The sequence below is a fragment of the Lathamus discolor genome, chromosome 4 (genome assembly GCF_037157495.1).
Source record: "Lathamus discolor isolate bLatDis1 chromosome 4, bLatDis1.hap1, whole genome shotgun sequence".
Lineage (NCBI taxonomy): Eukaryota > Metazoa > Chordata > Aves > Psittaciformes > Psittacidae > Lathamus > Lathamus discolor.
Window position 1 is genome coordinate 101,632,263 of NC_088887.1, and position 288,358 is coordinate 101,920,620.

General features: G+C 40.3%; 4 protein-coding genes and 1 long non-coding RNA gene across 6 annotated transcripts; 2 read left to right on the forward strand and 3 right to left on the reverse strand.

The window, feature by feature from the left end:
- The first annotated feature begins 1,106 nt into the window (after positions 1–1,106).
- On the forward strand, positions 1,107–12,812 carry STOML3 (stomatin like 3). Its single transcript, XM_065677160.1, is given in 9 exon segments — positions 1,107–1,485; positions 1,784–2,133; positions 2,241–2,319; positions 8,168–8,271; positions 9,073–9,145; positions 10,277–10,359; positions 11,121–11,324; positions 12,326–12,460; positions 12,612–12,812. Coding segments are annotated over 9 exon segments (1,608 nt in total).
- Positions 12,813–14,995: 2,183 nt separating this feature from the next.
- On the reverse strand, positions 14,996–67,693 carry LOC136013865 (complement C4-like). 2 transcript variants are annotated; one of them, XM_065678347.1, is made up of 42 exons: positions 67,583–67,693; positions 59,165–59,244; positions 58,104–58,296; positions 56,877–57,060; positions 56,095–56,165; positions 55,711–55,796; positions 54,069–54,151; positions 52,844–52,931; positions 49,464–49,569; positions 49,192–49,315; positions 48,262–48,377; positions 47,344–47,511; positions 46,399–46,596; positions 43,115–43,306; positions 41,959–42,108; positions 41,693–41,819; positions 41,249–41,320; positions 40,164–40,367; positions 39,133–39,244; positions 38,842–38,912; positions 38,092–38,231; positions 36,741–36,953; positions 35,320–35,371; positions 34,745–34,825; positions 33,488–33,691; positions 31,920–31,995; positions 31,374–31,530; positions 30,949–31,044; positions 30,459–30,627; positions 29,313–29,479; positions 28,431–28,589; positions 27,791–27,850; positions 27,243–27,336; positions 26,288–26,456; positions 24,607–24,694; positions 23,759–23,833; positions 22,984–23,092; positions 20,292–20,381; positions 19,660–19,752; positions 18,815–18,898; positions 16,426–16,558; positions 14,996–15,254 (listed from the first exon to the last, which is right to left on the reverse strand). In XM_065678347.1, exons 2-42 carry the CDS (start codon positions 59,227–59,229, stop codon positions 15,116–15,118), a joined length of 5,058 nt encoding a protein of 1,685 aa, XP_065534419.1. In that variant the 5' UTR covers positions 59,230–59,244; positions 67,583–67,693; the 3' UTR covers positions 14,996–15,115. The 2 variants fall into 2 exon arrangements, with proteins under 2 accessions (XP_065534419.1, XP_065534418.1); XM_065678346.1 differs by lacking the exon at positions 67,583–67,693 and having other exon boundaries at positions 59,165–59,328.
- On the forward strand, positions 62,614–68,745 carry LOC136013866 (uncharacterized). Its single transcript, XR_010612432.1, has 3 exons — positions 62,614–62,806; positions 67,500–67,585; positions 68,303–68,745. It is a non-coding gene; the product is annotated as an uncharacterized LOC136013866 (long non-coding RNA).
- Positions 68,746–80,095: 11,350 nt separating this feature from the next.
- Positions 80,096–194,725, reverse strand: LOC136013398 (FRAS1-related extracellular matrix protein 2-like). Its single transcript, XM_065677161.1, has 24 exons — positions 194,624–194,725; positions 186,800–186,995; positions 138,422–138,568; positions 135,850–136,080; positions 133,012–133,137; positions 131,830–132,081; positions 115,707–115,856; positions 115,141–115,350; positions 114,694–114,891; positions 113,886–114,050; positions 113,626–113,808; positions 109,342–109,472; positions 108,734–108,892; positions 107,575–107,878; positions 104,969–105,100; positions 103,981–104,312; positions 95,575–95,767; positions 93,171–93,275; positions 91,883–92,010; positions 91,663–91,797; positions 89,002–89,128; positions 87,643–87,830; positions 86,571–86,717; positions 80,096–84,891 (listed from the first exon to the last, which is right to left on the reverse strand). Exons 1-24 carry the CDS (start codon positions 194,723–194,725, stop codon positions 84,379–84,381), a joined length of 4,554 nt encoding a protein of 1,517 aa, XP_065533233.1. The 3' UTR covers positions 80,096–84,378.
- Positions 194,726–196,826: 2,101 nt separating this feature from the next.
- Positions 196,827–208,544, reverse strand: LOC136013399 (FRAS1-related extracellular matrix protein 2-like). The gene is made up of 3 exons (XM_065677162.1): positions 203,390–208,544; positions 197,528–197,617; positions 196,827–196,978 (listed from the first exon to the last, which is right to left on the reverse strand). Exons 1-3 carry the CDS (start codon positions 208,542–208,544, stop codon positions 196,938–196,940), a joined length of 5,286 nt encoding a protein of 1,761 aa, XP_065533234.1. The 3' UTR covers positions 196,827–196,937.
- Between the last annotated feature and the right edge of the window lie 79,814 nt (positions 208,545–288,358).

Sequence of the window (288,358 nt, forward strand, 5' to 3'; positions counted from 1 at the left end):
AGTACCTGAAGGGGGGCTATAGGGATGCTGGGGAGGGACTCTTCATTGGGGACCGTAGTGATAGGACAAGGGGTAACGTGTTCAACCTTAAACAGGGGAAGTTTAGATTGGATATAAGGAAAAAAATCTTTACTGTAAGGGTGGTGAGGCACTGGAATGGGTTGCCCAGGGAGGTTGTGAGTGCTCCATCCCTGGCAGTGTTCAAGGCCAGTTGGACAGAGCCTTGGGTGGGATGGTTTAGTGTGAGGTGTCCCTGCCCGTGGCAGGGGGGCTGGAACTAAATGATCTTAAGGTCCTTTCCAACCCTAACTATTCTATGATTCTATGATTTTATATATATATATATATGAGATAAGAGTGATGGCATATTGAAAATGTGTGATCTGAGTATGAGGTGAATGGTATGGGGTAAGAGGTGGATACTGTCCTGGGTTTAGCAGTAGCAGTCTTTTTTCTCCTTCTTAGTAGCTGGTGCAGTGCTGTAGTTTTGGCTTTCAGCCTGGGAACATGTGGTAGTTAGGGTTCGGCGGTCGGAAGATGTCGTGTTGTACGGAAAGATAAGAAGATAAGGCCCCTCTCCCTAGAGCCAGTAACACTTGGTTTGTGATGTAAGTAGATGGAAGTGACATTGTAAACTTAGGGTATATAATGCTGTGTCACCTATCAATAAAGGCCATTTGCCGTCCACCACATTGGTGTCTGTGAGTAGATGGATCGAGCGGCCTGGGGTTGGTCACCGTGCCGTTCCTGAGATAGGTCGCTACGCCACCCAAAGGCAACAAGTGGTGCCGAAACCCGGGAAGCAGGGCTTCGGGAATCGCCTGGACGGGTGAATGGCGGCCGGAGCGGCTGGACCAGCCCGGCGAGGAGAAGGGAGAAGGACCCGCAAGGACGATGAAAGCCCTTGTGAAGGTCGTATCACAGTTACATAGTCAGTGGGGTATTGATTGTAAACCTAAAGATTTTACTCTCGCAGTTGCGAGGCTTTTGCAAGCTGGGGTTATTGCCCAGCCGCTGGATATTCTCCACCCCGAAGTGTGGGATAAATGTACTGAAGCGTTAGCCGAAGAAACGATGTCTTCGGGTTGTGGGAAAAATCTTAAGTCATGAGGGAAAGTCGTACAGGCTCTGAAAAAGGCTATACAAGAGAGGAGACCTGGAAAGTGGCACAGAACTGTTTGTTGGCCACCCCGAAATTGGGAGTCGGGGCGGCCACGCTGACTTTGCACCCCCCAGATGGTGCTGATTGTATTGCGCCCAAATATCAGCAAGAGGGCGACATGTCCCCTCGATCGGATCCCGATATGGGTCCCGATACGCTAACGGAGGGACAGAAACTAGATAAATCTTTTTGGGGCGGGCTGGCCGAGGAGGCCAGGGGCGCCGCAGAGAAAGCGGAGTCTGGGGCCGTCTGGGCTAGACCGCCGCCATACGCGCCCCAAGATGGCGCCGAGCAGAAAGGCGGAGGGCGGGGCGAAGATGCCCGTGGCGGGAAAAAGGAGGAAGCGCTACCATTACCCTGCGCATGCAGCCGGGAAGGGGAGGAGAATGGGAAGGAGAGAACTGGGGGGGCATCCGGAAAAAGGAGGAGAGTGTGAGTGCAGGGCAGAGAGCCGATCGGAGCGGCCGCCGGGAGCGATGTCCCTGCACAGCAAACACCCCGCCGGGTAGAGGGCGGGGCGAACCAAGAGTGGGGGAGCGGCCCGCCCGCAAGGAAAGCGGGCGGGGCCGGAGCCCGACAAAAAAGCCGGCAGTGAGCAGTCGAGCTCTGACTCTGAATCAGGTACCCGCTGGGACGAGTGGGTCACAACCGATCCAAGCTTAGAGGCGGAGGAAACGAAGACGGATAAAGGGGGAGAACTCCCCCTCACGGACTGGAGGGAAATAAAGATTGCGTGCGTTGACTGGACCCCATCAGCCAAACTAGCGTTCCCGGTCCGGGTGGCAGATGGGGGACAGAGGGTCCACTCGCCAATAGACCCTAAGGATATACAAGCGATTGTTAAGGCAATTGCGGACAAAGGGCTTAATTCTGCCATGGTCTCCACTCTCATAGATGGTGTTTTTGGGGGAGATGATATACTCCTGTTCAATATAAAACAAACTTGTAGAATGATCTTTGACAGGGCGAGGGTATGTTGCAGTTAAGAAGGATGGTAGAGTTAAGTGGTGTCTGCTTAAGTCCATTAAATCAGACCTTCAAAATAAAACTAATGAAAATTGTGAGCTTTTATCCGCAGGATCTTATCTTTGGCCTCCCCTGTAACCTGTATTCTCCGTTGGCAAGAAAGAATGACAGCTCGACAGAATCCAAGGGTGGTATGAAACATGGTTCAACCATTCACCATGGTTGAACACCCTGATATCTACCCTGGTGGAGCCTATTGCAATGATCGTGATGGCACTGATCTTTGGACCCTGTGTCCTGAACAACCTTATGTCGTTTGTCAAGAGCCAGCTAGAACGAGTCGATATTATGCTGATAGAACGCTGACAAATGCTTTAAAAATGTTCTTATTCGAAGTCTCCTTTCGCCATCTCCAATTATACCCCACTGATCCTAGTTACCCTCTGGGTACCTCTTGTTCTACGTGCCTTATGTTCTATATTCAAGTTTGTTTGTGATACATACCTCAAGATAAGTAGATAATGATATACGTTTTTTAGAACTTATTAGAATTTAGTTAATTTTATTGTTATTACGAGATTATGGTGCATGCTGTTATACTTTTATATTTTGGCTTATTTAGTTGAGCATAGGGAGGGGGGAAATGTGGTAGTTAGGGTTTGGCGGTCAGAAGATGTCGTGTTGTACGGAAAGATAAGAAGATAAGGCCCCTCTCCCTAGAGCCAATAACACTTGGTTTGTGATGTAAGTAGACGGAAGTGATGTTGTAAACTTAGGGTATATAATGCTGTGTCACCTATCAATAAAGGCCATTTGCCGTCCACCACATTGGTGTCTGTGAGCAGATGGACCGAGCGGCCTGGGGTTGGTCGCCGTGCCGTTCCTGAGATAGGTCGCTACGCCACCCAAAGGCAACAGGAACAATGGTGATAACACTGATGTTTTTAGTTGTTGCTCAGTAATGTTTACTCTGACCAAGGACTTTTCTGAGTCCCATGCTCTGCCAGGGAGGAGGGGAAGCTGGGAGGAAGCAGGGACAGGACACATGACCCAAACTAGCCAAAGAGGTATTCCATACCTCTTTGGTATGGAACACGTCATGCCCAGTATATAAACTGGGGGCAGTTACCTGGAAGGCCCAGATCACTGCTTGGGTAGGGCTGTGTGTTGGTCGGTGGGTGGTGAGCGGTTGTGTTCTCTTCCCTTGTTATTCCCCTTATCACTGTTGCTGGTGGTGGTGGCAGTGGTGGTTCTGTGTTGTGCCTTGGATGCTGGACTGCTCTTGTCTCATCCCATGGGAGCTGCATCTTTTAATTCTTCTCCCCATGCCTCCGGGAGCGGGGAGAGGATGTGGAGGAGTGAGAGAGCGGCTGCATGGTTCTTGGTTGCCATCTGTGCTTAAACCACAACAGCAGTGTTGGATTGTTGCCTGCTGATGACACTGCAGAACTCGTCCGGTCACTGCTGGGCTCGTCGGGTTTCATCAAAGTTCATTTTTTTTCGGATGATGGTAGGAGGGAAGGCAGGGCCAGTCACTGGTGACCTGAATACATCCAGCTGGTGGGCTACAAAAGTGCTACAGAGCAGGCAACAGCATACAACTGAGTTCATTGGCTGTTTTCCCCTAAAATCAAATCCCCTTGAGGTCCATATAGGACTTCCCCATCTTCCCACATTACTCATCAAGTATAGCCAGGTCCCTGAGCAAAAGCAATGCCATGAGCGGGTTTGCCTTTAGCTGAAGCAGGAATAACCCAGACTGTCTTCCCCAGCAAATTCTTTGTGTGCACCACAGGAACTTTATCCCCCTCTACAGTATGTGAGTTCTGACTGGGCTGGGCCAGCCCTGTACGCAGATCCTCTGGTGTTGACCAATGAGGTGGCCTTTGCTAAGTGTGTATCCCAATGTTTGGAAGTCCCACCACCCATTGCTCTCAGTGTAGTTTTTAACAGCCCATTGTACCATTCAATTTTCCCAGAGGCTGGTGCATGGTAGGGGAAGTAATATACCCACTCAATGCCATGCTCTTTGGCCCACGTGTCTGTAAGGTTGCTCTGGAAATCATAGAATCATAGAACAGTTAGGGTTGGAAAGGACCTCAAGATCATCTAGTTCCAATCCCCCTGCCATGGGCAGGGACACCTCACACTAAACCATCCCACCCAAGGCTCCATCCAACCTGGCCTTGAACACTGCCAGGGATGGAGTCATGTTTTTTTAACACATCCTCACTGTCTTTTGAAAAAATGACTCAGCTTCGACACCAAAGTATTCAGCTTCTACCCCTGAATGCTTTAGCTTTAAAAGCTCTTCAGTAAATTACTCTTAAGTGATTCAGTTTGTTTTTTATTATTTATCTCAAGAGATAATCCATTCAGAATTAACCTGCACTAGTGTTGTTTTGTTAAGTAATCACTGACTTCCAGTAGAAATGAAAGAAACAGCTGGAAGGTTCTTAAATGATGCGGCTTATTTCATTTCATTTCATGGCCATGTACTGGATTCCTGCTCTCTCCTGCATTTTCATGATACAAGGTTTCTGAGTGTAAGTTTACATGTAAAGCATGAATCTGTAGCTGCACAAACTAAAGTGCTCCCATTAAACTAGTGCAACTAGAAAAGCAGATGTAAAAATTGTCATCCCTCGCATCTTTTTGACTCTTTTGTAGCAAAAGCTTTAACTCGGTTACCATGGAAGACAAGAGGAATTCTGGATCCGTGCATCATGTTCTCAGTTCTTTAATATATATTAATTTCTGAATTTCTCCCTCTTAAATTCCCTTCCAAAAAGGCATGTAATCAAACTTAATGAGACAGCAAATGACAAAAAAGTATAACAAAAGATAAGGAATATTTTCCCAATGAGGAGAGATTAAAAAGATAAGACTCTTCTGCTCTTCAGCCTAATGCAGAGGTGCATTAAATCCTAAATGTTACAGAGACAGTGAGTACGGAACAATGATTCACGGTTTCTTGGGATATTTTTGTATTTGTTATTATTTCCTTTTTCTTCCCTAAAATTCCACCGCTGGGCACTGTCAGAGGGAGATCACCCAGCACAGAAGAGCACTCTTATGTCCTAACAGTTGTACAAAGATCCACTGCTCCCAGGCTCGGAACTGGTAATATGAAGTACAAACCCCATCATACTGTGATGTATATTTTGACTTCCGGGGGGAAGGGGTGGGGTGGGTAATATGGAAGGAAATTTTCCATTTGACAGCACGCTAGGTCTCTAACAGCTGGCTTACCTGCACTTCGCATCTGGCTGGACCTCCTGCTGAGGACTGCTTGAAATGGTAGCATGAGTCAATAGCCTTTTCCTGGCACATATCCTATAAAGGCATATGATCAGACAGAATGAGGTAAAGCATCTGGAGAGAGGAAACTGGGGGCAGAGGTAAGAGATACTGTTGATGATTTTATCTGCCTTATAAACGTGCTCCATTTATTCTCTGCTGTTTGTAACAAAAGGTTGAAAGAATATTTACTGGGCTATCAAGTGTCTCTTTTCATTGATGTATTTTTTTCTTATGTTTCTAATGGTACCAAAATGATCCTGGCAAGAAAGCAACATAAATACCAGCTACTACTTTCTTCGAAATAGTAGCCTATGGAGATGTGGCTGTGCTTTTCTTCCATTTGTTAGCGTAAGGCTTGGAATTCACTGCTGCAAGCTACCCTGTGCCCCTCAGGGACTGGTCCCCAGTGTCATCAAGTCTGTGAAACAGAGGCTGGAGTGGGATTTGGCTAATCCTTCAGATCAACAAAAGCCTCTGTTTGAGGAAAAAAAATGATGTTGATATGTCAGGATGCTCCAGTGCTTCTATGCCCACATCTCATAGCAGCATCACATCAAAGTGCCACAGACCACCTCATCAATGCTGTGCCTTACACAGTCTTGCGAAGGTAGGATTCCTGGTCTCCCGTTGTCAGGGTCTTGAAATACTCTCAGCAGGAGGAAAGGAAAGACTTGCATCCATCTTCAAAGAGCATCAGATGGAGAGATTTGTAATGCTATGAGGTCTCCACGCAGCCTTCTCTTCTCCAGGCTGAACAGCCCCTACTTCCTCAGCCTATGTTCATTCGGGAGGTGCTCCAGTCCCCTGATCATCCTCGTGGCCCTCCTCTGTATTTGTTCCAACACTTCCGTGTCCTTTTTATGTTGAGGACACCAGAACTGCACACAGTACTCCAGGTGAGGTCTCACGAGAGCAGAGTAGAGGGGCAGGATTGCCTCCTTTGACCTGCTGGTCACGCTCCTCTTGATGCAGCCCAGGATACGGTTGGCTTTCTGGGCTGCGAGTGCACACTGCCAGCTCATGTTCATTTTCTCATCGACCAGCACCCTCAAGTCCTTCTCCGCAGGGCCGCTCTGAATCTCTTCTTTGCCCAATCTGTAGCTGTGCCTGGGATTAGAATCTTACAAGTGTCCTTATTCTACATTATTGTGTTTTTCTAGGGTCTGTCATTTGTCTTGTGGCTAAATGGTTTGAAACTTCAGGATAATCGGAGAACATTTATGGTGGGTTTTTTTAACTAGGTCTTGAACACAAACATATTTATGTGTGAGTCATTAAATCTGCAGCAGGGCTCTCAAAATTAGGATGGTCAAAACCACAAGCAGCAAAGGGCTTGGTGGTAACACCCAGATTTGCAGTGAACATTACCAGCAGGCACAGACCAGCTATGCACAGAGGTATCTATAGAGGAAGGAGCTACAGGAGGGCTGCCTGTGTCTTGTCCTACAGGGCTGCTGGGGGGTTTCTCACAAACCTGTCAGTCCTGCTCTGCCTGTCTGTTAGCTTGTGCCTTACAAATCAGGCAGCCTCACCATGTTTCACTGTGGTGACAAGATTTTTTCTCACAAGGTATAAAATGAGTTGTTTTCTATTTACCAGTTTCTATCTGCATATTAATTTTATTTGATGTCAGAAATTCCCAGTGCTAAACTATGCCTATGAAGTAACATAACCAAAGCACGCTGCATCTTTCCATTTTATCAGCATGGGGGATGTTTTCTCAGGAGACCTCTGAGCCTTTGTCCCTCTGTCCTTGTGTTGTGAAAGAAGCTGTGGCATTCGGCTTCCTATGTCTTGATGATCACACCTGCAAAAATCCTCTTCTGGCCCAAACCTGGCAGCCAGGCAGCCCTTGGAGCTGGCCCAGCCTACATCCCTGCTGCTTCTGCTTTTCTTATGACTTTCCTGATCCAAGACATTTCTGCATTTAGCAATACTGAATTGACCTTACAGCACTTTGTTGTGGTACAGGACTGTCCTGTTTCACTACTTGCCCTCTTTTGTGCCTCTTCTTTGAGGGCCTCAGCAGCTCCAGCTGCTCTTCTCTTCAAACAGCAGCTGCTCCTGATAACCCTTTCTTTACAAAGAGCCTCCTAATGCTTTTAGTATTTAAACACTCACCAGTGCCTTCCCTTCAGGCACTAAAATAATGAAATTATTTTGATTTTGATTTGAGTGAGATTTCATTATAATGAAGTTTTGGGAGGAGACAAGCTGAATGCAGTGGGAGAACTGCTCAAAATGCATGAGCATGCATTTTGACAAGTACTGGTTTTGAAGCTTCTGGTCCAGTGAATGAACTGGTCCATCAGTGTTCCCCAAAATGCCCATCTAAAGGCAGCAGGAGTTCCCCTCATTTTCCTTATTACCTGTTTCATACTAATTAAATCTTTTTTATCTGACCACGGCAAGCAGACACAGATTCATAGCCATGGATATTCCACCTGATAATTTATTTCTCCTCCACAGCCCGTAGCAGTGCCTTTCATTTTTCTTCTCTTTCCCGGTGCAAAATGCACTTTCTGACCCTTTTATTCTTATGCACAGAAGGGCCATGAAGTTGGATGTTTGGTTAGGCCTTTCGTAGCTTTCTGTGAGCGATGAAAGGGAGGAAGAGGGAGTGAGTTTCTGTGGATTTTGCAGTCCCTCATGATTTCACTGGGCTAGATCTACAGCCTTCAGATAACTCTCTTCAAAATTAGCATTCATTGCTGCTCTTCCTTATTTTTTTCATAGCTGACAGATGGGAAGGAATTGGTGTCTGTGGCCGGATCCTGGTTTCCTTTTCATTCCTTCTGGTGCTTATTACCTTTCCTATTTCCATCTGGGCATGTGTGAAGGTAAGCTAGTGGGATTTGAGGCACACAAAGAACACAATTATTACTGCTGTTACTTATGTTAATTGATTTATTGATTTTGTTAAGACAAGACACTTCACATTCACTTTTTGGAAATCATAACTGTTTCTAGTGAAGATGTGGACTAGGACTGGGATCCATGTTCTTCCACTGACTTTCTATATCACCGCAATTTATTCATTTGATTTCTTCCAGTCTCACCTTTCATCATTAGTTAAACTTCCTTGCTGGAAGGAATAAATCTAAAAACTTTTCTGAAGAACTCATATTTGGTGCTGCTAGTGATTAACATGAGTTACATGGGCACATGGGTCCCTGCATTGAGCAGCTCTATAACCTAAAGCCACAAAATGCCCTTTCAAGACATGAGTAATTTAAATCAGTTTTCAGGGATGAGTTACCAGGATGATTGCCCTGGACACCAGGCCTTGAGGAGTCCTGATACACTAACTGAAGCAATTAGCTGGGTTACCTGAGGTGAGGCATATGCCTCTGAGTGTAGTACTGATGTTGAGAGAGTTGTGGATAGCCTCATCATCCGAGTGGCAATTCTTTTGTATTTTGTCTGTTTTGTAACCTATTTGAGAGCAGGGTCTGAGTTTTTTCAGCAAAGCAAGAGGTGCGAAGATGTAAGATGCAGACTGTTTTGCAATTTTATTGGTTCCAATACTATCTCTACTTTTTTTCGCATATAGTATGGATGCCAAAGAGTAAAAAAAAAATCAGACCAGAGAGTGGGAATAGAATTAGTTGCAAAATTCTAAACTTAAAACATTTTCCTAGGTTATCAGAGAGTATGAATGTGCTGTTGTATTTCGTCTGGGCCGTATACTGTCTAAGAAAGCAAAGGGACCAGGTGAGTGCATGTAATTTTATTCTCTTAAGATGCACTGGTTTTATGTTGTTATGATGCACTCTGACCACATCAAGAATTGCAGAGGTCCATGAAGCACCTCAGAACGTTGAGGACTTTGATACCAGGTGCAGCTTTGCTGTTGAGTAGGCTGAACAACAAATGGTAGGTTGAGCTCATGCTACAGACACTGATGGGGGACCAGGGAGGGTTACATGCAGTCTTCAGGCCTGCTAAGGACATTTTTGAGTGACTGAGCCGCTCGCTCTACATGTGCCTCACTTCCAACACTGTTTGCTGCTGCCAGCAATTTAGCTGTCTTCTGCTCTGAAAATGGTGAATGTGTCAGGAAAGGGACACTCTGCATCTATACAGAGTTTGGTGCAGTCACTTAGGATCAGATTATATATCACAAATACAAAGCAAACCCAGCAACATGAGGTATTTGTGTTGGTGTAGTTACGACATTTCTGCAATAAAATGGGGCAAACTGGAAGCTGAAATAAGGTGAAAAAGTCCTTTTCAGGTCCTGTTTTTCCTCTTGAATAACAACCATGTGGTCCAAAGGGCAGCTAGGGCAGGTGCAGAACTCTTCTAGATGGCTCTGGGCACCTAGTCAAGGTGCTGAGATTAGAAGAATAGCAATGTCAAACCTCCCTCTCCAGTGAAGGGAGAGTGGAGACTCCTTCACAGGATGTGTTAGAACCTGGGACAATGTTCCTCATGTTGCAGCTTACAGGCGGTGGAGGAATCGGCCTGGGGTATGTCTTTCCTTGAGACACATATGGCTTATGATTTATAAAGGGGAAACCAAACAAAGGTGTGGAAGGAATTTTTGTCAGAAGTCTCATCGCAGATTTGAGACCAGAGCTGCACTCTCCCCATTTCCAGTCCAGGGCCCGAGGTCATTATGCTCCAATAAATTAACATTATTTGCAGATCTGCATTTCCCTCAGTTATTTGAAAATGGAAAACTTCACTGTTGTCACATCCTGTTGCAGAAAGGACAGTTGTAGTAATAAGGTGGGCACATTCCCCATCCTGTGGATATTTCTATCTGTTTGCTTGGTGCAGGATACCTGGTTCTAAAGTTAGCTTTCAGTGGCATTTCATGTAATTATTTTTGTTTTTCAGGTATAATCCTCATACTTCCATGTACAGATACGTTCGTCAAGGTTGATCTTAGAACGGTTACCTGTAACGTTCCTCCGCAAGAGGTAACTATTCTCTAGCAGCCATCTAAGACAGACATAAAAGGTAGAGGTGATTCATGGCATGATCAGAAGTAATGCAGGTGTTTTATAGTCGTACACCTGTAAACTACCACAGAATTTAGCTTATTTGCTGTATTTTCTGACTTTCAAACTGCCTTCAAGAAGTTTTGTAAGCAAAACATGTTGAGGAGGGAACAGATAGGGGAGCATCATGAGAGCTCTGCTGAGGCAAACTGGCTGCTGAAGCACAGGGGACCTGTCTGGCAAAAGGACACAACTCCTCTGTGAATGATTAAATATTTTTTGAATTTCTTTGTTGCAAATTTCAAAGTGCAAAATTTCTTGTACTTTGCTTTTCATTTTTGCTTTAATTTGCTGGAGTTTCTTGGAAATACTTTGTTTAGGGGAAGTAGCACAGATTTTCCAAACTGTATGTAATGTATAAAGTCATGAATGACCCTTTCTACAAGAAAGGAGGACTATAACCATGATCATATAACCATCACTGCAGAAGAAAATGATTCAAGTTATGAGATTTACTCACTATTGGAAGAGTTATTTGAAGGGTATATACTTTGGTGATGCTGGGTGGCTTTCTTAAAGTTATTTCTCAGGGGAATGACAAAGAAACAAAGAGAAATTCTTGGTTTCCTTGCATTATCAGGGTCTTTTTTTTTCACAAAGCGGAAAAAAAACATTTCCCTTCCTTGGCAAAAGATGTGTCATTGGATCCTTCTCTAATTCTGTACATTTCTCAAATGCAGATTCTCACAAAAGACGCTGTTACTACCCAAGTCGACGGGGTGCTGTACTACAGGATCCACAGTGCTGTCAGCGCTGTTGCTAACGTCACTGATGTCCATTCAGCTACCTTCCTCTTGGCACAGGCAACCCTGAGAAACGTTCTGGGTACGCAGACCTTGGCTGAGCTCCTGGCAGGCCGTGAGGAAATTGCATGCAGTACCCAGGTAAATCCAGCTCTCAAAATTCACTGACAAGCATGGAGACGTGTTCTGGGGAGTAGCAAATCAGAACTAACATCTCTTTCTTTCCAACAATGATAAAATTTTCCATTATGTTTCTTTCAGTTATACATCTGCTTGCCTAGAGTCAGAAAGAATTATTCTAAGGGTATTTCCCCAGGTTCTTGTAGAAGAGTTATTTCCTATCAAAAAACAACAAAAAATACTGCAATTATCCAGTGACTTGAATAAGTCAGTTTAGCCTTTTCACAGGGGCTGCTGCAAGTGGTGAGAAAGTCTGCTGCTCGTGGGAAACTCTGTATTGATCAGACCTTTGATTGAGGTTTAATCAAGACAAGGCTTTATCTCCTGTCTTAACAACATACAGTACAGAACTGAGTTGGCTTATGCTTTAAAATGCCATCTGTTCTGCTATTTTATTTGGCAGCCGGGAAGGAAGCAGAGAAATCCAACACCTGCTTTACTCTTTTTCAGTTAGAGATGAGGCATAGTCAAATCAAAGAGAGACTGTACACCTCTCTAGCCAGGAGAGAAGCAGTGGGCAGAGCTAGGGTCGGTGGTGACATGAGTGCTGTAGTGCATAGCAGCCTGAGCACAGAAGAGCATGCCAGTGCTACAGGGCTGTGCTGTGTCTTTCACTCATAGTGTGCCGTTATGTGCTTTTACTGTGTCATGCTAGTTTAGGAAGTTGCCATAGAATTACTTTGCAAAAGGGAGAAGTTCGACCAGCACCCACCTAAAGAAAGGATGGGGATCATAATTTAGGAGGCAGTAGAGAAGCCACACAGGAGTCATGTGTTGATCAGCAAGAGTTTCGTAGGTTGTGGTACCCGCTGTACTTACACCCGTTGGATGGTAGGTCTCTATCTTTTTGTTATGCAGGTTTGCATGCTGACTTTCATTCTGTCCTAGAAGCAGGGTACATGGCATAGTTTTCTCTCTGCCCTTGCTGTGCCTTTTGTGATGGGTTGTGTGTTTGTCCCAAGGCTCTCCTCAACAGAGCTACAGAGCAGTGGGGAATCAAAGAGGCCCGTATAGAGATCAAAGATGTCAGGATTCCTGTGGCCATGCAGAGGGCCATGGCAGCCAAAGCAGAGGCTGCTTGAGAGACAAGAGCTGAGGTGAGATCCACTGCAGTGTCTACCACCAAGCTCTTGTATCCTTGTCCCAGTCCTCCAAGTGCCTTTTATTTTTTTTCTCCTCATTGTAAAGGTGGGGTTTCCCCACAATGGGCAGTGTCACAGAGCCATTTCCACTTCTCTTACTTCACAGGTTGTGGCAGCAGAAGGAGAAATGAATGCTTCTAAAGCCCTCAAGCAGGCCTCCATGGTGTTGGCCAAGTCTCTGGCAGGTCTCCAGCTGCGCTACCTGCAAACATTAACAACATTGGCAGCAAAAAATAATTCCACCATTGTTTTCCCTCTCCCTATAAATATGCTTGTGAGTTTGGGGCAGAAAAGTAAAGGGGCTTAGAGACTGTTCTATGCTAGCTTCTTGGACAGAGAGATTTAAATGGTTTCCCAGGATTCAAAGGGTTCCAGACTACCAGAATTAAAGTAGAAGCATGCTTGGATCCTCTGTATCAAAAATAAGAGTGAAAATAGTTAAATAATCACACATAGCTCCAACATTTTATGACTGCATTTGCAAAGTTCAGGTGCTAACCAGTTTCAGCTGAGTCATCTCTAATAATAAACATCTCTAATATAAAATATGTAAAATGCACATTAGACCTAGTATGAAATTTTAATGATGCTTTCACCACATTTTACAGAGTCTGGAGCATAGAAATGATTTGGTAGTTCGTCAGCTAAAGCAAGAACCTCTGAACTTTTGATGTACTCCACACAAAAGGAGGTCAGACAGTGGTATTTAACTCATGTTCTGTGGAGTGGAAAGAAAGATTTAGGCCCCTAACCTTAGAGGTATTCTTTCATAACTACTAGGAGAATTACTGGATAAATGGTATGTCAGTGGAACAGCCTGTTTGTCTCATATGACTAAAAATTAACACTGGCTTTACTGACCTCAGCTGGATTTTGCCATTTGCCATCACTGACATTTCTATGAGATCTGTTATACAAGAAAGAGCATGTATGTCCAGGCATTGCAATCACATTTCCTAAATCCAAAAGCTTGGGAAAACCTCGAGGAAAACAGATTGTCCTATTTTGATGTAAGTGCCTGTCTTGCACCTTCAGGAGGTTTCTTATCCTCCTTTGCAAGTGTCATGAAGCAGAGGTTCAGGTTTTCATAATGAAAACTTTTCTCACCCTCTATCCATGCAATGCCTGGCAGCAGTAGGGGACATCGCTGATATCTGAGTTCAGCTGTCATTATACTTGAGTTTACAGCCTTCAGCTGGGCAGTTCACAGTGCTGGCACATAGTGATGAGCTGTCTGCTGTGAATCCAAAGGCTCTCATGGTGTAGATGTTCTGGTAGGTGATGCTGCCATGTAGTATCCTGTCCATTCAAGGCTCACTGCTGCCCTCCTATCCAGTAGGGTCATTTAACTCCAAATTAACCAGATCAGCATGGACCTACTAATTATCATATCATTGATACAGGTCCTTCTTATTTTCACCAGTGTAACACAAAGCTGTCCAGGTGACAATTTTTTGCACTCAGTAGCTGCTGTCACAAGGACAGTGCAATGAGCATCTGAGGATGGTGACCTATTCAGCAAAAACAGCTTTTCATTTCTTCGCTGCTCTGCTTCAGACATGACTTGTCTAGTGGCATACCGATGGCAAACTGAAGAGCTAAGACCTGTATTTGCAAACCGTCTATGTATCAGTTTTACCAAAACACTTTCTACAGGCTTTTTCTTATCGTAAGAGAGGTTTTGAGTTCTGGGGAGTTGTTTTTCACTGTCAACTTAGTTTGCCGTTTGTTGAAGCCTTTATAACTGTGGCAGCAAAACCCTCACCTTTCCCTAGCAAATACTGCATCTCCACTACACAGCTCTTTGCACGGCCGCAGTAGCAGCAGTACTTTAGAAAAAGACAACCACAGATTGAGTCGGGTGTTTTTTAAGTAGTGCAAATTAATTAAACTCTGAAAAAAGAAAAGCTTGAAAGACATGAGTACACAGTGCAATTAAAAAGCAGTTCTGTGCCCTCAGTGAGCTACCAACACTAACAAGCCCATGCAGGACTGCTGGCTCAGGCACAGGACATATCCAATCCAGTTGCTCATCCCTAATGCTGGGCTAGTTCCAGTTCCAGCTTCAGATGTGTGTATGGGAATTCTGCTGTGGTATAAGTGGGGTTGTTCATTCCTTTACCTGAGGACTCAACTAAAATGAGAAATTAACTGATGTGCTGAAGCATGAGTGTTAGTACCTCTTTCAGTAGCAGTGTAACAGAGGCTGTACTTGGTAAGTCCATGAATGCCCAGTCTTCCTTCTGACCCATGCAAATTTCTTGGACTCTTTTTCTGTCCAGTAACAATGACTGTAGGAATTAATAAGCTCTGCAAGCACAATGATTTTTTGTTTGATCCCCTGCAGGATGGTTGCGCTGTTGTATAAGGGATCAGGGAGACAAAAATTCCTGCTCTCTCTTCACCAGTATCAAGGACAAAACCCACAAACAGTATTAGAGGAACTGCAATCTTTTTTTATTACACTCCCCACACCAATCCCCCCCCCACCCCGCCCCAGCCTATGTCTACAAGAAATATCCCAATCAGCAAAACAGAATCAGCAAGAAAAATTCTGGAAGGAGCCACATCACAGTCACACAGACAGGATGTAGGAAGCAGAGCAATGGTTCAGAAGGAGCACAGGTTTTCAGACTTGTCCATGAAGTCATGCAGGTCAGCACAGGCTTGCCGGTGCAGGGTGGTGCGGCACTCTTTGTCTTCTGGAATTTTCTCTACCCAGGTTTGTGAATCAAGGAGATACTGCATCCTGAATGCAAGTGGGACAGGCAAAGAGGTGAGTCATGACTACGGACGTGGAGCAATGGGAAAGCGTAAACCCCATGATGCTGTATCCCTCCACTTAGGCATCTCTGGGGGCAGGAGGAGTTATACCAGCCAAGAAACTCATCTGAAACCAAGTTTCACCAGCAGGTTAACTGTGCTTTGAATAAAGTTAGTGAAGTGTCAGTGCCACACTGGGCCTAACTAACCGAAAAAACTATGTGTGTTTTAGGTGATACCAGGCAAGCTTGGGCTAAGTTTCTATTAGTTTTTTGGAGTAGCACAAAAAGCCCCAGTGCACACCAGTGAAACACAGTGAAGGGGGGTTTAGTTTCAACAGACTATTCCAAGATGTTTCCTAATTTTCTGTGGTGATAAGCCATGCAGTTTCTGGCATTTTGTGACTGGGTTGGAGAAGATTTTGGAAGCTACAAGTCTTCGGGGGACTTCAATTTTTAGCAGGCTTCTGTTGAAGCAGATCCCTGACTTAAGCACTCACTGCTGTTGTACAGAGATGGGGAGAGGGACTTTTTAAGGTTTTAGGAAGTGGCAGTCATAATTTGACTGAGAAGGTCTCCCTCCTAGAAATTTTCAGAGGCACTACTTTTTCTCCATTTCCACACAAGAAAATGAAATATTTAAGATGTCTTCCTCACAGAACATTTGATAGTGTCAGGCTAAGTTCCTCCTCAAATCAATTGTCTTTTCTCATCAAAGTGTGACAATGAGAAATGAGAAGAATATGCTATTTGTATGGATGATATAACAGAACCTGAGAGTTGCTCTTAGTGATGGTCCTACCCATCTCTTCTGCAAACATAGGAGTTGTATAAGGCATCTGCAGTAGGTGGAACTATGGAGAATTTCCCATCCTACTTTTCTAGCTGTGAGTTTTTAACCCAGTGGACTCAGAGACAGATTTTGATTCTGAGAAATGTGGGAATGAGGCTCTGCACAGATCCATAAGCTGATAGGTTTGGGTGTCTCAGCTGTTCCCCACAGCTACCCTTTTTCCTCTTTGCATAGTACTAAAGCCAGCAGAATTGGTCCCTAAAAAACTTGGTCTTCCTTTTACTTTCTGGGGGTATTTTAAGAGGCTGAGTATCCTCTGGATTCAGGGTCCATGATAGCTGCTGCTCGGAAATCATTGCACTCACTTGTTGTTGAAATCAACCGTTTGCCCATCTTTCCCCATGATGAGGTACCGTTTGCCAGCGACCATGTTTAAGTTGCATGCAGAGCGTGTTAGGAACTGTCGGTGGACACCCACTTGGATGCTTTCATCACTAGCTGTGGCACAATAAGAGAAAACATCATCACCTTTTCTAATATAGAATCGTAGCCCATAGGACACAACCCCTTGTGATCATTTACTGCACTGCTAAGCCAAGGTAATATTTCTCTTGTGAGCTGTGGCTTGGCATGGGAATAAATGGCCATGCTATGGTAGGATATACTTTCCTTAACATTATCTGAGAAAAAGTAAGCCATTTCTGTCTTAGCTGGCTGTCTGAACCTCCTCACTAGTTACTGAAGGAGCTGTTTTGCTATAAAGAACTTTCAGGCCCTATGGAGTTTGTTTAAATTTCAGAGATTAAAGAAAAAGGCAAGGGAAACATGCTCTTATATTTCACATTCCTTAGGCTCATAATGGTCTTAAAAGCTAGCAAACTAAACTCAAACATCTTGAGGCTCAACAGTGCAGCAGACACTATTAAAAACTCACTCTTCTTAGTGCATCTGACCTGAACTTTACATAAAATAACTTAGAAGATCCTGGTCTGGATTCTGGCCCAGAAGGTTATTCATCCAGGCACTGCACTGCCCACTAATTCTGTTAATAATCAAAGTAGTCTGAGGAGTGCACATCTGCAAAATTGTCTTTGTCTTACACAAGTAAGTGTTTCCATCTGTCTTCTGAACCAACCTTTCATTTGCAAGGATTGGTACTGAAATAATGCCAGGGGTCCAGACAATGAGAATTTGCCCTACTAATTTTCATATACCCTTGGTGACGGCAACACAGACCAACCTCACTGAAAACAGGTACAGAAAAAGAACAAATGATAACTCTAGTTAGTCATGAACTTATTTGGATGAAATGCCTTGCTTTTTCTTCATGCCTCATGGCTTCATGTCTCTTCCCAGCTTTTCCCAAGCCTGTTGAAAGCCTCTTGATGCTCATAAGCTGCATCATACAGCACAAATCAAAGGGGATTTTAAGGGATAAAATCAAGAGGAGGTAGGAATGGGAAAAGTTATCTCTTTCCTTTAGCTTCACAATCAAAGTATGTTTCTCTCAGCTAAGAAACAAAATGTTTCCAGTGCTTGCCTGTGAGTTCAGAGTTCAAATGCACTGGGGCTCAGAGCTCTAAATCCTTTAGATCCTGAAGGTTTCCTGGAGGGATTAATGAAACTTTCCATCATGGTACTTTAATCTGTGATAGCCACTGTTTTGATCATTAGGTATATTATCATTTCCCTGCATATGGAAAGACCCTTGTGGAACAGATGCTGTCTCTGAACTCATGAGGTATGGACCTCATTTTCAGACAGGAACCAAACGCTGGGCACAGATCCCAGATTGTGTGCCATAAAGTACTTGGTGAAACTGCCAGTGCCCTAGGCAAAGATCAGGGGAGTTGGTTGATTATTCTGCCCCAGACCGGGAAAGTTTCAGAATCTTCGAAGCTGCTTTTTAAAGGCAATCTCTGGCTACCAAACTCAAACCTGACAACCATGTGATAGCACAGCAGCTGAAGTCTGAGATGACAGACTCTCCAGAAATTACTTTGAGGAGTATCAGTGTTCGCTGATGCTGCTGATAAAGTTCACATGGGGACAACTGGGATGGCAGGCTTGCTAAAGGACATTGTCTGAGAGCAGTGCAAAGCTTTACACTGCACCTAAAAAAATAAAGAGGCTTCTTTGTTGTTACTGCATCTATTAAATTGAAGTTCTAGAGGTTTTCCTGTGTTCACTGACTTCAGGCAAGCCATTGTGGACAACTCTGCCTGCTCTGCTGGGATTGCAAGTGATTAAAAATTTATTGGGTAACAAGCACTTCAGATCTTCATCTGGTATCAAAACAGAGGTCAGTGGACATTTCTACGATAGAAAAAAATGTGAATCAATGACAGCAGCCCATAAAGTGAATTGGCTGATATAGAAGACCTAATATCCACACTATAGATGTTTTTAGAAGGTTTATCTTAGACTACTTCCAGTTTGGAGTCATGGACTAAATGCATCTGGAATGTGTCTTCTGGTTTAGTTTCATCTGAAAAGACTGAAACTCTTGTGCTCTGAGATTGCTGCACAATGTGAGCTGAAGCAACCTACCCCTGAGCTGAAAGGAACAGGGAGGTAGCTGCACCAAACAAGCCTTGCAAGGAATCAGTCCTTCTTGCAAGCCTAGTACAGAAGCATATCTGATCCTACTTCCTACAGCAAGAGAAGGGATCTGCATGGCTTGTACTGGCTAACATTGAATCAACCTAATTTTCCTACAGGTAAACGAAAGCAGCCAAACTTTTTGATACTTACTGGCTTTAAGGATTCTGTGGATTTTGGCCTCATAGTAATTAAAAACATTCTTCTGCGTACTATTGAGGAGTTCCACCTTGTACACTGCAACAGACAACAACTGTGTGAAGCCAAATGGAAACAAGAAATTGCACCCAAAACCTGAAAAATAGGTATGCGTTTACCAGATATTTCTACAGACCCCTGTGTACCATCTATTCACAAATCATGGGGTTATGAAAGACAACAGGATAGTAATCCTGAATACCTAGTATGCTTTTAGAAAGTCAGGTCATCAGTCAGAAAATCATCAACCTTGAGATTTGTATTCCTTTCGTGCATATTTTCTTTTTAAAGAAGCTCCTATATGATTGATTGGGTTTTCACTTTTTTTCCTGTCCTCTGTCAGCATCTAAATTACTGAGGCTGATGAACCAGTTTTCCTTCAGTAGCTCATCCAAAGAAAAGGCCAGAAATGTAAATTAACAAAAGAGAAAATATTCATCTGGCTGTGCAGAAGGAGTCACTGAACTGTGGCATGCCATGCCAAGTCTACTCTTTATCTCCATCCTGCAACATTAGGGATGTAGGGGATGGTGTTGGTCACACCACAGGTCTTTCCTAAACCATGTAGCATGATATTGCTAATCTCCTAGCATCCCACTGCATCATTCCACGGCTTTTAGTTTTCCCTTTCACCTCCTTGATGACTGTGATAGCACACAGCTTTTTTTCATCAACTCAGCTTCTAGGCCAAATACAGAAACCTCACTTATTTCGGGAGAGGGGCATATAAAACTAGGATTTTATCTTTATTAAAAAGAACAATGTTTAAATTAAATTGACAGATGTCCTTCATGCCTTACCATAATCTGCAATAGGGTAGTAGCAGACAAAACTAGAGCGTGACATTTGTGTTACAGCTTTACTGAAAGTTGATTTTTGTCTTGGGCAGGGACCTAGAGTGAAGAAAATAAATCATAGAATGGTTAATGTTGGAAATGACTTTAGGATCATCCAGTTCCAACTCTACTGCCTTGGGCAGAGACACCTTCCACTAGTTCAGGTTGCTGAAGGCCCTGTCCAACCTTTGCCTTGAATATTGCCAGAGATGGGGCAGCCACAGCTTTTCTGAGCAACTGTTCCACTGGCTCAGTGTTCTCATAGCAAAGAATTTCTTCCTTATATCTAACCTTATCTTTTCCATCTATATAAATAAATGATACATCTGTCTGAGTAAACATAGATATTTAGGTAGATATAGTGTACACATACTCATCCACTCAACATTATAACAGAGAATAAAGTAAAATGACAGAACAACTTTCTTAGAGGTGTGTTGATGGGTTTTTACACACGTATTCAACTATCAGGTCAATCTTGGATATCTTAACAAAAACTTGTCAGTTTGATACCAAACATACTAGAGGATGCTTTGACAACATAGCTTTAGAAACAGCTAGCTTATCTTAGAGTGGTCTATTTAGCCATTCCTTACCTTCTGCACACTGGCAAACATTGACGTGGCACACCTTTGAAAGCATGGCACTGTTCTTAGGAGCACTGTAGAACACGCTGCACTTTCTGTCTATGGAGAAGAAAAAAAAATGGCTTTTCTCAGAGAGCTCCATTGGAAAAACCTATGCAGTAGAAGCTATATTTGCAGGTCAGCTATTCCCTGGTCCAGATAAATCAGGGCATTAAGGAGTTAGATGCCCAAAGGCTCTGACTGCACCACCCAGGTCTTAGAAGGTAGACGCAGGGACTGTGAGAATGAAGACCTTGGGCCCACTGTAGGAGAGGATCTGGTTTGAGACCATCTTCAAAATCTGAACGTGCACAAGTCCGTGGGACCTGATGAAATCCATCTGCGGGTCCTGAAGGAGCTGGCGAATGAAGTTGTTAAGCCACTGGCCATCATATTTGAAAAATCATGGCAGTCAGGTGAAGTTCCCGATGACTGGAAAAAGGGAAATATAACCCCCATTTTCAAGAAGGGGAAAATGGAAGACCCAGGGAATTACAGACCAGTCAGTCTCACCTCTGTGCCTGGTAAAATCTTGGAGCACATTCTCCTGGACGGCATGCTAAGGCACATGAAAAACAACAAGGTGCTTGGTGACAGCCAGCATGGCTTCACTAAGGGGAAATCCTGCCTGACCAATTTGGTGGCCTTCTATGATGGGGCTACAGAACTGATGGACAAGGGTAAAGCAGTTGATGTCATCTACCTGGACTTGTGCAAAGCATTTGACACTGTCCCACACAACATCCTTCTCTCTAAATTGGAGAGATATCAATTTGATGGATGGACCACTCAGTGGATAAAGAACTGGCTGGACGGCTGCACACAAAGAGTTGTGGTCAATGGCTCGATGTCCGGCTGGAGACCGGTAACGAGTGGTGCCCCTCAGGGATCGGTGTTGGGACCGGTCTTGTTTAACATCTTCGTTGCTGACACGGACAGTGGGATTGAGTGCGCCTTCAGCAAGTTTGCCGATGACACCAAGCTGTGTGGTCCGGTTGATACGCTGGAGGGAAGGGATGCCATCCAGAGGGACCTTGACACGCTTGTGAGGTGGGCAGATGCCAACCTTATGAAGTTCAACCACAACAAGTGCAAGGTCCTACACCTGGATTGGAGCAATCCCAGACACAGCTACAGGTTGGGCAAAGAGATTCAGAGCGGCCCTGCAGAGAAGGACTTGGGGGTGCTGGTCGATGAGCCAGCAGTGTGCGCTCGCAGCCCAGAAAGCCAACCGTATCCTGGGCTGCATCAAAAGGAGCATGACCAGGGGTTCGAAAGAGGTGATCCTGCCCTCTACTCTGCTCTTGTGAGACCTCACCTGGAGTATTGTGTGCAGTTCTGGTGTCCTCAGCATAAAAAGGGCATGGAACTGCTGGAACAAGTCCAGAGGAGGGCCACAAGGATGATCAGGGGACTGGAGCACCTCCTGTATGAAGATAGGTTGAGGAAGTTGGGGCTGTTCAGCCTGGAGAAGAGAAGGCTGCGTGGGGACCTCATAGCAGCCTTCCAGTACCTGAAGGGGGCCTATAGGGATGCTGGGGAGGGACTCTTCATCAGGGACTGTAGTGACAGGACAAGGGGTACCGGATTAAAACTTGAACAGGGGAAGTTTAGATTGGATATAAGGAGGAAATTCTTTCCTGTTAGGGTGGTGAGACACTGGAATCAGTTGCCCAGGGAGGTTATGAGTGCTCCATCCCTGGTGGTGTTCAAGGCCAGGTTGGATGAAGCCTTGTGTGGGATGGTTTAGTGTGAGGTGTCCCTGCCCATGGCAGGGGGCTTGGAACCAGATGATCTTGAGGTCGTTTCCAACCCTAACTATTCTATGATTCTACCAGTAGTCCACAAAGACCTATAGCTTAGGCACCTAGAGTTCAGGGATCACCTAGCCTTTCAGCTGGGCAGCGATCTGCGTTTTTGCTCCTGTGGTTTCTGTTGTTGTTGTTTGGTTGGTTCTGGGTTTTTTTGTTGGTGGTGGTTTTTTTTTTTTTTTTTAAGCTGTACTCTTCCATTTTTTGTATTTTTTTTCCCTGTGAAAAGCATCCATCTTAAGAAGCATCTTTATAGACTATAAAGCTACAGTGAGGAGTTCACTGTTTCAGGAAGAGGAGATAGGATCACCAAGAGTTAGTGGTTTAAATGTAGTGTAAACTGTCATGGATCTCTCAGCTTCAGTCAAAGTAGAGATTTGGCCTGATTTTCAAATATTGTTTACATAACTCTGCCAAATGGGGATGATTTACATTTAACTTTTGAGCAGGGGATGAAACTAATTCCCCAGTAAACACAATACATAAGGCAAACTTCTAGGGTTGCCAATCTGAGGCATAGAAAGACAGCCTAACCCAAAAGAAATGTGAATGGAACACAATTAAAAGCACCATGAGAAACAGGAACTCAGGAAACCTGATTAAAAATACTGTGAGTGTAAAAGTTTGTATTTTCAGTTCATTTGAGATAAAGACCTTTTGTGAGAGGATCTCTATTTAGATGATCTTAAGCCATGGCAGTAGAAGAGACAGGATTTGAGGAAGGTTATATTAACACTCAACAAATTCATGTGGTTTCACACACTACATGGAAACCACCTTGCTATGGACTGGAGTTTGTTCTTGAGGATCTCTTTTTCTATCAGTTATGTATGATTTTTCTCTGCCCTTACCTGGGTTGTAAAAATCATAAAAGATGGCATTTGCTGGCTGAACCAAGCCCATGGGATTGATTTGCTTTGCCCCAAATGATATACAATCTGGGTCTGGTCCGCTTGTAATCTGGAGGAAAAAAGAACAATAGTTCTGACAAGTAAATTAACTCTTTCTGCCCAGTCAGTTCCTTATTCATTGCTGCCTGTACTAGCTGCTGAATGCTTCCTTTTGACGGGACAGGTGAGTTAATTCTGGTAGCTGCAGTCTCAACTTGAAGAAGGTACTTCCTTCCATGATTTTATTGGGAGACTTTGTGGATGGGATAAGCCTGGTAAAGGTAGTTTTGTGAGATGTGTGCAAGTCTTCTCTCCCTGGAACTGTTTGTTTCAGGCTCACATCATCACTACTTTGGGGTTTACTTTCCTGCTTTTGCCTAAAGCCGCCTTACGTAGGAGTAGTGGTTGCAATATATGTTCGCAACCTATCCAATACTGTTAACGCTATTTTAATCCTGGACAAAAAGCATCTCTTCTGAGTAGAGAGAAGTTGTCTTTTTTGGCCAAAGCCCAAATTTCAAACATGGACTACATCTCCTGGAATACAGGAAGGTGGAGGATGAAGGTGCATGTTTCACTTCTCCACCATATTTCAGCTGAGCTGTTCAATAATAACATATCGCAAAAATCAAAGGAAGGTAATGGAGTGTGAAAACCAATAATGATTAGATTTAAAAAGAAATTTATATATGCTACCTGAAATGGCAGAGATCGGAAAATCATTGGGTTTGCTTACCTCACCAAAGTATAGCAAAACCTTTCCTTCCTTGTACTCATAGTGCTGAATGTACTGGTCTGAAGACATCACCAACTGCAGGAAAACAAATAAAATGAGAACAAAACCCTAGCACAACAGGAACAACTCTGCTACTACCCTTTATATTCTGGTTTGCTTTGTTCAAAGGAGACAGTCCCTGAGAGCATGAAGCTGGGCAAACCTTCCCCAGCTGAGCAGGCTCCAGAACCCAAACCTATGCAGCCACCTTTGCAGAGCGCTGTAGCTCATCTCCTGTCACTGTGCCCTCCCAGCAACCACCTCAAGAGGAGGTGCTTGCTTTCTCCTCTGCAAGCACAGGACAAACTGTCCTGGCATGTCACAGGACAACAGTGTCAAAGGGGAAGAAACGTGTTAAGGATGGGCATATATTTAGGTGCCCTGTGGTGCCTTGCTTTAATTTCTATTAGAAGGGACTGAGAAGGCTGAACTCTGTTCATCAAAAGTTTTTAATTTCTTGTACATATTCAGCAAATATTTATTAGACCAAGAATAATGAGTGGTGAGGCACTTGAGTGGGTTGCCCAAGGAAGTTGTGAATGCTGCATCCCTGGCGGTGTTCAAGGCCAGGTTGGACAGAGCCTTGGGTGACACAATTTAGTGTGAGGTGTCCCTGCCCATGGCAGAGGGGTTGGAACCTGATAATATTGAGGTCCTTTCCAACATTAGCTATTCTATGATTCTAATGAAAATATGTCTACCCAAAAATCTGTTTTTCCTTCTTTATTCTAGTATTGGTAATATTTCAGAAGACAATTTTTTTAATAGAAAACGCCATAGAAGATTGAACATAGAAGTGTGTTTCTAACCTGATCGAGATCCTTTGTGTCAGGCTCCAAGCCACTCAGTAGAGAGAGATCTACCAGGGACATCTTTGGTGGATTGGAACCTGTGGACCTTTATAAGGGAGACCATTACCAGAGAACATCTACACTAAACAGCCAGCTTGCTCTGAAGAGTTTGGCTCTTCAGGTTTGCTAATGGTGAAACAAAATATTTTAATCCGTATAATTTTCCTAAGTGAATTTTGATTTGAAAATTAGTTGCTGCCTCATTAAAAGTCATGAAGCAAAATTAGTGATCTAAACTTGTCAAATAGTCATCCAAAACTCAGGTGTCTTGACTGAGCTTGTCATCTAGGCATTCTTTATAGTTGATAGGCAGAAACAATCACCTTCAAAGGACAGTTCATCCCACCATAAAAGCACTGTTGAAGACAAGGAAGGCAAACAGCACTGACATGGTATTTGTTCTCTATAACCTAGAGTGTGGAGACAGGAATTGAGTTTATCCAATCTTCAATGCTGTAACTATCCATTAGGTAAATACATTAGATTTCCAATATTTTCTAATTTTTTCTTCTAAAAAATCAGGTAGTTGCATCATTGCCAGAAAATTAAGTTGTTCTACATTCGCATAGGGTGCATTGTTGTTAGATATTCTGCATACACTTCGCCTTACTTCAGAAACTTATTTTGGTACTCCTTTTCTCAGATATGCTATGTTGCAGAGGTCTTTATGTAGTCAGTGCCTTCAGTTTCTCTCCTGTGTCTTGACTACAACAAAGAGAGCTTCACATTATTGTTTAAGCCTCACCCTAGCACTCAGCAAAGTCCTGCAGAACAGTGGATCTGATAGTTGATGAATGTTACACAGCAATTAATGGGGAAAATGGTGTTTCAGCCAGCACAGAAATCACTGAACACGCATTTAACTAGGGAGAGTGAAATCGAGGAATTAGGGTAACTCCAGTCCTCCCCTCATTGTTAATGCCACTGTCTGGAAGAGGGGGCAAAAACCCACTGTCTCTGAGGCTTCGTCAAAACTCAGTGGAAAAGCTAAATTCTGCTGGGAAGCAAAACCTGCTTCTGCCATTCTTCATCTCTCTAGAAGGGGAACTCAGGACAGCCACCACTTCGTGCTTCTGTGACCCTTGCCAGACTGTGAAAGGGAGCAAACCCAAATATTTCAGGGTTACTCTGCACAGGAGGATTTCTTTCTCACTAACTCTGTCCTTGCCTACTTCTTGGTTGCCACAACAGGATATCCCTTGTCCTTCCTTGTTTCTCAGACAGTAGTAGACATTTTTTCATTTTTTATGAGGCCAGAGTGTGCCCATGAAGGAAGTAACAGCATCTCTCCAGAAAGCCATAAAACTCTGTAAATGTGTTATTACTGTATTCCAGTCATATCTACTTCATTTAATAAAATAATTCTAATGATTAGCCAGCCAGGCGCTTTAGAGTTTCCACAGAGTCTGGTGGGGCAGAACCTGCAATGGACATTTGAGGTCTGTGTAAACTGTGTAAACCTAATACCCTGTGTGGAAACCTTTTCTTCTGCTCACACTCTTCACACTCACCATGTGTGTGTACTCACAGAAGATCATCAGGTTGGACGCTGAGCTTGCAGATGTGATGAGGGTAACCAAGGAGAATTACAAAAAAAATTAATGCATTTTAAAATAAAGAGCTGATCTTGCAGACCTACCTGACACAGACTTTGTATTGTAACAGTTCTGATTTACTGGGAAAGGTCACATCCCTTTTCCTTCTGCTGTGGATATCAAACCACTCTATTTCAGACTGTGGCTCAAATGCGCTGTCTTCTGCATCAAATGAGTCCTCATAATCATTGTTTTCATCGTAGTATGCATTTTCTGGAGGTGACAGACATGGTCAGCCATGCACAAATTTGAATGAGGGCCTGGTAACTTGGCTTCTGAGGACCTGGTAACTTGGTTTCTTTTTGTATAATGATAAATACCAATGGGCAGCCATGCCATGTCTATGGGTTTTGTAAGTTTGCTGTATACCATCTCAGCATTTCTAATTAATTCAGAGTTAAAATTTTAGGGGTAGAGAATAACCAACAGATCTAGCTAATAATGGGGTCTAGGCTATGCATAAATATGTAAAAGGCAGTCCCTGCCTCCAAAAGCTAGCTATTCAAACAGAAAATAAAAAGGAGATGTAAGCAGAGAGAATGATGAATACACACTCCAAGGGATGGAAAACACAGTCTTGCTCGTATGAAAAGACCTACGACAGATCTGCCCAAAAGAAGTTTAGGACGGCATGTTGGGTCCCTTATTATCCAAGGAACTGAGCAGGGCTCTCATCTTATAGCTGTAAGGAACACCATGAAAGGTGGTCTCCCAATATTATCTCCCAATATTGTCTTCCAATAACAAAGATGAGTTACTAATAGTACTTGTGTACCTATTAGATACTTGCTGTACCTACAGTCACTCAGACTATTATTGAACTATTCAAAAATATTAATAAGCTGAAAGAAACAATGTTGAGGTCAAGTTCAGAGGCCTCTCTCTTTCCCTGTTTCATGCATTTGTTTGCACTTTCCAAGTTTGGAAAACCACTGAGTATCATCAGCAGCTGTCTATATGTGTCACCTTTGAGACCCAACCACTTCCCTTTTCACTCACCAGCGTACTTAATGTTCCCTTCCATTTCCACCGTCAAAATCAAATCATTACATGTGTTGTTCTTCAGCTCAGATGACCAGTACACTTTTAATATCTAAGATGAACACATAAACAGAAAAACACTAAAAATATTATTTAAATGACAAGAGGTTTACTCATCCAGGACTTCAGCAAATTTTGGTGGGAGTGCGAAGAGAAACACCAGTCTCCCAGAGTCACATACTAGTTGCAGATGACTGTCATGGGTATAAGCAGGAGAGGTCCCAAGTGCGAATCACAAATAGTGTGGCACCTTAGAGATAACTCTCCATTCCCAACCACAAAGGGGGTCTTTCAAACTCCAGCCACCTCTATCAGCACTGACATTTAGTGGACTTAAAAGCAGTTAAAATTGTTTGCCCTGATGGGCAGTCTGTAAGCCCTGAATTTTAGAAATTTGGAGGTAGGAACAGGCAGGATAAAGCCATGGCGAGTAATTTCTTACGCTGTTTTCAGAAAGGGATTAAAAGAAGTCCAGGTGGACTCCGAAATTCTGATTTAGAGCTTACACTCATTGTTCCGTTTCCTCTGCCATGTACAGACACTTCAAGTTTTCTCCCAAGTTCAAACTGCAGACAGGCAAAAAGGAAAAAAAAGAAAAGGTTTAGTCCGTGCTCAGCATTTAATCTATTTTTTCCTGCAGTCTTAGTGCTCTTCTATTCCTTTAACCCTAAGAACTGGGGTAGGGAAAACCTTTAGCTATAGAAAGAGTTATGAGACCTCGTGTTGTAAGACTTTTAATATACTGCGCTACTGTTCTGGGTCCAAAGAGACATATTTTCCCAACTTCATTCTCTCCTCTGTAGCCTGGATTTGACATCTTAACAGGTCCCTACACACTGAATATCAGAATATTCCACTTCTTCCTCATTCCCTAACAAGTCTTGGGCTCCTGGCTGCTCTTCGCTAGTGGGGGAGATTCACATCCCCAAAATCCTCTAAGAGGTCTGAGGGAGCCTCTGAAGTGTGCTGCTAAGCTTCTGTTGATATTTTTATTCTTTAAAAGGATTCTGTTTTCCAGATTAAGCTATTAAAACTATTATAAACCAGCTACATCATAATTGCTTAACATGGGAAAACCTAAACCAGATGACCCAATGTTTCTCCTGTTTGAGGGAAAAAAGCTTGAAGCAATGGATGGTTGTGTACCTCTAGCTCCTTCTGAATTGCTTCATCAGTATCAGTCAGAGTAATAGTATAGTCTTTTTGTCTTCCAGGTGTTCCCAGTTTTACTGTCAGGTTGGTGGGACTAGTGTTCAATGTCTGTATGCTGTATGCTGACAGAGCTTCTAGAGCCACCACTGTGTCCTGAGTGAGAAAGAAATGCAAAATAACTAACAATTATGCCAAGTTATTTCAACAGTATGTAAGATGACAAGATCAGTAACCTGGAGCTATTCTTCAGTTTTAAGTATTTTGCTGCTTTGAAGTTCTCCTGTATCTCTCTATATGCACAGACTATTCACATCATTTTCCAGCTTCTTTTATAATTTAGATGCTAAAACCAGTGCAGTTCTGACCTTCATTTATCATAAGTCTTCATAATGACAAAGAACCTTTGCTTGCTTATATCCATTTTATTTTGGCCTATTTTTATTAATGAGCAAAATTTTTCGTGCTTCATAAACCAAAAAATGTTGGGATTGCAAGAAATCTGGAGAGGTACATTTTACAAGTACATGTAGGGATAGAACAAGAGGGAATGGCTTTAAGTCAAAAGAAGGGAGATTTAGATTAGATATTAGGAAGAAATTCTTCACTATGAGGGTAGTGAGACACTGGAAAGGTTGCCCAGAGATGTGGATGCCCCATCCCTGGAAGTGTTCAAGGACAGGTTGGATGGGCCTTTGAGCAACTTGGAAGGCAGGGGGGTTGGAACCAGGTGATCTTTAAGGTCCCTTCCAACCCAAAGCATTCTATGATTCTATTATCAACTGTTATGATGCTGTCAGATCTAAATGAAGAAGTCTTTATGGGGCTTCTGTTTAGTTCCCTCCCCCTGAAACTCCACCCAGACTGTTGGTCAGGCACCTGTGTAGAGCAGTATCCTCCACCATAGTTCCTTCTTTCTGTCAGCCATGTAGCAATAGGTTTTGCGTACTCCATGTCTTTCAGGAGCAATGTTTGAAGCAACGCATAGGCAGTGGTTTCCACTGAGACTGCATCATTGCCATTTCCCCAGTAACGCTGCTGCTTTGCTGCAAGAATAACTCAGTGCTTAATCCCCTTGCTAAAGACATTTACCCAAAATAACTATTGTTCTACACAGGAAATATTTCATATCATAGCGCTGAGGAGCTGTCATAAGAGCAACAAACCATTTGGACAGTAGAGATAACGGAAAAGAAACACACAATTTTCAATTTTGACTTATCCAAAAGTCTAAGCCCATTAGACCATAGTCTAATGATCCCATAGTACGCTGCCATCCATCTGATAGAGTGGTAACGCTGATATCAGGGTGGTCCCTGGTAGATAATAGTATTAATTATGCCCAGAAATCCAGTCTTGCTTGAACTATGGATATTAAACCATAATGTATTTACCAAATGAATTAGGAGAAATTAACAGTGTGGCAGTGAAGCCACATAACCAACTGACTCAGCATTGACCACAGCTGCCCACTGAGGGGGGAAAGAGGTGACAACCGTGTGGACCTGGAACAAAGCACACAGAACTAGTGTGGGGCTGGAAAAGGCAGCTTGTATGTTGATCAGAAATCCAGTCTAGACTGCTGTCATATGTAGCTGCTCATTCTTATTTACCATCAAAAGTTTCTTATTACAAGCTGACTTGGACATTTTTTCATGTTTTGTTTGTTTTAAATGCACTTTAGGGGTGTGGAGAATTTTGTAGACAGCAAGAGAAGAAGAAAAGTTAAATGAGTATTTAGCATGATTCTGTCCAATTCCAGTATCAGATGAGACGACAATCCAAATTTCACAATGCTAAGTTGTTACTTTATAGTGATATTAGGTATACAAATGACATATTACAATTTCAGCATTGAAATATTTGATTATGTAATTTAAGTATGTTACCCGTGCACATACATGCCTCTGTAAAACTAAACACTCTTCATTTACTTGAATTTGGTTTGCTCATGTAAGAGTGCTCAAAGTGCTTGAATTAGGAAAAGTGCTTTCTAACTGAACTTTTAAGAATGGTCACCAGTACCTGCATCAAGAACAGAACAGCCTCTTAATTTTTCTTTTGCAGACTGGGCTTCTTTACTATCAGACTGCACAAGCGTCAGAGCATAAGCAGTGACAGCTGTAGAATAGCAGTTAGTATTTCTTGAAAGCTGATTTTTCATGTAAGCCACTGCTCCTCTAATCGCTTGTACCTGTGAAAACAGAATGGATCCATTTAAAAAGGTCATTCAGACCTATTAACTGTTGCTGCTGGGGAGAGTATTAGAAAATTAGAATACTTCATTGTAGTAATTTTTGAGAAAATTTTAATAATTTTATAATAATATAGTGATTAAAGCTATTGATGATGGAGCGTGTAGGTTGAAACACCTTGTACATTAGGCCACGGCATCTTTTCCTCTCCACCACAGATTGTAAACAGACTTTTACTTCCTCATTTGCAATACCTAAAAACAGCAGGGTGGACATGCTGTTTGCAATAGCCTTCAAACTTAAACAGTCAGGCTTCCTACCACATCAGGTGACTTGAAGACCTGTAACGTCTGTTGCAGTGCTATAGTTACAAAGGCTGTCAAAGCCAAATCCTCTTCTGCTGTCCCAATGCCACCCTGAAAGATGAAACATGAAAAGTTAAATGCACATGTACACATTTTTACGAAGCACAAGGATCTTGGGATTAATTTTCCAAGTTCTCTAAAGGCATAGGTCAGCTACAAAATGATCTAAGACTGGATTAGAAGATAAAGGTGGTGAAGGCTAGCTATGCATCTTTGACATAACAGACCTTTTAACAAGTTATTCTTACATTACAGATTTTGTACTTCTTACATTACAGGTTTCTTTCTTTAGATAAATTTCTCGTTATTCAATGGCTCATAACATTCCTTTAAATCTCTAACAACCCTAGACGTGCAACAAATTCTTGTTGATGACCTACCTGCATAGTCCTGTCCAATACTGGGTGATGGTCATGGAATGAATTATCTGGCTGCTGTTGATTGACCAAATAGGAAATTGAGTTGTGTATGTGACTGTCTTGGACACTAGTGTATTCTCTACTCCTTGTGAGTACTTTAACAATGAATGCAGTTAACCTGCAGAAAAGAAAATTTTTCAAATATGTGCTGGCAGATATTTATAGAAGACTATATTGGCAGGAAAAGAAACATACTAATTTTGCACATAGACTCATATTCGATACAGTGCACTCACTGGAACTTAGTGAGTTATCACTTGTCATCAGTGTGACAATTTCTAGTCTGTGGCAAACGCAAAACAATCAGTTGCTAAATATAAATCTCTTTCATCGAGGACTAAATGTGCTCAGAGACTTACAGGGCTGATCATATATGACAAAGTTATAGAGGCAGCACCATGCCCAGCAGAATTTAAAAATCCAGCCCCCCTAGATCCAACTTCTGATGCATCAAACAATAATAGAGTTATTTTGGAGAAAAAAAAAAAAGAATAAAAATACACTTACCATACACTACTGGGAGTGGTTTTAAATGCTCCATAGGATCCATCTGTCTTCTGAAACTCAAGAATTCTAGTATAACCTGCATGAACAGAACAGCACATAATTGTTCAGAGGATACATATATTTCTTAGGCGTTTTGATACCTCACTTGTATTAATAGGGACATGTTCAGTATTGACTAGTGGAAGAGTACATGGAGGTCTTCACTGGCACATTAAAGAGGAAATGATTGTATCAGCAGGCCTTTGATAGAAGGTGCTCTGTCTTGTTTGACTTAATTGAGCCATGAGAATAGCCTGAAAACTTCAAGCATCTGTAGTTAAAAAGCATTTTCTGTGCAGTGAATCTTGGGAAACTTTTTTCCTGTTACTGAAAATTTTTCAAGCTCCTGACTTCATGGTGCATAGAATCAAAAATATATGCAAACCATCAACTCTTGGGTCAGACATAGGCTTAGAAATCATGACTTGTGGACTCTGATCTTGACTGCGATTATCTTGACAAAGGGTGTATCATAGCTACACAACTCATTTTCTATTCTGGTGAACTTCAGTAAGAATTAATAAAAGCATAACATAGGGACTAAATGCTCCTGACAATATCAAATACTCATCAGCAGGACCTTATGTCACTTTAGGCAATCTTGGATAAATAAGCAAAAAGACCTTCATTCAGCTACTGTTTAGCATGTTTTTGTCTCTGTTTATACCCTTATTTTTCACTGATGAAATGTGTGTCACATGTTGTCCAAAGATCTTGAAAGCAGGTGCATTATATCGCTTCATGCCATGTGCACACCATTCTAGTTAGAAAAAGCAATACTGATAACTCAGGCTCCTTGTTAGTCCCTGTGAGCTGGAACATCTATGCTTCCACATGCTGTGGTCCTGGCTTTGCTGTACAGTTGGATCATGTCTTCAAGTGTGCTCTTTAAGAAGCAGCCTTGCAGCTGTCCTCTCCCTAAGGAAACTCCCTCCTGGGTTGGTCCAAGGTTGCTGGAGTTGTTCTGGCTCATGTAACAGATACATGAGTGTGGAAGAGAAAATTTGAATATCATGATTACTACAGGAAGTTTCCTTAGTGATACTTCTCTTGCCAACTAGAGACATCTCCAGCAGCAGGGGTATCTCCATCTCAACTGGCCATCCTAAGGACTGTCTATGATCCATGGGGAGAAATAAGGACTTCTAAGACATGATTTGTCTTGATCTATTTTGCACATCTACATTAGGAGGAAATGAACAACTGGCTTTTTCTGTCTACTTTGAAAAGACTTGACACTGATCAGCTCAGATTTACTTTCTGCTTCTAAATTAGGAAAGAAGGAGGGTGGACTGTGAATGTCAATACTGCACAATGTCATATGTGAGCAATTAGTCTTCTAAATCCCAGTCAGCTCTGTTCTCATGTCTGTCTGCAGATTATCAGAGGCATTTTTGTGTGCCTGTGTTAAGACAAGGCTCACTCCTTTGGCAAGATTCAGTGAAAGACAACAACAAAGATGCTGCAGGTTGTTCTCTGGTTTTGTTTTTGTTGGTTTTTTTTGGTTTGGTTTGGGGTTTTTTTCATACCTTTTTCAATCATGCTAATGGCTTCCTCTTTCTGTTCAGGATTAAAGTTCACCCACTGCTCACTGGCATTCAAGTACTCAATAGCATAGACTGCAGGGGCCATTTTCACCATTGTTTGCTCTGCACAGCCTGTGGGCACTTGAATAAGTTTCTCAACTCCATTGAGACTAAGACAATTTCCAACAGACTCATCCATAATATTTCCTGTTGTAAAAAATACAAGCCATAGTAAGCATCACATGTAAAGCTGTCTAGTGCAACATGAAGAAAGGTCTTCTAAGCTATAGGTTGGCACTCCAGCATGGCCTGATACTTCTCGTTATTAAGTACTCTTTTCGTCTACTTAAGACTTTGTAAAGATGGAGGACAAAAAGGTGCCAGACACTGGGAAAGCTGGAGAAAGGAAACTGGAGCAGTAAAGGAGCATGGAGAAGAAATAGTCCTGAGACTACTGGAGGCAGGGAAGCAAGGAAAGGGGGAAAGACTGGTGATTCAGGTTTGGGCTGAAAAAGTCTTGTCAAACCAGACCTGATCCTCCCACAGAGTGCAAAATGATTGTGCCTTAATCATCCCAAACATTTTGCAGAGTTTGGTTTGGTTTTCCTTTCTGCAATTTTCTCATTTGCTGAATTCAAGCATCTCCATACCATAGAACAGCGATTTGAAATGTAAGCCAATAGCCATTGTGTCTAGAATGCATTACCTTTAATTTTCTGGGAAAAAATACTCTAATCATTAATAAGAATACTTGATAGTAGATGTTTTTAAAATACATATGCATGTGCGTGTATATATATGTATAAAATTATTGGATAAAATGAATCTGTTGTTGTAGATTTCTTCCCTTTAGAAAAACAGAACTTTCCAGAACTTGTATGTCAGTCTGACTTCCTTATTTCTGAAGACTAACGCAGTTTTCTGCAGATCTACATGCAGTGTGAGGTTATTAGAGAAGGTGAACCCTTCCCTTCTTCTCCGGCCTTCCCATAAATTTAGGCTGAGCACAGGGAGGTGGGAAAGGACTATATAAAGGTTTTATCCATTACAAGTGAGAAGGAGTAATTAGAAAGAGGAAAGGTACTGTATCAGCCTTCAGGCTGTTTTGTTTTGTGATCTGGGCATGTAGCACAGCCCATTTGAGCCATAGCAGAAACGCTAGGAAGGAATGGAGACTGGGCATTCAGGAATAAGCAGCACAAAGGGGGATGTTTTTTGTCACCCATGGAGAAGTTATTGAAAAAAACCCCAAACATTTACCTTTCAGGCTAACAAACACATGACTATCAGAATCTGGTACCATATCAGATGGTCTGTTCAGGTCCAGTGTATGGGACTTTACTGCAAACAAATAGTAAATAGAGATCTACATCTAAGCTCTTTAAACCTAAAAACATAAAGTGCAATTTTAGAACATGTTTTTCATTAAGCATCTCACAGCTGATGGCAATTGCAACAAAAATGTCATCAGAAATGTTAAATAGAAGTTTATGAAAAGAAATATACTTATCTTTTTGAAGTTGCTTTCTTTTTCAATTGTTAGCAATATTTTTTGGCTTAAAGTGAGGCTTGGTTTTAATAACTTAGAAGAACCATTAGCAAATTAAATAGATGTCTACTTCATATTTAAAAAATGGTATTTTGAAATAAAAAAGTAATACAAATAAATTATAAACATTTAGAATTAAATGATTTTTCTTTTTTGAGTCTTTTGCTGCGTATTGGATTAAGAGATTTGTGACAAGCTCTAGTCAACCAAAACAGCACTTGTATGTTAGGTATTTAACTGCACCCATCTGATATTTACACCAGGCTTTACGTCTCCTGTAACTTACAGTCACTGTTAATGCAAATGGTCTTTTCTTCTCTCTGTAAAACACCTTCAGCCTGCACAATTGAGGAGAGAAAGGTCAAAACTTTTGCAAGCACTGACACCTGAAAGCAAGCTGCACAAAAGGTACAACCTCTGCACTTCACCAGACCAGCAGGTGGCAGAAATAAGTAATTTTGGAGTGAGATTTCTTACCACATAAAGGTAAAACAATCTACTGAATTTTTTTTTTAATTATTATTATTGACATATTACGCTGGATGAAATTCCTTTAACCAAAACTAACCCAGAAAAATTAAACTTCAAAGTTTATTCTCAGCTTTGTGAGCTGTGCAAGTCAGGTTCGTAGCTGGACCCATTTTCAAATCATCTATGAAATCCAGTGAGTTCTGAGTTCATTCTGTTGGTAAAACTTTTTTTCCTTCTGACTTCCATATATCCGTCTTCCTACAGTTTCTATTTTAATAAAGCTGTTTTCACAAATACCTTTATTGTTTTGTGTACCATTGAACTCTGAGACTGTGTCTATCTTTAGGAAAGTTATGGGCTGTAACAACAGCAGGTTCCTGGCACCCCGTGCCTCATCTTTACCTCCATTATGCTGACATTAATAGTGCAGGGATTTATGTTTTGCATTTTTTGTGTGGGTTGAAAATAGCTCTCGGCGAGTAACTTGAGTGTTGTAGTGAGTCTGCCAGTCAGTGTTGACATTTGAAAGTCATCTTTTCTAGAAGTCTGTTCCCTTTCGTCATTTTGGAAGAGAAGTAAGGTATTAAATAGTTATTACATTTTTGTTTGTCTGTATGTATTTTACCCATTCAATTGTTAAGATCAAAGATACATTAACTAGAAGGAATAAAATAGGGTTTAACTTTATGGCTAGCAGAGAGTATTTCCTTCTCAAAATATTGCTAGAGGGACATATTCAATCTTGGCTACATAACGGACAAAAAAATTTTTACAAATGCTGATGAAGCAGGTGGAATTTAAAGATTATGAGATGGGCACTGACTGCATGAAGGAAGTTGTTGCTGTGTCGTAGGTAGAAGGATGGCTTTTTTGCTGTAGACAACAATTCTTTCCATATACACTACACACAAGCCCACCACAGGGTTAAATTTCTTCTCCATGCTATAGCTCAGTCCTTGCTGAGATACAGGTTTCCTGAGATTGCTTCTAGCCTTATGTTTCTATGATCTCACTCCCTGCACAAGAGCTCTACACATAGTGCCTTGTCATATTTGAGGAGAAACACATATTCCCAGGGAAGTGTTCAAAAACCAAGTAGAAAAGGCTCTTAGTGACATGGTTTAGTGGTAGACTTGGCAGTGCTCTGGTAAAGGCTGAACTTGCTCTTAAAGGCCTTTTCTAACCTGGTTGGTTCTATGATTCATGAAGGGTCTGTCCTCAACTAGTTATACCTACCACAACTTTGAGGTTTTTCCTAATGCTATCACTGTGTCCAGAAGATGTCTCAAAAGTAACAATAGTAATTGGGATTTCTCCCACAGTCAGAGGGACAACTGAGAAGTAGGCTGGTGTTGCAGAGTTCCCTTTAACCACCAGAATCTGCTGCACAGCCTTGTCCATAGCTTCTGTGGTGCACAGCCCCTTCACTGCTTCCATTGTCACTACAACCTGCAGAAACAAAGCAATGCCTGCGATCAGGCCTAGTGGAACACCACACAGGAAAAATACTCCAGTTCTACCATGCCTGTCTAGATAAGAATGGAAAATGAGAAACAAGTATAACAGGAAACTAGCTTTTGCTTAAAAAGCAAAAGAAGCAATGCAGACATTTTGCAAGACAGAAAGTGTTTTTCACTTCAGTCACCTGAATTTACTATTCTCCATTTATAAAATGGGAAAACTTTTTCACCAAGAAGTGATCAAATGCTGGCATAGCTTGTCCAAAGAGTTTGTGGAGCCTCTATCTTTGGAGGTACCATTACCTAACTGGGCAAGGCCCTTGAGCAACCTGATCTAACTGGACCTGCTCTGAAAAACAGGCTGGACTAAGACCACTGGAGGTACCTTCCAACCTAAATTGTTCTATGATCCTATAGTTTGTTAATATTCTTATGCATTAACTACAGCTGTGAAGGTAAATCAGATAGTATTTCTTCATTACACCGAATTTTCAACATAGTTTTGGCCTATCCCTGAGCCAGAAGGAAGTGAGAAGGATAGTACATTTTTATACATCCCAGTTGCACACATTCAATGCAGTTCAGAAGATGCTGGTCAAGCAGAGCTGGCTGAGATAGGAAGAGATAAAAAAATAAGCATCAGCCTGAGGATCATGGAGGCCCTAAACCCAGTGATAACTGCGGCCATATGCAGAGCTGAATAGGTGTCATATGCAGACAAAGCATGGCTTTTTATTATATGCACAATGAATTTTGGGGCTAACATTGGATTATATGCTCATAATTTACCCCTGTACCCTGTGTATCTGCTTTATCAACAGTTGCATGTTGCCCAGATTAGCAGGCAGCAGAAAAGTAGCTGGTTGCTTCAATGAAGGGGGAGAAGACACGCCCGGAGGCAAGGAATTTGGCTGTGTACTATGGTAAATAAAATCCATTTTATACACTAAAATTGATTAGCAGATAGAACTGGATCCTGTCCTTGGGCAGAATTTCAAAATGGGAGCACTATGTCTGCACTGTAGCAGGGCACTGAAAGGTGCTTGGGTCATTTACACTAAATTATTACATAGCCATGCATCTAGCTAGATAGATATCTATAGCAAAACAGTTGGGGGTAATACTACCTGGACATCATTGGGAAGGTAGTTGTAAATCACTGCTTTTATTTCTAGTTGTTCGTGTCGTCTGACTGAGTATGGTAATCTCAGGAATACAAAAAAGGCTTTGAAAACTGCAAAGGTGTGGGGTTCAGCTATGCAAAATCCTGGGATGAGAAAAAAAAAGAAAGTTGAGAATTACACACTTAACATCAGCTGATAAAAAGTTGAATGTTTAATCAAAAGTCATTGTCTGGGCATCCATGACCTCAAGAGCAGGAGAGGGAGAGAGGCATATCCATTCAACTCACCTGCACTAGAGACCTATCTCAGGAATAGATGTTTGCCCTCTAGAGTCACTGCCATGGTTTTCGATTGGTAAAATTCAGCCGGAATGTTTGTAGCTTTTGTGGATGAAATACGGTATTATTACCACTACCTTTCTTGTGGCTTCCTGGCCACGTGGAAGTTAAAATGAGAAGGTTTATAGAATGGAAAGAGTAAGTGACAGTTTTGACTGTATAATCCATCCTCCTTCAGAGTCCACTTCATGTTTTTTATAAATGATAATAATTAAAAAATATCTATCCCTCAATTTCTGGCTGGGCTTTAATATGGCATAAAAGACAGGAATAAATGTCACAACCAAAACACTTTTGTGTTTTCCAGTACAGGCTGTCTCGTTCTGTCAACATAACATGGTACTTCTGTTTTAAAAAACATATGTTCTCAATTCATCTGTACAAAAAAACCCAATAAAATACCCAATACTTATACCTTTTTGTGGAGATACGCTTATTGCTTGAACTTCCCAGGAAGTTATAGAGTCAGGAGCAAAATTTTCTATGCTAAGAAACACAAAATAAAATATATTAGGAAGTATGGATGAAACGTAAACATTGTAATTTGTTGAAGCTTGAGTATTGTAAGGAGAAAAAATAGTCCTTCAATTGTGGAAAGAAAGTATTTGCAAATATTCTGAAGTCACCTGTATCAGATAAAGCTGATATTTATATACATTCTACTGTACAAATGCAGACATATTCACCTGGTCATGTAATACAGTACCTATGATTTCCAGGGTTTTTCACTTCTTCAATATTCCACCACCAGCTCTCAGGAAAATAACTGCGCAAGTTGGGAGAAGTTTCATAAAACTCTTCTTCTTGGTCATCATAGTCTGTAACACCAGAGTGGGGGTTCTGTTTGAAGTCTTTGGCTGCTGACTTTACCTTGCCTTTCAAACCTTACCCTTGCAGGGTAAGGTTTATCAGATTGTCAAAGAGAAAGCAACATGAAAAATACTCTGAATGAAAAGACTTCATCTGGGTTTCATCTTGTGCATTAAATAAACCAAACAACCAAACTTAAAAAAAAGAGAAAAAATGACTAAAGCTTGTCACTGAACAAAAGGCTAATTCTACTTTCCAGGTTCAATGGTTACACACTACCAAACAAGAAAACATTCCCCTTTAGCAGTGTGTAGCAAAGATTTTCCCACCATCCCATGCTCGTGACAGTGCATGAAAGGGGAGCTCTGATAATAGTAGCAGAAATTACACTTGGAATGGGGTCACTGTCAACACAATTTGTTTGTTTGCTTGTTTTGTTTGTGTTGCTGTTGTTGTTGTTATATGATCCCTGTGTGATCAGGGGAACTCTGGGGAGAAGAAAGGAAGGAAGGCAAAATTGTGCCTGGCTGAAGCAGCCCCTTCTCATGAGGTAGTGTTTTGGAGGTACTGGGTTGTTATAACGGTCGTATCACTAATAAAATAGTTATGAATCTGAGATCACTCAGAGCCCTGAACACAGACAACAACCCTCTTCTCTTCAACCCCAGGAGGTGCTTGAGGGGCCAAGACCACCTCCATAAACCTGTTCTGGTGGCTAGATGATTTCTGCCTTTTCTCACCCCAAGAAGTTATTAATCCCACTCTGACCTTCACAGTGCACAGTTGTGAAAATGCAATAGAAGCACTGAAAATGCTTGGATGTGAAAATTTCCTCCTCTGCCCAGAGCATTAAATGCTCCTTAACCCTCCATTGACACCAAGAGAAAGGCATTTTTCTGTAGACAGTTGCATTCCACAGTTCCTTACGTCGTGCCAAGCCCACTCTGGTCCTAGTCCACTTTTCCTTCTTTCTGAGGGCTGTGGCTTTCTCACAGCAGTCCTGGAAGGCTCTTCTGCATTCAGGGGAGCCAGCCACTTTTGTTAGCCTTTTCATACAAGAAAACCCCATGGGATTTAATTTCATTCCATCTTGACAGCATTTTTGTAGACCAATGTTTTGATATTTTCTGGCTGCAATATGATTAAAGCCCAGAATTAGTGCCGTAGAAGTAGCATAAAGGTGCTCATTGTGCTCATTCCTGTCATTCTTTGCAGTTAGTTGTTATTGCAACAGACCACCTTCAGCTGGGGACCTGTTCTCTGTTCTAAAATTAGTCCACAAACGCAGGAGGAAAGCATGGTTCATATGGCACCCTAGATATTCTATTGTAAGTTTTCTCTTCAAATTCAGACTGTGAATTATAAATGCTTTCTTGGCAGATTGGAATTAGATAACTTGATAGAAATAACAAGGGCAGTGCTCTCCTTGAACAAAGAGACCAATTTCAGAAGTAGGAAAGATTCCAGCTTTAAGACTTCATGTCTCTTGGCAAGGAAATATAGTGTACACTGGGGTTTTGGGGGGTTTCTTTGATCTTTATTTTTTTTTTTTAATTTTGTTTTGTTTTTTATACCAAATACTGTACTAGCTCGTCTCTTAATTGGAGCACAAAGTACCCAAACCAGCACAACTTCAAAGCAGAATGTAAAGAAAACAAATACGATCTATAAAATGTTTTTTGGCCACACGAACGATTTTGAAAAACTTTGAAACCATGACTGACTCCATGACGTGTTATCTAGTAGAGGTACTTCACAGTTAGGATTATAAACTGATGAATCAGTTTTCTTTTGCAACTGGCCCACTCTTTGGGTTTTTTTGTTGTTTTGTGTTTTTTTGTAATTATTTTGGTAAATGATGCATTGTGTCTCACAACACAGTATACACACTTGTGCTAGGTTTTGTCACTTAATGCGAGAAGCGGGACCATATCTTGGTAGCCTAGATCCCAGCCAGACCGTTTTGACTCCCCCTGCTAAGCCTTTCAGGCCACCTAGTTGAACAGACATACCAAGTCCTGACATTTTCTTCTGAAAATCTAAAGATCTCTTCTTCCTTTTGGTAACCTGGAGGCATTTATAACCTGGGAAAGCAAAACAGAAGAGCTTGGTCATAATATTATGGCAGTAACAGCCTGATCATTCAGTTAATTCATGGAAGACCAATCCTGGGACTTAATCTCATTCATAGAAGACCCATATTTTGATGGATTGCCTTACAGCTCTAGCCAATTGCTGCCTGCCCCAGCTAAGCTGGGTACCAAAGGACCAGCAGCCATGATCTGGACTGAGCTGCCAGCATGCAGTGGAAGGAAGAACAGAAGTAGAAAAAATCCACAGTCAAGGAAGATTTTGCAATATCAGGATAAAATGTTTCTGGTATTTAAGCAATCAGTCACCCCAAATCTATAGTGATCTTGTATAAACACCTAAAGTAAAGGGCAGGTTGCACTTACCTTCCCGAATTTTGGATTGAATTGTATCTGATAAAAAAGCCAGACCAACATCAGTAAAAACTTGAGCACTATCTGCACCACCACCTGCAGAGCATCCAAGATCATATGAATTCATAGCATTAAATACCTGCCAAATAAAATAGCATAGGTGGACTGTACATGCTTGAAAAGTTTTGGTTATTTTTATATATATTAGAAAAATTCTTGTAGTCGTTGACACACAGAAGCAAGACAAACTGGTGGTACAAGCTGTGTTGGTGTCTTACCTTTTTAGCTGTAAGCTTATCTTTCTTGTTCAGAATAAAAACTGCTTTATCAACCACAGCTAGGGCAACTGCTCCTGCATGGTCTGTTTCAATTTGCAAATTGACTTTTTCTGTTGGTTCATACACCTCTCGTTCTGTTCGCACTTTAATCTAAACAGAAAAGATTGAAACAAAAATATCACATTTGTTAATAAAAGGTGAAGACTTTTTGGGCTAGGAATACTGTCAACAGGGATGTTCCTGTTTTGTGATGTTTCTATCTGGGATCCTGCCTTCTTGAAGATGTAGATGCAGGTACCTCCTACTGGAGGATAATGGCGGGAGGTTAAAAGATGTCTCTGTGCAGGATAATGGATGCTGCCTTTCAATGACACTTAAGCACCAATGGGAATTAAAGACATGTGTAAAGGGTTTGCTGAACTAGGGCCTTAATCATTTTATTATTTTCCAGTGGAAACAAAATCACCATGAAATGCAGCAAACAGCTAATTAGCGTACAAAATTAGCTGTTTTAAACCAGGTAATAGTAGTACCTCCTTTCTATCTCACACTTGAATTTTTCAACATGACTGCATTCAGATCTGGTTCATATCTGATGTAGACACTTCTATGGTTTAGGAGGAAGGAGCCACGGTGATTGTGAATAAATAGGGAATTATTAATGGAAATGCTAACTTGAACATAACTGTGTTTTGTTATTTTACAAATGAAGAATTGGCTTGTATGTTAAAGATGGATAATTTTTTGTTGAAAACTTTTTTTTTCCAAATGTAGTATCACATTCTTTTACCAAAACCAACTTTTTTTTTTGGAAAAACATAATTTTAGACAGCTGACACTCTTTGGCAGTTGTGTTTCATGCTATTGGGAATGATTGTTGTGTCTTTTTTTTTTTTCATTTTGCATTATGACACCAACATAAGGAGAAGGAGGAAGGTGAAAGAAAGGCTTAAAGGGGCTCCTATTTTGTCCACACTTCATTTTCTAATGTGAACTTTATTTGTTTTACGTGCTTTAGTCCCAGTGATATCTTCTAGCCAGTAAAAATTAAATGTCTTTCACTTTTTTCTCTAGTCCTGCACTTGCTCTGCTGATACCCCATGTTTTTGTTTTTATTTTGGAATACAATAACAAAAGCTACTTGCTTTGAAAGTACCTTTCCTTCACAGACGTCCATAACATCCACCCATACAGAATCGGCAACAATCTCTTTACGGCCCTCATTTGCAATGAAATAGTAAGCTAAAAAGCGAAAGGCAGGCACCATCTTCTTGGTGATTTTAAGGTTTATTATTTTGCTTGAAGAGGGGACCCTTCCCAAAAGCTCAACTTGTCCCTTTGTCACAACCTGCAGGGCATAAACAAACAGAAATCAAATATAGTGAATACACAGTAAATGGGGCATTATGTTGCATAATTTTCTATACACATATAGAATTTTCCAAGACTATTTCTGTTTAAAATTTATTTTCTTCCAATGACATTTATTTGTTTTAATTCCCAACCTGCACATCAACAACCTGGAGGAGACCAGCACACAGTGTTTCTAACACAGGAGTATGGTGATAAATCCTCTGCTGCACTGACCCTGAGGCCCAGGTTTGAACACAAATCTGTCACACCTCCCTCAGTCTCACAGCTCGAACAGGTGGCCCCAGATGACAGTCTTATTTTTGCCTTCTACACTAACAGGACATCACCCCCAAGAGGATATCATCTTTGTTTAATGTGTAATCAGTATTGAATCTTTCAGATGGTGTGGAATGATTGGACCAGGAAGTTTCACCCAACAATATTATTCAGGACAAAGTACTATAGACTGGCCCACAACTGATTTCAGCCTATCTCTCATTATTTAATTCTTTTCTCCCCATGTTATAGTAATTATATTCATGGCTGGTCAGAGGAGCGGAAAACAGACACAGTGGCACTACTGATAGTGCTCCCTGAACAAAATACACAAAGCTTTCCTAACACACAACAAATGGCCTTGAGAAAGAGAAAAGACATGCTGCAGCCTGGTCTGAAACCCTCACTGCCTTCATGTAGATGACCAAAGTTTGGGAGAGAGCTGTTACACTGTCTCTCACCACTCCTTCCACACAACTTGTCTGCTTAGCACTGCACCTTCCCAGAGCCCAGCAGCAAGAATTCCAACCCTATGCTAAGTCATCCAATGAAAATAACCCCCCAGACCTAAATTTAACTCCTAGGTATACAATTGTTCCTATATATCAGAGTCCTATTAAAAATAAATGGGAATTGGTGCCTGTGGTGCTTAACATCCTGGGAAATTTAAGTTGCCAAGGAAAATTAGGACAAAGAAGATAGAAGGGGATTAAACACATTTGATGTTTAACAAATTCACTCCTGAAATTTATCCATGAATAAATTTGTCTCCTTCAGCAAAATAAATACTTTGCATTCTTTGTCCCGGCTGAACAGGATTGTTTCCTCACTTTTCTGTCTATAGAATCAGTTTTCAGACCTAATTTTGGGACACTGTTTAGGGCCATAACAGCCAGTGCCTTCACGGGTCCTTCATGACATTATCTGTTGGAGATAACACTGGCCTACCTGTTAACTAAGATCAGGTGCAGGTAATACAGAGCCATGATAATATAAGAATTATGTGTTGTTCATTAAATAAACTATAAAAGGCATTTTCTGAGATATTCGAGGTCCCCTAGAATACAACTAGGTTTTCTAATTGCAGGGACAGAAACTTTTGTATATGTATGATCTACCCACCACAAGGTGGGCATTTCTGTAATAGCTGAAAAAAAGTATTTGTGTGAATCAGACCAGTAAAAATGATATCTAGCGTTGGCTTATTATGAAGAAAGAACACAGATTGGAAGGAGCAGGAAAGAATGAGATCTGGATTAAGAGAAATCAAGTTGTCATAGATATAGAAGTTATCTGTCTAGGATTTCAGCTTCCAAGTTGTCAATTTAGTATCTTTCAAAAATACTCACATAATTATGCATACAAAAATTACCCTATACGGACCTATTTGCTCTAGACTGTATTAGAAACTACAGGCTAAAATTTACACTTTTGTGTCTTTCTTCAGAAGAAAAAATTACAAAGATTTGTGTATTACATGTCCAAAATATATGCAGATATAAAAAATAACAGAATCATAAAAATACTTTCTAGAAGGGCCTGATGGAGATCTTGTAGCTCGCCTGCCTGCTGTAAGATGAGCCATCACCAACATAAGATTAGGTCAGACGTTTTCTCTAGCCGAGTGTTGAGTGCTTCTGAGGATGACAGCTCTCTAAACTCTCTGGGGAACCTTTTCCAGTACCAGGTTCATCACTAGTGATAAGGTTTTTAAAAATGAACCTTCCCAGCCATAATTTGTAGCCTTTGTCTCTTATTATATTGCATGGCACCACCTAGGAAGGTTTGTCTCCTTTATGTTTGTAATTAATTTTCAAGTAATTTTAGGCTGCTATTAACTCACTTAGCCTCTTCATCAAACTGAACAAGCCCAGTTACCTCATCCTGACTTGGTAGATCAGGTTAGAATCATAGAATCATAGAATAGTTAGGGTTGGAAAGGACCTCAAGATCATCTAGTTCCAACCCTCCTGCCATGGACAGGGACACCTCACACTCAACCATCCCACACGAGGCTTCATCCAACCTGGCCTTGAACACCGCCAGTGATGGAGCACTCACAACCTCCCTGGGCAACCGATTACAGTGTCTCACCACCCTAATACGAAAGAATTTCCTCCTTATATCCAGTCTAAACTTCCCCTGTTTAAACCCATTACCCCTTGTCCTGTCACTACAGTCCCTGATGAAGAGTCCCTCCCCAGCATCCCTATAGGCCCCCTTCGGGTACTGGAAGGCTGCTGTGAGGTCTCCGCGCAGCCTTCTCTTCTCCAGGCTGAACAGCCCCTGCTTCCTCAGCCTGTCTTCATACGGGAGGTGCTCCAGTCCCCTGATCATCCTCGTGGCCCTCCTCTGGACTTGTTCCAACACTTCCATGTCCTTTTTATGTTGAGGACACCAGAACTGCACACAATACTCCAGGTGAGGTCTCACAAGAGCAGAGTAGAGGGGCAGGATCACCTCCTTCGACCTGCTGGTCACGCTCCTTTTGATGCAGCCCAGGATAGGGTTGGCTTTCTGGGCTGCGAGCGCACACTGAAGCCGACTCACGTTCATTTTCTCATCGACCAGCACCCCCAAGTCCTTTTCTGCAGGGCTGCTCTGAATCTCTTCTTTGCCCAGTCTGTAGCTGTGCCTGGGCAAAGAAGAGATTCAGAGCAGCCCTGCAGAGGTTGTGCTGGGATACTCTGATCTCAGTTGCCCTTTGATGGATCCCCCCTGATTTCCCATGTACTAGTAAGATGCATAGTAGATGCAAGGTAGATGCATAGTTTCTAAAAGAAATTACTGATGTGCTACTATTCTGTTTACCATATAATAGAAATAGTCAATGCTCCCACTGCCAGGCTGAAGAATATCATTCAAGGTGATACGTAAAGTATCTCCAGGTGCCATAACAGTATGCGGGATGCTGATGCTGAGGTAGTTCAGGGAAACAGACTGGAATCTTTCAGCTCTGACACTTGTTTCTGGTGATTCTAATTTTTCTTTTCCCTCTTCAGCCTTTACCTGTCAGGGAAGAAAAAGACAGAACAAGTAAAGTGTCCTTCAAGAAACAGTATAGTGTCACCCTGCACTCAAATATTGTCAGGTTATTCAGAAACAGCTGGGAAATGAGATGAATCACTGCTGAGAACTCATTAGCAGAACCTGGCATCAAACAACAGGGTTTTGATTACTTTGTTCTCTTACCCTTTTTTGTCTCCTGCTGTATTTGCACTAGATATTTTTCAGCCTTTGCTCCTTCTGAATGAGAACAAATGGCTCAAAATCACAAAGTGATTTTGTACTTAAACATAATTTATCTATTTTTATATTGTGCACATAATAGAACTCTCTGAGTGTCCAAATGTAGCCTACTGTCTGCATTGCTCAGGACTTTTTCTTCACCTTCCTATCATTTCCTGTCACTTCTTGAGGCAGTACTTCTTGCAGTCCCATTTCCATCCTTCATGCCAGGAAAATACATACCTGAACCACAAGAAAAAAAAACAACCCGCCACTACCATCAATGCTTGCACTCCCAAAGCTCTGATGTACAAGAGTGTCCACTTCAGTGAGACATTCTTCAGGCCCCTGGTCTCTCCAGTGTATCTTACACAATCTGGACAAAGCTGTGCAGATAGTGTAAGAAATCATGTTCCACTCTCTGTGCTAATTTAATTAAAACAGATCATCTTCACAGTCAGTAATGATTGTTTTATGAGGTATTCTCAGTGGCATACTTTTAAACCTAGAAGTGTGAGTTTTCTTTACCACTATTTCAAGCATCTGAGCATCTCCAGGGATGTTAAATTTAAAGGGGATTAGACCCTCTTCATTAGAAAGTGCAGTCTTCTTCATTGGGGCATGTCCAGGCAAGGTAACAGTAGCAGTGACAGGTAGAGTGGCAGCAGGAGAGCCATCAACTGAAGTGACAGATGCCTATTGGAAAAAAAATGTTTTTCTGTTACTTCGATGAAATGCCTGGGTTTAAAAACTGCCCACAAACCAGAATCAGTTACTTTTGTAAACTGGGAAGATACAAAACACATTGGTGTTGGAAAATTTGGGCTTTGGGAGAATGGGGAGCAACTGACTCACTCTGGACTCGAGCTAATGGTAAAAATCTTGGAACACAGCTTAACAGCTGCCCAGATTTTCACTTCGCATCTATTAGATCTCAGCTGATCCCAGAGATATTTGTCTTCACCTTATAATAAGGTAAATTTCTAACTTTAAGTCTCTGCAGAAAACTTTGCAGAAAAACTTGAAGGTCTGAAGTTTGAAAACTAAAAACTTTAAAACTTTTATTTTTTTTTAAGGCAATACCCTTTTTTAGTTTTCAAAATTTGAATTTGATATGGGATTAATTTGATACATTATTACTTTAATCTTTTGATATGGAAGTGAGGAAGAGACTGCTACACATTTTATAAAGCCCTGTTGTGCAGCACTGCTCAGATGACTTCCAGAACAGAAAACCAGCATTATCTGGCTTCAGTTTCCCTGCTTAGGATCTGTGCATGCAGAAATGAGACAAACCAGGCACACAAACAGTAGCTCTGTTTTGGACCTATTCCTAAAGGTCTCTGTTCTACAGAGCTCCCACAGGATCAGATAACGATTTTATAAACAGGGCAGATATAAATCCCTTACTATGGAGGCAAACAGAGTCAGCTTGATACTACATACCACAACAGAGAAGGGAGCTCCAGGCACAAAATACTTTTTGGTGTTAGACAGATCAACAGCATAAGGAGATTTCACAAACTTCACATTGCTGAGTTCGTCCTCCCTCATCTCACCACCTGTTAATACCAAACTGTGTTGCTATGAGAGCAGTAACTATGTGATCACATATTACCATAGCATCCATCATTTCTGTTTTCAAGATTAATTGCTGCTGAAGAACTTCTGGATAGGTATGCTCCATGCTCGTGTCTCAGATGAACAGCAAGACAAGGCTATTTGGAGTTGACTATACTTGTGCATATATCAAGTATCATGGTCTGATAAAACTGTGGGAAGGCATAAAAGGACAAGTAGGACTCACAAGGGCTAGATCATCTGCATTGCACGGTAGATGTAATACATATTCCTTACCTTTAGACTGATAGCTCAGTCAGCTGAGGCTGAAAGCAAGCAAAGATACCAAGCTCAACTAATAACTTTCTTTGTATGGAAGGAATATGTGAGGCCGAGGTGCTCAAAGATCTCAAGGGAAGCAATTTATCTGTGTTCATACAGGTGTCTGGTATCACTTCAGATGGACTAGGGTACCTTAGATATCCTCACAGAGATGTTTAACATGGCATGGACGCTACAGGAGAGTACTTATGGTAGACCTGAGCACTTCTGTAGCAGCAGTGGAACACCACATAAGATTACATAGGACATTTAAAGAAACACTGGACATTTGTGTTCAGGTAAGTGAATCCCACCCAAGATTAAGTTTGTCCAAAGAAGGGGATCAGATGAAAAAGACTGTCATGCGCTGTAGTATGAGCAAGCTTTGCAGTGAAGATTGGTACAGTGGACAAGATTTGACACACAAAGGGTTATACCAGAGGAAAATCAAGGTGAATATTCCAGACTGTATCATCTAAAGCATAGTGTACTTACTTGCAGTTTCTACAGTGGTAACAGCAACATATAAATGAAGTCCTTCCAAAGTGGAGATATTTTTCTCTAATTTCTCTTCCAAAAGTGGAGTATTCAAAGTAACTCTTCCTTTTCCATTTTGAATCTAAAATAAAAGTGGAGAAAAAAAAAAAAAAGCGACAACCCTCTACTGGTTGCATGACTACAATATTATAGGGACCTATGTTTTGATCATTTCTGACAGTATTCAGGTCACCACAATCAGAATAGTTCCACTGAACTCCAGTACTTACTGATAGCTGTTGCTCCAGGCCTGAAAGAAAGACTTTTTCCTCATTTTCATCCATTATGCCAAATCGCACATATGCAACACCTTGAATACCTTTCCCGTAAGTGTGTCTTTGGAAGGAAGAAAAGTGGGGAGATGAATCATCATTACATTAATAAAAAGTGAGCATAAATCAGATCAATTATTTTATGATGAAACAAAACTGGGATATCTGTAGGCATGACATCTGTAACTAATAACTTGGAAACAAAAATTAGTCCTACTTACTGATAATTCAGACATGAAGACTTTTACTGGTCTGTGTGCAGGGAAATATATAGAGTAAATCCCACTGGCAGAGCCACACGTGGAGGCACTGTCTGACACAATTTACACCACAGTAGTTTGTTTTGGTTTGGTTTTCTGGTTTTGTTTTTTCTTTTACAAATTAATGAGAACTTTAGTTGCATAGGGAGGTCTCACACAACTCATCCCATTCAGCTTGGATGAAGAGATAATTCCTTTGTATAAGACACCTCATGAACAGACCATTTAAATTAAGGGACCAGAGAATCATCTCTGGGACCTACATAAAGTGTTTGGTAGATCTGAAGACCTCTAGAGACAGATACTACCTGCTGATATTTTAATACCTGCATTAGGCAGAGTAGACACCCTCTGCTCCATGTCTTTCCTATGGATTTATGAGGTGTAGCATAGGAACCTCTGTTCAGAAAACTTCTGAACTCTCCATATCGGTTATGGAGACAGTGGATAGGGCATGTTGTTGCATCTGGCAGGCTCCTTACTCAACAAAACCCTGGCAGATGGCATCCTCCCAGAGCACAGCATGTAATGTGCTACGTGAGACCTGTCACAACCGTGGTGGTGTCTTTTACTTGTGGAAACACTGCTTCATGTCAGTTCTGTAATGACTTATTTTTGTTTAAACAAAGGCTTCTTCAAATTGACCTGATCAGCAGCACTCATCTATACCAATGAAACTAACTGAGAGGCAGTTCTTAGGAAAACTACTTAAAATGCCAGAACTAGTAACTGTGGGAAACAACAGACAATATACCAAATAAGTGTTCATTTAATGCATGCCCAGTTCAGAAAAATAAGTTCAATTATCATGATTTCCATATGCTAATTTTGATGACAGTCAGGCAGGCCAGTGTATCACCACTAGAACCTTGTCCAATAGACAAAAGAACATTATCCAGTTATTCAATTCCAATTTTTCCTACTAAGTAATTGCAATGAGTAGTGAAGCATATATGAAGAAGTCGCACAGTACATAAACTCAAAAGTGAGTGCTGCAGTAACATACAGAGGAAACCTTAGAAAGGATTAAAAATATGAAACCCAGTTACATGATATCACTTTATGTCATTATATCAAGTAATCATGAATAAAGCTGGTTATTATTCAATAGAACCAAAAAAAGAAAGGTGGTCAAAAGGAGATTAGAAGAGTTGAGTTTGTTTAGCCAAGCAAAAGGAGGTGAATACAGGGTTCTGCCAGCACTAAGGTGTGCTGGGCAAAGGAAGGGCCAGCACAATCAAGGCAAAGAGCTCAAGGACAGCAGACAGAAGACCGAGGGTAAAAGCTGGCCAAGGATGAATTTAGACTAGAAATAAAACCCAATAGAACTGGAGGGCTGGAGGATCAGTCTTCCACTTAGTTACAGTGACAGGATCATTGTAGTACATTTAGCCACTGCACCCTATTTGGACCAGGTTAATTAAATTAAATTGAGTGCAGTGCTGTGCAGCTGGCTAGCACAGCACAGACCATGCCTGCTCTATTAAATGTCCTGTCTTCCACAGAAGGGTGGCCATATTCAGACCTGGGGTGTCTCTTGGTCTGTGCTTCCTCCTAAAATGTTTCCAGGAATTCTTTGAGGAGAGCTCTATAGTTGAAGCTGAGCCTGTGCCATGCATCAGCAGAGCCATCAGCAGCCAGACTCCAGGCTCAGGAACCTTCCCTGGAACTGTCTAATTTGATGCCTAGGTTACTCAAATACCTTTTCTGGTATTACCTTCAAATCCAGGCAAAGTTCATACTGTATGAGAGTAATTCCACATGGAAGGAAAACATTTAAGAAATTATATCTCAAAAGAGCATAGAAACATAGAATGGTTTGGGTTGGAAGGGACCTTAGAGACCATCTGTTTCCAACCCCCCTGCCATGAACAGGGGCACCTTCCACTAGACCAGGTTGCTCAAAGCCCCGTCCAACCTGGCCTTGAACACTGCCAGGGATGGGGCAGCCACAGCCTCTCTGGGAAACCTGTGCCAGTGCCTCAGCGGCTTCACAGTATAGAACTTATTGCTAATATCTAACCTAAATCTGATCATCTTCCAGCTTATTTCTCTCTCCATCTTCCTAATGTGCAAGGTGAGCAAGATATTTCTAGTCATTTTGGCATGCAGCTGAGATGTAAATAAAGGAAGAACATTTTCCTAGGAGACAATCATTAGTATTTCCACTCCTAAGAAACTTGAACATTCCATAGTCAAGAAGGCTTGATGTATGTTGATGAACCACTGCTAGATCATACAGCAAATTTAGATCTGCCAGTATGAGATCAAAAATACCTGAGCCACACAGCACAAAATACTTATCCAATCAAGGTCCAGTCTGATTCCTACGAAGTACTCAAGATATTTTGATGAGTTAAGTTTTCATTGTCTGACTTTCTAAGTTAATAGATGTCTGAGGCCATTCTAACTTTCTAATTTGATATGGGATCAGGTGTAATTTAGTCTCCATGGAGCCCTGCCTCATAATCTGGTCAGTTTGAGGGCTGAGCTCTGTAGCCATGTCTCATCCAGATCAGTGTTGCACTACTCTGCAGCACTGCATGTGCTGGCAGTGATGGTCATGGAAAATCCTCTGATCAACTGTGTTTATTCACCTGGAAATATCTCAGCACAAAACGATTACTCTCAAATAAGCACTAGCTTATTACTTACAAACTTCACTGGATGTTGAGAAAATTTCATACCCATTTCTACTTGAACTACATTGAATAGCAACATCCGAAGCTTTAGAATGTTTCTAAATGTTTAAAGCAAAAAGTGTAAAGAAAAGCAGGCTATTGTTTTGTCTGGAACCTTATCTAGCAGCAGAGAGCAGGATCCTAGTCACCTTTTTACTATCGAACTAAAGTATTCAGAAAATCTTGTTTCATTTTCATCACCTCCACTTGGGCCCAGAGAGCATTTTACACTAATATCTCAAGTTAGCGGTGGAAACACAGAGTATATGGGATTAAAGTCAGATTCAAGTAAAGCCAGAAGCTGGTTAATTGGTAATGAAGAGATGAAGGAGGAAGCTGCAAAATTCATTATCTGCTTCTCTGCCTTGTAAACCAGCCTTACAGTGAGCACACATACTTTGCCTCAATATCAAACGCAAAGCTGTCATTCCAGATGTGGTAGTATGGCTGAAGTGGGATGAGTTTGACTTCAAAAGATGGAAGTTCTACATGGAAGAAAAAAAGAAGATAAAAGGTCATGACATATGAGTTTCAAACTTATCTTAAACTCCTGGCATGTGGTAACACCCTCTGAAAAGATGCAGCTGTGCTGGGATGTTTTAGTTTGAATCAGCAATGCTCTTCTGAAGCAAATCTGATCATCTTCTCTTATACTGCTTTACTTACACTGTTTTCAAGCGCACAAAAATGATTTACATTTTCATTTATAATGAAAAAAATGCAAATAAAAATTTCATTTACAATAAAAACAAGCCAGAAGATAAGCTTTAACTGCTAACAAATGGCCATTAAGTGTCCTGAACCAGAAGCAGAAGCAGTCTGAGGTAAACTCACCCTGAAATGGAATGAGTGTGGATGAAGTCCTCAGCATCAGCTGTGTCACTCTGCAATTTGTTCCTGTAAAGCCTAACTATCTGCTACTGTAAATATAACTAGAGAAATTTTCTCCTGGATTTAGGTTTTACCGATGATGCTGTAGCCTCCACTATAATGTTATACCCACTAACTAAAGCAAGCCCAGTTTTGTTAAACTGAGATTTTAATGTAATCCTGAGAATTTCTTCCATCCTTAAGAAAAAAGGAAAACAACCCCACACTAAATTATACGGCAAATAAATCAAGCCATTTCTTACTCCAAATTGTTAAATTCCTACATTTTTACTTCTTTTGCAGTGCCCTTACTTTACTTCAAAAAAGCTTCTCTCAGTATAGGTACAACTCTAAGCGACTTCCAGACTGAATTCTACTGAGAGAAAATAGGCAGCTTTCTTTTTTATTCTGTCTTCACTGAAAGCTTTGCTCAGAATGACAATGATTTTAAAATGGAGCTCATGTCCATTTTTTATTTTCTTTTCTGGAGTAGAACCCTTCCAAAAAAGGGTATTTTGTGAAAAATGTTGAAGTTACTTAATTTGTAGAAAAAGAAAGGGGTTTTTGAACTGTAAGGGGAAGGCTCACAAAACCAGAATTCTTTTGTGCATCGGAGATAGGAATGAGGCACTGAAACACAATGAATTTTGTTCTTAGTACCTAATTACAGCCAGGTTTAATCACTATAGTATATCTTTTAGCACACACAGATGACTTTGTATATTTATAGCACAAATTACATATTCTCTTACCATAAATTTTAACTTCAAATTCAGCAGAAACATTAGACATTTCATATTCATGAAACCAGGCTTTGATTTTCCAAGTTCCAGGCCTGAAGATCAGATTCAGAGGAAAAAGGTTGATTAGGATTCTTTAGATATTTTCATGATGCTAATATATTTAAATTATCACTAAATGCTGATGTTTTCCTTGCTTTGATCTCATCCCAAACTACTTTATTAATGGATTTCTCTTTGCTAGGAGCCAGAAACATATTTCCAAATGTCCTAGGAAACACTCAAAAAAGACTTCATGAGGAACTGCAAGATAATTGCAAGCCACATGTAGCATGCACTGCCTTTGAAAAGCCCCCGGAAATAGGTAATTCACCATGTATTTCCTATAGCTTATCTTCACTGTGATATCAAAATCAATCTAGCATGCAAGAACACACTGAATATTAAGTAAAAGCTTGACTGTTAGAAATCAGACGCAATTAACTACACTTTGCAAACATAGCCCTTACAGAAGTGCTCTACTCAGTGTAGTCAATATAGTTGAGCAGATAGGTAAGCAGTTTACTAAATTGTTCCTTACCAGGAGAAATGTTACTAATTGCAGCATATTAACGTCAAATTCTGGACTCATCTCTATAAGATGAGGTGCTTAAAGGTAAAAGTATACTAACCGTAGGTTCAATCCCTGCTCCATGGTGAGAGAAAATCAATTTTGAAAGATAACTCAAACAAATTAGCAGTTAAAAATGTTAAGTACTTCAACAGGTAAGGGGAATGAATCTGGATGGTTTGATCCTGCTAACAGGAAGTGGGACTTTAGACGTTATACTGTGAGGTCTCTAATCTGCGTAGATCCACCTGGGCTCCTTGACAGACAATTGAGAGAAACAGACAGTGATGAGATGTGGTTCATCTCATCCCGACACAGGCATCTAAACCAGCTCAGATGAATCACAGCCTAAATATCATAGAATCATAGAATCATAATATGGTTTGGGTTAGAAAGGACTTTAAAGATACTCTAGTGAAAACTCCAACCCCCCCTTCCACAGGCAGGAACACCTTCAACTAGACCTGGTTGCTCAAAGCCCCATTCAAACCTGGCCTTGAACACTGCCAGAGATCTCAGTGGCAACCTGAGCCAGTGTTTCACCACCTTTGCAGTGAAGAATTTCTTCCTAATACCTCATCTAAATCTACCTTCTTCCCTTTTAAAGCCATTCCCGCTTGTCTAATCCCTATATGCCCCTGTAAAAAGTCCTTCTCCAGATTTCCTGTAGACCCCCTTTGGGTACTGGAAGCTGCTCTAAGGTCTCTCTGAAGCCTCTCCCATGTCAGAGAAGGGAGTGTGGGGTGACACACTTAGGTATAGACCCCTGCATGACAGTAGGCACCAGAGCAACCATGCTCAGTTAACTGCTGTCTCATGCTGCCAATGTGCCATGGTGTTTCACAAGTGTCTTCTTCAGTGCACCTCCTGTTCTGAAGAAATGGTAAAACAGACAATACGGAAAAAGAAGAGGGGAAAACAAGAGCATAGCAGAAAGAGGGGAAGTGAAAGACAAGACTTGTTTTTATCTTGAAGATAGTTCTGCTGCAAGATACATTTTGACATGTGAACTGTTTCAAGGCTCAAGGCACAGCAGTAACGTACTCAGCAACGTCAGGTATTTCAAAGTTTTCAGTGAACACCGTTTTTATTTTCCGGTCTGACTTTTTAACAACCATTCCTTTTGAATTCTGTTGAGAGAGAAAAAACAAACAAAATTATACACCAGGTGTCAAAACTCTACACCCAAAAGCTCAAGTTCATATGCTAGTCTTAAGGAAGAAGAAATGCTCTTCTGGCTTTCTTGCTTTAATATTCACATTATGTTTCCCTCCATGCTCCTGAAATTAGCCAAAAATTAGTAGACATTTCTCAAAATGTGTAAATACTGTTTTCTCGAGAGAAGGCATAGCTATAATTTTACTTTTAGATCTTTTCCATAGTTCCTGTGCCAAAAAATCACTCATTAACTGTTTTTTGTCTACTTACTAGCACAGCGACTGTAACTGTGTCATCTGCTGGCCTCATAGCATTGTCCAGAATGAAGATCCTGTATTTTACTGTTTAACAGAAGAATAAATTTGTTCATATATTCATTTCTGGCTTTTCTAGGTAGCAATTATTACAAGCTCTGAAATGGGTTACTAAATTTAAGATAAAACATTTTCTTTAAATTGAAAGAAATCTGAGAAAATAAAAACAAACGCTTTGCATGTTGCATGACTAAACAGATAGCTTTTAGAAGCAAATTCCAAAAAATACCCAAGGATCTCCACTCAATATTGTATCCTTTTACAGTCGAGGCCTGCAACCAAATTCAAGAACTTTTTTGACTTGTCTCTCTTGTTAATTAAATTTTTAAGTAACAAAACAGTTGCGGTTTTTTAGTGCAAAGGATATGGGTGTTGAAAGCAGAAGCAATAGGAGGTTTTTTGCAGGTTTCTCACCATTTTGCTTTCCAAAGGAAAGCCATTGTTAAGCTTTTTGACTAAAAAGGAGCAGATTTTGCCTGGCTCCTGTTAGAAGAGAGAATGACTTCCTAACTCTGGTGACATTTCCACATGGGTTAATACAATGTACAGAGCAGACCCTGTAGAAGCCCAGGCTGTAAAAGGTGAGTTTAAAATCTGGACCAGCTGGTAAAGACAGAGGTAGCAGGGGTTAAATGAGAAGGGTGTATACTAGGAAGATTCAAGTCATTGTTACTTTTTCTAATCATGCCCTTGTAATATTTATATTTGATATCTGAAATGCAGCATTTGTATTTTAACCTTTGGAATTTGGTGTGTATATAGGCTTATCTGTCTGAATAAAAATGTAGCCTTTCTTGGAAGACAGGAGGATGCGAGTGCTTTGAACGGTCTGCTCATAAAGGTCTCTGCTTTCAGTGACCAGCAGAACATATGGCTGATGACTCCTCTTGAACAGATCTTGTGGTTGAGTTCCTGGCTTGACCTGAAGAAGACAAAAGAAAAAAGCCCCTCCAAGAACCTGGTAATTTCGGAAACACACAGCTAACGCCCCAAACAGCTGAAGTGTTAAAATCATTTTATGAGCACTATTCGAATAAAGATACTAAATTATATCTTTCTCACCAGCTGTTGTATCTTTCTAATTGGGCGAACATTTCTTTTTAAAGTAGAAATACTATCTAATCCCCCATTTTCCACCATAGAAATACATATTCTTCCAACCAGTGGCAACAACTCAGGCCCAGTGACTTTTCTTTAGTCTATGTGCATGTTAAATTCTAGTTACCATGCCATTTCAAAGCTGTAGCATCTTTTAGTGCTTCACTTGCTAAAATCTTGGCTATGGGATTAGAGCTTTACCTCATGGTGGTTAATACAATGTTTCTAAGCATCATACTCAAGAGGAACCTGATTTGAAAGCTCAGGTTTATCTTTGTGAGTAACCAGTCAGAGATAAACTGAGTCTTGCTCTGTGCTGTTTTCCAACCAAATAGCCCAAACAAGTACTCCTGAACTAAATGCTGCCAAACTTCAGAGACACGTCAGAAGCAAGTGGTGCGAAGCAGGATGTAAAGAATTAATCAATTTACAGGTTTGCAGAAACATCACAGGCTTTGCTCTGAGAGACTGCACATGTTTAAAGGTTTCTCCTGTTTTGTAAAAATGGGCAGTATGCCAGAGGCAGTCTCATTTTAAATTATGCAGAAAACCAAACAGCAATAAGACAACTGCATGTTTTAAAATTTAATTTCATCACAGATCTACAGTGATGAAAAGCTCTTTCATCACCATGTGACGAGCATGATAGTTGGGCACAAAAGAGCACTCACAATCATCACTGAAATTATATTCAGGATTATTTTATTAGGTGTTTGGGTGAATAGGGTGCTGCTGACACTGGAATTGGTGTTTTGACATCTGTGTCTAAGGATCAGTGCTGCCTCTGTTCCAATGTATTCCTAGCACAGATTATGTTTTTTTTATCACAAAAGTAAAACATTTAGATCGCTATGATGGTAGACTCACCATTAATTTTTTCATGTCTTGGTAGTTGTTATTTTGGTTAAGGTTAAAGACGGCCCTCTCTGATAGGAGCTGATTTTTTCTCTCATCTTTGAAGTATGCAGTAACTTGCACAGGACGTTGTGCTCCATGGACTTGAACTGTTATTGTCTCATGTGTACCCAAATGTACCACATTTGGGGCAGTAATAAGAAATCTAAACCAACAGAAAAACAGATTGTCCAGTATGAAGGATGATTTTTGCATCATTAAAAAATGCCCAACCAATATGAATTTTAAATAAAAAACCAGAATAGTGGAGCTTGAGACTGTGAAGATCATGTAGTCCATCCCCTTGTGAGTGAGAGTAAATACTCTGGACACTGGAGGTCAGTACCAGACTGCAGGCAGAAAAATAAGTATCTGGGCCTGGAGACAACCTCAAAGGTGTGCTCACTTGGAAGGGGAGGAGGGTTTGATCTTTCTGCCCAAATATCTCATCAGAGCTCTTGTCTGGCCACAGCAAGCACCTAAATAAATTGATCCTGGTGGTAACAAGAGTCTCCTCTTCAGAGTCAATTTGAAGGACTTCTTTCTTAATGCTCTGTTGATTTTCCCAGTTACATCTATTTCCCAAACAGAGGAATTTGACCAACTAGACGAACCAGTATCAACATACACAAATCTCCACTCAAATAGAGGATAAGTACAGAAAGATTCTGAATCTCTCCCAGGAGTGACACTTTGCTTCCTGCACTGCAGAAATCAATTACAGAAAGGAGAGTTATTCTTTCCCAAGATTTTCCAGTCTAGTAAATGTCACAAACTAAAGAAGAGCAAGCAGCAATAGCAGCATGAATCTCATGTTTCAGTAGGACATTTAGAATTGTTATGGAATGGAAATCTCTCCCCTTACAAGTTCCTTGAAAGGGCAGTTTTACTTTTCACTTTTTACCTATTTAAGGTAATACAAATTCTCAGTGGTCAAAAAAACAGGCTTTGTTGATTTACTATCAAAACCTTTAGCATTTCCTACTTTCAAACAATTTGTTAGGAGTGAAGAATTATTAATAAAATGTACTTACGATGGTGCTTGCTGTGCACTGGACAACAGCAAACAACAGCTCATCAAAAATACCAGCCTTTCCATTGGAAAACTCTACATCTGCAAAACAGAAACACCAAACAGCCACTGTTATCTCCCCTTGAGCTGCAGATTGTAAGAAATGTTGTAAGGAATGAGCTGATGGCATACTGCAGCAAAGAGCATTCCTTATCCTGGTTATTTATTAATAACTGGCAAAACTGCGCAACCAATAATGATGGACATGCTAGTGATGCACAGATTGAATAGCCTGGGGAGAGACATTCTGGCCTAAGCCACAGTTTTACGTTTGATTATTCATTCATTCTCTTCCTAAATTCAGTGTTTTCATGATAGCAGCTAGAAGTCATGTGCAGAGAGGAGTTTTCACAAATATGGCAAAGGCAATCCCCAAATTAAACAAGACTCCATGGCTATAAAGTGTCTGTTAAGCACTTCTAAAAGGAGACAAATGTAAGCGACAGGTCCCTTCTCTATTAACTTCTTCAGGTCTTCTCTACTTAGCTCCAGGCATCCCCGTGGTCCACCAAAGCTGAGAGAAAGCTCCTGGTTTAGACAGCACCAAAGGAGTTGTGCTGGAAATCTACCCGTACAGTTCAGTCCCAGTCTGTAGTTCTTGCAGGCATTCATGCTTTAACTTAAGTGGAATTAAAATAGGTGTCTTTGAGCTACTCAGCCCAGCTTTGCTTTATGGTCAAGACAGAGGGCTTTTCCAGAGTGTAATTAGTCTCATATTAGCATGAGCACATAAGATGATTGATCAGCTTAAGGCACTTCAGATTGCAGGAAAGACACACAGTCTCTTAAAAGGCAAGATACTCATAAAAGGGGACAAAAAATGTATCTGAGGAATAGCTCTGCAGGATTCAGTCTTGGTCAAGGGCAAATGAAATAACAAACAAAAACTCTTACTGGGTTTCATTTTTTCAAGCTTTTACTGGATTGTTGTCTCACAAACATAATTTTGTTGACTAATGAAAATGGAAAATTGCCCATCTGATTAACAGGAAGGTCAAATCCCAGAAATGACTACATGCCCGTCCAACAGTTCTGGGGATAAACTGCCCTTTAATACACCACATTTAAATCTGTGTCCATAACTACTAGCAATGGATGCCTTAAATCACCACTCCATTATCTGCAAGGCAAATCCATGCTCACAGAAAGGGCTGCCTGCACTGTGAGGGTGAAGAGGCATCCATCTCACCCCACTCCTTGCCTAAGAGACATACCTTTCCTTGCTCTTCAGACAAGCTGCTTTAAGACAAGGAGGTAGGTGAATAGGAGAAGGTGTGTCAACAAACCAGTTCCCTATTTTACACTGGGCTCTTCACAAGTGCTGTAGCTCCCTTTGACTCAAAACCAGATGGATGGCAAGTGCTTTCTGTCTATTGGTGGTCCCAGAAAGTACCAGCAGCAGTAGCGACAGGAATGTTTCTGGCTTCAAACTCGCTTCAGCAAAGGCTAAGATTTGCCTGCTCTAGGCATAGCTTTTTTCAAAGAGACAGCTGCCTTCACCCTTCCTCTTGTGGTTTCTACTCTCATTTCAGCTGTCAGACAACGGGGAGAAGGTGAGAAAAGGTACCTCACCTTCCTAAGGGTCCAAATCCATGCTTTTCGGGAGATGTTTGCAGGAGATCAGAAATGGGCACTGTTAAGACCAAAGTTACTTTCACTCTGCCCTCCTTCCCCACCCTCTCATTTCCTCTGCAGTTATGGCCTGAAAAAAACCAATGTATTTCCATGTCAAAATCACACAATTTTCCTCAGCGCCTCTGGCCTCCAAGACCCAAGCTGGATGGTGAGGAACAATGGCCATTTCATCACCCATATGGTCTATGCTCGAGACAAAGACAGAGGTTTTGTGGAAGAAGTTCTTTTGGGAACAGGGCTCATGCTCTCCCCAGGGAGCAGAAGAGGCTTGTTAAGCTTGCAGCTGGTAAAAGAAGAACTTCTCGCTCCTGCATGAACAAAGAGAATGAGGGAAGCTAATCAAGAGCAGTAGAAACTGTGGAGCATGCTAAGGCTCTGCCCATTTTCAGAGGCAGCTTCATTTCTAGGTCTATATGGCTACTGTGAAAGGTCAGGGCTGATGCAATCACTGAGTGATTCCAGTGACTAAAACAGGAAAAGCAACTAATATTAATGGATCCTTTATATTTTAATCCAGAGAAATAAAAAATAATAATAAAACCCAGTTAACATCCACAAGGTCAACACCCCAGTACCCTCTTGTTGAGAAACACATACAGATACCCCAGCTGAAAAGTCAACACAGCCAGCATGGGTTTCCTGTTCCTGAAGTCACTGGAAAGGCAACTTTGCAGTGTGGGGTCACACCAAAATCTCACTGCTGTGCCAATCTTTATCAGAGAGGTGGAGAAGTGCTTTCCATTGTCCAGTCTGGCTTGTTTGTCAGGGGACCCTGGTCTGTTTGTACAGCTATACAAACAGCCAACTATGAACTCACAGTGAGACATTTTCAGAGATTGCCTTTTAAAGGGGACTTTGCAAAAGCCGCTTTTTGCTTTCAATTGTTTTTAATTGGATTTGCACACTTTGGCTTCCTTGTGAAGTATGGCTAGGTACATGTGTGTGCTCAGCGGTGATCCATGGCAATGTGTTGCATGACCATGCTATACTTGAATTTAAGGAGGTGTTCTGACTCAGAAAGGCATTTGTTCTCCAAAATATGAACAAATAATTGTAATTAAATATGGATTTTTCTCTCTGTCTCTCACAAAAACAAAAGAGCAAATGCATCCATAACTTTTCAGGCTTCAAATTCCTTATGCTTTATTTGACCGTCTATGAGTTTGTATAAAATGATCATTGTGCTGGTTCTCTGGTATCACAGATTTTTCAGATTGGCTGGGATTTTGATTCCTAGGAATATGGAAACTATTCCAGTCCAAAGCCACATTAAAATCTAACAAAATGAATGGAAATAAAATAAAAAATAAAATAAAATAAAACAGTAAAATTTTCTCCAGCATATGCATGAAAGAGAGAACACAGAAAACTCACCATAAAATAACTTCTGCACCCATTATTTTTCTAAAGGCAAAGTCCTTTCCTATTTACTCACCACCTACTTTTCACCTATTGATCCTTCAGTTCACCCACAATCCAGTCCAGTGTGTGGAAAAATGGTCTGGGACTAATGTATGTGTAAGAGGGAACTGGTGAGCCCTGAATGTAGGGAAACAGACTTGCAGTGTTTTGAATTTATGCTATCTCTCTTTTTACCAGCTTCATTTGAACTTCGTAGGCTTTCATAGTCTTTTGAGCACCAGCAGTAGTGTTTGTTCTTTGGCTTGAAGTGCTTCCAAAAAGCTTTTTCCCCTTAATCTGACTAAATACTAACAAGACCAAACTCTTTTTCCACTTTCTTAATGCACTCTTTCACCTTTTCCTGGCAGAAGAGTACAAAGGACAGCTTCTCAAAGCACATTTTACAAATCAGCACTGTGGTGATATCCTCTTTGCCGAATTATAGGGAATTGTGATAAACACGAAAGGCAATCATTCACTTCTGGCATTTCAGAAAATTACGTTTTAAAATCCGCTTTCAACAGCATGAAGTGTGGGTCTAATTTGAATGGTTCCTCTTAACAGCAGGGTAAGTTCTCTTTAGCTTCAATGTAAACTGAAAATGTAAATTTAGATGATGCTTTTGTTCTTTACCATAATCTGGTCATGAATTAAAAAGTTAATCTAGGCTTCAGTTGCTTTTACCATGAAAAATTGTCCTTTTTGTCTATGTTTTCTTTAAACGTTCTGCATTTAGTGCTCCTAAGAGTACCTGTTTAATCCCCCCCCAAAAACAGGCTTCTAAATGAGAACCAAAAAACCCATGGATATATTGTTTTTTCTCATATAAATAGATCAAGCAACCAGCCTTATTTTTTTCTTATGGGTTCCTCCTTCATTTTTCCAGTAGGTAGGCTTGATTCTGTGATTTTCTTAGCATAGTGCCCAAAAAAAAAGAAAAAGAAAAAAAAGAAAAGAAATTTAGTACTTGTGAAAAATAGACAAACCCAGCTCTGCATGTGGGGATGAAACGGGTTGCGAAAGTGATCTATATAAAACAGCGCGTATTTTTTTAGGTCAAGCATTAATTGCGTCATACTACAGACATAATATCTGAATATTTCACCCTCCTGTAATAACACATCCTGGGGTTTGGGTTAACTGCCTTTTTTTTTTTTTTTTTTGCCTCTGAATCACAGAACTTTTGGTACCTTTAAGAAATGTAGGTCAAATGTAAGAAATTTACCAACTAGAGCCTTGCTGAGAGAAAATCCGTTGGACTGGATATGGCCAGGAGAGGAGATGTCTGAGAATGCAGGTGGCTCTCTCACCCCAGGTGAAAGCAAAGAACTGCTAGAAAAGAGGAATAAAACAACTTGGCCTAACTCATAGTGGGTATTTGGGGTACTGCCATTATACCCTAACATCCTGAGATTGATTGTCTACAGTCTTATTCTCAAAACCATCCTTTGTGTTTTGTTATTTTTATTTTTTCTTAATTTTCTTTCCATTTCATTGTAAACCCCAAAGAAACCCCATTTTTTTCTTTGCTGTCGACTAACAAACACACATCACTTACAAAATGTAATACATATCAAATATTTTGATCTTTCCCAACTCACCCATTTTTCTTTAATGGACTTTAATGAACATAATTGTCTCTTTAGGGCATTCTTTTCTTCTCCTTTTCATGGCGGAAAAAGATAGGAAGTTAAAAAAGCAAAAGGCATCTTGATCGTATCAGTGGCAAAAGCTGAGATTTTAACTAGCTGAGAAGAGTAAGAATAAAGTTTACACATCCAGGTCTGTGGATGTGGAAGCATATAATCAAATCAAGAAAAAACTAGTCTCTTATATTGACAAATTCTAAAAAGTAACTAAGACCTATTACTGACCCTTATCCTTTGCATTTCCTGACTTGCTAAATGGAGATACTCCAACATCTCAGACAATTGCACAACTATGCTAAAAAATGTTTCACAAATGAAAAGGAGAAAAAAAGTGAAATGCCACATACAACAACAGCTCGTCATCTGCCTGTCTGCCAATGGAAGCTTTCCTTGTTCTGATCTGCAAATTATACCTAAAACCTCCACTTCATCCACTAACTCAGAGGAACATGAGACACCAGAAAGTAAAACACCACTCAGCCTAGCGATGGGGCATAGCCAGGTTCTTTGAAGCGAAGCATGTGGGCCTCCCACGGCACTGTACATACAGAGCCCTGGTTCTGTCCAGTGGGCACCTCCGTCATGGCAGCAAGCTTTCATGAACTGTAAAATTGCCAGTCCTGCTTTCTGAGATGCCCTGCTACCTCCCGGGCAGGTACTTGGAGCAATGGGGAGCCCAGGTTGCCTGTATGTGAGCTAAGTACCTGCGCTCCACCACAGTCAGTACAGGCAGTGTACAGGTTTTGAGAAATGATTTGGGTTATCCTGCTGGAGGGACTTATCCCACTCTGCTCTGAATGCCTAAACACATGTTAAAAAAGAAGAGAAAAAGAGTAAAACCAGGCGACCCACTGGCAGTTCAGATTCAAGCATGCGTTCTCTTCTGGTGGGGTTCACTGTGGGATACTGAGAACCCCTCACCTGCTGACATCAACAGCCTTTACTCCACTGGGTCCGAAACCAACTTGTCTGGATAGAATTCCAGGTTTCTACCCAGCTTTTTAACCTACAGTTTAGTATATCATCTTGAAAGAAAACACACCAGCAAAAGCAGCGCTTGCTGTTCAAGCCATGTTTTAAGCTTAAGCATTTATATAGTCAGTGGTGTTCTCATTTAGCTGTTCAGAGCTAGTCAAGAACACCTTGCTTTACCCAGCTACATCAGCTTCATGGCATTAGACCCTGGAAGGCAAGGTGAAATGTTTTGTGCTGACCAGCACCGTTTATTGCCAAGACAGGCCTTATCTCACTTGCACCCTTTCTGAAATGATTATTGCAGTCAGAAGCCTGACCCCTCTCCACGCCTTCTGGACTTTCTGCTATACTGCCGCGCACTCTTCTTTCCCACTCCCTTCAAGTCAAAAGCTTATCTGGAAAACATGGGGCCCCTGTTCTGTGTTCCAGCTAAATTCCACTTGCAACTAAAAGGGAGGGGGAAAGATTATTTTAAATCATTTTTAAGCTCACCATATTTCACAGTAGGCAGAGGGCTAGCTTCACTTCTAAGGAACTAAAGATTTTGTGATATAGGGCCAGTTATTTAGGAATGCTAACACATTTCTGGCACACAGAAATAGGTGGAGAGGGTCTTTGTCTTCTCTGTCATAATGTGTATCTCTGAGGTTAAAAGAACACAGAGACAAAATACGCCGTCTAAGGATATTTATTTTACTCTTTTTACCTATTCCTCTTTACAGTCTGCAGATTGCCCTTCCACCAGGGGGCTTAGAGTAGAAATAAAGACTGGCTTAATTGTATTTACAGTGCTCTTAATGAAAAAATAACCCCATCTGCAACTCAGATATCTGAAAGTGCCCTCTCTAAGGAGTCAGACAGGCAGGATCCCCTGCACAGAGCAGTCCGGGACTGTATAAAAGCAAGATAATGTGTATAAGGTACAGAAGAATGCAGTTGTGAGCTTAGGAAAACACTCTTCATGCAAACACAGGTAAAGACAGTCCTTCCTTTTTGGCAGCCCTGAGAGATGTACCTTGACCATCTCCATATCTGCCTGCAAAGGTGACCCACAAACACCCTGCCCTCACTCCTGGGTGCTGCTCTTCACCTCTGTCACCTAACAGGGAACCGTATCCTACCTACATGGTCTTCACTACAAAGTCCTCAGTTAAAAGAAGCCAAGACCCAAGAACACAGCCCTAGTTTCTTGGAAAGCAGCACACCACTTGTTAGTGGCTAAAGACCAGAAAATGAAGTATTTCTCATACCTTGGAGTTTGGAGAACGAGCCAGGCCTTGCCAAAGTTATGGACACTCCTCACACGGCTTTAGAGGACATACCGGTAGGAAAATCTATGAGCAGGAAACTACTCATGTCCATAATGATGTGCTTTATCTGGGATAACAGAAGATGGGGGGGAGGGGAGTGGCATAAGAAATGCCCCTTGTGTTTGTGTTTTTTGGGTGGAATAGGGATCATCAGCAATACAAACCTCAGGTTAAAAGTCATGAAACACAAAAGCAAAACTATGGAGCTAGAGCTGTGTTACAGTCTCCCCATCCCACTGTTTTTTTGTGTCAGTGTGCAAGTGTGGATGCCCGGTGTGCCCTGGCAGAAGCTCTTCAGCACACTTGCATCAGTGGAAGCTGAGGAGGGAGATTCATCCAAAGCAGCTCTGAAGGGAAGTGTGTGGAGGTGAAGGAGCTGAGGATAAGGAAAAATAAGCAGATACAGATCTTCGTCCAGTGAAGCCATTACAGAGAGACTGGATGAAGTATCACCTTCCTCCTCCCCCTTTTCCCGTAACAGTTGTCAGAATTGAACTAGTTTCTGGTTTCCTTCAAAATCCTTTAGTGAGCAAGTTTATTGTAACAGCCAGAGTGCAAATAGCTTAGCTAAAGAAAAGCCTATGAGTAGAGATTTCGGTAGTTCAGAGGGATTGAAAAGATGTGTGCATATGTACGTTTACCTGCGTGTGCCTGCGTGAGCCTGTGCCCTCATTTTACAGAGATTTCCAGTGGTTAGTCTTCTTGGGACTGTGCAATAGCCAAAAAGAACAGAAGGTGGCAGGTTTTCAACATTTTCATGAAGCAAAAAAGCGCAGTAAATGAAATGCAGGAAGGAGCTATAGTAAAAGGAAAATGAGAAGGTAGTAAAGGAAAAGGATACCAGAAGGAAGAAGACAGCTAAGCCCAGACTGTGTCTGATTTGATATGTCTGTGCCGTTGATGATTATATTAACACTGAAGGCTACATTTTCCACATTTTTGCAATGTAATTCATTGATGCCATAAGGGCTGATTTTACCAGACTCTGAAAAAAAAATCACGCAGTGTGGCCAGTTTCTCAAGATCTATACAGAATACAAATGTGGCTCTGAGAGTTTCCCTTTAAGGTGCAGGTACATAAGAGAGTGCACCAGGCAAAAAGGAGAATGAATTTACATCTGCCATAAAATTATGACGCAAAACCCCAAAAGAAATAAATCAGAGCAGATGACAGAAGTATTTGTTCTCACATCACTAAATTAAAGATCTTCCTGAAGATTGAACCACGCTTTGTGAAACTGTTCCCACAGACAGGTGCCTTTTAACCTGCAGGCACCCTCTTCACCTCCCTACTATTAAGCACACATTTATCTCTTTTTTCCAACAGATCTATTTCAAGCAACAGGTTCGTCTCACACTGTGTGTCAGCAGCACAAAAAGACCTGTTTACAGCCAGTGTTGATGACTTACCAGGTGGGATGCTCCTTGTGTCTTGAGCTCTGCTTTTCACTTTATTCTACAAACTAATTGCTGCAGCTTGTTCAGTAAGAAAGGGACTGAATGTTAGGTTTGAGTGCTTCAGAGGGACAGCGAGGGTTGGTCTGAGCTGGAGCAAAGCAACATCTCCTGCACTGGCGGGGGTGCCAGGAGCCACCATGGAGTTAAGGTCCCATCCACAAGCACTCACGTGGGAATAAAGCAGTACTTCTGTGGCCCTTAGAGAAATTCTGAACTGTACCTGACAGATGATGGCTCTTCTTCGTTTAGCTGCCAAATTCCCTCATTCCCTGGGCAGCTGATTAGGTTTTAACTTCATACATTCACCAAATGAAAAAGGCTCCCTTAAAATGCCTGGGGACCAGGGAGAGCAGCCTCACATGGCCCGGACACTGGCAGCATCCCTGTCACTGGCCCCCAGCCTGCTGCCTTCCTCCTAGCTGGCAGCATTTCCAGGCCATTCTGTTAATAAGTGACCAAAACCAGCTCACAACAGTAACAGAAAGAGAGATGAGGGACCAGCAGCCCAGGAGAGGGGTGTAAGGAGAAGCTGCTACCATGGCTATTGCTTTCCATCCTCTAAGCAGGGGGAAATCCTGCTACTGCAACAGCTTAACATCAAATAAATAGAAGAGGCACTGAAACATGGACTTTTGGAGAACTTTTGTCATTTAACATCTCTTTTTCTCGAAGCATTTACTTGCTGCTCTCCAAACACAAGGTATTTTGGAGGAATGATTGTGCTGCTCCCTGGCATCCAACAGCAGACCAGGACTGAAATGCTCAGGCTGGAAGTAGAGGTTGCAGCTGCTGGTCCCAGGAGCCACCATCTGGGAGACAGCCCTGAATGACATCAGTTTGCTTGTTTTGGACTCCAGCAGAGTGTATCAAATCAGTCTTCCTGACCCCAGGTACTGGGAGGTGCATTCTCAGGTTTTGCTTGCGGGTCTGGCTGCTGTGATTCCTTCCAGGCAAATACACCTTGAATTCTCCTTCTCAACCTGTAACACTTCAACTTTGTGATCTTATCTGAAGAATTGCATAGAAATAAAAAATTGTATTGTATAGTACAAAAATATAAACACACACATAATATACGTACTATTTACATAGATCAGCATCTATTGCCTACCATATGTAACCATCTGTAAAGTTTGAAATATATATTACATAATAAAATGCATACAAAATGTATAGAATAATAAAAACAGATTGTGTGTGTGCGTGTTTATGCGTACACACACGCACTTGTTGCAGTCGTGACATGAAACCAGTCGTTTTGTTGGAGAATAAAACTTCTCAGCCACTTCATGAGGAGTCCGGGATAACGCGTATTACCACAGCTGACAGTTCCAGATGGGAATTACAGGCAATACTTAAATGCTGCAAATGCAGTTTTTTTCAATTGTTGGCATCACTCTTAACGTTCGCAATGATGTTACAGATCTTGAATGCACAGTTCCTGAGAAAACTGAAATTTCCGGGGGGTGAAATATTTCCTCAGCACCTTCATTTGGAGAGCTAAATTAAAAAGGACAATCCAAGCAGCAGTGCACCAAGTCAAAGAGCTCAGACAGGAGTTGTTATGATGGGTCCTGTTCTAAGTACAGTGTCTTAGGGTAAGTAAATCCCCACTACTGTGGAAATAGTAATAAATGGGTGAAGCAACTGTTTGCAGGAGGTGCACACACACACTTCTTCAGGCTAATGTCTGATTACAGAATCCAAATTTTCTGGACAAGCTGTACAACTATACTACTAATTCAGAGAAAACCTGCCAGCAAGAAAAATCAGTTGTGGAATTGTTCACATTTCATCTGGATACATAAAAGCAAGAAGCGTGTTCTGTCTCTGAAACTCACCTTTTTAGAGGTTCCGGTCTGGTTAAAAACATTTAGGTTAGCAGTGAAGGAGCTGCAGCCACACACCACTCTGGTTATATCATGCAGGCAGGTTCAGGTCTCAGCCTACTGCACTAATGAACCAAGCTTTCCCATAACCAAACATGGCATGTAGACTCGTAATCAGCAGCTGGAATCGCGCTCCTCTGTTCCACTTCTGTTCAGCAAATTTTAGGTGTCTGTGCCCATCACAATGCAGCCCATAACATCTCTTTTTGGGCCTTGTTCACCCAAGGGAGGGTGTGAGTGTGGTTTGAGGGAAGCAAACATGGTCTGCTGAGACTTGCTTCTGAAGTCCTGGAAGATAAGAAATAAATGAGCACATCCCTTGTGCAGCATGGCGAGTTAATGGTTGATATTACAACCAGAGGTGGACGAAGTCTCCCAGGGTGCAGAGGAGCCCCAGGAGTGCCTGTGCTGTACTGCGTGCTCTGATGCATTAGGGTTGCATGGGATATTGAGGACAACATGTGGCACCTCTGCTAAGTCCTTGGCACATAAAACTTGATGTTTGTGTGATGCATGGGCAGCTGCTGACGCCCATAAAGCCATTATAAATCTCTCCATCTGATGCTCTTTGAAGATGGATGCAAGTCTTTTTCTATAGCCCCAGAAGGAGTCAGGACAAAGGAGGAGTTTGCTTTGGTAGATGAGGATTGGGTTAGGGATCAGCTATGCAAACTGGACATCTGTAAATCGATGGGTCCGGATGGAATGCACCCATGGGTGCTGAGGGAGCTGGCGGAGGTCATTGCTAGGCCACTTTCCATCATCTTTGGTAAGTCGTGGGAAACGGGCGAGGTGCCTGAGGATTGGCGGATGGCAAATGTCACCCCAGTCTATAAGAAGGGCAAGAAGGAGGACCCGGGTAATTATAGACCGGTCAGCCTTACCTCCATCCCTGGAAAGGTGATGGAACAACTTATTCTTGACTCCATCACTAGGCATATCAAGGATGAGGGGGTCATTAAGCACAGCCAACATGGTTTTATGAGGGGTAAGTCATGTATGACCAACCTTATAGCCTTCTATGAGGAAGTGACTAGGTGGAGGGATGATGGTAGAGCGGTAGATGTAGTTTTTCTTGATTTCAGTAAGGCATTTGATACTGTCTCCCACAGCATCCTCATAGATAAGCTAAGGAAGTGTGGGCTTGACGATCAAGTAGTGAGGTAGATCGAGAACTGGTTGAAAGGAAGAAGGCAGAGAGTTGTGGTCAATGGCGCAGAATCTAGCTGGAGGTCTGTGACTAGTGGAGTTCCTCAGGGGTCGGTGCTGGGACCGGTGCTGTTTAATATTTTCATCAATGACCTGGATGAGGGAACTGAGTGCACCCTCAGCAAGTTCGCTGATGACACAAAACTGGGAGGAGTGGCTGACACACCAGAGGACTGTGCTGCCATTCAGCGAGACCTGGACAGGCTGGAGAGTTGGGCGGGGAGAAACTTGATGAAATTTAACAAGGGCAAGTGTAGAGTCTTGCATCTGGGGAACAACAACCCCATGTACCAGTACAGGTTGGGGGTTGACCTGCTGGAAAGTAGCGAAGGGGAAAGGGACCTGGGGGTCCTGGTGGATAGGAGGATGACCATGAGCCAGCAATGTGCTCTTGTGGCCAAGAAGGCAAATGGCATCTTAGGGTGCATTAGAAAGGGAGTGGTTAGTAGGTCAAGAGAGGTTCTCCTCCCCCTCTACTCAGCCTTGGTGAGGCCGCATCTGGAATATTGCATCCAGTTCTGGGCCCCTCTGTTCAAGAAGGACAGGGAATTGCTTGAAGGAGTCCAGCGCAGAGCCACAAAGATGATTAAGGGAGTGGAACATCTCCCTTATGAGGAGAGGCTGAGGGAGCTGGGTCTCTTTAGCTTGGAGAAGAGGAGACTGAGGGGTGACCTCATCAATGTTTACAAATATGTAAAGGGTAGGTGTCAGGATGATGGAGCTAGGCTTTTTTCAGTGATATCCAGTGATAGGACAAGGGGCAATGGGTGTAAACTGGAGCATAGGAAGTTCCACGTTAACATCAGGAAGAACTTCTTTACTGTAAGAGTGACAGAGCACTGGAACAGGTTGCCCAGGGGGGTTGTGGAGTCTCCTACACTGGAGATATTCAAGGCCCGCCTGGACAAGTTCCTGTGTGATGTACTGTAGGTTACCCTGCTCTTGCAGGGGGGTTGGACTAGATGATCTTTTGAGGTCCCTTCCAACCCTTGGGATTCTGTGATTCTGTGATTCCTCCCGCTGAGAGTATTTCAAGACCCTGACAACGGGAGGCCAGGAATCCTGCCTTCGCAAGACTGTGTAAGGCACAGCATTGATGAGGTGGTCTGTGGCACTTTGATGTGATGCTGCTATGAGATGTGGGCATAGAAGCACTGGAGCATCCTGACATATCAACATCATTTTTTTTCCTCAAACAGAGGCTTTTGTTGATCTGAAGGGTTAGCCAAATCCCACTCCAGCCTCTGTTTCACAGACTTGATGATACTGGGGACCAATCCCTGAGGGGCACAGGGTAGCTTGCAGCAGTGAATTCCAAGCCTTATGCTAACAAATGGAAGAAAAGCACAACCACATCTCCATAAGCTACTACTTCGAAGAAAGTAGTAGCTGGTATTTATGTTGCTTTCTTGACAGGATCATTTTGGTACCATCAGAAACATAAGAAAAAAATACATCAATGAAAAGAGACACTTGGTAGCCCAGTAAATATTCTTTCAACCTTTTGTTACAAACAGCAGAGAATAAATGGAGCACGTTTATAAGGCAGATAAAATCATCAACAGTATCTCTTACCTCTGCCCCCAGTTTCCTCTCTCCAGATGCTTTACCTCATTCTGTCTGATCATATGCCTTTATAGGATATGTGCCAGGAAAAGGCTATTGACTCATGCTACCATTTCAAGCAGTCCTCAGCAGGAGGTCCAGCCAGATGCAAAGTGCAGGTAAGCCAGCTGTTAGAGACCTAGCGTGCTGTCAAATGGAAAATTTCCTTCCATATTACCCACCCCACCCCTTCCCCCCGGAAGTCAAAATATACATCACAGTATGATGGGGTTTGTACTTCATATTACCAGTTCCGAGCCTGGGAGCAGTGGATCTTTGTACAACTGTTAGGACATAAGAGTGCTCTTCTGTGCTGGGTGATCTCCCTCTGACAGTGCCCAGCAGTGGAATTTTAGGGAAGAAAAAGGAAATAATAACAAATACAAAAATATCCCAAGAAACCGTGAATCATTGTTCCGTACTCACTGTCTCTGTAACATTTAGGATTTAATGCACCTCTGCATTAGGCTGAAGAGCAGAAGAGTCTTATCTTTTTAATCTCTCCTCATTGAGAAAATATTCCTTATCTTTTGTTATACTTTTTTGTCATTTGCTGTCTCATTAAGTTTGATTATATGCCTTTTTGGAAGGGAATTTAAGAGGGAGAAAAACAGAAATTAATATATATTAAAGAACTGAGAACATGATGCACGGATCCAGAATTCCTCTTGTCTTCCATGGTAACCGAGTTAAAGCTTTTGCTACAAAAGAGTCAAAAAGATGCGAGGGATGACAATTTTTACATCTGCTTTTCTAGTTGCACTAGTTTAATGGGAGCACTTTAGTTTGTGCAGCTACAGATTCATGCTTTACATGTAAACTTACACTCAGGAACCTTGTATCATGAAAATGCAGGAGAGAGCAGGAATCCATGAAATGAAATAAGCCACATCATTTAAGAATCTTCCAGCTGTTTCTTTCATTTCTACTGGAAGTCAGTGATTACTTAACAAAACAACACTAGTGCAGGTTAATTCTGAATGGATTATCTCTTGAGATAAATAATAAAACCCAAACTGAATCACTTAAGAGTAATTTACTGAAGAGCTTTTAAAGCTAAAGCATTCAGGGGTAGAAGCTGAATACTTTGGGGTAGAAGCTGAGTCATTTTTTCAAAAGACAGTGAGGATGTGCTAAAAAAACATGACTCCATCCCTGGCAGTGTTCAAGGCCAGGTTGGATGGAGCCTTGGGTGGGATGGTTTAGTGTGAGGTGTCCCTGGCCATGGCAGGGGGGTTGGAACTAGATGATCTTGAGGTCACCACCACCACCAGCAACAGTGATAAGGGGAATAACAAGGGAAGAGAACACAACCGCTCCCCACCCACCGACCGACACACAGCCCTACCTGAGCAGTGATCTGGGCCTTCCAGGTAACTGCCTCCAGTTTATATACTGGGCATGACGTGTTCCATACCAAAGAGGTATGGAATACCTCTTTGGCTAGTTTGGGTCATGTGTCCTGTCCCTGCTTCCTCCCGGCTTCCCCTCCTCCCTGGCAGAGCATGGGACTCAGAAAAGTCCTTGGTCAGAGTAAACATTACTGAACAGCAACTAAAAACATCAGTGTTATCACCATTGTTCCCAGGCTGAAAGTCAAAACTACAGCACTGCACCAGCTACTGAGAAGGAGAAAAAAGACTGCGACTGCTGAACCCAGGACAGTATCCACCTCTTACCCCATACCATTCACCTCATACTCAGATCACACATTTTCAATATACCATCACTCTTGTCTCATATATATATATATATATATATATATAATCATAGAATCATAGAATAGTTAGGGTTGGAAAGGACCTTAAGATCATCTAGTTCCAGCCCCCCTGCCACGGGCAGGGACACCTCACATTAAACCATCCCACCCAAGGCTCTGTCCAACTGGCCTTGAACACTGCCAGGGATGGAGCACTCACAACCTCCCTGGGCAACCCATTCCAGTGCCTCACCACCCTTACAGTAAAGACTTTTTTCCTTATATCCAATCTAAACTTCCCCTGTTTAAGTTTGAACACGTTACCCCTTGTCCTATCACTACGGTCCCCAATGAAGAGTCCCTCCCCAGCATCCCTATAGCCCCCCTTCAGGTACTGGAAGGCTGCTATGAGGTCTCCACGCAGCCTTCTCTTCTCCAGGCTGAACAGCCCCAACTTTCTCAGCCTACCCCAATTTTCTCAGCCTAAAATATCCTAACATTTGTTTCTAAAGGGCATAGTAGTAGCCTAACAAACATAGTTACAAACAGAGTAACAAACGCAGTAAGAGTCATACTGATAAATGAACACTGTAATAAACACAGCAAGATGGAGCCCAGGGTCCAGCTCCCCACCTGGGGAGACGCTCCAGCGGCTGGGCATTTGCTGGCGGGGCTGACGCGTGAGCCAGCAAAGCCTCCTGTGAGGGTGGGGATGGGCATGACGGCGCTGCTCTGCCTCCGGGGTGAGTTGGTGGTACCCTCCCTCCAGAGCAGAAGGACACCGTGGCTCTGTCCTCGCCGCCACAGGGGTGGTGCTGGGGCCGCATGGTGGAACTCAAAGGCCGAGCGGCAGGGCTCCTCCGGGGAGTCCGAGCAGTACGTGGGCACCTGTAACGGCAGAGTCAGAAAGTGCTGATGGAACCATGAGGGCAGGAACAGGCAGGACTGGGCTCTCCTGGGTTTTTTGGATGTGTGCTGCCAAAGGGGTCATTCCTAGCACAGGAGAGAGGCTCCTTACTGGCAACTGCAGTTTGCTTTTGGTCCCTTTTCAACCTATGTGATACACTCAGAGCATGACAAGTTGACAGGGAAGTGCGGTGCCGCCTTGCCAGGCAGCAGGGCTTGGCAGGGAGCCCTGGGAAGCTCTGGTGTGGTCCTTTGCAAAACCCAAGCAGCAGCATCCCTCACTGTGCCATACTAAAACCAGACTTACACAAACTGAGCTTCTACACGGGCAAAATGAAACCTGCCAATGCTGCAGTGGTATGTCTCTCCTGACATACATGTTCCACTGAGGACATCTGGATGCCTCCTTTCTAGGACCATCCTGTGCACCTCAGGAATATTTCCTATCATAACTTAGAAAGATGAAAAACAGGGTCTGCTACATACCTGTGCTCCTCCTCCTTTTTCTTCCCCTGCTTTCAGTTGCCCATCCCTGATAAGGGCTCGGTGGACAACCTGCTCTTCTTCGTACACAGAGGCCCGTCACTCCCCTCTTCAGAGGCTGCTCGCCGCTTTCTGTTCCCTCTTGCAGAGCTTGGCAACCTTTCCATTCAACAGTATTGTTAGACAGCTGAAGCCATGATTACCTTGAAGCAAGCAGAGCTAGGCAGTCTTACCTGTCCTCCCCGCAAAAGCTGTTCCGTTGCTCGCTTTCAGAAGCGACAGGAGGCACCTGCAATGGAAATGGGCAAGTGAGCAGGGGGCAAGGACCTCCCTGCCCAATTGCTGCCTTAGCTGTGAAAGGCACAGCCCTTGGATGGCTCTGCTCGGCTCAGCTGAGCCAGCTATGGGATCACCGCACAAAGCGGAATGGCCGACCCGCAGCTGCCTTGCTTTGGGCTTTGGCAGAGCTGCAGCTGGTGGCTGACCGTGCTCGTCCCTGCAGCAGCAGCCCCACCTTCTGAGGGGGAAGTCTTTTGTTGTCATGCTCTTTGTGCACTTCACACACCTCTGCTGTTTCTGCCTCTGCTGGTGGCTCCTCGGCCACCTCCTCCCCTCCTCCTGGTGTTCGATGAGGAACTGCATGAGCTGCGTCACCTGCGCACAGCAAAGCCCTGCTTTCACTGTGGGGCTGAGAAGGGCTCAAACAGCCTTTCCCAGCCTGAGCCACGCTTCCGTGCAGGAAGGCGCAGCCATGGGGCTGCTCTTCCCGGCTGCTGCCCCACAGCTTTGCTGATGGGAGGAAGCAGCCAGGGCCCTCCGAACAGCAAAGCTGGGGTGGGCTGGGGAGGCTGTAGCCTGGCGGTGAACGCAGCGTACCTTGCCCGTCTCCTGTGCCAGAACATCCAGGGGCAGCTCACCGGGTGGGCTAAGGAGGTTTGGCCCCACGCAGATGGCCAGGTTCCCAGCTGTCATCTTGCTCACGGCCACGTTCCTGCAGGTGCTGCTGAGCGGAGACAGCAGCTGCCGCAGCAGGAGCACGTTGGCATCTGGTAACTTGCTGGCCACCCTGAGGGAACAGGAGCACAACGTTAATGAAGTCAATGTTGACAACACAGGTCTCCCAGGCTGATCTCACCCAAGGCCACCGCCTGCTCTACAGCAGAGGGACTGGCCCTGCCCTTCTCAAAGAGGCCCCTGTTGGAGCAAGCCCCAATGCCTGTGGGAAGCGCTCCATGGGGAGAATGCTTTCCTGTGCCCTCTTCCCCCCAAACCAAAACACCACAGAAACCTTGCAGAAACCACGTGGCTTGCAGAAACCACGGCTATTTCAGGCATGCCATTGCTTTGCAGGCAAGTCCCAGCCTGTGCCAGTCCCTGCAGGCTGCTTCCACACTTACTCTCTGAGTGCTGCCAGCCTCTCCTGCCTGCTGGTCTTCTGCATGGCGCTCATCCACTCCTCATAAAGCTGGGCATCGAGGAGCTTGGAGGGGATATTCCGGAGGAGGTCCTGCAGTGCCAAGGTCTCTGTGTGAGGCTTTGGCCACTGGGCCCCAGGAGTACCTGCAGCATCCCCAACCCTCTGGCTCATGAGCAGGTGGCTGGGTTTCTGCTTGTGGTCCCGCAGGTGCCCATCAGCACCAAGAGAGCCGGGAGCTGCCGGGCTCCAGGGCAGCAGGGCTCACCTTCAAGAGGACAGCCAGCACCAGCACAGGCTGGCTTTCGAGGTGGACCTCCACCCCGCTATCGAGGGCCTCCCTGACCTCGCGGGTGGCACACACGCTGGCTGCCTGCCGGAAGATCCCCTCCGTGGATGGCCCGTGCTCATTGAGCAGAGCCAGCAGGTCCTGAGGGCACAGAGGAGGAGAGTTGCCAGGCTGCAGACAAGCCCTGATTTAGGTGCTTGGGACAGCCCCTCTCTGGAGGAGGCAGCGGGATGGGATGGGATGGGATGGGATGGGATGGGATGGGATGGGATGGGGTGGGATGGGGTGGGATGGGGACCCCTTGTCTCCATCCATTACCATCATTCATGTAAGGCTGTGTTACCTGAATGGGCTGGGGCAGCACGCCGTCCTGCCTGCAGAGGTCTCCCAGGGGGCGGCCAAAGAGAGCTCCCGTGCAAGCAGAGCCTGATGGCCCCGGCGCCTCTGGTGCCGCTGAGGTCCCTGGCAGTGCAAAGGGCCAGGGCAGCCTCATCCTGCTCCTGCAGGACCTGCCTGCTGCCAAGGGAATCAAAGCAAAGAGCTGGGGAGAAGCACCAGGAAAGCGCTCCCAGACTTCCTCAGTGCTGTCCCCCCACAGGACAGGAGTGGGATTGACACAGCTGGATGAAGCAGCTCCAGCATCTGTGGCTGCTCAGCCGTGGGGACAACTCTGCCTGCAGCTGTGGAGACACCTCTGCCTGCAACCTCTGGGGCACCTCTGCCTGCAACCTCTGGGGCACCTCTGCCAAGCCCAGCAGAGGTGTTTCGTTATCCTTTGTATGTCACGCGTGGAGCATCCCCCCATGATGGGAGCACAGGCTGCCCTGTGCCCCGTGCTTCAGTGCCAGGCAGGGCTTACCCAAGGAGGGTGCTGAGCCAGAGCTGCTTCACTGCCCGGGAGCTGCCAAAAGAGAGGAGAAACAGCCTGAGTGCCTGCTGTGCCCCAGCGGGTAATGCCCCATGGGCAGGACAGAGGTGCTGCCCACCCCTCTGGTGGGACATTGCACCGGCACTCACCAGAAGGTGACGACACAGGAGCCGCAGGGCCAGAGGAAGACAAGGGAGCTGAGGGCCTTCCCTTCCTCCTCGTCCTCAGCGGCATCCCCAGCTGCGCCCTGCCCGCCCAGAGCACGCCCAGGGTCCGGCAGAGCAGCAGGCTCGGGGTGCTGCCACGTCTGCAGGGAGGAGCAGCAGGGAGTGAGCTGGAGGTGGCCGAGCCCGCTGCCTCCCCTCTAGCGCCCATCTGCCACGGGCACAGCCATGGGTGCATCCAGCAGCAGGTTGCCGGGGTCTGGGGCTGCTCCTTGGCTGTCCCTGCTCCGGTGCCTTGGTGCCAGGGCCATGGCTTGGAAGGAAAGGCAGCTGGGCTCTGCCAGTCTTACTTGGTCTTGGCGATGACCACGCTGCCCTTGAAGAGGAGGAGGTCCCTCTTCTTCCCCTGGCCATGGCCCTGGGTCACCTGCACACGCTCCCGCAGCAGCAGCTCGGGCGATGCCTGGTCAGGCATACACTGCTGCTCGGGGTCAGGGTCGGCCCTGCAGGGCAGATGGCACTGGGCATGAGCAAGGCACGTCCCAAGCTGTGGGGAAACCCACCTGGACCCGCAGCAGCAGAGCCACTGGCCCACCCTCACAGGGCCGGGAGAGGACCCGTCAGTAGCAAGCTTGTGAAGCTCGAAGCAGGAGCGCTCCTCCGCAACAGAAAAGCACCCCCAGTGCCGCTGGTGCTGCTACACACAGCACCGTCCCTGCAGGCACTGGGGCCGTTGCCGGGCCAGCACCGGGTTACAGTGGAACACCATGGTGACCTCAGCTCTGGAACCCTGGGGCCCAGGTGGCACGGGGCACTGCGGGGCTCTCCCCGGTACGCCCATGTCCAGCCCCGGCCCCAAGGACTGCTCCCGTACGCTGCAGTGGCCACCAAGTCACGGCTCCTGTAGCCATGGTCTTCTGACTCACAGGAGCAGGGAGCCCCAGGGCTACCATGCACACTGAAGACTGAGGCAAAGCAAAAGTATTAAATGCCTCTGTCTTTTCTTCATCCCCAGTTTTTAGTGGCCATCTTCGGAAAGTATCTGTCCAAGACTTCCCTTAGGCCTCTGCTTTGTTAGTAGCATGCTTCAAAAAGCCTTTTGTTGTTGTCTGACTGAACACTGACCAGTTTCATCTCTAGTTGAGCTTTGGCCTTTCGTGATGTCTCCCTGCATGTGTGAGTCTTCCTGGGGAGCTCGACCTTGCTGCCAGGGAGCATACAATTTCTGGGAAACAATTCCTTTTCCCGCCCAGTTCCAGGAGGATTTCCAGGCTGCTCTTCTCCCACACCTGCTTGACTCCCACTGGCAAGATGGGATTGCTGCTCCTGTGCTTTCAAAAGGTGGTTCTTTAAAAGTGAGCAGCTCTCACAGTCCCCTAAGTCCTCAAAAGCTCATGCCCAGGAGACCCTGCTAAGTCCTGATTGCTAGCAGACACCCACAAGGGCATTTTCTTTATTTTCCATTCCCCAGCTGCTCACCGTCAGCCTCTCAAATGCATCACCCCGGGGAGTAAGAGCTGTGAAGCCCAACTCCTCCCTCTCACAGAGTGCAACTCCTCCACCTCTCCTGGCCTTCCTCTCCCTCCTGAACAGCCTGTTGGGCTCTCCTGAGCAGTGATGCTCTCTCACCATTCTGCACCATTTGCCACGGAAAAAAAGTCTAATGTACTCTGAGAAATAAAAATTGACAGCAACATCAGCACTGCAGGAGCAAGACGATGCTTCCTGCAGGCTCACCTTCACTTGCCAGTGAGTCTGGTGCAAGAAACCCTGCCAGCACGCAGGAATGTGGCAATCCACCCTACAAAGCACTTGCAAACATCAGGAGATTTCTAATGTTCTGGAACTGAAGAAAAATCCCTCTCTGAGCCATGACTACAATCACAATGATTAAAAAACAACCCCTGTGCTGAACACCTGATGACCAGAAAACAGCCAGTTCAGGAGCAAAGCAGTGAGGTTTATTGCAAACAAAGTAGTCAGTTTATGCTCTTCCATCGCTGTGACAAATTAGTTTTTGTTAACCCTGCATTACTGACCCTCTTCCACACTGTGATTTTCATGCACAAATCTTACATCAGTAACCAAAACAAAAGCAGGCTTTTTTTCCTGATACAAATGCCAAATATCACAGCCATAGACACAAGCAAAAAAATGTTCAAAATAAATATGTATGGAAGGATTTTTGACAAATTTAAATACAGTAGTTATTGTATAAATGGCTTAACAAAGGGTATTACTGCTAGCAGAATAAGCATCTCCAGGGATAAGAGGATTGAATACATAATCTGAAAATAGATTAAATATATATATATAACATATACTCAGTTTATTGCATGGATAGATAAATATTAACATATTTGTGCACATAACTGGGAATGAGGCACTTATTCGGGTTAGTATAAACAAGGCCGCTTGTTAAGTAGAAGGGAAAATGTTAATAAGCCTCAAAAACGTCTTGCTGAAATCTAAAATCTTGAAGCCATAATAAAAAAGGCATGCTGGTATGGATGTATTTATAGTTCACTGAATTGTAAGGAATCCAATTTCTTAAGAATGGGACAAATCTGGCAGGCTTCACTGAAAACCCTGGGATTTTTTCCCAGGCAGAGGACTTCAATATCTGGCTCGAATCTTACTCACGCTTGTTCAGCTTTTCAGTGTTTTCTTTGTGTTTTAGTTTGTTATTACCAGTTTGCTCTATTTTATATACTAGAAAAACTTTAGTCTGATAATGCCCATCGGCCTAAACATTTTACAGAGTTGTCCTTGAATGCTATACAAAGTAGTGATCAAGTTGTTTGCCAAGCTAAATGTTTGGCTTGTAGAACACATGGTTTTTGATGTGATTTTTATTAAAAGAAATAGTAATTAGAAAAAGATTTTGCCTGCAAGCAACTTTAGTGACACTTGTCTGTTAAAATTCAAAAAAAAGCTCTACTGATAAACACCTGATTTCTGTACTTTCTATATATATTTTTAAAAAGATCTTCTTTGCTTATGCAAAACAGGCATTTTATAAATATTAAAATGCTCTATTATTTACATGTGTCCCATTTTCTGTAGAATCATTGACTGCTGTTACCCCAATATGCAGGTCCTAGGAGATGAATTCTGCATTTCTCATTATCATAGTGATTTCACATATAGGTACAAAGGCAAATTTGATCTTGGGTTACACTCATAACTTAGTGGTGAACTTTAAATAGAAAATGCATCTGTGGGCTAAATCTTTGATCAGTCTCGCACACGTAATACATGGATCACAACACGAGGAACTTCATTGAAGGAGTAAATTAAGGTCAGGTGACTGGGGAAAAGGTTTAATGCATGGGGCACGTCTTGAGGATAATTGTTTCAGGCTAGAACTCAGATTAATTAAGATAAAAGATGACTGCAGGATTTTAGTAATGGAGTTTGACCCTTAGGTTGCTGCAAACATCCTTCAATTAAGCAGTCTGAATCACAACCTTCAGAAAACTTCGAAAAGGTAGGACAGATTCTGACCAGATTCATTTGGTGAAAACCTGATGAAATCTTGTTAAATGAATGAAGTCATAACAATATAAATGCAGAGCAAAAAAAAAGGTATCAGGTGAATCCCTCTGTGGACATACTCATCATGTACCATGAATCTTAGCACAGATTTTCCTAGCCTAGTAGATCTCAATGTTTCTGCATCTTTATGGCTCAGAGGACGATTGTGCAGAATTGCTAGTTTAGGTCTATCTGTGCTGAGAGAGCACCACAGCCAGCCCAGAAAACCTTTTGGATGGATTGTTTAGTTCAGAGGCAGCATTGTGCGCTTGCAGGCAGGCTGCTTTCAAGTTGGATCCTGCTCAGCTAGCTCAGATCTCTGCAGCATGATCCCCAGAATACCAAAGACCAAGTGTATTGCAGCTGAAGATAGTTAGGGGGCTGCCTGCACCAACCACCACAAAGTGGTGAAAGGCAACAGGTATTTTGCAACAGTCTCAACAGCATGATTCAGATTTTATATCATTTCTATAGTTTAACTAACTCCTTTGACAACTCTTTTGACAACTGCATTGACTTGGGCACTGTAACATCTTTGTCAGTGACATGGACAGTGGGATTGAGCACCCTCAGCAAGTTTCCCGATGACACCAAGTTGTGCAGTGTGATTGACATGCTGGAGGGAAGGGAGGCCATCCAGACGGATCTTGACAAGCCCGAGAGGTCTGCGAATGCCAGGCTCATGAAGTTCAACAAGGCGAAGTGCAAGGTCCTGCACCTGGGTCAGGGCAATCCCAAGCACAAATACAGGCTGGTCCGAGAATACATTGAGAGCACACCTAAGGAGAAGACACTGGGGGTGTTGGTCAATAAGAAACCGAACATGACCTGTCAGTGTGTGCTCACAGCCCAGAAAGTCAACCGTATCCTGGGCTGCATCAATAGGAGTGTGACCAGTGTGTTGAGGGAGGTCCCCCTCTACTTGGCTCTCATGAGACCCAATCTGGAGTACTGTGTTCACCTCTGGGCTCCCCAACATAAGAAAAACATGGGCTTTCCAGTGACTGAAGAGGGCCTACAAGAAATCTGCAGAGGGTATTTTTACAAGGACACATAGTGGTTGGACAAGGGGGAATGACTTTAACCTGGAGGAGGGTAGACTTAGATTAGATATTAAGAAGCTCTTTACTGTGAGGGTGATGAGACACTGGAACAGGTTGCCAGAGAATTTGTGGATGTCATATCCTGGAAGTGTTCAAGGCTGGGTTGGATGGGGCTTTGAACAATCTGGTCTAGTGGGAGGTCTCCCTGCCTGTGGCAGAGAGGCTGGAACTACATGAACTTCAATGTCACTTTGAACCCAACCCCTTCTATGGTTCTCTGATTCTATGACTTGAAAGGGCTTATTCATATATAACACTATTGTGACAAATGGTACAATCTGTCCTAAGGGTTACATAGCTTTCGTAGCCAAATATTTGGAAGAAGATCTCTGAGACAGAATAGGTCCTGTCTGGCTAAGAAACGACATGGGACACTTCTGATCCAAACTTCTGTGGAACATCATGCTGTCATGTTACCTACATCAACAGCTCCGAGAGAAAATTAGAATTATTCTTGCAAAAGTAATCACTTGTTAAAAAATGCCCAACAATGACCCAGGACGTTTGTCAAGATGTGCTATGATTATACAGTAATAAATGTTACTTGATTCAATCAAATGTGGCTTTTTTTTTTTCTTTGCTTTGTTGCCATTTAATATGACAATGACAAGCTGGATTCAGTATAACGATTCCTATGTTCAGTTCATGTAGAACCTTGTCCTCTGCATTTTGAATCTAACTCTACCATCTTCTCTAGGTACTGAAATACTAATGCTTGCATTTCCGAGCAGTGGATATGCACTAAAAAATATAATTTACCTTACAATACCTCCACGATTCATTATAAACTTAAAATGACATAAGTTTCCAGTTTCTGTGAAAAACCATTTTCTTTCTGGATCTGTTGCATTCTTTGGCTTTATATAAACATAAATAAGGGGAAAAAAATATTGATTAAATAGCTGAATATGAGTTTGCAGAAAAGAGTATGCATTGTATCCTGCGACATGCAACTGCTTATAATGTTATGCTGTCTAATCTAACTGTCTTTTGAAAAGGTTCAGTTACATATAAGTAAAAAAAAAAAGTAAAAAGAAATCACTGGTATAGCTTAAGTGAAGTCAAAAACTTATAGGAGGAGGATTCATGCCTGAGGCATTTCATCACCTTTCATTGTCGATATGTGTTCTTTGTAAAAAACAGTACAAAATTTAACTGAAGAGTATAAGGATTCCTCCTCTCAAGTATTTTGTGTTTCCGAAGAAACAGATTTCCTCTCCTATTGCAGACAGGATATATAGCACCTTTAGATAGCTTCATCTACTGTTCTGAAATGTCAGAAAACACAAAACCAAAACAAAAATCTCTCCCTTACAATGCAGTTCCTTGAAATGCTACTTTAGATTAGTGCATGATATAGGGAGGTCAGGACGACCCTTTTTGCATAGTGGGAGGTTTGGTATAGATTCTTCTATTGCTGATGATGGCAGCAAGAGTTCAGAATAAAAAATTTCAGGTACGCCTAGAAACATATGAACTCTTCATTCCTCGTGAGTCACCACGATCTGCTGCTAACAAAGTGCAGTTCAAGTTCTTTTTGAGGCACTCTGGAGACTTTGGCTTGAATCCTGCCATCTTGGAGTCAAACCTCTGAGCTGTCGCTGGTGTAATTATATGGTAGCATCATTGGTTCATTGCTGCCTGGCTCCTTTCTGGCTTCCTTCTTCTCAGAACTTTGTTTCCATTTTAGCAGCAAAACAATGATTGCAATTAAGCAGATGGCAAGGAAAATGGCAGCAACTCCACCAATGATTGTGACCACACTGACCCCTGCACTTTGGTTATTCAGTTCTCTGGGGAGAACACCATTGACTGCAACCTCCCTTTGAGGGACCTGTTTCTTGCTGGTGCGATCTAGTGCTATGTGCTGTATGTTTGTTCCTCGGTTGTTTTCTACTCCAATGTCCTTTGCAAGATCCCGATCCTGCTCAGCTCCCCTTTTCTGACGTCTTTGTGTGGATAGTCCTGAAGTTCCACCGCTCAAGAGCGAGTGGTACTGGTGCTCCACGCTTCTTTTGCCAATTCCGCGGTTAGCATTCTCTTTTGAACGTACAGTGTAGATTGTATGGACGTACCACTCCCTACCCAAAGACACCTAGAAAGACAAAATGTTTTGAATTTAATACATGCATACACGATCAGACAGCACTATATACAGAGGAAATCAATCACTGCTCTGAACTGATTGCCTGGACAAGTACTTTCAATATAACACACATATAAGCCCCGCACTATTGCCAATGTACACCAGAGAAGTCATGTTTTCTGCCAAAATTTTAAGAGGGGGTAGTTTCCATTCCTCTCCATGGCCAGACTCTATGGCTATCAGGTGCAGATGAAGAGGTGTAGCCCTGGCAACTTTTTGGTACTGTTAGTACCAATGGCCATCAAAAGAACCTCAGCTGTAGACAGTTCACAAAAGAGAACATCCCAGGCCTAATTGCTAGCTGACTAGGCCCTGGCTGTGTCTCTAGTTCCATTTAAACATAAGAAAGAATTTTAAACTGTCAGGGTGATTGAACATTGCAACAGGGAAGCTGTGGAATCTTCACCCTTGGAGTTACTAAAAATCCAACTGGTCACAGACCTGGGCAACTGGCTTTAAGCAGGAGGTTAGAACAGAGAATCTCCAGAGGTCCTTGACAGCCTCATCCTTTCTGTGATTGCACACAGTCTGCATTAGATGATGTTCTCTTTCTCGAATTTGTCTTCTCTTTTCAGGATACATTAATAAATTTGGCTTCCACAAGGTCCAGTAGGATTGTCTGAATACAGTCTTAAAGCAACTGTCTGATAATTTCAGTGGCTGCAGCCAAGTTCTATAATTGTGATGAATAACGCATTTTCTATTTTACTCTTGTTTTTTCCAAGCCTTTTTCAAGATATATGGTTGTTTCTTCAAATTTACAATCTTTTGACAGAATGAGGGCCATAAACTACTGGATTTGGAAATGGAATCTTCGCATAACAAAAAAGAGATTTAATTTTCATGGGGGCAGGTTATAAAACTCTTTTTCTACTGTTAAATTGGCTGTTCTCTTAAATATTTCATTGCTTGCAACAGAACCTTTAATACCGAAGTGGCCAGGATTAATATTAAAGTCTCCTGAAGTCTAATTTAGCCTAACTGAAGTCTCAGTATTTTTTCTACTAATTCATACACTTGAGTTTTGCATGTAGCTTTGCAAATATCTAAGAGACAAATAATGAAGAAATAATTCCTGACCGGGTTACACTGATCAAAAGGATGAATGCACACAGCTGAAGGATTATATCTAATTAAAGAGTTTTACTCTTTAGTTGTCAGTTTCTAGGATTTCCAGTGCTTAGATGTTTCACGATGGGCAAACTTGCAAGGAAGAGATTACATAGAAAATGCTGAGTAATAACTACATTTTTAGTCAATTCTTTATAAATGCCTATGATTCTTTTCCTTTTTATCTTTGACAGGTGAGATTGGAAGCAATAAAACAATGCTGTGTAACAAGAAATTTTTCAAGGCCTTAGAAGAAACACATAAGAATAATTTGTATAATTTCTGGTTAGAATGTGGAGTTAAGCAAGGGAAAAACCTAGTATTCTCACTAAAATCTCTTAATAAGTGCTCCAGATATTATATTATAGACATTTTTAAGCATTTATAATCCTGTTTGACTGTCACTGGAATCAGAATAAATCTATTGGCTTCAATATGACTTACTGTTGACAGCAGTTCTTGTGCAAGTATTTCTTTCTTGGTACAGTGCTCTTGCTAATAAGCTACAGAAATCATACCTGAAATAGAGGAGTTGAGTCTACTTTAAATCCATCAGACCCTGGCTGTTTAACTAATGGAATTGCTTCAGGATCATCTATTGCAAGTTTTGCATTAAAAAGCACATTTCCAAAGCTTGTGGCTTGTGTCTCTGGCTGAGCTTTGTCCTACATAGCAATGGAGGGAAAAATACAGTTAGTAAAACATGGATTTATTTATTCTAGTTTATTTCTTCTTTTTCAGTTCTAATATTTATACACAATGAATGAATTGTTTTATGCAATCCATTGTAATACCAAGAGAAAAGACATGAGAAGCTGCGGTCACACCTGACTTGTACTAACTTCTGTTTAACCTTTTCCCTGAATGATTTTTTGTTGAAATCCAAGGGGATACACTAGAGAATAATCACAGCAACATTTCTAAAATAAAAAATATATATGCATGTGGTCTGAAAAAAAAAAAAGTAGTTAAGTCTATTTCCCAGTTTAAAGAAACTAACTTTAATTTCTGTGAATAGATACTCATATAAATTAGTTTAGACAATTAGACAATCATCTTACTTCAAGTTAAATTTCTAAAAGTAGGGCAACAGATCTGTAGTCGTTCAGGTTTACTCTGTTTTCAGAAGGGAAATAATCTCAGATATTCTAAGCCATCATTAGAGGTATCTCTCTTTCCCTATGGATTAGAGGCAAATTGGATTACTAACTTTAAATTATACATTAAATTTGTAATGGCTAAAGATAAAAGAAATTCCAGTCCTTAACTTGCATGTCTCCTAAGACTCCCGTTATGGTCAACAGGTATAGACAATGCGGAGAAAAAGCTATCTTGGGATTCTGACTTAGGTCAAACTCTAAATGATAGGAGTCCCCAGAAAGATAAAGAATAGAACCAGGAGGTAGAAAGGCAAGATACACCACCAGTTCATGGAGTTCATATACCTCCAGTTCATACATCTCCGGTTATCCTGGAGTTTGAGCCAAAAATTTGGTGCCATGGAGAACATTTTAAAGAACAGTTGGTTTTGGATAAAAAATAAGTTAGGAAAAAAAAAAAAGTGCATCCTCCCAGAATTAGAACACTTACCACAATCTTAAACCTGTACAGAAGGGATGGAGAATCAGCAAGGCACCCATATTCAGTGTTGGATGGATTATATTTGGGTACATATCCATCAGCTCCTGTGCACAGGAAAACCTTCTCAATGCTACAGTAGAAGGAATCACCCAAATTCTGCACTGGATCCACCATCACCCGACCATATATGATATCACCTGTGAACAGTGCACAGAGTTTACATTCTATTACACTGGAACATTTAGCACAGTACTGAGGCTAAGCTAATAAGCCTAGTCAAAAAATTTAGTGCAGTGTCATGTGACTTTATCCAAAGTCCCCTTGCTACCCAGCTTCCTCTGTAGGGTGTTTTCAAAGGTCATGATCAGAGAGCAGAGGTTTTGGCCTCCTGACAATTCTGGCACTTCTTAAAGAGATGTCATTTTTGATGTCAGCAAAATCCTGTTCAGGCTGCATAAGGTTTTACTTCTACTTGGTCAGACTGGAATACTGTAGAAATGAAATGAGCATTACAAAAAGTCACACAGACATTATCTGAGACTTGGTTCCTTACTGTGCAATTGTATTTCAGCTGTCTAATAATGCTTAAGTTAAGGCATGCTTGCCAGACCTGTACAAATAATGTGGGCCATTGTTGTACAGGCAAGAAAAGTGTATTGTGTGCAGCAGTCAGATACATATGACAGAAAGTGGTTAGGAAGTTTGAAAATCTGGAGTAAGAAAGGAGAAACATCACATTGCTTTTACAACGATTTGGAGCAACTGAGCACTTTGAGAAAGAGAGACCAGGTACCTGCTGTTCAAGAGTCTGTGCAAATACATCACAAAAGACAGAAACGTATTCAAGGTGTTGGCACAGTAATAAACAGGCAAAAGAGGTACAGGAGGAAAGCAAAGGATTGAAGTAGATCCACTGACAAATGTGCCAGGTGAATCAATCTTCCCACCCCCCAGCCTACTCAGTGGAGGACAGGAAGAAGGGAGAAAGCCTTGATGCTGTACAAGCTCTGTTCAGTAGCAGCCAAAGCACTTGCATGTTATTAATACTCTTGGAAACAGATGCAAAGTAGAGCACCGTAGTGGCTGCTATTAAGAAAGTTAACTCCATCCCAGCCATACCCAGTACACTCACCCACAGAAAAAAAACCAACCTGTGTAATATTCATTTATCAGCTAGTAGTGTTCTTAATATCAGACAATGTTTACAAAGTGCTCAGATTATGAGAAGCGGCACCAGTACTGTAACCGTACTGGTACTGCTTACAAGCAGCAAGCCCAAATTCTTACTCCTGTCTCGTTTTTTACTGAAACACGATCCTGAAAGCATGGAACACATATGAAATGTATATGATCTGTCCACAATTATACCTTCTGAGAAAGCAACATCACTTTCTTGCCCAAAACCCATTGAGCCATCAGATAGCCACAGTGTCTTTTTGGAGAGAAGGAACATCTGGGTGTTCAAGCTGAACTCAGCAGCCACTGGGTCACTGACCTAAAATACAACAGCATAAGGCTCTTCAACAAGGATTCTTTAATAACTTTTAAAACATAGCATGATCTTCTCTTCATGTACATTTATTTTGCAGCTCCTCATATCTACATGCAATATTATACTTTAACCAAAAAGATTTCTTCATACTAGTCATAGATCACTATAAATTTTATGTGCATACAACATTTGGGTTACCTGCTTCTGTGATATTTAATAGGATTCCAGGTTTGTTTCTTCCCACCATATTTTTCCAAATCCCAGCCAAGGAGGTGCCTAAGGTAACTAATGTGTGGGTGTAACATCAGGAAAATATTTCCCTCAATAACTTGCCTGCTGTGACTCATCACAGCCTGTTTTCTTTACCCCGTTTTCATTCTTACATCCAAGTCCCACCTCTGCTTCTGATCCTCTGTCAATTATTTGAAAGTACAGATTGCTAACGATTTATTTGCAAGTATAAGATCTTCTGATGTGCTGCAGGATATCAGACCATGCATGTGAAAATGCACACCTTTTTATGCTATTATTTATCTTTACACATTTGACACAGTTATCTATGGTTCTTCTTTGATTACATTACAAGAACAAAATAAATCAATACCACCATCAGCAGGTTCTCATTGGCCCATAAAGCAAGCTAGAAGGCAAACTGTACAGGGACATGGCATAACAAAAGGGAAAGAGTATAGTGAACAGAAGAACTGGGGAGAGCACAAAGTTCAAAATGATGCAGTGTACCTGAGGAAAAAATATGGAAGACACACACACTCAAAAAAAAAAAAAAAAAAAAAAGAGCAAGAGGCTGCTAAACAGATGAAAAAATGCTAACATACATATGTGTATTTATGAATATATATGTATACGTGTGTGGAAAGGAAGGAAGGAAAACAGTAAAGAAAACATTATTGCTGGCTCATGAACAAGGGGCTGATGGAATAAGGTATAACAATACCAACAGAAAATACTTCTGCAAGTTCTACATCTGACACATTTATTCTTCAAATCTCTTTTTCACAATAGAGTCCCCAGACTATCAATGCAACAGGATTTGGCAAGAAGAATGAATAGCTGAAATACTTTTATAAACCCATTGCTATTCTTTAGAAAGAGGAGCCCTACCCCCATAGCCTTTTCACAGAAAGAGTGGTTAAAAAAATATCATTTCCATTCTCTTGGAATCCTTTCTTCTAAATGTCTGGGGTTCAGGCTATTGAACAGCCTAAACAGTCCCACAGCTTCTTAGTCAGTCCCTTAGGCTTCTTCCAGGTAAGAGTTAGGTCTCTCCTACCTTACCCATTTTGCAATGATTTTTGAGCTTTTCTAAATTTTCTTTGTCATCATCTTGTTTATACTAGGACCAGACACAAGCTGTGGTTTAGCATTGCTGTGAACTACTTCAGAGTTCCTAGAAGCAGATTAGAAATGCCAAAGAAAAGCTGAAGTGCTGAACTGGTTTAAAACTCCTCACCCCCTCCAAGTAAACTTTTTCAAAATGTTTTGCTGGTTAGCTGTGAGAAGGCAGGTTTCATGTCAGACCATGTATCATCTCTCTGCTTCACTAGGACTTAATGCCATGTCAGGAATCATCTGTTATCCCATAGCTGGCATAATGCCAGTTCAAAGCATAAAGACTGCATACATTCCTTTGTGCACTCTGGCTAATTCAACAGAAAAGTGATTGTGTATCGCTGACTGATCTGGATAGGATTTGCACTGTAAGATGATTTAATAGCATACATCTATACTATTAATGAGCATGAAACCACAGCCACACTGTTCCAGTGTTAGTTGTATTGGCTCCAAAAACCAGAAATAACTTCCTCCTTTCACACCCCAAGCTCACACTAACCCTATTGATAACACTGGTAAAGTGACAGTTTATGTTCTGTTAACCAACATTAACCCCCAGACTTTTTTTCAGTCAGTGATTCCTACAGCATAATCAATTTCTCCATATTTTATTCTTAGCTACAGAACTTTACAGCTGGGCTTCATGAAAGGTATGTTGTTTGCTTGTTCCCATATTGCCATGTGATCCATATTGCTATGGGTGGGATTTGTGTCACTTCTGAGACCAGTGCTGGCCACCTATACTTCCTCTGTAGTCAGTGAAGAAGGCTTACCTTAGGACTGAATGAATCCTCCTCTGGAGATTCAGCTTTTAATACCAGAGACCTAGCTCTAACCTTTGTATCGGATGAAAACCTTCTGATAATAGTTTTATATTTTCCTAATTATCTGATAAATCTATGTTATACCAAAGCCAAGAGATAAGTAAAGAATTCCCACAGTTTAGTTCATATCACAGTAGCTGTACCCCAGACCAATGTCAATGAGCTTCCTATGGGGTAATACATTAGCCTTTCCCAGTTGGGTAGAACTGGTTACATTACAGGGGAGGAATATGTGCTGTCCCACCAATTTAGGAATCAGTTTGTTTATAAGCAAGTAAATTCAGTTTCTACAAGGCCACAAAGACAATTTGGGGATCTAACTGAAAAGAAAACATGACAAAGGTATCACTGGGGTGGTACCTGCTGGAATCGGATATCCAGATCAAATGTGATCGGGTCTCTAGGGTTGCATATCACTGGTAGGCTGTACTCCTGATGTGGAGTAGTGGTACAAGCTATCAGCTTCACAGTGTATGTTCCAGAATAGTCTCGAACCTGAAGTGAGAGAGAGAAACAGGTGTTCCACCAACATCCGAACAGGCTGGGGAAACAGAACACAGAGTGAAGGCTGAGATTTTACCGCAAAATCTGAAACAAAGCTCCACTGCTGTACTGGCTGGTTGTATGTTGGCTCACTTCGGATGAGGCTAAGGCTAAACGTCAGGCCTGGGTGATCAGCAGACATAACCATGGATGTTACAGATGAAGCTAGAAACATGTCAAGAGACAGATTTGTCACCTTTAGTGTTTCACTGCAAACTTTGAGAGCCTGAAAAACATTCCCAGTAATTCATAAACCATAATGCCATGGCTGATGTTAATACCTTTACAGGGCACTGGGTTCTATTAACTGAAACTAACAAAATCAATTACAGTCAACACAGCTGGGCCCCCTTGATTCTTGCTCAAGTGTCTATTAACAGTTGCTTTTGGGCTACACAACCAGAAGGGTATGAAGATTAAATTTAACAGACAGGCAAAACAGTGAGAGTGGAATGGCAAAGATCTATAATCCCTCCTGTTTTAAACTTGGAATGTCAGCCCAGGGAACAAAAAATAATTTCTCTAAGCAATGTAACTCTTTCAGCTCTGCCTGAAAGACAAAACCTAACATGCTAGAAGACAGCTGAGAAGAAGTAGAGGCACTATGAAGGAGTTTCAAAGGTTAATAAAAATGACTTAAACTAAAAGAGATTTCTTAGAATGATTTTGTCCCTTCTCATTATTGTTCAGTTCTCATTATTGCTCAGCAGATTTAATTTAGTTAGATAATCTTTTCTGTAGCTGGCATTCATGCTCAGATTTAAGTCTGTATTCTGAATAAAGGTAGTGGGGTTTAAACAGATTAAATTGCAGGATCAGGTCCTCAGCAATGACTAACTGAATGGCAGTGAGAATGTTTTATTAACAGAGTGATACAATGCTCATACAAGACTTCTTACTCTCTGAAAAAAGGTTTAAATAACTTAGAAAGGTTTCAAGTTATCAAATAAATTTTAATGCTATCTACATTCCTAGGGCAACATAAGTGAATAATTAATAATAGCTTTTGGATTAAAGACATACACTTATAGATCCCTAGTGAACACAATGGCCTAGATCTTTATCTTTTGTAAGCCAGGCTTTTCATCAAGCAGAATCATCTTATTTCCACCAGATTCATGTATATTTCATTAAGTTAGACAATCGGAATACAGTCATCAACAGCAAGTAAGAAATCCCTTACTTTCCATTTTCAGATGGGAAAAATCCCATCTGAAGAGCACAGTACATTAAAAAAATCACATATTCGTAGCAGAAATAAGAAAAGTGAATATGGAGGGGTGTCTTTGCTTTTATAGTATTGCTAAAGCGTAGATTAAGCTTACCGGGATGAGACATCACAAACAGACCATGAAATCGGGCTTCGGTCTTGAAGTTGACAACCAAGCGCCCCTCTTCACTAATACGCATGCTGGTTGGGTACAGGGAACCTGGCAGCAGAAACCAATTTACAAATTTTATTCCACTTGCAGATGGCAAATAAATCACACTTCTGTGAAACACCAACCCCACTCTTTAATTTCCCCTTGTCATGTAAGTTGTCTGGGAGGCTGCCTAATGGTACCTTTTGGGTTGACTCAAGATTCTTCTTGAGCAAGAATTTACACAGTGGGGCCTAGAGTTTTCACAATGCTTCAGCTTTCCAAAGCATATACTGAACTTCCCTGCAAAGTCATGGTTTTACGTGTTATCATGGACCCACACAGCCGCTCCAGTAAGCAAAAGTCCACAGCACAGTCAGTGCTTGTGTTCGGGTAATAGCATGGTGAGCTGCCAGCAGGTTCTACAGAAGAAAGAATACTTACGTTTTCACTAGGTATTCAAGCTGACTCCTACCAATGAAAGCTGCTCCAGAGATACTTTTTATCAGTGCCTTCCTATCTATTATCTCAAGGTATCACACACCAGCTGTTGGTTGTGGCTTCCATGGCAATCTGTTTGAGGGTGCTTGAATCTGTGAAACTCATTCTGACAGACTTTGCATTGCAATCTCTGGCATGAATCTGGCCCAAGACATGGGCCTACTCTTTCCTAATTTCAGGTTACAAATTCTTGTTTGTATGTCAGAAGAGGTTTATTGCTGTAGCTTGCAGCTAAGTCTTTTTTTTCTCTAGAGTTCTGCAAAGCTTCAGAGTTCAGGCGTTTCCTCCAGTGCTGCTTTACAGACAGCCAGAGATGTACCACCATTCTGCTTGCCAGGAGCAAGAAGGAAAGAGGAATGTTCCTCCATGAATGTGTCAGAAACCTAACACCCTCACCAATGTGAATGTATAGCACCCATACAAAAACACTTCTACCAATTACATTTATTGGTACATCAGAAATATATATACATGTATGAAATATGGCTTTAGAAGACCCTGACTGCTTTACAGTCATATGTAGAATATAAGTAGAACAATTATATCTATCCAGAGGCATGGAAATAAATTGGAGATTAGTTAACCCTTCCCTGCCCAGAAAAACAGCTGCTCATTGTACAAGGCTGCAGAGTGAGAAAATACTGCCCAGATCAGTTTGGGATATGTTGGGGGTCTGTCCTCCACTGCCTCACTATGTTTATCATGTGCCTTGTTCTAGCTGTTGTCAAAGAGAGCTGCCAGTGTTCAGCATCTCCAAACAGCTGGCCATCAGTTCCTTAAACAGAGAAATAAAATATTAAGCATTAAAGACAGGAAAACGGTGGCATAGATGTGCCACATAGCTGAGGATTAAATGGGGTTGCTAGTCAGTGTCTAGTACATCATATGATTTGTGGTATGTGGCTTATTCTTTAGGCATGGCATGACATGTGCTTCATTCTTCATGCACTATAGATTCCCCTTGCCACCCTCATTTACTGTTCTCAACATGAGGACAGAAATCACATAGCAATGACTTCTGTAGCTTATATACAGGGCTTGTAGAAACAAAGAATGGTTTTATGTTCACTGGAGTCTTGAAACTGTGTAAGCGTATATACATAACTATTCTGGTGCCTGTATTCCACCGTAGGCCAAGACAGATATGGAACACATAAGCTTAATGTTGATGAGTACCAAAGAAATTTGCCTAAATAGAACAAATGAGCATATAGGTTTAAATATACATTTTCACCGACATCTGTATGTCTCTACTTTAAAAATTTTTTTTTTTTGCAAAGATAAATTCTGTAATGTCAGAGTTTGATTTGTGATTAATTGTAGTTACACTTACTGACAGTATCTATCACATTTAAAGAATGCTTCCCAGTTTACTACTCTAACACATAAGCTATTATACCCATTACTTATTCCTATATCTTTTGAATGTTTCACAGTTAATGTGTTCAATATATCAAAAGTTTCTGAAACTGTACATTCATGGCCAGAAAAATATATCACAGAAAAGGTTTTTGGTTGGTTTTTTTTTTTTTTGTTTCCATTGAAGTGCAAGCATCTTGTGTAGTAACAGAATATGGATACATAATGAACCTTGAAGTTCTGAGTATAAATAAATGTATTAGTTTTTGCATGTGTACTTCAACAAGAAAATTATCTTTCTGCGTAACAAAACTGATGTCAACTTTACTCTAAACACCCCCGCAGAGAACTGTGAGTGCTAGGATATGACAGTGTTTGCAACTGATGATAAGTGATATACTACTAATTTTTAGTATTAGAATTATTAAAAAATCATCCTACTGTGTGCACATTATATTCTTAGTAACAGAACTCTTATGAGTTCAACACAAAGAAATCCAACACTCACCTTGGAGCTCTGCTTCAGGTGGGCTACCGATCCCATCCTTCCACAGGATGGCAGTGTCATACACGAAAGTCAGCCGAAGCTCTGACTGTAAGTCGAAATGCTGCCAGCCTCCTACACCCACCGGGGAGTGGAAGACATATGAGACGTACAAGGGGACTCTCAGCGTGACATAGGACTGTACTAGATTGAGAACCTATAAAAATCAAATTTATTTATTTAGGTTATTGTTCATTGAAGACAGCATTGCACTGGTAATCTGAGTGCAAGAGAAAAAGAAGACAGAACTTGAAATAAATGTTGTGACTGAATCAAATTTTCTCATTTTGCAAATTACAGATGAAGTGAGCACCACCACATTTCAGCTAAGCTTACGTCCCTTCAAGTTCCATTTTGTATTTCAAACTGAATATGTCTCCTAAAAAAACACAGACCCCTCAATTTTGACTTATCATTTTTTGGTCAGGCTTAAAAAAAGGGGTTTCTTCTCCATATGTATAGGATGAGAAATTGAAGTTAGACAAAAATATTGTCTTTTAGTCTTATTTAAGTTGCAAGTTTATCTTTCGGATATCTGCATGATATCTGAGGAATTATTTCAGACATGGATTTGCTAAATTGTTCCAAGTAATAACACAGAATTCCCACTTCTATGAAAAATATAGCTATGGTGGAAGTCTACAGTGCATCGTGGTTTGCCTTTGATTCAGGAGTAACCTTGAACATTTGTCATTTCTTGGAACAGGATCAAGAACTGAATACATTTGGTAGTGTAACAAATGTGTTCTTATTGAAAAGTCATTCACATATGTGTAGACATTGAAGTCAAAGATCTGAAATTCACCTTGCTTATGAGGAAGAAATAAAAGTATATGAAAGAAAATTTAATATATGTCCATTATCCTCTTGAAAGGAAGCATGCATAATGTTTCATGATAATGTAGAGGAGGACTGGAATCTAACACAGAGAGAATTTAATGACCTGGAGGACCCGGACTGAAATGAGGTGAAATTTTATAGCAAAAAGTATAAGGCAATGGCAACTAGTGTCAGGGATTTCTGGTAGAAATGAAAGACATCAGTTAGAAACAACAGAGGGGAAGAAATTTTGGTATGCGAAGTTGATCACATCACAACTATGACCTTCCTACCCTCTCCATGTGATATGATCCTAAGATGAACTGAGGAATGGGGTGGAAATTAGGAGCATGCATGCTATTATACAGAGCACTATTGAAAGCTTATCTGGAACAGCTTTGATCATCCATGCTTGAAAAAGCCTGATTTGCATTGTAGACTGTAGGAAAAGAAATCAACGTAAACACAGGAATGGCAAAACTATCAGATGAGGGGAGTCTAAAATAGCTGGGTTGTTTAGCCTGGTACAACAAAGGCTGAGAGGGAATAAAAGTGCTGTCTATACACATCAGGAGGTGAACAACAGAGGAGGGCCACTGATGATGACAGATGGTGCTGACATGGGAACAAATAGGCATAAGATGGCCATGACAAATACAGCCTAGAAATCAGAAGAATTTCTAACCCTTGGTGTGGTGGCATTCAACAAGAACAGTGAGGCAATGAAATCCTATTAGTTTTCTAGTTAAGTTTCCTAGTGTTGGAACCATATTATATAGAGTATTAAGGACAGTGATCCACAAAACTCCTTCCAGCTCAGTATTGTCTGCCACCTCAAGTAAAAGAAAATAAACTTCTTTCAAAGCTTTTCTTGATTTTCAGGTACAAGGTATCAGGGCCTCTTCACATACACTGTACATAAAGCAATCCATTAATGGAGTTTCTAAGACACATTCTAGGGTTTTCTCGCCTCCTTTCAATGACAGAATAGTGTTAGTGAGATCAGCTCATTTGCGCTGGTGAAAAAGTAGCAGCAGGATCCCTTCTGGGGCAGGTCTGCCTGAAACACTGCTCCTTTGTCATACATTACCACTGCTCTGTAGGTAAATCTGAAACCATGGTGCCAAAGAATTGTCTCCATTTCTAGAACCCTAGAATTTAGAAGGTTCTTGTCTTTTGGCAAAACCCATGACAGATGTGTGGGCAGCAGGCTGGTTGCCCCAGCCTGGGGATTTATTTGTGTACTTATGAAAGTCTACATGCTTTCATTATTATAGTTTCCCTTATGTGAGATTTGTGGCACGTAAGGAGAGAAAGGAATTCTTGCTAAACCAGCTGATTGAGTTTCTATGCACACAAACCATTCTTCAGGCACTCATGGATTTGCAAGTGTGGAGGAAAACCTACAATACTGATAGCCAGACAATCACTGAATAAATAGTTTTCTCTCTCCTAACAGTAAATTAAAACATACAAACCCCTCTCATTTCTTGCTGGAAATGAAAATGCCACAAGGGGAATACTACACTTCAGAAGGCAGAAAGGAAAAATCACAGGACAATATGCTATAGGAAATACTGAGGATCTTTTTGACACGATAAAAATAAAGAAGAAATTAACTGCAGAGGAAAACTGAGTCAATAAGCAAGCAGACCCTCCAACAAATGAATTGATGGAATGTGTTACACAGATGGAGGAGTCTTACTTCTCTAGCCCTCTTAATAATGCCATTTAGGCGAACATGAGAAAACATTCTTTCCATTGAGTTATCTTTACTTTACAGCACTGCCTGCAAAGCCTATTGGAAGTAGCCAGCTGTTCGTATTTTATCTCAATGTGACATGATGAAACCAAAGTGGTAACTTAGAGCTGTGTAAGTGTGGGATCAGTTTAAGTGCTGTGGAGAGACAGAACAGGTGCGTTATGTATCTACGTATGCTGTGCACAGGAGATGTTAACAGTTGTACTAACAAAATTATATTCATTAATTTTGAACAATAATAAGTGGGTGTGACTTTTAGCCTTGTGATACCAGGAGAGAAATACAGACTACAGCTACACCTCAGCTGAGCTGGGGAAATTGTCTAATACTCTGTAACAATGCCAGTTCTGGAGAACCTGGGAAAACAGAACATAAAAATTCTTCCAAGCAGGGAGCAGTCTCTTGCAGTTAATGTATGAAAAAATGTGGATCACAAATCATTCAAAGTGCATCTAAAAATTCATGTGTGTGAGGAAAGAACAAAATTTACACTGGACATTGATATAAGAAGTAGAGTTTCATGTATTTTCTTTGCAAGATAAATTATCACAGAGCATAAGGTCTATTTTTGAATGCTGACAATTCCCATTTAAGACTTAGGAAATACTAATGGTAGTTTCTATAGGTGTTCTTCTTTTGTTCCCTTTTCTGATGCAAACTGTCAAACTTCATTAAGTAACACCCCCCAGGCCCCAATTAGTTTGAAAATCTGTCATGTAACATGTAAGAATATTTACAACAACAACAAAAAAATATTTCCAGTTAAGGCTTTGGGATCTGGACCCTGTTCTACATTTATAGTATGTTTTGTTTATCTGGCCTGCATTTCCAGAAGGCAGAGTTTGGCAGTTTTGTGCATGTGCACACTGTGTGTAGGTACTGATAAAACCAGAATCAGAAATTAGAAATAACAAAAGTTCATGTTTTCTATTGTATATGCCATTGAAATAAACTTTTCCTAAAAATTGTATTTTTGCTTTCTAAACTGTCCTGAGCCTCATATTCTGTTGTATTTACTTGTTCTGTCTGTGAATGTGAGTCACACAAGATTACCAATGTTATCAATTAACTGTTTACACAATACCAATATGGTAAAGCTAAGATCTGGCCCCAAGAAGGCATGTAGCCAGGTAGATCACAGGTGAAATGTAAAGCAGGTTTGTTTAAAGAAGTCTGAATGGAGAGGAGAATGCAATACAGCCTTGAAATGCCAGCTCCTTGAAAAAAATAACATCTGACTTTGTTACACAGCTGGTGCATTAACTTTACAGTGGAGTTTTTTCTTCACAGTGCTCACAAAATGCATGTGTTTGCAGCTGGAGAAAAAAGGTTTGGCTGTTAGTGAGCTTCCATGTCAAGGGAATTCAAGTTGCAGGGTTTTCTTAAACTTGACTGTGGCAGCTGAACTGAATGTGAAAATAAGAAAATGGACATTTCTGTCTATTTCCATTTTACATATCTAGTGAGATTTTCAGAAGAGATGACTTTTCCCCTTAAAGTATGATTTTGGTAAATTTAGAACTATTAAAGCTGGAAGGATACTGTTTCAGTGTAATAAAAACCTCTGTGAGCTGCTTGTAGAAGCTGTGGCAACACACTGGCAATTTTAAAATTTGTTTTCCAATGGGATTTTCAAACACCCAGTGCCATAACATGTGTAGCATAAATGTGAACAGAACATATTTGAAGAAAGATGTTTTCAGCTGTGGCCAGAAATAACCGTTTTCATTAAAGAACAAACCAAACTGCTTAACTACTCAATTAAAGTAGCTTCAAGGTCTCAAGCTGTACATTTAAGTATTTTTATATATGTTCTTCACCTTCTTGTTTCTGTCAAAGACTTGCTTAATTAGTTGCTGTTAATAAATTTTTTTTTGAATGGTAATTTCCTTGCTTCCCTTTGCCAAGTCTGGCAAGAGACTGCGACTAGGGAAAGCAACATCCACATATAGGTACTTGGCCAGAACCACACAGAAGCCTTCAGGTGCCAAACTGTGTGGCTAAAGCAGCTAAAACAGTAGGAAATGAGATCAAATGATACTTCACACTCTATCAAATAAGTCTAGGCCAACACTTCAATATATACTTTAATAAAGTATGGTTGTTTGCTTGGTTTTCACTATTCCCTTTTTTTAACTGTGTTTCATGAATATCTGGCGTTGTCCTAGCACATGTGTCTTGAGAATGTGAGATGTCTGTAGTACTTGACATGTCCCCATGAAGTAAAGTCTAATAACCTTTATTAATTGCCCAAAAAATACAGGAAGATAGCCCTCAGGTGGGTGAGTTCCATATTTTTAAGACATACATGTTTTTAAAGACAGACACTGAAATTTAGCCTTATTGCAGGTTGGCCAAAAGAAAACTGTTGCTGCTAATTATAAAATCTGACCTTGACTTTAACCAGAACAGAACTATAATCCAAAAGAACTAGCTACATTTAAAGAGGACTAGGCCTTTATTTTTAAATATACATTCTTTAAGCTGCACATCTAAATCCATATTTAGATGCCTAAGCGCCTGACTTCTCAAGTTGTGGTGAATAAGGACAGACCCCAGGAACAAAGCGTCAAGCTGTATACTGAAAAGAGTGCTGCATCTAACTCACACAGGATTTGCTCATGCACAGAGTAATTGAGAAAGAGAATGGGTCACGAGCAAAAGGTCTCAAAGAAAAAAAAAAAGAAAACTAAGACCTTCTCTGTATGTATTATGACAGTTCATGAGTTCATGGGAACTGGCTAAGACAGCTGCAGCTTGCAGTAAAGTACGAGCACTGCTACACCAGCTGCAGGTCTCCGAACTCACTTCTTGTTGACTGAAGCTCATCTTCTTCCCCTAGCATAGGAAGAGCTCCCATAAAGTGGAGGTCCCCATCACACAATATATTGACAGTTTCTTTTGTGAAATATCTCAGTCAACAGTGCTGCCTTTGTTTGACCATACAGGTACTTGAGATTTAGAATCAAGAAACAGAATTTTGAGCTTAAAGATCTAGCCAAAATATCTGGTAAATTAAAGCTATTAAGTTGGCAATGGTAGCAGGATGTCATAAGAGTGGAGTTTTTTTAATCTATCTGTTCTGTCTGTATAATAGAACTTAACCTTCCTTTGTATGCTAAAATCCATGGTGAAAACCATAGCTGCCAGCTTTACTGTCACAGAGGAGGATTATTAATTGTTCACTGAAGGAGAAAAAAACAACAATGGTGACAACCACAGAGATAGGGCATTGACTGTCTCCCCTCTCAGTTGGAGGGGGTCATGTGAAGATAAAGACCAAACCTGGAGAAGAATTAAATGGAGGTGGGGAAACAGGGAGGGCAGCGAAGCGCATACTGGCTTCAGGGCAATGCTTTGCTGCTAGAAGTAATTCAGCTTGATATTTCACTTAATACACTGTAACCTTTTAGCCATAACCTACAAGGCACTAAAGGATGACTTCAGCTGCAGTTTAATAGCTCTCATAGCTCATGTTCATCCCTTTCTGCTTTTAAATGAGTGATCTTACCTAAAGCACATAACACTTTTGGAGCTTAAAGCAAGTACAACTATCTTTCCTGGTCACATTACCATTTATACATGTCCTTCACAATCGAATATTAGTTCTTTTTATTTACTAAAATATAGTAATAGTGCTTATTTTCTCCTCTGTTTATATGCATCTAGACATACGTAGGTTTTATTTAGACACACATTTGTCTAAACCAGCTATTCAATCTTTTCTGTAAAGGATACAAAAGTATATAAAATGGAAAGGGTTCATATCAAGTCTTCCTTTTCACTGTGGCAGAAGTGGCTTGCATAGCTCACAGGACTGGAGTTGCAGCTGCTTGGCAGCTGTGTGCGCTTATGTCCTTATGATTGTGTGTGTGTAAAATAATATACAGCTGCATATTGCACGGGCATAAAGAGATAGTAAAACGAATGATGAGCTGAAGACATTAAACAATTTCCAGAACAGTGAAGACTGCTGTCATTTTTATCTTGTGGGAATGTGTAAGGTTTACATCCCACACATGCATGCCTTCCCCTTCCCTCTGAGAGGTACACGGTGCCAGTGGAATGCACCTGTAGGAGGATCTGCTTGTAGCAGAGGGGCAACCCCAAGCAGATGCACCAACGGAGAGCTTCCAGCATCAAGACAGAGATCTTGAACTGGTCTCTATAACAAACAGGAGCCAGAACTTATGATAGAGCACTGAGATGACAGATCCACCACAGACTTTGTATCTAAGAAGAACAGAAGCTCCATTTTGTTCTCTTCTTATAATTTACAGAATATGAAATCTCTAGTTAAAGGGGTAGAATGCTAGGAAGTTAACCAAGGCTAGAGACAGCCTGGTGCAATTTCTTGTCCAGCAAACTGCATGATCATCTGCGGACACTCACACAGGAAGGTGGACTTTAGGTGTGTAAGTATAAAAGAGAAAAAGAATTTAAAAACAGAGAGAAAAATCAACTTATCTGATTAGCTATCTATATGTCCATTACACCTATGCTTTTAGTAGTAGAATAGTCTTGCTGTTGCACATGACCATAGGTTCCTTTCAACAATGACACACTTTTCTCATCTGTTAAGGCCTCCTATCATTTGGGACTGACAAAATAAGAATTTGCACATATAAGTCTACTGAGGTCTGAGAAGAAGAAGGGGCCTTGGCAAAATGAACATCTGTTACAAAGCTGAGAAATTATGGCCATTTCACACAGTGGCCTCATCCTTTCCACATTGGCTTAAAAGAGAGCCAGGAAAGTGATTTAGCTTTACCACACAGCTATGATGCCATGGATAGACTTCTCTGAAATGAGGTACTGCATTTCCAGTCTTTCTTCCAGCCTGTATGATTATTCCCCAAAAAGAATTTTCCATGTCATAAAGGATTGATCTTCATAGCTTTTGTACTTTAGAGCCTGAGTGGGATCAGACAGATTTATGTAGTAGTTAATACAAGGGATTAGCATCACTGCCACTGCACCAGAAGAAATCCTGCGCCCTTTTTGCTTCCACATATGGATTTCTAGAAATATTTCTAGAAATAATTCTCCAAAGGACACCTGAAGATCTCCCCAATCTCTTTGTTTTAACTCCCAACCACTTTCACAGGTCTGTTCTTCAGACATTCTGTATCGGCAGCTTCTCTTTGCTTCCTGACTTCCTGACCAAGGAATTTTTTGCTGGGTAATGTGAGATACTGTGCTGTCTGCACTGGTGGGTCTTGCTACCCAGTGAGCAAGAGCTGAGCAGAGGCAAGAACCTGGTAGGACATTGCAGTCTCTTGTTACCAGCAAGAAGGGTCTTCACAATATTTTTTAAACTCTTTTTAAAGATACACCATGACTAATAGTAATTCAGTGTATTTCTATATCTATATATGTGTGTGTATATATATATATATATCCCAGTAGTATAAATATGCTAAGAGCAATCCTTTAGGCTTTTATTTTAAGAAAAGACTAAGGTGGGTCACTATACAATAAAAGTAGGATTGATTTGTCCTAAAATACTTCAAAATCATATTGGGAGAAATTCACAGCAAATTTCCTTCAGACTAAATTATTCTCTTAACTTCAATCAGACATGGATTTCACATATAGCTTATTGATATTTAGTGAATATTAATAGCTTTAAGAAACAAACTAACCTTGGGGGAAGTCTAAGAAAGAAAAACCAACTACTTTTCAACTAAATTAATTCTAACCCCACTTATTTCTATAGGCATAGATGCATTATCAAGGAAATCTTTCACTTTAAGAACATAGTAAAAAATCAAGTTACAGCTTCATACCTGTCCGTCTGTCCCAATGGTGCCTCCGCAATCTGTGAGGAGCTCAGACATGTCATAATAGCTAACAAACTCCCATAAACAGGCTTCCAGATTCAGATTGCGGTAGAAGCGTAAGGTATTGAATCCTCTAATTATCGGGCTGTATTGATACGGAATGGTCTCTCCAATCACATCTGGATTTTTGGTAGCATCAGTTAAGAAACCATGGTGGGTCTTCACTTCTGTGTAATCCAACAAGTTGGAGCATTTATGATTTCCAACTCTAGTTCCATCAGGGCTAAGTGTCAGCTCAAAGTTGGAGAGCTCTCTTGTAGAAATAACAGGCAGCATGCCTAAAAAACATTAATTTATAGCACTATAACTAAATTTCAGTGTTCAGAGCTGCTTAATTTAGCCAAAATTTGTCAAACACTAAGCAAGCTATGCAGTGATTCTACATTTTGCACATACAGCAATTAACGGACTTTAGAATTCAGAGAAAGTTGATACGCTATGTATATATGAGACTTCTCCACAGTAATTGTGTCTTTGTAATATGAATGCCAAATATAATTTTTTTAAATTTCCAACATAATTTTCAGTCAGGATTTTGTGTGATATTTTTCAGAGACATGTAGTAATTAAATGGCTTTATGTCTTTTAATAAATAAATTCTTCTTTGGTATATCTGTATGCATTTCAAAGGAGTTTTATAAAGTGTAGACTTAGCCAAATTTCTGTAAACTATGCAATTAATCTGAAAACAGTCTTCAGATCAAAGACTATGTATTAACACAGTATCTTATGCACCTTGTTGCAAACTGCACTTGTACATACATCAAGCTTTTCTCTGGTCCCACATGGCTATTTAAAATAACATGACCAATAAAATAAAAGCTCAAAAACAATAAATAAAATAAATAACATGACCAATAAAATAAAAGCTCAAATAAGAGCTTGTTTTATGAATTCTCTCAACTCCACAGCTGATTAGCTGATTATATCATACCATCAATATGTGGCATTGTGACTGTCAATTTGATGAAGTTGGCATAATCAGGATCTTCTGGGCCAGTATACCGCAATTTGGCAGAGAAGGGTTCTGCTCCAACTACTCCTGACACACGAGGCTGACAAAGACCTGATGGAAAAAAGAGAAAATAACTTTATATTTTGATATCCAGAGGCTATAATCTATACTTTCCTTTGCACTATTTTTAGATGTACTTTTTTTCACTGTACAAGTTCCTAAAACAAGGAGAATTTTCTTTAACAACAGGTAAACCCTTTTCAGCAGCATTTACCGAGGTTTGAACAGGAATTAATGCAAAAGAGGATTCAAGTAGAAATCATCCAGATCAACTGGACCACATTTTCAGAAACAAGTGATGATACTGCACCTGTACATTTTCAGTTGCATGTATCAAGCATGCTTGCAAAGTCAGTGTCAAGTGCCATACTTTCTTACAGAGATCCTCAGAGGCATACACTTTAATTCCTCCCACCCTTTTAAGCACATACATACTTAACAGAAGATAACTGATCAGTGTTCAGTTTGTTTTGGCTCAGGATTGGGATTTGGACCTATACATACCTTCACAGGAATCCATGAGCCTCCTGTTTCATTAGTGACCAAAATGTAGTCAGAATAATTGTGTCAAAGGATCTTTAGAAATACTGCACTCAAAGTAAAGCCAGCTTCAAAGTCAGGTCAAGTTGCTCAAGGCCTTGTTCAGTTGAATTTTTAATTTCTCCAAGAAAGAAGAATCTATAACTTTTTTTGGCAATCCTTTCCAGTGTTATTTCAACCTGTTCCATCATTAGTCCTGGTTTGTAGGACCAGAAGATTAGGTTTGCAATAATATGATCTGATATATATGCAACTTCTGGTTGTATAGTTCAATGGAGAAGCGTCTGCATTCTGGCCACAAGAATCATAGCACATTGACATGTGATGGCCAAAGAAACCAGCAGATGTGGAAAATCACCAGTTTCCTTCACCCATGTTCTGCTCTTTGCCCATCTTTGAGGGATTACAAGAAAGAGAATGCAGGGCTCTCCTTTTGGAGAATTTATCAGTTCTGGTGGGCCTCATCTGTCTCAACACTCCAAGTTGGAAACTTCGGGCATGATGAAAAATAAATTCTCTTCTGCACACAATAGCTTTGTTTGTTTTTCTTAAATGCAAGAAAGATGTACTAAAGAGGCTAAATACATTTTTTTGCACAATCTGACTTCTGAGAATTTGGTCTATGCACTGCAGGTCAAGCATCTCCAAAGCTCAAAATATACAGGGTTTTGGCAAGTTGCTTTGATCATTGCACTTTTTTCAAAATAGCATCTAATAATTTCTTTTTTATTGCACATGATCTTCAGTATTGTTGACTTTCGCATCATAAGTTAGCTTTGGTACTGGAAGCAATATATGCATGACAATGAAGTCCTGAGCCTGAGTTAATTAGCCTTGTCCTCTTTGGCTTGTAGGATTCCTGATAGCACAAACAAAGGTGACTTGAGTCTACAGCCAAAATGTGGAATAAACGATAGGAATAAATACATAGAAAATCCATCCATTAAGCTTGTTAAAGCCCTAACTTAGTTGGAAATAAAATGTTAACAATATTTAGTTGGAAAGGCCAAGGAAATTAAAATTATGTTTCAAATGAAAAATCCTGTAATTTATCTACTGTAAGATCTCACAAAACCCAGAAGACTTAATGTACATATAAAAGCAGCATAGATGACACAAAGAACGTAAAAACAACAGCAAAAGGGTAGTAAAATACAATGGTCTGTAATTGGTTGCTGATTACTCATTCTCCACGTTATACAATAAACAAAAGTATCTGTGACTTCTACTACAAAATAGCATATGCTATCAGACTGTACTTTGTGCATGTCAGTTCTTCACCTCTGCTTCACAACATTATTCAGTATGAGTTTCATGAAAAGTGTTGACTGGGCAAAGGAAGCAAATTGCAGTAACTGCTGCCTGAGGGAATGCAGCATCAATTCAGTAGTGATTTGGTATCAGACAATCAGAGAGAGACAAAGACGGAATCAGAAAAAGAAGGCTAAACATTATGAATACCTCAACCATGAAAAGACTCGTCTATGCCCTGTTGTTGGACACCAGTCCTTAGTCAAGGAAGACACTGAGTATCAGGTGTCCAGTAACTGAGGCCAGTAAGGCCTGAATGCCAAATGGAGCCTTTCTTCCGCCTAGGCATTCGTAAGAGCACTCTCACATGGGTTCTCCAGTGTCTAACAGGAGCTGAGATGGTACTGCAATGTTACTACAGTTGAATTCGAAAGCCAAGAGAAACAAGGTTTCATTAATGCCAGTGCACATTATATACTGGTCTACTGAACATGCAAGTTTGCTATGTGGTTAATTATTCAAGGATGTGGGCAACTAGCAAAGTTAAAAAGCATTTTCTTTTTACAATTCCCTACTGTGCTAAGAAGAAAGTTTTTGCACAATCTTTATGGACAACAGAAGAAAAGCTGTGATGGTAATGTTAAAACACCTGATTATGAAATCAAATTTTGTTATGATAGAATTTGGGATCAAAAAGAGGTCTGGGGGTTTTGCAATAGGTGGTGATGTCTTACCTTCTGATGTGCTTATAGTTACAATAGGGCTCATAAGCTCGAGACCTTCATTCCCATCTGAATTCACAGCACGAGCCGCACACTGAACTCGAGAACCAGCTTGGAAGTAAATGGAGTCAAGTGTAATCATCTTGGAGGAAGTAAAGAAGGTATCAAAGTCAACCTCCTTCATGGGGCTAGTCACACCATCAGGACCAGTGGGTGCGCTTACAAGCCACCGGTATTGTGTCAGAGTATTATTGATGTTCTCACTGGCACATATAGAACCAGTCTTGTCAAAGTCTTCATATTTAGGATTACAAGCCTGCAGAACAAGGCAGATATGTTAACAATTTACTTCTTTCATGGCACAAGAATTTTAATTTACCAAGATCATAAAGCTCAACAACAACATAGAACTGACAACCCCAGTAAATCTCATATGAAATCACCTTATTTTAACACTGACACTTTAAGCATGCTTGTGGTAGATTAAAAGGCAGGTCTAATTATTCTTAATGAAATCAAAATATTATTTTAAATTTTGGTTTATGGGTGAAAATCTAACAGAGTTATGAAGGCACAAACTACAGTCCCACATGCTGCTTTAACTTGAATTTTGCCCTTTGATCTAATTCTGCAATATACTTTGCATTTCAGGATTTCTTTTTTGCTGTTGTTGTTATTGATATCTATTTAGGAGATACATTCAACATATGATCCATTCCTGTGTGAGAAACAAACTGAAGACGCAGATGGACCAAAACTTTCCTCATGCAAAGCTTTCAGCTGCAAAATTACAATGAAAGAAGCCTGTGGTACTTCAACTCATCTTCCAGTCTGTGTCACTTATTAAAAACAATGGCTTATCTGTTATCTCTAGTGATTTTAATTCTGCAAATTAAGTTAAGATAATGCAGGTAATAGTGAGATCATGCAACCATAGACATAGTGTGAGTATCAAGCTATTCTTAGTGATGAACAAGTAAAATATCTTTCTGTGCTTTTTGTCCTACTGAAAATTGATTCATTATCCAAACAAATTAGATTAGCTCTTAGGACAGTTCTAGCTTGAACTCACCTGTAGCTCACAACAATATGGATTGATACTGGGTGCCTAAAATCCACTGAGTAAAAACCATATACCAATTTTGTTCCATCTTTCCACAGAGATACTTACTGTGATACAGACAACAGGATAGCCAGCTATGGGACTGGTTCTGTCTTTGGCTCTAGACGTATCATCATATATCAAAAGGGATGCAACTTGAGGGACAGAGGGAAAGGTGACATCTGCCATGCTGTTCATTTCTTCAATGTAAACAATGGCTTTGGCTGTCTGGCAATGAAAAGGCAGAAATGGTTCTCTGTGAACATTTAAATAAACAAGGGGATTCAAAGTGGACCTTGATCAGGTGTAACCTTTGAAATATTGTCCCAAAAGAAGTTCTAAAACCTCAATAGGATGAGCTATTGAGAAAGGATTGAGGCACTGGAAAGCATAAAGCAGACTACAAAAGCAAGAGTTAAAATTACTTTCTTTCTTTTCAGAACACTGAAGATACCAAACCCTTTAACCTTGTGTCCCAGCTTTCTTGAATCATGCCTTGCCAACAAACTCTTTTGGGTAGGTGCTACTCTGTCAGCTGGGCTGATCCTCTTTGTCTTTTAAGATACAAACCAAGATGGCACGTATAAACCCTAAAACAAGAGCAAAGCTATAAGCCAGAAACCAAGAAGGACTGTTTATAAGATTTTGTTGTCGAGTACTTTGCATGAGTTTGTTACCTGTATCTCTGCAACCATGTTCTCATCAGGCTTCAGATGAACAGTGAAGGCTTCTCTCATCTCTCTCACTCCATCAAAGAGAACTTCAATCTCCACAAAATGCTGTGTTTCACCCTCCTTAAACTCAATTTCTAAAAACATAATGAGACATTTAAAAAATAAATCTGTTGTTCATAACAAGCTATAATTCTAGACCCAAAGAGGAGAGATGGCAGTTAATACTTCCTTTTCAAATTACAGATGTTCATGTATTTAGTTAAACCTATTTGATGCTAAAATAATGTTAACGAATAGTGGTGGATACATGTGGAACTCACTGAAAATGAGGCATAATAATCATCAGAAGACATTTGAAAAGACCAAGATTAAATCTAAAAATACTCAGTATTTTGAAAATGCTCTGGGACTAATTATTACATAAATGTTGGCAACATATATGTGTGTGACCAAAAGAGTGAAGAATTCTAAATAAAAAGTATTACCAGGTTTTAATCAAAGAAAATGCATTTTAATAAATGGTATATGCCAAAAATAAGGCACAAAGCTAGAGCTACACAAAAAGTACTGTATTTTGAAAAGCACTGTCTGAAAAAAACTTTGGAGGTCATGGCGAATAAGAAGTTCAGCCTCAGCTGCCTGCATTGGGTTTACATGGCAAGGTTTTGGTACTGGGGGGCTGAAGGGGTGGCTTCTGTGAGAAGCTGCTAGAAGCTTCCCCCATGTCTGACAGACCAGTGACAGACAGCTCCAAGATGCACCCACTACTGAGAGGGAAGGACTGGCAGAGACAACATGTGATGAACTGACCATAACCCCCATTTCCCATCCCCCTGTGCTGCTTAGGGGGAAGAGGTAGAGGAATTTAGGAGTGAAATTTATCATGGGGAAAGGGGTTTTTAAATCTGGTTTTATTTCTCATTATCCTATTCTGATTTAATTGGTAATAAATAAAATTAATTTTCCCAAGTTGAGTCTGTTTTGCCTGTGATGGCAAATGCTGAGTGATCACATTGTCTTTGCCTTGACCCATGAGCCTTTCAACACATTTTCTCTCACTTGTCCAGATGAGAAGGGGAGTGATAGAGTGGCTTGGTGAGCACCTGACATCCAGCCAAGGTCAACCCATCACACTGACAGAGTTAGAAGAGTACTGTCATTCTTTGATGCATTTACTAAAGGAAGAAGTACAGAAAATATTTTACATTTGTGTGTGGAATGGATGAGAGTGATCCTAAAATAGTAGGTACATTTTTACTATATTTATTTTTTACAGGATTTGAAATTAACTGAAGACGGCACAAAAATGACCAACAGAAATTAAGGACCAGAAGAAAGAAAAAAACAGACTTTCAGAAAGCTATGTTCTGATTAGTATATTGAAACACCATAATAAACAAAAAATACCAGGTACTAAAAGAGCTCTGCACTTTAAAGCGACAGGTAAAATAATCAGCAGTGGATGACAGTTGAAGTATATATGAGAAATAAGGATAGATAAGGGAAGCGAAATGCTATGAAACACTTATCCTCTCTGGTGCCTTCAAACCAAGACTGGATGCCCTTTCTGGAGGATATATATTCTCTAACCAAAAGTTATTTGGCTCAGTACAGAAGTAAATGGGGGAAACTGGGAGAAACTTGCAATCCACAGTGAGTCTGATTAAGTGATCTAATTATCCTTTAGCCTTAAATGTTATCAAGCCATGAAAATACTCCTTATGGTAATGAACATGCTATGGGAGAGATAAGAATTTTACTGAATTTCAGTTTGTCCAACTTCCTTCAGGTAACCCAGCTTGTACCCATGGCTGAATAGGAAGGCTCTCTGAACCCACAGATGTTCTGAAATCTGTGGGGAAATCCTGTAGATCACAGACCTTTCTCAAAGGCTTCTGGGCAGAGGCCTAGAGCCTCTTCTACTCCAGTAGCACGTTTCCATTAAAAACTCTGCCTCCATGTCTTGTCAGTGCACAGCAGGAAGAGTGTAAGCAAGGCAATGCGTATAGGTAATGTATACAGAAGAAGTATTAGCTGGCACTAAAAATTCCTGCTTTTTTCAGGAGGAAAGAGCAAAACTCCCAAAAGCAGGAGGCAAAGTGACTGAAATTAGCAAGTTTTGAATTGATAATTTTCTTATTGCTAACAATTTTTCTCTTCTAATATCACTAGTGGAAATGACTCTTCTTCTGTGTAATTTGGAGATAGCCCAACGCTGTTGCTGGATGCTCAAAAAATAAGTCCTATCAGTTGGACAGGACACCAAAATAGAATCACACTCACAGAATAGTTAGGGTTGGAAAGGACCTCAAGATCATCTGGTTCCAGCCCCCCTGCCATGGGCAGGGACACCTCCCACTAAAACATCCCACCCAAGGCCCTGCCCAACCTGGCCTTGAACACAACCAGGGATGGAGCATTCACAACCTCCCTGGGCAACCCATTCCAGCGCCTCACCACCCTAACAGGAAAGAATTTATTCCTTATATCCAATCTAAACTTCCCCTGTTTAAGTTTTAACCCATTACCCCTTGTCCTGTCACTACAGTCCCTGACGAAGAGTCCCTCCCCAGCATCCCTGTAGACCCCCTTCAGATACTGGAAGGCTGCTATGAGGTCCCCACACAGCCTTCTCTTCTCCAGGCTGAACAGCCCCAACTTCCTCAGCCTATCTTCATACAGGAGGTGCTCCTGTCCCCTGATCATACTCGTGGCCCTCCTCTGGACTTGTTCCAACAGTTCCATGTCTTTTTTATGTTGAGGACACCAGAACTGCACACAATACTCCAAGTGAGGTCTCACAGGAGCAGAGTAGAGGGGCAGGATCACCTCCTTCGACCTGCTGGTCACGCTCCTTTTGATGCAGCCCAGGATACAGTTGGCTTTCTGGGCTGGGAGCGCACACTGCCGGCTCATGTTAAGTTTCTCATCAACCAACACCCCCAAGTCCTTCTCCACAGGGCTGCTCCGAATCTCTTCTTTGCCCAACCTATAGATGTACCTGGGATTGCTCTGACCCAGAGGTAGGACCTTGCACTTGGCATGGTTAAACTTCGTAAGGCTGGCATCAGCCCACCTCACAAGCGTGTCAAGGTCCCTCTGGATGGCATCCCTTCCCTCCAGCGTATCAGCCGGACCACACAGCTTGGTGTCATCGGCAAACTTGCTGAGAGCGCACTCAATCCCACTGTCCATGTCACCGACAAAGATGTTGAATAAGACCAGTCCCAACACCGATCCCTGAGGGACACCACTCGTTACAGGTCTCCAGCTGGACATTGAGCCATTGACCACAACTCTTTGCATGTGGCCATCCAGCCAGTTCTTTATCCACCGAGTGGTCCACCTATCAAATTGATGTATCTCCAATTTAGAGACAAGGATGTCATGTGGGACAGTGTCGAACGCTTAGGGGGCCTGCGTTGTTCCTAGTCTGTCTTTTATTCACTACATACCTACAGAATCCCTTCCTGTTATGTTTAACATCCCTAGCCAAGTTTAGTTCTAACTGGGCCTTAGCTTTCCTAAGCTGTCCCTAGCTTCCCGGACAACATCCCTGTATTCTTCACAGGAAGAAATAGTTTATCCAAGAGTATGAAAACACTCCAGCAATTAATGATTAATCTTAAAACACACATTAGTATCATGCATTACCATAAACTTCATGCGAAAAAAAATTCACAGTGCTACAAACTCTATCAGTTGTTTACTGAACCATTTGGGTGGGCTATTTAATGGAAAGAAGTTTATCAGCTAAGAAATTTCTCATTCTGTTACACAATTTTTCCCCTCATTCAATAGCAGTAAGGAGCAGCAGGTAGTGAATTGCAGATATATAAAGAAAACTTGATTATTATGAAAGTAGAAAAATAAAAAGAAATAGACATTAATTCCTACAGAAAGCAAAAGCCATTTGCTTAATGAACTGCTTGAGAAAGAACTACACAATCATATCCTATGAGCAGATGCTTCTACAGAGTAATGGTGTTACATTTTGCAAATGTTATGAAGGTGGCATTCACACATTTCTTCCATAATTACGTAAGCTTCAGATGTTTTCAAAGGAGCCACAATTCTTTTGTAAATATCTTCATTGATATCTAGTATACAAAGAGGAATTTTGTGCTGTGTACCACATGGGATAATGCCCATATTGAATTTGAATAGCAAACCGGATGTAGTTTGCAAAGTACTCTATTCATAAAGTTATTTCATGTTTCAGACATTCTGTTACAGTCATGAATAAAAACAAATAGTAGGATATTAAAATCATCTGAATGATCCTACCTTCTGATATAGGGTGATAGTCTTCTCCAGAAGTAGCAGATCCATCCTTTGTATGAACTCTTACAACAGAAACCTTTGAAGTGTCTCCCAGACGAAGCACTGGGATTTTTACAACTGCTATTTGCCTTGTGTCCTTTGGTTCACTCACACTAAATTTGGTCTCACCAAACTTAATAATAGCCTCTGTAATTAGAAGAAAAATGTTTCTAGAGTGCACAAATAGACTCCCAAAAGCCAGTAACAACAAAATAATTTCTTACTGTCTGCATCATCCTGAATCTTTATCAGCGTCTCATTTTGTTCACCAATAGAGGCACCAAAGGAAGAATCACTTCTTGGAGTGCCAAGAACCAGACGTAGTTCTTCCTCTTCTTCATGGAAAGTATCATCCATAAGCACCAATGTGCAAGGCTTCTCAGTTTCACCTGCAATAATTCTGAAGGTAATATAATGAAGAACTTAGCTGTTCTTTGCTCTATTAAAGCACTTCTCTCCAAACTCAAGGAACCACAGGTTGATTCTGCTGGTGAAAGCATCCACCTTGACATCGTATAAGTTAATGAGTAATAAGAATAGTGAAAGCAGGATTAGTAATCATTGCCTTTCCATTGAAACTCACTGAAGTAGAATCCCCCATTTTGGGACTTTCCTAAGACAAGTTTCTATTTCAGTGTAAGTTAAATATGTTTACCAGAAATCTGCTTAACAAAGAGCAGAGCTTCTGAAGTTTCTTTTTTGACAGCAGATCTGTGCTTCTGATATTGTGTTATGGTGAACCCGCTTTTGCTATCAAAAAGATCCTGGCACTCAGGCTGAATCTATATGAAGATATGTCCCTTTGGTTCCTAGTGGTTATCCCTCCAGGTCAGACGTGAAGCAAAATGAGACACCATTTTTGTGCACTCCGCCCATTGTGTATGGAAAAGGCTTGGTTTTCCAGAGTGGTCCTTTTGTCACTACTTTACAAGAAGACACAATTAAAATAAAACAAAACAAAACAACAAAGCAAAGCAAAATGAAACACAACATGGCACACAAAAGGCTTCTAAAATGAGATCAAAAGCTTACCAGGAAGGAATGTGATGATGGAGCTGTCAGTATTAGGACGTTCTTCAAAGTCCATCATTACCTGAGCTGAACCTTGCCTTGTATAGCATCTCACAGTGGATGTGTATTGGATATCCCCACTCCTATATATCATGGCAGAAATCTGTCCATCATTTTCATTGCCTACGTATACAGATTCTTTAAACTGCATCTTAGGTACTGGGCAGAAAAACACGAAAATGCATGTGTAAAGTACAATTGAAAAAGTTATCATATCTTCCTGCTACTATTTAAAATTTAGGTAAAACACACGGCATCAGATATATAATATAAACAGATAGACAACAAAATACATAACACATCAACTGTAGCTGAAACATGTAGACTCACTGGCTTTGGTGTGATTCAAAAGGACAAGTGCTATCTCCTGCATAAATGTGAAAAGGTATAAAAAAAAAGATTACTCACAGTCAGACACTGAGTCATTAATGAAGATGGTGGTCTTGCTGGGTTCTCCAAGGGCAGCACTCATGGGCATCCTTAGCACGAGCTCAAACTTCTCAGTTCCTTCTAACACTGGCTGTCCAAGGTCATCCAGAATTACCACACGAAATGTCTGCATATTGACTCCAGGGGAAAAATCCAGATTACGACTGATACCTACATAATCTATTCCAGCTACCAATAGAAAAGAGATAAACCATATCAAATTAACAAACAGCATTACATGTAATGAAAAATAAAAATACCTATCATTAGGCAGCCAATTGTAGGTAAATGTATTTTTTTAAATATAACTTTAAAATTTGCCAAATATTGACCATCCATCCATAAACTGGACTACAGAATACAAGTCAATATTAAGCTACTTTTTGTATAGTGATTCAAGTCACAAAATGGGGCTGATTTTGTTCTGTTGTAAACCAGCAGTTATTTCACTAGAACTTATAAAGTGTGTTTTAAGTAAGAAATTAAAGCAAGCAAAAAGCTTTGGAGATGAAGCAAAGTCTTTTGGAAAGAAAACAGTAACTTACCCTCTGCAGTTACTGGTTCAGATTTGCGAGACCTCACTGTAACAGAGGCAGCTTTAGACAGATCAGTTCCAGTCCTCCAGACATGTACCTCAATAAAGCCAGCACTCTCATCAACATAATATTCATCATTTCCAAAGTAGAATACTGGTTCTGGTGAGAGAGAATAACATCCATAAATGTTTCTTTGTCATACATAGAAGGCAACAAGAGAGTATAAAATACACACTAGACAATGGAGAGAGTTTAACACTTTTAGTAAGTGAAATAAACCTTTTTTTTTTTTAGGTTTAGATTTTTTCTATGTATTTTTGGTTTCTTTTCAAGTATTGGTTTGCCTGTGTTGGGACAGCCGTTGTTACACAGGCGCTGCGCTCTTTTTCTTGCCTCCCACATTTTCAAGTTTGTCTGTCAGCAGAGGTATGAATCTGTGTGCACGATCAAATGTGTTATCTCATTAAACTTATTTGAGCTGAGTCCTGTACACAAGCCAGAAAATTCCTTGCATTTTTCATTTTGGTGCAAACAGACAAAGGTGAATATAGATAATGAAAATTTAACTTGAATGTTCTTATAGATTACTGTTGGTAAAACCAGACTGGAACATGATATATAACTGGAGCTGCTTTTGGAATTTTTTTTCTAGCTAACCAAAGTGGAAAATACTTCATTTTAGTTCCCCCACATCTAGCATTTAAAACAAAATCAATCTTATTTCATGTAAACTGGAATGTGAATAGTCTCTTATGTTAATATTTAAGTTCCACAGTCTATAAGAAAGAAGAGCAAAAAAGCAAAGGAGGTTAAGTGCTATCCCATTCAATGGACATATTGTTTATCCTCACTTTTACCTCCTTTTTCCAGTTTTTCTACCCACAGCAATTTCACAAAGAAACTGGGCTTAAAAACATAGCCCAGCTTCATCCTGCATGCATATCAGCTTCCCTTTTCTAGCGCTTCCACTCCTGTTTCTAACATATAAGAGTAAGCCCACACAGTGCCTTAATTTTCGCATTAAGCATCATGAATCTTACCTGCTTTCCCCAATACCTAGAATGTAATTTGAAGACCTTTGTATTCTTTCTTTCTCTTTGTATTTCATCACAATTTTCTTATGCTGCCTAGTAAGAATTTATTCTAATCATGAGGTTACAATACCACAAATGTGCTTGAAAATACCAACCCAAATTTAGTTGACAAAGATCATAGCAATCAATCAGTGTTCTATCAGTGGCACTAGGAATATTTCCCCTCCATCAAGCATAGAAGAAAAAAAAAGAAACAATTCAAAGAAAATTACTGGAAAAGACTATGGTTCTACAGATCTATGCCTAGCACACAGAACAGGTACAAAATACCCAAAGAAGGAGACATAAATCTTTTTTAATGATAAGTAATTTTCATAATTCAGTCAAATTTACTGAAGATTTTTCGTATGTTGCAAAGCCTATGGCTTCTATTACAATGGAACAAAAGTTTTGGAATTGAAGAACCTGCTTTGGACTACAACTGAGCTCAATAAAGCCAAATATTGTGAAGAGACAGCATTTTGAAGGTTTTGGAGAGACTTGTAGGATAACCAGACAGACAAAATACCTATGTTTTTCTGAAGTACTTGAGAACAATCTGACTGACTACACAGTGCATGGCAACAATTTCCTCTGTGGTAGATAGCTTATATATATTGATAGAAAAATTAACAATGTAAAATAGGAATTTAAATCTAACCAGAAATAATATAATGCAGTTACTCAGTTATTAGTAAGCCAAAACTTCATCTGAGAAACTAGCAGTTAATAAGTATTTTGGAATTACTCTTGAGAGTTAAACTGGAAGATTTGGAGAAAAGATTTTTCTCTTCTGCTTCCAAGATATTTCCCGTATTTCACTACTGGCAAAATAAAGAATAAAAACCCAAGCAAAGATATCTCTTAATATCCTACATCAGTGAAACAAATGCACCTGATTATCTTCTTACTTGCTAAAACTAATATGGAGTATAACAAATTAATGGAACTGAATGCATTTAGTGAAAAATAGTGCAAATTCATAGATCTGCTTGAGCATTATCAAGTTCATCAACCTTAGCAGGATGAAAGACAAACTTGGCAAATGTGTAACTTTGGAAAATAAGAAGGTTTTCAGTTCAAATTTATTTATTTTTTTTAGTCAACATTGTGCGTATTTAAATGTGTGTTTGCTTGTGTGCACAGGCAGACACACATCAATCTCACATTATTTGCTTATAGTGAGTGGGTTGTCAATAGTTGTGTTTATATTTGGGACTCTTATCTGAAATATTTTTAACAGGCAAATAGGATACTCTCTCCAGACCTTTTTGTATAACTATTATTAACTTCGATGACAGGATACTGCAGAACTGGATATTAGATCTGCAAAGAAATGTCACATTTCAGACATACAATGATCCTCTAAAATTCACAAAGACTTATCCAGCCTTTAGGGTTTAAAAATACGGAATGCTTGTAAGACCAAATGGTTATGAATATGCCAACAGTTAGATAAAGGCAGTTAAAAATATTATCAAATCTAACACATGTAATTTCTTGAACAAGTATTCTTAAAATTTAGCACACTTTCCCAAGTCTATCTTGTTCTTATAATTCTGTTCTCTTTATATTGATGTCCCAACAGTTCTGGAAATAGATCTGGACTTGGCTGCACCACATTTGAAGCACTTAAGTGAGAGTTACTCACAATCAGAGCTTACTTGCCCTCAGTTTGCAAGGGCAAATGTAGGCCATTCCAGGAAGTTTTCCAGCATAATGAGCATACAGAAGGAGAGGTGGAATGGCTCACTCATTGCAGTGAGAAAAACCTGAGGACATCTGAAAGCATTCCCTTCTACTCACTGACTACACAGGGAACTTAGATGCTCTGCCTTAAACCAGATGGAAGATATAAAAGATGTTGTTTGTTTCTTGTAGTGTTACCTTAATGCTTGCTTTACTGCTGCTGAAGAAGAATCCTTATGCACTGTTTGTTCCTGTAGTCACAGCCAAACGTAAAAATGTCTAAACCCTCAGTTGCCTAGTATTTCAGAGTAAGTTTTTCACACTTTTTGAGGCATGTATCATCAATGAAAGACACATTCTACATGGTTACCCATCCTAGGAAACAAATCCTTACAAATGTTTCGCAAGTTCATTTCCTGTAAGCTGTGTTAGTAGCTCCCCAGGGGAAGTAGCAAAGCCAAGCCACTAACAGGGAAAGCATTGTCTTTCTCAGGTCATGGCTGGAAAACACTCTGCTCAATGACTGCTGGCTCACTTACAGCAGATCTTTAATCTAGTAATCACTCTGAAGAGAGACCACTGCAAATTTAATGGTTCCTTTTACAGAAATAAGAGAAAGGGGTTTTTTAGAGTTTTCTTATTCAGACCCATACATTTCACTGGCATGAAGTTACAATAATCAGAGGAGAAAGGTTAGGAGCTTTAGTTGCAGGTTTCTTGGCACAGAAAATAAAGTTTGTCTCGCCTTTGTACTTACACAGTCAGGAGTATATATCAACTACAGCACTAGTCAGTCATCAAGCAGGAAAACAAACACACCTCTTATGCAGTTAGAAATAGGTCTATTTTGGAATGTACATCAGAAAATAAATGAGATAGCACAAAGCTGCTTATTTCCAAGGAGGCTTTTGTTTTCAAAATTATATCCGTAGTCTGCTTTAGAGGGACACGGCAAAAGAGTAAGTTGGTTGTAAGATATGCAAGGGACACAATCAGCTTGGGCTGCTAGTGCAACTAAGGCAGGACAGTCAGGACAAACACAAAAGAACAGACCCTTCTGTGTTGAAACCCTGATAAGCCTTAATACTAAAGTGATTTTCAGTGATATATGCTTCCAGTGAGAGACACATACATATATGTATATATTTTCAGAAAGAGAGAAATAATAGAAGAAAACAGACCTGTCAGTCTGACATTTAGATAATGGAAGTAGAAGAAGCAGTCATTACAACCAGACTCATGGTTGATCTTTTCCTAGGGGTGTCAAACTGTTTATTCCTAAAAGATTTGTCTTCCTTCTTTCCACGCACAGTACAAAAAAGGCTATGATGTGAACATTATGGTAACGCAGAAGGTGCAAAACAATGCTTTGTAAGCCTACTACCAGTTCTGGTAAAGTCTAGACATGGTAGTGCAATGCTGAGTCCAAAATAATAATCCCTTATGGTTGACATGGCTAGTTAGCTTGTACATAACAACAAACACAGCAGATTTACGCTGAGCCTCATCTGGCTCATACCCACACAATGCATAAATTCCTACACTATATTTACTTGCATTTCAGTATCACAGCTAGCATTAAATGGCTGAGCTGCTGAGTCTATAACTCAAGAGACTTGACCCTTCCAAATGTGAAGTGGGTGAGATATAGATAGACCAGTAAAAAACAAGAGTTCCATCAATTTTGAGAAGGAATGGACATTTCCTGTTTAATAGCAGTAAAGGTCAATTTCTGTATGTTCTCTCACATATGCTTGTTAATGGGAGCAAAAGAAAAGCTCAGAAAAATTGTCCATTACAAAACCATGTATTATGATATTGTCAAAGAGGACTTTAACATATGAAACCAGGTAGCACCATTCTACAGCTATTTATACATACTTGAAGCTACGTAAGCAACTGAACTTGGCACAATGAATTTAATGTGCCAAGTCTTTTTTTTTTTTTTGCTGAATGCTGTAGAAGCAGGGGTCAAGATTTCAGTCAGAGCTCAGTTTTTTAGCAGGTACTATTGTGGAAATGCCAATAGCTTTTTATTTGATGTGGTTGAAATAGATTACTTTTCAAATCCGTATGTTGCAATCTTAACAGCTTCCACTATCTTAGCACTGTTGCCAGAACTTTTGCAACCAAAAAGTAAATTCATCTCAGAATCAAAATTGTTAGTTGCAGCCAAATTGCCACACACATTATCTCAAGCAAATAATGTCTGCATTTCCATTTGTCTCAATAGTTCATTTCTGTCTACCAACTTATAATGATTTTTTAAAGTATACAGCAAATGTTGTAACACATAAGAGGACAGACTCACACTAATGCAACCTTTACCAAACCCACCTCTATTTTTTTTTTTTTACCTACAGAGGAAATGCTGTACATTGACTAGACTGTTCATCACTAGATTACTCTCATTTTATGCCATTTAACCCTGTAATTTCAGTAGAGTAACATAGTGTGAATCAAGATCAATAACTGCTATGAAATTTACTTTGATTAATTTAAGAAACATACTAATTCAGTATAGACCTCTACATTTTAACTTGTCTTTTCTGGTAAAGTGCATCCATGCTTTAGTTTCTCTATGCACAGTACCATCACAAGGGCCTGGCATTCATACCTAACCTCTCTGCTACGTGACTAATTAAAATTGAAATATGAGCAAAGTAGCACAGTAAAGGAGGTAGACTACAGCCCTAGCTACAACACTGAGGATGGCAGTAAGATGGCTATAGTGATTCCACATCTCTAGTCACCTACTCTTCTTGTCAGCCCCATCTTTACTGCAGGGAGAGCCTGCAGCGTGCTTTGCAGACTGAAGAACTGAGCTAATTCTAATTTCATCTGATGACAGGTTGCAGTTCATAATGGTTCAGTAATAACTAGATGAGCTACAGAGTAAGCCTGAAACACGGACAGTAAAGACATCTAACTATATGAAGCCATGCTGTAGCTTAACTTGTTCAAGATGAGTGGCTTTAAAGATCAATTTTTCAACACTTAACTTACATACAAGCTGGCAATGAACAGTCTTAAGCTGTCTTACAGCTATAACTGGCATTTCAGGAGAAAGGCTGATGTGTGAGGTTGACTATTATAAGTGACTTTCACAAGGAAGCAATTAATTTACCTTTTTGGTTGGTTGAAAAATATTGTTACCTTTCCAAACTACCAAATTCCTATATATGTGAAATAACATATATGTGAAAATTTTTATCACTAGAAGTAGTATTGTTCTGATCCTGGCACATGCCCTCAAAATATAACCTACAGACCACTGGACTATCACAGGTATCAGAGGAGCTTTTCCTGTGTTCGGAGTCTGAAGACAGGGCCAAAAGCTTTTTCCTGAAACAAGAACATCAAGCTCCAGCCACTTGCCCAAACTATTCCATAATATAGATAACTGCCTCATTTACCAATGTAAATAAACATATAAAGGCCAATCGCTGAAGAAAGAAACACTTTGGAATTTGAGGACACACCCATATGTGATAGTTTTGCCTGCAGCAAACATCTGACTTTCACATACCATTTTCCTCCTGGCAAGACCTCCCACATGGCACGAAACCAACTCAGAATCTTCTACGTGTTCTGGTTTTATAAAGAATGAGATTATTTTTGCGGAAGAGGCCCAAGAAATACATCAGTAACAAATTCTCAATGCATTGATGAAACAGAGGCAGGAAGATAAATGGGGAGGCTTGGCAGCAGTATTTAAATATACCACACACAAGGTACCTCACAAGGAGGCCAAGTGTGAAGGAACTCACAGTTAGTGATTCATACATGGGATAACAAATGGGGAATCCTACAAACAGAAGTGGTATGAGAAGCTGAGCAGCATTTCAGAAATTAGGCTACATAAAGATATAGCATGTAGTCATCTCTAAATGTGTTTTTCACATTTTAACTGAGTAATTAGTTCACTACTGGGCCCTGCAGAAAAATCACTCCGTAGAAAAGGTCTGAATGTAACAAGTATATTTGCAAAACCAGGCTTTCCAAGGAAAGTATTTTCATTTTTTCTCTTCCAAATTGTGTTCCTCACACCTACACTCATATCAAAAAACACAACCAGAAAATAGCAACAGCATATTCTATGAATCCTTTCTTTATAATACCTTGTAACATTATCCACTTAAATCACGACCTTGATCTCTAAAATTTTAAAGCCCAAAGTCATAGTTATGACAATTATGTTTTCTCCCCAGCTGAGATTTCCATCAGTTGCCAATTAGTATTAGTAGGGCTTTTGAATGATAAACAAGCATTTTGTTGTTTGGTAATAAAAGCTGATAGGAAGAGGGCAAAAAAATTGTCAAGTCTCAAAAGTAAAAACAAAAATCCTGTACCTTAAAAGTAAACACATGTTGAAAATAGGTGAAATCCGTATGCATTGAAAGTAATTAGACTTTGAGAAAAAATGATATAACAATATTCTAGAAGTCAAAATAATTCTGAGACTCATTTTTCATAGAATCACAGAATGGTTTGGGTTGGAAGGGGTCATTTAATCTAACCCCTCTGCCATGGACATTCTCAATGAGATCAGGTTGCTAAGAGCCTGATCCAACCTACCCTTAAACCTGTCCAGGGATGGGGCATCCACAGCTTCTCTGGGCAACCTCTTCCAGTGTCTCATCACTCTCTACTTTAAAAATTTCCTCCTTATGTCCAATCTAAATCTACCCTTTTTCAGTTTAAAATGGTTGCCCCATGTTCTGTCACTACAGTTCCTGGTAAAAAGTCTCCCCTCAGCTTTCTTATAAGCCCCCTTTAGTTACTCAAAGGTCTCCCTGGAGCCTCCTTGTCTCCAGGCTGAACAACCCCAGCTCCCTCAGCCTTTTCCATACAAGAGGTGCTCCAGGCTCCTGTTCATCTTTGTGGCCCTCCTCCGGACACATTTCAACAGATTAATGTCTTTTCTGTGCTGAGTACTCCAGAGCTGCATGCAGTACTCCAGGTACACTTTTGATACAGCCCAGGATATGGCTGGCTTTCCCAGCTGCAAGGTACACATTGCTGGCTCATGCCTATTTTTTCATCTACCAGTATCCCCAAGTGCTTCTGCCCAGTGGGGGATACCATTTATCCCTCAGTCTATGCTGATACGAATGATTGCCCCAACTCAAGTGCAGGACCCTGGCCTTGTTGAACTTCATGAGGTTTGCACTGGCCTACTGTCAAACCTGACAAGTCTCTCTGAATGGCTTCCCTTCCCTTGAGCCTATCAACTGTACCACTCATTTTGGTGTCATCATCAAAGTTGCTGAGGGTGCATTAAATCCCACTACATCACTGATGAAGGTATTTAGTAGTATCGGAACCAATAGAGCCACCTGAGGAACGCTACTCATTAGTGGTTTCTGTTTGGACACTGAAACATTGCATATGAATATCTGTATGTGGCCATAGAGCTAATTTCTCATTCACCTAATGGTCCATCCATCAACCCCGTATCTCTCCAGTTTAGAGGTAAGAATGTTGGGGGTACTGTATCAAAGGCTTTGAAGAAGTCGAGGTAGATGACATCTGTAGCACTTCCTATGCCCACTGATGCAGTCACTCCATGATTTGCCCTTGGTGAAGCCATGTTAGCTGTCTCTAATCACATCCCTGTCTTCCGTCTACATGTCTTCTAGAAGGATACATTCCACGATCTTACCAGGCACAGAGGTAAGGCTGTTAAATTAATTTTAACCAAATGAATTAAAAATATGAATTTTACCAAAGCAACAACTACGTTTGGTTTCACTGAAAAAGAAATGAAGAAGGGAGGTGCTATTCTTATAACTATTGTTACCGCAAATGTTGCATTAAGAGGAATAGCATAATCAAGAAATGTAAAATACTTTATTTTCCAGGCAGCCCTTCGTATTTGTATATAATTTCTGGCACAGCTTGTACAACAAAGAAAATTATGATTCTGCCCATTCTTGTGGATAGTTATTAAATCTGTCTTCTGCCTATATGTATACACAGACTTTTTTGGATTGGAGACATCTTGACCAAATCACAAGAGAGGCTAAGAAAGACACTGCCCCAATTCTGACTTTACATTTTTGCACTTTTACTATTCAGTCACAATTCTATTTATGGTAAGTTTGCTTAGCTGGCAGAAAGAATTTTTTACAGGCTCTTGTGCTCACATACAATGAAAATATGTTTAGCTCACTGAGGCCTGAGAAGAAAAATATACAAGAGAACTCCCAAGCTCCTTTTAGAGGAGCCAATGCTGAGGATGGGACTCAGCGGAGAAGACAGAACAGAAGTGAAGATAGATCCACAGCCAGATTTACCAGAACACAAAAACAGAGCTCTAATAAAAGAAAATATGCCCTGCTGTATGTTAAAAGTTCTTGAATTCTCTCTTTTGGACTTCTGACTCCATTCATGTGGGAGGGAAGAGAAAAGAGTTTCCTGACAGACAGTAATGTGAGACAATAACTGAGTTAATCCTTTGAGGATTTGGACATTCGAAAGGAGAATCAATGGCATTAAAAATCAGTGGAGCACAGTGGTTACTCTGTTGATCAGTATCTTTTGGTTGTTCAAAGACAGACAAGCAAAATGGCAAGTCTCAGTATAAGGAGCTTCAGAGGAAGCAATATGATCTGAAGAAACATTAGGAAAATGGAATGCACCAAGATGTCCTACCAACTTGATTACCCAAATCTTAAACACACAAAGCACTCACCTGGTCATTAAATTCACTCCCTACAATCACAAGCAACCAAGAACAAATGATAAATTTAGAATGGTTTGCTAGGCATTCATTACACTTTCAAAGAGTTTATAATAAATATAAGATCTGCAGTACAAAGACCAAAGCCGTAAAAAATATAACATGCTACAGGAATACAGGAGAGAAGAAGATGTTCAGTGTACTCAAGTGACCTGTCATAAAATAATGATCCATTAAACTCTGGAAAAGAACATCAGTATAGGTAAGAACACCATTTCATTTAACTCATTCTAGATCTAACAGAAAGTATCCATTTTCTGCAGTTCATGCAATTTTGCACCTACTGCTTATCAACTATTTTGGTTATTTTGAGTACAAAACTCAAAAGCTGTTTTCCATATTTCAACACTTTTCCAGAAATGCTACTGTAATTCATAAAGAAATGTAACAATGCGTATTTAAGGTAACCATTTAAGAATCTGCAGTAGTGAAGGCTTAGAGGTATGCTGTTCCACCAGCTGAGGTAAAAGAGCTACTTGAAGTAGATGGACCAAGTTCTGTCTGGAGGTCATGAGGAGGTCAAAGGAGCCTAGATCTATGACAGACTAGATCTATAGGCTGGACTATATACCTAGGTATTAAGCAACCAAGTGAAGATTAATCCAACGTGTGTAGTTCATATATATATAATGTGTGAATGTGTACCTGCAGACACACACATATAATAAACTGTCAACAACACATAATGCTAGAAAAGCAAATTATAAATGCAACTGGTTGCCTCTGTAGAATGTCCTACTGTAAGACATGACACTGATCTATTTTTGTGATAGAGAGCTGAGACTTTCCAAAATCTTTAAGGCTATCACCATCAATTGAACATTTTTCACTCTTTTGAGCTGGTGGTAATAAGAAACTACAAGTAAAGAAACCTGGGAGTATAACATGTGTCATAAATTGACTGTTTTCTATTTTTTCCTTTCAATAGTTGCCAATCTAGCCACCTGCCACAAACTGGGGAAAAGGGAGGGTTCACAGAGTTTTTGCCTACTGAGAAGACAAAAGAAGACAAAAAGAGAACAGAAGTGTCAGATGCATCAGACCCACAGGCACTGTAAAAATAGAAAAGGGAGAAAGTAGTTAAAGATGGTTGCACAGAGGAAAAAAGAACAACTAGTTAGTTATTTTTGTCATCTCCAGAGAACGGTGAGGGATACTTGGCCAAGTCATGACTCCAGTCTGTAATACTGGCATGCTCTGCCTGTAGTGTTCAGGTTGCAACTAAAACTGCACAGACAGACCAGCAGATATTAACTACCAAGACTGACCAATGACCCATTCAGTTTAAGGCTATGGCATACCTATTTTCAAAAAGAAAAAGACACATTTGATTGCTTGCCTCAGAGGCCGTGGAAATAAGGAAATTTCAGATACCCTTGTGAGATAAGGATGTCCCTCTGACAAACTATGTTACTAGTAGAATATTTAATATAATCAGATCAAAATTTGGCTCAGTATACATGCTGAAAGTTAGCTGAACTGTATGCCTACTGGGAGACAATGCAAAGCATGAATTTATAATGTAGCATTGCAGTGCCGACTTTCTGCCTCTTTACAGGTGATTGATAATAAATGTCTGTATGGACTTTACTACTCCAAGCAAGCTGGACAAGTGCTAGTGGCTACTTGTTTCCAGAACATGGTCTAAGGATTTCCAAAGTTTAATTAATGGTAGGGGGAGTGACAGCAAGTGTTTTTAAAAAATCTCCAGAAGACTCAAGAATTAATCTGTTCTGTTTCACCTTTACGTTGGCTTTCTGCATTAACCATGATCATACCGTCATCCAGTTTCCTCAGCTGTAAAATATTCCCAAACAGTGTTAACCTCTCTCATGTTGATGATACAAGTGATCTATTCTGTTGAGTAGGTATAAAGAAAATGGTAAGCAAACATCTGACATAAACCTGAATCCTTTGCTTTCCCAGACTTGATGTAGAAATGTCGAGAAGAAGTCTAAACGCTGCTTGCCCATTTAACCTGAATGAAGTGGAACAAATGCATTTAATGTACTCCGTGCTGTGAACAGCATGAGGCTTCAACAATTCCACTAAGACAAGATGACTGTCAGCCTGGCTGTAAGGCTGTGTGCTCTCATGGCAACGCTAAATACAATAGCATGGAATTGAAATCACATGTGAGGACAAGCAGCGACAAAAAACTTGAAGCAAACAAAATAATTGTAAGCATTCTTTTAGCTGCATACTTTCAGGTCTGCATGACTCACACCTCTTCGCTTCTTTAAAATTTACCCACAACACAAAACAGAGTACGTAAAATGAAGTCCAAACCAGCAGCCCAAGAGGTTTGACAACCAGAGGGCAGAGTTTTGACTTCAAGCCTTGTTGCAAGGACTGAAGTATTTGTATCAGACTTGTTGCAGACAACACAGCAACACTGTTACTGTTGGAACCAAATTACAGGCTCCTCAGTCCCCGGTGAGTACTAAGTTTGATTTTATTTTTTTTCTCTCTGTATGTGAATGGTCCCAGAGTCACAGCTTCAGTTGGAAAAACAGAGATCAGCTTCCAGGCTGATCTTGCTCAGTTGCTAAGAATCTGGGCATTAAGGCATTTCCATGGAAGACTGGGGTCTGAGTGTTTTCAGGGTCTGAGACTAAACTCCAGCACTCCGCTCTCCGAGAGGAATGAAAAGTGCACAGCAACCTTATCTTTCTTTCCCTAGGTGCATAATATTGATCTTTCATGTAAATGGCCTCCTCCAAATTAACTTTATGCTGAACTCTCTATGCAGCGTATGTATGTCCTGAGCCAATCAACTGACCTCAGATTCTTCAGGGATTTTGGCTCATCCCTCAGATCCTTGAGACACATGAAGACAAGTAGTTCAGCCCATCAATTTTGACTAGATTTAGTAACACATATTCACATTTGTATGGAAAATGGTTGAGGTTTTTTGTTTGGTTTTGGATTTTGTCTTGAATTATCTGAACACCTAGTGAAGTGCTCTTCAGCATTCATTTCTATAGATTTTAAGAATATTTTTTTAGATTTTTCTTTAGAAATCATAATTATTTTATGAAGCAGGAATAGCTAAGTATCTCTTTGTTGTTTAATGGTGTTTCATAGTAGGAGCTGTTTTAACAAAATATCAGAAAAAAATCCTTCCTTCATGCCCAGTCTTACAGTGCTTACAACTTTGGGTCGAATGGCAAATTAAATTTCTAAGGGAAGGTTTATATCTACTGTCAGAAATCAACGTATTCAGATGCAGCAGGTACCCACAGTGATTGATCTCAACAGTTTATATACTCTTTCTAGGATGGGATGGCTCCTGGGAGTGCATCTCTCTTTTCATTAACCATAAAAGGATCCTTGCATAGTCTGCTTCAATGAGATGTCTAAATGCATAGATGGCTCATATCAAGTGAGATTGCTGCCACTCAAAAAGTGAATGATTTGCATAGGTCTTTCAGCTAAATGCTTTCCCTCCAGTGATTCATGGTTTACAGCTATAACCTTGGACTCCAACAGATCCATATTTTCATTTGTTACTGCTTAAACTGTAGTGACATGTGTAACCTTGAGTTTCATGCAAAACTTCATTTCCTGAGTATTTCATACCTTAATAATTTTATTCCTTTTTATTTGTCTCCAACTTCAGGACCTATCAGGAAAAGTCCCTTCTAAATTAAAAGGTGCCCCAACAGCAGCACTGATTTTAAAATCACCTTTCACAATACATAAATATACCTGTGCATATTCTACCTACTGTGATTTTTTTTTTTCCAGATTTTGCTTTGGCAGCACAGTACAACTGTATAATCCCCAATTAAAGTATTCAGCTGCCAGGAATTTCTTTAATATACTCTGGTTCAGTAGAAAGGTGAGCACACCTCTTTTACATTTTTGTTTATTGTCCTGTTGTATGGCAACTCAGCTATTTTAATTAGACCCTAAGGGCCTTCTCTAGAAATAAAAGAACAAAAAAAGGCTTTGATGATAGGTACTGAAGGCGAATGTTTCCTAATTAACTTGCATTGAATGCCAGAGGAGATAAGGTAAAGTTGCTAGTGCTGACTTGACTTCCACAGGAAAGATCTCATGTAGTATTATTGAACTTTGACCTTTGCTGTTTGTATCTTTTGATTTTAAGAAGTCAATGCATAACGTTAATCCAGTCACAGTGTTTGGAGAAATCACAATATATGACATGCTATATGACATTCATCCAAAGAAACATTGTTAGGTAGAAGATGAATTTAAACAAACAATGAGAAAAACCTATCAGTAGATGCGAAATAAAGAGGCTAAAGTGGAAAACAGAATTTAGTATGCTAACATTATTATAGCTCATAGACTATTATATATATGGTAAAACTTTTAGCTACCTCTACTTTAGGCATTTTCTCAATTACATTTTATTGTTAAAAGCTAAAGAAAATGGTTTTTATTTCACATAGCATACTGTTTTAATGTATTAAAATTCCCTGCAAACAATAATAACCAAAGCCACTTAAAATCCCCTGCTTATTTATGTAGACTTTCAATTGTGACTGCCAGGGTATTAAATTGCTCCCACGTTACATAAATATGTGTGTATACACACAATCTGAAATAAGCATATGTACATATGTGTGTGAATACATAGATAAATACGTAAGGTACTGTTTATAATTTATCTACTCTGTATTACGGTTTTGTGCAAATTAAAAGCATGTGCTAGATAACTTTACTAGCAAGTGAATTGTCAGTAAGTTTTTGAACATTCTGGACTTTATCGTGGGAGTACTTACACTGATACAGAAAGCAGAAAAGGTATTTCTGTCACACCATTTCAAAGATGGCTTATGCAATATTTGAGTGCAAAAAGACAAGCGAGTGTTTATAAATAAATGATCCAAACCTATCTTTCAATATCCAAAATACTGTTTACTCTTACCAGCAAATGTAGATGTTTCATTTCTTATCTGATGAAAATGTTCTACCTTAATGTCTCAAACACTTCCCTAGCTTTTTAAATAAATCCCTTAATATTATTATTTGTGTTAAATAGTTCCTGTTTAAAAGATTGTAGCATTGAGGCAAGTTGTGCTTATAAATGCAGGAAATACTAGGCTTAAAACTGGATGGTGGTATACAAATCAAATTACTTCTCATTTTTTCTAATGGCAATGTTAAAATAAAGGAGATCTGTTGTTAACTTCCTTAATATATTGTAGGAGTTTCATAAATTGTTAAATTCTATACTATATTGTGATTGATTAACTTTCCTATTTTTTAATTCAATGTCACTGTACAGCTACTCTCCCAATATTCTATGCTTTGTTATCTACAGATTGTAAAGTTAATGAATTCATCAAAATTATACAAAAAATAAAATTGTTGTAAAAAACCTACACAAACCTGCATTTGCTATCACAGCAAAGTCAGATAAACACATTTCAGCTTTCATTCGATGTATGATCTATTACTTTGCAAGAAGTATTATTTCAAACTGTTGTATCACTAATGTTATATAACTACTTAAATGCTCTACAGAGAAAACAAAGTCACCTCTGTCACTGGATTATACATGAGACATTTCGGGCAGACTGAGTATTTAGGTTGCAATTAGGTGGGTGTCAACTTCCTGCCTTTAAGAGCCACCTTTTATATCCTTAACTAAGGAGAAATCCTGTGCTGATAATAATCGACTATCTTGGCATCAGACTTTCAAAGAGTACTGTGCTATATAATTCCTCACATCAGTCTTTAGGAAACATGACAGTGTCACAATAGATGGCTTATGGCCTCATAGAAAGGACTGAAATAGCTTATCTGTATTACTTTCACAGAATTTACAGTTGAGCTGTCAGCCCCCAAATTCCTGCATAAAGGAGGGAAATTGTACCAGGAAACCTTTTTGCTACCACTCCTAGAAAAAGACTTGCCACACCAACGCTAAGGACACTGAAGGAGAAGCTTGAGGTCACAATAATATTTATAAGTATTTTCAAATACATGGTGATAACAATGGTGATAACAGTGTGCTGATTCTACTCTTCCTTAGTCATAGACCTCTCTCTAATCACCACCAGAAATGCCTGTTTCAATGCAATACATATCAACACTGTTGACCACTTGAACAAAGGATATCCTTGTGTTAGCATGTCCTAAGGTGATTTCTAAAGCAACATCTTTTGGTTATTTGCTTTATTAAAAAGACAAAGGAGGCATATATGGGCGCTTCTAGACAAAAGGAATATAGCTTGCCCGCTAGCAGCTGCTAGATGGCTTCTGGTCCATCAGGAACTATAATATGGCCCTTATAAGCATAATGTAATCAGCCTCAAGGCTTTGTGGACACAGCCTCAGAATCACACATACTAAGGTGCCCGTACAGGGTGACATATTGGATTACACCTGTTAATCGTGGTAGAATGGAAAGGTGCATCTCCTCACTCCCAATCACCGCTCATGTGATTTTCTGAAACCATAAAATACCAATGCTAAATACTTTAAAAATCCAAACAGCTTTCCAGTAGTATTTTCAAATCTCAAAATGGAAGTAGCATGTACTTTAACCACGAGGAAGAAGTGCAAAAATCCAATTTCTATGTGCTGATGTGAACGCAATGTTATTTGTCCAGAACTGGGAATATCACTTTATTACATGATGTCTTACCATCATCCTTGTCAGGTACAATGGTAATTCGAGTGCTTGGGAATTCTGTACTGATTCTTCCACCCATTGGCATGCTCAGCATAACATCAAAGGTCTCAGCCTCTTCATACAAGGAATCATCTATAATAACAATCCGACACGTTTTTTCACGTTCGTCTTTGTCAAAACGCAGAATGCTGTTGTGATCCTCAGGCCTGGATATGTAGTCAGAGTAAGAAAGTACAGAGGTTGGGGCAGTGCCAGTTGCTGTTCCTGTGGAGTAAAAGGAAAACAGTCACTATACATACCTTGATATATACTATAATGATCCCCTCAGAGAGGCTGAATTTTATTTTCATTATTATCTTTTAATTTCCATTTACTTTTAGGTGAAAGATGGGCTGAAACCTCTGAACAGGCTATATTTCTGAGGCCTCTGGACAAACTAGCTCTGCATCTGATGCACTGCAAGCACTTGGCTCGTCAAATTCATTTGCAGGTTTTAAGTCAGAAGAAATATTGTAGTCTATCACAAGAGGCACAGACTGACAGAGGAGACCCTGTGAGAGTTACCAGTTAACTCCTTTAGTATAATTTATTCACTGAATATTCAGTGGACCAGAAATTAATAATAACAGATAGAATTTGATGAAAAAAAATAATAACCTTATTCCAGAACATCTCTCCAAAAATGTTGCTTCATGTCTCCAGATGAAAAATTATAATAAAAGCAGGGGTGTAGAGAACCCATGCCCTGCATGAATATAATTAATAGGAGACTGAAAGATAGAGAAAGGAGAAGCATGCCAATTGAGCAATATTATTTTATACCAATTTATTCCAGATACAAACAAGTAAAGGATATCCTGGGCAACCACAGCAGTGCTTTCAGTTCCCACCGCTCTCAGATACATCAAGCTGCATACAAAAATTTGCAAAAACATAAAGAACACAGATCCTCTTCACCCTCAAATAAATGGCAGAAATTTGGAACATGATAATTTTTCAGCTTATTCAATAATACTCTAAGACTGATTGCATTGATGAATACATTTCCAGTTGCGACTGAAGATATTTAGGTGAAAAATGTAATAAACAGTTATAAACAATTCTATTATGCAATAGATAGTGCAATTCTTTTTGCTTTTCTGCCTGTTTTTCATTTTTAACTTCTTTTTTTTTTTCTAAAGTAAATTCTGTTACCTTGTTGTGTGTAGCAGATAACCATCAGTTCCTGGCTCACGTCTCCACTTCTTCTGACTGGAATAAATAATTCACCAATGTCTTCTTCAATAGTATAGGTAGACTGAGGAAGAAAGACTGTTGATTCTGCAAAGAACAGACACATCTGTTTGCATAGATTTATGGCCTCATAAAGTCACCTGTAAAATAGCCAGAAGTATTTTAGCATAATCTAAAGCGCAACAAATAACTCATATTTATCATCAACGGGGATAAATTTTAAGAAAAATACGGAGGGCAAGAGATGCAGAGTTTCTTAGTCTTTCAGAATTGAAAATCAGATCATTAGGTCTGAGTTCAGAAGTACTTACCAAGCAGTCTCTGACATAACCAATTTACTTATCTAGGGCTAATGGCGCAAGACATTGTTTGAAGAAATCTTCCACAAGGTCTATAGTTTTATTATTTCCATCGTATTTCACTATTAACTGTTAATAACAGAAGCATCAATAGCATAGCTCACACACAAGCAGCAGTTCTGAAAAGCTGCTGTTTGACTTATGCTATCAAGCTCACAGTAAAAATCATTTGGTATTGAGGGGACGCAAGACTGAGCTTTTGCTGTCTTACTTTGACTTGGGCATTTGATTTAAGTTGGTTCCATGTCTACATTCCTGTTTTACTCAAAGGCGACATAGCCAGTACAGTCAGTGAAGTCTGGAGAGCAATCTCACCCTAAAATGTGTTGGACCAAAACACGTCAGATCTTCTTTTTCAAGGAAAAAAACCCCACTAAAATGCATTTTAAACTCATTTATTATTTTACACTCATATAAATAGATTACTAAATTCTATGCTGTTACTGGGATATAGGTTCAGCTTTGTTCTTGTCTCTCAAAAACTCAAGAACAAAAGGTGGTTATGCATACAAGAACCTTTACAGTTTCATTAATATGACTGCAATCCAAACAGGATATAATTCTGTAAAATATTAAATGAAGTGGTAGCAGTTGACAGCACAAAGCAAACATTTTCAGTATTGCAGAATACTTTGGCAAAAAATGTTCTGAAAATTGCTAGGTGACTTCTTTGAAAACATGTTCCATGTTTTATTTCTCCAATTGGAAAATACTACTAGCATGATTTAAGGTAAAAGCCTGCCTTAAAAATGCTGTAATTCAGGTTTGATAAGATCTATACACTTTCACTATTCCCAGAAATAAAAAAAATAAATGCGAAAAGCAGCAAATCGCTACCTTGTTTTAAAGTAAACCAAAAGGTAAAACTAAAGCCCCCAAATTTACTCCTTTTATTTCTCCATTTAGAATTAGTTTGACAAAATTAAAAATCCTATCCTTAATGAAAAATGCAGGAATCTGATTTGTTCTTTTTCCTGTCTCTCTTATAATTATGCAACTAGGAGTAAAATGACACTATAAAAGCTTAACAGATCTTATGAACAGCATAAAAGCTCAGGGGAGAATGATCCAGACCATCTCAGCTAGTGTAAGAAAACACATCTTTATGCAAGCTATTTTTGGAATAAAACATTAACTAATGTCCCATACACCAAGTGGCTGGTACAGCTTTTCAAGCAAACTCACTATTTTGGCACTAAGACTTCACCATTAAAATCAATGAATTTTAAAATAATTTTCACTGGAAACAGAATAAAACTTTTGATGGTTCCCCTTCAGCTGGCATCTGACCTTCTCATTACCTGCACTTTAAAAGATTATCAGGAAACCCAGTCCTTCCCCTCAGATTTTTTTTCTCTGTTTTTCCTGTAGATATTCCTTGATTTGCAGTTGTGCACTGATTTTCTCCTATGCAACCCACCTTACAAGTAATTACTAAAAATTATCTTAATGTAAAAAATAGAAAAAACCAATCGTTTACATTAAGACGACTCAGATGATTATCTCGAACTGTGCTATCTCACTGATCATACAAAAATAGATTTAACACATTTTCAAGTAATTTCCATATCTCAGTGACTAAATACGGATGTCAGATAACCTCTGGTTTAACTTGCATTTGTAACTAGGAACTAAGAAACCTCTGACAATTTTCCTGCAGTCCTCTTCAAATGTTAATTAGGGAAGGGTATTTACAACAATCTGTTAATATCACTCAGTATGTGAAAGACTCCTTAAGGATAGTTTGGTGCGACCATTGTCCAAGAGTTCAAGTGTCTGGATGCAGTTGAAAGACAACACAACCAGAACACGTTCTAGTTTCTTTCTTCAGTTTTTTTTCTCCTTCTTTTTAATAAGCCTTTTTTTTTTTCATTTACATTTAAACATAATTTTATTTTTTCTTGGCAGTTTGTGATGTATTTGGTCTAGTGAACCGTTATTGAGCTTCTCTGTGGTGTACTTGGTCTAGTGAACCATTATTGAGCTTCTCAGCTTAAGACCTAACAGACACAACTAGTTTGCTCCAAGACCCAAACTTGTTGGGACCAATCAACCTGTATTTTCTGTACCATCCTCTCCCACATGAATTATCATGGCAAAGTAAATCAAATCAAACACCTGTGCAGATACACTCTGTTTGCAAACACACTGAACTGAAAAATTGTTAAACCTAAAATGAAGACAAAACTAGACAAACAACAAACTGGAGATAATACAGGAAAAATGCAGGTATTTCATTAAAGAATGCTACCTTAGGCACATACTCATGGATCAGTTAAAGTGGTAGAGGACAAACAGCTACCCAGTGCCCAAGTCTGTCTTCGAAAATAATCTAAGGAAAGGTAAGCTTTACTATCCAATGTTACTCACAGCGTTTGCTCAGCAGCTTACCTTTTGGTATATGCCCATATTGGCAGTACAGTTCTGGAAAGTTTCTTACCATCTCCTGGGTCAATAATTTCCACCGTGGATACAGCAGGAAATTCCAGAACTGCCATGACAGGCTCAGAAAGAACAATTTGGAAGGATTCAGACTGTTCATGTTCACCATCACTCAAAATCCGTACTCGCCACGTAGCTAAGGTTTGGCCAGGATTAAACTGCACCTGCTTCTGAGCTTTTCCTCTGAAGTCTCTATCTTTCTTGGCAGTACCATCTTTGGTGCCAATACCTGACAAACAAACAAACAAACAAAAAAAACTCAAACAAAAAAACAACAAATAAACCCAAAAAGACAAACAACAAAAAAACCAAGAATTCAGGTAATTAAAAGCATCACTTGTAATTTTTCTCTCATTATGTCATCTTTAAAAAACAGACGTTTTAGAAAAATATACTTTCCACAACCTGAGAGTGTTCAAGCCAGCTCTGTTACTCTTGACCAATTTTATACTGGTGTCACACATAGAGGTGAAAGTACATTAATTAACCTTATGAAATGCAGTTTGGACAGAATTAGTCAAAGCAAAACTAAATACTAGGAAACCTTTATATTCTCAGAGGTCACAGTCAAGTTTCCATTTCTCTGTAATCCAAGAATGGATTCAATTCAAGAAAGGCAAACAGATTTTCCCCCTGTTTAACATTCTGGGTTCTCTTCTGTTCCAGGACATCTAAATAACATGCTGCCTGAAACCCTCAAAAATATTTATTCCTCTTAGAAGAAAATAAAAACACACCTGAAAAGTTCAGCCTTCAAATGGAAAGGTAAGGAAAACATGAAGACATGAAGGGGTAAAACATACAGAATAAGATGAAAGATGATGTAAAATCGGAACCAATGTGGTCATTCCCACTACAGTAATCATCGGTTTAAATTGTTATCCACTTATTTCAGTGTTTGCATAATGACAGTCATTAAACTCAAGTCAAGCTGAAACTGCAATGTCATGGGAAAAAATCCATGACAGACAGCACACGCCTTGCAACCTGCTTGAAAATGGCTTTTAACTGGCATTTGCCTCACAATTTCAGGCTGTCTGACAGCCCCTGGTGGAAATTAGAGAGTCCTTCAAAACCAACTACATCTCATGCATTTGGCCTCTGTTTGAACAGATCTTTCTCAGGTTTTCAAAAAAAACCATAAAGTTCTCCCTTCTCTGACTGTTTCTTCTAACTGTATTTTTTAGTGTATTAAAATGTATTGCCTTTCTTTACAAACCCTGACTTCCTTGTTTCCTGCCTGGGCCTCCTCCTAAGTCATAGCCAACATTTTACATAACCTACAACCCTTCAGCCACTCTGGGGCTGCACATGGACCAGAAAGGCCAGTAAGCACCTTAACCAAAATCTTTTATGGTCTTTCCAACACTGTAATTCCACTTTGCAGGATTAAGGTAGTCAGAGGCTATTTATTCAAACTGTTTTTGTTGGATTTTTAGTCAGCTCAATCCAGAAACTGAACTTGTATCTATAGGTAGAAAGCTTTGTAAATGCTATTTCAAGAATCAGAAGTAAAATCAGTATCTGTTAATCAGTACCAGTAATTAATTTAAGCCACATATCCTTAACTTTGTATTTAATTAATCTCTTTTGTTCTTTCCCTTGCTTTAAAAGAAATATATTATCAAAGTTAGCCCACTGTCCAAAACAGAGTTTTGTTTTTTAAGTTAGATTCACTTTTAAGTTAGATTCGCTTAGCTAGTACTTACATCCCTTAAACCTCATGTCAGGACAAGTATCCTAACTACATCTCAATACCTGAAACTCAGATTCTTATTCAGAAAGAGGCATAAACAGAAGTCATGATTTATAAGCATGAGCTTGTGCTCTATGCCAGGTAAATACTTACATATCTCTGCGAAACCAGCTTGAAACTGAGTGCCTTTTCTAAGCATTGTAAGCTTACCATTGGTTTGACATGAAACTATAAGAGGGTAATACTCCCTGGTCCAAATGCATCACTGGGAAGAGGATGGGAACAGATCCAGAAGCTACAGACAGGTGTGAGGTTGCAGACTGTGATAACACAATCTTTTTTCAGCTTTTCACTCTCCAGACACTGCAAAAATTTCAACACCTCCTGTATCAGCCTTAGTCGACTGCCAACACTGACTGAAGAAAATGAGCCTAATGCTCGTAGCTGCTAATCAGACCAGCTCACAATAACCTTCCTGGAAAATTATCTATGTTTATTGTTGTTTTTTCCAATTGCTACAACTGTATTGTCTCATTACAGGAAAAAACAGAATCTGGAAAGAGACTATATTCTGTGAAATAAACACAATAGTGGTATCAATCAAATAAAAAACAGAAGGACTGGGTCTTGGGTTGTAAAGTCAAAAATAAATCGCAGAAGACCAAAAAGGTGAAAATTTCATTATATTACTAAAGAAATCATATACCCACCATAACAAAAGATACTTGCTTTAATAAATAAACATATTCTTTTGAATCTAGCTTGTTTATTATGAAACACCAGCAAAAAGATATAGCTGTATTGATACATTTTATCAGCTATCATCTGGCCAGTCATTTATGCAAGCAATCAATAAGGTTAAAATGGCACTTACTTATAAAAGACGTTTCTCCCAGGTAACCTCTCCGTTTCAGAACAACATCAAGATATTTGGAGTCTTCATTTACTAAATAATACTCCTTTTCTAAGGATATCCATGCCCAGTTTAGGCGAAAATGTTGATTCTTCAGCTTATTACCTCCTGCAAAACAAAATTATAAAGATATATTTATTATTTTTTTTTTTTTTTGTTAAATACTACTTTCCCTTCTGAGGTTAACAGAAGCTGGGTAAGATGTGTATCCTAGCTGGCTATTGCAATCCAAAGGGTTTAAAGATTTAAAACTAAGAAATAACAAGTAAAGAACTCAACCATGATATATTTGGTACACATAGGAATAAATTTTATCTTAGATGCATACAAACAAGTATATTAATTTAATTTAATTTAATTTTATTTAATTTTGTATTTTTAGTTCAAGGGAAAAAGAACAAGAATTAATCAAAATATACTTGGGAAAATTACAAAAATTGTGCATGATCCAAGTTTCTGCAGAACCATATTGGTATTTCCTAATAACACACAAGGTAGGACGTCACACAGAACTTCCTTGATATGATCAGAATGCCAGAAGCACTGGAAGACCCTCAGTATTCAGAGAGACTGGAGATGACACCCACTACCTTTTAGTTTGCATTTACCCATGCAGCCTGATTCTAAAACTCAATATTTTGTTCATTAAATCTAACAATTTCTGCTCTTATTGGCTTAGAATTAATGCATCAGCACTGCATGATTTTAGGAACAGCTTTCACATCTTCCGAGGAAATGGTTCCAATAAGATTAAGTATCCCTGCTACATGCTACTGTTTATACCTATGCTTATGCCCTCCTAAGCTTAACTCTTAAGTTACTTAAGTATGTTTGCCTGTGTCACCTAAGAAGATTTAGAGAGATACAAATTCTTATTAGAATGCTCTTAAAGTATTTTGCAACTTATCTGTCTTCACAACATGGTGAATGCCCCAAACTAAGTTGCTGAGATGTTCACTGAGTGTCAGTTTTCAGAGTCTAGACCAAAAGATGTCCTCACAGTTCTTTTTACATAGTTATTTTTATGCGGGCATAACTGTAGCAACACATTCCTGGTGAAGAAAGCAGACTCCAGAGATCCTTTCCAATGTCTCTACTGTAGCTGTAGCGCAACAGCTTCCCTACAGTCTTACCAATAGGAACAAGAATGGTTTCTGTGCACTCAAAGCACTGGGAATTGAAAGCACAGGACAGCAAGCAGTACATTCAGCTAGGGAAACAGATCCATTAAGATGGACCAAGCCAACACTTCTGGCTAGCAGCTGTTGATGGCATTATCCTGAATTTGAAGACTACATTTCTTCTTACAGTAATCAGAAGAACCTTCACAGTCCTCCTCAAACAAAAATGCCCATATAATTATCAGCAGATGTAGGCTTCCTTTTTTGAAGCCAAAGCAATGCAGGAATACAGGAAACATCCCTCAAAGTTTTGAGGGGATGATATGGAAGTCATTTGATTCCACCTGCAGAGCACTAAGAACCAGCCTGATATTTAAGCATATCCCACCCTAAGCTCTCACTCCCAGCAGAAATGGGAGTGAGACACAACGGTGTCTACAATTAATGGGATTTGCACAACTGTAACACAACAGGAAATATTTCTTGAAATGGCAGGCTTCATGAAGCATTTCTTAGTCTAGAAAAGCAAGCCAGAAATAACAACTGCAAACAGATGGCCCTCAAAGGTCCACTTAAAAATGCTACTTTTTTTCAGCTGGAAAGATAACAGCTGAAAAGAGCTAGCATCCATTCCACTAACTATAAACCAAATAATTGCATAACAGACTGAATATCTCCAGTTAGATTAACACATTTCTGATAAAATATAGCATAGCTTTACTTTCTCATGTACAGTTTACTGCCATCTGTTCACTGATTTTCCACAGTAAAAAGGCATTTCTTGTTAATGTAGGGATTCTGGATGCCACAGATAAAAGAGCTTGACAAATCAAGTCCTGTATATCATCCTATTGGATATGTTTGTTATTACTCAGGACAATCCTCTAAATTCCGTAGCAAGAATCATATAACCTGTTCAGCTCATTGAAGGCAGATGCTCATTCAGCAACTGTCTCCTGGGAACATTTCCTTGTGTGAGAGGCTGTAGTCTGATTTTCTTCCCACAAGGTGCTGCTACTGAACAAGGTTTGCTCAGGTAATGACTGAAATGTGCCAGGAGCCTCCTTTAGAAATTAACACTTCTATACACAAGCCAGTGAATAAAGTAATTCCTCTGAGCAGCAGAGAAACATATCTAAATATTTCTGTTCACACATGGCTGAATTACTAGAAGAAGAACTAAATGGAGGTTTATTTTCCCCTTCCAGCTTCTTCCATTCTATTCTTTGAAAAATCAGGCAGACCTTCCATATGCTTCCCCTCTTCTTCAAAGGTAAGCCTCTCTATTTCTTTATTGACTCATTTATTAGAAAAAAAACAACTACCATATTCGTGTGATCTCATGTAAAGGCAACGGTCTTGTGTAAACAAAAGCAGGGATACTTAAGCATCACACTGCACTCCTTCCTCTGCTTCTTTCTTCTCTTTTGGTCTCTGTTGTTACTGACAAAGGCTACAAAAACACATACCAAAAACTAATGAGCTGCACAAAACCAGTAAGTATAGTGTTAGCTACACCAGCAAGCACTTTAGGTAAGCCTTGTCTTCTCACTAGTTTCCTGGGACAAATGTAGCAGCGTATGTCTTATGCCTTAATCTAGTGAGAAAAGGTGATTAGAGGGAAAAAATATTAAAATGAATATTCTCATTTAAGCATTTATCTTTCTAACCATGCTGTTCAGATATCTTTAAAAAGATGAAAACCTCCATGAGAAATTCAGATTAGATTGTAAGAACTTTCTATCAGGATGCAAAGAGCTTGGAGAAGGAAAGAATTAGCTCCAGTTCTCTCCACAGATAACTGGTTTGTGTGAAGACATTACAAAATCTGTCTCTATCATTAGATCTATATCATTAAATCATGTCTCTTGAGCACTGACCTGAAGGGCACACTATAATGCTGATGAACATTTGATTGTAGCTTTGCTGTCCCTAGGAACTACCTCAGAATCCTAATTCATAAACAAAAGCATAGAACTATAGCAGTGTTCACTTACTGACACAGTAGAAGTTGATATATCTTAATACAGGTGGTGGCTTCCCTACATGGTATCTGTGGCATAATCAGTCAGAGATGAATCAGCTAAAGAGTGTCTAACCTGTAAAACTGTAGCCACGAAGTCTCGCTGTGTCCGCAAGATATGGCTGTACAAACACAGCTGTCTCGTACTTGCAGAGCTTTATGGTGCAACATATCTGCTCTCTTTAGTCATTAAGCGAGCTTTTTAATAGGAAAAAAACCAACCTATAAATTCTTCCAGGGCAACAAACATATATCAAACACAAGAAAGACAGAAAAGAAAAAAACAAGCCTAAACACCTGTCCTGGGTTTACCAGGAGCCGTTTTGCTCCTTCTTAGTAACTGGTGCAAGCTCTGTGTTTTGACTTCCAGCTTGGGCAGAGAGCTGACAACACCGATTGTTTTTAATTGTTGTTAAGTAATGTTTATTCTGGCCAAGGACTTTGTGAGTCTCATGCTCTGCTGGGGACGAGGGGAGGCTGGAAGGAAGCAGAGACAGGACACCTGACCCAAGCCAGCCAAAGAGGTATTCCATACCACAGCACGTCATGCCCAGGGAGGTAACTGGGAGTTACCCCGAAGGGCACACTCTCTCTTCGGGGGGGTCGAACTCGTTCGGTGGTGGTATCGTATTCTCTTGTTATTTTCTCTTATCAATATTATCGTTGGTGGTAGCAGCAGTGATTTGTGCTATACCTTAGTTACTGGGCTGTTCTTATCTCAACCCGTGGGAGTTACATTCTCTCGATTCTCCTTCCCATCCCTGTGGGAGCGGGGAGGGTCGGGGGTGGGGTGAGTAGATGAGCTGTGTGGATCGGTTTAAACCATGACAACCCCCAAAAAACACCCCCCACCCCCCCCACCCCCCAGTGGTAAATAAGGCACTAAGAAAGAACAGTTTCCTTAAAATTTTTAATTTGGTCTTTTCTCCTTTCTATTCTTATCTTGCTTCCTAAAAGCATCCTTCCTATAAAAGGATGCTAAAAAGGAGAATCAGATCAACTGTGATAGTTCAGGAATCATCGTATGGCATAATTAAAACCACAGCAAGACATCTTAACAAACATTTCCTCTCTCTTCCTCCATTTTTTTCCAGGTCCTGCTATAACTTGTTGATTTGTTTCTATGTCTGCGAGAGCTGCAGTCTTTCTTTATTGGTTCAGAATATTTGACCCTACTGGGTGTTTCATTCAGACAGGGTTACTGAAGTCGGCACTATTCTACCCTCCTTGCTATGGATCTCCACACTGAAGCACAAAGATGATTAAGGGAGTGAAACATCTCCCTTATGAGGAGAGGCTGAGGGAGCTGGGTCTCTTTAGCTTGGAGAAGAGGAGACTGAGGGGTGACCTCATCAATGTTTACAAATATGTGAAGGGTAGGTGTCAGGATGATGGAGCTAGGCTTTTTTCAGTGATATCCAGTGATAGGACAAGGGGCAATGGGTGTAAACTGGAGCATAGGAAGTTCCACGTTAACATCAGGAAGAACTTCTTTACTGTAAGAGTGACAGAGCACTGGAACAGGTTGCCCAGGGGGGTTGTGGAGTCTCCTACACTGGAGATATTCAAGGCCCGCCTGGACAAGTTCCTGTGTGATGTACTGTAGGTTACCCTGCTCTTGTGGGGGGGTTGGACTAGATGATCTTTTGAGGTCCCTTCCAACCCTTGGGATTCTGTGATTCTGTGAAGCAGGTACGTAAAGCATATGAAAAAGAAAACCCACTCCTGAACAACCTGCAGAGAACACAAAGACAGCAAGAGAGGAAAGAAAAGGGAATCATCCGGTTTTAGACATTTGTCCTATTTTCTCATCCTCTTATCAGCCTTCTGTGCCAAACCAACTTAGTTAATCTATACCAGGATAAAGTTACTTCAGCAGTTTCAGTAGATCTAAAATCTGATCTGAAATGCAGAAATCTTCATCCTAAACATCATTATTCCCTATTTAGTCAGGAAGCTCCCTGTCAACCTTAGCACTTCTCAAGTTTTTTGTTTCCCACACTATTTGCTAGATGTTATTCCTGGTTTGTATAAACATGGTTTTTGGCCAGACTAGACAAGGAAGAGACAATCTTAGGTAATTCTGCTAGTCAAAATAGATACAGAGAAGATATTATACGCTTAACTCAAGACGTATAGCTTCAACAACTCTGATTTGCCACAGTATGTCATGGTCCCAGGACACTCTACCTCCAGGTTAAAAAGGCAAAGGTCTCAAGTAATGTTTTGACTGCCAAACTATTAACACAACCCCACCTATAAAATAGATGAGAAAAGTTCTTCAGTCAGTCATTGGAGCAGCACGTCACGGGACTAGATCTTTAAAGATCCCTTCCAGTACTAGCTATCTATAATTCCACGATCATGTGTTATTCTCTCTGCTATGATCATCAGAAAAGGCATATCCTGTAAAACTGTGTTAACTTTATATAGAAAATTTATTTGCAGAAGTGAAATGTGTAAGTAAACTCAGTATGTAAAATATACCATTAGAATGTTTTGAATCGACTTCAATGATGCATAAGCTAACTTCATAATTTTATCCAATTAGAAATCCACTAAAATGCTTCACTTTTTAAAGTCTTTTAAAAATGTACTATGATGAACTCCAATCACTGAAGTTGCTGAACTCTGCACCCTTCTGCACTCTATCTCCTGCTGTAACACAATATATTTGCAGAACAACCAAAACCAACCCCCTAACCTAGCCCTTAGTGATTAGGGACTAAAACAATGCTTTCTCTGACTTCTCATGAGAAAACACACACTTCCCAGCATTATGGACTTGGCTTGCCTTGAGTGTAATTGCTGGTATCCAATGAACTGTAGACAGTTTCCGTCTTTCATTAGTTTCTGTAATTCTTTTTTGCTTCTGTTTTATGTCTCCCCACAAGAAAGAAGTTGGAATGGCCACATTTGCCAGGGCTCAGACAAATGTTTGAAGTCATGTAGCAGGAAAAAAATCTGAAGAACACTGTAGAGTTGCTTTGTTACAAAATGAGAAGGTGAAGTGAGAAAAGAGACATGTATGTAAAGGCTAGCTAGTGCATATTAAATTTTGATCCCAGTAAAATTCAACTAAGCATAATTAAGGTTGTCTCCAAGTACAGTCTGGAGATTTACGCTGGGTTAACTTAAGGAACTGCCAATTCATAGAATCATAGAATAGTTACGGTTGGAAAGGACCTTACAACCATCTAGTTCCAGCACCCCTGCCATGGGCAGGGACACCTCACACTAAATCATGTCACCCAAGGCTCTGCCCGACCTGGCCTTAAACACCACCAGGGGTGGAGCATTCATAGCTTCCCTGGGCAACCCATTCCAGTGCCTCACCACCCTAGCAGGATGTGTGTGCTGGTGAATCATTGTTTGTAGCAGAAGAGAAAGACATTGAACTACCTGAAAACTTCTTAGCAAGACTGAACACAGTACCACTGGGCAAAAAAAAAATCATATTATTCCTCTTCTCACTCAAATTACTTTATTTTGCCCTGTCACTAAGGTGAAGAGCAGGCAAAAAAAAAAAAAAGTTAAACAAAATACGTGTGCCACCTCTCTCTTGGTTAGTACAGCCTTATTTGCTAAGCACTTTCCAGTAATTATTTTAAACTAATCAGCAGGTAGTAATCACTGCTGACAGCCTTTATGTGAAAGTAGTAAAGGACAAGAAAGAGCGTAAAAAGCTTGGGTGCTTACCCTCCCTTCTGCAGAACTAATTCATATAATCAGATTCAAAAGAAGCAGGACAAAACCAAAGGGGAATGACAGGAGAGGAAGCATTTGAAGGCAGACAGTTGACAGCTACTATGTATGTCCCACTAGACCTAGGAGCACTTCATTCTCAGAAGTCTTCATTGTTATTGTAGAGATATGTCCATATTTTGAAACAACGCTTTATGTTATTGCCTATTGGATAAAAAATGACCACTGCTTCTCAGCAGAAAAAAAAAAAAAAAAAAAAAATTAGCCAAATTCAATAGTTTCAAGGAATAACCACTACTGACAAAACACTATGGTGTTTCTCAGGTCCCAGTGCACAGGAACATAATCAACTCTTGTGGCACCTGTTCCACAAAAGGTGAAGACAAGAGACCTGCTACTTAAGGGTAGGATTCATATAATCTAATTTTATCATGTAAAAGATGTATGTTTAACTTGGGCTAGCTGCCTAGGTACAATGAATGGGAAGAACTGCAGGTATATCTGATATAAACAGCAGGATTACCCTCTGGAAAGATTTGGCCCACTTCATTGAATACAACAGGAGAGTTTTAAGCCCACCAGTCTAGATGGATAACTAGAAGTCTAGTGACATGATTTTCACACATGCATGAAGAAGAGTCCTGAGAAAACTCAAAGATATAACTAATCCTGAACTGTAATACAGTAAACTTGTAAATTCAAAGACATTAAAAGTAATCTTCAGAATATTTAAAAGTAATATTTTAAATACAAATTATTTAAAAGAAAAAAATCTATTTGGTTTAGAATAGTTACTATGTTATTATAAAGTTATTTCCATGTTGTCGTTAAACTGATTATAGCACTTTGCATAGTCACAAACTGATGTTGCATCAGAAATAATTTAAATTTCCTTGTGAGTAATAACAGAGAAAACCCAAACATACCACTCAAGATGTCATATCTATCATTAAACAAGGCCCATATTACCTAAAGCAGAACACCTTTTTTCCTAAGGATCCACACCCTGCACCTCCCTCTGAGGGAAAAAAAAAACACCACCTGGATTAGTAAGGCTTCATGCATGCATGGCCTGCAGCAGTAAGTAAATTTATTAGATCTCTGGCAACACATGCTTAAAATAAACTTAGTGGTCTTCAGGTCTCTGCTTACTAATTCATTTTGTGGCGCCAGACAACTTCTCCCAAAAACCAGGCTCCAACTGAACTGAAGCTAGGTTTATTTCCTTGTCTCACAGAGTAACGGGTTTAGCTCCCCTAACATAGTTACTGTCCCATGTGGGACTTTCTTCTGGATTACAACTTCAAAGCAGTGCTACACATGTCAGCCTGTAAGAAAATTACTGTCATTTAAAGCCTAATCAGACAAAGTGTTAAATTTGAGGGTCCTGGGGTATCCTCAGTCTCAGTTTTGAAACTAATGAGTAATAACAGAAAAGGTTACTTCTACCTCACAAATGAAAGGCACTCCAGCAGAATAGGGGCCAGGAGGAACATACAATCAAAGTATTGTCTTGTGCTATTTTAAGAAATGCCTTTATTCTGAGAAAAAAATATATCGATTTCCATTTCTTTAAGTAACATTTTAATTCACAACCCACTACTGCAAACTGCTTCGTATTTGCCTAATATTTCAATGCTTGCAATACCATTCTCATGCTTAAAATCAGGACACGTGAGTGGGTGCTATCTGAAACTGAGGCCTCTAATTTTTCATAGTGAAACTGGAATTGGTATTTGTGTCAAATTGGAAGATTTCCCTTGAAGAAGTAGGTGAACTTTTTAACTCTAACTGTTGAATACTGTCTTTGCAGAGTTACCCTCCATTTCAGTGACAATCCAAACTCATAAATCTCAAATTTTATAGCCTGAAGAGGAAAATGTATGCAAGAGGGATTAAGGGTTGTTGTTATTTTTAAAATCTACTCTAAACAAAAAGGAACAGCTAAAACTAAACAGAAAAGTTTCCATTTTATCAACTGGACTTGCTGTAACTCACTGAGCACTGATAAGAAAACTATTATTTTCTACGTAAAAGTGATTGAACTGTTTTTCTTTATTAAGAATTCACTTCCACAGACTTGAATTTTGGTTTCTTTGCTGTTCTGGCAATGCAACAAATGAAATGCCTGACTGACTGGAGGAGAACAAATGTCGGGCATGTTCATTTAACATTTACTTTTACTTCATTTCAGAGTAGTTGTAGCAGGTAATCTAAAATACTTAACTTTTAATATTATCTGACCTGAGAAACTCCTTTGGGGTGCCTTTCATCCTTTTTAAGCTATGCCAAACCTATAACCTTTTGCAGGTGATTTAGTCCTGCTCAGGAAGGGCAGAGTATAAAACTATAAAGCATGCAAAATTGTTGATATAGACAAGGACAAAATAGGGTTCCTTTTTAAATAGCTGTAACTTTGCCTTGAGATAAACCTTGTAAAGAGGTATTCAAAGATGCTAGCTCTGCTGAGGGAAGAAATATTTCTTCATTAATTGTGTGGGGTTTTTATATCATGTCAAGGTTTTTAGTGTTACTTGAGGCCTATCCTATGGAACAGAACTGTATATTCCTAAAGCAGCAATTATATTCCTGCATTCTTATTTTATCTCAAATTCTTACGCTGCAGTCACAATATAAATTACAAGATGAAAAAAAATAAATAAATCAGGAGAAGCCAAACATTCCTTAAAAGATTCAAGTCCAGATGAGACAAATCTCTTTAAATATCAAAATTAAGTAGAGGAAATTTGCTACTGAAATTAAAAGCAGAATTTACAATACAGAATCATATGACCACTGTGAGTTTCCCGAGAGAGCTCAACAGATATAAAGCAGAGGGAAAGGAGACAGAAATGACTATGAAATTATAGCAACTCGACAGTACAATGCTTCCAACACATTATTCCTCTCTCCCTCTTTTTCTCTGCCTATGCCTGTAATCTTCACTTATGCTTTGAGATAAGTAATTAAATTAAAATAATCAGTAGAAAAATTGCATCTTGAAATTTATATCTATGGTTTTAGCACACAACAGATCTTAACAATTAATTTATTCATGTCTGTGTCGCATTTTACACAGCTTGAAAAGAGATTACTAGTTTAGATATAATTCCCTGTCCTAATGTACTAGCAGAATACAGCACTGTCTTGATAAGCAAAAAGGAATATTTACATAAATTCCCTTTATTTCTAATAGCCTTGGCAAGATTTTTTTCAAAACATACATATTGACCTTCAAATACTAAGCTGTGTTTTTTGACATGACAAGTTGAACTTGATTTGGCATCACTCAGGCTTTTGAAAAATCCTTGATCAAGATTTCCATGATTGTTCTCTCACATGTATTCAGAAATTAAAATCCTTCAGCTTTTTCCCAAGGGCCAGGGAAACAATGTTTTTGTCAAATCAGGTCCAGCTCCCACTGAATCTGCTGGCTATCGAACATGAGCAGGTGAAGGCCTGGGTATGTATGGGCTCAAGTTTACATTTTTTTGCCATAGAGTTTGTACAGAAATGTGTGGAGGTGCAACCACAGCAATTTTAACATGCCAGCTAGCACAAACGTTTTTTTAATTTTAAAGAAAGGTGTTTCACATCCTATCTTGCAAGGGAGCTGCATAGCGCTCGCCTGTTGGGACAGGACCTCAGCCTCCTGTGTGTCACCCACTGCAGCTCATAACATAGCTGACACACAAACCAGAGTGGATCCCCGGGCTGCAGCACAACTTGGGACACTTGGGAAGCTGCTGGGAAAACTCCTCTTGCCTCAGCCTGCAGCAATCCAAATGATGTTAATGACACAGTGCCAAGCTGTCATCGCCTTCCTCCTCCTTTTGGCTGGGGGTATCAAACTCGTTATTTTTGATTGATTTCATTGCTGTTCAAAATATTTATTTCTTTCCCCCACCAAATCTGACGGTGCCCTTGCTACCTGTTAGGATCCCTACTTCTTGTAGGAGGCTGCCCAGAGAGGTTGTGGCTGCCCCACCCCTGGAAGTGTTGAAGGCCAGCTTGGACAAGGGATATTTATCATCCCTTCCAACCCAAACCAGTCCATGATTCTATGCAGCGACATGCTGGAGAGAGAGGCCCATTCCATGAGCATCAGAGAAGACTCAGGGACTGTAAGGCCATGAAGAACAGTGGATACAGCAGAGGTGGTATGACAAAGCTCACATATTGCTCAGTGAGATTAATAGGACATCCCAGATTGAATCAACGTGGGTAGCCCTCCTGCCAAATAAGTACATATGGGTGTTGAAATACCTGTAGCTAATGACCAGTGACGCTCTGCTGAAAGCCTTATTGTTGAGGAAAATGAGCTCTCCCCTGGATGTCTTTCAAGGATACTGTTTTCCCCTTTTTACCTAAATTAGAGAAGAAAGTTAAGGACTTCACAGGATTGGTTAATGAATGGTTAGATGCATAAATTACACTGACTGGATTTTCTCTATTCTGTAGGACTGAACAGGTGTGGATGTCAATTGATTTTACATCAGAAGATGAGATGGCAGAAGAATTAATCTTCACACGGGTAATTATGCAATATATAAGATGTCACTGATTGTTGGGCCACTGTTTGCCACCTCTGGAAAGCTGTATATTTGAGCCCACCTATGAAAGCTGAATGACCAAGTTGGGCAGGCTGAGAGCAATCCACTGCTGATCCTCCTGTGCAAACCAATCTATGCCACATAAATTCACATGTATTGAAGAAAAATATGGCAGTGATTCCTTATCTGATTAGAGATAGATCTAAAAACTTACGTAATACATAGTAAAGTTTCAATCATTCCAACATTTGCACACGTAACTTCAGTCATATAACTGCCCACAGCCTTGCTAAACCAGATCTCGACTTCTTGCCAGCTACAGGCTTCTCTGTATTAAAGGAACTTTTCTGCTCTAACCTTGGTCTACTGGTCAGTCTTGCCACTCGAAAGGGTAGAGTCTTGTCTTAAGCCTTCCAAATAAGTAAGTATTAAGAAGTACCTACTACGTTACCTATGTACACAAAATAATTTGTCTATCTAGGTCTCAGCCATTTGATACAGCCCAGAATACAGTTGGCTTTCTGGGCTGCGAGTGCATACTGAAGCCGGCTTATGTTAAGTTTCTCATCGACCAACACCCCCAAGTCCTTCTCTGCAGGGCTGCTCTGAATCTCTTCTCTGCCCAACCTACAGATGTGCCTGGGATTGCTCTGACCCAGAGGTAGGACCTTGCACTTGGCATGGTTGAACTTCATAAGGTTGGCATCAGCCCACCTCACAAGCGTGTCAAGGTCCCTCTGGATGGCATCCCTTCCCTCCAGCATATCAACTGAACCACACAGCTTGGTGTCATCGGCAAACTTGCTGAGGGCACACTCAATCCCACTGTCCATGTCATCGACAAAGATGTTGAACAAGACTGGTCCCAACACCAATCCCTGAGGGACACCACTCGTTACTGGTCTCCAGCAGGACATCGACCTATTGACCACAACTCTTTGCATGCGGCCATCCAGCCAGTTCTTTATCCACCGAGTGGCCCACCTATCAAATTCATGTATCTCCAATTTAGAGAGAAGGATGTTGTGTGGGACAGTGTCAAATGCTTTGAACAAGTCCAGGTAGATAACACCAGCTGCTCTACCCCTGTCTATCAGTTCCGTGGCCCCATCATAGAAGGCTACCAAATTGGTCAGGCAGGATTTCCCCCTAGTGAAGCCATGCTGGCTGTCACCAAGTACCTTGTTGTTTTTCATATGTCTTACCATGCCTTCCAGGAGAATGTGCTCCAAGATTTTGCCAGGCACAGAGGTGAGACTGACTGGTCTGTAATTCCCTGGGTCATCCATTTTCCCCTTCTTGAAAATGGGGGCTATATTTCCCTTTTTCCAGTCATCGGGAACTTCACCTGACTACCATGATTTTTCAAATATGATGGCCAGTGGCTTAGCAACTTCATTTGCCAGCTCCTTCAGGACTCGCGGATGGATTTCATCAGGTCCCATGGACTTGTGCACGTTCAGGTTCTTAAGATGATCAAGAACCAGACACTCTCCTACAGTGGGCCTAGGGTCTTCATTCTCACTGCCCCTGCATCTGCCTTCCAAGACTTGGGTGGTGTGGTCAGAGCATTTGCCAGTGAAGACTGAAGCAAAGAAGTCATTGAGAACCTCAGTCTTCTCCAAAACTAGGGTAGCCAGTTCTCCTGACAGCTTCTGGAGAGGGCTCACGTTGTCCCTAGTCTGTCTTCTATTTGCAATGTACCTATAGAATCCCTTCCTGTTATCTTTAACATCCCTGGCCAAGTTTAATTCTAACTGGGCCTTAGCTTTCCTAACCTGGTCCCTAGCTTCCCAGATATCAGTGGGAAAAAAAAAAATAAAAAAAGACAACCATCAGCAAGGAGCATAATGTTTAAAAGATTATATTATTCAGCTTCAGGTATCCATTTTTTTACCATCTCCTCCCAGAAAGTGAGAATCTTATAGTCTGACATTTGAAGTTTAGGTAGCAGGTTTTATATGCTAAACATACTGAATTTTACATGGCAAAATGATCCACCTCTCATAATGGGAAAAATATTTTCCATTCTTTTATATTTCTTAGGAGCCATACTCAAACATTCAATCCCTCTCTCCATCATAAAGACACAACATGAGTGACAGGCAGCATGAGGCATACTGTCAGCGGATTTGCTTGAGTATTCTTCCCCTTGCTGCAGAATTTGATCTCAGAAATGTTTAGAAAAGTTATGTTTCAGTCAATGCAGAAGAAGTTTTGACACTTAACAGTCAAGAAATTCAGAGGAGTTAGGTCAGTAAGGGAACAGTATGTGAAAACTTTCATTATCTGCCTACAAAATCTAAATGTTGTGTCAAGCAAACAGCTTACAGTACTTAGAGCACTTTCAGAGACATACTCAGCAAGGTATAAACCTCTTGTCTGTAGTAAGTATAATATTTATAAGCTTTAACCTTTGCCAGAATATTAACAGCAGATGAAAAATTATAAACATTTATATTTAGAGAATATAATTTCTACAATTCCCCCCATTCCTAGCATTTCAGACCAGTATTTCACAGACCAACAGTGAAAGTCTCAGCATTTGTTCTGAAGGGTTTGAATCTGCCCAATAGGCAGTGTGAAGCGCAACTAACAGCAAACAGTGCAGTTTGTCTACTAATGCTAACATATATTAAGGATGATTTCTGTGGAACATGGAGAATATTAATAACGCTAAAGAATTTTACACCTGATAAGCACAGAAGATTGACACAATTTTATTTTGACCATGGAGATTTACATTTTTCATGTAAGTCTGGGTAAGAATCTGGATTTCTTCCCAATGCCTATGTATCTTTAAGAAGCCACATGCCTTTCACCTGATGAACTTAAGATAGCTTTCTTTGTACATTGCTAGATTTATAAAGATAATTCAGATGCACTATTTTCATGGAATACATTTTAATATGAGATACAATAGACATGGGACATAAATGTGTTCCTACAGTGCAATCTCTTTCTTTCTTTTTCTCTCTGTATGTATTTTAAACAAGAGAATTACATATGTATATGTAAGTCCCTCTAGATATGCACACACACATGCAACAAAGGCTGATGCAGGAAGGTACAGACCCTGAATGCTCATTTGAACAGTTCATTGAATACAGCGCATTCACTCCATATTCAAAATCAGTCCATTCTGCAGCTCAGCTTAAGTAAATGGAGCAACAATTGTTTGTTAAGATGAAGACCTTGTCTGTATTTTTTGTGCTGGTCTACCATCACAGAAGGGCACGGATATCTATACCAGATGCTTGCTAGTGAGATACATTTCATGTCTGCAACATGAATGTGAATAAATATGCTCACAGTACTGCACCCACACAAATTTATCATTTTATCATGTCATGCATTGGGAATTATTTTCATCTTACAGAAAATTCAATTTTTTATTCAGTGCTGGAAGGACCTACGTTAAAGGCTCTCTTTGCACTTTGGCTGTTTGTAATAAATCAGTAACATGTATGATGATAATACCATTATAGATAATAATACGGATAATAATAATATTTCATTGTATGAAACAATTTAATTCAGAAATTGACTGTAGATCTCCAGAGTCATGCTTTATGTATTAACATTTCCATTCTACCTGCATGCCACTACAATGCCTATAGGGAGCAATTCCAAGAGTGATTCCCCGTGAACCTTATCCAGGACTGCAGCAGACTCCCTTAGCACACACAAGAGAAATCAGTTCATAGTTTCCCAAGACACATGATTAAAACTTGCCATTCTGCCAATAAATCAGGACTGGAACCCTTTTGAGTGACGGATTATCTTTCCCTCCCCAGCACAGTAACACTAGGCAATCTCTTCTACCTTCAAAAAAGCAAAGTAAGTTGGTTTAACCCACTGAGCTGTCATCTGCCATTACTCATTCACCTGGAAAGCATAAAGCCTTTGGGTTGGACACTTTTAAGCCCTTGCTTGTTCCACACAGTTGACTCACTAGAAACAGCCCAATAAATAAAGAGGTTGTGGGGACCAATGTTCTGGTAAAAAAAATGTCATGGTTATCCCAAGAAGAAAACCTTTCTTGATGCCTTTAGCATTCCTTTATCTATTCTCTTTACTGGAACACTTGTGTCTCACCGCAGAGGGCTTTGTTGGGTGAGTACACATAGCTCATGGTTATAACCACAGCCCAAATCCTTGCCCTTTTACAAATGGTATTGACCACCTATGACTAGACCTGCTGGTTGTAGTAACTGCAGCTCCTTTACTGTTCTTGCCAGCAGCAGCTGGAAGCTTTCTTCCACTTTCTCTCCAGGACTTTCTGTGTAGGGAAACATTGCTGCATTGAATTACACTCGTGTTACATTAGACAGGTTTTTATGAAAAGCATTTATTGGGTTTTGTTTCACCTAACTTTGAACACTAGATATCTATATCCTAAGATAGCTATCTTAAGCATCCATTATAGCTAATGAAAGTCTAGTCAGTGGATTAGAATTCTGTTGCCTAAAGATAGGTATTGAGGGGCCATTTGAGATCCTTTAAGGTATCTCGGACATCTGCAGAGGTCTGGCAAATATAACACAGGACTGACAGGAAATTCATGACCTTTGGGGTTGGACAAAGGTCAGGCAGGTTGCTCAGTCCCATGCTGAGGGAACTGAATAGTGCCCAACGGTGTATTGAGAGCTATTCAGCTAGTCCTAAAGAAGACACTTGCATCAGATGAATAGTTTTGCAATTACGTACTGTACCATGTAGAGCTTCATGGCCCACAATGGGAGCTGAGACAACTAGACACATTCAGAATCCTGCACTTAGACACTTAACTGTGTGTCTTCAGTCTAGCACAAACTTCCACATATAACATTTAAACCTTTTTTTTTTTTTTTCAGGGAGGGGAGTATGCAGATAGAAAAACAAATCTCATGTTACATGGCAGCTGACTGTACTTCTAAAAGAAAGATTTGCAAGCCCTACCTCTTGGCATTGTATCTTTGAGATGAATGTGTGGATGCTTGCACGCATCAAACTGGCAGCCTGAAGCAATACACAAACAGGGTAGGACCGGAACATGTCACGGAGCAATGAAGTGAAGGAGACAATATCCATTTCAGTTTTAGTCTCTGACTGGCTTATACTTACTGAAAATGCATCCCTGACCCATGGCCTCATGTAGGCATTCAGCAAGTATAGACGAAGCACTGTCAAAGAAATCAGGAAATCCCTGTTACCCTATCGGTTCTGTCTCAGCTTCTGCTTTATCCCGTCCCTGGACCTGGCACAAGTGATTGTGTGGCCATTTAAGGAACCTCTCTAGGGAACTGATCTGCAGTAGAACTAAATGTGTAAAGATACAGTTTAATTTTCATTCGGGCAGTTTTCCTGACCAGAGTTTATGGCACAGCAGTAAGAATGTTTGTGCCTATGTAAAGGAGGCAGCAGCACAGTGGCAAATACCAGAGCTGGAGAAAGCACAGGACTCCTGCACTGGGCAGCACTGCCATCAATGATGAAATTAAACCCTTATGCTGTCATTCCTTGATGGTATAAATTAGAGTGTAAATCTGGCCATTATTCTGAAAAGTGAGTTTTCTGTGTTATTTCCACTAAGAAACAACTTAATCCCCAAGCCTTATACCTAATGTAGAACGTAACCAAGGAACACACACTTTGATGCTGACACAAATCACATCACTTTTAACAACATGAAAATGATTCCTGATAGAAGCCAGGAGTTGTTGTAGCAACTATTTAAAGAGGTCATAAAGGCCCAGCTTTACTATGTTTCCCAAGAAAAACAAAAGCCTACAGACACCCAAGCTTTCTGCTAAGGCTTTTTTCCATCAGACCCATTGGCCAGGACACTAATGTGACAAAGGACAGAGTTTTCTGAAATGCTGCAGCTTGCTCCTTTTGATCACTTGTGAGACATTACCTTGCATCTGACTGCCCACCAGCACCCACTTTCAAGGTAAGAAGTCACTCCACAAAACACAGATTCACACGAAAAAATAATCTAACTGTCTAAATATAAATCCCCTTAAGCTTACACTTTACATATATACCCACCTACCACAGGCAAACATGCAGCATGTAAAGCACTCACAAGAATGAATTCTAAAGAGAATGTATGATTAGGAAAAGAAACTAAATGGACAGAAGCACGGTTTGTTTGCTCTGTAGAGGACCAAGGAAAAAAAAAAAAAGAAAAGGAATTTCAGGAATTTCTGTGAGTAATAGCCCATCACTTGTAACAATGTGCTAAATACAAAAATCTAGATACGTATTGTGAAACAAAAAAATATCCTTTGCTTTTGCAAACCTCATTATCTTGAGAAATGTGTTAAGGGAGTCACTTCTGAATGTATCCTAACATATATATATATATGAATTATGCCAACATACATTCTATTTACTAAGCCATTTAACATCTTGACCTCACAAAAGAATAAAAGACGAAGAATATGGCTCTTATCTGAAAATTAAGATCTGTATATTAGTTGCTCCCTTCTGCAATACTTCAAGTGAGTGCCCCTTCCACACATATTAGCCCTGTAAACACGAGTGACTTTTCAAAGTCTGGTAATCTTATGGATATTAAAGCTATCCATATAGATAATTATGTGAACGATAAACCAATAACATTTTTGCTGAAAAAAATCTTTTTTTTTTTCATTGTTTATCTACATATTAGAGAATTAAACAGATCTGCATGACTGTAACAGACACCAGAGCAAAAACAGTGAAGAAAATTCAGTCTGAGTAAGATGAATCTGAACAATGTGTTCTTTAATATTCTTTGTTCTTCTTGGTCATACTACAGTAAATGTAACTAATACACACATACACAAACTTCACATTAACCTCTGGCACCAATTAAACTACCTCAATGTTTCATGTTTGTTCAAGTTCATTATAAATGTGGAGATGTTTTAATAGTACATGACAGTGCATGCAAGAGAATCACCATATTTTCTTGCATGAAGATCATAGTATACAAAGAACCTTGTATCTGACTAAATTTCACTGGTTTTTAGATTAATCTGAGTCTACAGTAAAACAAGGCTTACAAAGTATCAGCAGGAACACACAGAAGTCTATCTTTAAAACATGTGCAATTTGCATACAAAAGGTGATGGTAATCATTCCAGACACACAGAAAAATAGGTCCATAATGAAAAAACTGAAGGAAATGTATTGATGCACTATATAAGGGGCTCCAGCATGGCATTTCAGTGCCTTACTACAAGAAACACAATAATCAACACCTGGACCAACAGATTTCTTATTTTATCATCCCATTGGCTGTTTTAGTTGCAAGAACTTCATCAGGCATTTATCAGTGTCTCTATTCGGTAAATACAGATAAATTTTATAAAACCAGCTTGGTAGCTTACAGTACCATATTTTGGTTTTGGTTTCTCTCATACATACTAAAATAAATGGTTCATTTGTAAATACAAGAAATCTTGTGAAATGTTTTCTGGTTTATATTAGTAATCCAAATAGTAAATGCAAAATACAATTAGCTAACAAGGATAACCTCCCTAAATATGACTTCTTTTTGTTCTCTTTCTCCTTTAAATGGGTAATTTTCTACTTGTTTTTGGCAAATTTCAGACCACACGAATGTGCCTTGTCTTATACATCAGGCTTGTGATGGGAATACAAGTGTAAAAATCTCAGTTGTCACCTGAACAAGGATGGAAAGAAAATGAAAATGCCTCACTTCCAGAAGCCCAAGTGATGTAGTCTCATGTAATTAACATTGTATCCATCAAGCAGTTAGGATGTAGATGTAAAACTGCAGGCAAAGTGCAGCTTTCAAAATCAGCATCAGTAACACAGAATCATAGAATCAACTAGGTTGTAGAAGACCTTTAAGATCATAAAGGCCAACCAATTACCCCAAGACTGCCAAGTCCACCACTAAACCATGTCACTGAGGGCCTCATCTATGCAGTTTTTGAACACTTACAGGGATGGTGATTCCACCACTGCCCTGGGCAGCCTGTTCCAATGCCTGACCACCCTCTCTGTGAAGAAAATTTTCCTAATATCCAACCTAAACATCTCCTGGCGCAGCTTGAGTTTATTACCTCTTGTCCTACCACTTGTTACCTGGGAGAAGAGATTGACCCCTACCCAGCTAACTTTCAGGTAGTTGTAGAGTGCGACAAGGTACCCCCTGTGCCTTCTCCATTAAACAACCCCAGTTCCCTCAGGCATTCCTCATGAGACTTATGCTCCAGACCATTTGCCAACTTTGTTGCCTTTTTCTGGACCTGCTCCAGCACTTCAGTGTCTTTCTTGTAAAGAGGGGACCAGAACTGAACACAGGATTCAAGGTGCAGCCTCACCACTGCCAAGTATAGGAGGATGATCACTTCCCTGGCCCTGCTGACCATGCTGTTCCTGATACAGGAGATGTGCTGGCCTCCTTGGCTGCCTGGGCACAAGCTGGCTCATGTTCAGCCATCAGTCAGCACACCCAGGTCATTTTCCACTGAGCAGCTTTCCAGCCACTCTTCCCCAAGCCTGGAGCATTGCATACAGTTATTGTGGCCCAAGTGTAGGACACGGCACTTTGCCTTGTTGAGCCTCATATCACTGGCCACAGCCCATCAATCCAGCCTGTCCACATCCCCCTGCAGGGCCTTCCTATCCTCCAGCAGATCAGCACTCCCAGCCAACTTGGTGTCATCCGCAAATTTACTGAGGGTGCAATTTATCCCGTCATCTAAATCATCAGTGAAGATATTAAACAACACTGGCCCTAACATCAAGCCCCAAGGGACACCACTAGTGATGAGTCAACAGCTAGATGTGATGCCATTTACACCGCTCTTTGGGCTTGGCCATCCAGCCAGTTTCCAACTCAGCGAAGAATCCACCTATCCAGGCCATGAGCAGCCAGTTTCTCCAGGAAAGTTAGACAGTGCCAAACAGTCTATGTCCACACAAACAGACTATGTCCACAGGCTTTCCCTCATCAACCAGGTGGGTTACCTTATTGTAGAAGGAGAACAGGTGAGCGTTAAGCTAATGGTACAAAGAAGCTGTGAGAGATTTTTTTGCTATAGTAACATTATGTGCTTTCAGGGATTAGTAGTATTGAGTAACATCGCTTCAGTTTGCTTTCTCATCATCATTTTCTAATTTGCTTTAATGTATTTTCAAGCAGAATTTCAGTCTACATGAGAAAATCATGCTTATCTTCAAAAAGGGTAAAATGGAAGATGCGGGGAACTGCAGGCAGGTCAACCTCTCTTTTGTCTTTTGTTTTCTCTATTCCTCAGCAAGTTTGCAGAATGAAGACCTTGGGCCCACTGTAGGAGAGGATCTGGTTCGAGACCACCTTAAAAACCTGAACGTACACAAGTCCATGGGACCTGATGAAATCCATCCGCGGGTCCTGAAGGAGCTGGCGAATGAAGTTGCTAAGCCACTGGCCATCGTATTTGAAAAATCATGGCAGTCAGGTGAAGTTCCCGACGACTGGAAAAAGGGAAATATAACCCCCATTTTCAAGAAGGGGAAAATGGAAGACCCGGGGAATTACAGACGAGTCAGTCAGAGCAATCCCAGGCACAGCTACATGTTGGGCAGAGAAGAGATTCAGAGCAGCCCTGCAGAGAAGGACTTGGGGGTGTTGGCTGATGAGAAAATGAATATGAGCTGGTTTCAGTGTGCGCTCGCAGCCCAGAAAGCCAACCGTATCCTGGGCTGCATCAAAAGGAGCGTGACCAGCAGGTCAAAGGAGGTGATCCTGCCCCTCTACTCTGCTCTCGTGAGACCTCACCTGGAGTATTGTGTGCAGTTCTGGTGTCCTCAACATAAAAAGGACATGGAACTGCTGGAACAAGTCCAGAGGAGGGCCACGAGGATGATCAGGGAACTGGAGCACCTCCCGTATGAAGACAGGCTGAGGAAGTTGGAGCTGTTCAGCCTGGAGAAGAGAAGGCTGCATGGAGACCTCATAGCAGCCTTCCAGTGTCTGAAAGGGGCCTAAAGGGATGCTGGGGAGGGACTCTTTGTCAGGGACTGCAGTGACAGGACAAGGGGTAATGGGTTCAAACTTAAACAGGGGAAGTTTAGATTGGATATAAGGCGGAAATTCTTTCCTGTTAGGGTGGTGAGACACTGGAATGGGTTGCCCAGGGAGGTTGTGAATGCTCTATCCCCAGCAGCGTTCAAGGCCAGGTTGGATGAAGCCTTGGGTGAGATGGTTTAGTGTGAGATGTCCCTGCCCATGGCAGGGGGGTTGGAACTAGATGATCTTGAGGTCCTTTCCAACCCTAAATATTCTATGATTCTATGATTATACAGCACTGGGAGAAGTGGCTGATTTATCAGATCAGTTGATGCTATTCAGAGGCACTTTGACAGGCTAGAGAAATAGGCTGACAGAAAGCAAATAAATTTTAACCAAGTCCTGCCCCGGAGAGGAATTACTCCAGGCAAAAATACAGGTTGGGGGCTGACTGACTAGTTGATAAGCAAACTAATGGATAAGAAACATGATGATGTAAAAGCATGGTACGTGATATATCAGTTCTGGGACAAACAGAACAGTAGGGTGAGCAGCTAGTCAAAACTTTTGTGCTTTCACACTTAGGATATACAAAATTTCTCACCAGTAACATCCCTGTGACTGCTACATATCAATAGAGGACAAAAGAAAATACTTTTTTTTTTTTCTCTCTTTTTTTTTTTTTTCCTGCAAAAATTGTCACTGCTAAAGCAGGCCGTACCTCTGTACAGTACAATAGGCGTCTCTCAAAACTGCAGTTGTCTAACAGAAGTGAAAAGCTTTGTAGTTGAAATGTTCTTGAGTATACTTTCATATCTAGTTTATGTTCCTGAATGTCTGTTTTTTAAGAACAGACTGCATATGCAAAATAGCTCTCCTTGCATGTTCAGTGAGTGGAAAGTAATCTAATGTCATCCTTCTTAGTTTTATGGATATCAGCAGACAACAGCAGTCAAGCCTGAAAATTTGGCCATTTATGACTATGAAATCATGAATGGCAATCTCCTCACCTAATTCAGAGTTAAATCTGTACACTAACCATCTTCTCTTTGGAGACAGATATATTTAGCATGTGACACAACATACCTGTCTTAAAAATTCCTCTAAATCAGGTGACAGGTTATCATGCTGAGGGAATGGAACAGGGAATTATTATGAGCAAGCAGATGATAGGAAGCACTGTTTGTAGGCATCATTGCACAAGAGGTGGCATCTCTAAAGAAAGTGGAAGCTCATGTTGCATTGAACATTTGAGAGCAAGTGCTTTAACCATAGAAGCTGCACTGTAAGTGCAAGCTTTAAGTTAGGTTTTATGGTTGGCCAGGACTGAATCTAAATTTTATCATGTCTAAGATATCTAGCTTTGAAAAATGAATGTGCACTTGGCCTGCTTCTGATGTTGATGATTGTAACTTAGGTTCAAAAGACTTAATTTTGGTTGTAATTGATTCATCAAGAATAGGTTTCCTCAGAAACAGTTTGAATTGTTTTATGTTTGAAGCCAAAAGGAAGGATTATGTCACTGAGCAAGGCATTGCTTTAATCTGTAATTACAAAAAAATTGGTTATACTTGGTTTTGTCAGTTTTCTCATGGTCACAGTGATGTGATCCATCTTTAACACGTGGGCTTCAACCTACAGTGAATGCCAAATAATAGCAAACCTCCCATCCATCTGACCAACAGAGACTTTAAGGGGTTTGTCCAGTCTTTTGCTAAACACTCTTTTTGATTACTTTGTACTGAACTCTGACTTAAGTTTAAACCAAAACAACAGTCTTTCATGGGGCTCATTATTGTGGACTGAGCATATTTAAAACACTGCTTTAAGCTCCACTTCAACGCAATACTCCTCAGGCATAATAGATTATTTTTTTTTTTCTCCTGAAGGTAAAGCTTGTCTGAGCAGGAAACACAGCTTGCTTGGGAGCTAGGCTGAGGTTATGAAATTAACTCCCCCGGGAATGAAGAACCATCGCTAATCTTCCAATCTGAGTCAGAGCATGTACCTTTGATTTCTCTTTAACAAACAAGTAACATATACATTAAAAAAAAGAAAAGTGCTAGGTTACACTGCACACACAATTCTGCCCCAAGGAGAGGATGAAAGAAAGAACATTTTGTGACAGATGCTAATCATGTTTGTTCATGTACTACAGAAAGGTGTTCGGATACTATAGGAAGGGTGTAGGGGGAGTGCAGTAAGAAGCGACATAGAAGAGAATAGCCACACCATCACTCATGTCCCGACGTGTTCTGTAGGACTGTTTCTCTGCTCTGTGCCTCATCAGGAACACATTCTCTTTGCATCTCCAAAAGCTAACATCTTAAGTAAATGAAGTTGACAGTTTATCCATCAAGCCAGCTTCCTAAACCTAACAACTTTACAATAAACCGTATAAATGTTAGCTTTGATTCTCAATAAACAAAATATCTGAATATAAAGTACTACTGACAGCACAGAGAGCTATCAATATACTCAGTTTTAAAAAATGAAGTTCCACAAATTTCTGCATGAGCTTTCTATTAGGCCTCTGTGGTTTTAAAACTCTTTCCTAGTCTAGAATACATTTCTCTAGGTTTAACAATTATTCCATTCTTATTTCAAGTCAGCTGAATCCCATATGTTCAGATGTAAATCCTTTTAATTCTCTTGATGGGTTTTCAAAATCATGTAATCTGTATAACTTTCAGATACCCATCCCTATTTAATAGTAGATTATTGCATTAATCCTTGGCCAGAAATATGATCCTAAAATACAGTCTCAGTTCCACACTCAAACTTGTCTTGTGCTGACAGTCGCATGACTTTACCACAAGAAAGATGTGTGTACTCCTTATCCAACTGCAGGCATAAAATAAGGGAAGGAAAGACACCAGCTGATTTGGTTGATAAGTGAAACTAAATGCAGTATGCAAATACTATGTGTCTTGTGAAATGGTCATGAAGCAGTTTTACACACTGAAGAAACTGACAACAAAACTTTAGGCTGGATGCTTTACTGTGTCGTGCATGCTTCCATTTAACAGTGTGTCACAATTGGCCTTGTAATCTTATCACATTTCTCAAAGTGACAGCTTCAACAGCAAAACCCTGCACTTGAAAGAGATTTGTTGCCCATATTTGTACATTCAGTACCAAACAGTCAACTCAGGTACTAAAATCAATATGGACTTTGCAAACTTTCAGTAATGACGTCAAAATTGGTCTCTTTATGATCTAGTAATGAAAACAAAGTCCCTGCAAAAAACTATAGAGGGATTATGACACAAACCCTTTGTTTTCATACATGAGAAAGAATTATCACCAGTAGCTCATTATCAAGCAGACAAAAGATCTGGAAGAAAGAGCACCATGAAAGACATTTACAGGAAGTAACCAGTAAATTCCTGCTTTATTGCAACATTTATACAAGCTGTACTCTCTACTGCTACAATGAGTTCTCCTTTGCAACTGATACTTTCCCCCTACCAGGATACTTTGCTTCCTCTTGCTAAGTTGTTCTTTGCGCAACACCAGTCTTAGACCATTCTCAGATTGCCTCAAATAAGAGTGCTAGTACACAAGCAGTCATCTCAGTACTGTGGACTGGATAGCCTTTAAGTCCTTGCCTTCTTGTGAAGGGAAAGACTGGCACTACAGAGCAGGGGAGTACAAAATGAACATGGAGAGAAGGAAATTCCTGTGCTGGCAAAGCTGGCCAAGCATTCATGCCAGAAAGCTATTGGAGGGGTCTCTCTTTCTCTGAGCCAGAATGTCTCTGGCAGCTCTCCATGGGACTTGTCATGGACAAATGTCAGTAAGCAAAACATTGCACACTCTAAAAGAAACTGAACTCAAATGCTGTAGGCACGTCCAAAATTATTACAGACAGATGGAACTTCCACACCAGATGCAGCTACATGTCAAAAGTCTTAAAGAGTTTCCTGAGTTCAAGCAAACTCTGGTGAGAATCAATACAATTCCTGTTTTATACAGCTATGATGCAAAATGCAGAGTATTTAACTTTGCATCTGCATTTCTGGTTTCAGGGCACTGAAGTAACACTTCACTGTACATGTATTTATCAGACAAGTAGCAGCTGGGAATCCTGAGATGAGCAAATGACAAGCCAGAGATTTTGGTGTCTAGTTAGTCTTGGATGGGGGCAATACTTTAAATTACTGGAGCGAGCATATGAAGGAGATTAGCTCTATCACTGCAGTTATCAAAAGTGTTATATTCAGGTTTAGGCTGCAGCAAGAAATTAACTAAAGAAATTAATTAAATGGTATTATAAGCTAATATACTTTGGCTGCTTGTTTCTTCTCTGCTGGAGGCTGTCATCCCTCTAGCAATGGAAAGGAATAGATCTCATGAACCTCTCTCATCTGTTTAAATCAGCCAGCTTAGTTTAAACCCCCTTCATCGGCAAGTTAAATTAACTCAGGTAGCATTTTTCTGAAACAGAGAAAGATGGTGTTCTGTTGTCTCTTCTGCAAGGTTGCAGCCTTCAACAGTTTTAGTAATGAACAGCTGAAGGACAATGATATCTTAAACCCCCACAGCTGCTTCTGTGATGATTGTCTGAGAGGGCCTCAGTGTTAACTTACTGAGATGCATACATGGGCAAGGTCAGACATATGTTAACTGCTACAGCATTCTTACAGATTTCAGATGAAAAAAATACCATATTGATGTGGTAAGCACTGGCATCTAGTGCAATATAAGATGGTTATGGAAACCAGATATCAGTGAAGACTGGCAGGCATCATTTGGGACCTATGGAAAACCTGCATTGTTATGAAGGGGCAGCTAGAGGCCAGATGACTACCTCATGGCTCTACCCTACTTGCACTATTATAAGACACATACATGTAGGAACTCATTCTTAAAACACTGTTCTTGGTGATATGGATGTGTTCTTAAAATTAAACATTCAGAAGAAGATTAATTTTTTTTTTTTTTTAATACTTCTTTCTCCCTGTCCTGATCCCAAGATGCTCCCTGATAAGATCAATTGCTAAATTTCTTTTCCTATTCAGCAAGGACAGAATTAGTTTAACACTGGATGCTTTTGCAGATCATACCCTTCCATTCTGGAATATAATATACAGGATAGATTCTGCAGCTGAAGGTATATGGAATATCTGCAGCCTTGCTTATAAGACACAATTTCATGTTACTGAGTGCATTATCCCTGCCATTTCCTAATTCATATGCACATGATTGTTACCTTCCTCTGTTGAAAAGTCTTTCAAGCACTTAAGTGCTGCCAGCAGAGCTCAAGAAGAATTGGCTCATTGGAAAGGTGTTTCAGCAAATGGCACTTCCTCTGTACCATGACTTTGAACCACTTTGTTAGCCACATGTACTGCCAGCCAGAAAATACACACTCTAGTGCTGCAACATAGTTTCTGTCAGTCATGAGCTGGCAAGGATGTGAAGGATTAGGGAAGGGTGCTACACAGCTCCTGGACAAAGAGGCTCAGTCTTGCAATGACATCTACTGGCTAACCAGAAAGGCACTAACTCACCTGTAGGGAAGCTCATTCCAACATTCTCCATTCCTGAACATTTTAGGTACAACATACATCTAACCTCAGAAAGCGAAAGTTAAAACAGCAAGGAAAATAAGGACCCATTGAGAAACATTACCTCTGCTGCTGATGCTTGTTCTGACTATGTACCTTGTCTTCTCCCATAGAACAGAAAAGCAAAATAGATATACATGCTGAGCTGTATTTGGAATGTATTGCAGGTAGAGATTTCCCTGCTAGAGCAGCTTTCTAGCTTTGCTTTCTTTTAGTCCTACCTTCCCTTCTGTGAGCATGAAATCTTTCTAAAATGTTTGTGGTTGCTCCTCTACATGAATGTTTTCATCTTAACTTCCATCTCTAATCTGCCAAATGTGTAGAAGCTAAACTGTCCTCTTATGTGGCAGTTTTAGAACACACTTGCATGGTTCTTTTTCTTGCAAGCCCTCACCCGCTGAACTAATTAGACATCCCTAGCCAGTCCTCCACCCCAAACTCACTTTTCACCTTAATTCCCAGCACACACTTCCTACCAGCACTAAAGGCCCCAGAGAGCTGATTTATTTAAAGTGTCATCAGGATACCTGGTCCTTGTGTGACTGTGGCACAAAAACTGCTTCTTGCCACCACAACCCAGTTTCTTTGCCGATTGCAGTAGACCTATTCTCTTGTCTTTTACCAGTCCAAGACTGAAAGAGCACAGCCTGCTGTCAATCTTGGTACAGACATGGTGCAACCACTGGCTCAGTTCAGCCTCTATTTGACAAGGATGCAGAAAGACAGTAACCCCCTAGCCAGCTGACTGCCCTTGAAGAGTGTGCTGGAACATAAGATATCAGCCCCTCTTTATTCTTGCTCTCCATCAGTTCAGCAGTGATGATAATGATACACTGCCAAGGAGGTAGAATGCCAATTCTCAATACTTTTCCATGAGTTCATTACCTGTAGCGTGAGCTAAAGCTGTTCACAGCGTTCACCCTTGCATTTTCACTACAGCAGAAGAAACCGAGAAATAACACCAAGGAGAGTAGGGAAATTGAAAAAGTTATAGATAGGATGCAAAAAACCTAAGTCTTGTTTTGCCAATCAAGCTACTTGAAGTGTAAAATACAAATTACATAAAGGAAAAGAGCTAAGATTTGTCAGATGCTCTGATTTCTACTTACCTTGGAGTTTACTAACTTCAGAGGAGCAACATTCAATGAATGTCGTTCAAAGGACTGATCAAACATCCCTTTTAAAAAAACGTATTAAACCTTCCAGAAGCATCATTCCTTATAGTTGTTAAGATTATTTTCTCCCTTTACATAGCATTCGCATTATAATTGAGTTAACTTGTTCAAGTCGGTTTAAGCTAAGTGAAAATGAACAAAACCAAAGCCTCTCTCGAATGAGTCTCCAGAACAAAGGCATTATATTAGTAGCTGATGAGCTGCACTAAATGGAGTTAGAATGGACTCCTCTGCCAAGGCAGCCATCTCAAGGTAAAAGCATTAACCTGACAGATTTAGCAGATTTTGTACATAGGGAAGATTCACACTAAAGACAGAGTTCTAACTCACAGGAAAAGTATGTAAGTAATGTAACTTAAGGGCAAAGTTTGCTATTAGCAGTTTGGTATACCTGTAGATTATAATAGAGTTCAGAAAATTAAATCTCTCACATTTCTCACATTTTCATTTATTTAAAGTCCTTTAACATACATTTTTTTTGATCACAACATAGACACTAAGATTAAAGATTCAGCCCACTAACTAATCAATATTCCTACTTTTCAAGAATGACCTTTTAAAGGCTTAAGGTAGGAGACATCCCTGGGTAACATAAAAGGTGTTTCAAACTATGTCACATGAACAGGAGCATTGCCAGAAGCCAGCTATTACTCTGGAAGCACCCTTCAGTGGTCATTCAGTCAGTCTGTGTAGTTTCTTTCTTCTTTTCTTCCCCCTAGGTAGGACCAATTATTGGACACAGATCTGAAAGCACACAGGCAGCTCTCTCTGAGGTCAGGAAACAGCTACTTAATGTATCCTGCTTTCAACTCTCCTAATGAATGGGTAACTCCTAGGTTAAAAATTATCTTTCAAGGTTTATGTACTTCATGCCAGAAAGAGCAGAGAAAATAAAAAAAGGGGGGAAAAAAAAGAGTGAACTAAAACTGCTTGCTTTATGTTTAACCTACATCCACCAGAATAAATGTGTGAAATGGTGTTAATCACAAGATATCTATCAGTTTGCTAACAAATATTTTTGATGCATATGCTAATGTCATCACCGGGGGGGGGGGGGGGGGAATAAAAATAAAGTACTGTTAATGTAGCTTCTAAGAGAATTTAAGTATATTTTTTATTAGAAAGCCAAAAAGCTTTCATATAATTTCTGTTTCAGTGCTTTACCATGTTCACTTGACATTTATGACTCTGAGAAAAAAAGGTGGCAATGCTCAGGTTTATAAAAATTAGGTGCTTATCTCCTTCATTTTACCTAGTTGCTTAAAACTCTGTCCTAAATATAGTAAACATCCCATACTAGATTCTGAACACAGCACAGTGCTGTAAGTTTAAAGTTCCCTTTCCAGTGGCCACAGACAAACACACCAAATAAAACAAAATATGGGGAGAGAGAGAGACAATACAAAAGTATACTGTTAATGTGTCAGACCTGGTGCAAAACCAACACAATCTCTTTTCACTGTAACCTCATTTCAGAAGGCTGTTGGGAGCTTCCTAGCAGTTTTGGGAGGTGTTGGTTCATTGTGAGTGCATATCTTATCAAATGAGAAGCAAATAAATACATGTAAATCTTATTCCATGATGCCCATGGCTGAGCATGTACCTTGCACACCTGCAGTACTGTGCTCCAGCTCTTTGTCCACTTCGCAGTACCATGTCCCAGAGGTGAGCTGCAATCAAGAACTAAGTTTGTCTTATTTTGTCAGTGCAAGAGAGGGGTTGCCATATAGCCACAGATATACAACCTATAAGTGACATGTGATCAGCAGAGCACTGCAAAAATATATGTTCTTCAGCAACATCTTAGTGTCACAGCCCAGCTTTTATCACAGTACTTTGCATGTCCCATCAAGTGATATGACACACACCATTGGCAAACTGTGTATTAGACTGTGAGCAGGGATTGTGAGCACTTCACATACCTTGGAGCTTTGCAGGTATTAACCCTCCGCCAATTCCCCAAACCACTCCTGGATTCCAAATAAAATGAGAATTCCTTTGCAAGACCTGCTAGTAATAAAAGGCATAACCATGTTCATCACAGCCCTTAAGAGTTTCACGAAGAAAATCAAACTCATATGTTCCTGATGCAGTCCCTCAGGGCAGTCCTGTGCAGGAGTACAAAGGTGAGGTTACCCTGGCTCTATGCCATCTGTATTCCCCTCCAGATCCAGTAAAGCACCGTTCTGCAGATCTTCTACACACAGGTCACCTTTTTTGAACCCCTCCATGTAGCCCGTCTGTTTGTCATGGCAACTCTGTTTCCCCCGCTAGATAACAAATGGCAGCTTTCCAGCCTGCAGCACCTCATATCTGATTTGATTGGGTTTTTTTCCCACAGATCGTAACAGTATTGGCAACTCCATGATTTTTATGTACACAATTTATGATACAAGTCCAAGACACTTGTCAGTCTAGTCACTATGTGAAGCACAGCACTGCAAGCAGTCTGAGGAATATTACACTAAATTTTACAATCATTACATTCCACACACCCAGCAAGTCCAAGAAAATCTGAAAAGGCTCATTTTTACCTATGCAAATATGTTTTGCATAGATGCTATTAGTCTCTGTGACATATTCATTAGCCATATTCTAAAAACCAAGTAATTTTATTCTTGGATACACCAGGATGTTGTAGCATATCTATTTTAAGGGTGAGAACGAATGCAGAAATCTGCAGATAAACATCATGCTTCAGTTCCTCAAAGGTCTGTCTTTAGTCAGGGATTCATCTCATCCCAAAACAGATATCTAAAATAAGTGTATGCTAGATGAAATAAATCCCTCCCTTGAAACACAGTCTAAAGATGTTGTAGGCTGAAGAAGGACAATAAAAAGGGGATAGAGGGCTTTTCCTATCAATGTGAACTGCTACAGAAAGACTAAGGGTTGTGCAGTTCAACCCCTATTTTTTCCTTAAGCACAATAGATAAAGTGAAGACAGAAGGCGAGGAAGAGGGGTTTACAACAGAATATTTTTATACATGTCCCCGTGACCATGCTTTGATTTCATTTTTTTAAAGTAGGAGCAGTTTTCTATTAAAATGAAAAAAGCATTTTTAAATGCCTCCTTAATTGGATCACTGAAAAAATCCTATCCTACAAAGAACAGATGTAACTATATACACTCTTGTGACAAAAGACCAGTTTGCTGACATTGCTTTCACAAGGATTAAAATCAGATGGCATAAAATTTTAAGCCTTTGGACTGTGTAAAACCAGCATTGTATTCTCTCGTAAATTTTGAAGTGCAGTTCTAGAAACACAGAATTACAGTTAACTCTGTATTATCCAGGGTTAAGGTTAAGGGGCCTGGGAAATCCCAGAAAAAATGGAAAAATAAAAACAAAGGAATTATGAGACATGCTGGGGAGGATGATGCGCAGATTGGCAAACAACCCTGTAGGGCACCGGGTCAAGTTTAGCACTGGGTGGAAGCAATTAGTTCCGCCCACAAATAACTGTGAGTTTGCTTATATAATTAATCCTGAATTCCTCTCTGAAGTTCTCCCTTACAAGATAACATTTTCAAAAACATCTGAATGACTCAGGAGCCGCTGCTTTTTGGTGAAACTTCACATGCATCTCCAGTACAAAGAGATTAGATCGGTACCAAGATCTTCTTATACACCAAAGTGTCAATTCCACTTTATGAGGCACAGAGCTGACAAGCCCAGCACAGATGATTGCTTCAGTGGCAGAATTCAACTGGCATGAAGACAAAAAAATAATTTATCTTTCTAGGACAATGAAGAAGTCCACCTGTCTCGTGAGGGGTTGCACTATTCCCAGGTTTTTTGTTTACATGATTTCATAACTTCAGTGCAGCGCTTCTAATTTCAACAACATTTTATTTGAAGCAAAACTTATTGGACATTTTTTTTTTCTTCATTATATGGACATGAGATGGGAAAAGAAACAAGATCTTATCCTAAATTTTTAGGAATTATCATCACCTCTTCTAATCCCATAAAACCAAAAGCACCTAAATGGCCAGGTTTTTAACAGCATCACAGATCAGCAGCTTCTCTTCCTCCTGCCATGCAGAGATGTGAAGCGTAAAGCATTCATTACTTCCTTTGCTTGCTTGGAATCAGCCTATGTGATGACAACAGTACTTTCCTAACCTCTGTAGTGGCCATAGAAATCAGTATGCAATTGCCTTTGCAACTGCGTAACGAAAGCTCTAGGCCTCACGCTCAGTGGCTGAGCATATGCCAAAGAACACAGTATCCAAAAGAGCAAACACTTCCCAAGCCCCCAGCTCCATACAGAGCACCTATGTTTTACTCGACAATAACAATCTGATCAGCCACAGCTCTTGGCAGACTAGTGCCAAATAGCATTCATGGTAGATTCTCAAAAAGCTCCAGTTAGATCTATTTCCTTATGTACAATTTATAATTATCATGGATTATTTGTACCAGGGATGCCTAATACTGTAATCACTTGGTAGAGCGCTACCAAAAGGGCAGCCTGAGGGAACTGATCTGGTTAAGTAGCCATCCATCTGAATATATATAAAGCCCAGAGACCAAAGAAGGCAGACTTGAAAACAATCCACCCATAGGTGAACCTAAACTTATTTTACTTTGTTACAACTATGTATTTTTAAAAGCTAGATAAAAACTGAAATTTTTGGTGTGTGCTTATTAAAGCACAGGTTTGCTTTTCATAACATGTTATTTGTGATCTGCATTGTACTAACATGCAAATACCCGTAATTGCAATAAAAATACAGAAATAGTACAATTAAGAGGGTGGTGCATTCAATGACAATTAGACAGTCAACGGGGTGTTTTAAATCTGTGTAAAATCAAGACAGGGTTCTAGGCAGCAGGTACAAACTTGGACACGCCAGACACACCAACATGTACTTCAAATGAGCAGCGAATAAAGGTTATAAATGAATTGCATGATACTATACATTCTGATAGAAATCTTGACCTTATGTCCATACCTGACAGGCAAGCCCTCGCAAATCTTGCCATATCAGCTTTAAGACACTTCCCCCACAGCTGTCCATCCCTTTCCTATATTACTGGCAGGCCTATGACAGCATTAGTGAAGCAGAGTATGTGTACCTTCCTCTGAAACACTCATTCATAGTTCAGCATCTTAGCTGCACTACAGAGCTGGACTAATGCTGGCATTACTAACATATGCATAGCATTCTGCTGACTCTGTAAAAAGGCAGCTACCTCTGGCAGAGGGGGCTTTAGTAACATATTAAACCACCACACCTGTTCCCTCATTAAATGACAGTCAAAACTTTTTTTTTCCCCCCAGTGTGGTTCCCACTATCTTTAAGAAGAGCATAAGGCCAAATGTTTGGCAAGTAGGGTCGGAAAACTTAGATACATTTGATTAAAAGCAAAAATGCAAGCTTAAAAAAGCTCAACCAGAAAAGAGGTCAATGTATCAAAATAATGTCCAGAACCTTGCCCTCACAAAGGTTCCTTTTCCTTTCTCATATCCCAGTCAGGCCACTGAAGCAGAACACTCCCACACTGCAGAGGAACAGCAGTTTCTACAACATACCCTGTTCTGAGCACAAAGAAAGTGAGGGTGGCGCAACAATTCCCAACTTTTGGTACTGTGCATTGCAATTGTGCCTGCAATCCAAATAAGCAATTGCAGCACAAGGTTCATGGCACCTAGCTTTAAACTAGTTAGTTAAAAAGTATATATGGCAGTGACAATGCAGAACTCAGCATGAACAGCTGTACCTACTACTGCAGACTGCTTTTGCAGGTCAGGCTGAATCCCAAACTGTTGTAGCTACATTATTATTAGTAGCTGGTTCTGATGGTAAATTCAGCTCAGGTACCTCTCTACAGTCATTACTCTGCCTTACAATTAGCCTGCTGTGATTTACACACAAAATCCATTATGAATAGAGGCTTTAAGTGTCCTTTGATGCAGCCCAGAGTCATCCTGAATGTTCAAGACGGTTTTAGAAGTCAGCTTACCATGTCACCTTCTCTAGAAGTGCAAAAAGATTACACTTTATTTCAATGCAAAAATGATCTGGTTAACTGCAACACTTCCATAATATTTTTGGATCCTCTTTTCATCAAAATCATCTCTCTTAAGCCATTAAATAGCTCATCACTATACTATTTGGGAAATTAGAAACACCTCATCACTACTACATATGAAAATGTAAAGTACAGTGATTTGTGGTATAGTATGAGATTACATTAGATTAAAAAATTGCAACACCAAGAGCAAACACAAACAGGAAATTTGGCATGCATCTGTATGCACTGGCTCTAAACAGAGATGTCTTCAGAAAGAAATCTCCAGAGGCAACATTTTCTTTGTTACGCAAAAGAATAGTAAAACATCAGAATAAGTTGGCATCTTTACAGACAGTGCATGTCTGAACAAACATGCCACAATTTCTTGTTTTACTACAACATCATCTCTGGATTTCTTCCAGTAGTCAGAAACAGCAATGGACAGTTATGGACTGAAAAGGAGGTCACACCAGAACAGTAGTTTGTGCAAAATGAGAATGCTCAGAGCTTCTGTACTAACCATTTTCCTTGCTTACAGAATTCTTCACTTAAAAATATACTTCGATAAATATGAGTAACACTGATTCCCTTAACCCAGATTACCTGCATGTCTGAGACAGGGCTAACCCCCCCCACACTGAGGGGCTGTTTGCACAGCCTAACTTGAGCAGCAAAGTTAAGATATCTGGGTTAGCAGACTGATCTCTTTAATTTCCCTTGAAGTTCCTTCAAGGAGAGAAAGGCCTCTTCAGCACAAAGGCCTCAGATCAGGAGCTGAGTACTCTCAGCCGCTTTCTGAAGAAGCCCTTTTTTTTTCAGGGCACAAGCCTCTGAGTATGGACTCCTGACTTCATCCTCATCAGTAGAAAGCTGCTGACTCAGTACTAGGTGGAGACTACTTTGACATGCACAGTAGCAACAATTACACACCGTTTCAAAGCCATTCAGAACACGTAAGCATTCTGGACTTCACAAGACCTTTTAAAATAAAGATGCACTTTTTTCTTCTTTTTAAAAGAAGAAACAAAATCAATGAATCAACTTTTGAAAAATCCCGCGATGTTATAGTTCTCCAGTAGCCTTTACTCAATCCAACACTGAAGCATTTGCCTGATGACTTTTGGTTCATCACTCCTTGTATGTTTTGATGTCTCCAAAAGAGATACTGTTTCAATGATGTATTCATTGTATGGGGCCACATTCAACCTGATAATCAAACAATTGATGTAAGAGATGCCATTTATCATGGTAGAACACAAGATATAGCCAGCTGGATCTTTCTATTGCACAAGTTTCATACGATTAAAAGCCAAAACATAGAGGTTCATGACCCATCATTTCAATAATCAAACTGCATATGTCCTACAGCACACAAATCACCATCTTGTGTAATGTACTTTGGATGTTTAATCCACTTTTGGTTTAGTGATAATGAATTCGCAGCATGATGTTCCTTACACAGGACCAATTAAGCTATATTTTCATCACTTGTTACCTCAATTCCAAGCCAAGTCCATCATCAACACGGATGCAACATTCTAAAGAAAATCAGAAGTTTCCTTTATTGAAAAATTAAAATTATTTAAATATTTAATAAGTGATTAGAACATTACAAATTATAAGACATAGTGCATTCTATTTTGTGTGTAATGCTATACACACCATATTTTTTCCTTATGTACAGATTAAGACTTTTTCTCATATCAGATATGCATGTAATTTTCCATCTTTTTTTTTCTGTTTTACTCATTATTTCTCCTTTTTATATTTTATATTATTATTTAAAAAGTACAATATTTACAGCATATTCAAAACTCCAAGAAAAATTTGTCTACATGCTAATGGAGATGGAATGCTGGAATGCCATTCTACAGACTAAATGGACTCACAATATTTTAGAAACCATCTTTTCTCTGCTGCTAAGCCACCAGTCAGTAAAATCCATAATAACATATTTATAATGGGGGCTAGAGAGCTGTTTATTCATATAACTATTTAATCTTCTTAGCCGGAAGAGCCCAAGAGTATGTTTGCAAGATGGGCTTAACTGATTAATTATGTGATGCTGTAGATATGGGCAACCCATGCCTTTGTGTGTGGCTGCACCATCACTAGCGCCAGCACAAGGAGAGCAGGTACAGCCAGATGCAAAGAAGAGGTGGGACTTCCCCTTAGATAGGCAGCATAGTTTCAGGTTACCTCAGGCAGTCTGTGAAGCCCTACCTGAACTGAGTGTGAAGCAGCATAACTAGACATCTGAGCTGAACCAATCCAACAGCTCAAAGCCCTCAACTCAGGAAGCTCCATTTCTTTCACCTCCTCAGGTCCCTCCACTCCTAGCTGTGTGGTCTCCATGCTGCTCATCACTACTTGCCTGCTAAACCAACTCAACGCCCTTATCACTCACTTTGCCTAAAAAGCTACTGGCTTTCTTCCAGGACATTTAGTTGAATCAACTTAGCATGCTAAAAACTAGCATTAAGATGAGATAGGAAATGATGATGGAGGGAAAGAGGCTCTCTTGGCAGCGGCAAGTCATCAAGACACTGCATCATTGAACTACATTTTAAGGGAGGAGCCCAACTGCTGTAAACTCTGTAGATGATGGAGAGAATCAAGTAACTCCAGAGGGCTACTGCACCTTTTTTTTTTTTTTTTCCACACTGCAGAAAACCTGAAATGTCTTCCACATTTCCTAAAGCTTTGGAAGCATTACTTACAAGTGTTAAGATCTAGGTAGCATGGATTATGGATTCCCTCTTTCCCTCCTGCTCCCCTCAGCCAAACACTATCTGATTCATTAACCTGATTTTTTATCTACAACAGCTGGTAAAAGTAGAAAAATCACAGAGTTGGGAGGAAAACTTGAAAGTGTTCATTTTTCTTTCAATTTAACTCTCTAAAATTAGGGGACATCAAAATAATCACTTAATTTGAGCTGTAAAACAGTACACTTTTATCATAGTTCAGACACTTTCAGAATACCCTTTCATACCACTTACATGAATATTTTGATGTCTGTAGTTTTTCTACTTTCACCAGACATTGTAGATAGGGATGTCTATACTTTAACGTATAATACTTACCTCATATAAAGAGAGAAGAGAGAAATCAACAGCTTGCAAGTTCTTCACCATGAGCCAAGGGAGTTGCTTCTTCCCAATCCTGGGAGTTGCTTATGCAACCTTTTATGTGATTGCCCCACAATCTTACTTAGATGTACTTTCTTCTTACAGATGATAATTACTAACTATACTCAATTTTCATGGTGAATATGGAAACCAGTTTCTAGCCCTAATGCAGCTGTTGGTGATTCACACTAATTTGGAAACACTTCTTGCAGATAAAACTTGTAAGCCACTCACATTCATGACAGTCTGTACACTTGAAATAGTCTTGCTTTTTCACAGCTGAATGAAATAATGGAATTGAGTTTTTTCTTACTGCCATTATACAAGCCTTGGGTTTATTTAGGTTGACACATTACAGCATGAACATCAGCAGTTCCCTGGGCTGTATTAGGGTGACTGCCAGTAGGTTGAAATAGGGGATTCTTCACTTCTAGCTCAGCACTGGTGAGACACATGTAGAGTACTGGGCCCAGTTCTGAGCTCCCTAACACAAGAGGGACATGGATATACTGGAGCAAGTCCATTGAAGTTCACAAAGACAGTTATGGAACTGGAGCACCTAACATACAAGGAGAGATATAGAGAGTTGTGATTGTCAGCCTGAAGAAAACACTCAGGTGGGAAACTTATCAATGCATATAAATACCTGATGTGATGGTGTAATGACAGGGAGACACACTCTTGTCACAAGTGCTCAGTGACAGGACAAGACACCAGTGACAGGACACCAGTGACAGGACACCAGTGACAGGACAAGACAAACTGAATTACAAGATGCATTCATACAAGAGAAAAAACTTGTTTACTGTAAGGATGTTCAAGCTCTGCATCAGATTGTCCAGAGAGGTTGTAGAGTCTCCATTTTTGAAGACACTCAAAACTTGACTGGGCTCATTCCTGGGAATGAAGTTGTTGCTCTTCACAGGGGTATTGGATTATATGATCTTCAGAGGTGCTTTAGAAACACTGTTATTCTGTGATTCTGTGGCTTGCATGAAGTCACATACCAAGTGTAAAATCCATTTTAGCAACTTCATCTCAAAGCCATCCTTTCTCCACTTAGAGAAACAAAAATACTAGGAAAGTACTAGATTATTTTCTAATCATGTTACTTATTTGAACCTAAAAGCTAAGAATATTCAGAATATTCAATATAAACATAATGTCTTTATTTCCTTAACTTCACAGCTAATAGTTCCACTCCATTTCCTGTATACATATGCACATGAACATAATATGACCAAAACACTCCATACACACACAAGTACTTAGAAAAATTTTGTTAAATATTTATAAAGAAGTGTTTGCAGTATAATCTTCAGTGCTCGATTCCGTATTTTCTCTAATTGCTTGGTATATTAAAGGATTATATATAGTAGATAAAATGTGCTTGCATCTCTAAGCATTTTATCTGAATCATGACTTCTTGGTATTTCACTCCACCAAAAATTATCTCTGTATTCTTTCTCAACTATTTAGATAAAAGGAACGGCCACTGCAAATGAACATGGTTTGCCAAATTTACAGTGAAGATAACAGTCTTACTCCTATTAATTCCATCAACTCATTACAACTGTTCTCAGTATCTAGTGCATATGTTACAGTAATTAAGCTCATAGAGAAATAAAGTGGAAGCATGAGCATCTCCAAGCACCAGGAAAGGCAAAATGCAGAACAGGTAATTAAATGTTAATCTCTACTAATCTTTACTGTTGCCCAACCCATACCTAAAGCACAAACCCATCTTACCTCACTGATGTAACAATGACTATTTACCTACTGCAATAACCATTTGGGAAGGGCTTTGAGAAAGATTTATTTTGATGTTCCTGATTTGGACTCCTAACAAATTCATTATCTTTTTTAATATCAGGAGTATCCTCATGGATTAAGGAATTTCTGCTGATTTGTATTAATATTATATAAAAACATTCGATGTTTTAAATACTCTATTTTTAACTACTGATTCAACCATAATACATATTAGAGCAAGCTTTACCAGTCATTGTTCCCCAGAGAACATAAAGAACAGCAATATGCCTTTCAGTGACAGAAGGATATTTTTAACTTTTAGGATCCAGATTCACCTGTTTCATCTTTAGATGCTTAATATCTTTCTAGTTGTTCCAGGCCCCCTTCACCATATATGAAGAAATGAGCACCCCAGGACAGAAATTCAATTACTCTAATAGCTTGTCTCTTAGATTGAGATGAATCACCCTTACTTAATCAGATTAACAACTCAACTATAAAAGGATCTCAAAATTATAACTAGATCTGTAACCATACATTTGGAAACTAATAATTCCTGTTGTTTTTATTTTCTTTCTGAATTTGAAATCTGGTTGTACATTGAAAAGAAAAATGTTTTGTTTTGATGCAATAAATGAACAGACTACAAAAATATATTGCCTCTTTAGACCTTCCATTAAAAAAAACACAACCAAAGAAACAAAACTGCCGAAGAAGGTATGCTATCAGCCCCCTTCCACACTTGGCCAAATCTTATTAAACAAAACATATATCTAAAATAAAAATTAAGATACTAGTACAATTACACGACAGTGTACCTGTGCTAGCTTGATTTAGTTAGCACTCAAACATTAGTCATTAAGGGATTGTAATGCGGGTTTCATCATTGTCTGTAATTTATTTAGCATGTATATCCAGAATGTATAGAAAGTTTGTGCTTGGATTACCATATGCTAGAATTCATGCTGTGGCTTCTGCTACTCTAAACTATGCAGCCAGCTTGAAGTAAAACAAATATGTTATCACATACAATTAATCGTACTTTTGTTCCTCCTTTGTATCCTATTCAGCCTTGTATTTTGGAATGGAGCTGAACAACACTGCCCAAAGGGGAATTCTCAGAGGGAATGTATGGTGGGGGAAAGAAGTGATTTTTTTACCTTAGCAGGGAATAAGGCAAGGACTACTAAACTGCACAGTAAGCAATTAAAGGTTTTTAAAAGAAGCTCAGAGAAAGAGCTACTTAAAAATATGCAAGTAAAAAAAATAATCTGAATTGACTCACGGACACCATTTCACACTGAAAGCACACCCCAAATGTTTAATTTTACTCTAAATTCTTGACTATGTTTATCAGCTTCTTGACAATCTCTTATCAGCTCTACACTAGGAAGGTGGGTTGGGCCTGAGAACTGTAGCTTCAGATACTATGAACAGTGAGAGTTAAAAGTTGGCCTAAAAAGTATTCTGTAGAAGTGTGAAAATATCTCCTGACTATCTTCCCCCCAACCCCAAATAATTATTTTTCATTAAAACTCAAATCTTTCCTATGGAAAAGAAATGTATATTTTTTTATGTATTCCAAATCTGTCTGTTGCTTGAAACAGTACGCTCTGTCTCATTCCGATGTAACTAGCTGACTGGATAACAATATCTATAAGCAAAGGTCAGAGTAAAGACCTGTTTATGCAAAGCTAAGCACTGAAAGAGGAGTAATTGCTTTTCTTCAGGTAGAAAACCAGTTCAGGCATGTCAAGAATTCAAAGTTCAAGCTTTAATTGTGAACTATGTACTCACCAAAGCAACCAGTGTAACATGGGAAAAAATAGGAGTGAAGCAGGAAAGAAAGACACCCCATTAGAATATGTACTTGTTATGTAAACTCAAAGAGGCTAGCTGGTTTAAGGGCTATATACCATCCTTTTTATATATAGATGCACACACACACACACACACACACACACACACACACATAGTTCTTTTATAGTAGACTATAAAACATTTACCTTACAGGCAATCATATAAGTCAGCATAGTGAAACAAAAGTGAAGTAACTATGTTTGGGCCACTGCACAGCTATAGGAGTGGGCAGTTATGCAATCTGATGATGATGATGACGATGATGATGATGGTGATGATGATGATGATGGCTTGGCTTCATGAATGAAGATTTGGGAAGGGCTTTACCCACTTTCTACAAGCACAATGAGGACTAAAAGGGCAATGTGGGATAGGCAAATTCAGTTGGAAAAAAGGCTGCTTGGTCCTTCAGGATGTTTCTGAACAAGACTGTCATCTCCTGGGTCAGTCTGGAGTGACCAATGTCCTGAACCACCTGTGCAGGGTTGGGTCTGCGGCTTCCAGTGCACCTTATCACCTGCTGTTTCATCCCTCACCTGTCCCTCCAGGGCTTTCCAATTATGAGTAAACCCTTTGGGCTTGCACAGTGGATTTTTTAGGTGAGGCACAACGTGCACAGAACTGGCCCCAGCCCTTACACCCGAGGTTTATCTTCCAGGGACACTCATATCCCCACATTTGGTATCACGTGACAGCGCATCCATAAAGCCAGCAGTGTGATGAACATGAAATCCCATTCTCATCTGTTAAACTCTTCCAAGCAACATACTAATGTATGTTGGGTAACCTCTGTGGGAATAATTTTGTCAGGTAGGGGGTGGAGAGCTGATGAGTCTTGTTCTACTTTCATTTACATAAGGATAGAGTTATTTCACTTGATTATGTCAGAATAACCCTGATCTAGCTAAAAAGAACAGGATAAACAATACAATTCTAAAAATATTGCACCTACATTTATGTATAATATTATTTTATGAAAAACTGGCACATTGCGAGGTTTCAAACAGAAAAACATACCTAAATTTGGTAAGTCTCAGCTTTTTAACTGTTAAATACAAAAGGTAGTTTTAAAATTCTCCAAGATTGGTAATATTATTTAGGTTTGGGTGTTCCTTTTGTTTTTTTTGGTTTTGTTTTTTTTGCTTTTTTTAAGTGCTGCTTACTTTTAGAATGTTTTGTAAAAAACTTCCCAGAGGTGAAAAATGTGAAGATAACATTAAGATCAACAAGATATATTTTACAAGAACGTGGGTGGGAGAGAGATAAGACTGTATGTTGAAATACTAAGCAAATAATGTTACTAGTGACTATATGAAAAGGCAAAACAATCCACAGATTTTGAGGGCTGTACCATTCAGCTTTCATTTTATCTTCTTTAAATTCTTGGCTTCTCAGCTATGTGATTTAAAGGTTCTTCTATGACTTTCACAACTGCACTTCTTAATTTCCTTAAGGATCTTGAAGGGAGGTCAGAGAGGAGTAAGAATCGTTTCTTAAATATACAACTTGGAAGAATGGCACTGATAAGAATTTCCTGCAAATCATATAGTCTCTTTCCAGTTTTTCCTCACTGAACTACAGGCAAGCTCTGCTGCTGACTCTAGTTGCGTGCAAAATCAGTAATAGTTGAAAGTTTCTATAAATTCCTGCTGCACAGATTTCAAGGCCAATGCCATCATTTATGACTAACTTGGTCTTCTGTATTAAGAGAACATAAAATTCAATCCAGTAACTTTGTGTTGGACGTAGCTTAACAGGTGAGGGTTTTTCCCGTAAGTTAGCTGTTGTGGAACCACTTGCTTTGAAAATCTGCTACCAGGTAACAGCATTCACTCTTAAAGACTACATTCCCATCTCTAATCTGAATTATAATGCATTCAACCTCCAACCACTGACACTTGTTATGCTAGCTTCCTACTGTAGGTGAAATATAGAAATCAAGCATTCAAAAACGGCCAGTAGACCAGAAGTATCTTAGACTGCTTAGCAAAATCACCATTACCGTTAAATTTCATTAAACAAAGCATCTTAGGAAATTGCATTTTCCGGCTTCTGTAAAGGTTGAAAAGAGACCTTAAAAAAAAAAAAAACAAAACATTTCAAGTTGTCCAAACTTGTCATTTTATGAATGCCCAAATTTTGTGTTGTCTAAATTTTTAAAATTACTTTGTCATGTGTTACAACATCAAATGCTGTGAAAGAAAGCCTGTATTAACTCTTTGATTATGTTCATACCTAATATTCAGTCCCACCATAGCTTTACTCATTCCAGAGTCAGCAAACCAGAAAAAAAAAAGAAAAAAGGTAGAAGCAAACTTTAGCTGTACGTATTTGCAAATGTTCACTGAATGAATCTGAAGTAAGCTACATGAACAGCATTGCGTGAAAACCCAACAAGTCAAAATTAATACTATAAAGAAAAAACTACACTATTGCTTTTCAAAAGTACTCAAAAGGTACAAAAACAGGACATTTAACCAAGGAATCTACAGATGTTTTACAACATATTTTTACACCAACATGCATCTATTCCATGCAAAGAACAATGTAGGAGTACTGCAGGATAAAACATCATAGAAGCTATTTTTTTTAACCAGAATAATGCACTGCCTCTTGATGAGAGGATAATCAAGCAAAGGCATATGTGGCCAAATCATGGTACATCTGTACTTGCAAAAGTATGTCCCAGGTAGGAAACGCAGCTCTGTCCCAAAGAGCAAACATACATTTGCACACACACTCTTACTAAAAACATAAGTCCACTGAAAATCTTGTTTTACTCTCTTTCAGTTGTGGAAACCAAGGGAAGACTGTTCAATAAAGAACAGACTCATTACACATAAGAGCAATTTCTGAGGTACCTGAGATGAGTGAGGCTTCCTTATAAGCAGGCAACTCCAGAAGTTAATACAGTCACTTGAGATTACTCAGCAATTCAGTAATCTGAAATTGTGTCAGGGCTGGCTGTGCTCCTAAACTACACTCCTCAGATATGTAGTTGAATTTGGGACTTCCAAACAATTAATAAGGTCTGATTTACATTTGTAAATAAGAGAAGTGTAAAGAACTGTGAAAAATTAGAAGCTGCATATCTAGAATTGTTTGCTTTAATTGGCAGTAATAGTAGTAAACAAGAGGAGGACATGATTTTATCATATGATTCCTAGCAGAATTCCTATGACTGATGATTATTAGACTACTATAAATAATAGCAGTAACTACATAAAGACTAATAGTCCAAAACTACATTACTTATTACTCAATACCCTGAAGTTACAAACAACTTTAAAATAAACATTTCAATTAATGGATGTGTGCTTCTCAACTGCTGATAACTTTGAGGCTTCTTTCAATTGGCAAGCACTCTAAGAGTAGCAAAAAGCATTTCTCAGAAGCAGCTCTCTGACGACAGAAAAGGGGAATCAGTTAAATCTAGGCTGTTTCAGGGAACGTAGTGAGGAGATTCAAGAAAAAAACCCCAAAAAACAAAACACAAAAAGACTAACAAAAAAACCTTTCCTTTTTCTTGCTCATCCTCTTTCCTATAGTGTTAGTAAACACTTGCTGGTCATTAGCTAGAACATGGCGCTGACATATTTTCATGAACTGATCAAAATAAATCATATAATCTTGAATTTACTTGTGTTATGAACCTAACAGAGCAGAAAAGGAGTTCAAATAGCAGTGTATTTCAAGGTGATGGAGGCATGACACAGGAACAGAGTTGTGGGTTTGTGCATGTATGTTACTGAATTGGAACAGGTACACAGAGTAAGATACTTCAGAGATAGCAAGTGCATTAATACTGTTCGGAGTTGTGTTTTGTTTTCCTTTAAATAAATAAATCAAAATTAAAAAAAATTCATTCGTGGTCTGTTCCTCTGTTGTTCATAATCTGAAATCCAAGAATTACACAATAGATGATTTAGGCTGAACCACTGCTGGTGAAAATTTTCCTGTTTATTTGAGTCTAGCTCAGTTGTGACCTTTCTATGGATCTGAAGCAGTATATTTGAAAATAAGCACAAAGTATGTAGTAATTGTGCATCTTAAAATGACACACAGAACTTTGCTATGCTATAATACTTGTATATACAGTTTGCTATAATACCTGTATGACATATGACTAAATGATCTTATGCCTGCCTTTAAGTGGGGAAAAAATAAGAGCTATATGAGAATATAATGTCTGACTGATAGTTCCCAATGCCGTGATTAAAATCTCTCAGTTTTAGGCCAACTCAGTCACTGCAGTCCACATACCTTCAATGTAATGCCTAAGGTCTGTCTATTCCAACTTCTCTGAAGGGTAAAAGATTCAGTCCCTTCAGAATATGTTCAAAAGAATCGGGCACAGCTCTCTGTATTCTGCTTATGGTTTTTAATTGATGGTAAAACAGTGCCAAAAGCAAGGCTTTGCTCTGTTTCATTCCAACTTGCCACTGGTGTACAAACAATAGGACTACAGGATCATAGGCTAACTCAGCTTTTCCCAGTTCCTGCTAGGAAATGGCATCCCTTTGTCCCTAGCAGATCTAGTAATCTGATAACCATCTGATTAGCTGTCAATGATTCTTGATACAACCAAGCTATGGCAGCAAGCAGAAGGCAGAAAAAGGACAGGGGAAGGAAAAAAGTTTGATTGGATGGAGATAGAGGGCAGAGAACTGAAAACATAACTGGACAAACCCCATGCAGGAATAAGCAGAAACTCCTAGGGTCCAGGATAAACAGGGAGTTAGGCTTTCGCATAAGCAAAAATTATGAAAGAATAGAAGAGGCTTTTCCACCGCTGGATAGAGCAGAGAACTCACGAGTTGAGGAGCAGCCCAAAAGGACCTGGTTTTGGTGTAGTGGGACAGGAAGCTCAATCTGTGCTCAATAGTGAACAGTTATTCATTCCACACAAAATTACTCTGCTTCAGTAAGGAATTCACCTCACATTTCCTATAGCCTAAAGGCTACAGCAGATGGAGAAGAGACCATCTCTGCGTGGAGACCTCATAGCAGCCTTCCAGCATCTGAAGGGGGCCAATAGGGATGCTGGGGAGGGATTCTTTGTCAGGGACTGTAGTGACAGGACAAGGGGTAATGGGTTAAAACTTAAACAGGGGAAGTTTAAACTGGATATAAGGAGGAAGTTCTTTCCTGTTAGGGTGGTGAGGCACTGGAATGGGTTGCCCAGGAAAGTTGTGAATGCTCCATCCCTGGCAGTGTTCAAGGCCAGGCTGGACGAAGCCTTGGGTGGTATGGTTCAGTGTGAGGTGTCCCTGCCCACGGCAGGGGGTTGGAACTAGATGATCTTGAGGTCATTTCCAACCCTAACTATTCTATGATTCTATGTGTAGGAATCTATTTAAGCTTCCTCTGGCAGCAGAGGAAATTGTTCACAAATATCAGCAGTGAATACAGTATGCAGTGACTTATTAAAGTAAAAGTGAGCTGGCAATCTCACGTACTTTCATTTGTTTAGCATAATGCCCAAATCAGTCAACAAGCTAGAAAATGCCCACTTCACCAACTGACCTGTAAATCTTGCCAGTGTTGCCCTGCTTAGTACTTTTCACGCAATTTTAAGTACACATGAAAAGTGAAATAAGGGCAAAACTGGATTAGAATTCAGAGCAATTGCTCCTGTGCCACATCTAAATCTACTCATCCTCAAGGTGTCTCTTATTTTGTCACTGGTTATGGAAGGAACCTAAATTGATTATGGCTAAAAATCCAGCACTTTAGGGACCACCACTTTATTAGGATGAATCCAGGACATAAACTCACTCAAAGTTCCCACTAGATAAATTCTGGAGTTTGTATCTTAAATTCATCACCTATCCCTGATGAGAAAGCTGAGAGTGATGCTCTTGTGTATCTGCCAGAAAAAAAAAAAAAAAAAAAAAGACACAACAGAAAACTGGGTAATTACTATTTTCCTATTCATTAGGATCTCTGCCCAAAAGACTCAGAGTTGTTCCGTCAGGAAGGATGTATTTGAGTATTTGAGCACACTGTACTACAAATTCTCTACTGTAATGATAAGCCATCTTAAAAGGGCATTACTGAGATTAAAGAGTGTAGACAGGGAATTAATTCAGCACAAAACCCAGGAAGGTCTTAAAATAATACGCAAAGTAGTGCAGTGGGTTTTAAACTGGTTACAGTGTCTCAGACTCTGAGTTCACAAGCTCTGCCTAAAGAGGAGGCATCAGAATAAGAAATCAAATACTTTTTTCAGTACTAAATTAAAATACTTTTTTTAATACTAAATTAAAAGCTTTTAAAGGTGAAATAGTTTTAGGGACAGAGAATACTAGCATGCTATTATTTATGAAAATCTTATCTTGCATGACCTGCTCTCGAATATTGTAGTACTAAGTCAAAAAATATTCTCACAGATTTCACTAATGCAGGATCAAACCACAAACCTCTAGGCACAAAAAGCTTCACTGGAGGCACTGGGATTTGAATTAGGCTTCAAATGTTTCTTTAAAGGCATCCTTACAATTCCCTCTCTAATTATTGTGTTATACCCTAACTACAAAGCGTTAAAGAGGCAGCAAGGTGTGTGGTAACAGCATTCCTACAGCCTTGAAGAAAATGCACATTATAGAGCAGAGTGACAGAAGTGCTACGCTGGTACTTAACTTAAAAGTTACTGAGACTGAAATCCTGGCAAACATTCAGGGCAGCGCTGTATCAAGCTGGCTCAATTAATGTTTTACTAATGACTTGAACTTAAACAAGCTAAAATCCTTCTTCAGAAAGGAAGAAAAAAAAAAAAAAGAAAAGACATATTCTGTCTTTTCAAAAAGCTTCCTAAGGGTCTACTGCTAAATGAAATTCTACTGCTAAAACAAAAAACTAATCAGTTAAATTTGCAAAAGAAAGGTTAAATTAAGAAACCCCAGAGAAAACAAGCCACAACATTCTGACTTCAGAAATTTTCATGTTGTCAAACACAAACAAAAATAAATACAAGTCAAATAAACTGATTAATTTAACAGGATTTCTACTCTTCTGGCATTATTCCTGGCTCTTAACTTCACAGACTCATATAATTGCTTAGGTTGGAAAAGACCTTTACGATCATCAATTCCAACCCCTAACCTAGCACTGCCAAATCCACCACTAAACCATGCCCCTAAGCACCACATCTATACATCTTTCAAATACCTACAGGCATGGTGACTCCACCACTCCCCTGGGCAGCCTCTTCCAGTGCTTGACAACCCTTTTGGTGAAGAAATTTCTCCTAATAGCTAATCTAAATCTTGCCATGTGTAACTTGAGGCCATTTCCTCCTGTCCTATCACTTGCTACTTGGGAGAAGAGGCCGATGTCCACCTCCTTACAACCTCCTTTCAGGTAGCTGTAGAGATAAATAAAGCCTTTGTTGCCTGTCTCCTTTATTACCATTACTTTATACCATCCATTTTATGATCACTATGCCCAAGTCGGCCTCCAACCATCACATCATCCACAAGTCCTTCTCTGTTCACAAACAACAGATCCAGCGGGATGCCTTCCCTTGTCTCACTCTGCAGCTGTATCGGGAAGTTATCTACCACACACTGCAGGAATCTCCTAGACTGTTTCCTCTCTGATGTATTTCCAGAAGACACCTGCTAAGATGAAATCCCCAAAGAAAATAAAGGGTAGAGATTGTGAGACTTCTCCCAGGTGCTTATAGAATATTTTGTCTGCCACTTCATCCTTGCTGGATGTTCTATAACAGACTCCCACTATGATATCTGCCTTGTTAGACTTCTCTCTGATTCTTGCCCATAAACACTCAATCCTTTCATCACCATCATCAAGCTCTAGACAATCAAAACACTCCCTAGCATACTGCAGTGCCAGTTATAAAGAGCAGGTCATATAATATCAGGGAAAATTTGAACAGCATCCAAACACAATTTGGGCTTATGAAATAAAACAAATATCTTCATTTTTCCAGAAAGTACACAGAGGTTAATGGGGCAAGAGTGGTCCTTACATTCTAAGATTTAGCAAGACAAACAGAATCTTACAATAGCGAGAATGTTGTAAATTGAGAAGCACAAATTGCAAAAAAAATATAACAATATATGCCATCATTGTATTTCCTCCATTTCTAATTTAATTTTATTCCTAACGTATTTCATAGGTAAAGACTCACTAACTTTTCTTGTTGGAGTACTGGTTTTCACATATCTGTAGTTTGTTTCAGAAGTACTTATCCCTCTTGTATAAACAGTAGTCTAATTTTTAAAGAAATAGAATCATAGAATCATAGAATAGTTAGGGTTGGAAAGGACCTCAAGATCATCTAGTTCCAACCCCCCTGCCATGGCCAGGGACACCTCACACTAAACCATCCCACACAAGGCTTCATCCAACCTGGCCTTGAACACTACCAGGGATGGAGCATTCACAACCTCCCTGGGCAACCCATTCCAGTGCCTCACCACTCTAACAGGAAAGAATTTCCTCCTTATATCCAATCTAAACTTCCCCTGTTTAAGTTTTAACCCATTACCCCTTGTCCTGTCACTACAGTCCCTGACGAAGAGTCCCTCCCCCGCATCCTTACAGGCCCTCTTCAGATACTGGAAGGCTGCTATGAGGTCTCCACGCAGCCTTCTCTTCTCCAGGCTGAAGAGCCCCAACTTTCTCAGCCTGTCTTCATATGGGATGTGCTCCAGTCCCCTGATCATCCTCGTGGCCCTCCTCTGGACTTGTTCCAGCAGTTCCATGTCCTTTTTATGTTGAGGACACCAGAACTGCACACAATACTCCAAGTGAGGTCTCACAGGAGCAGAGTAGAGGGGCAGGATCACCTCCTTCGACCTGCTGGTCACGCTCCTTTTGATGCAGCCCAGGATACGGTTGGCTTTCTGGGCTGCGAGCGCACACTGAAGCCGGCTCATGTTCATTTTCTCATCGACCAGCACCCCCAAGTCCTTCTCTGCAGGGCCGCTCTGAATCTCTTCTTTGCCCAATCTGTAGCTGTGCCTGGGATTGCTCTGACCCAGGTGTAGAATCTTGGTTGGTATCAGCCCACCTCACAAGCGTGTCAAGGTCCCTCTGGATGGCATCCCTTCCCCTCCAGGGTATCAACCGGACAGCACAGCTTGGTGTCATTGTCAAACTTGCTGAGGGTGCACTCTATCCCACTGTCCATGTCAGCGATGAAGATGTTAAACAAGACCGGTCCCAACACCAATCCCTGAGGGACACCACTTGTTACTGGTCTGCAGCCGGACACTGAGCCATTGACCATAACTCTTTGTGTGTGGCCATCCAGATAGTTCTTCATCCACCGAGTGGTCCATCCATCAAATTGATATCTCCCCAATTTAGAGAGAAGGATGTTGTGTGGAACAGTGTCAAACGCTTTGCACAAGTCCAGGTAGATGACATCAACTGCTTTACCCTTGTCCATCAATTCTGTAGCCCCATCATAGAAGGCCACCAAATTGGTCAGGCAGGATTTCCCCTTAGTGAAGCCATGCTGGATGTCACCAAGCACCTGGTTGTTTTTCATGTGCCTTAGCATGCCTTCCAGGAGAATGTGCTCCAAATCTAGGAAGTACCCATATATATTTTATACGCTGATCAGATGATTCTTTATGGGAACTCTAGAGACTTTACAGTTAATTGGCAACTGAAGTGATAAATGTTAAACTCATCTTTAGGGCTCTTTAGAATCCTTCAGTGTAAACTGGTAGGGAAAACAAACAAGATGCTACAACCAGGGCTCCTTGACAGCAGTCAGGGTCCCTTCTCTCATTTCGTTCTTCTCTAGCCCTCCTTAGTCTGTCCAAATCAAAAATATTTGCAACCAAAAACCAATATAATTTCACACAATTATTATAGCTCACTTTAGGAATTAGTGTCATTCTGCAGGTCCTCATGTCACTGGAAATCAGTGTTACTCCTGAAAGATCTCAATACCTAGTGTGTCCTCTTAATCTCTTTATTTCTTGCATTTTGACCTAATTTTACTACTCATTGTCATGCTTCTTTTGCTGCTAGCTGCACCTTACTTTGCATCATAAGAATATAAAAGCTAAATTGTGGATTATTTTTAAGTAAAAAAAGGCTGCTAAGTATTTACTGGGCTATCTTGAGCATTATCTTCCTTACCTCTCACCTGGCCAGGTGAAATGAAATCAATGACACTATTCAGCCTGGTGAAGCAAGCAGGATTCAGCTCCAGGTGCTGAGCTGGTAAATTTTGTTGTGAATACACTGTTCTTTAAAAGTTTGATTATTCAGCAAGTGATCTCAGCTTAAAACTAGAAAAACTATCTATGATGTTGGAGACATTTCCTTTCTATCAAACCAACACAGTAGTCAGGGTGCTTTTTCTAAATGGAAGACAAGACTATTGGCCCTGACTTTAAGAGAACTGGAAGCAAAACCTCCCTGCCCTATCCCTGATCTAAACCATCGGCCTAAGCATTAATCTGGAATGTATTGCTCTTAACTGGCCTGTTCTAGCCATCTTACTCTGTGGAACATGTCAGGTATTAGCAGAAAAGGAGAAATATACAGGAAAGAAGGGAGGAGGAACACATACAAAAAATGAGACAGGATTTGTTGGTAACAGTATTTAGTTGGAAAATGGAACATTGGACTCCAGGCTATATTCCAAAGAGTAATTAAGAAATTGCATACATGGACAGCAAACAGAAAATGAATACAAAACTAACTAGAATATAAGTGAGGGAACATTATGGGGAATATGGGTTCAAATGAAGGAAGGAATCACATTCAAGACTTTCACATTTGAACAAAGTACCCTAACTTCTATATAAAAGGCAATTAGATCCTTTCCTGATCCCTAATACCTAAATCCACCCTCTTCAATTATGCTGTTTTGCTTTTGTTAAAAAAAATGAATTCAGGAGCAGAGAAAAGCTTTGCTTTCGGGACAATGAAAATCACTATTACTCCCAAATGATTTGAAAGAAGCAAAAATTCTCTTGCCAAATTAAACAACTACTTTTTTTTCCTCTCCAGAAACCATTTTGTTTTATCTAGATAAAGCTGACCTTTTCTATGGACATATTTAGAGGATAAGGTGATATGCAAGTTAGAAATGGAAAATTCAGTAACTTCCAGCAGTCAGCCTAAAATGCCAGTACAAAGAAACAAATATAACTGGTACAAAAGACACTGAAAATCTTTCCACTGAGATTAGTATGGCTTGTACTAGACTTTCTATAGGTCCCTTATAATCACCTCTTACTCCTGTATACTTTAACAGACATTAACTCTGCTGTGACCTTGCAGCCACATACAACAATGTCTGTTTTATTTACAGGAAGGTTTATTTCGAAAGGCTTTTTTTTTTTGTTCAGTTTGCTTGGGGGATTTTATAAACTGCAGTGTCAAACTACTATTTAAATCCCCTGATAATACTTACAGTAAGAAGTTTGACACGTGAAAAATTGTTTGGGCACCAATCTAGAGTACATCAAAACAGCAGCAACAAGCCTGGCAACAAACCAGAACCCAATACAGTACTTGGCAAATGATGGCAAAAGTACCGCCAACATGTGATGCCCTCATTTTTAAGCCAAAGATAAATGTAGCTGATGTTTCTTGCCAAGACTAGTGTGCCCAAATACCATATGTGAGGTCAAGCAAGGATGCAGCAAATAATTCCCAACGATATTTTAGCAGTCTGCTTCTTTAAGAACCATAACATATCAAGTCCAAAATGTCTGTTCCTACACTATTATTACAGCTTACCCAGGAAAATACATCAGTGTTATGGCTTTGAAAAGCAGCACTGACAACTGTTTTCATTTAATGATTATACTCAGGAGTGTAATATTGTTCTCTCAGAAATGAATAAAGCATACCAGAATGGTGAAATTCATAAAAATATTTTTTTTTTATTTAGTAAAATGAAGGACGACAGATGAAATAATTATATTTCACACACTTGAAGTTTTCTCTAAGCAGTAGAACAGTGCCTCTTTAACATAATCTATTGCAAAAAACATACTTGGGAAAAGTCTATGATGTTTCCCAGAAATTAGGTTTAAAGGCTAACTTCAGGGAATTATTTTTGATAGATTCTTGCTTCAGTGGGGATTTAACCAAATGTTAGTGCAGGAAAATGTAGGAATTTAGGGATTTGTAATGAAAAATTTAAATGAGATTTAGCTAATGATGTAAATCACCAGTTTCAGTGAGCCTTGGCTTTGCAACACTTCGGCTTTAACACAGAAAAGCTGCCCAAATAACCTGAAAAAAAATAAATAAAAAAAAAAAATTCCTGTTTCTTTCCTTCCCTAGTGATCCTCACATTCCTAAACCAGGCATGAGAATCTGTCATTACTTCCCCTTTGAAAACATTTTACCCTTGAGGCACTATACTGCAAGATACCGCTTAGCAGTCCTAAAGAAACAGTCTGGAGGACTCCAGTTAACCACTGGAGCAGAGAAGGCAGTTAGGTAAGGGAGGGACAGATTATAGTTCAAATTTAGGTTGAACAGGAAATATGTTTCCTCATTACACATTTTTTTTTACTGTTTTGGGGGTTTTTAAGTGCTATCTTATTTTTCTCCTCAAAACAGGAAAATTTAGTAAAACTGACTCTAATACAAAACACTATAAATATGGCACCAGCCTCTTGTAATAGAAAAATACTGAAGCACATACCAAATTTGTTCCATGGGTGCTGCAACCCTGGTTAACTGTTTCCCAAGCTTCAGAAGACAGACAGGGGAGAAGGAAGAATAAGCAAGGCAGACTACTGGGATGAGAGTATTACCCAAGCAACAAGTAGGTCAAAAGCAAGGTTGTATTTTAAAAATACTGGGGGGCAGATCACTATTTAGAAGAGATAAACATTCCTTCACTGACTTTACACAGTTTGAACTGAAACATTTCAGAGTTATCGCTAACACCTGAATGCAACCATTTTTTTTGTGTGTGAATAAAAATGAAAATAACAGTCCTTTGCACAGAAGCTCTTTCTTTTAACTGGTATTCAGCACACTTCTCTAGTACTGCCTACCCCAGTCCCAATACCCATGGCTGGGCAAAGGAATATACTGGACTCTGATACTGACTCTGGAGGGTTTGTGCTGGGGTTTCAGTTTAGTGCTGGCTTTTGGGTGTGTTTGTTTTACTCTATATAATCAGCAGAATCTCGTCAAAAATTTGCCTTAAACCAGTTCAACCAGTTTCACATTATTTGAAGCAGCACAATTCATGAGAAAATACCTCCTACAGACCGGACAAATGTGCATTTGGATGCATATTCTTATTTAATTATTAGAACTTACTACAGTGACATCAAAAAATCTTAGACAAGCAGAGCATAAAGTGAAGGTAAATGACGGACTTCAGTTTTAACTGCATTTTCAGTGCTAGTTTCTCATGTAAGCAGTAAAAATGCCTCAGAAAAATCACAAGGGATAAAGCATGAAATTGTAGCACGCAGTTTTCTGAAGCAGGCACAAGAGCTTAACACACTGGAGCTAATTTCTGTGTCAACTTTCATTCCACACAGATTAATGCTATTTTGCATAGCTGAAGCACCAACTCTATGTATATATTTGGCAGTGCTATACATATCCAGTTTCCTCGAGCTTTCTGTAATACAAGGTGGCCACACACATTGCAGCTTCTCATTAAGTTTATCAGATTTAAGTTACTCTGGGAGCCTGTTTTTCACTAATTAAAAGGCTCAGTCATTTCCAGCTGGATCTTCTTCTTCAGTCTAGTGAATTTCTCAATAATATACAAATTTACGTACCACAAATATACACAGGCGTTCAACTATCAGCCTGGATTTCCTTGGGTTTTTTTTTTTTACTTCCCCGGGTGGGGGGGAATAAAAATCCCATTTTCCCTGCCTTCTGGTAGTATTGGTTACTTTACTGACCACTGAACTAAGAAGTTAATAATATAAACATCAAGATTCACCAGCATCACATGCTTGCACTTGCTAAGCACTGTTTTTTTCTTCACCTTAATGGAACGTGAAGACCACTTCTGAGGAAAGAGATTCTACGGACACGATTTTGCAAACTTTGTGAAAAAGAAAATCCCACGCTCTCTTCAAGGTTTTGCTAAAATGGACTCATAACACTTTTTCAGTATCAACAGATCTCCACGGGATTATTTTAAGATCAAAAATCAAAACATAACAGAAAGCAGATTGTTACTATGAAGTTTCAAATAGTTAATTTTAAAAAGTTAATAGTTTCTTTCAAAACATTACACAGCTAACTTAGCAGCATCCAGTATTCTATAGTGTCTTCTTGTTCTAAGAATGACAAAAATGCAAGAGCTCGCCCACTTTATAGTGGGTCATCTTGAGGCAAAATCCCTTAATATGAGGAATAAAAACCGTTTCTACCTTTAAAAAATATTTGTGTGATAAGTAGCGGAATTGTGTTCAATTTATTTCACTTTTTAATTGCTCTTATGAAACATGACATTCAAAGCCAGAAAAGTACTATAGCCATACATATGCTGATGCTGAAAGTAAGGCTCACTCAGAGTTTAAAACCTCAACCAGTTCATTTGGTGAAATCTCCAATTTGGTTTGAATACAGCAGGCATATGCTTTCATTTGTTAATTACAGTTCTAAGCACTTTCTTTCCTTTTATTCTTAAATGGCCTTCCTTTCTCTTCGTATTGAGCCCATTTCTATTCTCCTTAGTCATAATCAGCAAGTTATCGTAAGGCAGCCGTAATCCCTGAGCTGTTTTCCATTTGTCTAGATTCCAGTCTTCTCCCTTGGCCAGTAGGTAAACAAGTTTGTCCCAGTACCATATTCAATGCTTTCCCAGCTCATGATTTGGTTGGTACACTCACTCCCATGCTGAGAAACTAAGCAGGCAAGGAGCCAAGAGCTGGCGGAGAACTGACTTGCTTCTTTTCACGTCACCCACCTCGTAGGCTGTCGCCCTAACTTGCTTACCATAAATGCTATCTACCTATAAGAAAATAAACAAAATTCTAGATCCACAACAAAATACACACCACACAGTTTGATGACTCTTTGAGCTTGATCTTCAGGCAATTGCCTGAGATAACAGACTTGGGCCCCAATTAGACTATCATCATATACCATATATATCATATATCCTAGAAGCCTTCCAATATCTGAAAGGGGCCTACAAGGGTGTTGGAAAAGGACTCTTGATCAGGCACTGTAGTGATAGGACAAGGGGTAACGGGCTTAAACTAAAACAGAGGAAGTTTAGATTAGATATAAGGAAGAAGTTTTTTACTGTGAGGGTGGCGAGGCACTGGAACAGCTTGCCCAAAGACATGGCAAATGCTCCATCCCTGGCAGTGTTCAAGGCCAGGTCGGACAGAGCCTTAGGTGACATGGTCTGGGGCAAGGCATCCCTGCCTGTGGAATGGGAGTTGGAACTAGATGATCATAAGGTCCTTTCCAACCCAAATCATCCTATGATTCTATGATTCCATAGAAGAGGCCTACAAGAGTGGCAGTATAATGTGTATCTGAAGATGGCGATAAAGCCATGCTCTTCTTCTCTTATTTGCAGTTCATAGGCAATGAACAAATATTCCAAAAACCAAAGAAAGTGTTTTGCAGGCAACACTAGAGGTATAGGGCAAAATCAACATTCTAATTCATGTTATTTGAAGACAGCAGGGACTGGTGTTGCATTTGCCTCTCTATAAGGCATGAGAGGACTGGAAGATATAAAATACGCAGGTACCTTGGTTTGGTTTGGGTTTTTTTCTTTCTTTTTTACTGGTTCAAAATAACTTTGGCTGAATAACATGAACACATATTCATTAATGGAATCATATTTTGAAACACCTCTTAATTTTGATTTCAACAGGATCACTTATGGATTAGGGAACAATTCTTCAGCTTAAGTGCCCACTTATCTCATTTACAGCATTAGGCACTGCGTGGTAGCCATCACAAACTTGTAACTACTGCAAAGTTCCCAATACACGAGACAGAGGTCTGAAGAGTTCCATTCTACTGTGGATGTTGGTAGTCTATGCTGCATCTTTCTCTCAGATCTTGCACGCAAACTCTTATTATGATCAGACTTAAAATCAAAACCACAAAAACAATAGTTCTGATACCACTGAAATTCTGCCCAAATACACCTGAGCTGCAAAACACTAGCTTTGATTTCTTTCTGAAGAGGGTGGAAATATAGCTAGATTATATTGCTGGTTTTTTCACTCATTGCTAAAGACAATGGTAGTAAATTTGAGCTCATATTAACGTTTTGATCATAATTTCATCCCTTTAAATGCAGTTTTACCACCTTCAGTCAAGCAGAAAATCAGAAATACTCTGTAATGCAATACAGCTCATTTCTCACAGTGTCAACAGTTAGCCTCAGGAAAGCAAAGACCATCTAGCTAAGTAGTCTGCAAAATGATAACATCGCAAGTTCCAAAGGCTCTAAAAAAAAAAAAAAAAAATCAGCAAGCACCTTGATATTGTAAAGGTTCTTTGTATTGTGAAAAACAGCATGCTGTTACAATGGACAGGCTGTTACAACTCTGCCAAGCAGAAGAAGATGTGGCAGGTAAGCTTTCCAATGAAAGACAAATTTCTTGGTATGAAGTCAGAATCTATTAAATGCAATTTGCTCTACTTACACATTTGCCACTAGAAAGTGTTCAAATAGCATGGACAGAAGTCTCACAAACATTGGGTTCTCAAGGAACAACTCCATTTTAAGAACTGATGTTAATCAGTTCACAAAGAACAAACTTTCTTCAGCTTCTATCACTCCCATCACATGAAACCTTGAAACATCAAGACTGAGTATTTGTTCACCTACTAGAACAACAGAAAATCATGAACGTCACCATTTTGTGACACCTGCCATAAGAACATTGTTATTACTAAGGAAATACAGCACTTTGTGATCCATTACCTTCACTTAGCTTTACATTTCTCTAACCTATATCTTGGTTAAAATAAAACATTTAAGGAAAGTAAGTCAGGTGTTACAAACTGTTATCTCACTACTTCTCTAATGAAGCAAAGATTTTCAAAGACATTTTCAGGAGTCCTTAGAAATACTCTCTTTTCTGCTCTTGTCCAAAACAATGATAAGGAGAACATGCTTTAATATCCCACTCCCAGAAATGGTAGAAGGTGACAAAACTGTTCAGTCTGTCACAGACAGGACAAATCTCTGTTCACTGATCAAAATACTGTTAATTAGCTGTGCTTCTTATGAAGCAGTAACACAAGCTCAGCACACGAGCTGACAATAAGCTAACTTGGAACATTTTTTTTCTAAGAAGTTTATTATTAAATCAACTAATAAAATTAATTTCCAATTACTCATAGAGCTATATATCACATATTAAAAAAAGTATTAAAGTAACATAATCTAGCCACCTGTTACCACACACAGGAATATCTACACTCAGGAATATCCATAATAAGTACAGACTTTGGATGGAAAAAATAGGCCTGTTAATGTGGGGTTTTAGCTCCTTAAACTGTTCTTTTTTTTTTTGTTCTTTAAAAACAACAACAATAAAAAACCTTACATATATTTTTCCTTAAGTGAGTATTCACCAGTATTTTCAATATGGTTTTATTCTTTCCTTTTTCATACTCCACAATCCTACAAAATAACAGTAGGAGAATTCTCATAAGTCACCTGACAAAGATCTTTGACAAACCATTGAGGATTCTGTTAAGTAGGTAGAGTCTGAACTTGAACTCTATGAAACATGTACATTAGACAAGGTGTTCATATGAATAGCCTTTTACCTGGAACCTTTAAAGGTGTAGGCACCTATACATGCAAATCAAAGTTTAGGAAGTATCTCAAGATAAAAGGCTTATGAGAAATTATGTGTCAAGAGCCTGGACAGAATACAAAAGTAAAAATACAGAAATCCCAGGTATCTGTGTGAGCTTCTAGAATTTCACTTTCTCACTAGAGTAGACTGAGTGTTTTTTCATCAGATGCAATTACCATTTTATCAACAGGCCTCTTTGTAATCACCAGATATACTTCAAAATATAAGAAATTCATTAAAAAAAATAACATTCTAGGATGTAACATGGACTTTCCTCAATTAAATTCAATGTTTTTAAACTCCCAAAGTATACCTAAGCTCCTTCACTTTCAAGAACAGCAAAAGCACAAGATCTTATAGGTACTCACCACCGTCTTCAACCATGAAATGAAATATGTCACTGGTGGCATTGTCACCCCCTCGTAAAACATAGCATATCTTCATGTCATCAATGTCAGCTAGAAAGTGTGAGGAAAAAACAGATTTTATTTTAAATGTTGAAGGCATGAAACTGTTTTTATTAAAAAAAAAAAAAAGACATATTAAATTGTTTATCTTCAACAGAGAGAAGTCAAGATTCTCCATCAGAGCTCAGGAATTTCAGTATTAACAGTGTTGAAGTTTTACAGATACCACTTGTTCTCCCTCCCTTTACTTCCCCCTCCCCAGTGCCCTCTTTTTTGCCATCATCTTTTATGATGTATTTACAAAAACAACTGAAAGGAAGCTTAAAAATGTGGGCTCAACAGCCAGAAATATGTCATATTTTTAGTGATGTATTTCTGTAAATAGAGGTGCATATCCTCTAAGATATTGATCCTGTCATTCTTCATCCTGAGTAGTACTGTACAGATCACATAAAACCTGTGGCTGAAACAGCACCAAAAGCCAGGATATTTTCCATGTGAAGTTCTACCCTCCATTCAAGAGGCAAGACAAATTAGCTCACACCCACAACACCCTACTTCCCCACCCCCAAACTAGATTACTTCTGGCATGTTTTCGACTGCTAGGATAGGATATCTTTACACATTCTGTAAAAGAGAGATCTCAGTCTCTTTAGTCCCCCACAAAAATGCCCTCTCCACCAGACCATCCCTCCTATCAGCATGTTTTCAAAGGATATGGCATATAATCTATATGAACTGCCATAAATAGTGCTCAGACACTTACAGTGATTGGTTGGTTTAGGAATTCAAATAGATGCAATGTAAGTAGACAGATAAGACTTCAGTAAGAAGCAATTCAATGCACAATTTTGAATCATCAGTTGCAATAAAAAAAAAAAGTATGTAAAAGGTAAAAAAGTATTTCTTAATATTGTGCTTTCTGGTTTCCTTGAACAGTGATAAGAAACATGCAATACATAAAAACTACTTTTTGACATTTTCTTTGAAAGACTGCTGTTGGAAAAAAATCCATGTCTGATAGTTTTTTAAAGAAAAAGTGTTATAAATTAATAGCATTAAAGTGGAACTCAAGTACCACCCAAGTTCTCTCATGTTAGGGCATATGCATTAGTAAAAAGAAGCAAAAAGCACTTTTGTCAGAGCTCCTCAAAATCTTAAGTTCCAAAAGTAGCCAGACATCTTCCAGGGCAAACAAGTTAAGAGCATTATCAGCAAATATATATCACTGAAGAATCTCTTCCATAAATGTTTCAGTTAAAGATCAAAAATTCACGGGGCTACAAAGAGGATGCAAACAAATACGTCTTCATGTCAGTGGAGCAAATAAATCTTTCATCCTGCAAACATACAAGTGCTCAGCTCTGCCCATGAGGGCAACCTTCTCAAAATCCATGGTTCCAATACATATAAAGGTATATTGGCTCAACACTCTTGAGCCAGTGTTTGGCAGACCAGGACCAACACATCAGAAAAAGCCACTTGACATCCAAACATCTAAATTTTGTCAAAAGAATTTCAAAGGAATTACCTGTTTTCTGTTTACTAAGAACACGTTCACAGTCACTCGAGCAATTCTGCACTTTCCTTCCAAAGTTGATTTGGGTTATACAAGTTATATTAGAGCTTGCCTAGTTGTAAGCACAATTCATTATTGTATAACTACAGTGCCTGCTAAATATACATGTGATACTGAAATTCTCCAGTATAATTTTGAAATCCATCCAACATTAAAAAAAATAATTATCTCTACTGGATCAAGGCACAGATTTCCTATTTGAAAGACCTGCAAAATTGATGTGATTATTAAAGGTTACATATATTCAAGAAACAAATGCACTTTGCAACATAATTCACTCGTCTCCCTGAAAACAACTGCCTGAAAAACAAGATAAAACTATTAGCAAGGTGAATGCTGAATAAAATCACTGCTTGCAAAGTTTTGCATATTTGGCTGAAGCAGCCATTTAGATATTTTTTGCCTCAGGAGGCTACATGAGTGCTGATACATTGACCAAGCTATATTATTGCCAAGGCAGAGCCTTACTCTCCACTATTTCTTCCCAGCTCCTCAGTACACCTGCACAGCTCTCGGATGTGACGTGGCCCTTACTCACAAACTTAGCCACATGGGACCGGGGAGTCACAAAACAGTGCTCAGCAGTCCATCACACTTTGTACATTCAAAACATCATACAAACATCAGCTATCTGTTATAAACCACTAAATTTCTCAAATGTGAAAGACTTGGCAGTTCCTTAGCAGACTCTCTTCACTTTTAAACAAATTATCTAATCTTAATGGATATCTGCTATGAACAAATTCCAGCCCTGGCTTGCAGAGACAACTGCAGTACAGTTATGCATAGACAATATCCTTTGTATGTTTGCTTTGTTCTAGGACAGCATTAGATGAGAAATTACCATGTGGCAAGCATTTTTCTTTAAGCTTTCCCTGCATTCACTGTTACTAACTACTAAATATGAAGCACAAAGAAATAATCAAAACTGCTGCTTTCAGATGCAACATGAAATGACAGATAGGAATTGAATAACCTCAGGAACTGCTTAACATATTTTAAGAGTATTTTATTTTGTTACTGTCATTTGCCTGCCTCTTTCTCATTCAGATTATTTTAACATTAAAGAAAAATGAATAAAAAGCACCAACTATTTGAAGTATTTGGGGATCTTTTATCAATTCTTCCACACTCTAATACCCCCTTTGACCAATCCCAATTAACTCTATGAGCCTCACAAGCAAAAGATTTCCTACTGTACTTGTGGCAGAAGTATTTAATGCATGCTAATTAGGAAGACCAAGACCGATTGTTCCTGAACAAATTACACAAAAAATCTCATGGACATACTATATTCTGCACAACCACATTTTGACTGGAAGCAAGCTCATCTCGCAAATCTAGGATGACTTCCTTCCTAGCGCTTGATAATGTTTTGTGGACAGATACTGAAAAGCAATCTCAAGCATAAAGTAGACAGCTGTTTACTAAACAATCACTCTGCCCTCTCTTTCCACTACTGGCAATCTGAAAAACCAGACTGCTCAAGCTGCTTGCACACAATGGATCTTATTTCATCAATGTTAACCTCACTCAAAGTGATAAGGCTGCCTGTTCGTACAACCACAAGCCCAAATCCAGGGAATGTGAGATGGAAAAGTATTAGGATGGACTTCACCAGCTATTGAGTAGCTTTCAAAATTCATCTGCATGTGACCCTTAACAGCTTCATCCAACTCCAAAGTTGCCCAGTTTTGAGTAGGGGTTGGACCAAATGACTTCCAGAGGCCCCTTCCAACATAAATTGGGGGACTGTAACATTTATGAAACTAGAACTGTTCGGCATTTTGTAAGAGGTTGCCCCACGTGGCAGGATAAGACCCCTAAAAACTTGGGAGATCAAAACAAAAAAAAGCAAGTGTGTAACATCAGGTCCTAATATAGGTGCATCCCAAAGTCAAAACTATTAATCACGACTGGCTACAAAATCTGATTTATATGCAACGGATGTAAGTGGATGAGGATCATGAAGGATATTATAAAAAAGGGCCTTGTTCACTTCTGCCCTAAATGTTAGAAAATTATTTGTCTTAGTATAGCATAAGCATGAAATACACATAAATTCATAAATCTTGGATCTGACAGTGCTTTGCACATTAATGGTGGTTGGCCACAAGGGGAGCGACAACAGTGAACTATGCAGAGTTTTGAGTATGAAGCTTGGTCTATATAAGACCTCTGTGTCTCACATTACTTCTCAAAATTGCAGCCTTCTAGATTCAGACAAGAATTTTTGCCTCCCTGACACTCACAGCCTCTCACATACCCAAAGCAGCTACAGACAAGAGGGCATCTAAGGAAAAAGGAAGACACTGCCCTTTCAATCCATGACTTTCACTTTCAGTAAATTCTCTTTCCTTCAACAGATGCATGATCTCTCTGTGAGCTTGATGCTTTCTGCTTTTCATGAAGCCTTTCCAGACACCTCTTCTCCCTCAAGTGTTTAGCCCTTCATTCATAAGACATTTTTATGTGTTTGCTTCATAAAATACAAACCATCATAACAAGCATTTAGGAAGTTGAAGACAGATTTCACAGAAATAACACAGATGCTCAGGAGGTATTTGCTCATAGCGACCAAAGGACAAAATTACTGAAGAAATGTGTATTCCTTAAAAACACTCTCCAACTCTGCACTAATTAGCGTGCTTGTGCCAGTACTGTCAAAGGACCTGTGAAGCTGTATCACTTTATGGAGATCCTCACTAGCTTTCAAACCATTCCTTTCCTAAGGGTTGCAAGCTTCTCAGCCAGCTCAGGCATACCCAGGATATTAAGACACCCTGCGTAGAGACCAATGAGCCTGACATATAGTCAGGCTGCCAACTGAAAGCCTCAGTGGTGCCACATGGCAAAAAAGAGAATGGAACATGTACTTCTACTGAGTGACCCCTTTCAGGAAAAAAAAAAAAAAAAAGAAAAAGAAAAAAAGGAATATCACCGTGCTATGCAGTGGTCTGCTTTCAAGGACCATCCACTCCATAATTCAACATCCTCCAATGTAAGAGAAAACCCACTGAAAAAGTGATAATCTGCTTATTTGCTCACTCCCATTCTCTTCTGTTTTTCACATATTCTGACAACATTCTTAATACTACTTGCAGTTCACTACTGAAGCCTTACACTTAAAGAACCTTGGTGGTTCCCAAAGTTTAGACATGGTTTGGTCCCTTCTCATCCTCTTCATAGCGTTAACTCTGCAAAACTTAACAGCAGTTCAGCCATTCAGAAGTTCATCATGCCTGTTTGCAAGATTTGGTATATCTGACAAGAACTTCACTACAGCCAAAACTGTAACATGGAATACATAATGGTATGGTCTCTGTGAAATAAAATACAGCCAACTACAAGTATTAATCTCCAGCCTTATCACCTACACAGCCCAGCCTGTCTAGGCACTTTTAGCTCTGAGTCCTCATACTGTTCTGCTGTTTGTTCTCTCCAGAGCTGCAAAAGCCTCCAGGAAACCTTATTTCACTGTTAATCAACCTGCTATTAACTCATTGCAAAGTAACATGGAAATTTCTCTGGAGAACAGCTAATGTTCTCTTTTCAATTAAAGTTGCATTATAGCCTGGTGTTGAGGCTTTATTTTAGAACACACAGCACATGTGGTTTTCATCTTATTTATACCACTCAGTATTTTAGTTCCATATATAAAGGAGCACTGATATAAATTTAAAACATTTACATTACCTTTTAATTTACCACAAACACTTTGTGGTTAAGATTTGTGTAATTAAGTCAACAAATGCACTTGTAATACATTATTTCCCCATGTTTGGGAAGTGATTTTGCTTTTATAGTTAACTGCATTCACACTGTATAGCAACTGATATACTCGCTGTGGTATGACCATTAGTTAATAATAACTTGGCCATTCCCATCACATTTCCTAAATAAAACTGTTTAAACAAGGCACACAGACTCTAAAGATCTGAAACCACATGCAGCCTAATTCTGTCATCCAAAATTCTATCATTGATAAAAAGTCTAAACCACAGTTGTTCGGGCTGTAAGCTCTCCTAAACAAAGACACTCCTTTATTCGATGTTCATCCGGCAGGCACTCTTTCCTGTTTAAAGCTGTCACAGGTACAATAACTAATAAACAGAACTGAAAAATGATAAAGCCATTATAAATAAGGTCACTACTGAAAAGTTTTCCCCATCAATTATTAGAGAGTTTAGCATTAAAAAGTAACATTTCCAGCAGTTTATAGAAAGCATGGAGCATTGTAATACCTTGGGTGAACTGGCTGATGCTATGGTTGCCTTTCCCCAGATGGATCAGGAAGCCATGGCGTGGACCCTCTGTGATTCTGATCTTAAGAGTAACATGTAAACTGTCCCTGTCTTCCACTTTGAGCACCTTGTTGGTAATCAGAAACCCGATGTGACCTGTGGCCAGGGCACGGAGAGTCTGAGCACCCTTATTTATTACAATTTGAGGTACACTGTTGTCCACAGCCATTATTCGAATCTTCATAGTCTGAGGTTTCCTTGTTTCAAACACAGTGTTGGGGAAGACGTAGAAATCAGTATGAGTGCCATCTGTAACAGTGAAAGAGAAGCTATCTTCAACTGATTCTGTGCCATCATGTTTGTAGCTGATTAGATTTTCATTTAGATCTTGCTTAGTGAAGCTGGTGACGGGTTTGGAGTTATTGAACATGATCTGACCGTGAACTGGTATTTGAGTGATGATAAATTTTAGCAATGCATCGGGTGTATCTCTGTCTTCTGCAGTCAATTCAAATGGGGTTATCAGTTTGCATTCATTTTCACTCACCACCAGGTTGTTGATTGTGAGGACAGGTTTCTTATTGTCCACATCACTGATAGAAATCCTGAAAGTACGAAACACAGGGTTATAGCCATCAGTCACCTCAAACTCAAAGCTGTCCATTTTCACCTCATCTTCTGAAGTATGAATGTAATAGACTTTATTGCCTGCTAATAAGAGTTGAGTAAAAGTTGAGATGGGTACCCCAGGCTGATCTGTGCATTCAAGATGACCGCGAACAGGTGCTCTGGTAATAGTGAAAACTAAGTTCTCATCTGGACTATTCAGGTCACTGGTGCTAAGCAAATCAGTAGTTAGGGTTACCTTCCCTCCTTCTTTCAAAGAAACCCCTTTGCTGATTACATCTGGGAAGACAATATCAATGCTACCTATCGTGACATAAAAGTAGCGGTCAATGAGTGGATTTATTCCGTCTGTCACATCAAACTTGATAAGATCACGAACTCCTCCTTGGCCAAAATGCATATATTGAATTAAGTTTCTATCCACTTCATCTTGGGTGAAATTCATCCCCAGGGTGATATTCTCAACTCCACCTGAAGGCTTGATTTTCTGCAGGAGGCCTTGTCCTGGCCCATATCTTATAATGTATGTCAAGGTTTTGTCTTCAGAATCCAGGTCAGTAGCCTTCAATATTCTGTTATGAATAGTTCTAGTTTCTCCTATTTCAATTTCCAAACCATCATTGATGGCCATTCTGGGTGTCTCATCATCTACAGGAATAATCATGATGAGTACTGTTTTCCTAATGGTATGTTTACCATCTGTGAGTGTCACCTCAAAACTGTCCTCCTTTGTCTCAGAGTCATCATGTTCATAGAGTATGTTGGAGCTCTCTGTTATCTGATCCAAGGTGAAGCTCTCCACTAGGACAGTTCCATTCACCAGCTGGTTCACAATGTGGCCATGCCTAGGAAGCCTGATGACTGTAAACATTAATTCATCAGCAGGGATGTCTGCATCAGCTGCATTGAGAATAGGAGTATCAACAACCAGGCTCATGCCTTCCATCACAACAAACTCTCGCACAAAGATCTCAGGCTCTTCATCATTGACTGGCATAATAGCAACAGGGAAAAAACGTTTTGGGGAAAAGTTAATGCCATCAGAACAGCGGAAAGCAAATCTGTCTTCAACAGGCTCAACACCCTTATGTATACTTTGGACATAAAAAATATGTCCTTGACGGAGGTCTTTCAAGGTAAAAGCACTTACAGCTACGCCTGCTCTGGATTTTTCAGATCCTGGGGCTGGAGATATGTTCTCTACATACCCAGATGCAGGCTGAGCAACAATAGTGCAAAGTATATCGTCATTAGGAGTATCCACATCTTCAGCCCTAAGGTGAGCAGAAGTAATGACCCGTTTGTCACCTTCTGTTACCATGAACTGCTCTCCTACAAAAACCTCTGGGGCTTGAGTGTCAACAGGAAGAATGGTCACCAAGACTGAAACTCCTTGAACAACATTGCCCCTGACATTCCACTCCTCAGACAGGTCAGACAAGGTAAGATTGAAGGTATCTACTTTGGGCAGAAGGCCTATTTCACCACCAGTGTGAGCATATACCACAACACCATCCAGCAGATCTCTCTGGGAAAATCTCTCTGCAGGTACTCCTTGGACCAGGATGTTTCCATGCTGTGGAGGATCTTCTACAATGAAAGTCAACATTAGGTCATCTGTATCCTCATCTGTGCCCTGAATGACATTAGCAGTGATTTCTGCAGCACCATTCTCCAGCACATCCAGGTAGGAACCAAGAGTGCCTGGGGGCAACCGCAGCGTAGGAACCTCATCATCAACTGGGTGCACGTTCATCTTCAGTGTGATGGGCACAAAATGAACCCCATCACTCACATCAAGCCTACAGGTATCACTGTTGGTCTCAGCTCCACCGTGCACATACACCACCCTCCCTTGTCTGATATCATCCAGGCCAAAGACACCTCCTGGAATCAAACTGTATCCAGAGAGTTGCAACTGGCCATAACGGGGAGCCTGGGTCAGGATAAATCTGAGATGGGTAAGTTCAGTGTCCGTGTCACTGGCATCCAGCTCAGTTGGACTAAGGACATGGCTGCCTCCTTCAGGCAAAGTGAAGCCAGTATTAGTGATTTCAGGAGGCTGGTTATCCACAGGTTGCAGATAGATGGTGAAAGTCCCATCAGCTGCATTGCCAGCTGCATCTTGCACTTGATACTGAAACTGAATCAAATGAGGAGCCACCCCCAGTTCTTCCTGAGGGGGACGGTATGAGATCTTGTGATGATTGATCTGGGCTTGGGTAAAGTGGGTAACTTCCACAGAGTGATCCTCAGTCAGCACAAGGGATCCAAGGCGGGCTCCATATACATCTGGCGGATGGTTAGTGTCAGTGGGGGGCTGAGTTATTGTGTAGCGGAGTTCACGATCCCCTGAATCCTGATCTGTGTAACACAAGTGCTTCCTCCGCAGTGGGGTCACCTGCTGCTCTGCAACTATTAAGTGCAGGCTGCTGCTGCTATGCAGTTCAGGGGCTAATCTGTCGATGGGATGAACCCGGATCACAAAAGTCTGTAGTCCAGAGCGGTTGGGTGGGTCATTGTCATCCTGGACTCTAAATATGAACTGGTCCAACACAACCCCAGGGCCAGGGCTGTGAGGCCCCAAGTGGTGGTAATAGAGACGCCCTTCAGCAATGTCCTGCTGCAGCCACTCTCTCACTGGCTTTTCATAGATTACAGAGCTTCCCCCTAAACTTGGCACCCTCCTCCAAGAAAATCCCTCGTCTTCTTCCTCCTCTTCCCAGCCAGGAGGCGGTAGTGCTTGACGGAGGAGAAGCTGCCCTGCAGTGGGGCCAGACTCCACTGTGAAGAGCAGGATGGCATCCTGAGAATCAATGTCTGTGGCGCTAAGAGCACGGGTGGTGATGGGCACTGTTTCACCCTCAGCCATGGCCAGCCCTGTGTTAGCATTGAGTAGGGGTGGCTGGTCATCAGTGGGCACCAGGGTAATAGGGAAAAGGAACTCAACACGATGGCGAGATCCACCATCCTCCAGCCGCAGCACCAAGTTGTCACTGAGTGGAGACTCGCTGCCGTCATGCTGGTAAATGACCCGGCCTGCTGCCAGCTCAGCCACTGTGAAATGCTTGCGAGGGGCTGCAGGTGCTGCAGTGTCCTCCAGGAGAGTGAGGTGGCCATGCCTCAGCCCTGCCACCACACTCACCCGCACCTGCTCAAGGTCATCTTCATCACTGATCACCAAACTGGGGCTTGGACCAGGGCCTGAAAGAGGCCGTGACTGCCCCTCATAGAGCACAAGGCCAGTGTTGCGGGTCACCACAGGTGCTAGGGTGTTCATGGGCTTCACCACAATCACAAAGGTGAAGGGCTCTGAGGCAGCACCCTCTGGGTCCAATACCTCCAGCTCAAGCTCAAAGAGCCGTTCCCGATCCGAGTCCTCCATGGGGGGCTGGTAGGCAATGTGTAGCTCCCTCACATCTTGCTGACTGAAGGAAAAAACTGGCAAGCTCCGGTCATCTGTGCTGACCATGTGGCCCTGGCCAGGGCCAAAGGGAGAGGTGATGTTGAAGATCAGCAGGTCTGGTGGTGACTCGGTATCCTCAGCTGCCAGCATGTCGGGTGTGAGTGCAGTGAGGACAAACTGGTCAACCTCCATCATGAGCATGGCAAAGAAGCTGGGTTTGGGGGCCACATTCTCAGTCCCGGCCCGGATCCGCACCAGCACCTGGAAGTACTCACGCTTCAGCAGTGCCCCGCCACCTGCCGCCTCCCGCAGCTCTGCCACCAGCGGCACCAGGTCACGGTTGGGAGAGCCGCCGGCTGCCGTGTGGCGGTAACGCAGCCCCAGGCGCAGGAACTCCTCGCAGTCCCACATCGAGGCGGGAACGGGGCCGCCCGCCGCCGGTTCCTCACCCGCGGCGGCTGCCGCCGGCGGAACCTCCGCCTGGGGGTAGTTGAGGATCTCTCCGTAGCGGGGCAGCCCGGCCAGCGGCGGCAGCAGGCCCACCCGGCAGCGCTGCCGGCCCGGCTCGAAGGCGAACTCCAGGCTGCGGGCGTCCAGCGGGTTGCTGGTGCCCCGCAGGCGCTCCACGGTGAGGGGCAGGTTGCGGGTGACGATCTCCAGCTGGGTGAAGAGCACCTCCACCTCCAGCACCAGGGGCAGCACCAGGGCGCGGTTCGGCGAGTCGTAGCGCAGCTGCAGGCGGACGCGGTCCCGCGCTGGGCTGCGGCCGCCCAGGTGGGAGTACTGCACCTCACGGGCCCCGAAGTCGCAGGGGAAGCGCCGGGGGCTCAGCCGGCCAGGGCGCTGCCACAGCGGGTCCTCGTCCAGCACGGTGAGGTGGCACCGGTCACCAGGCTGCACCTGCAGCACCAGGTCCCGCGTGGGGTCCAGCCAGGCAGAGCGGCCCAGGGGCACCCGCAGCCCGCGGTTGGCCACCACGACGGGGTCCGCCTCCGGCGCCCAGGGCAAGGCGACTGCGGCACTGCCTGGCGGCGGCTCCGACAACCCGACCCGGACGCAGCCGGTCAGCAGCAGCAAGCCGAGCAGCAGCCGCCACGGCGCGGCGGGGAGAGCCTGCATCATCGTTGCGGGCAGAGCGAATTGCTGGGAGCTCCCGAGGGTGCCGAGCCGCAGCCCCGCTCCCGCCACCGGTGCGGCCAGTCCAGAGATGCTCCCGTCACGCACACGCGGCGCTCTGAGTGGAGCGCGCTCCGCTCCGGAGGGGGGCACCGCGAACTGCGAAGACCCGCCCTGCACCTACAAGCTGCCAATAGGCAGCGGCGGGGGGCGAGTCCGCCAGACGTGATTGGACAGAGCTGCTTGCCAATCTTGCAAGCTACATCGGGACAACCTCCTCGTCCCTCCCATGGCCCTCAGCAGGTTGCTGAGGAGAGGGTGCTCGGAGCGCGGTGGGCAGAGCTCTGCCTGTGCGGGAGTGGGGAGAAAGGGGAAGCGGGACGCGCGATCTCTTTGCCGGCAGCCACCGCTGGCGCCGTGCCTTGGGGAGGGCGGTACTGCTTGCCCACAGCGGAGAAGCACACCTCTGCCAAAAGCGGGAGCTCTCCGCCGCTTTTCCTCCGCACCCCTGTACCAAAGCTCTCCGCTCTCGCCTTAAATCTTGGCGCCCTAGGGCAGAACTAGAGTGGCTCGGGCTCCCCTTCCCTTCAGGGGGCAGGAGCACGGGGCGGTGGCAGCGGGGTGACGCACCCGGTCCCCTTCAGTTAGAGCGGGGTTGCCCGAGAGCCGAGGCGGGTTAACGGGGACGGAGGAAAGTGCCTGAGGGAAACCGGGGGGGGTCACGCAATGAGAAGCGGCCAGGGGATGACGCCGGAGCGGCGGGAGGCTGCAGGGTGACGGGGCGAGACCCGGCTGCCGGCACCGCCTGCCTTTGAGCCAGAAAAAAAGGGGATAAATAGCTCCGGGGCAAAACACCCTAGTTAGTACCCAGCTCTATTCCTCAAACGTGCGTAGTCGCAGCGGTGAGTGAATAAAAGCCTTACAGCGTGCCTGCCACCTTGAGTCTGCAGTTAAAAGCGTACTAACAGCTTAAGTTTTCCGGGAGTTACTTGCCTTTTCGAATTCCTAATGGCAGGCTCTGGCTTTTTATTCGTCTTCTCTCACACCTGCTAATATTCTTTCTTGTTGATGAAATGTGATCCACAACCTGCTTTAAACAGGTTCCTAACAACAGAAAAGCACAAAATACTGAGAAGGAACATACTCAAAGACGACCCAAGGCTGTTTGGAAGTGACTGTGTAAATTGTGGTGCCTTCTTTTTAAATAATCTTTGAAGTCGTTCTTTGGTGGTAGAGCAACATTACGACATGCGATCTTGTTTCCTGTGTGGAAATCCCAAATTCGGTATTTCAGGTGTGGGCCCAATCAATCACATTTATGTATAAGTATTCATTCCAACAAATAATTCAGCTTGGTTCGTGGGAGGTGAATATCGGTGGACATCTGTGCCACAACACTGGATTATTGTAATTTGAGACTTACTTTTGTATTCTGTTATTCACTTACCTGTGTGTTCCAGAGTTCAAGGATTCCAGGTGAGAGAAAATAAGAGACAAATAGAAAACTCTCAACTAGTTTATTAATATAGGAAAATATAGAGAATCTAACAGATACAGTAAAGGATATTTCTGAAGAGTGTATACCTTACCAACCCCAAGGACCCTGTGAAGACGATCAGGAAACCAGCTCCAAGGATCACCATCGCAGTGTGAGGAGGTAGGCTCTACTGTGGCGATCGTCACTGCAGAGGCAACGTTAACCTGGATGGTATGAAGTTCTGCATTCTCGCATAGCATGAGGCTTGGGCTTTTATACTGACAAAAATGCACACTCATTCTGACGCAGGGGGCCAGCTTACATCGGAAGAAGTGTCCAGCAATATTTAGAAAGGTCTCCAAGGGTCAAGACTTTTCTGGGGAGTTCTAAAGCAGAACTTTCTGGGTAGGAACCAAAGCAGGACCTTCTGGGGAGCAGCCAAAGCAGGACTCTCCAGGGATGAGTTAAATGGGGAGCCACCACAGACCATCACCTCACGTGTTAGGTGCACCTGCACACTGTGGAAAACTGCAGAAATCTATTTTGTTAAACAAGTCTGTACTGGGTTACCAAGTTGGATGCTGCTGTAGGAGGTAGTGATTCTATTAGTTAGATACCTAGTAAGTAACACTAGTACCATTTCTCCACCCTTATGAGGCATTCGCCCTGGATTTCAGCAAGTCAATATCTTATTTCTAAGCATCTAATGAAGATAATTCAGTGGAAAACGTTGAGTCCCAGGACCAAGGAACCCACATAGTTTCAAAAAATGGTGTTAGTATCTCTTGTCAGAGGTAACAATATTCAGAATGGAGTGACTGAAATTGCCCAGATATAATGGTCTAATGTCAAGTCCTGGGTTCTGTTTTAAAACAAGTAAATAAATAGTATACTAACCCAAAGGAAAAAAAAAACAACAAAAACAAAAAGACAACAACAACAAACAAACAAACAAAAACCAAACACAACAACAAAAAAAGAAAAAAAAACCCACACAAAAGAAACCCCAAAATCCCCCCCCCCAAAAAAAAAAAAACAAAACCAAAACCAACCAACCAACCAAACAAAACAGAAAAAAACACCCAAAACCAAGTGATCCAGTGCAGAGATTAGAAGGTACCATTGGGGTGAGACTCATAATTTAACTTATTAAAGGAATGTATACAGTTTACGCTTGATTCCAAAATAGGACAAATCTTCATATTTATTCACTTCAAGGGAGAAAAAACATTCTGTTTTTCATAATAAATTCCATTTTGCGGTGTTTGACACTCAAACCATGTGTGTGTATGCAAATATCCGTGTGTAGAGAGACTTGGGTAATGAATCAGAAGGGTAATGAATCAGTTACACATGGTATCTGCTTTTTAAATTTGTTGTTCTAGCAGAAAAAAAGAAGATTGTTATATTCTTGGACTGTTAGAGATGGCAGGTAAGCATGTACTTTTAAAATATTTTGTCCTTGATGATGATGTGTTTTGAACCATGTTTGTAACAGAGCAATCTCTTCTCTGTTAAAAGTCAGTCCAATATTTATCGTGATGTCTGTCAAGAGATCATATCTGGGACATCTCTTCAACTGGTAAAGAGAGTTGTAGAAATCTGGTAGATGAAGGAATAGTTTTTGAAATAACTTGAAAATGAATGAAGGCATGTATTTGAACAAATAAATTATTGAGATATTTAGCTTCTTAACTGGAAGAAAAAAAGATCAAGAGTGTAGTATTGAAGGGATGGGTTTGACCCATCTCTGATATAGAAATTTCTTATTTTTGGTAGATATATGGTCAGGTTGTTTGATCCCTGTTATCACCATCATCAATTAATAAATCTCCAGGGACAAACAGCAGAAGTCCTCTATTTTTAGCAGTTGCTGTCTTATCAAACAAGTCAATGAGCTCTTGTGCCACACTCCAAGTCCAATGTGCAAGATGTAGGGTTTTTTTCTTTTCACAGCACAGCATAAAATAAAAAATGCTCCAGATTATAAAGTTGATAAGATTTTTTTATCAAATTCTCCTTGAGTTTCTGACTGGTTGGCTTGTGCCAACGTTTGTGTTCAGATTGTACTTGCAGAAAATTCATCTTGGCTAAATTCTGATCTAGAGACATAGCTGTAAATGCAGAGCATTTGCCTACCAGTCATCTCTGAATTCAGTGTAACAAATATGAATTGGGCCCAATAAGGAGTCCATTGATCTTTTAAAATAATTTTTTGGTGAATAAAGTAACTGGTATTTGACATGGGGAAAAAAAGTGTCTGCATATCCTTGCAGCTCTGCTGTACTACTACTATATATTTCTGAGTCTAAACAGAAAGAGAAATCTTTAATACAAAGAAGACCTTCTCATATAATAAAGCATTAATAAATGTGTGCTCATGGAAATCTAATGATGAATTTTTCTTTTGAAATAAATTACCTGTGATTTTCATCAGGATAAATCTATATTTTAAGACATTTATTTATTTAAAAATTACTACAAATTTATTCTTATTTTAAACACAACCCTTTCTGAGGGCATCTGGCTTCTGCTTTTGATAATGGATCACAGATTTATATTACTTATTGACGCTCCCACAACTCACAGTTCCCTTGTAAGTCAAGCAGAAGTTTACTTTTCACCAAGTCGACATATAAATTTATAGTTATCAAAGACTGCCCTCTGTTGATATGGTATAATCTTAACAACTTAACGGTAGCAAAGTCTGATTTCTATTATTGCATTACTTTTCATAACAGCTTTGGACTTAATGATGAATCTACTGAATTAGTAAAAGTGAAATAATTTTGATGATTAAATACTGGGAAAGGAGACTAAATATGACATAGAAACATCAGGGGGTTTTAGCATTTTCCAAAGAGATAGCATGACTATTTCATAACTTACAGGTTCAGAAAGATGTGCCATCTCTTGGCAATGTATAGTAACTATCTTGCCTAGGAAATTAAGAGAGCAGCGGGAAACAGGAAATGAGATTCATGGGAGTATTTGAACACTAATGAGTTGTATAAGTAATTTTGCTATTGCTATTCAGCTTTGAAGGCTGTGTAAGAGCAAGGTGTGCAGTACCTACTGTGGCACAGAGAAAATCTTCATAATTCACAATAGGACTGGTGATTTGGTGTACAAAGAGCAAAGAACAATCCTGTATAGTCTGCGGAAGCAGAGTAAAAATTTGAAAATGTTAAATCAGCCAGATAAGAGTGTCTCAGTTCCCTGTGTTTAGCTGCAGTTAACCAACAGCCTTTCTGTTGCTTACATAATCACTTTTTTTTATTTCATTAATAAGTTATTGCAGAAATGGATATTTGTAAATTATCACACATAGCTTTTTGCCTGAGTATATGCAAGAGTATTGCTAATGTGTAACTTTCAGTCATCCTCTTTCTGCCAGGTGTTTCCAGAGGCAGATAGTTGACTCAAGAGTCCTCTCTCTTGTTCCCGAGATGTCTTTACCATCACGCTGTAAATGTGGCGTTCTCTTGAACCTGTTCTCCATTTCTTTCATGACTTGTTTCAGTCCCAATATCTGTTGTCCTGCAGGCAGAGATGTTCTTGAAATGTCCAACACCACTAAATCTTACATCCATAGTTTCATTTCCGTCTGCCCCAGGTAAATCTTTCTCTTGTAGTATGAAAAAACATCACTGGCTACTGTCAAGGTAAAGTTTCATTCTATGACTAGTGAAACTACTACATAGCCTATTCTCAAAATTGTTTTCTGTCGATGCTGGGGTGAGGATAATGCTGGTTTCTACATTTCATGTACTTATATTAAATGTGACCACAAAACACAGCCAACATTCACTCCAAAACCTAATACGAAGTCACCCTCCATGTTTCTAAAGCTCTTCTTGGATTTTTGCCTTAGCACCTTAAGATGTTTCTTCTGCTGCTGCCCCAGTAATTCTTTTCACCAGCACCCAGTAATTCTTTCACTGGCACCCTGCCCACCCTCCATGTCTCTAGCACTATTACTTCAACCTGGGCTCTTTGTAAACCTACTTTTCAAGTCAACCTTCTTCAAGCTCCTTCCCAGTTTAAATCTCATCAGAAGCAGTGTGGTTTCCTTTACAGTTTTTCTCCTCCACCTTTTGATCATTCTTACTTTTTGTTTCCAAGCCAAAATACAATTTCTTGATCACCCATTAAGAATGACAAAATACTTGTTAATTTACTAAAGTAAATAAATAGTTCCATCAAACTTCCTTACCAATGGTTTATGCCTTGTGTTTGGACTCTTTAAAGTTTTTTACTGTTATTATGGAATTTATAACATTACATTTAAATAAACACTGACACACACACATGTTCTTTGATGTGTAGTGAAGGCAACAATAAAGACACTATAAGCAACATAGCTGTTTTGAAAAAGGTTTTAAAGACCTAGACTTTTTGAGTCTTCTCTCAGGTTTCCCTTGGATGAAATTGGTGAGGGGCTGGAAATGTTCTTGACAGGAACTGGCCAAATGCTGTTATCAATGAGAAGGTTATCTCAGCACGCAATCCAGATTAGCTATGTGTTGGTATGGGTATATATTGTGTTAGACTACACTTATATAAATTATAATGTGGTGGGTTGACACTGGATACCAGGTGCCCACCAAAGCTGCTCTGTCACTCTCTTTCTCAACTCGACAGTGGAGAGAAAGTATTACAAAATATTTGTGAGTTGAGATAAGGACAGGGAGAGATCACTCACCTATTACCACCATGGGCAAATGAGACTCAGCTAGGGGAAATTAATTTATTGCTAATCACATCAGAAGAGGATAATGAGAAATAAAACCAAATCCTAAAATCACCTTCCCTGCCCCCTCCCTTCTTTCTAGGCTCAACTTCACTCCCAGTTTCTCTGTCTCCACTTCCCAGTGGCGCAGGAAGACAGGGAATGGGGGTTGTGGTCAGCTCATCACAGGGTGTCTCTACCACTCCTTCTTCCTCAAGGGGAAGACTCTTCACACTCTTTCCGTGCTTAAGTGTGCAGTCCCTCCCGCAGGAGACCTTCTGGAGAACTGTAGAGGTCCTTCCCATAGGCTGCAGTTCTTCATGAACTGCTCCAGTGTGAGTCCTTTTCATGGGGTGTAGTCCTTCAGGAACAGACTGCTCCAGCATGGGGTCTTCCATGAGCTGCAGGTGAATATCTGCTCCACCGTGGACCTCCATGGACTGCAGGGGCACAGCCTGCCTTACAATGGTCTGCACCATGAGCTGCTGGGGAATCTCTGCTCTGGCACCTGGAGCACCTCCTACCATCCTTCTGCGCTGACCTTGCTATCTGCAGATTGTTTCTCTCACGTATTCTTTATCCTCTCCCCAGTTGTAACTTTCCCCCTTTCTTATACATATTACCCTAGGGGTGCTACCACCATCGCTAATGGGCTCAGTCTTGGCCACTGATGGCTCCATCTTAGAGCTGTCTGGAATTGGCTCTATTTGGACAAAGGGGAAGCTTCTACCAGCATTTCACAGAAGCCACACCTGTAGACCCGCTGCTGCTGAAACCTTGCCATCAAAACCCAATACATATAATTATAACTAAACTTATGTATTAACAAGGAATTATTGTTAACGCTTTTATTGCTTATATGTAAATACGTAATATCTGGTGGAGGTCCAGACAGTAAAATCTTCCATGTGTATACATTTATCTTGAGTGCCATTTTTAATTTTTTTTTTTTTTTTTTTTAAACTTCAACCTGTGTTTGTGCTGGTTATCTGCTCTAACTCTTACTGTCAGGACTTAATTGCAAATCACTGAAATTCAAGTACAGCCAAGTGCTTATACATTTTATTAATGAAATAAGTAGGGAAACATTCCTGACACCACTTTGTTTGAAAAAGAAAACAGAATGGAAGCTACTGCCATCCAGGCTAAGTTATTTAACTCTTCCTGTCCCACCTTTGTTTGAAAAAGAAAACAGAATGGAAGCTACTGCCATCCAGGCTAAGTTATTTAACTCTTCCTGTCCCACAAATGCCCTTCAAATACATATTTTCTTGTTAAGCCGCATGCAATATTGTGATTTGTTCCTTTTTTTTTTTTTTTTTCCTGGTAACACGTGCCTGTTGTTATAAAAAATGCAACAAAGATTTATTTCTCTTCCTCTCTGTCCACGTTCTTCTACTTCCAGAGAGGATGAATAATGGCTTCTCAGTATAGCTGTTTTGTACTGTGGCTTGTGTGCATTTTGACATTTTATGAGTGGAATGGATACCACCTGCAGAAAACATTAATGGCTGAAAGACCAGGGCTCACTTTGTTGGTACTAAAGTTAAGTTATTCAGTTGATGGTGCAATGTTCTCAAAAGGATAAAAAGAATCAAATTCTAGCTTTCATGACAGAGTTGTTCATGAATCCATGTTTGATTTCTGTATTAAGAACTATGAGTTTAAAAAGTAGGAGTTTAAATTTATTTCATTCTAGCACAGATGTTATAAGTGTCTGAGGTGAAACTTTTTGAAGTAGTCTATTCCTCTTTGGTGACTACATTTTAATATCTTTGACTGGTAGTGGCAGTGTTCTGGCTATTATGATTTAAGTGTTCCCCCTTAAATTAGCAAAGGAAGACTTGTACATAAACGTAATAACTTTTAACAGATTTAATAGAAATTATTGGTGAAAAATAGAAAACCCTCTAACTGTGTAAGCCTCTCTTATGTCCTGGCCTGCTGCAGAAACAGAGAATTAAAAATATTTGCCAAAAATTAATTTACTTATGGTAAGTCTATGAGGCAGCTTGAGAGAAAAGTTGGTTAGTCCATACAGAATGAAGCCATGCATGCTGAACTTTCATTAGAGGATGGTCTTCCTCTATTATGGGTTACAATGATTAATCATTTTCTGCATTTTGTGTTTAGCTGAATGGTCAGTGTTAGGGAAAGATTGTATTGCACCAAGGACTTAGATCATACTAAGGTAGCTCATTCGAAGAGCTAATCCATTTTTCTCTAGAGGAGTGATCTCAGTGTTCAAGAGGCTTTAATATCATGAGTATGATATTGTTCTTCTCAAAACAATTGCAGCAATATCTAGATGTTGCTGTCTTGTTTTTTACATGTTTTGGATGGCTGCTGGTCTAATGGAAGGAAGTATGTTTGTGGGTGAGTATTGTGGTTTAAGCCCAGCTGGTAACTCAGAACCATGCAGCCACACACTCACTCACTCACTGAACCCAAGACAGTGAGTAAGTTAGATTGTTGAAAACAGTGCAGCTCACAGAAATATATTTAGTAATAATATTTAAAATTATTTGACTATATCTGTGGCAAGATGTTGATTTTTTCCTATTAACAGAACTCTTTTCTAGCGACTAAATATTTTTTATATACCCCTATACTATAAACATGACACACTGTGCATTTGGTATAGTATGCAGTCATGTTCCATGGTAAGGATTGTTAAATTAGGTTCGGAACTTCAGTTAAACAAGCTGTCAGGTATCCTCACATCAAATGCTTTTAATGATTCAGAGCACCATGGTATGTGTCATAAAATGAAACAAATTCTTTTGAAGGATGATCCTGCTATCTCTGTGTTGACCTTGGATAACTGTTAAAATTGCATATCAAAGGCTGAAGAAACTGTTGTTTAGGCACTTCAGATGCCCTTCACTGTAATTTTTTCTCTCTCACTTTATAAAACAAATTTTACCTAATCTTTGCAGCTTCACTTGTCATAACAAAACCACCCCACACAAGTAGTTTCATCATATTATAATTCAAACAGTATCACTGCCAAAAACACATTTTTCTGTGATATAAACTACTGGCCTTTATGTTAGACAGCCACAGGCTAGAAAGTAAATGAGAGCTAAGCCTTAAGATTGTGAAGACGACAAGAACCAGCATTCCCCTCCATTACTACTCCTGGTAGTAATGTCAACCACTTACTAAGTTTCCTTTCTCCGTAGAGATTTCTCTAAATTATCAGTGTTAACTTTACTCCCATTTTGCTCACAACTAAGGTGAATGAACAGCCATCTTAACCTTCTGGGTTTGATACTGTGGCTTCCTCTCAAATAAACCTCATATTTTCTTTACTGGGTTTTGCCAAGATAAGAATCACAGGCAGCTTAAAGTATGACAGATGAGGATTTTGTTCATGTGCAGGACATATGGATGCAAGTGTCTGTTTCACCTGCATATCTATTAAAATAAGGCATCTATAACACTGCAAGTTCATCTCCAGGCACTTCTGTAAATTTGTTTCAAACCAGTTCTCCAGACTCTTGTTCACATTCAAATGAACCATGAATTAGATTTGCAATCTCAATATGTATGTGTAGAGTGTGAGAGGCAGAATAGGACTGCCTAAACTGAAAGATTCTTTGGTCCATTCTTCTTTCTAACTTAAATTTGAAGTAAAATGAGTTTATGACTGTTGTGGTTTCAACCCAACCACAAAGCTTGTTCACTCACTCCCACCCCTTTTTTTTTTTCTCCCTCTTTCATTCCTTCCCCCCCCACCCCCCCCACACACACCTCCCTGCTCCCGGAGGGGTGGGGAGGAGAATTGAGAGAATGTAACTCCCATGGGTTGAGATAAGAACAGCCCAGTAACTAAGGTATAACACAAATCACTACTGCTGCCACCAATGATAATAATGATAAGGGAAATAAGAGGAAAGAATACAACACCTCAACACCAGCCGACCAATAACTTGCCCCTGCTCCCCCCAGCCGAGCACCGACTGATGCCTCCTCCAACCCTGCAGTCCCCAGCCCTTCCGGGTAACTCTGCATTACATCCTGGGCATGATGTGCTGTGGTATGGAATACCTCTTTGGCTAGCTTGGGTCAGGTGTCCTGTCTCTCCTTCCTCCCGGCTTTCCCTCCTCCCTGGCAGAGCATGAGGCTCACAAAGTCCTTGGCCAGACCAAACATTTGAGCAGCAACTAAAAACATCGGCGTTATCAGCACTGTTCCCAGGCCAAAAAATCAAAATACAGCACTGAACTAGCTACTAAGAAGGAGAAAAATGACTGCTACTGCTGAACCCAGGACAATGACATTTCAATAAGGAGATGGTCTTTCAAATATATGTCAAATAACCTTACAGAAAACCAGTGTTCTGCTTCATTCATCACCCCTTTGGACATAAATAGTCTGTATCAGACCATTTATTTTAGGTGTATCATTTAGACCTGTACCTTACTTCCTCTATTGACATGATGTTAAACCAGGGTCTATCAGCCCCAGTAGGAGATTTGAATCACTTATTACTGCCCTGAGATTAGAACATAGGAAATTGTGACAACTGTCAGACAATCACCCTGTCATAGAGAGTCTCCTCCTGTTATCATGAAGGGAGTTGTGGGTTAGAGGCATTTCATCCTGTGGAAAATGTCTGAGAAGTGCTCACGTCCTTCCATCCCTGCTATGGGGAAGCTTAAATTCCTGGTTTGGACTAGGTGCTAAACTCTGAGACTCGCAAAATTAGGTGCAATAAATGCCACTCCAAGATATAAGAGATTTAAAAGCTCTCAGCCTATTCACTCCAGGGCTTCTATTTTTAATGATTAAAAGAAAAACCCAACAAACAAAAAAAAAAAAAAAACCCAAACAACAACAACAACAACAACAAAACAAAACACCACAACCAACCCCCCCAAAATTAAATTCACTTCTACAAGTTCTTCTACTTCATATGTACTCGTATTCCTGAAGAAGCCAAATCTTTTCTTTAGGCATCCTCAGGCTTGCAAGTGATTCAGCTCTCTTTACTGCTCTGATTTCGAATGCAATACAGAAGTCTTGTGTTGCAGCATGTTCAAAAGCTAGTGCTTCAATCTTTGAGATTTGAGTGGCTTGTTTATAGGAAAGTAAAAATAGTTAACTAGTTAACTAATAGTTAAGAGTTTCAAAATATTGCCCACCATTGTGGCATCCTTGTATTATGTGTCTTGGAAAGCCAAATTTATCCTAGACAAGTCCACTGAAATCAAAGGTGCATCAATGGGAATGTATTTGGCCAAATGGGCATAAAACAGAGAGAGCAAATGATATTTTGCAGTAAGAGTTTCTGGACCCACTTAACAGCAGAGCAATGTGCATCTACCTTCCCCACTCTTAAATGCAGTTAGCTATAAAACTTCTTTTCCTTAAAAAAAAGATATTTGCCATTAGCAGCTCAATTAGCAAACATACATTCACCAGATAATGAGGGATGGGGTCAGAGGCCACTAGTATCTGACCACCATAAAATTTACTGCAGTATGTAAATCTGCAGCTAAGCAGGTAAATTGAGATCACCAGGAGCTATACAACAGCATCTAGAGAGATCTTGCTAATAGCTTTAGATACTTATTTAAGTATTTGCAGTCAGATAACCTTAGTTTTTATGGTATTCCCAACTATATTAAGGGAAGTAAAGTTGGCAACTGTACCCAAACAAACACCTTTGCATCTTTGCCCCATTTCTAGACATGCCCTGTTACCATTTAAACCCTTGGTTTTCGTATGTGTTCATATGCCTTAAGAAACAATATAAATATTTTTCTTTTTTAAATGGTCTGTTCAGAGCCCATTATGGATTAAATCCCAAAACCTGAAGGTCCAAATGTGCAGTAAACAGATCATAGATATCTGTAGGAGAATTCTCCCTCCTTAGGGTCTCTTGTCTATGAAATCATTCAAATTAAGCAAAATCTTCACAAAGCAAGTCTCCATTTCTGCATGCAGTATTCCAGGTCCATCATTTACATAACCTTAATCTTTATAATGTGTTTGTCTCTAGTACATGTCTAGGTTTAGATTTGCTTTTTTGCTTCTTACTATACACTGATAAAAGGTCAGTAACAAACACAACACAATGTTGCACTGAGCAGTCACTCTTATTTCAGAATCTATTTAAATGCCCCAGAAAGTTTACATTATTTCACCTAATAAAATATTTTGGATTTGTAGAAATTAAATTTCTTGTATCACTTTAACATAGCATATTTCTTAAGTTTATCTGAGAATTTTCTTATATATCTGTTTTTCCATGACTACACCAGGACTTCTTAAACTCAGTGGTGAAGTTTTCAGCTGAGAAGCAAATATATTTCTCAGACCTGAAACCAGCCAGTCCACAACATTGTAAAACAATGGAAGCAATGGCATAAGTAAATAGTCTGAAAACAAATAAAGAAAAAACATATGCATATACTTACTGAAAAAATTCCCAAAGCATATATACAGATAAATCCTTGCAAATCTCTCTATAAAATAAAGCATCGCAGATCATAGATAATCCATGGTTATTTCATTACTGTTACTGTTTTTATATAAAAGTGTCAGGAACAGATAGCGAATGATAAACCATAGAGTTTGTGAGTCTTTATCATCTGTTTGTTTTAAGGAAGATGTAAACCAGTTGATATGTGCAAATAAACTAGTGGTTAGAACACCCACTCAGGAAGCACTAAAGGCAGATTTTAGGCTTTTGACAGTCAAAAGAGGACTTAAAATATTTCTCCCTTTTACCTGAACTGCCAGGATACAGAAAAGTTTTGAGAACCTTCATTCGTTCTGAGTAAAGGTAGACTAACAAAGGGCCTGGTGGAAGGGACTGAAGATCCCATTCCTTTGACCTCAATCCTGGAAATTAGACAAGTCACTGGAAGGAAAACAGAAATACTCCTGGGAGACTTTCTTATTGTGCAGTTCACAAGAGAAATCAATCCCCTTCAAGTATTTGCACTCCCACAGGATAGCCCTGAATGTGAAGTGGATGGAAGAATCTCTTTACACTTGATTTCAGATGCCTACGGTGAAACATACTTCTGTGCTCATCACTCCAGGCTCCTTTTCTTCTAAGTGGAAAGAAAATGTGGGGTTTATTTGAATTTAATCTGACCTACCTTAGAATACTACTTTACTACTACTTAGAATACAACTTTAGAATAAGATGAATAATGCTCTAAAAGCCTCTCTATCTCCATTTACTACAAGAAATGCCTGGGTGAGTGTCCTGGATTCAGCTGTAACAGTTATTTTTCTCCTTCTTAGTAGCTGGTGCAGTGCTGTGTTTTCGATTTTAGCCTGAGAACAGTGCTGATAACACCGTTGTTTTTAGTTATTGCCAAGTAACGCTTACCCCCATCAAGGACTTTTCAGTTTCATACTCTGCCTTGAGGAGGGGCTCTAGAAGCCTGGAGGAAGCAGAGACAGGACACCTGACCCAAAGTAGTCAAAGGGGTATTCTGTACTGGGTATTCATGCCCAGTATATAAACTGTGGGAAGTTACCCGGAAGGCCCAGATCGTTGCTTGGGTCTGGTTGGGTATCAGTTGGCTTGTGGTGAACAACTGTATTGTTCATCACTTGTGTTTATTGGGTATTTTTTCCTTTCCCCTTTTAAATTTATATTCTCTCCTTCTTTCCGTTACTACTACTACTACTACTTATTATTATTAGTGGTAGTAGTAGTAGTTTTGTATTATGCCTTATATCATGTTCATGATATAAGAACATGATATATGTTCTTATATCAAACTGTGGGATTTACATTTTTTCGATTCTCCTCCCCATCCCTCTGAGAGAGATTGGGTGGGGAAAAGCGGAGAGAATGAGTGAGTGGATGAATCGTTCTGAGTTACCAGCTGGGCTTAAACTGTGACAGTCCTTTTTGGCACCCAGTGTGGGGCCGAAGTGTTGAGATAAAAACAGATCTGACCAGAGTGCGTTTGATTGTATTTGTGGTAAGCATTTATTGTTTCAGATTAATAGTCACTTGTCACAATGTTGATTTATTTACTTTCAGAGTTGTTGTGCTTGATCTCAGAGTATCAGCATGTCATAGAATCATAGAATAGTTAGGGTTGGAAAGGACCTTAAGATCATCTAGTTCCAACCTGCCTGCCATGGGCAGGGACACCTCACACTAAACCATGCCACCCAAGGATCTGTCCAACCTGGCTTTGAACACCGCCAGGGATGGAGCATTCACAGCTTCCCTGGGCAGCCCATTCCAGTGCCTCACCACCCTCACAATAAAGAATTTCTTCCTTATATCCAATCTAAACTTTCCGTTTAAGTTTGAACCTGCTACCCCTTGTCCTGTCACTACAGTCCCTGATGAATAGTCCATCCCCAGAATCCCTATAGCCCCCCCTTCAGATACTGGAAGGCTGCTATGGGGTCTCTGCGCAGCCTTCTCTTCTTCACCTTACTTGCAGGCAGTATTTGCTGTTTCAGCGTTTATTGGCTTTGGGGCCTGGGCTAAGGTTCTCGTTTCGCTGTACTTTATGGTAATGACTTGTAATACAATAGACTCATTGATCATGAAACTGGGCTGGTATGTGTTCTCAGAGTGGTCATCACCTCTATACTATGGGAGGCATGTGATGGGAATTTTTAACAATTAGACATCTTTTCTTTCCTTCCCTTGGGGGGTCAACCTATGTAGGAGATGTTCCCTCACACCCTCTGCTCCCCCACTGGGCTATTTATAGTAGAAGTAGATTCTGGAAATGTTAAAGATTTTTAATATCCTGGAAGTGTTAAAGTTTTTGAATATCAATGCCCATGAAAGCACCCTGCTCCTTTTGCTGGGAACCAACTTGTTGCTGAATATGCTGTCTGTGTTTTGCCTATGGCATGACCACCCTGAGAACACCCAATCTGGTCCAATCTCAGAAGCTAAGCAGTGTCAGGCTTGGGTCTTGTCTAAGGTTAAAAAACTATTTAAGATACTATCAAGAGATCTTCCCCGAGGCTGGACAGTCATGAGTGGCAGGGTGTGTGGGATTGTGCTGGCAAGTATCTAGGCCAGTTGGCCCCTCCAGTGCTTTGAAATTTCATTCCTGAACAAATGTGGAATCCGGAAAAAATAACAGAACACTTAGATGAGGTGTGCAATACCAGAGAGGGACAATTTGCTGCAACGTGCTGGGGCTTGGCCTACGCTTACAGAGCCCTGTTCTGTGAGGAGCACGAAAGAGATGTCTCTGGATCTGATGGCAAAGCGACAGACAATGCAGCTACTCGAACCCCAAGCACAGCAGCTCCCTCAACTTCAAGCGACTAGCACAACAGCTACTCAAACCCTGACAGCAACAGGCAACACAGCTACTCAAACCCCAAGCACAGCAGCTGCCCTAACTCCAGGTACAAGCACAGCAGCTACTTAAACCCTGACAACAGACACTGCCGCCACTCCAACTCCAGTGAAAGACACTGCAGCCACTCCAGCCCCGGTGACAGACACTGCAGCTGAATCAAAGGATCAATCCATGCCAGTATCAGTAGCCTCTATAAGCAAGAAGAGAAACAAATGAAAGGCACAAAAACCAACTTCTGCAGTGAAGGAAGACGAAGACTCAGTGCTCAAACTAGAGGAGTGACATCTGAACCATAGGAATTACTACACGAATCAGAGGAGTAAGGAGAGGTAACTTCTAGATCCCTGACCTTGACTGAGCTGTGGAATATGCAAAAAGATTTCAGCTGTCTTCCAGATGACCACATTGTCACCCGGTTGCTCCAGTGCTGGGACAATGGGGACAACAGTCACAAACTAGAAGGTAGGGAAGCCAAGCAGCCGGGATCACTTGTTAGGGAAGGAGGAAATCGACAAAGCAATTGCAAAAGAGAAACAAGTCCTCAGCCTCTGGAGGCGACTTTTGGCAGGTGTGAAGGAAAGGTTGCCCTAAAGGATGATGTTATGTGTCATCCAAGCAATTGGACCACAATAGAGAAAGTCTTCCGGTACTTGAAGGAAACAGCCATTCTAGAGATTATCTATCATAGGCCAGATGCTAGGAATGACAAGAGGTAATGGGTTAAAACTTAAACAGGGGAAGCTTAGATTGGATATAAGGACGAAGTTCTTTCCTGTTAGGGTGGTGAGACACTCAATGGGTTGCCCAGGGAGGTTGTGAATGCTCCATCCCTGGCGGTGTTCAAAGCCAGGTTGGACAGAGCCTTGGGTGACATGGTTTAGTGTGAGGTGTCCCTGCCCATGGCAGGGGGGCTGGAACCAGATGATCTTAAGGTCCTTTCCAACCCTAACTATTCTATGATTCTATGATATACTTTAGGATTCTATGATATATTTAGGATATAGTTTAGGAAACACGTTCTAGGATAGTAGTTATTTCACCCTGTTTGAGTACACACTTCATAGTTTCGTAGTTTTTAGGACAGTTAGGGTTGGAAAGGACTTTTTAGTGTGAGGTGTCCCTGCCCATGGCAGGGGGGTTGGAACTAGATGATCCTGAGGTCCTTTCCAACCCTAACTATTCTATGACTTCTAGCAATTTCATGTTGGTTGACAAGACTTGTTTTAGAGTGGCTTTACACCAGTATTATTAACAAAGCAGAAAGAATTACAAAAGTCATATCTCTCTGCTTTGCCATCTGCATCCTGCAGAAAAAGAAAATATTCTGCAAAATAGAAGAGAAAGTGCTGAGAGAGTCTTTGGATTAAGCAAGAAATGACAGAAAGATATATATGAATGCAGAAGAACTACTAATGCACCTTGAAAAAGATTCAAGTATGCTCCAGATGAGTACTGGCCTGCGACTGGAATACAGCTGCATTATCTTGGAGACCTGCTAAGGTCCAGAAGTAATGAGAAAATTATTTCTAAGAGAAAATGCAGGCAGCAGAAAGGAGCATGGAATTGAACCACTGGGTTTTCATTGACAACTGCTCATTCTGGGCAGACAGATGCTGAAATAAAAAAAAAGCAACAATAGGAGATAAAAATTTAAGAAACCCCACAAAACCAAACAAAACACCTCCAACAACAACAAGAAAAAAGCAAAACAAAAGAAACCCCAAACCAAACAACCCCCACAAAAAACAAACAAACAAACACACAAAAAATCCAACCCTAAATCCTATTCTGGAAAAAGAAAAAAAAAAAAAAAAGGAAAAAAAATCCCTCAGATCCCTCTGCACTCAGGAGGGAGTAAGATGAGCTCTCAAGATCTTAGTGTGATCTAGCACAGATGTCCAGTGTCTACTGTGATACTTTATTAACAGAAAGCTATCTAAATGCCATTGGAAATTATAGCAGGCATCCCAGACATCTGGAAAAGTGAAACAACCAAATCATCCAGGATGTTGAGAACAAAAGGTTGAATGAAAACTAAAGGACCCATGCGCTTATTCCAGTAAGGGGCAGCAAGACACGGGCAGCAAAGGACTTGAAACATGTACCCTCATCCCTAAGGATGTTTTCTACCTATTGGAACAAACTGAAGCTAACTGGCACGAATGATCTGGAGCACCCAAGCTGACCATGATGCCCTCTAGGTGGTCATCTTCAGGGGCTGGGATGACTGAATTATTCTAAGAACTATGTGCCTTCTCTATGCACTCATATTTATGAATTGTGTGATTCTGATTTTAGTTCTAAAAATAAGTACATACTTGGTAAACATGACTTGCTGCTGTTTCTGCTGTCTTGAAATCCGTATTTACTTCCAATGTGCTGGGAGAGGAGGCAAATCTGCAAAATGGATGCTCACAGTATCCACACACATATGCATTTTTACTAAAGCTTACTTTATAAATTAAAAAGCTGTATGGAAATGGGGCAGGTTAATTGTGTTGCCTGATTTCTGATGTTTACACATCTATCTACCTTAACAGATCCACTCAACTGTTAGGAAGGAAATAGTATCTCAGGATTAATAGTATCTTAGACCAATAACGTATTGAAATGAAATCTAACAAATTGTAAATAAGAGACTTGATAAACAGAAACAGCATAATGAGTGCAGGGTCAGAGCAGAAGCCTGTCTAGACATCAAGTTTAAGCAGGACACGTGAAAAGGCTGGCTTGCCATTCATAAAATTACATTGGCCCCAGTTAATCTTTGTCTAGACTATTATTAAAATTAATTTGATCTTGTACCCTGACACTTGTTAGAAGCTTGAGTTTCCTCTATATGTTGAAGAATTCCTCCATTGTAATCTGCATTATGCCATATTGGAGCTAGTGTATGTACTGGAAAATGCAGCAGTATGTATCTCAACAGAACATAACTCATCCTACTTCTGAGTAATTGAGACAGTAGTCTCTGCTGCGACAGTAGTCTCTGCTGCTACAGCTATAATGCTACTAAGCCTATAGACTGTTTGACTATCCCTATGATACCTCATTGGCTGTAATGTGGGTATACCCAAAGAGTATAGTACAAACTGAGCATCAGAGTTAGAGGCAGAAAGAACTGCAGAAAAAACATCCCACCGAGGATTAGTAGCCTGAGTCTATTCCCTGCAGCAAGAATTTTATAGTCAAAAGGGAAAAGAAGTGTCAGAGGGAGCTGTCATCACTCTGCAATTGTGAAATAGAGGCAAGAAGAACCACTTTCAAGACATTTGGGAGCTAGTCTTTCACCCCCTCTGAACTGGATTTGTACAATTTCAGATTAGCACTCTTGCTCTCTTCCACTCTTGCTTTTTGCTCATTACTGCCCACGTATCACCTCAGCCCTCAGCAGCCTCTTCCCCAGACTGAGTAATACTGAAGGGACATTACAGCTACATTCACTACTGAAATCTGTGTCCTTCATACTTCAGTATGTTTTGTCAATTATAAAAAAATCAAAAGTTGTCCTGAATGCCAAAAGAAGTACCACATCTTAGACTAAATTACAAAGACCTACCGGAGGGGCAAATGCAATGAAATAAATGATCCAGCCCTCTTTTGCTATTATTGGGCAAATCTCAGGACGAGCCTGGGTCTGTGAAGCAGCTAGTCCATAAGGGAACATCTTAAGTTTTATTCAATTTAATATCCTAGGTTAAATGCAGTCAAAATGAAGATGAAATAGCTCAGTTATCGCAAGGGTGTACACCTAGATCATGACCAACTAGCTCCATAAGTTTGTAAACAGATGGCTTTAGAAAGCATCTTCCAAAGAGCTAGCCAAATCTGAAGATTTCCACTTGGAATAAATGCATCCTTTAGTATCAGAGTGCTGCAGAAAACTAAGACGTGAATGTTCTGTAAAAATACTCTACATACAGAATGAATTTCAAATAGCACTTTACTAAAATACTTTGATTCATAAGTGACGCTGGCCTACCAAAATATGATGAGAACTTTTGAAAGGCAAATTCCATGGCAGTGATTCACTCTGAGTATCATTTTTATCTGGTCAAGTCAGCATTCTCTAACCTGGGGAGACTTTCAACCATGTCTTAAGAAAAAAAAGAAGATATTTTTATCTATTCACACCAACCCACAGGACAAAGGAGAAGGGCTCTGAGATACACAGTCAAAATAATATGTCATGATATACAGTAACATACCACACTTGTTATGTCATGATAAAGCAAACTTATTCCTTCCTGGTTAATCAGCTCCTGAATCCAGGCTTAGGAGCTGTGCTGCATACGCACATATGCATTACCCATAAGATTCCAACATGCTGAGCATGCTGTAACCTCTCTGTTACTGGGTTCATGAATGCCCTTTTTCTCCACTTTCAGACTTTATTCATCTTCCTGATAGTTTACTCTAATTAAAAATGTGAATTAATGAACAGAATTTATCTAACTGAAGGTAGGTGTCTGCATTTGAGAGTCATTTTGGGTTCTATTTAGAAACAATGCAATAAATATTCCTAGAATTCACTTAATTTAACCCTGAAGTTGAATCTAAAACAGGTCAAGTTGAATTTAAAATGCTCACTTTTCTGCATTAATTACAGTGAAATTGTAGGTATCTGAACTGCAGAGACCTAAAGACAACTGTTTAAGCCCACCCAGGGCACTCATTTTACTTAAAATGATTTTTAAATCATCTTAAGGTTCCATACAATACCACTTTAGCTCTGGAAATATGTCTGCTTTGTACTCCTATAAATAAGATCAAATTTGAGCCCTAAGCATATATTTTGAATAAAGAAATTGAAGCCTTGTTATACATGTCTTTCACATAAATATTTAACAGGAGAAAATGCTCAGAAATTAGATCTCAAAAATCTCAACATGAGACAGCCCTGAACACTTTTAAATTAGTTAAAAGTTATTTGTAAATATATGTAAAAAATGTAGCTTTTCTGAATAATTGAAAGTTGAATATTTAAAATACAGATAGTTTCAATAGTTTAAATAGTTTCAATAGTTTAAATTTTAATAGTTTCAATAGTTTTTCAATAGTTTAAATATTGTCTAGAACATTTACTTCAATCCCTCTAAATGGTCAGATCTTCGTATTAAAAACATTTACTTTTTTTGTGCTATAGCTTCTTTGGTAAGTACTTTCCTTGCAGAGCATAGAAACTCAGAACTATGACTGCGGATGTGAAGTGACATTGGGAGGGCCCAGTTTCAAGGACTGGCAGCAGTTCAAAATATGCTATTCTACCTGGACTTGTGCAAAGCGTTTGACACTGTCCCACACAACATACTTCTCTCTAAATTGGAGAGATATCAATTTAATGGATGGACCACTTGGTGGATAAAGAACTGGCTGGATGGCTGCACACAAAGAGTTGTGGTCAATGGCTCAATGTCCGGCTGGAGACCAGTAACAAGTGGTGTCTCTCAGAGATCGGTGTTGGGACAGGTCTTGTTTAACATCTTCATCGCTGACATGGACAGTGGGATTGAGTGCGCCCTCAGCAAGTTTGCCGATGACACCAACCTGTGTGGTCCGGTTGATATGCTGGAGGGAAGGGATGCCATCCAGAGGGACCTTGACACGCTTGTGAGGTGGGCTGATGCCAGCCTCATGAAGTTCAACCATGACAAGTGCAAGGTCCTACACCTGGGTCGGAGCAATCCCAGGCACAGCTACAGACTGGGCAAAGAAGAGATTCAGAGCAGCCCTGCAGAGAAGGACTTGGGAGTGTTGGCTGATGAGAAAATGAACATGAGTCGGCTTCAGTGTGCGCTCACAGTCCAGAAAGCCAAGCGTATCCTGGGCTGCATCAAAAGGAGCATGACCAGGGGTTCGAAAGAGGTGATCCTGCCCCTCTACTCTGCTCTTGTGAGACCTCACCTGGAGTATTGTGTGCAGTTCTGGTGTCCTCAACATAAAAAGGGCATGGAACTGTTGGAACAAGTCCAGAGGAGGGCCACGAGGATGATCAGGGGACTGGAGCACCTCCCGTATGAAGACAGGCTGAGGAAGTTGGGGCTGTTCAGCCTGGAGAAGAGAAGGCTGCGTGGAGACCTAATAGCAGCCTTCCAGTATCTGAAGGGGGCCTGCAGGGGTGCTGGGGAGGGACTCTTCATCAGGGACTGTAGTGACAGGACAAGGGGTACCGGGTTAAAACTTAAACAGGGGAAGTTTAAATTGGATATAAGGAGGAAATTCTTTCCTGTTAGGGTGGTGAGGCACTGGAATCGGTTGCCCAGGGAGGTTGTGAGTGCTCCATCCCTGGTGGTGTTCAAGGCCAGGTTGGATGAAGCCTTGGGTGGGATGGTTTAGTGTGAGGTGTCCCTGTCCATGGCAGGGGGGTTGGAACTAGATGATCTTGAGGTCCTTTCCAACCCTAACTATTCTGTGATTCTATGATTCTAATTCACTGTTACAGTAGTATTCAATCTGACATCAGTCCGTCAGGAAATTTTCCCTATTTTTGGATCAACAGTAAAGAAAACCCAGTGGTTTGTAACTCCTTTAATAGTGTTCTGTAGAAATGTGATCATTCAGGTAGCTTGCTGCCAGACATTACTCTGATAATGTACACTTTAAACTGCAGCTGTAATATTCATACGATGACAGTGTTTGAAAGGCAAATTTCTTGGCAGGAAGTACTATTCAGGAAAGACTGTCTTCCTCTGCACAATTTGTGGTCCAACCCCACCTTAGATAATCAAGTTTTCTGCACCCTTTTGCACGTTATGGCATCATTTTACCAAAAGGACAAGGACAAAATAAAAGGAATTCTAATACTGACAGCTAAAGTTATAGGATATATGAAATGATTTACAGGAAAGTAGTAGAACAAATTATTTACCTTTTGACAAGCTTTGAGATAATGGGCTAAAACACAGAATATGTGTTTCAGAACAGAGAAAGAGGAGGATTAGTTATCAAAAATAAATATAGTTTGAAAACCTGAAGGCAGAGGTCCTAAATATGACACATTTTCTGTGAAATAATCTATCAACATGTAGGGTGTGATGATCACTACTTGGGTTACTGAAAGGATTACATTCTAAACCTGGAAAAGGGGAAAACTGCTAAATAGTACAGATGAATGAATAGTTATAAGCAGAAAAGATAGACATACTTAATGCAAGCATTTATGATATTTAAGCTAATGGGAATAATATGTCGTTTAGTCTGTCCACTGTTCCTGGCCATCCAGACAGGACAGGTGGTAGTGATGACTGAGTTGGCACCTGCAACAGGTAGTTAGTGTAACTTGGGCAGCATGAATACTTCAGTAGTCACTGATCTTTTTGTTTCAGTAAAAGGTGGATCAATCATGACATAGAGACTATGTACAGATGGATCTGAAAATCTGGCAAAGAATGGACACCTTTAGGAAAAGAATTTTGCAGAAGTATTAGGAGACTTAAGCGATCCTATAATTAGGTTATTTTTTGTCTCTCTCTGTCTCTTTTTTACCCAGGATAAAGTAACCTTTACAGAAGGGTTTACAGAAGTATTTAGGATCTCAGTTTCCATAGAAATAAATGAACTTTAAGCTTCTAAATACATTTACAGGTTCAGTCTTTGGTCCTCATCATTTTCCATTGCCTGACCTTGTGAAGAGCCCTGCAGCCTACTTATCAGGAAAGAATCAGAAAATCGTAGGAAAAAATAGGACTAAAAAGGATGTCAGGTGGTCAAGTAGTTCACCAGCCCCAGGGTGGGATTAACTCAACCTAGACCAAATACCTATTTGTCTAATCCAACAAAGGAGATTGCCAGGCAATCTCTGCTAGTCAATCATAAATAGAGACAATGCAGATCAAAACCTCTTATTCTGCCTTTGAGCAACCATGCACACATAGTTCACTCAAGGAAGGACAAGCTAAATCCCAGAAGATCTTTAGTGATACAGTCTAAAGGATGAGATGTCAGTTAAACTCTTTGATGGGAACAGAACCACCTGATATGGCACAGGAGAGACTTGCAGCAATTCAGAAAACTGCCTGTGCTAAAACATGTATTTATACCATAAACTGTTAAAGGGCACTTCTTTACAAAAGAAACAAAGCCAAGACAAAAAGAATGTTCTTTTTACTCACTTTTAAAATAGTCAATCCATGTGATAATACGAAAGTTAACGAAACGCGCTGCTTTGGTTGTGTCTCCTTCAGTGATATTCTGGCTTTATATGTGTGCATGAAGGATCAACATCACCCTTTATTTGGATTTTGCAGAAATCAGAGTACATCTGTGTTACCACTAGCTAAACTGTTTTGCTGTCTTCTGTTTGTTGCTGTTTGTAGTTATTGGTGCATTTTCCCATTTGCCACGTTTCATACCCACTGTCACTGCTTTCCAAACAGGACTAACAAACAGGATGATTAGCAATCTAGCTTTCTGTTCAGAAGTGTGCTTCTTGGGTGGTTTTAGGCAGGTCTTTTGTATTAAAGAAGGGCTTTTGCACAGAAAAAAACAGAAGGGTGTAAAATACAGTTCTGAAGATACAAAAGAAATAGAACACTTAACAATTGAAGTCTGTTTTATATGAAACATTACTTATAAGCAGTAGGCACACAGGACCCACTATACACACGGAGTTAGACCCATTAACAGAAGACTTTTGTTATTTTTTTTCCTTCAAGTTCTAAATACATTTATCTGCATCAATGTTTCTCACTGAGAAAACAACACCAGAGATAGGAAAGTAAACAAAGGTTTCCTAATCTTGCTAGGCTTCAATGCAAATATGTGGTTCAAGCTGTATTTCAGAAGTGCTGTTTAAAGCTCTTAGATGCATATCTTAGCAATCCTTGCTAAACTCTTGCATTACATGCCAACTAAACAATAACATCCTGCTTTTTGACTAGAGGAGGTCATAGGCTGACCTGGAGTCCTTCTAGGGCTGTACTGCCTGACTTCCCTGTAAAGCATCCAACATGTGCCCAATATTTGGATGAAAGGCATAAATTTGGGGTTGGTTGTTTTGGGTTTTTTTGCCTGGTTACACACCAGCCCCAGCCCACACTTGCTCATGTCACAAGACTGATCATTTTGGTACTCTCAGAAAAGAGGATTGCAGTTCATTTTGTCTCCATGGTTAAGGAAGAGTGTGTACAGGAAAGGAGTGATAGCCTAAATAGAATATTTTCTTTGCTGAACCTCAACTTGAAAATAAACTCCTCCTTGTGCCTTGAGTTTGAGCAAAAAGACATACTGTTCCTAGGAGAATCTCAGAAGCTAGAGTCGGCATGATCAGTAGACCACAGGGATCGGGAAGAATTGATTAAACTCCTCCTATTCCCTTTCACCCAAAGGCACACACATAGAAATATCCCCCACTCTGCCAATTTGATCTATTTTTATTTCAAGCAATAAATTCTGCCCTAGCAAGCAGTCAGACAGAGTGACTTGTGATATCTGAGGGTGATCAGACCACTCTCAGTTGTCTCAGGGATGTGTCTGTTAGATGTTGATAGTACTTGTGTAGCATGTCATGCTGGTAGTATATGACCTCTCAGTAAATGTTGATATAAATCTAGTTTACTGTTAAAAATAAATTAAGTAAAAGTGCTGGGAAACCAGCTATTTATCATTTCATATCTTGACTCCATTTCCCCTCTCCTCCAGACTCTTTTGGTTAGAGACCTTGAGAGTGATTCAAGTGCATAGGTGTTTACTTATGGTTCTACCTTCTTGGTATGGTTCTACCCATGGTTCTACCTATGGTTCTACCTTCTATGGTTCTGACTTCTACATAGTTCTACCTTAGATGCCACATGGTATCTGAGACATCACACTGGGCTAGTAAATATGACATAGAGCAGCTGCAGCCTTACAGAGCAGAGGCAAGATAAAAAACACAAAGGCATCTAAAAAGATGCTGCTGGGCATGTTTAGGCATCGCAATTCCACCCTCCGTATTATCTCATATCCTCCTTTCCTGTGTCAAATATGTCACCTATTAACAACCCCCCCTAAACATACAAATGCCGTTCTTCTCGGGTGGTGAACATTCTTTAGCAAATCTCAGGCCGGGGACTGAACTTCTTTATTACTATCATATTCAGGAATCAGCAACATCAGCTACTACCACCTGATCCCTCCTGCCTCAGTTTATTAAAAAAAACCCTAACGCTGCTCTCACAGTCTTACTCTTCTTTGTGTCCTTCTCTCTTCTATCAATACAAGCTTCGGCTATTCTGCTCAGCCTCTAGCATAGCAAGCTAAAAGCTGCAAGAACTATCAGCTGAAAGAAGCAGAAAAGTGAGCAGCACAGGCATTTCCATACTCAGTCCAGCTTGAGCCTGATACCTGGGGTTCGACACCTGAGCTGTCATTTCGGGAGGACACAAGGGAGCCCTTCTTACATGGGAAGCAGTCCGAATGTGGAATTCACTCTGCAGTTTTAGGATAAGTTTGCTCGGGCCTGATGAATATCAGAGAAATAGTAGAGAAGTAATGTAGGTAATTTCAGCAGGATCTAGGATTTGGTAATGAAAGGAATGACTAAAGATGCCCAACACTTTATCAGAAACAGCTGGAAAGAGTTGAAATAACTTGTTTAGATTTGACTGAATCATGATCTTATGATAAATCACACAGATGCGTGCTCAGCAGAGACGACCAGGGCTTCTGAAGACTGACAAGCAAGAACTGTAAAACAGATCTGAGCTTTGTCTGAAGAAAGTAATCTCTTCAGAACTACAACACCACAAGCATGAGGGAAGGAAAGGTTGTTTAGTAAGCTGCTGCTTCCAGGGAATAAGGGCCTCAGGTCTGCATGAGCAGAATGAATGGGAGAAGGTAGAGGGTTAAGCAGGAGGGCAGGTGGATGGGTAAGGCGGAAGTCAGGGTTGGGCATTCTAGATGTTAGTATCTCATGGCTCTTTAGTCTTATGTATGAAATGTTGAAAGCTCTTTAAACTGGGTGGACGCACACACACACCATCAGAGGATAGCTCTTTTCCTGGAAAAGAAGTTACAATGTAGGCAATATGAGATTACAAGTTGAATCATCAATGACTATTTGTGTATGTAGATTGTGCTTTTATATTTGGATTTTTTTTCTGTGGGGTTGTGTTGTATTAAGCCAAAGATGTCTATTTTAGAATGAGTCTGCCAGCAGAGGGCTTAAAAATAGCAGTTACATTTAAAAGTAACTCACTGGGATTATTTTATGTCTTTTTTTGTCAATGTTGTTGGGTTTGGTTGAGTTTTATTTTTAATGTAAAGATGACTATAGCTATTACAGTTGGTCACTAAAGCTGAGGGCTTGCACTTTCTTTCAGATTTGCAGGCCAAGCAAAACTAACAATTTTCACATGCAATTTGACAGAGTAAGCATTAGTGATATTAGTGTAGTTTATTGCTTTAAACCAATTTGGGAAAATGGTTTGGCCGTTCTTTAATAGCTGGGATTGTACAGTAACTAAAAAATACGGTCTATTTATAATAGGTATAAGAACAAGTGGAAGGACTGATAACCTAAGCAGTGACTTCACAGTAGTGTGAAGCTCTGTTCTTTCTCATATGCATACACATTATGGCTTGCTGCCAGCCAGCCCTAAATATGTCGGCATTTTCATATACATGCACTCAAATATCTAGTGACAATGACAACAGTGAACTGAGATAGGCTTTCAAAGTTTTTAATTCCATTTGGAGAGGAGACAGCCTTCAGATAGCCATCTGATCGTGATCATATAGGCATTAAAAAGGCATTATAATCCTTTCTATCATCTCTAACATATTATTCTCAGGAAATATAGCTTCAGCACTTGAGAAGCTTGTTATTTTAGACAAATATATTAATATTTTTGATTTGTGAAATCTCATGTTAGTAAAGTGTTTCTGAATAAGTTAGTTTGTAACTTATTTGCATGCTATTTCTATTTTAAAATTCAGAAGTATTAACTCTGGAGCAACCCACTTTACATGCATTTCATTTAACATGAGATAAATTTTGTCTGCAGTAGACCAGCACCACAAAGGAAGATAAAGATCCAACTCACCATATGCTATCTAGTGGAACTGCTCTATAGAGAGCTTCCTTCCTTTACCCTGGACATGCTGAGAAGGCAGGGAACTGGCAGATGCTTGGTTTCTGATGTGTGGCACCATTGCCTACGCGTGGCATGCACCCTCAAGAACTGCATCAGTTTGGTTTATCCCATTCCTGGCACTACAAAGGAACTGTGAGGCTATCACAGTTCTCAGTATATATCTAAAGAATGCAGCAGGGACTGATAAATTGCTGCTTACACCATTGCAATAAAAGCAGTGTAAAGAGCTGACACAGTAAGGTAGTGTCCTTATGGTCACTGTCCTGTCTGTCATTATGCAGTGTTAATTCTCTCAGCTGGATAGTGAGCTTTATTCTGCCTTGCCATAGTAAAACACTAATGGTGCTGTGGAGCTGAGCTGGCATATCCACAGGACTTTGTGCTAAACACCAGCATGCTCTGGCCAAGACTTATTCCACCAAAATTGGCATTTACTTGAGATGATTAAATTAAGAATGCAATCATCCTAAACTTTCTGCTTAATGAAAAAAGATTGATCCCTCTAGAGGGCAATTTATTCTACCTGTTTTCAAAACTTATCTTAGGATGTGACTAATTGTTTATCAAAAGAATCTGTCTTTCTCTATTAGCTATGCAGGAACATGTGTACTTAGCTTACATGGGAAATTTAAGTTTTTAAAATGCTGAAGTTTGATGAAAAGGATTTTAAATTCTTTTCAAACAAGTTTCTGCAGGTAAGTTAAATCAGGTGCCTGTCTTCACTTGCCTTGAGGTGGAGAGCAACAATTGCATACAGAAAGAAATTCACATTTTAACTGCATTGATTTGGTCTTCAGAAATGCCTACTTCTCAAAATTGCTTATGGAGAGACCAAATTAAGTCAGTTCTCTTAGTTTAGATGCCTATATTAAGTCCCTTAAATTAAGAAATATCAATACAAACTACATTGATGAATCAAGGACCTCTGTCGTTTGCAGTGGTGTGTACCATATCCTCCCTCAGATACCACCTTTCTTCTCAGCCATACCAGCACCACTGTGCTATTTCACCAGTGCTATGAACTAGAAATCCTACTGCTAATGGGGAAAAGAGTAGTTGAGCTGATATAAAATGTGTGGCTTTTTCATTCTGTGATACATTTCACACAAAAAAGGTGTGTGCTGCAGAGCTCCTTTTGTCCATGCCTGTGGGGACCTTCCAGCTGCCTGCAGGACCATGATGCTATCTATCAGGGGGTACAAGATAAGGTGCAGAGGTAAAGGATAAGGTGTTTCTTTATCCTTAGGTCAATATTCCTGTAGAAAGTTACAACACTCCTTGGCTGAATGGTGAACGAGGAAGAGGACAGAAGTGTGGCAGGTAGAGGGAGGTGATTCTTCCCCTCTAGTCCACTCTTGTGAGACCCCACTGCATTCAGATCTGGGGCTCTCAACATAAGAAGGACATGGACCTGTTGGAGTGAGTCCAGAGGAGGGCCATGAAGACAATCAGAGGGCTGGAGCACCTCTTCTATGAAGTCAGGCTGAGAAAGTCGGGTTTGTTCAGCCTGCAGAAGAGAAGGCTCTGTGGGTACCTTAGAGCAGCCTTCCAGTGCCTAAAGAGTTGCCTATGAGAAAGCTGGAGAGGAACTTTATATAGGAGCAAGTAGTGACAGGACAAGGAGGGATGGCTTTAAACCGGAAGAGGGTAGATTTAGATTAGATATTAGGAAGAAATCTTCCCCGTGAAGGTGGTGAGGTGCTGGAACATGTTCCCCAAAGAAGTTGTGGCAGTGTTCAAGGCCACATTGCATGGGGATTGGAGCAACTTGGTCTATTGGAAGGTGTCCCTGCCCTGGATGACAGAGACTCTCACAAGATCGTGAACTGATCCAAGTTTGCTCTACAAATCATTCCCTGACTGCTTAGGGCCCTTGTTGCACCAAAGCCATGAAAAAACTGTCCCTCTTGCTTTTAGCTGAAAAGAAGCATAAATGTGACTAAAGTAGAAAGTAGTGAGGGCTGAAAGGAAAGCAAGTATTGCCTAAAATGATAGAATAAAATCATAGTGTGCAAAGAGCAAAGACTTCCATCCTGTCTGACAAGGAAGGAAATGGAGCAAAAATGTTGTTGTGGTCAGAAGGGTCTCTAGCAAATGGAGCTTGGAATTCAGGATTTCTGAGCTGCTTCTATTGTCAACTTTAAACACTGCTGGCAAAACATGCCTGTCCTCCTTCTGCTTGATTTATGCAGGAGTTGACAAATCTGCCACTATTAACTCCAAAGGACCCAACGAGCTAACCTCTGATGATGAACCTGATAGGTCACTGTAATGGTACATAATGGATTTCCTGAAGGAGGTCAGTTTCCTTTTAAAAAAAAAAAAAACTGAGATCTTCCATTAACATTCCCTCTCTCCTCCCTTTACTCCTTCTTCTGCTAGATTACTAGATGAATAAATCTGCAAAGTCAAACATTCACAAGTAAGTAAATGCCAAGATAAAGGTTACTTTGGCAGGAGAGGAGAAGAAACCTCAGCTGATCTTGCCACCTGCCCATGTACTCAAAGGCAGAGAGTTTATTTGTTCCCCTAAGAAGTGAGAAACAGCTGCAGTCAGTGCCTGTGTGATCCATATGGAAGGCTGCCCTTACTTCCACAGAATATCCTTGTGTACAGGCCAGTCACAGATTCATCCAAGATAACAAGGCAAAATAAAATGTTTATAGCCCAAGTAATCTCTCTGTTTCAGCTTTTTCTTCTTTCCTTCCATTTTCCTCAGAATTGTCCTTGGATGAATCCAGTAACTCCAAAGCATACTGCTGTGCTCTTTGATAGACATTTTCAATACTTGAAAATACTGGTCAAACTCTCCAAAGTCACTTTCTGAAAGTGATGGCAAACAAAGACTCTTCTTTTTTGCTTTCCTTATGTCTGGTTTTCTAGTACATCATGTTAAGTATGTTATGGCATCAGGTTATACATTTCTGAAAAGGGCAAAGTTAAAATGCAGCATAAGATAGATGGGATCCATATCTGTGTGTGAGGGGGAGCCTTTTTGTAACTTTGAATATCCAAACTGGCTTTACAAATGTATGATACAAATTTGTCAAGCAGGATTGCAGGCTCAAATAAACTTTCTGGTCTCTGATCTCAAATAGAATGTTACGTGTTGCTAATTCATGACTAAATATCTAACAAATTCATAAATTGGGAGGCCTTATTTCCTGACAGAAGGATGTTACTTCTATCCAAAGTTTCCAAGTCACTGAAGCAAGTTTGATATAACAGTTTGGTGTAACTGGCCTGTGAGCAGCTTGATGCTTTCAGTCTAGACTTACAAGCATTTAAATCAAATGCCTTCTGGGAAAGATTTAACATGTACAGTCTTCACTGAAGAGACAGTGGGAAGTGCTGAGCCTCTCAGAAGTGGGAATTAACAATTTGAGGGACTGGATCTTTATCTTTCAATAAAACTATGAGTTATTTTCACTGGCTACTTTTGTGGACTTCCTTACTTTAATCCCAAAATGAAACTATCTGTACCCAGAAGTTTTTTCCCTGCTCTCACCAACAAACCATTAAATTACCTGGGGATCTGGAAACAGTTGATTGGTACTCAGAAATTAAGTGGGTTTGTAGTATAGCAAATGTTCCTCTTCACTGGGGATGTTCATATAAGTAGCAAAAGTAAATGCATTAAGACATTAAAGGTTTGACTTGTCCCGTTCAAATGTAGACTTCATCAGTACAAATAGCAGCATCCAGACCAACTGTGCAAGTTTCTTTGATGGTCAGAGGAGGAAATTAAGCCAATTTATGAAGCTGAGGATGAAATTCATTTGGGTAAATGAATGTCATTTAAATGGTTAGATCTCCACTGACTGTGTCAGGAACTTAAATGTGTCAGTTATAGACACCAATAATCAGTTAAATGGATCCCAAGCGTGCTGTCTTTAAAACATGGTCCTACATATGTGGTATCCCAGGGCTTTCTCTTTCTCAGAAGACACTGCTGAATCAAGGCTTTATGGATATGAAAAAGTATACATTATTGATGAAGAATATTACAGAAGCTTCCCACTGTGTTTGGGTGTATCTAAAGACAGAAAGGAGGTTGCATCTTACCCATTTTTACCTGTCTAGAAAATAGCACCTAGGCAATATGAAATACCTTGCCTCAGTGGAAAGAGACACTCAGAGGGTAATTTAGCCTTCCTCCTTTAACACCTCTTCTAAGATAAGATGAATGTAGGCAACCTGCCTAGATTGCATATACAGCTGCTAGGTGATCAACATCATATGAGATACGTCCTACCAACAAATCTTGTTGTATCACCTATTTGTATATTGTGACATTTCAAAGTCACCACCTGTGCACCTCCTGTAGAAGTTTTACAAGTATTGTGGTCCCCACTGCAGTCTTTACAGCTTTCATTCCTACTGTATTGTCTCTTTAGTACCTGCTCAAGAGTTCTTGCTTTGTTCAGTTGCTCTTTGTTTGCAATTGCACTTTCATATTAACAATCTTACGATGATATATACGATCTTATGGACATGAATCTGCCTGAATTTTCCTGTAAACCTAACAAAGCATCTTTTTGCTGTATATTTTGCTACATCCATTCAGCTTATAATAATATTATCCACTGCTGTTTAATTTTAACATGATTCTGGGGGCAAAAAGAGTATGCACACTACAACAAATGCTGAGGTGTATCATGCAATAGAAGTGCAAGTGAGAGAAAATTAACTGAGTGGTGGGAGGGGACATCTTCCAGTAAAATGCTGTATGAGAGCAGAAGACCCTTAAGTAGGAGTGAAAGATTGTATTCCCAAGAGTTTGAGTTAGGCAAATGTAAAATGCAGTGTTCTGAAACTTGGTGCTCTTATTTTGATCTTTATAGTTGCTTGCTTTAGACTGGAGGGGTAGATAATTACGTTGCCTAACCTTAAAGAAACCTTACATACTTTAGAACTCTTCAGAAGTTCATAATATGATATGATTAGCAAACATTTTTTTCAACTGCCTTGCTGCAAGTACCAGGCACACAGAGTCTGTTCTCAGGCCCACAGAGCAATACCAGAAAACGAACTCCAGCACAATCTTTCAAAAGAAATTCAAATGATAAGATTACTGTCCTGGGTTCAGCAGTAGCAGTCATTTTTCTCCTTCTTAGTAGCTAGTGCAGTGCTGTGTTTTGATTTTTTGGCCTGGGAACAGTGCTGATAACGCTGATGTTTTTAGTTGCTGCTCAAATGTTTGGTCTGGCCAAGGACTTTCTGAGCCTCATGCTCTGCCAGGGAGGAGGGTAAGCCGGGAGGAAGGAGAGACAGGACACCTGACCCAAACTAGCCAAAGAGGTATTCCATACCACAGCACATCATGCCCAGGATGTAATGCAGAGTTACCCGGAAGGGCTAGGGGGACTGCAGGGTTGCAGGAGGTATTGGTTGGTGCTTGGCTGGGGGGAGTGGGGCAAGTTATTGGTTGGCTGGTGTTGAGGTGTTGTATTCTTTCCCCTTGTTATTTCATTTATCATTATTATTATTGGTGGTAGCAGTAGTGATTTGTGTTATACCTTAGTTACTGGGCTGTTCTTATCTCACCCCATGGGAGTTACATTCTGTTCAATTCTCCTCTCCATCCCTCTGGGAGCAGGGGGAGGGCAAGAAGGGGGGTAAGTGAGTGAACGAGCATTGTGGTTGGGTTTAAACCACGACAATTACTCTCTGGCAAAACATTCTAAAATGCATTTTCTATGATCAAAGAAAGATGAAAAAATGTCAGCTTTAAAGATCAAAACTCCTTTTACCGATTGGCAGAGAATCAAAGAATGGTCAGATCAGAGAATCAAAGAATGGTTTGGTTTGGAAGGGACCTTAAAGATCACCTATTTCCAACCCCTTTGCTGTGGGCATGGACAGTTTCCATTAGACAAGGTTGCTCAAAGCCCCATCCACCCTGGCCTTGAACACTTCCAAGGATGGGACAGCCACAACTTCCCTGAGCAACCTGTTCCAGTGTCTCACCACCCTCACAGTAGATAATTTCTAACTAGAATACTTGGTCATGCAAATGTAAGTAAGCTGATTTATCATGTAAAATAACTGATATGCCCAAACATTACTTTTCAGATGTTAAAATACATAATCTAATCCATACTAATTGCATGAATTAGAATCTGTTTAGTTTAATAATGTTTCTTCTCAGGGTCCAAGGGAAGCTCTAAGAAAGCCTGCCCCAGGATTGCTTTGTTTAGATGACATACACATATGTATTCTGAGTACAACTGCTGTTTCTCTCTTACTGATTATTTTCACACACACCCCAGTGTTCCTTTTACTCTAGATATAATTCAAGCCTTCTTATTGTTTATAAGTACATTCACAAACTCTTCATACTCACTTGTTTTTGCTTCTCTTGACACATTCTAACAATGACTAGACTGTAATTTATGTTCATGCCTATCACCTTTCTTCCCCCCCACCTCATTTTTATATGTCTATTTCTCTTTTGAACTGTGTTCCATTTTACCCCTGAGGCTGGCTTTTTCTATTTTATTTTATTTTATTTTATTTTATTTTATTTTATTTTATTTTATTTTATTTTATTTTATTTTATTTTATTATTTTATTTTATTTTGAATAGGGTTGTAAACATTTTTTCCAAGTACTATTTCTTCCCACTCCTACACCTCATTCATTCAGTTCATGCTCATTCTTAAATATGTGAATAGGATTAATCATTGTGGCTTTACTGTTTCCACAGCAGTAAATAACCAAGCAATGCTCACTTTCACTGGGTGACTGTTAGATCAGTGCCTCCTTATCTGTTGTGAAGAGCTCTCACTCAGTATTTGACCTCCTCAGGTCTAGGACTTTGGAATTAGGAGTCTCTTGTCTCCGCAGTTTGAAAATTCCAAGGCTGGTTTAATATTAGCAGCATAAGGACCTTCAGCTTGAAGTCCCTTACAGTGTCATGACAGATAGTACAATAAAGCAAAAAAATCACAACAACAAAAATTAGGCTTGTTCTCCTGTCTGACTTGCATGCACATGATGGGACCATAGACATCTGTGCATTTGTTAGAGCTATGGTTTGGAGTATATATAAATATACCCCAAATAAAGACTTGGGGTAACTTGGTTCTCAGTACTCTTTGCCTCAGAAAAGATAATTCTGCTTTTTTACATGATCTGCTACCTCTGCTCCCACATTTTAATCACTGGATCTTTCACTGAACAGATCTTAGATACTGTCCGTAACATTCAAACAAAAAAATACAAAACAAACAAACAAAAAGAACCCAACTTGCTGTGTTCTAATATTGCTAACAAGATTCACTTTTATTAAGAGCTCAGCTACTTCAGTTCTTCTTTTTCATCAGCTAGATTCCCCAGCAGACAGGAAAAATGATTTTAATTTTAATTTTAATTTTATGCATGTTTATGTTTGCAACAGTTTGTCCAGTATCAGAAACTCTTATTATATCTTCTAAAAAAACCCCAGAGTTACATTCTGGCTCTTGGATAGATCCTGCGGTCTCTGCTATCAGAACCACATGATGACAACCACCTACCCCTCCCTTTCCCCAGCACAGATCTGCAAGCACACTCAATCATTTTTTGCTTATATACCTTTAGTAAAACCATGAGATTTTCTATTTAAGTACAGCACTTTGAAACATCCAAACTTAGCTTGTTTCAAGGCATTTGCTTGCTTAGGGCAAGAATAGTTAGGCTATATTTAAATTCTTCATCTAAATGGCAACTCGTACCATGGATATGTTTTCACATTATACCCCCACTGAACTCTACAGAAGAGTAAAGATGCTATCTGGGAAAGAAAAAAGTAAGCCAGCTGCCCAAATGCTCTCAGCTAAATAGAGAAGCTGATGAGTGTTTTTTGTCATATGCTATTTTGAGAATTACAATTTAGAGTAAATGAGAAGATAAATAGAAGAGATATGATAATGCTGCCAGGAATGCCAGTCCAGACAAGAGGTGTCCCTAAAGTCTGTCATTATTGCTATCATTCTCTACGAAATTCTGTAACAGTAAGCTATGATTTGCCATTTTCAAGAGAAATTGCAATCATCTGGGAAACAAAAGCATTCAGAAGTTTGCTGATATACTAATATTACTTTTGGAAATTGAAATGTTGAGAACCCTCAGTCAAAGCTTATGAAAAGCTAAATCTGGGAGGATATGTATTTCAAGAATGGCCAGTTGAATATTACTTACTCAGATTTTAATTGCAGCATGTTTGTACTTACAGATTGTCCACAGTAACAGTAAAAAAGGGGCAGAATGTTGGCATTGACAGCTTTTTCACACAAGCAAGGTAATGCAGTGGCAGGACAGAAGGCAGTCTTTGCTGCACACGGGTCAAGTATGAGTTATGGTACCAGAAGCCCTAACTCCAGTTTGGCAGTTCCATTATTTCTCCAAGGAGATTGGATCCAGTTACCATCCCTTTGAACTCTCCATATTAGTTTCCTTTTCTGTGAAAAAGCAAGGATTTCACCTCTTCCCTAAACTGGCTGAAGCGCCCATGACACACTGGTGAACTGTGCAAAGTACTGCTAGTTTTCATCATCTCATGACTAGCAGAGGAAAAAGCTATCTGCCTTGGTGATTTCAGGGGGTGCCTGTGACCCACAGAGCCACAGTAAGACGTCTGTAGCTGTTCCATGAGCCATAGCGCACTTTAATTAAGGTTTGATGATAAGCATATGCTACACTCTCTGAAATCTTCTGAAGGTTGTCAATGTCTGAGATTCAAAATTCCCTAGGACAGGAATGTTCACAGAGACAGGAGAATGCAGAGGTTGTGCCTACCTTTGTGCTGTATAGCTTTGGAATTTGCCCAGGATTTCACAACAGTAACTTGTTAGTTAGACATGTATGATGACAAAAACTGCATTTCTGAAGTGGAAATTATGGAAAAATGAACAGAAAACAGTGTGAGGAGTATACAGGAGTTGCAAGTGGACATGTGTCGTTCCTGAATCCCATATCTTAGTATGTCTTTGAGGGCATTTCATTGTCACACAGAAATCATACATGTGCTTTTTGTTTTCCAACAGTTCTTTACAGATTTTGGAAAGCTTACAAAAGGAGGTGCAGTTTTCTAAAGAAATGGCTGCCACATGATGTGAGAAACCACATGGATTCCCTAAAATATAAATAAACTGATTAACACATTTGAAATAGTCTCTGTGCTGTAGTCAGAGGAAAAAAATCTAACTATTAACTCTGAAAGCTTCCAGTTAAAGATATTACTGAGATAGAATAAATCAGAGTACTCTGAAGATGTTAAAGCACTCAATTTTAAACCCTCAGCAATGTGGCTATCTCAAACAGTACCTTGGTATATCTTAAGCTTTGAGAAAAGTTCTTTTCTAGGGTAAGTTCACACACAAAACTGAAGGTGTACTGAATAAACACACCTAATTTTGCAAGCATCAACAAAGCCTGATAATGAAAAAATAACATCCTTAATGAAAGGAAGACCACATGTACTACCACATGTAGTCTGTGCCACAGACACTCAACTGTGTGTAAAAATATCTAGGATATAACCATGCAGAAAATAAAATTTGATAAGAGGCATTCTGATTTTTCAGTTCTCCCTTTCTATCCCCTGCCTTCTGCTTCCCTCCTGTAAAATTTAGATTTAACCATAGCAGGTCTATCTCAGATTTTCGATTCCAGAATTTAATTGGAGAAGAACTTCTCATGGTCAATCTTTGAAGTAAAGCATGGCACAATCCATTGAATTTCTGGTCATGGGACTGTCCTGCACCCCTCATGGAAGAAAGATCCTGATTCCATCTCTGTCTGGTCCTTCAGTGTGACTGCACAATAAAAGGATCATTGCCTATATAGTTCTCCCCATTACTGTATCTGGTTTAAGAGTGTGCACACTGTTAGAGTGTTTCTACAAGGGATTCTGCCTTCCTATACCTCTCAGGACTCCCAGAGTCCTAAGGAAATTAGGAAGAGAAAGCAGTGTGATTCCTCACAAACAATCACCAAATTCAGCTGGCCAGGTAGTGACTTGTTCAGCCAGACTATAGGTTTTTATCAGACATTTGACACTTATGAAGAGGAGCAGCTTCTTCTACTTCCCACAGATGACAGTGCCTTCACTTTAACTTAAGGTCTAACCCACTCTGCTTCACTAAGATCCTATAAATTTGTCCTCCACACACATAGATGACTTAGAGAAGTTTGTTAGCCTAGGAAGAGAAGAATAGAGGAAGACATGATGACTATTTTCAAACATATAATGGGATATCACAAAAAATAAAACAAGAAAGGAATAAATAATTCTCCCTATCCAATGGGAAGATAACAGTTAATGAGCCTATATTGCAGTTGTGGAGACACAGACATAAGGGGAAAAACCTGTTAACACAGAGAAGCAGAGAAATAGATTGTTAAAGAAGAAAGGAATCTCTATCATGGTTTTAAAGGCAGGATAGATAAATATATGTCAGAAACAACACAGATGTATTTCTCAAGGCTGAGGCTGGGACTACACCACCTTTCAGTGTCACTTCCAGATCAGCCATCCACAAATCTAAAGATGATTTTAAAAAAGCAGTAAATTTTCTGAAAAATAAGCTCTCTTGCAAAGTTTCAGGATATATCACTGAGACAGTGAGACATTTTCTTCCTTAGAAAGTCATGCAGGCTCACAGAGGACCAAATTCAGTCTTTCTTATGTCCATTGTGTAGATCATGCTGCTATGAATTGAGGATTAGAAAGTAAACTTTTTGGCCAATTTCTTTGCTTGTATGTATTGGCCTGGCTCCAGTTACGCTCTGTGGACTTGTGCAGGGTTTTATTTACTGTCTGGTCATTTGACTTTGAGTCTCCTCTTGACTTCCCTAGCCTTTGAATCTGGTCCTTTACAAGCCTGACTCTCAACTCAGAGGGTGTGCAGGATCCATACAAACAAGCCAAAGTCCTTCAACATGGCTTGAACTGTGGGAGCATTCATGGCTGTGTCTAATTAAGCAAATACAGGGAGAGAGAGAAAAATAGGCAAGAGCAGTTAAATCCAGGAAGAGGTCAACCCTGTTGGCAATTAGCAGGATAATGGATCAAAGAAGTCCACTTAGTATAGGAAATATTGAGCACCTCGTCTTTATAGCTGAATCTGATAAAACTTGGGTTATACATTTTCTACTAAATGAACCAGAGGCAGCTACAAACAGGAGGCTATTGTTCAACCTCTGTGGGAATTTCAGTTGGGTTATTGCATGCTTGATGTGCTACAGAAGAACAGCTTTTAGGCCACATACTGATGTAGGTCTAATGATCTCTTATCTTCACATAGTTGTTACTCCGAAAGCAAAGAAAAATTAAAGCCTTTCAAATGTCTTTACCTCTAAAAAAGCCTGGCTTTTGTTTGCCTAGTAGATTTTTTTTTCTTTTTCTTTTCAGCTTACAAATAAATATATGCAGTGCTTTATTTTAACAGGTTTCTTGTTCCAATGGAGTAATGTCTGGTTTTGTGTTACACCTTTCAAAAGCTTAACCAGAAAACTCTGTTCAGACAGAAAAGTCAGAAGTAAAAGTGAGAAGAGGAAAGGTCTTCTGTACCATTGTTGCATTAATCCCTAAAAATTACCTTTTAGCAAATACTGCACTGCTCCAGGTCTGTCCCTACTGATAATGGAATTTCAGTTCTTTGCAACAGCTTAACTAAAGGAATAACACACATGTTGTATGTGCTGGAGTCCATTTGAACTATATTACCCTTTGGGTTTATGTTGAAGTAATAAAGAAAAAAATGACAGCCAAATATCCAGTGCTCATCATAAATCTTTTTGTTTGCAGACAAAGGTTGTTCAATAGATGGAACATTATGTATTTTTCACTGCTGACTGTAGGTGAAAAAATCTGCTTTTATGTTTCTCCCTATAGACACTGCTGAGTTTATCCTTGTTGGTGGCTGCAACATAAATTCTTTGCACTCATTTCAGAGTCAATGGTTGTGGATAGTTCTTCCCCGGGTAAGTAAGAACACCTGAAGGTAGGCTCCTCTTCTGACCTTTTCTGGGAAGAGACTGTTTTTATCCATAGATTGTAAAGAATAATATTTTCTTTTCAGATCCAAGCAGCCTTTCATTATTGTCTCCAGCATGTGGCTTGGATCAGGAGCCACCTGAATCTTGGATCTGCCATGAACAGCAACTTCACTGTAGAAGACATGATTTTCTCTTGCAGTTCCCTCATCCCTGTAGGATATGTACCACTACTGAAAGCTGCCTTCCTGAGTATATAGCATAATGCATTCTGGATACTGGGAAAGGGTATGGGGATCCAGTCTCAGTCTCAGATAATTGCTATGGAGTACTTCCATTATCTAATAAAGCTGGACCTGTTTTAGGCCTTAGCAGAGTCAGAGCAAAGGTAATGCTGCAGCATTGTTCCGACCATACATACATGGTAAATTACAAGCCCTTGTACTGCCCTAAAGCTCTGATTTTTCACTGTGAAATAAAGGCTTTCTATGTTTCATGGGTATTAAAGTGGAGTAGAGCACAGTATCTAATCAATGATTACAAAAAAGAGAAGGGGGAGAAAGGAAGGATCACAAAAGTCAATTACCACCAAAACCTCCATGGCAACTAAACTGACTATTTCTTTTCTTTTAAGCCTCCTTATACATGCCATGATCACAAAACATCCAGGCCTCCCTGCAGCTCATTGGTGCCAAGTGGATTAGGCTGGCAGAGTCTGTGTTGCTTTAATCCCCTTTAATGCCTTGCACCTTCAGTCCACTGAGCAGCCAGGCCCTTTCTCCAGCTCATCAGTGATAATAGCTTATCGTTACCATCATCAATAGGAGAGGGATTTTTCCTGTGCTCCAAGCCTTCATCTAGTTTAAAAGAAGAAAAATACAAGCCTTTAGTGAAATTTTCCTACTCCTGACATCTCAGCTGTAAGTTGCCTAGAGAAGTGTAGTAGCATTTACGCACATTGCCCCTGAAAAGTGCAAACAAAAACTTGGCTATGAAAGGCCATTTCCTAGCAAGTCTTTGAAGAATACTTTGCTCACAGCAGCCAGATGGCATTCATTCACGTCTGAAGTGTATTCCACTGGAATATAACATCAAGTAGTATTTCCCAGGCTTTTCCATACTCAGGGTAGAATGGGTTAGATCATATTTGTGCTCTTGGAAGTACCAGGAGAGAAGGGGTATTATTCAGGCTAGAAGGGTGGGGGTCTTTGGGTTCACCCACACAACATGACCTGGCCGCACACCACAAAAGCCACTTCCATGGGATTTTTTATTCCTATTAGTGGGGCAGAAACAGAAATGGCAAATCACAGGAAGAAATACTGGCAAATCTGGACACCTGTCCTCTACCCAGAGAGTCAGAAAGTGCAGAAGCATGACACTAAGTCTGCTCCGGGTAAAGGGCTAAACTCTGTTTACGAGACAGCTGGACTTTTGCAAACCACAGTTTCTTAAGTACTTCAATTCACAATTTGTTTGTACTTTTGTATGCCAGGGCATGTATTGGTGTGTTGGAGTATGACATCCACTGTAACGTGCAGTAACCACCATCACTCCAGCTGGTCACCAGGTCTTCCATGTATAGCTAACGCTTTGTTTTGGTATAAACTGATGCTCCAAGAGGACGACAGTTCATGCCTCATAGATGGCAACAACCTGTAAAATAATTTCTACAGACAAGGCATTAGGAACCCCTTATCCCAAGCTCTGTCTCACAGTACTTCTCTGAGGGAGCCCAGCCTACAGTTGTCCTCCTACTCTTACTGTCAGCTATGGAGGGGAAAGCATGAAAGTGAAAGTGCAAAACAGACAGGTAAAACATAGCTGCACAGAGTGGGAATGGGACGAATTTAGCTTCTTATTTTAAATTGTCCTATTATCAACATGCAACAAAGCCGTCTTTAACAAGATCCATACAAAAGAACTATAGGCAACTTGAAAAAGTTATGGATGACTCAAAACGAAAAAAAAAACAACTTGTACATTTTGTGAGAAAAGACTAGCTTTTAAACAGATGAACCTCAAGTCATTTTAAAACACATTTGCATGTCTTAATTCCTTAGGCCTTATTTTTCCCTGGTGTTATGTCAGTCTTTTCACATGTACCTGTGAAAACTAAGTTTACTGGTGTCTTATCATGATTTGAAAAGGAAAATATTTTTCTTTGATATTTGTTATCAGACATTGTTTGATATTAGTTATAAGAAGAAATGAGTAAATCTTTATTACCATAAAAGAGACCGAGAACCTCTCCAGGATGTGTAAAATTCAGCATGCCAAAATCCCGTTCTTTCTTTTAACAGTAGCTACACCACTCTGACAGAGCAGGTGTGAGGACTACGGTTTCAAACAGTACTGGCATGACAGGGGTATCTAGCAGATGAATATCAGGACTGGCATTTGTTTTTTCTTCAAAGTCATTACTGTTTTTAACAATTCTCAAAACTGCATTTGAGACCAAGCATAACACTCATTCCTAACATTCACCTACTGGGTATCTCTGTACTGCTGGCGATGCTTAAATTCCCTGACAATTCTTTGCTATTTAGAAATATTACCATGTTGCTTATATATTCCCATAAAATCTTTGCTATGGTATTTGCTGATTAATTCAAATATAAACCACAGGTTATTTCTTGCTTGTATTTCTTGTGGATCACATGTAACTTTGTCCAAACTTAGCCTAAAATGCCAGAAATAGCACAGCATGGCAATGTTGTGAATCAGATGGATTATTTGTTAGCACGAAGCAGAAGAAAACTTCACGAGTATAATACACAGATTTTGTTTGTTTGTTTGTTTCTGTATTTTACATGAGAAAGACTCTGAGAAAGCACATTGATAAAGCAGTTACAAAAAATGTGTGCCAATAGCTGAGCTTCTGGATGCCAAGGGCTGTCGGCTTTGCCTGGGTGATCCTGCTCATGTGTGCTCTGTTTGGCTGACCACACAACGCTAATCGTAACTGCTGCTAAAAGCAGCATGGAAGGAGATGGCTGGCAGGGTAGAAGTGGGAGGAAATGGAGACCAGGCTCTTTCAGAGTGAGAAAATCCTAGAAGTGCCCTGCTAGGCTCTGGGGTGGGGCAATGTGGCAGCTGTACTGCATACCAGCCTGACTCGGGCCAGAGAATTTTGTGTTGCCCTGTGGTTGTGCTAACAGCAGAGGACAGAGCTGTAGTAAACTTGGCTTCATGAGAGCAGGCAAGTTGACAGCTGACAGTGAAAATTACACTGGTAACACAGCAGCCCCAAGGGTTTCCTGGGCTGTTGTCTTTAGGCCATGTTTTCCTTACTTCTGCATTTTCAAAACTTCCACAAATGTTTGTCATTAGGATTCAGTTCACCTACCTGTAGACATTAAAAAATCAGTCGTCTAGCCTAAGCCATGACTATGTTTCTTCCCAGACATAGTGGTACATCGGCTTTGGTTTGGGTTTAAACCCTCTGGTTTTAAGGAAAAATGAGTTAACCTCAAGACAAAATTCTCTATATTTACAAGAGAAAAAGCCAGGAAGACTAGTAAAGACTATGAATGAGACCAGCTCATAGGCCAAAACACCTGTTTTTTCATAGAATCATAGAATAGTTAGGGTTGGAAAGGACCTCAAGATCATCTAGTTCCAACCCCCCTGCCATGGACAGAGACACCTCTCACTAAACCATCCAACACAAGGCTTCATCCAACCTGGCCTTGAACACCACCAGGGATGGAGCACTCACAACCTCCCTGGGCAACCCATTACCAGTGCCTCACCACCCTAACAGGAAAGAATTTCCTCCTTATATCCAATTTAAACTTCCCCTGTTTAAGTTTTAACCCATTACCCCTTGTCCTGTCCCTACAGTCCCTGATGAAGAGTCCCTCCCCAGCACCCCTGCAGGCCCCCTTCAGGTACTGGAAGGCTGCTATGAGGTCTCCACGCAGCCTTCTCTTCTCCAGGCTGAACAGCCCCAAGTTCCTCAGCCTATCTTCATACGGGAGGTGCTCCAGTCCCCTGATCATCCTCGTGGCCCTCCTCTGGACTTGTTCCAACAGTTCCTTGTTCTTTTCATGTTGAGGACACCAGAACTGCACACAATACTCCTGGTGAGGTCTCAGGAGAGCAGAGTAGAGGGGCAGGATCACCTCCTTCGACCTGCTGGTCACGCTCCTTTTGATGCAGCCCAGGATACGGTTGGCTTTCTGGGCTGCGAGCGCACACTGAAGCCAGCTCATATTCATTTTCTCATCAGCCAACACTCCCAAGTCCTTCTCTGCAGGGCTGCTCTGAATCTCTTCTTTGCCCAATTTTTCGGTGTCTATGTAATTTCTTACGTGTGCCAGGAGGCTAAGCTCTCTTCATAGTCAATGACAATCTAGTCAATACAGTCACCAAAGCCTTGGGAACACGCAAATTCATCCTGAAGTAGTGACTGCTCAGCTGTATCACTCTCTTGGTTGCACTGATGCTAACAATCAGGTCTCCTGTACCTGTAAGGAGAGGTGGGACACACTAACCTCTTGCAGGCAGTTACATATCCTATTCTGTGAACTCATTACCACCACAGAGGCTTTAACTCACAGGTAGCCAAACTCAAAAGTACTTGAATCCCATTTCAGGCATTTGTATTGCACTAATCAAAGCATATGAAGAGAAATGCAGAAAGTTTCCATCTTCTCATGTGCATTCATTGACTTGAGTGAAGTTACTCTGATTCACCCATGTGTAATTCATCATTTACTAAGTTGTACTGTCACCACTATGTGTTTGGGAGTGAGGGACACTTGCCTGGTCACATGATGGTGTCCTTGATTCTCAGAATGAGAAACAGCAAGGCCACTCAAGTTCCCTTAGTCTGAAATAAATTTCCCTCATGGAGACTCAGTGCCTCCTATAACATGGCACAAACACACAGTAGAGAAGAAATCCTATTAACTTCAAACAACTGTGGATGAGATTCCCAGTTTGTATGTGTGACCTATGGAAAACCAAAGTGTTTGTCATCTCAGCAGTTCAGATAAATTTCTAAGACAGGTCTGACAGAGGATGTCTGTCAGAAGGACAAATTATCTTACATCAGCTTAATTTTTCTGGATGAAAAATTTCTGCCCCACAGGACCTTTGGCCATAAAACAACAGGAAAGACATTAAACATGAAATGGATTTCTTTCTGTCTTTATTGAAACACGATCACTTTGTTAATAAATCTCTCTTTTGAATGGGAACTGAGACATACTGTGTGGTCTATAATTACCATGCTCAGGCAGTTTCCAATCTTCCACAAAGCTAGGGGTTTATCTGTGGAGGCATTTTTTGCTGATACTTCTGTGCTTAATTTGAAGGTCAAGTTCAGCAACGTAGGGTATGGGTGCAAGTGCATTAGCTTCAGCTCTGTATTTGGGCGTTTGACTCTGAGCCTGTATAGCATAACTCTTTCCTTGGCTTAAAGCAAAAATAAAATTACTTTATGGCTTCTTTTCAAATCACACACTTACCTGCTCCATGGTTTGCTTCATACAAAGAGCTTAGGAAATGAAGATCTGTTTTTACTGAAAAAGTTATGATTTGGAATCAATGTAAACTCTTTAAAATTGCTCTGGGTGAAAATAAATGTGGATTTTGTTTCTCTAAACTGATTAAAATGTTTGCCATAATTGCATTTACATTAATATTATATGAATTGTATTAATATGTTTCAATACATTTGTGGGTTGCCAACTATCTGAGAAGGCAGAGCAGATGAATCAGGTGCTGAGTCCTTTCTGATGACTAGGACAGCACGGTTGTGGGTCAGAAAATACAGGGCACTTCAGTTGCTGTGAAACAAGATTTGACCAGAGAGAGGCATAGATCTCTCATTAAGGCATTTCAACCAGCTTCATTCTGCATTTGTAGTTGTCATTAGGTCCTGCAGGCTGGGTGCCATTTTTGATGAACAGGAGGCTCTTTACTGATGGGGTCCTTTGAGTACTAAAGGGGTTAAGCAACGTCTCAGAGCTGCTGGGTCCAGCACAACACCTTTGCCTTTCTCCATAGCCACCACATCAGACAGGGCTGCTAAATCAAGTAATCTGCCACACAGCTGCAGCTGTGGCCCGGGGGCACCAAGCAATATCAAGGCTATGAACTAATGTAGGACTGCACAAACACAACGGATGGCCCAGGCTGTGGGGGAGGTGGGAATGGGAATTAATTGTGAATCTTGAGCTCAGTGTGCATGCATGAATGCTCAGACCTGAATGACTTGCACAACTGCATTTCAGAAAGTGTCAAGTGAGAAAGGAAAGACTTTTCCTCCGCAGTTTTCTATATACTGTAATGTTTTTATTATCATCTGACAGCTCAGTTACAGTTTGCCACTGAAAATCTTTGTGTTGCATTACAGAGAGCTGGCACCTAAACGGAACAGTTAACCTTATTCAGTAAAATACCTACATTCCACAGAATCACACACAAGTCACAAACAAAACCTATCAGTAATTTCAATCACATAATTCGTGTTTCTAGGCTGTTTTTGCAGATAAATCTCTCCTGAAAAAAATTCTTCTGCAAGAAAAGAGTATGTTAAAGTGGAGACAATAAATGAGAAGGCATGTGTTGAAGCAGGCTCCCTCATTCATTTATTTGTTGCCAGATTTTTCATATTTTTTCCCTAAATAAAATGTTTCAGTAAGTGTTTCAGAAAAAAGGATGCTTAAAAAATGCTACTTTTCCAGTACCCACAGAAAGAAAGCCAGAAAAATATCTCCCTAGCTCTAGAAATCCATTTATACAATTGTTACTTTGTCCACTCACACTCTGCTTTTGGCAAAGGTTTATATTTGCTTATGAATTCACAGAGGCAGAGAGGTGAGGAAGGTGGCAAACACCCTGTACTAGGTCTATTTTCAGACACTTCGTGTAAAGTTTATATTTTAGAAAAATGCCTCTTGTGCTTCCCAAAGTGCCATTTATCAGGGTACATTTTAAAAAGAGCTCCCTGAACTGTGTTAAATATTTTACTATTTGCAAAAAAGAAGCTCTTAATCGCATAGGCTGTGCACTGAACTGTGGGATATTTGATGGCATATGGGGCCATACTTGTGGGTACAACAGTCAGGAGCTGTAAGTATAAGACGTTAACTATGTGCCTTATATACCTGCTGGTCCCCATTACCGGCAGCACTTGAGCAAACTAACCTTAATAATTTACACAGAAGGTAAAAACTCCCAGAGAACCACAAAATCCACTGTACTGCAGGCAGTTAAGAGAGTATCATAACAATGAAAGCTTCACCTCAAGCTAACTTGTACAGTAGCATAGTCTGCGCAAGGATGATGGATTCAAGAAGTATTGATAACTTTTCTGCTTGAAGAAATGTGTTAGTGTAAATGGCACTAATTTTATCGGAAGAATGGGTTTTGTTGTGCCAATGGGGTACATCAGCAAGGAAATTCTATATAATCTGTTCTCCTTTGCAGTGCGTGGTAACTATGAGTAGTATGATATATTCTCACTTAGAGAGAATATTTCTGTCCTACATGCATATTGTACTCATTTCTATGTTAGCTTCCACTATTACAAGGTAGTACAAGCCACTGAGTGACACCAATAGGCTTGGATGAGACTTTAAGCCAGTGGTGGCAAAATCTTTCGTATCACCTGAAATGCCATGTTCTGGCATGCATGCTAGCTGTGACATAGGTAACACCAGTTTGCCTTCCTTTCAATCTCTGTGATCTAAAAAAGGTGACAGGTTTAAACTAGCTAGAAGAAGATAGACCAGAATAAGGAAAGCTGAATTTCTTGATAGATGAAGGTAAGGCTTGTGTATCAATTAGGAATATTATACATACATTTATATAGACTGTTTCCTGCTTCTGTGATGCTTCCTGTGTAATACTAGTCAACGATTTTACAGTTTCAGAACATTTCCTTTGTAGGTGGAGAGAAAATTTTGACTGTGTGGGAGAAGAATACCCTAAAGGCATCATAAAAAGTGTAAAGATAATGCAAATTTAAACTGTTTTAATAAGAAGCTGTTGAGTATTAAATGTATTTTTCAGTTGAGAGCCACCTCAAAGTGGTTTAGACTGCTTATTGTTGCCAATACTGGATAAGTTTGCTCTTAGGCTGTTAACTTATTCGCTACTACAAAATTAATCTAATTTGATGTTGCAAAAGTGCTTGAGTTGATGTGAGCTCTACTATCATAACAATTATGAGTTTGTCTTTCTCTATTTCACGCACTTGCATTTTAGGCGACCTAAGGCATTGTTCTGCATTGGTTTCTAGAAGTCCCATCTGGGTAGGAAGCTGGGTCCTGAGTTTTATTCTGTGCTAAAAAATATGGCAAAGTTGAACCAACCTTGAAGAGTATCAGCACGTGGCATATGGTGGGGAAACAGATCCTTTTATTTGACCTTAGAGCATGGACACTCTTGGTCTAGTCCAGAAGTGAAAGTTTATCCATCCCATGAGCTTCAAGCACCCTGAGAGAGAAAGGTGCCAAGCCCAAGCTCTTGAATATATGGCTCAGTTCCTCCAAACAGCAGCCTGGCTCTGCATGTTCAAGCCATGAGAACCAAGGCAGGGCACCCCCAATCCTATCAAGCACTAAGGGTCTCTGAATTCTTGTAGGAGGCTACTTGCATACAGTGGGCATGCCTTTACCCCCTGATAAACTGTCTTCCTTGTGAATAAAGAAACAACTGACATTTTGCATTGCTTTTGTAGCTTTCTTATTCTCTTCAGAGGTTAGAATAGGTGAGCAAAAAGCCATCATGGAAGGAAGCAAATTAATTAGAAATGCTGGCCTAGGAGAAAAGGAGGAAAAGTGAAGGGAGGGAAAAGGTTGAATAGCTGAAGAATACAGACACATGAATTTTCTAATTGTCAGCTTATTTGAGAGAAAGCAGTGCTTTTGTCCTACCCTCAAAATGGAAATTTGCCATACAAAATGAACACTCTCTCTCTCTTCACACCACACCATCAATGAGGATTTAAGCAAAGGTCCATAGACCTATACTGCCTGTGTTTCCATCTCTATTTCTGTATTCTACTGTGCTTGCTTGGGGGAGGATGAGGGGTAGAAGAGAATGGTGGCAGGACCATTTTCACCCCAGGGTGAACAATGGACTCAGACACTGAAAGTCTACATTCAAATGCTTTCACTTTTCTAAAGAGATGATATGTAAACATTTGACTCAGGGGAATGCAGCAATGGAAAACATGACAGCCAGAGGTGGGCTTGCAGCACATGTAGACATTCTTCAGCTTGCTTTCATGCAGCAATTATTCTACATCAATGAAATTCTGGAACCAACACGAATGTCAACCTGGACCAACTATATGAGGAAAAGTCCAGGACTCTTCTTGAACATGCTTTTATGAAAGACAGATGAAGGCAGAATTCTAATATTTGTTGCAGGTTTAAAGTGTTCAAGAAAAAGAACAATGTGCATAATCACACCAATTCCAGTGAATTTGTCAACCCAGTGTAAATATTAATTTGATGCTACTGTAGGGTTTGAGATTTATTTAAGGGACTTCCAAAAAATACAGTATTAGTTTGTACATCTCAGCATACCAAGTTGCTGACACAACTCACCTAAGACTGCCAGGTGTTATTAACTCTTCAGCATTGCTCAGTCAGATGGAATTAGACCCCAATATTTGTGTACCACCAAGCTTCACAGATGCCATGAAGGTTCATCCCAGAATCCCTGGAATAGCTGAAAAAGTCTCATTGTTAGAAGAAAAAATATTCTTCTCCCTCAGGATGCTCAAATTTGAGGGAGAGGAATATCAAGGCCTGGGAAGAAAGCAAGTGGATGTATGTCAACAACTTCATTATAATCAATTATTTGCACTTCAGACCCTATCACATTCTTTCACCCCTAGTAATTAATGTGCTGTATGATCCATGTTTCAACCTTTCTCCTCTGTCCATGGCTCTTGATATCTCAGTTCATCTTGTAATACGGTGCCATTACTTCCCTTTGAAGATAAAATGATCACATTGACAAGCACTGGACAGAAGTGAACCATCTAACAAAAGGTTCCTGTATTGTCTACAGTGATGGTTTCAAAGCAGATCCATTAAAAATAAAATGCAAGGCATGTTTCTGCATCTAATATGCACTGGTTTATAATGTGTCATTCTTAGAAGGCAACATTAATTTCTTAAAGTTGTCTTCTTGTTTTTGTTTTGTTTTGTTTTGTTTTGTTTTTATTGCCCTGCTCAATTCCCCCCCTCTTTTCTGATTTCCTACAGTTTTTGGTTTGTTTGCACTGATCTCAGATTTTCTCACAGATCCCAACAGCCCAAATTTTTAGCATGTAAACTGGATTTCCTAGTTGTTTCAATAATACTGATGAAGTTAATCTACTTAAATGGGTTCATCAACCTCAAAGAAAGTAACTCCATCTTTCTGAAGAATTAAGTGATGAGATTACTCCACAGAGTGTCAGCAATATGAGGGCCTTCACCTTTGCTCTGTTTCAGTTCTTTATCTTAGAAATAAAGACAATTTCTGCCTGTATTCTTTTTTTTTTTTTTTTTTTTAAAAAGACTCAAATATTTACAGGTGGCATTTAAATGACTTAAACTTGTCTGTGTAGAGGTCAAGTTCTCAGTCTAAACTGATTGTCTAAAAGTCAACGGAGAGATAGACCAGCTGCAAAGATTTATCCTGTTAATCTTAGATGTTTATCTTAACATAGAATAAATGGCTCTATAGAAATATGTCTCTGTTAACTGTAGAGGCTAACTTAATGATTAGTTTAGACTAGATGGCTAATCTCAGTTGAAGTTCAGAGAAATAACAGAGTATCTCCCTGTGTGTCTCTTTGCCTCCTGCCCCCCGCACACTGGACTGCATTATTAAAATGCATCACGGTATTTTCAGAGAAAAACCTTTCAGAACTGTACTGGGTTTACATGGCAATGTTTTGGTAGCAGGGAAGGCTGTAGGAGTGGCTTCTTTGAGAAAACACCGGAAGCTTCCCCCATGTCAGACAGAGCCGTCTCCTAAAAGGACCTGACATTTTTCAAGGCCAAGCCCCTCAGCAACAGTGTTAGCACCTCTGGGGTAACGTATTTCAGAAAGTAGAGTTCTGCAGGTAATGAAAATATTTGTCCTTTACTGTTGATATTCCTAAGATCATTGTGAAATCACAGGAAAATTTCAAAGCTATCCAGTAAGGTGAGTGGGTTGCCTTTTGCTGACAAGTGAATTCAGAAAACTACAATGCAGTGGAGAAAGCTGTTAATCCAAGAGAGACCTGTTATAAAAGAACTGAACTGAATGTTTCTTTTAGACAGTATCAGCAAACTCAGACTTTTAACACTAAATTCGACAATACCACTCCTTCAGTTTTTCTTGAAAGACTTCCAAATAATTGCTTCACAGCCTGTATTCTATTTCTCTACCTCATCATGCCATTGTAGTTCTGAAATAATTGCAAAAAAAAAAAAGCACACTTTACCATATATTATTATCTGATAATATCCTTAATAACTGACATGCAAGGGTGCTGCCTAATGCAGGGTAAGCAGGTACTTGCCTGAACGAGATTTCTCCACGTGCCTGCTGAAGAATGGAATGCAGATGGCCCTTTGCTTCTTCCTAGACATGCGGCAGCTCTGTAACCCTTGCATTTCATCTCTTCACAGAGATGTAAGCAAGACAGAGCAGGCAAAATACACTGCCCTAAGTAACTATGCACTTAATACCACAATATCCCAGAATTATGAACCTCAGTTCCTGAACATCATATTGCTATAAAGATACTAAGCAGCTAAAGACTGGTCAGAAGAGCAATATAAAAATGCTAAAGAGAGATGGCTGGTTTATGGTAGAACACTAGAAGAAATCTGAATACTTTGGTAAACAATGACTAAGAGTGGGACATGATAAACAACTCCAAATATCTAAAAGTTACTAATATCAAAAAGCGTAGAAGGATTAGTATGGTGGTATAGAGGATAACTGACAGTAAAAGGATGAACTTAAATAAAGGAACAGATAGGCAGCCAGGTTTAATATTCCTGCCAGTAAGTTGTGGTCAGATATGCACCAGTCTTCAAAAGCCACAAAATTAGAGTGAAAAGCACACCCTAGAAACTGTATCAAATTTTTAAATTCTTTAGTTGGTAAGATGCCCTAAGAAGAAAAATTAAATGAACTAGGCAATTGTAAAACTTAACTATGTACTACAAACCTTACACCATACCCAGCTTTCTATTCAAGTTTTATGAAACATTGCTAGTACAACTTCAAAAATTCAAGACAATAAATCAGACAGCAGATGAACATAGCATGGAGACATTGGGTATATCTGTGGGCAGAATGGGAGATCTGAATTTCAGAGAAGGTATAGTATGATGGATGATGCTTCAGGATTATCATAGAAGAATTAGGTTATTTATTTTCTGAATTTGTGTAGAGAAGGAAGAAGTGAGCACTGTAGCTTGGAAGTCCACAGTAGACAAAAGAAGAAGAAAAAAGAATCTATCATTGGATTATTTTAGGTGGTACATCAGATGTAGATAAAAATTCATTTATATTTGAATTCAGTGAGGTGACAACACAACTGTGCACAAGACTTTGAAGATGAGAGGGAAGTTTTGTCCATAAAGGCAGATTTCGGATTAATTGTGACTGGTAGCACAGTACTGAGGAAATAGATTGCCTCAAAGAAAAATCAGAGGAAGATCTTTAATGGTGATTTAACTAATTTTGCCGAAAATATTGGAGTACTTTTATTGGCTAATAGAAAATCATCTGGTCTGCCAGTATAAATACTTTGAACAAAGCGTCAGATGTTATTTGCCAACACTGCAGTGAAGTTTTCTAGTCAAGAATATTATTTCAATGCTTAGATGATATGAACAAAACATTTCAATACAGAAAGCAGCTGAATATAAAAAATGCTAGCTGCCGTATTCTTAAAATTGAACATAATATATTTTACTATGCAGACCATCACTTTTGGAAATGCTATTTTTGTAGGAAAAAAATCTTTTAAACTCTGAGCATTGTATCAATTTTAGAAGACATAACTGCTTTAACTGTATCTTCTGCGCACTAATGACGCTGACCTTGACAAACAAAATTAACCAGTTTTCATCTGTCTCCCTTCACCTCTGTCCTCTCTCTGTGGCATATGTAAGCAAGTCATTCCACCATCCTCACCCTATGTAGTTCTCCTCCTTCCCAATTCTCTAAATTTTGGCAGCATGAGGAAGATTATTATTGCTTTCCACAAACCCAGTCCATTCAGTTTGCTTCTAGTACAGCTCATCATAATTAGGTTGACTAGGTGCTGTGATGTTAGGAAAGGATTATACATTTATGAAACCCAAATAAGCTGATTTATTCATTATGATTCATGAAAAATAATTTATCTGGGTTGAGTGAGTCATAATGCTTTAGATCCTATCTCTGTGCAGATTTCCAGAAGTCTGCCTAACCCAGATTCCTAAGACTAGTAAAGGGGCAACGAGTCCCCACATTTACAGTATTTAATCTGTTAATGAAAAATAAGGGTTCCAGCTGTGCTCTTAGTCCTTTCTATTGTCAATGTTAGACAGTCTTTGATGCCACCTTCTGGTTTTAGTGTGTATGTGTAGCTCTACACAAGCTAAGCCACAAACTACGGCTGTCAAACTGACACATATACCAATCTTGCCAAATTTCCATGTTTGCTGTGACTATACTCATTCTGTTTGGTTTTGTCGTCCCTTGTCCCCAGGTAAAAAGCATTATTTTCACATAGCAAACACAAAGAGAAAAACCCCATGGCTAAATCTCAGCAGTGAACTCAGAATATATGAAGATTAAAAACTTTTCTAAGCTCTGAAATGCACCTGCATGACAAAAAAAATTGGTGGCTATTCTTGCAGACGAGCATTTACATGTATTAGAAACAAACAACCATGCTCTTCTTGTATGCCTATATGTCGGCATTATTGTATATAATCAACTGTAATTCCCAGAGGCAGTCACCTCTAACTGTTATATGAAAGTGGAGAATAGCATATTACAGGGGCATCTCACAACTCTCTAATTTACTGAACTGGATAGTAGCCAGTTGTTACGCTTATAATTCCTGTTACATGAATAAATTTAGTATGTAGCACATGCATTTTAAAGGAATATTTATTTTTTTTTTAATTGCTCTCACTTTACTCCAAAGCATTTGTTTCTAGTAAAAAACCCCAGAGCTTCTGTTTTTAGGTGAAGAATATATTTTTGCTGTAGTAAATGGTGTATTTTTCTAACTGAAACTGTCTCGGATCTAAACAGTGATAGCAGCTCGTAGCCAGCGCACGTGGAGCTTGGGCTTCTGATCCTGGTTCTCTGGCTTATGCTGTGCTGGAAGAGTGGAAGCAGAGTCCTACTCGCTACATCAAACTCTACAAAGCAAATTGCTACTGTTGTCCACCTCGGCTTTCTCTAAACAGTGCAGGTAATACTTCCACTTCTTAGAAACACTGTGGAGTTATAACACTATGATATATCATGTAAATAATGGTTTTACTTCTTTCTGGTTTTAGAGGATTGCCTCTTATGTGCAGCATAAGTACAGAACAAATTCTCCAGGTCTCACACAGTATGAATGAAAGCAACCATTTCTTAGAGATAAGGGTGTGGGATTCAAGAAACATACTATGGAACTATAAAACAAGGTAGATAAGAGTTTTAAAATTCTTGCATGTCACTAGAGTTTGTGTACACACTTAGAATTAAGTTTATCTCATCTAACCCCAACTGTCTTAGGTATCTGGTCAAAGTTGAAAGCCTGATCTGTGGTTCAGTGTGAGATAGACATCTCCAGACAGAGGTTACTTCATCCTAAAATACATATATTCAGGGAACAAGGTATCCCACGTTTATGTCAACAAGCTAGTGCAGAAGACCATGTAGCAAGCCTACTCTAGGCACCTAGCTTATGTATGGTTAGAGGAAAAGGATATGGAACCTGTGCTGAAATTTATTATGTTTTTCATTTAAGGGCTGATGATTTTTCTTTATGAATAGGGATTTCATTGCTTTGTGCCCTTAAACTATGCAAACTTTATTTTCAAATGGAGAACACATTACTTTCTATGTCTGGATTTTACATAATATTGTTGCTACAGGTTAGTATACTTACCTGCATTATAGTTATCCTTTTATGTGGTGAGAAAATGTATGTGTGGTGAGTCAGAACAAAGCAATAGTCCTAGACTCATCAGATGTCTGTCTTCCTCTGCTTTGGCCTTGGTGCTGCCACAGTGCTCTGCCTTGGTCTCATTTTATTTCTGATACAGGTTCATTCCTTGTACCATGACGATTAGTTTAGCCATGTGCTGACTCTTAAATTAGCCCAGACGTGGTTTGTGGAAGTCATTAGAATACAGGACTAGAAGGAGGAATGAAAAGGTTATAAAATATTACTTCTACAAACAATGTGGGAGTTCCTTTTATCCCATGGCTTTCCAAAATTCAGTTGTTGGAAGGCTGTAGTTTATCTGATTCACTCTCTGCACCTAAGGAGATATTCTTGTGTCAGAAAAAAATTGTTTGGCACTATGTAACTTTACAAAATCATCATAGAAATCTATAAAGAAAATGTGCTTAAATTGTCTTTCTTTATGTTCAATCATGTCGTATTAAAAATACCTGTCATGTTGCTAAGAAGCTGTGAGTAACTTAGGCCTTTTTGTGTTTGCTTCTGCATGCTTTTCCAAGACTGTCAGACTGAGGTGGTTTTTTTGTATGCCACAGCCTAACTAACCATTGTGAGGAAAGGACTTTGAGAACTGTCAAGGGCTTCTGCTGTTCTTTCCCTATTACAACGTGCTCTTTTTCTAACATCATGAGTCAAAAAAATGATTCCACAGAGCCATCAAGGATCGGTGTTGGTACCGGTCTTGTCAATGTCTTTGTCACTGACATGGACAGTGGGGTTGAGTGAGCCCTCAGCAAGTTTGCCAATGACATCAAGCTGTGTGATTCAGTTGATACGCTGGAGGGAAGGGATGACATCCAGAGGAACCTCGACACGCCTGTGGGCTGATGACAACCTTATGAAGTTCAACCATGACAAGTGCAAGGCCCTACACCTGGGTCAGAGCAATCCCAGGCACAGCTACAGGTCGGGCAAAGAAGAGATTCAGAGCAGCCCTGTGGAGAAGGACTTGGGAGTGTTGGCTGATAAGAAAATGAATATGAGTCGGCTTCAGTTTGCGCTCGCAGCCCAGAAAGCCAACCGTATCCTGGGCTGCATCAAAAGGAGCATGACCAGCAGGTCGAAGGAGGTGATCCTGCCCCTCTGCTCTGCTCTTGTGAGACCTCACGTGGAGCATTGTGTGCAGTTCTGGTGTCCTCAACATAAAAAGGACATGGAACTGTTGGAACAAGTCCAGAGGAGGGCCATGAGGATGATCAGGGGACTGGAGCACCTCCCGTATGAAGACAGGCTGAGAAAGTTGGGGCTGTTCAGCCTGGAGAAGAGAAGGCTGCGTGGAGACCTCATAGCAGCCTTCCAGTACCTGAAGAGGGCCTGTAAGGATGCTGGGGAGGGACTCTTTGTCAGGGACTGTAGTGACAGGACAAGGGGCAATGGGTTAAAACTTAAACAGGGGACGTTTAGATTGGATATAAGGAGGAAATTCTTTCTTGTAAGGGTGGTGAGGCACTGGAATGGGTTGCCCAGGGAGGCTGTGAATGCTCCATCCCTGGCGGTGTTCAAGGCCAGGTTGGATGAAGCCTTGTGTGGCATGGTTTAGTGTGATGTGTCCCTGCCCATGGCAGGGGCTTGGAACTTGAGAAGGAGGTAAATCAACATGCCAATGGCTGAAGGAAAGGAAGTGCAAGCTGAGCCTTGCTACACCAGGAGTAGAAAGAGGCCAAAAAATTGAAATTATTTGCTAATATTAATATTTTTATTAGCAAGGCATGAGTTTGCATCCATTACCTGGCGATAAGAAAGTTGAAGAGAAAAAACGAAAAAAAAGTTCTCTGGAAAGAAAACTTTTTGCCACAATTTTGGCTCCTACTTTAAATAATTACCCCAATTTAAGCTAATTGCGTATCCATCCCTAAGTGATAACCCTAAATGAGTCAGTTTCTAACTTCCTCAAAAGAAACAAAGCAATGCTACTTGTTTTTTTTTTTAATATATATACTTTAGGATACAATTCTATTGCCCTTTTCACCCTGTGAAGCCAACTCTAAGATTGTAGAGTGAGTGTAAAAAGCTTTGCAATTGGAAATAGATTTTCAGAGAGCAAATGCAAGAACCAGGTTGCCAGGGAAACATGTCCTGAAAATGTTGTCCTAAAGAGCAGGCATGCAGATTGCTGACATCTACAAAAGGAAATGTGCTAAGCACTTCATACAGAAGTGTGCAGACTAATATGAGATGTCTTTTCCTGCAAATGTTTTTGTCTTTTTGGATTTTGTGATGTTCCTCAAAGGTGTTTGCCTGAGAGCGCTTTTCATTCCTGAACATCAGACACAGAAGCAGGAGGAACTGAAAGAAATACAACTAGAAAAAGAAGTATTTCACTGTTGGTGCTTCTTCAAAAACACCTGCTTAATAACAAAATACCAAAGAAACTCTAGTGTTATGGGAGTCACCAGCTACACAGCAAATTGTCAAATGTTTCACTTACTGGCTTTCAGTCCCTTTGATTTTTCCAGGCATTCTGTGGGAGGGCAGGGGAATACTTCCAGAGGCCTGAATTCTTGGCTGAATATGGCTGAAGGGAGGTCAGAACATGATAACAGAAATGTAAATTGTTAGTGCAAATTTTTCATTGCTTTTCACCCATTTAGGGCTTTAAAATCTAGACTTGAAATGTAATATACGCTTACCGTCCAAGTAAAATGAGATCAAGAAATCTAACAGTTAGCAGACGGAGTTAATGCATTACTTCAGAAAAACCCCATGATAACTCACATAAGAAAAGATAATTTTTTTTATCACACAACCATGTCATTAGCTGAAATCAATTGTTTAAATTTTTTTCTACTCAATTTTTTAGTCAGGACTACCACGAAATGTGTGCTTTTCTTAGAGAAAACTGTTATAAAAGGTATATGTGTTTAAATTTCCTTATTTTGAACTTACTTTAAAAGCATCTGCTGTACATATACCAACTTCCTTAAGGGGTTAGTGAGAGCAAAGTTATACTGACAAAATCCTATGAACTGAAATTTGAATATAAATTTCATGACCTAATTTCTGTGCTGTTGAAGGGTCAAACATACCCTTAGAACCAATGGAGTTGAGCGAACTTGCCTCAGCAATAGCTGGGTACCATTCCTCTAGTCAGGTAAAGAGATACGTTAGGTTTGTTAAAGAGCAGTAATGTGGAAAGAGGGAGTATGATGCTGTTGGCATTGTTTTAATTGCCTGCTATAGCTACTGATACTCTGGTTGCTGAACCATGTCTCAACATAGGGCTTTTACCACATTATGGCAAAACATAGCTTGAACATGGTCTAATTCCTCTCCTGTTACTGTAGCATATGAAACTGCTGTTTGCCTTTCATTTTTCAAATATCTTTTTAAGATTAAACCCCAACACTCTAGTCCTTCTTCTGCTGTATTACAGCTCTCAGGTTTGACTGTCAATCTTGAATGCTGTGGTGTGAGCAGACATGAACTCTACCACCTATCCTCCACGCTAGATGGGTATTGATATTGATGTCCACATTAGCAAGCAGAAGAATCCAAGCAAAGCACACTAAGCAAGCTATTTGCAGCAGTGGATTGTTTTGGGTAATCTATGACAATCACTTCCCAGACTATTCTGAGGGTGCCAGAGCCTAGCAGATTTGGGCTGGGTGCTGTTAAGTTTGGCTGTAAAATGTGAGACAAGTGACATGCTACATGTGGGCCCGAAACTGTTCAGTGGGGAATCTCTCAGCCGTTACTCTTGCCATTTTCGTTGTCCCATTGATGGTCCCAGACTTTTATTCTTGAGGAAGCAACTTTTGTTTTCCCCTATCTTATTTGAAGCTTTCAGATGGCTACAGCTGTGCCCAGCTAGTGAACCTTGCAGAGTTGCTGAGATTACTAGCAGAGACCCAGTGGTGAAAGAATCCAGAGAGAATTGGATTTTATTTAGGCAGCTAAGAGCATGGACAGAACAACCTTCCTTCTCTGCCCGACTCTGTAAAAAACCCTCAAGTTCTACTTCTGTGACTAGAAAGAGATATTCAAATGAAGGGTAGGGTGGAGGTAGAAGGGAAGAAAGGGTGAAAGACTGCAACACAGCAGGACGAGGAATTCTTTTGGAGGAGATAAGAAATGACACATAGGGGAAATGAGGAGAACATTTTTCAGGATTTAAAGACAAAATCCTGATGAGAAAGTGACATTGGAAATTTGGCTTGCATCTGAGGCAGGCACTGCTGAAGAAGGAAAACATGCATAGAAGAAAGAGGACATAAAAGTAAGTGGGAACAATTTCTTTTGGAAAGAGAATTGTGTAGATGGAAGCTTTCATGCTCGTAAGTTTTAGAAAAAAAGACAACACTTACCCATTCAATTTAATTAAAAAAAAAATAATTATCTAACATATTTGGGGTTTGTACACACAAATTCCCATGAGATCAATATGAATTTAGATACCTAACCATCCCTACATCCGGTCTTACATACCTATTGGAAAGGAACAATTTCTATTTTACTGTAAACCAATGATTACAATCTGATTTTACACATTTCTAGACATTATTGCTTCGCAAATGAATGAGAAAATGACTTGAAATCCATGAAGAAATATTTCTCATACTGATAGACTGGTGAGGAAATAACACCCTGAGTGAATATTGGTAGTATAGGGTGGGGTAGCGCCTCAAGAACAGTTATTAGTTATACAACTCATCTAGAACAAATCACTTTAAAGCCCTAAACCCAGTCTCAGATCCCAATCTGAAGTGCTCCCACATTTGTGAAACATCTAATGTCAAGTGGAATGCAAGGACAAATGAAACAAATTGTGATTACAGTGAAACAAACCTTTCATAGCTGGGTTTAACCAGCAATCAAACAGGCTTTACATTTTATTTGAATATGACACTATAAGAGTAACAACAAGTTACACCAAGGCCTATTTCAGACCTCAACTCCAGTGCTCACAAAAGAAACACTCCATTCCTTATTCCTCTGTATCCAATAAATCTGAGGAACACATGATGATGTCTCAGAAGTTACATTCTTCTTGAAGGAAACAATAACTTTTTAAAAAATGGTATATGCTTTGGCAGAAAAAGGAATGTTAACATATGGAAAACGGATTCTACAAAATTGGAAAAGCTTGCAACCATTGTCCCTCTCTTCCAACAGTCTTTGCCCAAAAATAGAGTGGGTTACAGTGAAGGGTTATGGGACTGTTTGACAGCTACAGCAGTGATAAAAGATCTCACCTATATTCTGTCAAATAGTGAACATTTTTGTCAATTTAATGTGGTAACTGAATAATTCCACTAGAAACATCAGTAATCAAAGAGTAACTCATTTTGACTATGCCTCTAAAACAATAAATGGCTTGAACATTACTGTGTATGTAAAGTATGAATAATTGCAACAGAGTCACACATCTAATGTAACCCAATGTATATCTTGAAATAAATGTAGGCTGAAAGCAGAATACAATCTTGACACCTTGGCAAGATGTTAATTTACTCAGATACATAAAGTTCTGTGAAGTGTTTATTTTACATTTTTGCTCATTTTACAATGAAATCTTTGATGTGTCCATCGTTATGTAATTCTACCTTTTAAAAAACATTTCTGTAAATTTGGAGGAAAGGAAAAGTGTTAAATGCTGTAAGTGGCTTTTAGTAGCAATTCAATACACGCTATTACACTAAACTGATTCAAAGACTTAATACGCCTTGCAGTGGTATGAATTGGTCTCACCTCAACAATTTCAGAGAAGCTGGTACTGCTACACTAAGTTAACCAAGGAGCTTTTGAAAAAGGCTATGCTTCTCCTGAAGTCCTGAAAAAGACTGAGTACAGGGACCCTACACATGATGAAAAGGAATTGTTGTATCCAGCTATTCAATAGCTCAGTAATCTTGGTAACAAAATTATGAGCTTACTTCTAACCCCCATGTCACATTTTGACTTAGTCACTGGGCATCAGTGTTGAGAATGATGACCACTATGAATGTGTCATATAATTGCAGTGTCTTGGAGGATTTTCTTCTTGCTGCAATTGATGTTAAGACATCATTGGCAAAGGTTTGCCTCCTATTGGTGTAAATTATCAGATCTTTACAATATATTCTTTGCAAATAGGTCTGTGATGGTGATTAACAAGAAGACCTTTCTTTTACTCACTGGAAGTGTCTCATCCTATAATTTAGTAGTTTTCAGAGGAAGGAATAACTCAATTCGGAGCTGGGCTATAGACACACGTTGAGAGTCAGGATGCAGTTTCACAAACGGTGTAAGCCAAAGACTACAAGGCAACCAAAAGGGTCATTTTCTTCTCCTCCTTCTGTTTTGGTGTTTCTGCACCTCTTCACTCTAGCTGTAGCAGTGCCTGGCTGCAGAACCAGTGTATCAGCTCCCTTTCCTCTCTTTTTTAACCAGATCAGTGATCTGGTCCAGCTCATCACATGGCAACATTATCATTAATGTTAACCCAAAGGAATCAACAGGGTTTGTAAGCTAGGGCTGGACAGCTTCTTGCAGCAACAGCATAGTTTTAATTTTCAGATATTCAAAGGAAGTAATGTAGTCTGACATTTCCAAACTTACAGTGCTTTATTCTTAAGATCTAGGTTTAGAAAAGCACTGAAGACTCAGGTAGCAATGAATATGCATGTATAAAATGCCATAGAGAGGAATGCTACATGTCAGAGAAATAGCGTAAACTGTAATTTAGGATGAACTTCTTCCAAACTGCTGGCTGTCAATGCCTGTCACTGACACAAGCATCCCAGTGTGACTAAGTTAGAAAAATACCATATCCGCTTCCAGTGGCCTAGCCAAACCCTATGATCTCATCTCCAGTACACTGTTTGCAAAGGTAGAATTAAATCCAAGTATGCAAACCCCCTCATCCCCTTCTAATACAAGTATAGATGAAAGCAAGTTACATGGAAAGAACTTATAACAGAGGCAAAGCACAAAGATTATCTTTTAGTTTGGAGATGAGCAGTTATTTACAGCACAGATATATATCATAGAAAATTTCTAGCTTACTGAATGAACGTCTAATATGAAAGAAATATTTTCTCCTTGTTATATATGGTGAAAGAGCAGAGCTCAAGGCTCACATACCTGAACTCATTCCCAGACCCTGGAAAAGCTCTGAAACATGGCTTGCTGTACTCTTCTGTTAAACCTTTTCTGACCAGAATGTATAAGGTGCAGAAAACATCAAGTTATCCCATCTTGTAGCTACTGCAGTACGGAATGTGACTGCCGTGCTTTCCCCTGGTGATATGGTGTCAGATTCAGGTTCTATAACCTGAATAAATTGGTCTCTTCCTTTGCAGTGGAAATCTCTGTGTCTTGGATAACAGAGCGCCCAGGGGTGCAGACTAGCTCAGAGTACTCTTTCTTCCTCCTCATGAATGCCCCAGTTATCTCCCAGAAAAGCAACTTCACAGTTTCCATTTCAAAACAAATGCAACTCTGGAACAACATTCTTCTACAAACTATTTCAGTGAAGGATAAGTTATGAATCTCAGGAGCAGAAATAGCACTTAAAATAGAGGAGAACAATTTTTTGCAGTTATATTGAATGAGTCTGTGAGCTGTTTAGCATTTGCCCAGTAAACCTCACAGCAGGGAAATTTTTAAAGTGTTCAAGAGAAAATACTATTGTCTTTGATACAAGTGTCTTCAGAATCAATGATCATTTTCCTAGTATAAGATTTGCTTTAGATGAAAGCTGTTTCTCTCCCTTCTCTTCTGGTAAGGTCATTTGTGTGCAGTTAGGCTTACTGGTGATCACACACACCAGCTGTACTCCGTCTTGGGGCTTCTCATGAAGAAACTTCTGACATTTCACTTCTGCAGCACCCAGCTGGGATGTGACTGATAGCTTCATGTTTGGCATGGACTAAAATCAAAAGCTATTGTCCACACACTTTATTTTACTTTACTGAAAACATTCCTTCTAGAAAGTAGAGACTGTTGTTCATGGTCTCAAACATGAATGGAAGATTTGCATTAGTGACTACAGCGTTAAGCAAGTCTTAAAATACATTTTTTCAATTGCACAACATTTTTTGTTACAGACATTGGTGAAATCTGTGCTATATTAATTCATCTGGCTGAATTTGTTAGGGAAAAATCAAACCACCGAGAGGTGATGGCTTTTTCTTCCTAGGAAGGCAAGTTCTTAACGGCAGGAACGCTGCAGTCTGTTCTGAGTCTCTGGTACAATGATTAAAATCATTGTATGTGACAAAATTAATGTTCTTCAGGCACCAGCAGGGAGCCATAATTTTGTGTAATGTTCCTATTTGCGCTAGCAGTAAAATTCTGGACCATGACTGTACAGAGGCAAACAAGTACCAGTGGCTCAGAACATCTTTGCTGCCAATTATCCCTAACTACTTATATGGTCTATATTTTCTTCTGTCATGACCTCAATTATGGCTGTTTAATGCTTTTGTCTTTGTACAGATATGCACACCAATTTCGCTCTCGTTCCCTTGCGTGCAGTGCCTGTACCCCTGTAGGTCTATTGGTTATGCCACCTTAGGTATAGCCTTGTGAAAAGGCTTTGTTTAAATCACCGACAGAAGAGGTGATGTGCTCCAAGGCAGACACACTGACTTCTCTCTGAAACACAGCTGGGACCACTTTAGAAGCTCTTATCTATCAATCCCCTATCTTTGGATCTCATCTTCTCTGATGAGAAGGATCCTCTCATGCAGATCTCGTCTTCTAGTCTTCTGAGACATGACCTCCTTTGTGACCTAGTAAAATTCTCCATAAATCAGAGAAGTAGCGAAGCATTTGAAACTGCTGCAAACCAACTCTTAAGACAGAAAAGCACACCTTTTATCAAAAGAAGTGGAACAGTTAGATCTAGCTGTGATAAACTGTCACATCCCAGTTTCCAGATACAGTCGGTGTAAATACCCGTCGTCTACAGAACAAAGACAGTGTTACTGATAGTAATACGTGGCTGAAATCCAACACTGCGGAGGGCTTTTTTCCTCCTTATTCTCCCCAGCACTGATTAGTTGGTGTGCATTCCTGTACAATCTACTTGGAAGATTTAAATTACACAGTGTTTGCTAAACCTGACACTTGGCCAAAGAAGTACTTAACAGAACTACTACAAGGACTAGTGATCAAATGACAGAGTCTTGGAAAAGTGTCATTACCTATTTGATGAGTGACAATTTAAGCCTCAGTTTGCTGCTGTTCTCTTTTGAAGAACTGAGCCTGCAAAACCATAGTTCCTAACGACCATATCCTAAGTGCTGTTAATTAATTGCTCATGTAGGCATGGGGTTTTAAAATATCACTCCCCTTCAAGTTAAGTGCAAAAAACGACTCCACTCCTTTGATGCAAGGAAGTCTGTGGCTCACAGAGAGAGATAATGTTGCAATTACGTGGCGATAAGGAAAGGTCACCAGTGCAAACTCTGTGTAATGTGTAAGAATCTTTACTGGAAATAAATATTTTGATCCTGAAGAAAAGATTAGCCATGGCTGGCAAATCTGGCACTGTACAGCCCTTTGTTATGTCTTCAACAACAGAAGAAGGATTAATTTATGATTGCTCAAGATGTAGGAGGAATCTGTAAATTTCTGCCATTCTCTCTCAGTGGTTCGTGCCTGCCTTTGGGCAGCTGACTTCCAATTATAGGGTATTGCTGTATGTATAGAAGCAAAGAGTACTCATCTTCTGACTCTGGCCATTCAAAAGTTTTCTAGCCTAAAATCACACACAGTGCTAGAACTAAGCCAGCGCAAGCATAACTGAGTTTTGCTAGCAGGTTTCCTGCTAAGCTGTTCAATAACCAGTACCCTCTCTTCTGGGTCACTGCTAAAAGTAAACCAGGACTTGTGGTTAGCAGGTTGGTTTGTTGTTTGTTTGGGGGGGGTTGGGGTGGTTTGTTTTGGGGTTTTTTTGTTCATTTTTTGGTTTGGGTTTGTTGTTGTTTTTTTTTTTTGTTTTGTTTTTGTTTTTGTTTTTGTTTTTTTTTTTGTAGCCTGTCATTTCAAAACAGCAACTAGGAGTCTTGGGAAAATATTTGTCGAGTTAAAGATAATGCTCTGACAGAATTCCAGCTACTTCTCCTTTCATCTGAATGTGGAAAAACAGAGAGCTAGGAGAAGAGGCATAGAAAATCTCCAATTAAAATAAAAATACATCTTTCTTAAAGCCCTACAAATGGTAGCATGACAAACTTGCAGTGTGTGTTGCTTCTTATATCTGCGGTACTACTTCAGTGCCCTCCTTTATCTCAGTTGTTGAAATCTGCCATTGCTCTGATCATCCTGGAAATGTTGAGAACAGGCTGAGGAACTGCCCCCATCACCTCCTTTCATCACCACTGTTTTGTAGACCTCCATCTGCCTATCAAGGTTCTGTCTTCATCTTGTACCCAAGACAGGCAGCTGTGGCGAATATAACAGGTTGTTATGCCCCTGCAGTGCCAAACCTAATTGGGTCCCAGTCTATGAGCAGTGTTTCCAAGAAATGCTGGTGGTGAGGAGAAATACTTGTGCCTTCCCAAGCCACGATGAAGTTTTCATTCCTTCTAACTGAACTCTGCGGTCAGGACATGAAGCTCATCCTCAGCTTGCCTGAGGAAGGCAAATGCTACAGGCAAGGCTAAGAAAAGACAACCACATGAATGTATCACTGCAGCTTGAGGAACAGCTTTGCCTTCCTCTCTTTCACTTTCTTCCAGCACCTCTCCTGACCAAAGAAATGCACTTTCACACAAGACAGATGCATTGTGATTTTTTCTCATCATCTCACACAGCTATTTGGATGAGCTGCACAAAACCCAGTGCAGCCAGCAGACTTGTTATTTGACTTTATAACCTCTTTTTTCCCCCTCTAGAAAGTATTTTCACTATGCTATTTTGTGACATTTTAAAGATGCCACATGTGAACTTAAAATAACATGATGTTCTGTCTCCACAGAGCTCCACTGCAGAGCATAGGTAAACACTGCAGAAGGTCTTTCATACTGTTTTCTTAAAGTAATTTCACTTCAGAGGTTCAGTACCTATTTTCAAGGCACAAGCTCAGGCTATCCCTACTTGGTAAGGGCCACGAGTTCAAAGCACAGAGAGATACTTCCCTCTGCTGGTCATGTTTATAGATTGGTGTCCTCTTGAGCTAAAAAGATGTTAAAAAATGAATAGATGTTTTAAAATAAACAAATTATCTTTATTCTGTGTTTGACCCTGCAGGGTGAAGGTAAAAAATCATAGCATTTAGCTTTGTGCATCTAAATGTAGATGTTCCATGTGCCCCTGGAAGCATCTACCTTTCTCCAATGGCTACATTAGGAATCTGGCTCCGTAACACTAGTTGGTTACCTCTTGTAAGTACTATAAGCATCATCCTATAGCTCCCAAATACTTTAGCTGGTAGTCAACATAATCAGATATTTCAAGCCCATACCACTGAACAATTTTATTGATTTACAACATTATTTGCATGTAAGGTTTGCCTCAGTAAAATAATCCTTTGTGCTCAAGATTACTATAGGAAGGGAATGTCCTGGGTTAAGCAGTAGTAGTAATTTTTATCCTTCTTAATAGCTGGTGCAGTGCTGTGGTTTTCACTTTCAGCCTGAGAACAATGATGATAACACCGATGTTTTTAGTCATTGCTAAGTAATGATTGCTCCAATCAAGGACTTTCTCAGTCTTATGCTCTGCCAGGGAAATACTGTGAAACTGGGCCATGATTTCTAGGACATATCATCAGGTTATGAGGAAGGTGTGTTGCTAGGTGGTATTTTGGACTATATGCAACTTGTTGGGAAATTATATCAAAGTTTCCTCTCTGAACCTCCAGTTTACTTAGTGAACAATTGTTTCACGTTATGTTGTTATGTTATGCTGTGTTATATGTTTTGTTATGTTAGTTATGTAATGTTGTGTTTGTTATGTTATGTTATGTTATATGTTATGTCATGTCATGTCATGTCATGTCATGTCATATCATGATGTCATGTTGTGTTATGTTATGCTTGTTATGTTATGTTTGGAAGGGCTAGATCAGCATTTTAGTCAGGTGTTGAGTATGGATATTTTCTTGCATGACAGTTATTGTTATGCTGAGGGAAAACTGTGAAGAGACACAAAAAGTGTTTGCAAACAAGCAGCTGGTTAAGAACTGAGATTTCAGGCTGCTGTATTATTTTGGCATATTTTTCAGTAGAATAATTTGCAATGTTGTTTAGATGATCTAGCATATTTTTCTTTTTTTTCCATGTCAGTTTCCTTCATAAAGGTTATACAATCTAGGCTGACTGGAGAGTTTGACATAGTGTAAGCTTTTACATTTTTATAAGTGTTCAAGAACTTTTATTGCTAAACATTTTGTACAGAAGCTGAATTCATGGTATGCTTCAGCAATTTATAGTATGGTCCACAGATGGAAGAAATATTTGGGCAATAGAAGGGAATCAGACTACACCTTTGATGTTGATTATCCGGACAGTCCGACGTCCCAGCAACCTCCTGCTATCCAGGTGGGTTCGTTTATGACCATTGCTTCACAAATTCAACCACTATCCTAAACCAGTATAGCTGTTTATCCCCTCTGCTCCTTTTGCATTTATTGCAATGTCATCTATGGGTTCTGCTGAAGAAAAATTGTGCTTCTGTTTTACTGTGTTATACCTACAGTTCAGGCTTTGTTTTATTATGATGCTACACCCAGGAAAAGCATTATCCCTACTGCTTTTAGAAAGCTATTTCTCATTTCATTTTCACTGCAATTCTCAAGTTCCTAAAAAGATTGAACTGCAGTTCTGCTGGATTGTATTGTTTTTCTTCTGCACAGATTGCTTTAATCCATGAACCCCAATTCTTTAACACAATCATATTGAAAAGCAGACTCCCTCTATATTTTGGACACTAATAGGTTGACCTTGTTCTTCTGTGTCTGTATGGACAATTGTAGAGCTTCCCATCTTTGGCTCTCTATAATTATAATCAAGCTGAGATAAATTTATAAATTTGTCTATAGTTTATAGATTCTTAATCATCCTTATTTATTTCTTGTATGAGAACGACAGACAGCAACAAGATGGCTAGAAGTCTTATTTACTGAAATGCTACTTAAGTAGAGTGAATAATTAAATAGTCTAGGCTTAGCTAGCAGCTCTTGTATGGTCTTGACATATCCTTTATGAATATCTGAAGACTTGAGATATAGGATACTTAAACTGTTGGAGAAAAATGTGTTCCTTGAGATCATGATTGGGTAGAAGAAGAGATCAGTTCACAAAAACGTCTTCACAACAGCTGAAAGAAGGTTGTGGGGTAATGTTTGGAGTTGGCCTTAGAATAAAACCTGCAGATTAAAGAATTGCGATTGCAAGTTGCTATTCTCTCTCATTCTATCCCATACCAAATCTCTTATCAATCCCCACTTCTCCAGCTGATCATTTTATGCCTGTCATCTTTGTAATAGATTATCTGTCCATAAGACCTTTCCCAAAAATGAACAGTACACTAGAATAAAATCAAATCCACATGCTAATGTTTGACTTGTTAGTATCAACATCCTAATGCATTCTTTGACTTTTCTTAGCAAATAATATTGGATTCTGTATTAATGATTTTTTAATGTACTTTCATTCAGTTGCAATCCTCTACTTCTCAGCTCTCTCTGTTTTCGGGTAAGTCACAGTGGGAGCATTTAATTCTGACTAGACTCTGCTCAACATATTAGAGACAAACACAGGAAAGCAGTTTCTTCTAAATCCTCCTCTGCTTTCGCATATCCTTGCCCACAACAGATCCTCATCATTAAGTTTTAAAAAGTATTCTTTTAATGTGCTATATTGAGACCTAGGAATCTGTAAAAGAAAGAAAACCAAAACCGAAAAACTTTACTGAGAGGTACCCAAAAGTATTGTCATTTTCCTTTCAGCAATAGCTTGAAACTGCAGTAAATACAAATCAGAAATTACCTAGCATCACACACTGAGGAAAGGCAGATTCCCTCTCTTGCTGAACAGTAATAATCTCTCTGCTCTTGCAAAGTTTATAAGATTTGGTTAAATTAATCTCCTTACCTTCACTTTCCAAACTATTCAGAAAGATAATATAACTAAAATATAGCTTAAGTGGCCAGGAACAAATATAAACTTGTAGAAAGAATGAATTGAGTAGAATTCAAGTATATTCTGTCATTCTATAGAAGAGTTTCTAGAAGACCTATCAACATGTTAATAGAAATTAAGGAAGTTCAAAGAATTTTGCACCGATAATGAATTAAATCAACAGTCCAGAATTCTGTACAAAAATTGCAAGACTTGCAAAAAGTTAATTTCTGTGAGGTTTTTCAAATTAATTTATTGTGGTTTACTCCACCGATTAACTCCCGTTCACTCTGGCAGATCTTTCCTAGGAAGGCAAAGTTCTCGTTTCATCCCTTGAATGATGGCATTACACAAGATTCGATTAGAATTTTGATGCCAGTACCCTATTCTTACAACGTGGAGGGCTGCATTAAGCAGATTTTAGTTTCTTCATGGGGTTACCTCGTATGCCTCATGTCAGCATACAGCGCTTAGGCACGTGTTCTGGTCCTCTTAGATACAAATCAGTTTCCCAGTGGTAGATCATGTTAAACGGAAAACAGTCTTTTAAAAAATCACATCATAAACTTCACCTAATTTAAATATCTTTAAAGACACTGAGACATTATTTGAAATAATATCTTTAAGGTGAGGCATAGATACCAGATAAATCGGATGGTTACGATGCAAGGCAGAGAGGTTTCTTCAAATTTCTTGCATATTCAGCAACTTTAGCTTACCTGAGCCAGACTAATGTTTGCTGTCTCTTTAACAGCAATGCTAGGATATTTATATATTCCTGTCACTTTTCAAGAAAAGCAAACATTTTTAATATAAATAAGATATAGCTCAGAGGCTGAAGTTCCAGATGGAGAAAAAGTAGAAGAGATTTTTTTTTTTTAAGCACACTAATACCTAATAAAATTTTGTTTCCCGACACAAAGCCCTAGTTCTGAACTTTAAGACTGTTGAAGCAGTCCAGATGGGCTCAGCATAACACCAAAGATGTGTTGGAAAACTAATCTGGGAAGACCTAACTCACCGTACACAGCCAGAGCCTGCCTAGCACACCTTGACAAGGGCAGACCTTTTCACAAAAATGCCAGCTGGAGTACTTGCCATGCCTTCCAGTTCAACCTTCTCTACAGGATCTGGGGGGGATTTCAGATCCCTTACGAATAGCAAATGCATCCACACAGAGACATTCTCTTCATCACACAAGGGGTATTAGAGGCAGAAAATGAGGTGTCACCATCACTATTTTCTTTGACATAGAGCTGTCTGCAGTGGGTTCTAGAAGCACTTTTAGGTCTCAAAAGACTTTAGAGATCTTACAAAAGGTTGAGATTTGTGGAGTTATGTGATATGGAGTCATCGTATTGACTGATGTAGAAAACCAAGAATGTAAACTAAAAGGAAGTTCTATAGAATCATAGAATAGTTAGGGGTGGAAAGGACCTCAAGATCACTTAGTTCCAACCCCCCTGCCATGGACAGGGACACCTCACACTAAACCATCCCACACAAGGCTTCATCCAACCTGGTCTTGAACACCACCAGGGATGGAGCACTCACAACCTCCCTGGGCAACCCATTCCAGTGTCTCACCACCCTAACAGGAAAGAATTTCCTCCTTATATCCAATCTAAACTTCCCCTGTTTAAGTTTTAACCCATTGCCCCTTGTCCTGTCACTACAGTCCCTGATGAAGAGTTCCTCCCCAGCATCCCTATAGGCCCCCTTCAGGTACTGGAAGGCTGCTATGAGGTCTCCACGCAGCCTTCTCTTCTCCAGGCTGAACAGCCCCAACTTTCTCAGCCTGTCTTCATACGGGAGGTGCTCCAGTCCCCTGATCATCCTCGTGGCCCTCCTCTGGACTTGTTCCAGCAGTTCCATGTCCTTTTTATGTTGAGGACACCAGAACTGCACACAATACTCCAAGTGAGGTCTCACAAGAGCAGAGTAGAGGGGCAGGATCACCTCCTTCGACCTGCTGGTCACGCTCCTTTTGATGCAGCCCAGGATACGGTTGGCTTTCTGGGCTGCGAGCGCACACTGCCAGCTCATGCTCATTTTCTCATCGACCAGCACCCCCAAGTCCTTCTCTGCAGGGCCGCTCTGAATCTCTTCTTTGCCCAATCTGTAGCTGTGCCTTGGTTTGCTCCGACCCAGGTGTAGGATCTTGCACTTGTCATGGTTGAACTTCATAAGGTTGGCATCAGCCCACCTCACAAGCGTGTCAAGGTCCCTCTGGATGGCATCCCTTCCCTCCAGCGTATCAACCAAATCACACAGCTTGGTGTCATCGGCAAACTTGCTGAGGGCGCACTCAATCCCACTGTCCATGTCAGCGATGAAGATGTTAAACAAGACCGGTCCCAACACCGATCCCTGAGGGACACCACTCTTTACCGGTCTCCAGCTGGACATCGAGCCATTGACCACAACTCTTTGTGTGCGGCCGTCCAGCCAGTTCTTTATCCACCTAGTGGTCCATCCATCAAATTGATATCTCTCCAATTTAGAGAGAAGGATGTTGTGTGGGACAGTGTCAAACGCTTTGCACAAGTCCAGGTAGATGACATCAACTGCTTTACCCTTGTCCATCAGTTCCGTAGCCCCATCATAGAAGGCTACCAAATTGGTCAGGCAGGATTTCCCCTTAGTGAAGCCATGCTGGCTGTCACCAAGCACCTTGTTGTTTTTCATGTGCCTTAGCATGCCATCCAGGAGAATGTGCTCCAAGATTTTACCAGGCACAGAGGTGAGACTGACTGGTCTGTAATTCCCCAGGTCTTCCATTTTCCCCTTCTTGAAAATGGGGGTTATATTTCCCTTTTTCCAGTCATCGGGAACTTCACCTGACTGCCATGATTTTTCAAATATGATGGCCGGTGGCTTAGCAACTTCATTCGCCAGCTCCTTCAGGACCCGTGGATGGATTCCATCAGGTCCCACAGACTTGTGCGCGTTCAGATTTTGAAGATGGTCTCGAACCAGATCCTCTTCTACAGTGGGCCCAAGGTCTTCATTCTCACAGTCCCTGCGTCTGCCTTCTAAGACCTGGGTGGTGCAGTCAGAGCCTTTGCCAGTGAAGACCGAGGCGAAGAAGTCATTCAGAACCTCAGCCTTCTCCAAATCCTGTGTAGCCAGTTCTCCCGAGAGCTTCCTCAGGGGGCCTATGTTGTCCCTAGTCTGTTTTTTGTTTGCTACGTACCTGTAGAATCCCTTCCTACTATCCTTAACATCCCTGGCTAGGTTTAATTCTAACTGGACCTTAGCCTTCCTAACCTGGTCCCTAGCTTCCTGGACAACATCCCTGTACTCTACCCAGGCCGCCTGTCCTTGCTTCCATTTTTTATAAGCCACATTTTTCCCTTTGAATTTTCCTCAGCAGCTCCTTATCCATCCAAGGAGATCTCCTGGCCCTCCTGCTGCACTTCCTTCTAGTTGGGATGCAGCACTCCTGCGCTTGCAGCAGGTGATCCTTGAATATCAACCAACAGTCTTGGGCCCCCCTGCCCTCCAGGGCTATATCCCATGGAACCTTACTAAGCAGGCTCCCGAAGAGGCCAAAGTCTGCTCTTTTGAAGTCCAGGGCAGTGAGCTTGCAACACACTCTTCTCACTGTCCTGGGGATCTCAAATTCGACCATCTCGTGATCGCTGCATCCAAGGCTGCCCTGGAGTACCACATTCTCAACAAGCCCTTCCCTGTTGGTGAGCACAAGGTCAAGCATGGCACCTCTCCTTGTCGGCTCCTCTATTACTTGCAGAAGGAAGTTGTCTTCCACACAATCGAGGAACCTCCTGGATTGCTTGTGCCGTGTAGTGCCATCGTTCCAACAGATGTCAGGGTGGTTGAAATCCCCCATGAGAACAAGGGCTGGCGAGCGTGAGGCTTTTCCTATCTGTCTGTAGAGTGCTTCATCCACAGGTTCTCCTTGATCAGGCGGCCTGTAACAGATCCCCACAGCAATGTCTCCCATGGCTGTTTTCCCTTTAACCCTGACCCACAAACTATCTGTAAACTGCTCACCTGCCCCCAGACAGAGTTCCATACTCTCCAGCCTATCCCTAACATAAAGGGCAACTCCCCCTCCCCGCCTGCCAGGCCTGTCTGTTCTAAAGAGCCTGTAACCTTCCATTCCAACACTCCAGTCATAGGAGCCATCCCACCATGTTTCTGTGATGCCTATTATATCACACCCCCATAGACGTGCACACATCTTTAATTCCTCTTGTTTGTTCCCCATGCTGCGGGCGTTTGCATAGAGGCATCTGAGCCGAGCTCCAATTGAAGCTGGCTCGTTGGCTGGAGCAGCTGGAATATATCTACACTGTTCCGAGCATTTATTATAGGTATTGGCAACTGACCAGGTGTGTTGGGATGGAATGATGCCCCCTCCCCCAACACATCTAGTTTAAAGCCTCCTTGACCAGTCTGGCAAGCCTCCTATCAAAACTGTTCTTCCCCTTCTTTACCAGAGCAGCTCCACCAGCCCCCAGTAGATCTGGCCTACTAACTTCAGTCTTATGTTCAAGACACCCAAACCCCTGACTATGACACCAAACCCCTATGGTATGTCAGAACTGAAACTAATGCAACTGTCAATATTAACTGTGGATTTTTAGACATTTACCAATCTAGCTGCCAAAGTCAGCAAGCTTGTTGTTAAATATTCTCAATACAATCCTATTACTACTGTGATAATCATTCTGAGATATTGTATTGTGCTGAAAAAAACTCCGACTCTGATACAGCAAAAAAAAAATATCCCTTTGTATAGCTGAAAACAAATAAAACACTCCAGCAGGCAGGTATCTATTGATTGCCTTTGTTTCACACACTAAATAATTACTTGTTTCATTTTTTTAAAAATAGCACCTGATCCAAACTGAGGAGACTGATGTGATCTCAGTAAAAATGTTTGTTCCCAGAAGGCATAGAAAAGTAACTTTGCTACCTATATTAAATATAACATCCATTCCTAACATACAGAATAATAACTTTACTGTTGAAAAGGCTCAGGTTCATGTTTTACATGTTATTTGTAAACTTTTGGATAAAGGTCCAAGTCTGCAACTGGCTAGATTGTAGCTTCACTTGTATTTCTTTAAAACACACAATATACAATTTTGTATGTCCATACTAAAAAATATACTGACATTTCAGTTTCAAGAACTGGTTTTAGTTAATGAAAGCAAAAAGGCATTACAGAAAAAGATGAGGCAGTGTTCAAAATAAATAAAGTTTGCACATGACAAGAACAACTTTGGAAACTGAATTTACAACTTCACTATCACATACTATCACACTTCATTAAAGCATATCGAGACCACTCTCTGCCTTTGTTCTTTTTTATATCTTGGGAAGAACATAAAAAGAAAGCAGAGATCAGATTTAATTATCGGCTTTTCATGGTAGAAGTGATTAGCATTTGCACATTTCCATTAGATTCTGTCTTATAACAAAAACATTTGAGCTATAATAATAACATAGAGGTTGAAAGGCTTTTAAACAAGTCTAAATGAAAATTAATTATAATTGCCTTTTTTTCTGTTTTAAGCTGTTGACAGTAATAGGCTTGGAAATTAGTATTGAATATTCAAATTATGAAAGCACATCTACATTGCTATTAATTTGGAACTTAACACCAAAAATAGTATTGAGTAGTAATTGTGGGTGAATGATGAGAGCTTTTTAAAGAATTTTCTTTGTTAATAGAGAAGAACTAGTCCTGGTTTCCCTGTAAGGCTTGTCAGGGAACTGCAATTGAGGAGCTGCTCTGTAATGGAAGATGAGGCTGGAGACAAGAGGCAACAAAACAGGCAGGATGAAGACCCTCAGCCAACGGCCTTATTCCATGGTGCTCAAGCAAGTGGAGCAGGGCAGGTGGGGATCACAACCAGGAGCGGACAATATTCCTGATTGCCAGACAAGCCCATGGTGATAAGACAGGTCTAAGGCCAATCCAGGAAGACAAATCAGACAGTCAGCATAGCACAAGGCTGGACACAGGCACCCCTACAATGCAATTCAGACAAGGACCATGGGCCAGGATGAGCTCAAATACAGCTCCTGAGCCCAGGGGCAGCCCTAGTGAAGCTTCACCCTGCTCTTTCTCACACAGTTCTTTCCCAGCAGCCAGACCCAAGGTTACAGCCACACTGTGTGAGTCCAGAGCTGGTCTTTAGCACCCACAGCCAAAGCTGGAGGAGAGGAGGGTCTGCAGAACCTGTTGGTGCACTCAGGCCCTGAGAGAGCTCTCCTCAGCCCCCCTAAATGGCTTGCATGTGTGTGTGAAATTCCTGAAATGCATGTAAAAAGAAACAGATGGGATCTCCTCTATTACTTAGTACTACATCCTGATATCACAACATTTGAACGATTTATAAAAGTGATTCAATCCCCTTTCATAGATCAGAACCAAGCTCTCTCTCAGTAGGATCCTAATTATTTGTACTTTTCATAACAGAAAGAATACAAGTGACTCCGAGTTCGGGCACTGTGACTATGCAGTTTTAATATAACTTCCACAAAATCAGTGAAGTAACATTCTCAGATGAAGACAGCTCTATTCTTGGCATTTTCTAATGGTGCATTACAGACATATGTTCTTGCCATACATCAAGAAGTGAAAATAGGCATGTTCATCTTAATTTTTTGTAAGAGACTGATCTGGTCCCATAGTCACATATCTATTTAAGAGAGTGTCCAGTGCTAAGAGTGGCTGAGAATCTCAAGAGAAACCCAGTGCCTTGCTCTGTCTAATGGTGAGGACTCACGTTCAGTGTCTCACAGTGGCCAGTTAAGGTATCTCCCTGAAGAAAAACATTTTTGTGAATGGTGTGATCAGCTTTCCTGAGCAAATAGTAAAATTTGGAATACAGAGGCAGAAAACTGGCCTTTCTGTGGATGAATTGTATGTGACTGGCATCAGTGCATGCAAAAGATGTTCAGCGTCAAAGGCTGAGGGAGAGGTCTGCATTCATCTGTTACTGCTCTACCAGAAGTAAATGTTGGAATGCTGGGTCACAATCACTGTGGATTTATACTGCAGTTTATCAATTCATAGAAAGTTAACATTAAATCATCCTAGTCTTGAATATTAATCTCTATCTTCCACTGATATAATACCATTTGATTTCAGGAAAAATTTTCATGTTGAGTCTGAAGATATTTTTTCAAACATTAATAAAGACACGCATGAACTCCTAAACCTTGAATATCCATGTAGGCAGTATATTTCAGAATTTAAATGTTTGATCCCCTGAGGCTTCAATACGTCTTCAAATCCAAATCCTGCTAGTTGTATCTGGGAATAAATGCTCCCCATGCAGCGGCAATTTCACAGCATTACTGATTAGAGAAGTCACTAGGTCATGTATATACTCCATGGCCTGTGAACGTGTATTGAAACTACAGCCTTGTTTTCATCCTAGGAGCAGCTTTTCTCAGGATGAAATTTGTGCTTGGGTTTCAATTCTGTGTTAATTCCACATACAGAATCCTAATCTGTGGATATAGACACTCAGTGATGACATCTTACTATAGTAAGATACAAGAAGAAGAAATAGTTATAAAGGCCAAGATTGAGTGGCATGAATCATAATTTTATTATCTACTGTTTAAGTGCTTGATACAAGGTTTATCCAAAGGGGAAGAAGGAAGACTGCTGCAGTCCCCTTGAAAGAAGCATTTGAAAACACTGGCAGACTTGTAAATATAAATAAAATGGAAGACATGTTAAGACTGCATAGACAAGTATATCAGAAGTCAGTTGATACCTTAATTTCTCCTTACAATTGCCTCTAATGGCATAGTGAATTTTAACCAGAAACACATGCAAATGAATCTAAATGCAGAGTAAAAGGTTTACTATATAATAGGTTAGCATTGCAGTTGGCACATACTTTAAAAACTGCTTTCTAAAACTAATAATAATTATAATAAAAAAATAGTCTGAGAAATTCTGAAAGGTAACAGGATGAAAAGGGAGCACCAACAGATCCCTGCTCCTTCCAGATTAGCAATACACTTTCAAAGATCAGTCCCATAGAATTTAGAATTTTCAGCATTATTAACTGCTGCACGTATTTTCTCACATGATCTTTTGTGGGCCCCAGCTATGCTTTCTACTTCTATCAAATGTTTTCATTAATATTCAGGAATACTCAACCTCATCTGCCACCCAGTTTTACAAAGGCTTATAAAATGCTTCCCAAAATAATCCCACTTCATTATTTATTCTTCTGCTCTAGCCTTACATTACAGTTTGCTTTCTGAATATATTCCTAAGGGTCTGTCCCCTACAAGGCTTAAATCTATTATCCACAAAATTTTGAAACTCTGGATTGTGTTACAGGTGAATAGTAGACATTTTTTATCTCCACACTGCTGTAATTTAGGTCATCTTTCCAACCACAGTAATTCACCCATCCTTTGCTGCATCATGTCTTTTAGTTGATGTTTTTTTATCATCCTTTATCATTCTGGTGGTGGCTTTCCACCACCAGAACAGCCCGATGGCTTAGCTGAATTGTATTTTATTACATAATTGCGCAACAGCCTTTGCTGTCATAGGTGGTGTATGAAAGCTTCCATTACTGAAATGAAAAGAATTCTCAGGGGGACATTTCCTGCACTGAACAAAGGCCCAAAGTTTTTTGTCAGCTCTGCAGGTAAAGCAGACCTGTGTGCTTTAATGTACAGGCACTTCAGATGAATACCCTGTTATGATGATTTCCCAGAAAAGATGTGCAAGTTTCACGCACGGCACTGTCCCCTTGTCATTTCCTTATTTGTATCCATACGAGGTACTGTGAGGAAAAAATTTAGCCCCATTTTAAGATTACAGTATCCTCTCACAGTTTCCAACAAACAGAAAAGGATAGTTTCCTTAACTAACATTTTTGCTTCTAGTCAATTTTTCTATTTTTGGAAATATCTTTTAAAATGTATTTTGAGGTATTTCCAAGTTAATAGATTTTCTCTCATGTGTTATGAATTTCCAAGGCAGCATCCTGTAAAAATAAAAAAAAGAATTAAAATATTCACATGCTACTGTATTTTCATGCAGCCTATGGTCATTCAATAATTTTTACAAAGCTCAAAGTATTTTACAGTGAGAATCCTGCCAGAAATAGAAACAATAGTGTTTTTTCTTTTAATTAAGTAATAAATAATAAAACTTTGCACAACTCTATACTTGTTTTACTGACTTTATATCTTTTCATGGATATATAAGACTATAAGTCAATAAGAAGTCAATATATAAATGAGAAGCTGTATAATTCCTGGAAAAAATCTAAGTTTAGTAGACTTATTGTGGTTTAATAACTCCACTCCAATGAACACACTCTTCCACTTCATTAGTAGAGCATTCATTCAAAAATTGGGAATGGTTCAGTGCTCTGCAATGTGCCTCTGTGCCTCTCTCCAGCAAGTCCCCATGTCACTCGGCTTTGGACTATGCTGTGATTTCACTTTGAGGTTGTGTGTCCATAATTAAAGTGGCAGAGGTGCTTCTCTACATTGTTTTCATGTATTGCTTTTGTGTCTTAAAAAGATTAATATGTGATTGATTATTTGCTGTTTAAAATTAAAAGAAACACAAAACAATGACAGTTCTGCAATGTCTGCTTAGGAGCGAGTCCAGTTCCTGCTGAGGGGGTGAAAACATTTATTGAGTGAACACAGAGAATAATCCATGCCTTTTAAGGAACAGTTTGAACTGTTGTACATCTCTCCTAAGCCACCAAACTTAGCACAGACAGTAATTTTCATTACAATTTCTTTTTCAGGAGAAAAATGTGAATCCTTCTTTTCCTTTTTAATTTAAGAGAAAATGACCAGCACTACGAATGTGCATATGCAATCCACATTAGGAATGAATGAAAATGTTAATTTTCCAAGAAAGAGATAAAAATTCTTAAGCAGTATGCTAAGACTTTGAACAAAACTAATGCATTTCAAGTAAAAATCCGTGAAAATTATTTTCTCTTTGAACTGACTAGAAAGTATGGTATTTTTAAAATAAAACCAGAACTACTGGAGATCACAACCCTTATCTAACTGCATCTGTGGTTGTACAAGCTTATAAAAGAAATATGTTTTGGATGTTATATGGAAGAACTTTCCTGTATCTTTCCCTAGAATCCCTTATTTTCAGGAAAAAATTACTGGGTTTTGTAGATTAAGGAAAACAAAAGTGTCCCTGGCAGGGAGACAGACAGGGCAGCATATGCCATCTTTTTGATTCTGACTCAAAGCATCACAGGGAGGCAGACTGCAAACATTTTAAAATGGAGTGTACCTACAGCAAAATTTTACCAGCCCCTCTGTGTAACAAAAGTCTCAGTCTCAGAAAAAGCAGGGAGAACTGAATGCAAGACTAATTTCCCACAATAAAAATTACTGTTTAATAGGATTGTTAGTGTTTATCAAGACAATTCACAGATATGGCTCTAATCTATCTCTGTCAGGGAGAGGACTACATAGGAGCTGGGAGCTCATACGTGACAGAGGGCAAGGTAGCTTTAAAATACATTCTGTACTGACTTAAAACATATAAGAAGCCCGGTAGTTACAGAATTTGCTCTAGTGGTGCAGTGGTGACGATAGTCATTGATCCCACAGAACATCTGCTAGAGCAGGAATAAATATCTGTAGACTAAACGAAAATAAAAGTTACTGAGAATTGCTTCCTCTTCACTTTCTTCAAGGTAAAAAATACATCCCAGTCTAACCATTCATCACACCCTGCACTATGTTCCTCTGCATCTACATTTTATGTCTCTTCTTACAGTTTTCTTTTTCTTTTTCTTTTTTTTTTTTTTTTTTAATTTACAGGCTGTCATCTGCAAATGCAATTATGCCTGAACCTCGGGTTGAAGAGGGAGATGTGCCTGTGCTACTGCCATCTCTGCTGAGAAGCATGTTAACTTCTGTATTTATAGCACTGAAAGGCAAAAAATACCCTTTTGAGATGATTGGTTTCT

Bases quoted from the DNA above. Each gene is read 5' to 3' on its own strand.
- LOC136013865 (XM_065678347.1), bottom strand. From the start codon at position 59,229: ATGGAAAGGCTGGTATTTTTGATGAGCTGTTGTTTGCTGTTGTCCAGT. The intron at 54,152-55,710 runs GTACGTTACTGC...TCTGATCTTCAG, and splicing joins GAAATACCTGACGTTGCTGA to GCCTGGAACTTGGAAAATCA. The intron at 52,932-54,068 runs GTAAGAGAATAT...TCTTCCATGTAG, and splicing joins ATTTGAAGTTAAAATTTATG to AACTTCCATCTTTTGAAGTC.
- LOC136013398 (XM_065677161.1), bottom strand. From the start codon at position 194,725: ATGTCACCTAAGGCTCTGTCCGACCTGGCCTTGAACACTGCCAGGGAT. The intron at 186,996-194,623 runs GTAAAAAACTTC...TCATCTTAGCAG, and splicing joins AGTGCCTCGCCACCCTCACA to GTGTCTTCTGGAAATACATC. The intron at 115,351-115,706 runs GTAAGTTACTGT...TTCTATTGGTAG, and splicing joins TGAACCAGTAACTGCAGAGG to CTGGAATAGATTATGTAGGT.
- LOC136013399 (XM_065677162.1), bottom strand. From the start codon at position 208,544: ATGATGCAGGCTCTCCCCGCCGCGCCGTGGCGGCTGCTGCTCGGCTTG. The intron at 197,618-203,389 runs GTATTACAATGC...CACACTTTCTAG, and splicing joins CATCAGCCAGTTCACCCAAG to CTGACATTGATGACATGAAG. The intron at 196,979-197,527 runs GTGAGTACCTAT...GTTATTTTGTAG, and splicing joins TTTCATGGTTGAAGACGGTG to GATTGTGGAGTATGAAAAAG.